Genomic DNA, 288,358 nt, shown 5'->3' on the forward strand with positions numbered 1-288,358 from the left:
GTAGCCGTCTAGATCTCCGTCTTTGCTGTTTAGGAAGTCCCCACCGTGCCTTCTCCCTTAGGGACCTGTCTACTTCCTCACGCCCGCAGCTTCTCTGCTATTTAGGATCGGTGTCTCCTCGAGCCACTGCCAGGCATCTTCAGGGTGGTTAAAGAATATTGATTTATCGTTGTATATGACCTTAAGTTTCGCCGGGAAAAGCAGCATGTAGGTGATGTTCATTGTCCTGAGTTTCGCCTTCACCGTGTCGAAGGAGCGTCTCTGTTTCTGCACCTCCTGGCTGTAATCCGGGAAGATCATTATGTTAGTGTTCTCCAATCGAATCTCTCCCAATTTCCTTGCTTCCCGTAGTATCAAATCCCTGTCCGCAAAATTAAGAAATCTCGCGATAACCGGTCTAGGTCTCGCACCCTCCGGAGGTTTTGCTAGCAGTGCTCTATGCGCTCTTTCAATGACAAAGCACGAAGAGAATTCTGCCTCTGGGAAGGTTGCAGACAGCCATGTGTGAAGGAATGCCGCCGTGTTATTTCCCTCGATTCCTTCTCTAAATCCCACAAAGCGCAGGTTGTTTCGGCGCGCCCTGTTTTCGGCATCGTCCACCTTCCATAATAATTGTCTGTGTGAGGCCTGGAGATCCACCATATCTTTCCGGAGCGTGGTGAGCGAGTCTTCTGCCTCCCCAATTCGCGATTCCGTCTCCGTGACTCTAGCCGACAGGTTCATGAAATCTTGTCGCAGGAGAGTGACCTCCGACCCCACCTCTCCGATTTTGACTTCTAGGGCCACTCTGGATTCCTGAATGTCTGATCTTGAGGCTTGAATAGCTGCTAGTAGCCTACCAGTGTCTATTGGCCCCTCCGACGCTGTGTTGGGGGTCTCCCTACCCGGGCATGATGTTGCGAAGTTATCCATTGGGCCCTGTTTCAGCGGTTTGGGCAGTGCATCTTTTTTCCCCATGGTTGGCCGCCTCGGATCCGCGCTGCTCATATGCCGTTATTTGGTATCGTCCGCAACCCTAGGCCATGTCGCGGCTGTTGCTCTGCCCTTATGGTGTCTTCCCGGCTCCAGTGCCCGCCAGGTGTGCCAAAAGCGTCCTCTAGATGCCAACCTCCTGACCCCTTTGTACTGCCAGGTAATCAGTGACACCGCTGAGATGTGGGCCTTCTAGCATGTGCTGTCGCCGCTCCGCGGTGCATTCATTGCCCGCCTGGTTCCCCAGTCAGTGGTCACAAATGCCCAATAGCGTTCTGGCTTGCATCCGGACTGTGTTCTAGCTGGGCACCACCCCCATACGCTTTGGCTCTCCGGATCTCAGCCTCCCGCTGATTATATTGCTATGTTCCTCTGCCAGGGATGTGGGGTCTGTGAATCGTCAGTGTCCGGGATTAGCGTGGTGTCTCCCCAAGCAGCCAGTTTGCTGTCCCAAGCATGAGCGCCACACCGGTCCAGTGCCTGTGGCTCTCTCACCACTGAGCGTCCCTGTATCGGCCGCCGCTGGGGTCTACCAGCCTCAGACCCCCCCTGCCTGGTCAGGCGCGGTTGCTCCCCTCCTGTTGGAGGCCCGGTGCCACTACCTTGCCAGCACCCGCAGGATCTCTTGCTCCCCGCAGTCCCGGCTTCCAGCCTCGGTCGGGAAGCCTCAACGCGTCCCCTTGAGTGCCCAGGTGCAATCGCGTGTTTTCCGCCGGCGCTGGCGGTCCTCCCTCACCGCGCCGCCATGTTGGTAAAGGGCTGCCAGGCGTAGACTTTCCTGGTGGCTGCTCCTCGGACCGTGGGCTCCCCCGTTGCAGCGCGGGGCCTCCCCGGGTCAGCGCTCCCCTTCCTGCTTCAGGCGGGGCCCCCTCGTCGACTCCCGAGTATCACCGATGGTTTAGGGCGCCATCTTGGTGAAGGGTGGCCGGGCGTCGGAGTCGCTCACCTCCTGTCTTGGGCCCGTCCGGGCGGTTTCCCCGTAGGGTCCCTGGCTCCGTTCAGGATCCTTTTCGCGACGTGTCTCTGCAGCCCTCCTTCTGGTCCCTGACTGCCTCATACGCTTCACGCCGCCATGTTGAGAAAGTGCGGCCGGGCGCAGGAAACACCCGCCACCGAGGGATCCGGCTGCCGGGCTCTCCACAACTGCAAAAAACACAGTTGATGGACAGAATGTAGAACAATGTCATACATTCACCCCAGCACAAGGATCTGGGCCTAAATCCATCGTTTTTTTGCACTCCACACCACCCTGGGTTATACACTGGCTATATGCAAATCAGCTCTGACCCTGTGCCTCATGGGAACAGTCCAGTCCGAACTACCAAGCCATGTCTTTCCCAGACCGGAATCAAGCATCCAAGGACCGGTTTCTGGCTATCAGCCTTCATCAGCCTGGATAGCTTGACTCCAGTGGTGTGGAGAGCCTGGGACTCACGTCTGAGCATACCCAGCCCACTCGGGGTGAAAATTGCAAAAAACACAGTTGATGGACAGAATGTAGAACAATGTCATACATTCACCCCAGTACAAGGATCTGGGCCTAAATCCATCGTTTTTTTGCACTCCACACCACCCTGGGTTAGACACTGGCTATATGCAAATCAGCTCTGACCCTGTGCCTCATGGGAACAGTCCAGTCCGAACTACCAAGCCATGTCTTTCCCAGACCGGAATCAAGCATCCAAGGACCGGTTTCTGGCTATCAGCCTTCACCAGCCTGGATAGCTTGACTCCAGTGGTGTGGAGAGCCTGGGACTCACGTCTGAGCATACCCAGCCCACTCGGGGTGAAAATTGCAAAAAACACAGTTGATGGACAGAATGTAGAACAATGCCAGACATTCACCCCAGTACAAGGATCTGGGCCTAAATCCATCGTTTTTTTGCACTCCACACCACCCTGGGTTAGACACTGACTATATGCAAATCAGCTCTGACCCTGTGCCTCATGGGAACAGTCCAGTCCGAACTACCAAGCCATGTCTATCACAGACCGGAATCAAGCATCCAAGGACCGGTTTCTGGCTATCAGCCTTCATCAGCCTGGATAGCTTGACTCCAGTCGTGTGGAGAGCCTGGGACTCACGTCTGAGCATACCCAGCCCACTCGGGGTGAAAATTGCAAAAAACACAGTTGATGGACAGAATGTAGAACAATGCCATACATTCACCCCAGTACAAGGATCTGGGCCTAATTCCATCGTTTTTTTGCACTCCACACCACCCTGGGTTAGACACTGGCTATATGCAAATCAGCTCTGACCCTGTGCCTCATGGGAACAGTCCAGTCCGAACTACCAAGCCATGTCTTTCCCAGACCGGAATCAAGCATCCAAGGACCGGTTTCTGGCTATCAGCCTTCATCAGCCTGGATAGCTTGACTCCAGTGGTGTGGAGAGCCTGGGACTCACGTCTGAGCATACCCAGCCCACTCGGGGTGAAAATTGCAAAAAACACAGTTGATGGACAGAATGTAGAACAATGTCATACATTCACCCCAGTACAAGGATCTGGGCCTAAATCCATCGTTTTTTTGCACTCCACACCACCCTGGTTTAGACACTGGCTATATGCAAATCAGCTCTGACCCTCTGCCCCATGGGAACAGTCCAGTCCGAACTACCAAGCCATGTCTTTCCCAGACCGGAATCAAGCATCCAATGACCGGTTTCTGGCTATCAGCCTTCATCAGCCTGGATAGCTTGACTCCAGTGGTGTGGAGAGCCTGGGACTCACGTCTGAGCATACCCAGCCCACTCGGGGTGAAAATTGCAAAAAACACAGTTGATGGACAGAATGTAGAACAATGCCATACATTCACCCCAGTACAAGGATCTGGGCCTAAATCCATCGTTTTATTGCACTCCACACCAACCTGGGTTAGACACTGGCTATATGCAAATCAGCTCTGACCCTGTGCCTCATGGGAACAGTCCAGTCCGAACTACCAAGCCATGTCTTTCCCAGACCGGAATCAAGCATCCAAGGACCGGTTTCTGGCTATCAGCCTTCATCAGCCTGGATAGCTTGACTCCAGTGGTGTGGAGAGCCTGGGACTCACGTCTGAGCATACCCAGCCCACTCGGGGTGAAAATTGCAAAAAACACAGTTGATGGACAGAATGTAGAACAATGTCATACATTCACCCCAGTACAAGGATCTGGGCTTAAATCCATAGTTTTTTTGCACTCCACACCACCCTGGGTTAGACACTGGCTATATGCAAATCAGCTCTGACCCTGTGCCTCATGGGAACAGTCCAGTCCGAACTACCAAGCCATGTCTTTCCCAGACCGGAATCAAGCATCCAAGGACCGGTTTCTGGCTATCAGCCTGTATCAGCCTGGATAGCTTGACTCCAGTGGTGTGAAGAGCCTGGGACTCACGTCTGAGCATACCCAGCCCACTCGGGGTGAAAATTGCAAAAAACACAGTTGATGGACAGAATGTAGAACAATGCCATACATTCACCCCAGTCAAGGATCTGGGCCTAAATCCATCGTTTTTTTGCACTCCACACCACCCTGGGTTAGACACTGGCTATATGCAAATCAGCTCTGACCCTGTGCCTCATGGGAACAGTCCAGTCCGAACTACCAAGCCATGTCTTTCCCAGACCGGAATCAAGCATCCAAGGACCGGTTTCTGGCTATCAGCCTTCATCAGCCTGGATAGCTTGACTCCAGTGGTGTGGAGAGCCTGGGACTCACGTCTGAGCATACCCAGCCCACTCGGGGTGAAAATTGCAAAAAACACAGTTGATGGACAGAATGTAGAACAATGTCATACATTCACCCCAGTACAAGGATCTGGGCCTAAATCCATCGTTTTTTTGCACTCCACACCACCCTGGGTTAGACACTGGCTATATGCAAATCAGCTCTGACCCTGTGCCTCATGGGAACAGTCCAGTCCGAACTACCAAGCCATGTCTTTCCCAGACCGGAATCAAGCATCCAAGGACCGGTTTCTGGCTATCAGCCTTCATCAGCCTGGATAGCTTGACTCCAGTGGTGTGGAGAGCCTGGGACTCATGTCTGAGCATACCCAGCCCACTCGGGGTGAAAATTGCAAAAAACACAGTTTATGGACAGAATGTAGAACAATGTCATACATTCGCCCCAATACAATGATCTGGGCCTAAATCCATCATTTTTTTGCACTCCACACCACCCTGGGTTAGACACTGGCTATATGCAAATCAGCTCTGACCCTGTGCCTCATGGGAACATTCCAGTCCGAACTACCAAGCCATGTCTTTCCCAGACCGGAATCAAGCATCCAAGGACCGGTTTCTGGCTATCAGCCTTCATCAGCCTGGATAGCTTGACTCCAGTGGTGTGGAGAGCCTGGGACTCACGTCTGAGCATACCCAGCCCACTCGGGGTGAAAATTGCAAAAAACACAGTTGATGGACAGAATGTAGAACAATGTCATACATTCACCCCAGTACAAGGATCTGGGCCTAAATCCATCGTTTTTTTGCACTCCACACCACCCTGGGTTAGACACTGGCTATATGCAAATCAGCTCTGACCCTCTGCCCCATGGGAACAGTCCAGTCCGAACTACCAAGCCATGTCTTTCCCAGACCGGAATCAAGCATCCAAGGACCGGTTTCTGGCTATCAGCCTTCATCAGCCTGGATAGCTTGACTCCAGTGGTGTGGAGAGCCTGGGACTCACGTCTGAGCATACCCAGCCCACTCGGGGTGAAAATTGCAAAAAACACAGTTGATGGACAGAATGTAGAACAATGCCATACATTCACCCCAGTACAAGGATCTGGGCCTAAATCCATCGTTTTTTTGCACTCCACACCACCCTGGGTTAGACACTGGCTATATGCAAATCAAATCCAAGGACCGGTTCTTTGGCTATCAGCCTTCATCAGCCTGGATAGCTTGACTCCAGTGGTGTGGAGAGCTCTCCACAACTGTCCCGATGCCTCTCGGTACCCGCAGATGTCTTTTCCACTGCAGTGGGTCACTCTACGCTCGTCGCTGCCGCTCCGGTACTATATCAGCTCCGGCGTCGCCATCTTGTCTCCTTGGTGTCTTTGCGGGCCGGCCAGCCAAACTTCAATTCCACGGCACCGGAAGCCCCGGCGAGACCCCTCGGATAGTGCGGCCGTTTCAGGGGTTCAGGCTACACGTTTTCAGGTATTTTTGAGTGGATATTCAGTGTGTGAAAGTCGGATAATGTATTTATCGGCCAGGAGCTCCCGGGCTGCACGTCTAGCTCGGCATGTTGCAAGCCACGCCCCCCCATTTAAAGAATATTCTTGTGAAATATTGTCATAATTCTGCTTTGCTTTGTAAATTGAAATATTATGAAATCATGACATGAGTGAAGGATGTTAGCTAAATTTCGCTCAGGAGGAAAAATGTTCATTGATGTTAGATGCATTTTTATCTGTAATTTGTTTTTTTCCTCATCCTTCTTATTTGCACTCTTATAGTACACATATGGCAATCACGACCACAAGAGCAACAGCTTGCTTGATGTTTAAACGTCTACTTTGATTTTCTTTGTAGACAATCAGATGGCCATTTTGAAATCTAAAATGATGTGTCTTCATTAGTTATAGTAGTTCCCAAACAAACATCGGATTCTGCATTATATGTGTTTTTGGATGTCATCAGGTGTCCTTACATTTTTTATTTTAATCATTGATTGAAGTGGATGATACAGATGTTTGAGGATTCTGATTTTCAAGTTGGTTATCATTGCCCTTGACCTTGGTGGATGAAACGTCTTTATGGTGGTGAAATAATGTTTGACTCTAAGCAAACTCGATAACAGAGCTGCAAGTATCCGCCTTTTCTTTCTCTATTGCTGTCCTCTTTCAAATCTGTTCTTCCTTTTTTAACCTGAATAGTATTTATTTTATAAATAGAAAATTGAATGTAATCAAAACATGACTTTCTTTAACACAAAAAAGAATAAATAAGAAACAAAAGTAGGATTACATATATAATAATAGTATACTATTAATACTAATTGCAAGAAGTATCAGGGTACAATATTTACCTTTCTACTTTTATTGCAAGATGCAAACTTTAACTTTTTTTTTACACTTATCAATATTTAATGTTCCTCACAGTGGATTATGTATCCGACCTTTACTTGGGTGGTATATATGAGATTCTCTCGTCCGCTAGTTTGTCATCCATGCAGCTAATGCTAGGAACACATCCTGTCACTTACTGAGCACCGCTAAAGTGCAGACTGGTGCATCAGAACACAAAAGGCCACTAAATTCTACTAATTCCTGTTTTCGGCTATTGAGCAAGTGAAGTTGCAAATGATTTACAAAAATAGTAAAAATCAGAATAACAGTTATCATAATGCTATTTTGTAAGATAAATATGGTTTACTTGTGACAATCTAAAAAATATGTTTTAAGATGGCACAAGGCCCCTTGTGATGTTATTCCCTAAGCTGCGGATTGTTTAGTTTACAAGTAATGTGGCCCTGATCCTAGGGGCTACCTCCATCAAAGCTTCCTCTGGACTAGCTAAATAAAATGGAGGCTTCTGCACTCCACCTTCTCTACTTCAGGTCTCTCTCATCTACTCTGTTGTCTCCAACTCATAACTGCCTAGCACTCTCCTTCCTATGCCACCAGCTCCAATATACTAGAGATGAGATTACATGAAATTTGAGCACTGGCTGGCTCTGGAACCTTCCACACAGCACAGATCTGTCATGCAGATAAATACATTGCAACTAACCCTCAAGGAATTCAATCCCTAATTAGTACACCAAACCATTTCTCCTTTGAATCCTATATAATTTAAAGGGTACTGATAACACTGTAAAGTGCTCCACCATCACCCATGCTAAAAAAGACTTAAGTAATCACCTGAAATGCCATTCTCACATGAGATACTTCTAACATTATAAATATTCAAAAAGCAGGGAATATTTGTACAAAGGTAGATAAAAGAAGGTGGATCCAATGAGCTCAGGATGTTCTATGTTTCACATGAACTTTGAATGCAATAGCAGCACCTGAGATGCTGCAACGAAAGGTAGGGCATGCTGTGGCTTGACATAAAATTTGACCCTTCTTGAAGGTAAAACTCATCAAAATGGTGTTCATTCTGATCATCAAAAGTCTCAGATTGGCCAAAATCTCCAGCATGAAGCTGCAGAGCTTCACATACCAACGTATCACACACATACATCACTTATATTCACCACTGACTCTAACTTCTAGTTCAGAACCCACATTACCAAGATATTTGGTAGGCCTGGTACTCACTCTCCCTTCTACACTTGTCCAGCGCAGCTTTCAGAATGGTCCGACAAGCCCTAGACTTCCCTTGGGTGAATGTGGGCCCTGTATGCGAGCCCCAGTGTCCCAGTTGGGACTGCCTGGGCCTTGTGTCAGCTGTGCGCTCTCATCAGCGCTGGCCCATAGCATGCACTCAGGTGAATGCAGTGGACCCCTTGGGCCATTTGGGCAGAAACATGTTGACGACTTTAATCACTATGGTGATGGGATACGAATTCCCCTATTCCCCATTTTTTATTTTAATACCAAGTAGTTGCCTGTTGAAATAAATGCATTTTGCCATTTACATTGATTTTTAAATAATCACTCACTTTCACGGGCCCACACTTATATTTAGAAGTGCCTCCCTGTTTCCAGGGGTAGGCCCGCTCTCTACCAAACCGAGTTTCTAGAGAGCGAGGACTGCCAATGATGAGCATGACACCTGGTGGTGAATGGGGACAGTCTTTCTCTTTTTGTGAGATGCCCGATACTCCACCAAGTACCTTTTAAACCCCAGTAATTTTTCACAAAGGTAGGATTTGTCCTGGTGTGCATGGCATGTCCTGATAGAGAAATACTGCTAATTTAGTTTTTCACTATTGAAAGGCTATCTGTCCCCTAGGTTAACATTGGAGTTGCTTTGTAACTTCTTACAAGAATAGCTTTCCGTTGTGGCAAGAAAGAGAAATGGAGTTTAGGCTCACTGAATTTAGAATGTAATAACACAACGTTTTAGGGAGATGGTTTTTAAATTGTGTGTTTGAAAATGCCACTTTTAGAAAGTAGGCATTTTCTTGTTTAACCCTTCTGTTTGCCTCTGCTGGTTTGTGTATTGACTGTCTGGTTTTGGAGTGATAGGGGCTGGGGAACTGCATTCACTGTAGACTGCTGCTAGGGGGGTTGAGGTGTGTCCTGCCTTTCCTGGGTGATTCATAGTTGGGCTGAATAGGCCTGGTCTACATTTAGAGTGGTGGGAGGAGTTTTCACTAGCACCTGAATAGACAGTGTGTCCTCTGCACTTCACTAGCACCGGAATAGACAGTGTGTCCTCTGCACAATGCCGTCTCCCTCTACTGTAGTGAAGCTGGGCCAGAGAGGGCATAACTGGTTTGTACTGGGCTCAGAGACCCTTTCCACAAAGAGGATAAAGAAAAAATGTGGTACAAATATTGGGGTCCTGGCCCTAGGACTTTAGAACTCTTTTGGATCAAGGAACCTGCCAAGAAGAAGCGCTGCGGAAGCTGTGAGGAGGAATTACCACTTTATGATGTGCTTTGCTGTGTTGGCCTTCAGTGTCTGCTTCTGTCTTGGGCAGAGAAAGGACTGGACTGAACTTTCTGCAACTTCTTTGTTTGAGTTTCTCCAAGGGCTTGAGGTAGAGCTTGGCCCCTGTTCAAGAAGTCTCAGGAAGAGCAAAGACTTCAAGTTCATCTGCTACTAGCACTGAGAACTGTTTGTTTTGTGCTACAACATAAGAAAAGTGCTACACAAACAAATAATAGACGGAATGTTGAATAAATCATACATTCACCCCCAGTCAAGAAATCTGGGTTAAATCCATCGTTCTTTTGCTCACCATGCCACCCCAGTTTAGACAGCCCAAACCGAACTGTCAAGCCAGGTCCTCTCTGGACCAGAAACAAGCATTCTGGGACCGGTTTCGGGGTATGTCACCCTTCATCAGCCAAGCTAACTTGAATCCAGTGGCATAGTGAGCAAGGGACCAACGTCTGGGAATTCCCATCCCACTTAGGGTGAATACTGCTACACAAACAAATGATGGACGGAATGCTGAAAAAATCATACATTCACCCCCAGTCAATAGATCTGGGTTAAATCCATTGTTCTTTTGCTCACCATGCCACCCCAGTTCTGCATTCGGTCCATCAATTGTTCTTTTTGCATTTGTCACCCCTAATGGGACGAGTATGCCCAGACATGGGTCCCGTAATCTCCATGCCACTGGAGTCAAGCTATCCTGGCTGATGAGGGCTGAAAGGCCAAAACTGGTCCAAGGATGCTTGTTTCTAGTCCAGGGAGGAGCTGGCCTGGCAGTTCAGACTGGACTGGTCTCATTGGCCGCATGGTCAAGACTGATTTGCATATGGCTGGGTCAAAACTGGAATGGCATGGTGAGTAAAAAAATGATGGATTTAGGCCCAGATCTCTGTACTGGGGTGAATGTATGACATTGTTCTGCATTCTGTCCATCAATTGTTCTTTTTGCAACAGAAGAAAAAGCAACCGAATGCAGTCAATGGCGCGGCTGCCGGCTCTGTGTCCTGAAGTCACTGCAGAGGGCACCACCACACTTCACTCCGCAACCCTGGTCTTACCGGTGACGCTACCCAACATGGCCACCGAGCCGCTGCTTGCACTATGACATGTGGGCACCGCACTTTGCACTGCCTTGCTTCACAGTGCCGCCCTGGTATCCTGATGCTGCCGCTCCATGTCAAATCGATGCGCTGCTTGCACCATGGTTCGAGGGCACCACTCGCAAGTTACATGATGCACCACCCCGTCCCACACCGCAATCTTGGCATACCAACGTCATCGACTCTAGTTCATCAGCCAACAATAGCACTTCAGCAACGATGCCGCCGCTGCCTGTACTGTGACCTGCTGTCACCACAACGAGCAGCGCACCTCTTCGCACTGCAGCACTGGTCTCAGCCACTGACTGGCACCATGACCTTAGGGCACCACACGCTGCACCTCTGCACTTTGCACAGCAGACCCCCCACCCACCTATACCAGCGCTCCTGATTTCAATCCCACAGAGTTTGATCTGCAACTCTTGTGACTTTAAGGACCCGACAACTCCTGCACCGTTGTCCAGGACCAAATGCTACTGATGCCGGCTCTTCGAGGCTCATCGCGTGGCCACCGATGCCCTGCATTTCTAAAAGTATTGTTTGTGGGTCTTCCCAACACCGTAGCTGGCCCACGACACTAGAGTCACTAGAGTTTGGATGTGTTCTGCCGCGGCCTTAGCAGGTAAAAGCGGTAGGGCGGTGGGCCAGGTTGGGGAGTTATTCGACAGACGACCACAAGGGAAAATTAAATAAATAATTATTTTTCCCTCGTCGTCTGTCGAAATCCCCCCCACCCAGCCCCACCGCTCTTACCTGCATGGGTCGGGGCTGGATGTGTTGTTCATTATGCCACGATAGCCCTGGATGGAACAATCGACTTCAAGGAACTGTATTTTAAGTCTGTTTTGATTATTGATATTTCTAAGAACTATGTGATGGATTTGTATCGTTTTTGGTCTTGTTTGCACAGATAAAATAGTGTGGATATTTTTCTAAAACTGGTGTGGTCTCCTTTTGTATTGTTTTTACTATATTGCTGCTGGATACGTGCAACTGCTTTACACACTGCCTCTGAGAAAAGCATGCCTACTTGTGTCAAGCTACTGAGGGGGTTAGCAGGGGTTATTTTACCAGTGTAACTCTCTTATCCTGACTAGGAAGAAAGATCCCGACTTGGACAGGGTAACAACCTGCCAACTGGAGACCCCCATTTCTAACTGTAGGGCACTATTTGAGACAAGCAATACCTCATCATACCTGGGAGAAACACTGAATAACCCAATGTACAAATGCAGTACAAAGAGCCAACACAGTGACAACATGGTAGTCAAGAATGAAGAAGAGATAACAATCAAGTTAAACCCCCCAATAATGCACCCAGGACGTGAAACAACATCCATTTACTTATCCCACTTCAAACCCAGCCAATGCATTTCAGAAAACAATTGAAAATATAGTTTGCTGTTTAAACTGCTAAAATGGGCACAAGAGAGGAGAGGTTCTTGTATCACTTTCTCACTCCCTGTACACAGTCTCAAATAGTCCGTGATCACCCATGGTGTGCATAGATATGTTGCGCCCAAGGTGGGTTCAATCTCTGTAAATAGAAACCCAACCATGACCACTTATGGTGTGCACTGCTCTGTTGGTTACGAGGTGGGTTCAATCTCTGTAAATAGAAACACAACCATACATTTGGTGTGAGTAGCATTGCATAGTTTAGTTATCAATGTCTTAGACATGAAATGGAGATGTTAGAGAATGAGGCAACATAATTCATCTTTACAGGTTGGTGAGTCCTGAGTCTCAGTGAAGTACAAGAACTGCAGAAAGGGATCGAGACTTTCCTAAGGGAAGAAGGGGCATATTAGCAAGAAGCTCGTTAAAATGATCGCCGTTTTAGCTGCAGGAAACTGCCGTTAAAGCAGCGATAATGGCTTGCTAATATGTGCTATAGAATTCCAATAGAAGCCCAGGTTAGATGTCCTGCACATATAACCTGGACTTCTATTGGAATTCTATAACGCATATTAGTAAGCCCATTATCGCCGTTTTTGCGGCAGTTTCCTACCGCTAAAACTGCGATAATTTCAACAAGCTTCTTGCTAATATGCCTTGAAGTTCCTTCTGAGCCCCAAAAAATGTGACATAAAGATACTAAGGACGTACCAGCTCTGTTGGAGCTCTTTCAGGAATTGGCATTGTCTTTGTAGTATAGAAAAGCTTGGGTGGCAACAAAGAAGGCCCATTTTAGAATATTAATTTGCAGAAGGATTATGGAACAAGTGCAATGTGGCAGAAGCCATAAAGGCTAGCAATATTTCTGGTTAGTTTGGCAGTTCTGCTGCTTTCGCTACCGTCGCCCCTGAGTATCAAAATCACAATGATGGAAAACAAGGGCAGAAAATTCAAATAAAATATCGGCAGGTAAGTAAGAATACAGGGGCATATTACCAACAAATAGCGATATTTATCGCTAAGTAGGCTTAGCTGCAACATTTTTATCTCCGCACATCACTGTTTTTTATCGCTGAGATAACTTGCTATTAGCAAGGTTTATCTCAAAAGCGATAAAAATCCAGGCGATAGCAGCGAAATGCGTGAATATCGCTGAGAATATAGCGATATTCACGCATTAGCGACGAAATACTCTTAGCCATGTTATCCACCTCTCATTGGATAACATGGCTAAGAACTGGTCTGGGCAGGTGTTAGTATTTGGAGATATTCGCGCTTAGCGCGAATATTTCCATCGCTACGCCTGCCCTGCTAATAGGCGATAGCTTCGTTATCGACTACTTACAGTCGCTAACGGGTTGGGTACGCCCACTTTGCATGTCATTAGTGATAAATATCGCTGACATGCAAAGAGGGCCCCAAACCGCTCGCCATCGTCTACAAGCTGTCGCTAACTGCTATTAGCCACAGCTTGTGAATAGGGCAATAGAATTATCGCCGGTTATCGGCCGAAAACGGCCGCTAATGCGGCGATATTCTCCAATCGCCCTCCTTGGTAATATGCCCCTCATTTTCTATACCTAACTCGACATATATGTTCCTACACTGTACATATTTATGCAAGGTACTCAGATGCGAAGTTAGTAATAGTAAATCTTCCCTGTGTGCACTTTTTCTTTCGATACTTTGTCGCTCGGTATTCTGTCCTTGATATTCTCTTTCCATAATATTGTTGATGTTGATATTCAGAGGTACAATTGCGTTCAGTATCTATCTGCCCCACCTCTTCACAGGAAGTCATAGAGCGTGGTGAAAAGATAGCAGCCCTTCTGTTACTGTTTACTTCAACTGCTCATCGGATGACTTATGCGACTGCAATGTTAACGCATGCAATATTCTATGCACAAAAATATATCTCTATATTAGAGTAAATAATGCAAACAAATGTTTCTTTAGTCTTCTACTATTATTTCCATATTCTGACATGTGACGTTGAGCAAGCAGCTAGTAAAACAGTCTTTAATATTACAACACTGAAACGTATCAGCCGAAATTCCCATTTCCTAAACCCATTTTCTTTCTCTTCAACTTTCCATTACGCACTAACACTTTATAGTTACTTTAACAACAAATCTGAGTTTAGATCCACTCTCTAAAAGAGAGTGCCTTACTTTCAGTGTCTCTTCGACCAGTTTATAACTTTTGAGACTAACTATGCAGACACAGAGAACGGGAAGGTTCAGGACTTTGCATTATCTTTCCATCTTAAAATGTCACGCAAAAATGATTTTATTCCCAGAAATGAACTACAAAGGAGCCATAAAAGAGTTATATTTTTGCCACATCATCTAAAACTGATTTGTTTTTTCGTAAAAGCATCCAGTAATGATCTCTACCTCACGCAGAAAAGAATTCTGTTCTGACTGCATTAGCTTGCTTCAATACTCTCAGGAGAACCAGACTTTAAGTAATAGTGGGCCAAACAGAGGGTGTTGACGAGAAGGAGAGGGAAAGGCAGAGGGTGTTTACATTGGTTCTACTTCAAGCAACACAACAGATGGGAGAGACATAAATTCCGTTGCCCAGATGTTCAAATTCACAGTCAACTGGTTTTGTGCTTGTTCAGTGACTTGAATATTGCACCTCATTACCTGATTTTTACGCTGCTTACTTGACTGCAGTATCAACTAATTTATGACATGTCACAGAAATGCTGAAGTGGAATGAGCTGGCTCACTGGGGCCATTTGTAGCTGTTGGGCTGCTCCTCTCAAATGATAATGAAATTATCGCGAGGTCTAGGAATCCATCTTAGCATTTAAAGGTTCCCACATTGTGATAAAGTCATTTTCACGCCATTCCAATTCTTAAACGTGTTCAACTTAAAAAATGCAGGTATTGTGCTTTTTAATCATACATTAGTCCGAAAGGGTTTTGACCTTATGTTGACTAAAATCCCATACACCAAGCACTTCAATATTTATATGTGTATATTTTTATATGTATATATGTATAGGTATATAGGTATATCTCCGTATAAATATATAGTTATATATATGTATGTATATATAGATATATATATATGTGCGTGTGTGTACATATATATGTATATATAAACACACACATATGTATATATATATATATTCACTGAAAAAACCATAGGTTATAGACCATATATAGTTAGGAATTAGCATTTAGAAAACCTTATTTTACTCACACAAAACCATTGAAATTCCATATATAGTTAGTTGCACTAACTATATATCGCGCACCCGCAATCCACTGCTGATGATGTCACATATTACATCATTCATGACATGGTCAGTGACATCACTGATGACATCACTGATGACATCTCAAATGACATCACTGATGACATCACTGATGACATCTCAAATGACATCACTGATGACATCACTGATGACATCTCAAATGACATCACTGATAACATATCAAATGACATCACTGATGACATCACTGATGATATCTCATTTGACATCAATGGTCACATCAATGATGATATCATTAATGTGACAATACAATGCATCTCATCACACTTTAATATAACCTCTGTTACACCCAGTGTTAAATACAGAGTATAATTTTTGAAACCATTGACACACCAATACTAGTTACTACATACGCACTCACTGATTCCTACGTCTACACACACATTCACTCATTCACCCATACAATCATTCATACATACAATCACTCATCTTTACAACACTATCATATGCACTCATACACCTATACAGACACTCACACTCTGCCACTCATCCATGGAGTTACTCACACACCTAGTCAGTCCTGTAAAGAATCAATCACACTTCCATTTTCTAATCTACACAGTTAAACATAGAGTACCTTACATTTTCAAACATATACTAACACATACTTACTCTCTTATAGAATCACTGATACAAGTACACATTGATCTGCACAGAGTCACACACCTCCCAGCCAGCCATACACACACTCAGTCTCCCATACAAATACTTGTGCAACCAATCAATAACCCATATAGCTACTTATATAGCTACTGATCAACACATGCAGCAGCTTGCACAACAACAGACATACTGATGCACACTTTCAGACAGTTTAGTCACTAACCCGTGCATTTAGTAAGACGCATTTAATCACTCACTCATACAGTCAATCACGCACCTACTAAAACCTTCATTCAGACACTTATACATCCACTCATTCTTCAATATGTAAAACATATTTAAACTTTACAGAAACACATAATCACTGGATGTTGTCATCAGTGATGTCATTTGAGATGTCATCAGTGATGTCATCAGTGATGTCACTGACCATGTCATGAATGATGTAATATGTGACATCATCAGCAGTGGATTGCGGGTGCGCGATATATAGTTAGTGCAACTAACTATATATGGAATTTCAATGGTTTTGTGTGAGTAAAATAAGGTTTTCTAAATGCTAATTCCTAACTATATATGGTCTATAACCTATGGTTTTTTCAGTGAATTTCATTGGTTTTTTAACAGCTAATATCTGTAGCTGTAAAATGTATTCTTCTTTAAATCCAAAAATATATTTTATATGTTTATTAATAATTTTTTTTTAAAATATTTTTTTTTCTTCGTTCCCGCTTCGCGAATCGGGAAACTTCCCGTTAGCTGACCTTGATGCCGCGAAATAGACCGCGAGCCGGTAAACGTTTCTTTACCGCAACTGCCGCGTTAGAAAACAACATCGGGACGCCTCCCGTCCACATGACGTTTCGCGTTGTCGCGTGATACGTCATATGACGTGCTACGTTAGCGAACTGGTACGCGAAGCGAGGCGCAAAGCGCAGGTTTCTGGAAGCAAACCGGGAGGCCCTGCAAAGCGCGTAACGTAAACACAGCAGGTCATGTGACTTGGTAATAACACTTTTCATTGGTTCATTTCACTTTTGGTTTCCTAATGATGTAAGACTAGGTCATATAATCTAAAATGAACACTTTTCATTGGTTGAGAACTATTGTTTTTCCCAAATGATGAAAATCCCTCCTTCTTTCCTCACTCTGACTTTCATCATTGTGAGAGAAAGACCCTTTGTTACCAGTGAGCAATGGCTTCTTTAGTAGCTTCAGCTGGTGCTTCCCCACCACCTCCACCACATCCAAGGAAGAGTGGACCACCTGCTAAAGTTATAATTCAGCAAGAAGAGGAAGAAGAGGAACAGGACGAAGAGCACGAAGAGAGGCACTTTTTGCCTGAGGAGCCCAGGACGTCTCACCGGAAAGAAAACTTCATTTGGCAATTTTTTAAAATTCCCAAAGGTCAGAAAAAAGTAAATGCAAGATACGTAACTTGCCTTATATGTCAAGATAGACTGTCCAGAGGGACCGACAAAAAATACAGTTTCGGAAACTACACAATGCATCGCCACATGACTAGGTGGCATCCTAACAACTACAGTGCTGCACAGTTTCGTAACGACCTAGATAATCTCCCTATTATGGCCAGAAGATCTGTTGTACCGGAAGTAACGGGACCAGAGGGCAGGGAGATGGTGCCAAATATACAAACGAGATTTCGTGAAGTAAAACAAGTCTGCGTACATTGCAGTGGATTCATTTGCTACGGAGAAAGTAGCATCACTCTGATCAACAGAGCTATTGACAATCATGCTCATGTTTGTCCGAAACGCCCCAAACAATACATTCTTTTTTTTTTTTGTTGCTCCTGTTGAGCCCTTTACAATGAATCGTTTTCGTTGCCCCCTCCAAAAAAAAAACAAAAAAAATATAAAACTGTTCAGAAAAATTCAAAAAAAGTAAAAAAATGTTCAGAAAAATAATAAAAAAAATATAAAACAACAAAAACAATAAAAAAAAGTTCTTTTCAGAACTACCTCCCCGGTATTAAAAAATTGGTACAATATTTGGAACTGTGCCAACCTCTATTTCTCTTAGTTCGCTTCCCAGTTCGCTCGCCGGTACGCGAACCGGAAGCGAACCAAAAAAACAGTAAGTATAAGGGAAGGAAACAGACAGTTATGTTAAAAGAAAGACAGCTATAGGGGAGTAAACTAGAGATACTATTACCCGTAATCCACTGCTGATGATGTCACATATTACATCATTCATGACATGCTCAGTATGTATGGAAAGGGGCAGATTTATATTAACTAGCACATCCCCAGAGATGCACCAGTTAACGTGCACCGCTGCTCTACCACCCACAGTCTGCCGCATTTACAATCAGATAGGACAAAGCTGCATCAAAACCCTGCGCCTGCTTGAAGCAGGCATAGATCTTGACGCAGGTAGGCTGAAAGCTAAAGCAACAACTAAGTGTCGTGTGCAGAAGTTGCAAAAAAGGAAAAATGGCGTTTAAACCAATAATGACCCCATGCTAACTTAACACAGTGTAAAGATATCCAGGATCTACATCAGTTTGGGGTTCACGAACCTGGCAGGTAAAAGGCACTGAGGCTTTGCACCGTGCATATCTCATCCCAAATCATATGTTGTTTGTGAATGAAACAATTTCCCAGACCAAATGCTTTGGATTGGCTACTTCTAAAAAATTAAACACCCCTACTATCCCGGAGTTAGAGGAATATGATGGTTGGAGTAATTTTACTCGGTTGTCCATTAAAGATTTACAGGCCCTACTCCATAATTCTTCCTTTAACATTTCCAGTATAAATCCAAAAGGTTGGCTGCTTTGGCAACGTGCCTTATCCACGGTTTAATAACGCTGCCTTTTGCTTTATATAAGTTTTCAAATTGTATGAAATATATACCAATAGGTCGTTATGCACCTTTAGGTAGTGGTTTTCTTCATGAGGTCTGGTCGCTTCCATACACATACAGATGTTTCAAAGATGATCAAGAAGTTTATCTGAATGGAGAGGAATGCACTGAGACGCCAGATCATTCACTAATGTGTAGGCACATACAGTTACACGGTTCATGCAACAAACACCGACCAAATATGGCTTGCGTGTTGCAAGGCACGCCAGTTCCTGCTATCATCCCCACGTTCAAGTTGTTGGAAAATGGTAGTTATTTGATGCTCAATAATGAAGATTGTTCTGGGTTAATTAAAAGTATTCCTTTTATCGTAACAGTAAGTGAACGGGTTATTTGCTGCAGAAATGTTCTATTTCCTCCCACACATGAACATAGGGAGTTTTCAATCTGGCCACAAATACCAACCTTGGGAACAGATTTCAACGGCATGGCAAGAATAAGAGCTCTTTTGTCTCAGAGAGAGGTGGCCTTGAGTTCGGCCCGTGAAACTTTCGTGCTTCACATAGCGAACACCCGTACAGAGGTGCAGACCCTTTTAAATACAGATTTGCCTTTCCATTTCAGCAAGATGGTTCGGACTATCTTTAACGCGTCCTCCACAAAGGGCCTGGCGCACTTTTTTAAAGTTGTTACCAGTGGTCTCGTGACTTCATTTGAGAAAATCTTTGGAGTCATCCCTGCTTTCTTTCATTCTATTTTTTCCACTGTGCTTGGTGGATTCCCATTTTTACTTGCATTACCAGCGGACGCTCTTGTGCTTTTTTACATTTTTAAATATGGATGTCCCTCCTGTGCAAGCTCCCGCCCTGCAGCTGCTGACGCTGTTCCGCAATCGCATGCTTGAATATTATGGCACAATGCCGTTGGCGATATTAAGCACGGCATATGGATTATCTTTTCGATTCTCCTACTTCACCTGTGTCCAGCCTGTATTTCACTGCCTGACCTGTGATTTCGATTGGGCCATTGATTTGTGTCTCTGCGGACCGGTTTCTCCTGACGTCGACTTTAATCAGCTGATGACTCCTATCATTACTCACGAGTTGGTTTGTCCTGGCGAAAGGATTATGGCTGTGGCATTGATGCATGGACTAATTGGTCCCTGGAATTTACTGGCGGCAACACAGTCTTTCTTGGAACAGAGCTTTCTTGAAAACCCACCGAGCTGTCCTCTGATGGTGATAGAGGATCCGGTGCTGGGAGAGCACGTATGTTCTTTTCCGCTTTTAAATTGGATGGCTGAACTCTTTTCGGATGAAGACGGTGACTTCCTATTGGAGGCTGTTGCAGCTTATTTTGCATACACAGTTATGTCATAGACCTTTTTCATGTTTGATATGCTGAGTACTAGCATTTCATTGACAATTCATTGACTTATTTGTCAAGTTTTTGTTATTTAGCTTGCCTATTGGCTTAAGCCTCGATAAAGTAGTTGGCTGTTTTATTTTTCTTTAGCATTAAATTTTCCTAGTTTTTAATGTTTTACCTTGCGGACCGTCCACATATAAAGTTGCAATCTGCTCTCATGAGATGCCACTTCTATTATCTTATTCAGTTCGTTTCCGGATCATGGGGAGGTGTCATCTAGATCCTGGATATCTTTACACCGTGTTAAGTTAGCATGGGCTCATTACCGGTTTAAACGCCATTTTTCCTTTTTTGCAACTTCTGCACACGACACTTAGTTGTTGCTTTAGCTTTCAACCTAGTAGTTCATCGTGGTTTACATGAGAATAATATGTTATTGCTCTACTATCTGCTTTGCTTGTTAAACTATATCTGTACAGCGACTGCTGAAGTTTCAAGAACAACACGATACAGAATTGTTATGAGGTCTGATCTCCACGACTTCATACTCATAACATAAGTGCAGCTTCTGCCAATTCTGGGCATGAGGCGGGTTTTATATTGCTTTGCCGAACACACATACACAACACTTGATGCGGTTCACATGAAGAGAGAGCTGGTGTATGCTGATGTGATTCCTTCAAATCTAAGACACTAAAGTATGGGCACGCCCTAAACCAACACAAAGAGACCTTCTTAGCAAATAATATAATATGTGTATTAGGGAGGGTCAGATATAAGCAGCCGCGGGCCGTGGAGGGAGTTACGGTGAGGCAGGGAGGCGGGGAGGGGGAGGGGCAGGGTGGAGCCCTCTCCACCCTGCACCTCCCCCTCCCCGCCTCCCTGCCCCACCGTAACTCCCTCCACGGCCCGCGGCTGCTTATAAGTGTTGCTAACTCTTATTCATTTACAGCATGTTAACATACTGTCACCATTCGCTTTTTATGTACTAGTAACTATGCTGGTAATTTTGCTACTGATAATATGTGTACTTCTATTATCTAAGATACTACGCCTGAGAAGACGGCATTAGTAAATAAACATTTCAAATACACATGTGTTCTTCTTAACTCCATGTTCTGGTTTCTAAGAAATATATAACGACCGACTGTTCATGAGTTCCACGTATCCTGAGGTACTATAAGTTCATATTCTGGATTGTCTAAACATTGAGAGTTTGTTATATCCAATGTGACACTGTACCTAGCTTGCTAAGGGGTTTTTGATTACTAAGGTGAGTTTTGGGGCACCCTAATTCGCCGAGGTTCCAATCCTCTGTCCACAGTTCTGTGTGAGAACAGAAACCCTGCGACAGGGACACCCCTGAGCCTTGCTGGAGCTTCATCACACTTGCGATACAACTCCAGCAATGCGCCACCTTTACGGCACAGATACGCCACGCATCTGTGCTGTTTTTGCCCCATGATGCGCCGCATTGTAAATGCAGCACACCATAGGTGACGGAACAGCGGCACAGAATGACTAACACATCCCTGGTGATGCGCCAGTCATCATAAATCTATCCCTATGCTTCTTATCTTGTTAGAGATGAACCGCCATATGTATCATCAAAGTTTTTTGCATTTCCTAAATAGCGAACTTTAAGGAATAAATAGCGATTCTTTACCATTCCTAGTTTGCGATGAGCTATTTGCTAATTACAAATTACCCATTCATTTCCATGCAGCAGGAGGCCCATAGGAATGAAGGTGCAATTTGCGATTAGCAATTACCTCATCGCAAATTACGAATTTTTCCGAGGGTGCAGGGGTGTCTCAAGAACACCCTGCTGCACCCCTGAAAAAGAAATTTGGGGGCATATGGCGCACATAAATTTTTAAAACATTCCTTTACCTCAAAAACGATTTTCAACTCATAATTTGAAAACACTGCACATGGGGAAATTACTTAAAATGTCCTTAAGACACATAAAAGCGTTTTTTGATTGCCTTTGCAGCATGCTTCAGTCACCTTTAACATGCCTATGTAACGCAAACATTCAAAATCTAAATTTGCCATGCACAGGTGGGAGCATATTTACAAGCAATTTGCTCCACAGACAAACTTCTTACATTGAAATGGGAAAAATAACATCAGAGACTCTCAATTACCTTATAAAGAAGCAGACACCATTATGTCCTTGTCATCAATATTAAAACCATTGCTTTTTCTCAAAAACGATTTACAAGTCACAATTTGAAAACACTCCACAGCTCCTATGCACATAAAAACCCTGTCAGTACTAATACTTCAAATTTTCTCCAATTACAATTTCTCAAAGAAACAAAATCTATTTGTAAAACACTTGAGACAAAGCAACATTTGAAAAACACAACTTTCTTCATAATTTTCTCCTTAAAGCACACTATTTTCTATCTAAATTAAAGAAATCTTTTCTCACCTTAGCAAATACTTTGAGTTTCAAAACAGTCTCAGAAACACACCAATTTGTCTTCAGCAGAGCAAAAGGTATGCACTCCAGAGTCTGCAGCTATCAAAAGCACAAAAATGCTGTAATTCTTCACACATATCTCTCATGTCACCCAATCAAAACTCTTCCCTCACTTTTTTTCAAATGAAAACCCTTCCCCCCTCTGCCATTTCATGCCTTTTCTGCATGGCAACCACATCTTGGAAGACCTCTGGTGTTTGCAAGTTCACACAACAATGTTGCAATTGAACTCTGAACTCTCAGTGCACCTCATATCCAGTGCATTCTTTCATTTAATGATTTTTTCTTGACCACTCAAAATACATCTTTCAAACAACTCATCCATGCACCCTAACTTTCTGTTTTCAGCAATCAAAATCCACCAATCACTGTTACTGCTTCATTAACACAGAAACTCCACAGTTTTTTTCATTTTAAACTCTTATTTTTTCAACTGCCATTTCATTGCCACACTTCATCTGACTGCAGGAGAACCTTCTCTCACCATGTTTTCTGTCTGGATTGTTGGACATAGTTACATCTATTGGGCTCAGAGGTATGCTGAGAACAGGAATTGACCTAACCTCAATTTACAAGATGTGGAAATTAAGTGGTTTGGCCACAGAGGATTAAAATGTCACCAATTGATACCATTGGTGAAAACCTTTATGCATTTGCCAAAACCTGACCTGTTAATTGTGCACTGTGGAGGTAATGATTTGGGCACTTTGACTGGGGTAGGTCTGGAAATGCTTTTAAAGGACACCTTTGAGCAATTGATGGCACTTTTTCCTCAGACTGCCTTGGTATATTCAAATATATGCCAAAGACAGAAATGGAGGTGGTCAAACCAATTTTGTCCACAAATTGAGAAGTCGAGGAAGCATGTAAACAAATCTGTTTCAGCTTACATGAGAGACCATGGAATGGGCTCCCTGTACAACAATAACTTGCGTTACTACATGCAAGATATCTACAGAGGAGATGGAGTTCACTTCTCAGATGAGGGCAACAGAGTTTTCATTTTGAATTTAAGACTGTGCATTGGTACCTACTTATAAGTACCTAAATGTACCATAAACCCAAAAGCTCTTCTCAGAGCTACCCTACATCTGATCACTCACAATTATTATTTTACTCTAACTTTTTTCACTAATTTTCAAGAAAGCACGCTCCCCAGAACGCTTCCCGGTTCGTGAACCGGGCGCACTCCACGCAAAAAAACTAAAAAAACGATATATATTTTTTTTGCCCTGCGAGACCCTTTTAAAGCCTCCACATCAAACCTAGGGGGTCAGGGACGACCTACTATGCCCCCTTATGGTCATTTGCCCCTTCGCTTTGGCCTCCTCTTGTCTCTCGATCCTACCGAGAGACAAGATGGCGGCCGCTACGGACTGTTTGGAATGTTTACAGACGCCGAAGAACCAATCAGCTTCGCAAAGCTCCGAAGCGGAGCGCTGTTACAGATATATATCTTTTTTTGAACGTTAATTTCTCAAAATCCACTGGAGCACATATATTGAGACCTAGCAAAGGCACATCGGGCTACCAGTCCCTACAATTTTGCCAAGTTTCGTGCAAATCCATTCAGCTGTTCGATTATTATTATTTTTATTTTTTTTTGCCCCGCGGGGCCCTTTTAAAACCTCCACATCAAACCTAGGGGGTCAGCGAGAATCTACTATGCCCCCTTATGGTCATTTGCCCCTTCGCTTTGGCCTCCTCTTGTCTCTCGATCCTAACGAGAGACAAGATGGCGGCCGCTACGGACTGTTTGGAATGTTTACAGATGCCGGAGAACCAATCAGCTTCGCTTCACAAAGCTCCGTTGCGCGAAAAGTACGCGAACTGGAGCGCTGCCCGGTCCGCTGTTACAGATATATATCTTTTTTTGAACGTTAATTTCTCAAAATCCACTGAAGCACATATATTGAGACCTACAAAAGGCACATCGGGCTACCAGTCCCTACAATTTTGCCAAGTTTCGTGCAAATCCATTCAGCCCTTCGGGCTAAAAGTGAGGCCAACCGCCCTATGGAAAACGCAATGTTAAAAACACGTTTTGGGACCCCCCTTTTTTCTCGGCCCCCCCTTGACGAACCCCCCCCAAATTTTCAAGGGCTGCTCAGAAACAAAATGTGCCATTTTCCTGAAAATTTCAGCCAATTCCGTCCACAAACGCCAAAGTTATTAGACATAGAATTTTCAAAAATCCCATAGGGAAAAAATCCTAACTATATATACCTACTGGCGACCGCCAGTAGGTAATATATCTTCAGACACATGAAAGAGACACCGCACTCTTCTCGGATGGTTAAAGCGATTTATTCCAGCTCAGCAATAACTTCCTTCACCTACGCGTTTCGAACAGTAAATGTTCCTGATCACGGTACATTTACTGTTCGAAACGCGTAGGTGAAGGAAGTTATTGCTGAGCTGGAATAAATCGCTTTAACCATCCGAGAAGAGTGCGGTGTCTCTTTCATGTGTCTGAAGATTAATCACGAGTCTTGTCCTTGACTCGTCACCTGCACCAGCTGAAAGGTCGCTCCTCCTAACCCAGGGACGTTTGCTTTGAAATATATATATATATATATATATATATATATATATATATATATATATATATATATATATATATATATATTCACTGAAAAAACCATAGGTTATAGACCATATATAGTTAGGAATTAGCATTTACAAAACCTTGAAAATTCACTGAAAAAACCATAGGTTATAGACCATATATAGTTAGGAATTAGCATTTGAAAAACCTTATTTTACTCACACAAAACCATTGAAATTCCATATATAGTTAGTTGCACTAACTATATATCGCGCACCCGCAATCCACTGCTGATCATGTCACATATTACATCATTCATGACATGGTCAGTGACATCACTGATGACATCACTGATGACATCTCAAATGACATCACTGATGACATCACTGATGACATCATCCAGTGACTGTGTGTTTCTGTAAAGTTTAAATATGTTTTAGATATTGAAGAATGAGTAGATGTATAACTGTCTGGACGAAGGATTTAGTAGGTGCATGACTGAATGTATGAGTGAGTGATTAAATGTGTCTCACTGAGTGCATGGGTTAGTGACTAAACTGTCTTAATTTGTGCATCATTATGTCTGTTGTTCTGTAAACTACTGCATGTGTTGATCAGTAGCTATATGATTAACTATATGGGTTATTGATTGATTGTCCAAGTATTTGTATGGGAGACTGAGTGTGTGTGTGGCTGGCTGGGAGGTGTGTGACTCTGTGCAGATCAATGTGTACTTGTATCAATGATTGTATAAGAAAGTAAGTATGTGTTACTATATGTTTGAAAATGTAAGGTGCTCTATGTTTAACTGTATAGACAAGAAAATGGAAGTGTGATTGATTCTTTACAGGACTGACTAGGTGTGTGAGTAACTCCATGGATGAGTGGCAGAGTGTGAGTGTCTGTATAGGTGTATGAGTGCATATGATAGTGTTGTAAAGATGAGTGATTGTATGTATGAATGATTGTATGGGTGAATGAGTGAATGTGTGTGTAGACGTAGGAATCAGTGAGTACGTATGTAGTAACTAGTATTGGTGTGTCAATGGTTTCAAAAATTATACTCTGTATTTAACACTGGGTGAAACAGAGGTTATATTAAAATGTGAGGAGATGCATTGTATTGTCACATGAATGATATCATCAGTGATGTGGTCATTGATGTCAAATGAGATGTCATCAGTGATGTCATCAGTGATGTCATTTGAGATGTCATCAGTGATGTCATCAGTGATGTCACTGACCATGTCATGAATGATGTAATATGTGACATGATCAGCAGTGGATTGCGGGTGCGCGATATATAGTTAGTGCAACTAACTATATATGGAATTTCAATGGTTTTGTGTGAGTAAAATAAGGTTTTTCAAATGCTAATTCCTAACTATATATGGTCTATAACCTATGGTTTTTTCAGTGAATTTTCAAGGTTTTGTAAATGCTAATTCCTAACTATATATGGTCTATAACCTATGGTTTTTTCAGTGAATTTCAATGGTTTTTTAATACCAAATATCATAAGCTGTCAAATGTCAAGTACGTGGTAAGTGAAAACATTTTCGTGTTTATGCACACTGATCTGCTTTGAATGGTGCCCCCCCCCCTCATTTCTATTAGGAGTACTCTCTCTTTGCAGATAGTGAAAGGTAGTTAACGCAGGCCTTTGCCCCCGTTGTAATCCGTCGTGCCTGCTTCTCTCTCCATTTGATTGATTGTTATCCAAGTATTTACTGTTTTAGAATTAGTTCTCTTTGGTTCATTCTCTATTTACAAACAAACACAGAGTCGCAATACTCTGTTTAGTCTTTGCAGATAACGAAAAATCGTGTAAAAAAAAAGAAAAAGAATCGAGCAAAATCAGTAGGCCACTAATGGGATCTCTTTTTGACCTCGCTAAAATAGAAACATTAGGAACAACCCCTCATGACAAATACAAAACTAGTGAGATGAACTGAACTCCACACAATGATGGCTGTAAAACAGCTCGGCTCCGCCACCCACCCCGCCCAAAATAACGATAAAGAGCGGCTGCCATGATTGGTTGCGGAATGGCCACAACGGAGCTACGAAATGGTGCTGCTCTCATGCTAACCCCAGCTTCGGTCTGAAACATCCAGAAACACTGTAGACTACCAATTCGATCAGTTCCGGTAGCGCCCCAATGTAACCCGGTAGAGAAGAACTAGCCCTCCCCTCTTTGACTGATGGTTCTTGTTGCCTGTCCCTTCTGTTGTCATTTAACAGAACTATTTAGCCTGCTGAAAGGGGTTGTGTTCCGACCGCTGGTTGGTGGAGACATTTTGACTATATTCTGGACCTGCGTTGTCGCGTAATGCGTCATATGACGCGCCGCGTTAGCGCATCCGGAAGTCATCCGGGGCGCGCAGCGCGTAACGTAAGCATAACAAGTCATGTGACTTGTTAATAAAACTTTTCATTGGTTCATTTTACTTTTCTTATTCTAATGATGAAAGGCTTGGTCATATGACCTAAAAATTACGCTTTTAATTACTTCCGACCATTATTTTCTCTTAAATAGATGTTATAATGTTCCAGGCTAATGTACTTTCCCGGAAATTTTACAACTGTCCTGCAAGTAAAATATATTCTTTTTTCGAGAAAAAGAGCGTTTCTTCGTCCCATGACGGAGCCGTTGAGCAAAAGAGGGTCGACCTGCTGTCTTAGTCGCCGATACGCCTGAATATGAGATTCTTATCGATCAGTTTATGTTGCAGGAATAGAAAACACAACAGCCCTTGACCATTTATCTTTACTGCGTTCCTTCGTATTATACCTTTTACCCTTCATGTAATTGGTCTGCTTTATTTCACTTGCCTTTTAATGATTCTAAAACAGTGACTATTATTAAAAACTTTACCAATGTATACACTACTACCATGTTTTCTTTTAAAAACCTTTATTGTGAAAATTTCATTATACAAATACGAGCCTATAACCACGTGGGCCTGCCACGGAGCAAACTGTAATCGTATATGATGAATAGACATTTACACTGTAGAGGAACTTAACGGGCGGGCCATTAGGTTGCAAAAACTAAGGTGTCTAACAGTTACGGAATCGGTGGACGTACATTTTATAATTAAAATACGACAGGGCCAGTTACAATAAAATTATCTAGATATACATTTGCGGGCAAGTACCATGGGTGACGTTAATTCGAATTTTCAACAGTACAGTAATCAATAACACATCAGAACTTAATATCAATAGGGATGTCGAAATATTCAATCAATTCTCGTCCCCGCCCGCCATGTGCTTCAAAACTGCATACGTATCTCGTGATTTCAAGGTTCTGCAACCAGTACACAACAAGGAGTTACGAGTCCCATTCATTCCGGCGCCATTTTGGGCGAGGACGGGCAGGTCCAGGATATAGTCAAAATGTCTCTACCAACCATCGACTAGGATGATGTTCATATGCTGTATTTATTAGAGTAACACTCATCTGCCCACATGAAATTAATTTACCACAATCTAAACATGTCATTTTAATCTTTCCAAAGTTCTTCTAAATATTTGGGACCGTTTCCCTTGCCTCTGAAGCTCTCAGTGCCACTTCTTTGATGAATGTACTAGCAGGTCAGGGGTTCTCCTCCAAATCTCTCTTTTATGCAGCACTATAATTAATTGGTGCCACCTCTCCATATGACGATGCATGGTATAGTTACCACAACTATATTTTTTTGGGGTTCCTCTGGAGAGTTCATCGTGGCAGATGAAGCGTGTAACATACCGGGCATTTACCTTTTTTTGCATGTACAGGAAAGGAAAAAAAAATCGAGCGTCCGAGTTCTAAGGTGTCCCAGGACAATTTTAGTGGACCAGGCCCAAATCCAAAGAACAGGCCGCCATTTTGAGAGTCCTCTTGCAGCCGCCTGTCGCTGTAGCATCAAGAGCAGCCGAAACTCAGCTGAATGGCAACTGAAACGGTAAATGGGCGCCCCACTACATTTCAGCATTGTAGGATGACCACACCAGTACAGCAACTTGCTAGACATCACCTCGGTGCCATCCGGATCTCGGCGCCCCACTGCAGATGAAGTGCCTCTCAACTATGAAACCACCACGGTGACATCCGGATCTTGGCGCGTTGTGCTGCCTTCGGCCTATTCGCACATCGGTCCGCTACTGACGCCATCTCACAGGCTAATGGGGTGACCCACGCCGAGTTTCAGCATTGTAGGATGACCACACCAACTTGCTAGACATCACCTCGGTGCCATCCGAATCTTGGCATCTCAACGCCTAGTGGTATCTTCCATACAGAAAATATTGTTACGCTGCCTTTGGCCCCATTCGCACATCAGTCCGCAACTTAGACATCACCTCGATGCCATCTGGATCTTGGCATCTCAGCGCCTTGTGGTGTCAGTCAGAAAATATTGTTGCGCTGCCTTTGGCCCCATTCGCACATCAGTCCGCTACTGACACCATCTCACAGGCCAATAGGGCGCCCCACGCCGACTTTTACCATTGTACGATGGCCACACCAGTGGCACAACTTGCTAGACATCACCTCGGTGCCATCCGAATCTTGGCATCTCAACGCCTAGTGGTATCTTCCATACAGAAAATCTTGTTACGCTACCTTTGGCCCCATTCGCACATCGGTCCGCAACTTAGACATCACCTCGGTGCCATCCGGATCTTGGCATCTCAGCGCCTTGTGGTGTCTTCTACTCCGAAAATATAGTAGAAAATATTGTTGCGCTGCCTTTGGCCCCATTCACACATCAGTCCGCTACTGACACCATCTCACAGGCCAACAGGGCGCCCCACACCGACTTTTACCATTGTACGATGACCACACCAGTGCCACAACTTGCTAGACACCACCTCGGTGCCATCCGGATCTTGGCATCTCAGCGCCTTGTGGTGTCTTCAAATCAGAAAATATTGTTGCGCTGCCTTTGGCCCCATTCGCACATCGGTCCGCTACTGACGCCATCTCACAGGCCAACGGGGCGCCCCACGCCGACTTTCAGCATTGTAGGATGGCCACACCAGTGCGGCAACTTACTAGACACCACCTCGGTGCCATCCGGATCTTGGCGCGTTGTGCTGCCTTCGGCCTATTCGCACATCGGTCCGCTACTGATGCAAACTCACAGGCCAACGGGGCGCCCCACGCCGACTTTCAGCATTGTTGGATGGCCACACCAGTGCGGCAACTTACTAGACACCACCTCGGTGCCATCCGGATCTTGGCGCGTTGAGCTGCCTTCGGCCTATTCGCACATCGGTCCGCTACTGACGCCATCTCACAGGCCAACGGGGCGCCCCACGCCGACTTTCAGCATTGTAGGATGGCCACACCAGTGCGGCAACTTACTAGACACCACCTCGGTGCCATCCGGATCTTGGCGCGTTGTGCTGCCTTCGGCCTATTCGCACATCGGTCCGCTACTGACGCAAACTCACAGGCCAACGGGGCGCCCCACGCCGACTTTCAGCATTGTTGGATGGCCACACCAGTGCGGCAACTTACTAGACACCACCTCGGTGCCATCCGGATCTTGGCGCGTTGTGCTGCCTTCGGCCTATTCGCACATCGGTCCGCTACTGACGCAAACTCACAGGCCAACGGGGCGCCCCACGCCGACTTTCAGCATTGTTAGATAGCCACACCAGTGCGGCAACTTACTAGACACCACCTCGGTGCCATCCGGATCTTGGCGCGTTGTGCTGCCTTCGGCCTATTCGCACATCGGTCCGCTACTGACGCAAACTCACAGGCCAACGGGGCGCCCCACGCCGACTTTCAGCATTGTAGGATGGCCACACCAGTGCTGCAACTTGCTGGACACCACCTCGGTGCCATCCGGATCTTGGCGCGTTGTGTTGCCTTCGGCCTATTCGCACATCGGTCCGCTACTGACGCCGCCTCACGTGCCAACGTATTTTCTCCGCATTTTACACCCTATGCCGCATAACAGGTCATGTGACTTGTTTATAAAACTTTTCATTGGTTCATTTTACTTTTGGTTTCCTAATGATGGAAAGCTTGATCATGTGACCTAAAAACAACACTTTTCATAGGATAAAAACTTTTTTTTTTTCCCAAACGATGAAAGCCCCACCTTGTTTCTGGATGTTTCAGACTGAAGCTGGCGTCAGCATGAAAGCACCACCATCTCGTAGCTCAGTCGTTGTCATTCCGCGAGCAATCATGGCAGCCGCTCCCCACCAGAAGCCTGCAGGAGTCGGAGCCCCCAAAACTTTTGATGAATTCTCAAGGCGGAGGGGACGCTTTCGAGAATGGGGTCCAAGACCTAGCAGACAAGCGTCCGATTTCCAAGGTGTCCCAGGGCCATTTCAGTGGACCAGGCCCAAAAAGGAAACAGCCTGCCGCCATTTTGAGAGTCCTGTGACAGCCGCCTATCGCTGCACCACAAGAGTGGGCGCAACTCAGCTGAATTGCGGCTTTTGACACAGTGGACCAAAAACGGACGGAATGGCAACTGAAACGGTAAAGGGGCGCCCCACTACAACAGATGACACTCCACCTGGAGAGGCCCGTTCACGCCGCCTCCCCCGGGGCGCTCCACGCCGTTATTCGGAGCAGCATTGTAGGATACCAAAACCAGTGCGGCAACTTACTGGACATCACCTTGGTGCCATCGTTCTGCTGCCTTGGAACTATTCGCGCAACAGTTTGCTACTGATGACCCACCCCCCGCGACGCCCCATGCCGTTATTTGCTGGGTGGCAACTTACTAGACATCACTTTCGTGTCATCTAGATTTCGGCGCGTTCTGCTGCCTTGGAACTATTCGCACAACAGTTTGCTACTGATGACCCACCCCCCGCGACGCCCCACGCCGGAAATCTGGACGTTGTGCTGCGTTGGGACTATTCGCACAGCCGACCGCTACTTCGTTGTTTTTCCCTAAAAATGTTTATATGTTATTACTATTTTTGTTTTCTTGTATATATTTATAAATTATTAAAGTTTTATAATCTTACTACTTTGTCGGAGTGCTATATATTTTTAATGTGACACATAATTGTAAAAACTTTGATGTACAAACAGTCATCCCTGGAATCTTCCGCTTCAGGCTCGGTCCCCTCCCCAATCACAATACAGGATGGTTTTCAGATAATAGCAATGCTTCTGCTGTGACGGATCTCATCGAGTGTGGGCCTTGATCTACTATAACTCCTTTGAAGAGGGGTGATTCTTTACAGCTGTGGCCATAAACTACATCTGCAGGGCTAGCTGATACCCTAGGACCAGCCTGGACAATCGGACACAGAGGAAAAGGAGTGTCAGAGGGTGCGGTAGTGAATAGGGCGAAAGGGAGGTGTCGGGCGGGCACAGGGTGTGATTCTCAGGGAACAGCAGCGCAGATGGGGGAGGTTTATTACCCATGCATAAGACAGAGAGCGGGGGTGACCACTGCCTGGGGGAGATGCTTGCGAGGGTGGGGAGCCATGCTAAGGATCGACAGCGTGCACAGAGTGGGTCTGGTCAAGGCATCTAAAATGGCTGCCGTGCACGACAAAAGTGTGGCATTTGAAAAAAGACAAGATGGCGCAGACAATGTTTTTCAACACTTCCTGATTTCCTTCGAATCGAACGTTAACAGACGTTGGGGCATATTACCAAAGTTAAGCGATATTTATCCCTAACGATGCTTAGCAACGATTTTTTTACCGTCAGAAATTATCGCAGATAAACCTTGCTATTATCAAGGTTTATCGGAAATACGATAAAAACGACCGCAATGCATTAATATCGCTGAAAACTCAGCGATATTCATGCATTACCGAGCTAATGCTCTTAGCCATGTTATCCACCTCCCATTGGATAACATGGCTAAGAACTGCTCAGGGCAGGTGGTAGCTTTTGGAGATATTCGCCCTTATCTCGAATATTTCCAAAAGTTGATAATAGGAGATAGCGATGTTAGCAACTGTTTCCAGTCGCTAACATCTTGGCATGCCCACTTTGCATGTCATTAGTGATAAATATCACTCACATGCAAAGTGGGGCCCAAGATGGTCGCTATCTTCTACTAGCCGTCGCTAACTGGTGTTAGCAACAGCTAGGTAATACACATATAATTTTATCTCCGCGAAGCGGAGCGCTGTTACAGATATATATCTTGTTTCTGAACGTTAATTTCTCAAAATGCACTGAAGCACATATATTGAGACCTAGCAAAGGCACATCGGGCTACCAGTCCCTACAATTTTGCCAAGTTTCGTGCAAATCCATTCAGCTGTTCGATCCTACCGAGAGACAAGATGGCGGCCGCTACGGACTGTTTGTAATGTTTACAGACACCGGAGAGCCAATCAGCTTCGCTTCGCAAAGCTCCGTAACGCGAAAAGTACGCGAAGCGGTGCGCTGTTACAGATATATACCTTTTTTTGAACGTTAATTTCTCAAAATCCACTGGAGCACATATATTGAGATCTAGCAAAGGCACATCGGGCTACCAGTCCCTACAATTTTGCCAAGTTTCGTGCAAATCCATTCAGCTGTTCGATTATTATTATTTTTATTTTTTTTTGCCCCGCGGGGCCCTTTTAAAACCTCCACATCAAACCTAGGGGGTGAGCGACAATGTACTATGCCCCCTTATGGTCATTTGCCCCTTCGCTTTGGCCTCCTCTTGTCTCTCGATCCTACCGAGAGACAAGATGGCGGCTGCTACGGACTGTTTGGAATGTTGACAGACGCCGGAGAACCAATCAGCTTCGCTTCACAAAGCTCCGTTGCGCGAAAAGTACGCGTAGCGGAGCGCTGCCCGGTCCGCTGTTACAGATATATATCTTTTTTTAAACGTTAATTTCTCAAAATCCACTGTAGCACATATATTGAGACCTACAAAAGGCACATCGGGCTACCAGTCCCTACAATTTTGCCAAGTTTCGTGCAAATCCATTCAGCCGTTCGGGCTAAAAGTGAGGCCAACCGCCCTATGGAAAACTCAATGTTAAAAACACGTTTTGGGACCCCCCTTTTTTCTCGGCCCCCCCTTGACGAACCCCCCCCAAATTTTCAAGGGCTACTCAGAAACAAAATGTGCCATTTTCCTGAAAATTTCAGCCAATTCCGTCCACAAACGCCAAAGTTATTAGACATAGAATTTTCAAAAATCCCATAGAGAAAAAATCCTAACTATATATACCTACTGGCGACCGCCAGTAGGTAATATATATATATATATATATATATATATGTATATATATATATATATATATATAAATATATTATATATACATATGTGTGTGTGTATACATACATATATATGTACACACATACGCACATATATGTATATATATCTATATATTACCTACTGGCGGTCGCCAGTAGGTATATATAGTTAGGATTTTTTCTCTATGGGATTTTTGAAAATTCTATGTCTAATAACTTTGGCGTTTGTGGACGGAATTGGCTGAAATTTTCAGGAAAATGGCACATTTTGTTTCTGAGTAGCCCTTGAAAATTTGGGGGGGGTTCGTCAAGGGGGGGCCGAGAAAAAAGGGGGGTCCCAAAACGTGTTTTTAACATTGAGTTTTCCATAGGGCGGTTGGCCTCACTTTTAGCCCGAACGGCTGAATGGATTTGCACGAAACTTGGCAAAATTGTAGGGACTGGTAGCCCGATGTGCCTTTTGTAGGTCTCAATATATGTGCTCCAGTGGATTTTGAGAAATTAACGTTCAAAAAAATATATATATCTGTCACAGCGGACCGGGCAGCGGCCCAGGACGCGTACTTGTCGCGCAACGGAGCTTTGTGAAGCGAAGCTGATTGGTTCTCCGGCGTCTGTCAACATTCCAAACAGTCCGTAGCGGCCGCCATCTTGTCTCTCGGTAGGATCGAGAGACAAGAGGAGGCCGAAGCGAAGGGGCAAATGACCATAAGGGGGCATAGTACATTGTCGCTCACCCCCTAGGTTTGATGTGTAGGTTTTAAAAGGGCCCCGCGGGGCAAAAAAAAATAAAAATAATAATAATCGAACAGCTGAATGGATTTGCACGAAAGTTGGCAAAATTGTAGGGACTGGTAGCCCGATGTGCCTTTACTAGATCTCAATATATGTGCTCCAGTGGATTTTGAGAAATTAACGTTCAAAAAAAGATATATATCTGTAACAGCGCACCGCTTCGCGTACTTTTTGCGTTACGGAGCTTTGCGAAGCGAAGCTGATTGGCTCTCCGGCGTCTGTAAACATTCCAAACAGTCCGTAGCGGCCGCCATCTTGTCTCTCGGTAGGATCAAGAGACAAGAGGAGGCCAAAGCGAAGGGGCAAATGACCATAAGGGGGAATAGTAGATCGTCGGTGACCCCCTACGTTTGATGTGGAGGTTTTAAAAGGGCCCCGCGGGGCAAAAAAAATAATAATAATAATAATCGAACGGCTGAATGGATTTGCACGAAACTTGGCAAAATTGTAGGGACTGGTAGCCCGATGTGCCTTTGCTAGGTCTCAATATATGTGCTCTAGTGGATTTTGAGAAATTAACGTTCAAAAAAAGATATATATCTGTAACAGCGCTCCGCTTCTCGTACTTTTCGCGTTACGGAGGTTTGCGAAGCTGATTGGTTTTTCGGCGTCTGTAAACATTCCAAACAGTCCGTAGCGGCCGCCATCTTGTCTCTCGGTAGGATCGAGAGACAAGAGGAGGCCAAAGCGAAGGGGCAAATGACCATAAGGAGGCATAGTAGATCCTCCCTGACCCCCTAGGTTTGATGTGGAGGCTTTGAAAGGGTCTCGCAGGGCAAAAAAAATATATACCGTTTTTTTAGTTTTTTTGCGTGGAGTGCGCCCGGTTCGCGAACCGGGAAGCGGTCTGGGGAGCGTACTTTCTTGAAAATTAGTGAAAAAAGTTTGAGTAAAATAATAATTGTGAGTGATCAGATGTAGGGTAGCTCTGAGAAGAGCTTTTGGCTTTATGGTACATTTAGGTACTTATAAGTAGGTACCAATGCACAGTCTTAAATTCAGAGTGAAAACTCTGTTGCCCTCATCTGAGAAGTGAACTCCATCTGCTCTGTAGATATCTTGCATGTAGTAACGCAAGTTATTGTTGTACAGGGAGCCCATTCCATGGTCTCTCATGTAAGCTGAAACAGATTTGTTTACATGCTTCCTCGATTTCTCAATTTGTGGACAAAATTGGTTCGACCACCTCCATTTCTGTCTTTGGCATATATTTGAATATACCAAGGCAGTCTGAGGAAAAAGTGCCATCAATTGCTCAAAGGTGTCCTTTAAAAGCATTTCCAGACCTACCCCAGTCAAAGTGCCCAAATCATTACCTCCACAGTGCACAATTAACAGGTCAGGTTTTGGCAAATGCATAAAGGTTTTCACCAATGGTATCAATTGGTGACATTTTAATCCTCTGTGGCCAAACCACTTAATTTCCACATCTTGTAAATTGAGGTTAGGTAAATTCCTGTTTTCAGCGTACCTTTGAGCCCAATAGATGTAGTTATGTCCAACAATCCAGACAGAAAACATGGCGAGAGAAGGTTCTCCTGCAGTCAGATGAAGTGTGGCAATGAAATGGCAGTTGAAAAAATGAGAGTGTAAAATGAAAAAAACTGAGGAGTTTCTGTGTTAATGAAGCAGTAAGAGTGATTGGTGGATTTTGATTGTTCAAAACAGAAAGTTAGTGTGCATGGATGAGTTCGTTGAAAGATGTATTTTGAGTGGCGAAGAAAAAATCATTAAATGAAAGAATGCTTTGGATATGCAGGTGCACTGAGAGTTCAGAGTTCAATTGCAACATTGTTGTGTGAGAGGTCTTGCAAGAGGTGGTTGCTATGCAGAAAAAGCAGAGAGGGGGCAGAGGGGGGAAGGGTTTTGCTTTGAAAAAAAGTGAGGGAAGAGTTTTGATTGGGTGACATGAGAGATCTGTGTGAGGAATTACAGCATTTCTGTGCTTTTGATAGCTGCAGACTCTGGAGTGCATACCTTTTGCTCTGCTGAAGACAAATTGGTGTGTTTCTGAGACTGTTTTGAAACTCAAAGTATTTGCTAAGGTGAGAAAAAATTTCTTTAATTTAGATAGAAAATAGTGTGCTTTAAGGAGAAAATTATGAAGAAAGTTGTGTTTTTCAAATGTTGCTTTGTCTCAAGTGTTTCACAAATAGATTTTGTTTCTTTGAGAAATTGTAATTGGAGAAAATGTGAAGTATTAGTACTGACAGGGCTTTTATGTGCATAGGAGCTGTGGAGTGTTTTCAAATTATGACTTGTAAATCGTTTTTGAGAAAAGGCAATGGTTTTAATATTGATGAGAAGGACATAATGGTGTCTGCTTCTTTATAAGGTAATTGAGAGTCTCTGATGTTATTTTTCCCATTTCAATGTAAGAAGTTTGTCTGTGGAGCAAATTGCTTGTAAATATGCTCCCACCTGTGCATGGCAAATTTAGATTTTGAATGTTTCCGTTACATAGGCATGTTAAAGGTGACTGAAACATGCTGCAAAGGCAATCAAAAAATGCTTTTATGTGTCTTAACGACATTTTAAGTCATTTCCCGATGTGCAGTGTTTTCAAATTATGAGTTGAAAATCGTTTTTGAGGTAAAGGAATGTTTTCAAAATTTATGTGCGCCATATGACCCCAATTTTTTTTTTCAGGGGTGCAGCAGGGTGTTCTTGAGACACCCCTGCACCGTCGGAAAAATTCGTAATTTGCGATGAGGTAATTGCTAATCACAAATTGCACCTTCATTCCTATGGGCCTCCTGCTGCATGGAAATGAATGGGTAATCTTGCTGAAATGCAAAGTCGAATCTGTATTTAAAAGGGTCTGCAGCTCTGTACGGGTGTTCGCTATGTGAAGCACGAAAGTTTCACGGGCCGAACTCAAGGCCACCTCTCTCTGAGACAAAAGAGCTCTTATTCTTGCCATGCTGTTGAAATGTGCTCCCAAGGTTGGTATTTGTGGCCAGATTGAAAACTCCCTATGTTCATGTGTGGGAGGAAATAGAACATTTCTGCAGCAAATAACCCGTTCATTTACTGTTACGATAAAATGAATACTTTTAATTAACCCAGAACAATCTTCATTATTGAGCATCAAATAACTACCATTTTCCAAGAACTTGAACGTGGGGATGATAGCAGGAACTGGCGTGCCTTGCAACACGCAAGCCATATTTGGTCGGTGTTTGTTGCATGAACCGTGTAACTGTATGTGCCTACACATTAGTGAATGATCTGGCGTCTCAGTGCATTCCTCTCCATTCAGATAAAGGTCTTGATCATCTTTGAAAATCTGTATGTGTATGGAAGCGACCAGACCTCATGAAGAAAACCACTACCTAAAGGTTAATAACGACCTATTGGTATATATTTCATACAATTTGAAAACTTATATAAAGCAAAAGGCAGCGTTATTAAACCGTGGATAAGGCACGTTGCCAAAGCAGTGAACCTTTTGGATTTATACTGGAAATGTTAAAGGAAGAATTACGGAGTAGGGCCTGTAAATCTTTAATGGACAACGAGTAAAATTACTCCAACCATCATATTCCTCTAACTCCGGGATAGTAGGGGTGTTTAATTTTTTAGAAGTAGCCAATCCAAAGCATTTGGTCTGGGAAATTGTTTCATTCACAAACAACATTTGATTTGGGATGAGACATGCACGGTGGAAAGCCTCAGTGCCTTGTACCTGCCAGGTTCGTGAACCCCAAACTGATGTAGATCCTGGATATTTTTACACTGTGTTACGTTAGCATGGGCTCATTACTGGTTTAAACGCCATTTTTCCTTTTTTGTAACTTCTGCACACGATACTTAGTTGTTGCTTTAGCTTTCAGCCTACCTGCGTCAAGATCTATGCCTGCTTCAAGCAGGCGCAGGGTTTTGATGTAGCTTTGTCCTATCTGATTGTAAATGCGGCACACCGTGGGTGGCAGAGCAGCGGTGCACGTTAACTGGTGCATCCCTGGGGATGTGCTAGTTAATATAAATCTGCCCCTTTACATTTAATTATGTGCAGGGGACACAGAGTAGGTGAGGTTTATCCAAGGTTAAGAAGAGATGAGTCCTGTTCAGTGAAAAATTGGAGATAGGCTTCAGTATATTATATACTTAAGTAGTGTGTTAAGTTTTTGATGACTGTTATTAATTTACTGTTGGGTAATAGTGGTTAATAACATTTTTTATTATATTTTACCACAGATTCAACTGCAGATTATTTCAAGATTTTAGGATGCCTAGCAAAGAAAGAGTAAGAAAGGCTGCAAAACGTCAAAGACAGCAGGACCATGGAAGAATGCAGCAGTCCTCTAACAAAAAGATTTGTCAAGTCACCAAGAAAGCACCGGGTAAGAGTCAAAAAACAGTCATAAGAAATATGTGTAGTAAAAAAAAATATTACTACAGAAAATGTTTCAGTCCAGAAAAGGAGACAGAATTCAAATGGTAAGGAAAGGCCAATGAGAAATGTTACTGCTAGAGTAAGAGATAACTCTATGCATGAAAGTAGAAGGAAACAAGAGTTTAGGGATATTCGTAAACGAATGTTCCGCAACAGGATAATTGGGAATTTGTTAAAAAATATTAAGAAAGGTCAGCAGAAAGTGGTTTTTTATAAGAGAAAAAAAATTGTTGAGAAAGTTATTGATCAGGCATTTGAAATTAAACGTAAGTTATTTATTTTGACAATCAATAGAATTCGGAAGCTAAACAAGGTAATTTATGATTTCAAAAGAAATAGTAGATGGAAGAGAATAGTTAATCGTAGTAATTTTTGTGAAGTTTTTTCTGGAGAATGGATGCATAGTTCAAGCTCTGAGGCATTTTTTAATGAGGAGAGTTATTTCCAGGATAATGATTTGGTGCATGCAGTTGACACCAGTGGTCGAGCTTATGAAGTGAAAGATGGTTGTCCAGTTGAAAAAGAAAAACTTGTGACAACAGAGATAGAAGAGGTGTTAGGTAATGAGGTTTTAGGGAGACGTCCTAAGGGTCCTGTGTACACCTGGAAGTGTAGTAGTATTTGCAGTGTACGACAGGATTCCATCAATTTGCTTTGTGATTTTATACGGTCATTTAGTAAGAACAGTTTGAAGCAGAAAATGAAGTTGTTGCAAGAATTAGATCCTTGCAGAGTGAGAGAAGTGATAGGTTTGCATGGTCATTCACTGGCTTGTCTTTCCAGGAGAGTATGCCAGAGTGTTTTTCATCATTTCAGGATGCTAGCAGTGCATCATAATAAAGTGAGGAAATTAGTTAGAATGTTGTATTATGCTAAGAGTCCAGCAATTATGCTTAAACAATTATGCGCTGCTCTTTTGCATGGTTCTGAAATAGATGTGAAGAATATATGTGAAGAAATTGAGTTTTGTTACTTTGGAAGTAAAGAGGAGAATGTTGAAATTGACCAAGAAGAAGAGAGTAATGTGGAAGATAGTGTACAGGTTTCCAGTACAGATAATTTCCAGAGGGAAATTGCGACGTTTGAGGTGAAATCAAGTGAGAGGCCAAATTTCACTTGTGTGTGTTGTCGACGCACTTATTATAAGAATCAGACTAAGTTAGTGGATTTATATGGAAAAAGTGAAAGGGAAAATAATAGTGAATGGAAGGATTTTACAACATACTTGATGGTAGAAAATTGTTTTGATTTGGGATTGGATCAACGTGTGTGTACTTATTGTTGTAACAAATTAAATCAAAACCAGATGCCTGCTAGAGCAGTTCATAATAATCTGGAATTGGTTGAGATTCCTTCTGAATTGAAGGATTTAAATACTTATGAATCTATTTTGATTCAAAGTATCCATCCCTTTCAGGCTATTGTAAGAATGGAGCCAAAGACAGGGAAATTGCCTCCATCAGATTTACAGAGAGGATTAAAGGGAAGAGTTGTTTATTTGCCTCTAGATTTGAAGAAAAACATTAACACAATTGGAGTAGAAAAAGTGGAAGAGGAACCTCTTGTTATCTTAGTTAATGGGGTTCCGACAAAGAATAAGAAAATATGGCAAGATTTAGTAGATGTTAGGAAAGTCAAAAGGGCAACATTGTATTTGAAAAAATATAATAAGTACTATAAAAATGTATATGTTGCAGAAGAGGAAGTAAGTGAGGAAGAGGATAACGATTTGTGTGCTGGTCAAATTGAGAAAGTAGAACCCTGTACTAGTGAAGAAATATATGAACATTATAGTGTTCATCCTTTGCATTCCAAGGAAGTCATGGGGAATGCTATTGAGTTGTTTCAAATGAAACAAGCGAAAGGGAGTCCCATTAGTGTTTGGGAGGAAAGTTTGGAAGCTCGGTGTTTCCCATAGCTTTTTCCAACAGGTCAGGGAGGAAGATATGATGAGCGACCTCATCAAATTCCTGCTTCTGAATACCGGACTTTGCGATTGTATGCAGGAGATCCTAGGTTTCGACAATGCATTCTTTATTTGTTTCATCTCCTGTTTGAAAGCGATCTGTCTGGACTGTCATATGCAGTGAACCACATCTTGAAAAGTGGTATACACATGCAAAACATCTCGGCAAGTGACTTTATGGATAAAGTCAATGTCCAAGACAGTATTTTGGATTCTCACCTGATTAATCTCATGGCGTGTCAGCGTGGTACTAATGAGTACTGGTACCGTCGTCATGGTGATTTAAAATGTATGCTAAGGAACTTAGGAACTCCCACATGGTTCCTCACTTTGAGCTGTGCTGAGTATGGCTGGGAAGACTTACTTGAATTTCTACGAGAGGCAAATGCTAACGTAGAAAACATCGAATTCAAGACACCCGGAGAACTGTGCTCTTTGGATCCAGTCAATGTATGTAGGTACTTCAATCATAGATTTGAAGGTATGATGTCTTTCATCATGAATAAGAAGAATCCACCTCTTGGAGAGGTGTTGGATTTCTTCTGGAGGAAGGAGTACCAAGCAAGAGGTGCTCCTCATATACATATGTTGCTGTGGATCAAGGATGCACCTAAATTTGGAACGGATGCAGACGACTCAGTGATGAGTTTCATAGAACAGTATTCTACGTGTGCTGTTCCAAACGCAAAGGAGAAAAAAAGCCTAAGAGAAAAAGTTCTACGTTTCCAAAGCCATCGATGTGGAAAGTACTGTCGTCGTAAATTCCGGAACAAAGACAAGTTCTACACCAAATGTCGTTTCGGCTTTCCACGATCGGTGATTTCTAAAGGAAGAGTGAACAGTTTGATGTCTTCGCTGCGACATAATGTGATGAAGAAATCACCTAAAAACACATACAATTTGAAGAGGAACGAAGAGTCTAAGTACATTAACGACTACAACCCGGTGATTTTGTCCATGTGGAATGCTAACATGGATATACAGTTTGTGGCTGATAACTGTATGGCTGTGGCTCGGTATGTGACATCTTACATCACCAAAAAAGAGAAGACAGAATTGAAGGATATGTGGGAGGACATTTCCCATGAAAAGAGCCTCAGCAAGAAGTTGTACAGTTTCAGTCTGAAGATGTTGTCGCATCGAGAAATCGGAGCTTACGAATGTTCTGACCGGTTGTCTTCAGCAAGTGTCTATGCCAAGTCCAGGAGTATCGTTTGGGCGAGTGTTGGTCTTGCTGCAACGCGTAATCGAGTTCTGAAACCTGTGCGGGAAATTGAGTATTTGGCGGAAAAGGAGCCAAACAGTACCGACATTTTGAAGAGCAACATGTTGGATACATATTATCCAAATCGAAGCAGTCACCTCGAGAATGTTTGTCTGTATGAGGTTCTGCAAAATTACATATTCAAGAGGAACATCAAAGAAGATACTGAGAAAGGAGTGTATGCTGTAATAGGAAGTGAGGGATGTCTGGTCAAGCAAAGAAAATGCCACTTGATAAACCATCGAAAATTGAGTGGCGAATCTCCTGAAAAAAAGGAGTTTTTCTATTTAGCACTTTTGCAACTTTTTAAGCCTTGGCGTGCAGAAGAGGAACTGCTTGGAGATTTCCTTTGTTACGAAGACTCATTCAATGCTGCCAAGGAGACCATAGAATGTCCTGCTTTTCCCAAATATGTAGAAATGTTGAATGTGGAAATTGAGCAGGAAGCAACGATTGCAGCCAAGATTGCCAGAGACAGTTCTCAGGACAGTCAGAGTTCTGCTTCATTGAGTCAGGATCCTCTAGGAGGACCTCTTATCGAAAATGAAGCTGCCACTGCTATGAATGAAGTGGAAAGAGCCATGGCACATGCTCAGGAGGATGCGGTTAACTTAGAAGAGTTGGAAAGACAACTCAACGTTGAGCAGAGGAAAATATATGACGAACTTACCATGCAAATTGATCATGGATTAAGTCATGACAAGAAAGAGTGCTCATGTACGTCGTTGAAGCCTGTCCGACTGTACGTGAGTGGAGAAGCGGGAACTGGAAAAAGTTTCCTTATTAAAGCAATTTCATGTTATTTGCAGGAAAGGACAGAGTCATCGCTGTCTTGTGTTGTCACCGCTCCAACTGGACTGGCAGCACATAACATTAAAGGGATTACTTTACATCGTTTACTGATGCTGCCAGTGGAGCATGACAACAAATTAGAATATCACAAGCTATCTGGAGATGCTTGTTTTGAAGTTTCAAGAGTCTTGAGGAAAATGAAACTTCTTATCATTGACGAAGTAAGCATGGTTTCCAATGTCATGCTTGCCTTTGTGCATTTGAGAATGCAAGAAGTTCTCAAAACAGAGTATGATGTGTTATTTGGTGGCAAACACATCATTGTTTTCGGAGATCTTCTGCAGCTGACACCAGTGAAAGGGCAACCTGTGTTCAAAATGCTCACGCATGAAGATACCAGGAAGTGCTTAGGGAGTATTGGCAACGTCAATATATGGTTAAACTTCAATTATGCTGAACTGCATGAAAATATGCGTCAGGCAAAGGATGAAGTTTACAAGACTATTCTACAAGATGTTAGAATTGGAAAAGTGACCGAGCATGGGAAAGAAGCTTTACATGCACGATTACTGACAAATTTATATCCAGACGAAGATGTTGTGCCTGAGAATATTTTTCAGAAAGTTACTGAGAAAAAATCTGGAATATGTTTGATGCCAACTCTTGCAGAATGTGCCAAATTCAACAACAAAATGTTGCATTTAGAAAAGCAAGAGATTGTGAAATTGGAAGCTATTGACAGAGTAGAGCATATGGGATCAACAATTATTTTGTCTGAGAATCTGAAAACAAAATTGGATTCATTAGAGAAGAGTATATCTAAAACTGCGGGTTTTGAAAAGACTCTGAATGTGTGCTTGAACTGACGTATAATTTTAAGAAGGAATTTACATGTTGAAAGAGGTCTGGTAAATGGATCAATGGGTAATGTTGTTGATTTTGTGAAATACAGAAATAGAGATGGAATTGAATTTTTAAAAATTAAATTTGATGGCATTGAGGAAGTACAGCTAATTGCTCGTTGTTCTGCTAGATTTTTGCTTGTAAAAGACTTATATGTTCGTCGTAAGCAGTTTCCTGTTTGCTTGGCATATGCGGTGACAATTCATAAATCGCAAGGTTTAAGTGTAGACTGTGCATTGGTGAATATTGGCAGTTCTGTGTTCAAGGAGGGTATGGCATATGTGGCATTGTCACGAGTTAGGACTTTATCGGGATTGTACTTGATTGAGTGTGATGTCACAAACATTTGTGCAGATCTAGATTGTGTTAAGGAATACAATAGGTTGAGAAGAGAGTATGCGCCACATTTGCCTCAGTATCCTTTGTTTGAGAAACGTGTGGTAGGCCGGAAACGAAGAAATGTGACCAATACTGGGGAGGTTGTAGCAAAAAGACGAAAAGTCGATGAACCTGAAATTATAAGCAGAAACAAAAAGGATTCTGTTGAAGATGTTGTTGGTTTTCAATTTGAAAACAGTTCTGGTGTCAACTGCTATGCTAATGTAGTAGTTAATGTTTTGTTTTCTCTAGAAAATGTAAAAGAAGAGATTGTGGTCAATTCTGATCAAAGATTTTGCAGTTTGTTAAATTCTGTGTTAGAGAAATGTAGCACTGATAGAACAAACATAGAAAGTGTGTCTGAAATTCGAAATCTGTTAGACAGATGTTCAGGCCAAACACAATTCTCTCAAAATAGTCAGCAAGATTGTCAGGAGTTTTTAATGTACATGCTTGATGTATTGCATGATGAAGGTGTAGATGTAGATCACCTGTTTGGGCTTTCTTATCAATGGCAGCATGACTGCGAGAACTGTAGGGTATCAAGTACTACTAGTGTAGACTCAGAAAGATTTATATATTTAACTTTGCCAGACAGTAAATCAGTCTCTTTTAATAAGCTAGTAAAAGCAGCTGATCACAACATGGAGTGTAGCCAATGTAAATCTGAAATGATGTCCACATTATTTATACGAACATATGGCCAGTATGTCATTTTAATGTTCCAACGATGTAGGCCTGATGGAACAAAATTGACAACTTTAATTAAAAATGTTGTGGCTTCACAGTTGTCAATATCAGGAAGGACTTTTGTAACTGTAGCAATTATATATCATGATGGTCCTTCAATAACATCAGGACATTATACAGCTTATTTAAAGTGTAGAAATGGCTGGTCATTCTGCAATGATTCTGTTTTAATTTTCAAAAAAAAATTGCCGTTTGACCTTAAAAACTCTTACCTGGTGTTTTTAAAACCAAAATTTTAGGGAAAGAATCTCGGGATGTGCTCTGAGGAATTTCAAGAAGTTCTCATGGCTCCTACACGATTTGGCCTTGAGGATAAGTGTAGTACAGAGACATAACTTCTTACCATAACACTGGACTTTATGGAGAAATACGTGCACTTTGAATGAGTTCAGAAAAACTGTTTCTTTTTATAAGCTAATTGAAGCAGCCAATCAAAACATGGAGTAGAGGGAATGTAAGTCTGCAATGCTGTCTACTGTTTTACATTGCTTTGTGATTAAAAGTGATGTAGAGAATTAAATAATTGTACTAGTCATAAAGGTAGTGTAAGTCTGCTTCATAGTAAGCAGTATCAGTGTGATAGGAAATGTAGAACATGATTGAGCAAGAAGGGGAAGATATTACTAGTCCAGGATTGTGTAAATGATCTTCAACATTTTAATTCTGAAAGTTGCGGAAATGCGAAAAGACGGGATTGGCTAACAAGAAATCCAAGAGTTATACATGGCTCTGACAAGATTTGGCCTTGTGGAAAATTGTGGTAGAGAGCAAGAAGTCATTTATTGTATGTAACATGTTTTTGAAAACGATGGAGGTTTTCTTTCAGAAAGTGGCGGGTTGAAAGTAATAACAGCACAACAGAGTGTAAGCTGTTCATAGGACATCCTTGGCCGTCATGGAAAGTAAGTTAACTTTAAGGAGTTCTGAATTCTGATTTGTAATGTTTTTTGGGTTTTTTAAACACAATCATTTTGATTGTGTTTTTTTTTCCCCGCTGTTATATGATGAATACCTTCAAGTCACTGTTTTAGTGAAATTTGATACATTCTGAGAACAGCAAAAATAAACCATTTAACATGTATAATTAATTCTGTTCTGTTTGCATTTATGATGTACATGTAGAACTGTGTAGGAGGCATGGAGAAGGTGAGTCTTCTGTAAGTGTCAAAGTTGTTGCATACAGTGCTCATATTCTACGTAGTCTTTTATATTTCATTACTTTCACTGTTTCTGACTGATCTAAAAATTTTTTTTTTAAAAGAACAGTAAGTATAAGGGAAGGAAACAGACAGTTATGTTAAAAGAAACACAGCTATAGGGAATAAACTAGGGATACTGTTACCCGCAATCCTCTGCTGATGATGTCACTGAGCATGTCATGAATGATGTAATATGTGACATCATCAGCAGTGGATTACGGGTAATAGTATCTCTAGTTTACTCCCCTATAGCTGTCTTTCTTTTAACATAACTGTCTGTTTCCTTCCCTTATACTTACTGTTCTTTTTTAAAAAAAAAAATTTTGGTTCGCTTCCGGTTCGCGTACCGGGGAGCGAACTGGGAAGCGAACCAAGAGAAATAGAGGTTGGCACAGTTGCAAATATTGTACCAATTTTTTAATAACGGGGAGGTAGTTCTGAAAATAACTTTTTTTTTATTGTTTTTGTTGTTTTATATTTTTTCTATTATTTTTCGGAACATTTTTTTACTTTTTTTGAATTTTTCTGAACAGTTTTATATTTTTTTTGTTTTTTTTTCGGAGGGGGCAATGAAAACGATTCATTGTAAAGGGCTCAACAGGAGCAAGAAAACAAAAAAAAAGAATTTATTGTTTGGGGAGTTTCGGACAAACATGAGCATGATTGTCAATAGCTCTGTTGATCAGAGTGATGCTACTTTCTCCGTAGCAAATGAATCCACTGCAATGTACGCAGACTTGTTTTACTTCACGAAATCTCGTTTGTATATTTGGCACCATCTCCCTGCCCTCTGGTCCCGTTACTTCCGGTACAATAGATCTTCTGGCCATAATAGGGAGATTATCTAGGTCGTCCTGTTCCTCTTCTTCGTCTTCTTGCTGAATTATAACTTTAGCAGGTGGTCCACTTTTCCTTGGATGTGGTGGAGGTGGTGGGGAAGCACCAGCTGAAGCTAGTAAAGAAGCCATTGCTCACTGGTAACAAAGGGTCTTTCTCTCACAATGATGAAAGTCAGAGTGAGGAAAGAAAGAGGGATTTTCACCATTTGGGAAAAAAAATAGTTCTCAACCAATGAAAAGTGTTCATTTTAGATCATATGACCTAGTCTTACATCATTAGGAAACCGAAAGTGAAATGAACCAATGAAAAGTGTTATTACCAAGTCACATGACCTGCTGTGTGTATGTTACGCGCTTTGCAGGGCCTCCCGGTTTGCTTCCAGAAACCTGTGCTTTGCGACTCGGTAAGCGTACGAGTTCGCTAACGTAGCACGTCATATGACGTATCACGCGACAACGCGAAACGTCATGCGGACGGGAGGCGTCACGATGTTGTTTTCTAACGCGGCAGTTGCGGTAAAGAAACGTTTACCGGCTCGCGGTCTATTTCGCGGCATCAAGGTCAGCTAACGGGAAGCTTCCCGATTCGCGAAGCGGGAACGAAGAAAAAAAAATATTTAAAAAAAAAGTTATTAATAAACATATAAAATATATTTTTGGATTTAAAGAAGAATACATTTTACAGCTACAGATATTAGCTGTTAAAAAACCAATGAAATTCACTGAAAAAACCATAGGTTATAGACCATATATAGTTAGGAATTAGCATTTACAAAACCTTGAAAATTCACTGAAAAAACCGTAGGTTATAGACCATATATAGTTAGGAATTAGCATTTAAAAAACCTTATTTTACTCACACAAAACCATTGAAATTCCATATATAGTTAGTTGCACTAACTATATATCGCGCACCCGCAATCCACTGCTGATGATGTCACATATTACATCATTCATGACATGGTCAGTGACATCACTGATGACATCACTGATGACATCTCACTTGACATCAATGATCACATCACTGATGATATCATTCATGTGATAATACAATGCATCTCCTCACACTCTAATATAACCTCCGTTACACCCAGTGTTAAATAGAGAGTATCATTTTTGAAACCATTGACACACCAATACTAGTTACTACATACGCACTCACTGATTCCTATGTCTACACACACATTCACCCATACAATCACTCATACATACAGTCACTCATTATTACAACACTATCATATGCACTCATACACCTATGCAGACAGTCACACTCTGCCACTCATCCATGGAGTTACTCACACACCTAGTCAGTCCTGAAAAGAATCAATCACACTTCCATTTTCTCATCTATACAGTTAAACACAGAACACCTTACATTTTTGAAACATATACTAACACATAGTTACTCTCTTATAGAATCACTGATACAAGTACACATTGATCTGCACAGAGTCACACACCTCCCAGCCAGCCATACACACACTCAGTCTCCCATACAAATACTTGTGCAACCAATCAATAACCCATATAGCTACTTATATAGCTACTGATTAACACGTGCAGCAGCTTGCACAACAACAGACATACTGATGCACACTTTTAGACAGTTTAGTCACTAACCCGTGCATTCAGTAAGACGCATTTAATCACTCACTCATACAGTCAATCACGCACCTACTAAAACCTTTATTCAGACACTTATACATCCACTCATTCTTCAATATGTAAAACATATTTAAACTTTACAGAAACACACAGTCACTGGATGATGTCATCAGTGATGTCATTTGAGATGTCATCAGTGATGTCATCAGTGATGTCACTGACCATGTCATGAATGATGTAATATGTGACATCATCAGCAGTGGATTGCGGGTGCGCGATATATAGTTAGTGCAACTAACTATATATGGAATTTCAATGGTTTTGTGTGAGTAAAATAAGGTTTTTTAAATGCTAATCCCTAACTATATATGGTCTATAACCTACGGTTTTTTCAGTGAATTTTCAAGGTTTTGTAAATGCTAATTCCTAACTATATATGGTCTATAACCTATGTTTTTTTCAGTGAATATATATATATATTCACTGAAAAAACCATAGGTTTGACACCAGTTATAGTTAGCTGGAAATTTTACTGACATAAAACCATTGAAATTCCCACGTTATAGTTAGTTGGACTCACTATAACTTGCGCGCCTGCAATGCACTGCTGATGACGTCACATATTACATCACTCATGACATGGTCAGTGACATCACTCATGACATCACTGATGACACCATCCAGTGAATGTGTGTCTTTCTGAAAAATAAATATGTTTTATATATGTATATGTAAAGGTTGATGGAAGAATAAATGTTTAAATAAGTGTCTTAATGGATGTTTTAAAAAAAAAAAAAATGATTGGTTAACTGGCTTAATAAGTGTATCTTAGTGAATACATATATTAGCGAGTATTGTTTAAATATTTAAATGTTTGTATCAGTGTTTCACTTTGTGTATAAGTGGCTGCATGGGTTGGTGAGTAGCTACATGTGTGTGTATATGGGTTATTAGATGTTTTTTTTAGTATCAGTATGAGTGTCTGTATAGTTTGGTGGGGGTGTTACTTAGCACATAGATGCATCAATGACTGAGTCACTGTTTGTATGTGTTTTGAAGACAGCATATGTGCAGGACTGTATGGGTGGATGAGTGTGTATATGTGTGTGTTAGTGAGTGAATGACTGTCTCACTAGTGTCTTTATCAGTAACTACATATGTTTTAATCTAGTATATGTGAGTATTGATGTATATAAGTGAGTATATGTGAGAGTGAGAGATTGAAAGAGTTCTTGTTTAAATAAGTATGTGTTTCTATAAGTGATTGTTTAAGAGAGTAAGTATATGTAAGTTTCCTTAGAAGTAAGGTGGTAGTGTGTGTATAGCTGTATATGCAAATAAATGGATGTTCAATAGTTTATTTGCATGTGTGATTATGTGTGTGAGTAACTTTTGGATGACTGTCGGTGTGTAACAGGATGTATAGGTGTTTCACTACATATGATGAGTGAATATATGTATGAGTGACTATATAGAACTGTTGGTGAATGAGTGGATGTGTATATAGATGGTGGTATTACTGAATTGGTTGTTGTAACTGGTATGGGTATCTCTATTTTTTTGAACATTTTAGTTTCTATTTTTGAATATGTGTTACAAGGGTTACATTACACTGAAAGGAGGTCTGTCACTCTGTCACAAGGATGGTGTAATCAGTGATGTCATGAGTGATGTCACTGACCATGTCATGAGTGATGTAATATGTGACGTCATCAGCAGTGCATTGCAGGCGCGCAAGTTATAGTGAGTCCAACTAACTATAAAGTGGGAATTTCAATGGTTTTATGTCAGTAAAATTTCCAGCTAACTATAACTGGTGTCAAACCTATGGTTTTTTCAGTGAATTTAATAGGTTTTTTAAATGCTAATTCCTAACTATAACTGGTGTGAAACCTATGGTTTTTTCAGTGAATTTCATAGGTTTTTTAATTGCTAATTCCTAACTATATAAGGCCTGAAACCTATGTTTTTTTCAGTGAATTTCAAAGGTTTTTTTAATGCTAATTCCTAACTATATAAGACCTGAAAGCCCACCAGGAATCGCCAGTATGCGCCAGGGGACTGCATTGCAGAGAGGTGTAATGAAGCCACGCCCCTTTTTACACCTCTCTGCAACGCAGCCCCGTGCACGTTTGAAGAGGGGGAACTAATTCCCCTTGCATACTGGGGGCCCCTGGGGGCCAACTAGCCCACCTGGAACCTCCAGTATGCGCCAGGGGGCTGCATTGCAGAGGTGTAATGAGGCTTTGCCCCTTGTTACACCTCTCTGCAACGCAGCCCCCTGCCGCGTTTGCAGAGGGGGAACTAATTCCCCTTGCATACTGGGGGTCCCTGGGGGCCAACTAGCCCACCAGGAGCCTCCAGTATGCGCCAGGGGTCTGCATTGCAGAGAGGTGTAATGAGGCCACACCCTTTTTTACACCTCTCTGCAACGCAGCCCCCGTGCATGTTTGAAGAGGGAAAACTAATTCCCCTTGCCTTCTAGGGGTCCCTGGGGGCCAACTAGCCCAGCTGGAACCTCCAGTATGCGCCAGGGGGCTGCATTGCACAGAGGTGTAATGAGGCTATGCCCCTTTTTACACCTCTCTGCAACGCAGGCCACTGGCGCGTTTGCAGAGGGGGGACTAATTCCCCTTGCATACTGGGGTCCCTGGGTCATATCTGCCCAAACACCGATATTCCGAACGATTGAAAATGACTTTTCTTGAGAAACATTTGGATTTGGATTATCATGTCCTATACTTTGGAATTTTTGAAAGACTGACTTTGAGGATGCTATAAATTACTCAAGTCTGCCCGAATTGTGTGGGTAAAATTGATACCTAGTCACTTTGAATAAGAATGTACTTACGTCTCGTCTAACATTTGGAAGAAATATCTAGTTATATGACAACAGGATACCGACATAACTTGAAGGAAATAAGAACGCCCTGAAGAAGTTCTGTTGTACAGAACGAAAAGTTTCGGCTGGCTGTGGTACATAAACTTAAGGAAAATAAAAGCATTTGAATATACACCAAGATTCAGCGCTTCAATAAGGACTCTAAGTGATATGATTTGATTGGACTTATTGTGCAAGTGGTGCTGTGCCAAACTTTGGAATATTCTCCATTACTCTCTACTACCTACTCTCTCCTACTCCACTACTCTCAAATACTCACTCTCTACTACTCATTCTCTACTACTCTACTACTCTCTACTACTCTCTCTCTACTACTCACTCCCTACTACTCACTATCTACTACTCTCTACTACTCACTCTCTACTACTCACTCTCTACTACTCTCTCTCTACTACTCACTCTTTACTACTCACTCTCTACTACTCTCTAATACTCACTCTCTACTTCTCACTCTCTACTACTCTCTACTACTCACTCTCTACTACTCTCTCTCTACTACTCACTCTCTACTACTCACTCTACTACTCACTCTCTACTACTCTCTACTACTCACTCTCTACTACTCTCTCTCTACTAGTCTCTACTACTCACTCTACTACTCACTCTCTACTACTCTCTACTATCCTCTCTCTCTGCTACTCACTCTCTACTACTCTCTACTACTCACTCTCTACTACTCACTCTTTACTACTCTCTACTACTCACTCTCTACTGCTCTCTACTACTCACTCTACTACTTACTCTCTACTACTCACTCTCTATTACTCTCTACTACTCACTCTACTATTCACTCTACTACTCTCTACTACTCACTCTCTGCTACTCTCTCTACTGCTCTCTACTACTCACTCTCTACTCTCTATTACTCACACTCTACTCTCTACCTCTCTACCTCTCTCTACTTCTCTCTCTACTAGTCTCTACCTCTCTACCGCTACCTCTCTACCTCTACCTCACTACCTCTACACCTCTACCTCTCTACCTCTCTCTACACGCACACATATACACATATATATGCATATATATGCATATGCATTTATATATCTTCAACGAAGAACAGACACAGCCAGCTCCAATTCGTAACCAGAGCGTCTGAAGCACCACAGCACAAACAGGGCCCAACACTCGTTTTTCAGGTAGGTTTGTTTATTTTTCTTTCAACACCATTGTGCAGACAAAAGAGGACGGTCGACGCGTTTCTGCGGTTGCCTTCGACTGGACCATAAAAGCATTTGAATATACACCAAGATTCAGCGCTTCAATAAGGACTCTAAGTGATATGATTTGATTGGACTTATTGTGCAAGTGGTGCTGTGCCAAACTTTGGAATATTCTCCACTACTCTCTACTACTTACTCTCTCCTACTCCACTTCTCTCAAATACTCACTCTCTACTACTCATTCTCTACTACTCTACTACTCTCTACTACTCTCTCTCTACTACTCACTCCCTACTACTCACTATCTACTACTCTCTACTACTCACTCTCTACTACTCACTCTCTACTACTCTCTCTCTACTACTCACTCTTTACTACTCACTCTCTACTACTCTCTACTACTCACTCTCTACTTCTCACTCTCTACTACTCTCTACTACTCACTCTCTACTACTCTCTCTCTACTACTCACTCTCTACTACTCACTCTACTACTCACTCTACTACTCACTCTCTACTACTCTCTACTACTCACTCTCTACTACTCTCTCTCTACTAGTCTCTACTACTCACTCTACTACTCACTCTCTACTACTCTCTACTATCCTGTCTCTCTGCTACTCACTCTCTACTACTCTCTACTACTCACTCTCTACTACTCACTCTCTACTACTTTCTACTACTCACTCTTTACTACTCTCTACTACTCACTCTCTACTGCTCTCTACTACTCACTCTACTACTTACTCTCTACTACTCTCTACTACTCACTCTCTACTACTCTCTCTCTACTACTCACTCTTTACTACTCACTCTCTACTACTCTCTACTACTCACTCTCTACTACTCTCTCTCTACTACTCACTCTCTACTACTCACTCTACTACTCACTCTCTACTACTCTCTACTACTCACTCTCTACTACTCTCTCTCTACTAGTCTCTACTACTCACTCTACTACTCACTCTCTACTACTCTCTACTATCCTCTCTCTCTGCTACTCACTCTCTACTACTCTCTACTACTCACTCTCTACTACTCACTCTTTACTACTCTCTACTACTCACTCTCTACTGCTCTCTACTACTCACTCTACTACTTACTCTCTACTACTCACTCTCTATTACTCTCTACTACTCACTCTACTATTCACTCTACTACTCTCTACTACTCACTCTCTGCTACTCTCTCTACTGCTCTCTACTACTCACTCTCTACTCTCTATTACTCACACTCTACTCTCTACCTCTCTACCTCTCTCTACTTCTCTCTCTACTAGTCTCTACCTCTCTACCGCTACCTCTCTACCTCTACCTCACTACCTCTACACCTCTACCTCTCTACCTCTCTCTACACGCACACATATACACATATATATGCATATATATGCATATGCATTTATATATCTTCAACGAAGAACAGACACAGCCAGCTCCAATTCGTAACCAGAGCGTCTGAAGCACCACAGCACAAACAGGGCCCAACACTCGTTTTTCAGGTAGGTTTGTTTATTTTTCTTTCAACACCATTGTGCAGACAAAAGAGGACGGTCGACGCGTTTCTGCGGTTGCCTTCGACTGGACCATAAAAGCATTTGAATATACACCAAGATTCAGCGCTTCAATAAGGACTCTAAGTGATATGATTTGATTGGACTTATTGTGCAAGTGGTGCTGTGCCAAACTTTGGAATATTCTCCACTACTCTCTACTACTTACTCTCTCCTACTCCACTTCTCTCAAATACTCACTCTCTACTACTCATTCTCTACTACTCTACTACTCTCTACTACTCTCTCTCTACTACTCACTCCCTACTACTCACTATCTACTACTCTCTACTACTCACTCTCTACTACTCACTCTCTACTACTCTCTCTCTACTACTCACTCTTTACTACTCACTCTCTACTACTCTCTACTACTCACTCTCTACTTCTCACTCTCTACTACTCTCTACTACTCACTCTCTACTACTCTCTCTCTACTACTCACTCTCTACTACTCACTCTACTACTCACTCTACTACTCACTCTCTACTACTCTCTACTACTCACTCTCTACTACTCTCTCTCTACTAGTCTCTACTACTCACTCTACTACTCACTCTCTACTACTCTCTACTATCCTGTCTCTCTGCTACTCACTCTCTACTACTCTCTACTACTCACTCTCTACTACTCACTCTCTACTACTTTCTACTACTCACTCTTTACTACTCTCTACTACTCACTCTCTACTGCTCTCTACTACTCACTCTACTACTTACTCTCTACTACTCTCTACTACTCACTCTCTACTACTCTCTCTCTACTACTCACTCTTTACTACTCACTCTCTACTACTCTCTACTACTCACTCTCTACTTCTCACTCTCTACTACTCTCTACTACTCACTCTCTACTACTCTCTCTCTACTACTCACTCTCTACTACTCACTCTAATACCCACTCTCTACTACTCTCCACTACTCACTCGCTACTACTCTCTACTATCCTGTCTCTCTGCTACTCACTCTCTACTACTCTCTACTACTCACTCTCTACTACTCACTCTCTACTACTCTCTACTACTCACTCTTTACTACTCTCTACTACTCACTCTCTACTGCTCTCTACTACTCACTCTACTACTTACTCTCTACTACTCTCTACTACTCACTCTCTACTACTCTCTACTACTCACTCTACTATTCACTCTACTACTCTCTACTACTCACTCTCTGCTACTCTCTCTACTGCTCTCTACTACTCACTCTCTACTCTCTATTACTCACACTCTACTCTCTACCTCTCTACCTCTCTCTACTTCTCTCTCTACTAGTCTCTACCTCTCTACTGCTACCTCTCTACCTCTACCTCTCTACCTCTACACCTCTACCTCTCTACCTCTCTCTACACGCACACATATACACATATATATGCATATATATGCATATGCATTTATATATATGTATGTGTATGTATATATATATATTCACTGAAAAAACCATAGGTTATAGACCATATATAGTTAGGAATTAGCATTTACAAAACCTTGAAAATTCACTGAAAAAACCATAGGTTATACACCATATATAGTTAGGAATTAGCATTTAAAAAACCTTATTTTACTCACACAAAACCATTGAAATTCCATATATAGTTAGTTGCACTAACTATATATCGCGCACCCGCAATCCACTGCTGATCATGTCACATATTACATCATTCATGACATGGTCAGTGACATCACTGATGACATCTCAAATGACATCACTGATGAGATCACTGATGACATCATCCAGTGACTGTGTGTTTCTGTAAAGTTTAAATATGTTTTACATATTGAAGAATGAGTAGATGTATAAGTGTCTGGACGAAGGATTTAGTAGGTGCATGACTGAATGTATGAGTGAGTGATTAAATGTGTCTCACTGAGTGCATGGGTTAGTGACTAAACTGTCTTAATTTGTGCATCATTATGTCTGTTGTTCTGTAAACTGCTGCATGTGTTGATCAGTAGCTATATGATTAACTATATGGGTTATTGATTGATTGTCCAAGTATTTGTATAGGAGACTGAGTGTGTGTGTGGCTGGCTGGGAGGTGTGTGACTCTGTGCAGATCAATGTGTACTTGTATCAATGATTGTATAAGAAAGTAAGTATGTGTTAGTATATGTTTGAAAATGTAAGGTGCTCTATGTTTAACTGTATAGACAAGAAAATGGAAGTGTGATTGATTCTTTACAGGACTGACTAGGTGTGTGAGTAACTCCATGGATGAGTGGCAGAGTGTAAGTGTCTGTATAGGTGTATGAGTGCATATGATAGTGTTGTAAAGATGAGTGATTGTATGTATGAATGATTGTATGGGTGAATGAGTGAATGTGTGTGTAGACGTAGGAATCAGTGAGTACGTATGTAGTAACTAGTATTGGTGTGTCAATGGTTTCAAAAATTATACTCTGTATTTAACACTGGGTGAAACAGAGGTTATATTAAAACGTGAGGAGATGCATTGTATTGTCACATGAATGATATCATCAGTGATGTGGTCATTGATGTCAAATGAGATGTCATCAGTGATCTCATCAGTGATGTCATTTGAGATGTCATCAGTGATGTCACTGACCATGTCATGAATGATGTAATATGTGACATGATCAGCAGTGGATTGCGGGTGCGCGATATATAGTTAGTGCAACTAACTATATATGGAATTTCAATGGTTTTGTGTGAGTAAAATAAGGTTTTTTAAATGCTAATTCCTAACTATATATGGTGTATAACCTATGGTTTTTTCAGTGAATTTTCAAGGTTTTGTAAATGCTAATTCCTAACTATATATGGTCTATAACCTATGGTTTTTTCAGTGATTTTCAATGGTTTTTTAATAGCAAATATCATAAGCTGTCGAATGTCAAGTACGTGGTAAGTAAAAACATTTTCGTGTTTATGCACACTGATCTGCTTTGAATGCTGCCCCCCACCCCTCATTTCTATTAGGAGTACTCTCTCTTTGCAGATAGTGAAGGGTAGTTAACGCAGCCCTTTGCCCCCTTTGTAATCCGTCGTGCCTGCTTCTCTCTCCATTTGATTGATTGTTCTCTTTGGTTCATTCTCTATTTACAAACAAGCACAGAGTCGCAATACTCTGTTTAGTCTTTGCAGATAGCGAAAAATCGTGTAAAAAAACAAAAGGAATCGAGCAAAATCAGTAGGCCACTAATGGGATCTCTTTTTGACCTCGCTAAAATAGAAACATTAGGAACAACCTGTTGAAAATAGCAATGCGTATGTACATAAGCGGCGTTCATTTGTGTTCACAGTACCCCTTGTTGATTGTTTGAATCGAGCATTGAATTGTTCGAAGTTAATTCTCTTAAGGATCTTCTCTGCCTGCAAACGAGGAAGAATAGGAATATTCTCTCTCCCTTTGCAGATAGTGAAGGGTAGGTAACGCAAGCCTTTAACACGTCGTACCTATTTCATTCCTCATTGATTGATTGATTGTCCTAACATTGACTGTTTGGGAATTAGTTCTTTTTGGAGGTATTCCCTGTTTGCAAATAAACGTAGGAAAATCTTTGCAAGTAGTGAAAGGGTACGTAATGCGGACCTTTCTCCCCCGTTGTAATCTGTCATGCCTATCTACTCCCCACTGATTGATGCACCTGTTTCACCCGGACCATTTACTAGAGATACGTCATCTGGCCCGACCAGAGAGCACCCCTAGTGAAAAGGACATATGCAATAATAACGAAGTGATCACTGTATCCTGTTAACAGAAACTTTAGCATGAAACAACCTGGAAAGAAAAGAATAGGAAAACGAAAATCAGTAGGCCACTGATGAACATGAACTTTTATTAAACAACGAACAAAGAAACGATAACATAACGTAGTGATAAAACCTATTAATGTCCTAGAAACAAGAAAACGTTAAAATATGCCAGTGGTGAGAGACCAGAAAAACAGTAAGAGAAACCAAATCACCCCTCGCTGTCCCACCGCCTGCCACGCCAAAAAAATCGATAGACTAGGGAAAATGCAAGTCAGTAGAACATCCGCCCCCACTCTGGAAACTTCCAAGGTGGGGCAGGGTTCCGACTACGCCCAGCCGGGAGCAGCCCATATAAGGCAGGTCCTGCTGCCACGCCTCGGCCAGGAGATCCTAACACAGGGTGTAGCCGGAGGAGAGGCCGAGGCCAGCGGGACCCGGCCAGGGGATTGCCTTTACAACGCTGAACAGTTGCAGGGGGGGGGGAATGTCTCCTCGACCCTCCCCTCTCTCTCCCAGTCCGGCCGCGGTGGCCCTTGAGAGTTGCAGGTAGTCCCGCCACATGCTCTTCCGGTCCGGCCACCAACGGTCGGGGGGCCGAGGCCGACGGGATCCGGCTGCAGCCGATAAACCAAGAAACCCGTTCATGGGGCCAGAGCCAGGGGCGTCCGGCCGACATCTACCGGAAGCCCGGCCCGAAGACGGACGGGACACTTCTTCTTTCTTGAATAATGGCTGCGACAACACTGGGTGGGGATGTATTGCACATGCCTCCGACCCCCCCCCCCTCGTCCTCATCGCCTGGTCCGGCCATAACAAATCTCAAGCGAGACGCCGTGGGGTGCACTGGGAGGGAGAGACGGTGCGAACAGGCCTCTCCCGCCTCCCCAGGTGGAGGCTTCCCAGCTGCACCCTCAGCGCTCCAGGCGCCCGGAAAAGGGTTCTTCCACTGTGGCCATGCTGCAACGTCTCGCCCGGCAGGGTGGAGCCCGTCCGCTCATGTGACCCCGCGATCGCCGGTAGCTGCCGAACTCTCAAAATGGTGGTCGACCTGGCAAGAGCGGGCCCAGCATAAAGAAATGGCCCGGTCACTGGTTGACTCCACCACCGTAGTCCTCCACGACCTTGAAGATTCTAGAGGAGCCGGGGGAGTCTCCGACCCCCGATGGGGAATGACTGCCATGATCGCCCGTGGAGTGACGAAACTGTATCCGCGGGACGTCGGCGCTCCCATGCTGGCGCCAGCCTCACTTTGAATTACTAGAATCCTGCAGACCTCACTTCCGGTGAAAGCACAGTGTGACCCGGTAGGAAAAATTATTGCACCCCCTCCCCTTTTTGACTGATAGTTCAAACCACCGATCCTTTCCTTTGCCCTTTTAACGGAACTTTGGACTGCCTCCCCCTCTTTTACATTTTCTAGAGAAAACAAAACATTAACCACTACATTAGCATAGCAGTTGACACCAGAACTGTTTTCAAATTGAAAACCAACAACATCTTCAACAGAATCCTTTTTGTTTCTGCTGTGACCCTGCTACAGCACAGGCATTGTCCCCAGCAGTAATTCTGCAATGCCGGTAAGAATAGCTGTGGTGCCTACTGGACTCACTCACCCCCGCGGCGCCCCACGCCGTTATTTGCTGGGCGGCAACTTACTAGACATCACCTTCGTGCCATCTAGATTTCAGCGCGTTCTGCTGCCTTGGAACTATTCGCACAACAGACCGCTACTGACAAGAATATTTCATTATTGGTGCTGTCAATTTCAATAAATCTATTGGATAATTCAAAAGAAATTGCCACGGTCTCTTCGTTGTTTAAATGTTTTTACTGTTTTTGTTTTGTTGTATATATTTATATGTTATTAAAGTTTTATATTCCTACTACTTTGTTGGAGTGCTATATATTTTTAATGTGACACATAATTGTAAAAACTTTGATGTACAAAGAGTCATTCCTGGAATCTTCCGCTTCAGGCTCGGTCCCCTCCCCAATCACAATACAGGATGGTTTTCAGATAGTAGGAACACGTGTGGTGTGACAGATCTCATCGGGTGTGGGCCTTGATCTACTATAACTCCTTTGAAGAGGGGTGATTCTTTACAGCTGGGGCCATAAACTACATCTGCAGGGCTAGCTGATAGCCTGGACAATCGGACACAGAGGAAGAGGAGTGTCAGAGGGTGCGGTAGTGAATAGGGCGAAAGGGAGGTGTCGGGCGGGCACAGAGTGTGATTCTCAGGGAAGAGCAGCGCAGATGGGGGGAGGTTTATTGCCCATGCATAAGACAGAGAGCGGTGGTGACCAGTGCCTGGGGAAGATGCTTGCGTGGGTGAGGAGCCATGCTACGAATCGACAGCGTGCAGAGAGTGGGTCTGGTCAAGACATCTAAAATGGCTGCCGTGCACGACAAAAGTGTGGCATTTCAAAAAAGGCAAGATGGCGCAGACAATGTTTTTCAACACTTCCTCATTTCCTTTGAATCGAACGTTAACAGACGTTGGGGCATATTACCAAAGTTAAGCGATATTTATCGCTAACGATGCTTACCAACGAATTTTTTACCACTAAGCATCATCAGAAATTATCGAAGATAAACCTTGCTATTATCAAGGTTTATCGCAAATGCGATAATAAACGGCCGCAATGCATGAATATCGCTAAAAACTCAGCGATATTCATGCATTACCGAGCTAATGCTCTTAGCCATGTTATCCACCTCCCATTGGATAACATGGCTAAGAACTGCTCAGGGCAGGTGTTACTTTTTGTAGATATTCGCGCTTAGCGCGAATATCTCCAAAAGTTGGTAATAGGAGATAGATATCTTGCATGTTGTAATGCAAGTTATTGTGGTATATGGAACTCATACCATAATCTCTCAGGAAAGCAGAAACTGATCCTTTTGGGACCGCCTAAAAAGGCCTAGGGGGTGAGGAGTACTCTACTTTGCCCCCTTTTCACGTTCCGAACTATTTTATTTTACTCTCTTCTGTAATTACACAAAATAGCAGCGATAAGATGCATCGGAGACACACAGTGAGAGAAAGGAGGCCGGAGATGAAGAAGAGATGTCAAATACACATTGGAGATAATATAGTGGCAGAAGGGAAGTAAATATGAGTAAACTTACCATGTAACATAAAAATGTTGCACTCTATACTATAAGTCTCATTTTATACTACAATCACTTCACTACAACCTCATAAATTAAAAATAAAAATGAATAATGTCTCAAACAATTTTTGATTTCTAAATATAAATTTATTCTTCAGAATTTTCTAAATTTGAAAGAACTAGTAACATGTCCTCATCAGCAATGTCCTCATGAAAAGTCTCCAATGATGATTCTTGTAACTCTATGGTCTCCAAACACTCGATAAATTCGCCATCAAGAGATTGATCAAAAAAATCATTCAAGTCATCTCCTCCTTGTGACAATATTTCATTATTGGTGCTGTCAATTTCAATCAATGTAGTGGAATCATTCAAGTCATCTCCTCGTGACAATATTTCATTATTGGTGCTCTCAATTTCAATCAATGTAGTGGAATCATTCAAGTCATCTCCTCCTTGTGACAATATTTCATTATTGGTGCTGTCCATTTCAATCAATCTAATGGAATCATACAAGTCATCTCCTCCTTGTGACAATATTTCATTATTGGTGCTCTCAATTTCAATCAATGTAGTGGAATCATTCAAGTCATCTCCTTGTGACAATATTTCATTCTTGGTGCTGTCCATTTCAATCAATCTAATGGAATCATACAAGTCATGTCCTCCTTGTGACAATATTTCATTATTGGTGCTCTCAATTTCAATCAATGTAGTGGACAATTCAAAAGAAATTGCCACGGTCTCTTCATTGTGAGCCATTTTATTTTGAAATTGCTTGCTGTAAATTGCAGAAAAAAATAATCACTTTCATTTATCGTTTTTAGTAATACATAATATAAAACTAACTTTATCAAGTATTTAGTATAACAGAAGGACTGCAAATAAATAACAGAAAACATTTTTCAAATTATCTTCAAGTGTACAACATAGTTCCCCTTACAAATTAACAACTCACCTTTTTAAAAGTAGGAGAAGTGTTAGTACTGTGTAAATCAAACACCAGAAATTCACCACCAAAAATTCCTCACAAATGTACCTCAGACAGTAGTATCACAAAATGGCTGTGGTTTCCTCTCATTTGAAATATATACATAACCAATTAACTTTCATCACACACAAATACAAAACCAAAGTAACATTTTCATTGGTTCTAAATTTCAACACTTTCAAATGTGTTTTCCCCATGCAATTTTCCATAGGACATTTACATACGTCTACAGCCTGAATGGCTGAACGGAATTACACCAAACTTGGCAAAATGGTACATCAAACCTAAGAGGTCAGGAAGGATCTACTATGCCCCCTTATGGTCATTTCCCCCTTCGCTTTGGCCTCCTCTTGTCTCTCAATCCTACCGAGAGACAAGATGGCGGCCGCTACGGACTGTTTGGAATGTTGACAGACGCCGGAGAACCAATCAGCTTCGCAAAGCTCCGTAACGCAAAAAGTACGCGAAGCGGAGCGCTGTTACAGATATATATCTTTTTTTGAACGTTAATTTCTCAAAATCCACTGGAGCACATATATTGAGACCTAGCAAAGGCACATCGGGCTACCAGTCCCTAATATTTTGCCAAGTTTCGTGCAAATCCATTCAGCCGTTCGATTATTATTATTATTATTTTTTTTGCCCCGCGGGGCCCTTTTAAAACCTCCACATCAAACCTAGGGGGTCAGCGAGGATCTACTATGCCCCCTTATGGTTATTTCCCCCTTCGTTTTGGCCTCCTCTTGTCTCTCGATCCTACCGAGAGACAAGATGGCGGCTGCTACGGACTTTTTGGAATGTTGACAGACGCCAGAGAACCAATCAGCTTCGCTTCACAAAGCTCCGTTGCGCGAAAAGTACGCGTCCTGGGACGCTTCCCGGTCCGCTGTTACAGATATATATCTTTTTTTAAACGTTAATTTCTCAAAATCCACTGGAGCACATATATTGAGACCTACAAAAGGCACATCGGGCTACCAGTCCCTACAATTTTGCCAAGTTTCGTGCAAATCCATTCAGCCGTTCGGGCTAAAAGTGAGGCCAACCGCCCTATGGAAAACTCAATGTTAAAAACACGTTTTGGGACCCCCCTTTTTTCTCAGCCCCCCCTTGACGAACCCCCCCCAAATTTTCAAGGGCTGCTCAGAAACATAATGTGCCATTTTCCTGAAAATTTCTGCCAATTCCGTCCACAAACGCCAAAGTTATTAGACATAGAATTTTCAAAAAACCCATAGAGAAAAAATCCTAACTATATATACCTACTGGCGACCGCCAGTAGGTAATACATACATATATACACATATATAATCTGTATATCTATATAAATACAAATATAAATGCATGCATACATATACATATATGCATACAGATGCATGTTATTTACATGAAAGTTTAAAAAACACTAATAAAAGCTAAGCTAAAAAGCCACCTCATTACAAACAGAATGGCTTTAACTTAAACGAGGGCGAGATCTATTGCATTTTCAATGCTTGTTTACTTTGGTCCATCAAGAAGGCATTCAGATGTTTCACACATTTGCCATAAATTCTGAATGTGAGCACTCTAGTTGCTCATTAGATCACTGTAGTAAAGCTACTGCTCACCAGGGAAGTCTGCTGCTGGTATTCAAAGTGCATGTTTCAGTCTGCATGTCAGAATTTTTTTAATGAAATGGAAGAGGGTTTGAGAAGTCACTCAAAATGATCCCTAATTTTTCATTCTGAAGCACTAATCATACTTTCTATGGCAAAATGAACCCCCTCATTTTGTTCCTTTTTAAATTAAATGTTTTAAGAGTTACCACTGTATTCCAATCAAGATGGCTTCAGGTGTGCCATGCCTTTGTTATAAGTAGGACTGTTAGCGCTCTAGTTGTTCTTTAGAACACTCTGGGACATTCTGTCATTGGGCTATACTTGGGCTACATCTGGGTGATATTTGGGCTACATTTGGGCTCTTTTGTCTCTGGTGGCCATCTTGGGAGACTGCATGTCAGAATTTTTTAATGAAATAGAAGAGGATTTGAGAAGTCACTCAAAATGTGCCCTAATTTTTCTTTCTGCAGCACTAATAATACTTTCTATGGCATAATATACCCCCTCATTTTGTTCCTTTTTAAATTAAATGTTTTAAGAGTTACCACTTTATTCCCATCACGATGGCTTCAGGTGTGCTATACCTTTGTAATAAGTAGGACTGTTAGCGCTCTAGTTGTTCTTTAGAACACTCTAGGAGGCTGCAGTAGAACACAAAGGAATCAACTGACAGTCTCTGTCCTTGTTGGATGCACATGTTTTACTGAGAATGTCAGACTTCATTCTCACATGACTGAGAAAGATAATGTGAATTTACAGAAAATATGCTTTCAGTTTAGCGTATAGATCCCCTTCCAAACCACTGTGGGAAAATCATGAGATATTAGTTTTCTTTCAAACATGATTCATGATATCACAGCAGAAGGCTTTTTCACATGGTAAAATCACCTTAGAACACACCACAATTCCTAAAATGAGTATGGTACCATCAACAAATGATTTATAATGTAACTAAAGTCCTAAAACCCTCTATTAACTACAATGCTTTTTAATGAGGTGCTATCATGTATATTGGTCCCAAGATGGCTGCCAACACTTCTTGGCTGAAGTGCTGACAGCCAATCAGATCAGTTGTGTGGTTAGGCTCCGCCCAGATATATATATTTTTTTTAACCTAAATTACTCAAAATCCACTGGAGCACATATCTTGAGACATAGCAAAGGCACATCGGGCTACCAGTCCCTACAATTTTGCCAAGTTTTGTGGAAATCCATTCAGCCGTTCGGGCTAAAAGTGAGTCCAACCGCCCTATGGAAATTAACATGGGGAAAACATGTTTTGGGACCCCCTTTTATCTTGGCCCCCGCTTGACGAATCCCCCCCAAACTTTAAGGGAAGGAGCGGAGCGCAGCGAGGCAAATTTAAGGAAAATTACAGGCAGATTCCTCAACCGGCGCCAAAGTTATTCCCAATAGAATGTTGCGGATTTCCTATAGAAAACAATTCTAACTATAACTACCTACTGGCGACCGCCAGTAGGTAATATATATATATATATATATATTGCACACACAGAGTTTAGCGTGCTTAAGCCTCTTTGACGGCGGGCTCACGACGGGGTACGCCAGCCCCTAATATTACACACACTCCTGGTCACGCTTCTTTTTTGAATAAACCAGAGTCGGAGCCCAATTACAACACGGTGCTGTCAGTTTATTTGGCAGAGCAAACCCAACGCGTTTCGAGATCCACCGATCTCTTGCTCACGGGTGGGGCTATGCAGGCACTGACGGTCATTTAAAGGTACATAGTGTTTACACATTGTGCACGTTTTCATAAACATAAAGAAAACACCATTGTGAGCTAAGTCTGTCCATAGTAAACATTGTTTCATGTAAACATTTGTGACGCTTCCAAATAAGAATGGGATTTTAGTTATTGAGCCATATTCTTGATATTCAAGGTAAAAGACCAATGATAATCCTTAATATACAGACACATTCTTAATGCTGTCTGTTTGACTTGCGCCCTTACGCCGGCCATAATATGCGGTATCGTGTTAAAATCACACAGTATCCGGATTCATTGTTCATATATCATATTGCCCCAGTGGGCAAAGGTCCATCATAATTATCAGACTTGACTTCCAATAATGCCCATGTGGGCGATGGTATCTCCCATAACCTATAATGGAAAAAAGAGAAACAAGACTATAGCTGTTGGATATTTACATATGAAGATCAGTGCAAAACATCTGTTTTTAAAAACTATTAAAATTTAAACTTTCAGATACCAAAAAAGCAGCAGCATATTCAACATCAGAGAAAAAACCATATTCTATGTTTGGAGGTGAATGGCTAACTCTTCACCCAAGTTGTGCCCCATGGGCTGCAAGGTATTGTACATTATAATGTACTTTGATTCGAGTTTCCGTAACTCTAGCCACCTGTTACCTCCCCTTTCATTAAGATCAACGCTGTCCAAAACACAAAATTTCATCAAATTGGGATTTTTGTTATGTAACAGCGAAAAATGCCTCGCTACCGGATATTGCTGATTCTCATTTCGTATTGCTCTTTGATGTTCCAAAATTCTTAATTTTGCCTGTTTCGTAGTGCAGCCTATATAAAACTTCTTGCAAGGACACTCAAGAGCGTAAACCACATATTGCGTTGTACAACTGAGATGCTTGGTAATTTTATGAGCACTTCTGTCTTTAGACAATTCAATTGATTTCCGAGTACAACTATATTTACAGGCTTTACATTTGTAACATGGAAAAAAACCTTGAATAGAATTGGTTTTCTCCCTCTCTTTTATCAGTGTACTACTTAAAGTGTCCTTCAGAGATTTGGCTTTCCTGTAAGTCAGTGAAGGAATCTCATGGATTGCCTCTTTGACATCATTATCCAATTTCAAAGTTTCCCAATATTTAGTTAGGCACTTACGCAGTTTCCATGATTGACTGTTATAGGTCGTGATAAAACGTACCTTATCATCTTGCTTACGTTCCTTTGGGATTAATAGATCTTTCCTGTCCATAGCATTGACCTTACTTAGTGCCTGCTGTATTATTTTTTCACTGTACCCCCTCTCAGAGAATCGCTGCATCATAAGTTTACTTTCATCTTGGAAACCCTCTGCAGAACTACAGTTTCTTTTGGCCCTTATTAGTTCACCCAAGGGAATACTGCGTATAAGGCTTTGGGGATGACTACTCCCTGCATGTAGCAGGCTATTTCCAGCAGTCAATTTGCGAAATAAGGTACTAGTGAGTTTTCCATCCTTGACTGCTAGTTTGATGTCCAAGAATTCCAATTGGTCTTCACTGATTACACTGGTGAATTTTAGATTGAAAGAGTTATCATTCAAAATGGCTTCAAATTCGTGTATTTGGTCCAAGGTACCATCCCAAACACAGAAGATGTCATCTATGTACCTTTTCCAAAGGATGACGTGGGCACTATAGTGGGAGATCTTCTTCACCACTAGTTCCTCCCACCAGCCCAGATATAAACAAGCCAGGCTGGGGGAAAAACAAGTGCCCATCGCCACCCCCCGGATCTGTTTAAACATGGATTTGTTGAAAATGAAATAGTTGTTGTTATACACTCCCAAATCATGTCGAGTAACATGTGGGTGTGTGATAGAAGGGAAATCGATCTGTTTCTGAGATAGAATTTGCATGCTTCTACCCCTAGCTCCTGTGGAATGCTGGTATATAAACTGGCCACATCAAAGCTAACCAGCCAATATTGGGGACTCCACACCACATCATTGATGATACCTAAAAAATCAGATGAGTCCCTAACATATGAGGGTAATTCACTCACATATGGCTGCAAGAAATGGTCCACATATCTACTTGTTTTCTCATACAAACTACCCACCGACGACACAATAGGTCTGCCGGGGGGGGTCTGTAAGTTTTTGTGTAACTTAGGGAGGAAATATAGCGCCGGTATCTTTGGATATTTTACGTGGAGGTAATTAAACTCATCCTCCTCAAGTATACCTCTGGCTTTCCAGTCACACAATTTGTCAGCATAAGTACCCTTGGATGCATTATAGTCCTCTCTGGTTGCTTTCGTGTAACTCTGTGTATCAGATAATTGCATCAAACCTTCTTTCAGGTACATGTCAATAGGCCATACCACCACATTTCCACCCTTGTCACTATTCCTGATCACCACATCCACCCAACTTTCCATTTCCTTAAGGGCAAGAAACTGTTTTTTGTTTAGATTCCAGTTAGTTTTAGGCTTCATTCTGTCCATCCGTCTCATTTCATGTATCACTCCACGTTCAAAACTATCAATGTAACTGTTCGTAATTTGAGGAACAAACACTGATTTTGGTTTAAAACCACTGCCACTAGTCATGTGAATTGTATCCTCAGTGTCAATCAAGTTAAGTACAGCATTGTCATATACATCATCACAGCCTGCCAGTAATTGCACAGATTGTAGTAGTTCTGCGTCATTGATATTTAAAGTACTTAATTTCTCAGTCATTGAATCTTTTCTGAGTCGCGGTTTATTGGCAAACCACTTTCGCAGTTTAAGTTTCCGTGTGAAACAAAAAAGATCAATGCGAGCACTGGTGAAATTGAAGGTGGAAGTTGGACAGAATGAAAGCCCTCTGGAAAGTACTTCAATTTGTACAGGTGTTAAAGTGCGCTTAGAAAGATTTACCACTGTCATGGAGCTTATATTTTCGCCGCTTTGCCTCTGGTTACCACTCCTGTTGTACTTGGCGCCGCTTCGGATGACCTGTTGCCTCTTCCGCGCCCTCCTCTGCCGCCTCTTCCACGCCCTTTTGTTGGAGTGCCTGTCTGGCGTTCCTTGGTCATTAGGGCTACTTCCTTTAAAATAAGTTCTTTTACTGGAATTTGTTCTACTGGATCAGAAACATCACTTTCAATTGATCCAGTATCTTCTTCCACAGTTACATTATCACTAGGAATAGTTGTATCAGGATTTGGCACCATTGCCTTTTTACCGGGTGTAGCATGACTTTTAGTAGTAGATTTCTTAGCGGCATCCCTGATTACCTCATACCGCTTTGCAAATGTCAAAATTTGGCCCTTGCTGTAATCTACCTCGTCACGGTAAAATTTGCGTTGTTTCTTTTCTTTGATTTCATCCTCAATTTTATCCAGGCGTTTCTGCATTTTCTCCATTTCAGCAGAAAACTCAATATCAGTGTACTTCGCTTTCAGTTTCTCAATTATTCCCTCATTCTCTGTGTTAATTTTGGCACACTCCTTCTCAGCATTCTTGACGAGCATTTTCAACATATTGATCGAACAAATATGGTTATTTTCCATCCAGTCACTGATTAACTCGGGGTCTGGATCTTGAAATGTGGGTATAATGAAGATCCGCAGGCCACGCGGTATTCTGTTGCACTCTAGGTATTTTGTTAAGGCAGCCGCCTCCCACCAGCGCGACTGCTCGCGTTTTAAATTTTTCCATAGTGCATCCCAAAGCATTTTTGCTTCATTCACATGCTTACCGGGTGGCTGAGTTGTTTCCCCTCGACCGGTTTCCTTTGATGTGAACAGTTTGGCTGCTGCTTCTGCCCTTCTACTGTTCCTTGATTCCGCCATTCCGTTTGACACAACAAACCAGCCGGTATGTTGTTGCTGCACCGTGTTTTCCGTATAGCGCTGACTACTGGCTGTCACTGTTACCCAATCCAGGGCGGGAAATCGTTATTCAAACTGTGCTGTCACTCCGACCAGATAACACCCTGTCGGATATCCGTTTAAGCTTTTGCAAATTCAAAGCTTCACGTCTGTTTTCCCAATGCGATTCCTCAGTTCAAGTGCAGCCATAAATCAGGCGGGCAAAAGCAATTACTTCAAAATTGCACACACAGAGTTTAGCGTGCTTAAGCCTCTTTGACGGCGGGCTCACGACGGGGTACGCCAGCCCCTAATATTACACACACTCCTGGTCACGCTTCTTTTTTGAATAAACCAGAGTCGGAGCCCAATTACAACACGGTGCTGTCAGTTTATTTGGCAGAGCAAACCCAACGCGTTTCGAGATCCACCGATCTCTTGCTCACGGGTGGGGCTATGCAGGCACTGACGGTCATTTAAAGGTACATAGTGTTTACACATTGTGCACGTTTTCATAAACATAAAGAAACACCATTGGCTCAATAACTAAAATCCCATTCTTATTTGGAAGCGTCACAAATGTTTACATGAAACAATGTTTACTATGGACAGACTTAGCTCACAATGGTGTTTTCTTTATGTTTATGAAAACGTGCACAATGTGTAAACACTATGTACCTTTAAATGACCGTCAGTGCCTGCATAGCCCCACCCGTGAGCAAGAGATCGGTGGATCTCGAAACGCGTTGGGTTTGCTCTGCCAAATAAACTGACAGCACCGTGTTGTAATTGGGCTCCGACTCTGGTTTATTCAAAAAAGAAGCGTGACCAGGAGTGTGTGTAATATATATATATATATATATATATATATATATATATATATATATATATATATATATATATATATATATATATATATATATATATACATACATATATATATATATATATATATATATATATATATATATATATATATATATATATATAACACGTCATAATTTGAAAACCAACACAGCATAATGTTCAGTTTTGGAGCATTTTTGTATTTTATATATCAGCTTTCTTTACATTAACATGATTCAGAAAATCCTTGAAAAACAATGAAATGTGAAATTCTCCAGGTGCATAATGAAACATCTAAAAAACACACTTGTGCAGTTTTGGAAATGCCATACATTTGAGAGACAGAGTACAGTACAACTTGAAAAAGAATTGTTAAACCCAATAGGTTGGGTCTTGGCAAGCTGGTGAAATCATTACCATTTTTTTAGAAAGGAGTGTGCCAACAAAATATTAAAAATAAATATGTTACCCCCTAATTATGGCTGCAAAAAAAAAATATAAAAAAAAATAATAACTGCATATCATTTTAGTAGAACACCTTGAAGTGCCTGCCACATGGTGCAGGGATGAACTGCACCTCCCATTTCACTATGGAAGCATGCATTACAGCTGGTTTATAGCCGTAATGCATGCTCCCATAGTGAAATATAGGAATATGGAGCATGCATTACATCCATAAACCAGCTGCGTGAAGCAGGTTCTTGCACGCCGTCAAAATTAAAAAAGGCGAAAGAAGGATTAAACTAACGATAACTGGGAGTGCATCCCTTCCTATGAACTATGCTTGAGCCATGTTTGCCACAGGTTAGAGCTACAACAGATCTGGAGAGGCTGTTAAAATGAGTACCATTGAATTGGCTAATGATGAACATCTGTGAAAATACCTATGAAAATCAAGGATGTTCTTCTGTTTATTTACTGCTCATTGCTTTACAAAGGATGCCATCAATGGGAGGACAGCTGATAGTGACACTTAAAGGAAGAGCAGCACTTGGGCAGGGCCGGACTGGCCGTAGCGGGCACCGGGCAACCCCCGGTGCGCTGCACGGGTGGGGGCGGTTTTGGGCCCCTAGGGGCCGTTTTTTGTTACAGGGCCATTTTTGAAGCATAAATGCAAAATCGTCCCTGTAACCAAATCGGCAGAAAAACGGCCCTGGCCAAGAGCTCGGCAGCACACCCAACCCCCCGCGGGTGGGGGGGGGGGCGGCCAAGCACATTGCCAGGGCCGGTTTTGGTTCCCAGTCCGGCCCTGCACTTAGGAATGGCTACTCCACTTTTGCATATTGGGATCCGGGCCCTTAGAAGGGAAACATTCATGCTGACTTTGAGTGTTTCCTGTATAAATATAACTTTTAAACAAGCAGCCATCATCAACGGTTGGAGTGCACATGAAAAAGTATGTCACATACTAAACAGGCCGCAGAGTAATTTAAATAAATTACTTTGTCCCATCCACCTATATGCGGAAAGCAAAGCAGTGCCACATAACCATTGTAAACAGAATGCCGAAGTGATGTTTGAAGAGAAAATACATAGCAGGGAAAACCCAATTTGACATTTATAGTCATTCAGAAAATATTTTCTTGCAAAAATATAGGTTGTCATCAAAACATTACATGTTTTTGTTATATGAACTTTCGTCAGTGGTATGTACTCTGCCATTATATGATCGATATTGCTTTGCGATTCTGGTATATACCCTTTTAGAAGGTTGTCAAGAAAATGTGCATCGTGATGTCCTGGCTCTTTGCTTCTGAAATATCAATATATGTTTCTAAACACAAAATAGTTTCTGTAATGTACCATGTGCAATGAGACGTGCACCTAGATGGTGATATTGCAGAATCTATAATAAAGGTAATTCTTAAAAACAATAGGGACTCTGCAGACCCATCAGCCTTTTCCCCCATCTCACTTAGAAACCTAGGGGCATATTTAGTAGGAAATGTCTGAGCATGGAGCAATGTAAAGTTTGGCAGTGCAGCACTCCGATATTTTCAAAATGCAGGGATGTGCCTTATTTACTACAATATGGCAAACCCCAGTGTTTTCCCTAAAACTAAAATTAGCTGCATACCAACGCAGGCATCCTTGCACCATAGTGCATAGTTGTCAGTTGTTTGGGTGAGTGTGGGAGTTTGTGTTCTGTGGGTGTGATTTCTAATGTATGTGTGTTTGTGCATGGGTGTGCTGTGGATGTGCTCAGTGTGGTTGTGATGCATATGGATGTGGTGGTGCATGTACGTGTGGTGGAGGCTGTGGTATTGTGGGTGAGCTGGTGGAGGGGGTTGTGCATGTGTGTCCGGTGGTGGATGTGTTGTCTGTGGGTGCACTGGTGGTGGTGCATGTGGGTGTGGTCTCTGTGGTTATGCTGTGGTGGTGCATGTGGGTGTGGTAATGGGTGTGGTGTCTGTGGTGTGTTAGTACATGTGGGTATGGTAGGCTTAGGTTCAAGGGTTTTATAAAGTGCATGGCTGCCAGAGGGCTTCCCAGTGCTGCAGACAGGAGGTATGAAGGAGCACTCATAGGAAGAGCCAAGTCTTGAGCTTTTTCCTAAAACTACATTCGTCCTTGGACATTTTTTATTCAGTGGTCATTGAGTTCCAGAGTTTTAGGAGCAAGTAAGAAAAAGATCTCCCTTCCCAGCTCGTTTACTTAATCCTTAGTGTGTTCATGAGGAAGTCAGATGAGGACATGATGTATCTGTTGGGGACATATGGGGAGACTAGGGACATTAGCAGGGCTAGACCCCTGCCATCCATAGCTTTATGGGCTAGGCAAAGGGCTTTAAACCTGACCCTGGATTGAATAGGTCACCAGTGGAGCTTTTTCAGATATGATCTCATTGACTCCTGCTTGGATATCTTTAGGATCATCCTGGCCGCAGTGTTTTGGATACCCTGTAGGCTGTTGACTATGTATTTAGGGGCCTCTAGATTCAGGGAATTACAGTATTCCAGTCGTGAGAACACTAATGCCTGGATCGCCGTTCTCCGTGCCAGTTCTTGGATACAGTCTATATTCTTACAGATCATACGTAGAATACGGAAGCAGGTAGCTGAGAGATTTTTTGCTTGACTTTCAATAAAAAGATTAAGGGCCAACCACATCACCACATTCTTAATGCAGGGCTTAGGAGTGGGGGCTGCACCCCAGTTTTCAAGCCAACTGATCTTGTTCCAAGGTCCTGTGCAGTTGCCCAGGAACATCGACTCCGTTTTCTCGGTGTTACCTTTAGGCTGCAATTGGCCATCCAGCTTGCTATCTTTTCCATTGATGAAACAAGATGCAGATGATTGGAGTTAGTCGCTTGCAGCCGTCTTCTGGGACGTACCTTCTTTTGGCTCAACTCATCCTGGGCAACAATCTTTGGATTCCTGCAACATAATAGTTACAGAGGACTTGTGGATACTGGGAGCTCAACACCGATCCAGGGCAATTAGAGGAGCAGTGCTACATCGCCGGCGGGACTGCGAGGACCAGCCTGCACCGCGCCACCACCTTCGCTGCAGCTGGGGCCTCTTCCCACCCCCTACCTCCCTGTATATAACCACAGCAACATCCGCGTGTCGCGTGACGCGCGTGGGACAAGCCAGGCTAAGCACGGGCAAAGGGCGGGCCGTCTGAGGCCGTCCGAGGACGATCAAGGCCAGGCTGGGCCCACTCCCTTTAAGCCTGTTTGGTATGAACTGTGTCTTATAGATTTTAGATATTAGTTTATCTTATTCTTGTATTTACTAATATGGGTCTTCGCTCAGGGAAGGGGAGAAAAGTAACCCTCTCGACTACCGGCGGGGCAGTTACTGGGACTATGGATCAATTCCTCAAGCGGGCTACGATAATCCTTGAGAAAGAAATAGCCCTGACACAAAAACGATTGTCCCTAGATTGGGTGACTGGAAAGCGCTCTTCCTTGGGCGCCATTGGGGCAATAGCTTCCCCTGAACCCGGATCGCCACATCTAACAGCTGCCCAACGCTCTACATCCAACTCTATGTTGGTAGAGTCGGATATTGTAGAAGTTACTTTAAATTCTACTACCAGTACAGCTTTTAGCGGATCTCCAAAGTCTCTTTCACGACTTACAACTCCCATAAAAACCCCAAGCCTGGTACTAACGAACAATAATAAGTCTACTGTAATAAACAAAAACAACAAAAGGAAAAGAGGGGGTGGTTTTCAGAAGGGGAGCTCTGCCAAAATCCCCAAAATAAATTGTCAAATACCTAGCCCTCAACCACTTAGTCCACCCACGGGGCTCTCTGTCCCTATCAACCTAGCCTCTGCCCATAGTGCTAATAATGAGCTCTTGGGGAAAATAGAAATACTTATGAAATCTCTGATGCTGCCCCTATTAGAGCGAACACGAATGATTAATAACAAACTAGAGAAGCTTGAAAAGATAGTGATAGCCAATATTAGCACACTGGTTAAGCTAACTACAGTAAGGGAGAATACCAAGTCTCCCGTGACTGCTAGCCAGATTCAAGGTCCTGTCAGCGGTACACGGGCTGCCTTACCTGTTACTACCACAAAGCCTGCGAGCAAAGCTCCAGTTATTTCTAATGTCATCTCCCAGCACTGTCATAGTTTAACTACTGGGGCTCCAGTAACAGCCCACGTTGTTTTAAGGAAGCCAGACACCCTGCCTAAAGACAAGGCACAAGTAGCCAGCAATATGGAGGGGAAGGTATTATTACCAGATTTGTCCCCCGAAGCTTACCCTCTTGTAGTGGTTTTAGCCGGTGTTCCGGCCTTAAGAGAACAGGTCGAGGAACCTTTTGCCTCACTTAAAAATAAGGTAGTTAGTTGGCTTAACTCAAACAGACCATTGCCCCCTCTAATCTCGAGTGAGATTATTATGGTAAGGAGGATTCCATGGCTAGGTAGAATGGCAAAAATGATAGAAGGCGACTGTGTAGTGGTGACTTTCAGAGACCCTAGAGCTGTCGCTCATATATGTGCTTGGATAAACCATGCGACGGATGCCATCATTCAAACACTACCTTTAACCTTCTTTTATCCACCACACTGTGAGGGGGGCCTAAGGGGAGGCCTGAAGAATGCATTAGAGTAGAAGGGAGGGGAAGAAATAGGGGGGCCTGGGGTAGACCAGACCCTATCTACCCCCCTGAGTCATTTTATAGTTATAATCATTTTAACTGCCTAGAGGCAGTAGATTGACTGTCCTATCCAATTCAGGAGTCAGGGAATCACTTGGACCAGGAAGAGGCTAAAGGAGTACCCCCATATCCCTTAGAGTTGTTAAATCGAGAGCAGTTTATCTCGATGGATTGTGGCCCCGTGGGTAATAAAGTTATGGGGTTGCAAAGTAATGTGGACAAGGGCGGGACGAATTGCGGATGTAATCCTACTATAGTAGAAAGTGGTAGGTTATCCCCTAATATTGTACAAACAAGGCCGGCCGATGTTATACCAAGGATAGCTGAGGAAGCTCCCGAACTCGGAAAGGAAACTTGTTGTAGATGGTACAACCTAGTTAGTTGGAACATCGCTGGCTGGAATAATAAATTGGACTCCCTGGGATGGAGAGACTTATTTAACAAATATGATATATTATGCCTTCAAGAGACTTGGTCCGTGGAAGATATCAATTATGAGTGATTTGTTTCCTTTAACCTACCAGCACAGGGTTCGACTATGGGTAGAGCCAAGGGTGGTCTCCTTATTTTACTATCTGTTAACTTCCCAGTGCAAGTTATTATACATGAAAAGGTTGGCTGTCACTCTCAAGTGATATGGCTATGTCATAAGAATGGCCGCAATGTTTTGTTGATTAACCATTATAATAACTTGTTTGACTCTTCTCGTTCATCAGTAGTAAATGAATTAGAGAAGGCCCTTGACAAGATCTGCAAGGATAATTGTGTTAACTTCACATTCATTTGGGGCGGAGACTTCAATATTCCAATGTGTCCCTTATCATTGACCAAGGTATGTGGGGTCAATGATGACAGAGGTGAGGGTCGTATTCATTTTATTCATAGTACCTACGGAGAGTCACTGAATTCTGTCTTGGCAAAGTATGATTTAACTGTATTACAGCCTGCCAAAGACAGAGAGGGAAATCCTGTCCCAACCTTTACCGGGAGGAACTTGGCCACCATTATCGACTATTTGTTGATTTCAGATGATATTAGCATATATTGTGATATTCCGGTCGTACTGGATCTTGCGATCAGCGACCATAATTGTATCAAATTAACATTATTCATCTGGGGTAATAAGCTACCGGCAGTTAAAACTTTTATTAATGAAATTGTCCCCTGTAGACCAAATGGCCACAGGATAAAATGGAGAGGAGACAACTCAGAAAAACTCCTGGTCAAAATCGTGGCAGCTTGTCTGCCCGATCTGCATGATTGCTTGGATGGTAATACAGACCCCCTAGGCATTCTATCTACTTTTAATAGGATTAACATTTTAATTGATAACATTCTGACTACCACTAAGCATAGTAACAAGAAACCAATGATAGGATGGTTTGACTCTGCTTGTACGGAGTCCCTGCAGAAGCTAAAGAAGGCTTTATCCAGTAGGCCCAGGGATAGGCCGATCATGATAAATCTCAGGGCTGCTTATAAAGAGCAGCTGAAGCAAAGGAAGCGTGAATTACAGAAGGAAGCATGGGATAATCTGACTAGAGCCGTAGAATTGTCAAATAGCAAACTTTTCTGGGATACAGTTAATTGCCCTTTCCTTAAGAGGGATGACACCCCTGTCCTTACCGCCCAAGTTAGCGAGGAATGCTGGGTCTCACAATTTAAGAGTATTTTTGACCCGGAGGGAGTGGTTGATTCACCCCCCGGTGACGGTGAGTCATGGCCAGCTATCCCCTTAGATATTACAGTATCGGAGGTAGAACTAGCGATCTGATGGGGTGCTAATCGACCTGTATAAGGCAGACAGGATATTGTGGGGCCCAGACTTGACCGAAGTTTTTAATGGGGCAGTTATGGAAAGCACCCCGCATACATGTGGGGAAACTGTAATTATTCCGATATACAAAAAGGGAGATAGGTCTGATGCGAAAAATTACCGACCCATTTCCCTTTTAGATTCATCCCTCAAGACAATGAGCCGGGTGTTGCTGGCCAGGTTAGAGGAATGCGCTGAGGATAGTGGAATACTTGCTCACTCTCAATTTGGGTTTCGAAATGGTCTAGGAACCACTGAACAATGCATAAACCTAGATCTTATTATAGGGGAAGTATACACGTGCTAAGCAGGGCTCGCTTTATCTCCGCTTCACAGATCTAAGTAGCACGTTTGATTTAGTCGACCATGCCTTGTTATGGTCGACCCTATTAGAACAAGGTGCCCCTACTGGGATCATCTATTTCCTGGCGAGACTATATTCCAAATTATCTGCCCGTATAAGGTATGGCCAAGGTGGAGAATGCACTGATAGTTTTAGAGTTAATTTAGGCATAAGACAAGGCTGTGTCCTTGCGCCCCTTCTTTTTTCTCTCTTCATTAATGCAGTTGACGCAGAGCTTAAGCTGGTTAACTCTGACGCCCCGCAAGTAGATGGTCAGGCTACTCCTGTTCTGCTTTACGCAGACGACTCCGTACTTTTATCGAGAACCCCATGCGGCCTGCAGAGATTAATGGACACGTTTGCGGGATTTATTAAAGGAAGAAAGTTAAATATTAACAATACCAAAACTTTTATTATGACATGTGGGAACAATATGAGGAAGTTGAGGTCCTTTTATATTGAGGGTCAAAAAATAGGAATTGTAAAAAAATTCTGCTACTTAGGTTTAACTTTTAGCAGTAACAGCATGTGGTCACAGGAAATAACCAATGTTAAAGCCAAGATGTCTAAAAGTGCCTATGGAGTTTTTAAATTTGCGACTAAGCTAGGGGATCGCCATATATATGATATGTTGCAAATATACCGTCATAGATGTGTCGCAATCGCACTTTACGGATCTGGTGTCTGGGGGTATAGTCGCCATGAGGTTGTGCAAGTTGAAGAAAATTGCTTCATAAAAAAATTGTTATGTCTACCCAAGTCAGCCTCCAGTGAGATAACGCACCAGGAAGTAGGGTTAGAATATTTGTCAGATCTAATTAGTTTAAGACCATTGATGGTATGAAGAGGAATATGGCAAAAGGAAGAAACTAGTTTTACTAGAAGCATTATTAGTGACTGTTTTCGCTTAGATAAGAGATTATCGATCTCATGGATCAACTGTGTTGTGTCAACTGTCAGGGATCTATTTAATATAAATATTCTGGCTGATCCCGACAGCCTATCTGATATCCCCAAGAAAGAGCTTAAGTCTATTTACTTGAGGAAGAAGGCTCAAGCACGTAGAGATGCCAACATGTTGTTAACAACCCCTCAGTACTATTACTCCAACACGGTTACTATTGGCTTTCAGAACTATTTAAAGGTAGTCACCAGACCATCCCATCGGTTTGTTCTTACTAGATTAAGACTTGGAATCGTACATCATTTGGTGGCGTTTCCCCTGATAAAAAACTACCCTTCTATACCATGTCCCTGTGATAGGGTTACGAAACAGAGTACTGTCCACTTTTTATTTATTTGTGATTTTTATCTGCACTTTCGCGTTGCCTATCTAAAACCCTTATTTAAAAAAAAGGCAGTAACGATGATAAAATCAGCCATGAGGTTGCTCTTTCCTTTAGACGAACCAGATATTTGTTTTTTCACAGCAACGTACATTTTGAAATCTATAGCTGTTAGGAAAAGCATGGTCTTTTAATTTAATTTAATTTAATTTGTTGTTTCCCTGTTATAAGGATTTGCACTGCGTCTGCTTTTTAACTTGTCCCATTCAGTGATAATTGTATCAGAGCCTATGGATGTATATTGTAAATATTATTGTGTGCTTTTATGATTGTTTTCCAAATAATCGAATAAAGCTTTTGAACGAACGAACGATTGGAGTTAGCCACTTCAGACACTGAGACCACGAATTGTGTGTCATCAGCGTAGGACACAAGTGACAGTCCGAATTTCTGCACAATATGTGCTAATATGTTTTAAAATAATTGTTAAAAATGTGTGTAAGATCATTGTAATATATATATTTTTAAAGAAAATGTTGTGTATTGCCTTTTTTAATATACTCATTTACAGCATGTTCGATTTTTGTTTAACAGTTTTAGGACAGGAACAGCGGTTTATAGGGGAATAAAGTGGTAAGTAAATGAAAAGTTTTAATTTTAGACATTTGGCATTTCCTAAATCATTATTGTGTTATTACATACTTTATTTTTATGTAATTAATCTTTAAGTGTTTAACCTTTCCGGTCCTTCATAATGTAAAACTTTAATATAGTCTGCATATAATTTGGTAAAAGTTTTTTTGTTGCTTGGCATTTAATTTTTGGACTAATTTTTTTATTAAATGACATACACTTTCCGCAATATGGTTAGGTTTGGATTTGAAATAGTAAATGTGAACCCCCAAAAGCCCAGCAATTTTCCAAATATTGTTAAGTATGAAGATTGAATAGTAAATCTGCCCCCAAAAGATCTATACTTTCCTCAATGCAGTTAAGTTTTGAGTGGCAATAGTAAATATGTCCCCCCCTCACATTCACACACTTTCCTCAATGTGGTTATGTTTGGAGTTGGAATAGTAAATCTGACACACACACCTGTCTAACACTGTTGGAAAATGGGTTACGGGCTGAGTGAGGAAAAATTCTACTCAAGCAGTAACCAGAATCTCTGTCAGGATTAAACACAAGTTAACCCCAAATTAGCCTGTGTTTAATCTTTTGGTAGCTTGGTACAAAGCTGTCAGGCTTAAATTAGAGGCTTTGGGTAAAGTATTATGCAGCAATTCTAACAGTAATAAAGTGAAAATAGAGTAGAATTTATTACATTATTTGACACCAAAACAACAAAAATCCAATAAGTAGAACCAGGGATAAGCGGAGCCCTGCATCGTTGCCGAGGATGCCGTCAATGAGGGGCTTAAGCTGAGAAGTCTTGTGTCAAGGATGTGTCATAGTTCAGAGGAGGCTATGGACTTTGATGTAAAGTCCTGCATCAGTGATGCATCGCACTGAGGCTGTTCCAAAGTGGAGCTGCGAGGAGATGAATTGGGCTGCATCAGTTCTGCTAACAGGAGCACACATACGCTGGCACTGCACCTTCAGGCCCACTTCCATGGGTCTAGGACAGGGGTGTCACCACTTGAGGGGCAAGACTCACAGTAGACAGCGTCCAGGTTCTGGCTTCAAGGCGGTTGGTGCATTTTCTGTCCCAGAGGCTTCTGATCAGGAGGGCAGCCAACTAGCCCTTGAAGTCACTCTGATGGTCATGAGATCAAGATGCAGGTCTAGTCCTTCACAGGCAGCTGAGCAGAAGGGCAACAGAGTAGCATTCCTTCTGGCAGAGCAGCACAGCAGTCCTTCTGAGTATTCCACTGGTTAGGTCTGGTGGGCCCCTATTCATACCTAGTGCCCATTTTGAAGTAGAAAATATTTCCACCTCCACAGGTGTTAGGAATTTTCTGCCTCCCTGACCTGGCCATGGGCCAGCTTGTCTGGGGTCTTAATAGACTAGTGTCAAATCCTTTGTTTGTGTGCTCAGGCAGTGTCTTTGTGATGTTAGGTGGGGTAGGTGACAGCAAATCATCAGCAATGGCCTGTCCTGACAACACCTATATTCCCTTTGTCTCACTGTCTGGGAACAATACACAAAGACTAACTGCCAGCTACCCTTAGTCATGTACCCCAGGATACAGGCAGTGTTGTGAATGTATCTAGGACCCTAATTAAATATCCCTGATTCATGCCCTTATGTGGTTATAACGAAACATATCCTTATAAAGGCATAAGAATCATGTCCATATTTAGTCATAGCCAATGCAGTCCAAATACGGCAAGGCTACTCCCACAGACTCCTAGAAAGTACAACGCGTTCTTTAAAAAACCAAGCCTCCAGCAGCCCGGGAATTCCCCCTGCTTTTTTTTTTTTGATTTGCACAAGAACTCCTGGAGTCCAGAAAGAACTGTTAGTTCTTAGTGACGTCTTATGTCCAACCTTACGTCAAACTCGGCACCTTTCAGGTATAAATATACCAACGCTGCCTTAAGCAAACACACGGTGGTTTGGAGCAGAGCGGCTATCTACTTGCCCAACGCCCAGCTGATGCGAGTGCCGAAGGAAGCCGACCCTCCCATTGACGCACTGAGAGAGACGCTGTCTTTTCTCCTGCCGAGAAATTCCAGCTCCGGTGTTTCCAGTCAACCTTGCGGGTTGCTGGGAGATCGAGTCCTGAGATAGAGATACAAGACCTCCTTCATTCTAGAACCGAGGTACGGAGCTGATTAAAACCTTAAGAGAATTCTTGATTCAGATTCTTGGCAAAAACCAACTTAACTTAAACTGCAACTTACTTACTCCTTCCCACGTATTAGGCTTAGGTCAGGTACACAGGGGTAGGCGTATCTTAGAAGCACCAGTTGAGTACGTTAGTCAATGTTTTTATGTTTGTATATATTTTATCCGTTTTAAAGTATCATATGGCTCAGAAAACATATAAAGGCTTTTACAGTATTATTTCATAATATTACTTTTACTGTACGCACTTTACTTCATGATAAGTATTGCAATTATGGCAACTCACTTCTCTTGCATGAGAAAGAGGACTGCTCAATAAATAACAACTTTTATTGAAAACGCCTGTCTCTCTATTTCTCTGCACTCTGGTGAAATTAAGCATGCACGATTGACTGAGTGAAATAGCTGTTTATTGTTTTCACACGACTCTGGAGATATACTCCTTATTCTGGGGGGAGCAAAGTTGTCATGTTTATGCGGTTTTCAGAAACTAATCCCTTCTTGTCTAATCAGGAAAGTTAACCCCTTCCTGAACATTCGAGAAAGTTTCTAGTGACCTCTGAGCTAGCTGACAAACCTAATTAAGTCTAACATAGTCAGTAGAGACCTAGATGACCTCAGTGCTACGTCTAAACTGCTGTTTATGTTATTCCAATGCGCAGAGCCTATTGGGAATATAGGAACTACACTGCATGGCGCCCAACGTTTGGTAAGGCGATAATCTAACGCAAGATACTAGAGTAACTCAGTCGTGCTTTTCACACAGACCCCTTTTCCCATAGAAAACTCCAATAGACGTCTGGAGTGGGTAAAAGGTTAATATCCGCCGGAACTTAGTAGGAAGAGATTCCTATGTATTAGTTTTTGGTTTAGTCAACGTTGAAGGATACAGTGTTCCAAAATATTGTGCACCTAATCTTTGTTTCCTTGAAACTTGATCTGCAACAAAACTTTCATTCAGTAAAATGACGGAAAGTGACGATGAAAGGGAGAGAGCTAGAATAGCAGCTCAACTCCTAGCGGATGACACAAGTCTCCGAGATGAAGACCCGAATGCTATTATCATTCCGGTAAATGTAAGAAGTACTATAACTCTTAAACTTATAGAAAATGGACTATCACCAAGAGGTGGTACAGTCATATTTGTGGTAGAGGCCCATGAATATCGGCAGACAGAGGTATTCTATTCATGGATACATTTTCCAGCAGCAAACGCTGTAACACAAGATTTCCACTATTACAAAATAGAGGAACCTCTGGATGAATACGCTCCTTTCGAGGACGTTGAAATCCCACTAACATACCAAGAGCACCTGCTCTGGTTTAATGGCGCCCTAAAACATCAAAATCACATCACCAGGCTCGGTCCACTAGGTAGACCAGGAGCCACATGGCCGGTTCTAGCCAGCTACACACCACATCCAGACATTGAAAAAATGTCAGACCGGGAACTTTTAGCCCAGGAAAAACAACTAATCAAAATACATAGACAATTGGTCCAATATGTCATGCGGACTTCAACAGTCCAACCAGCAATAAAAATTCCACAGCACACCCCTCACCAGGGGAACACAAATAAAATAACACCACAGAATATACAATCAGCCATTGGCAAAATACCCGCAAAATGGGAACAAATTCCATTCTGGTTAGTTCAAAAAATTACACAGATAGAGGCAGTATTTCCTGATACTACTCCTAATGAGAAACACAGAATTCTGACTATCTGCCTTCCAATGGGGATCGCATCACATGTGGACGACTGTGACACTTGGGGCACAGTCTTTGCTTCGATATACACAAAAACACATGGTGTTCCGTCCATGGCGGTTATACGAGACGTATTAAGACAGATTCAAAATGAATACGATCCAGAACCTGCTTTAATTCTAGGTATGAAATTACTGAAAGACTTCAAGCAGGTCTCGGATATATTATTAGCCAACATAAAGGGAGAAGCAGCATCTGTGGCGATCCGCTAGAAATTGAAAGAAACAGATATAGCAACTTTTTGAACTTGCCAGAATCATAGAAAAATCCTATGAAGAACTAGGTAGAGATAGTTTGGGTGGGAAACCAATAAAACCCCAACTAATTGAAAATCCTGAAAAAACATTTATTAAAAATAATCTCAACACTCCAAAAAAGAGTTGGGAGGGTAATAAACAATCCACTCCCAGAGAAAAACGGTTTCAGTCCAGAGGAAGGTCTCCTCAATGGAGATAGTTCTCCAGAAGGAGGAAGCAAGTCTCCCCCGAGGGAGCCCTCTGAGAAAAGATACAACCTTAGAAATAGGGATAATTTGAGAAAACCTGACAGATATCAAGATATTGATACACGTCCCTCTCGATCTTTTCAGACTTCCTCACAGAAATCAGAAAGAAGAGGACGGTCAGAACACAAAGAAGAGCACGTCAAGTCCAAAGACAAGGAACCTGCTCATCAAAGTAAAAAAATAACAATTTCAAAAGAAGAAGGTAGCTAGTATTAAAATAAAACATGCCGAGAATTCTGAGGACACAACTGAAAAACTGAGAATGGGCCCAGACAATGCTAGACAGCGCAGCAGAAGTGACCATAGCTTGCAAGATCCTGATTAATCTTCTGGAGACAGTGGACACGAATGAATACATTCAGGTGGAAACTGCAGACACCAGAGTTAGCAAACCCCATAACTTATACGAAATAGCATTGCGTATAGAGGGGGACAAAACTAGGAAAATAAGGGGTCTCTTTTGGGATAACCTTTCAAAAGGCTATGACATCCTGTTAGCTGAGAAGGACTGGCCACCAGAGTTTGTCGGGGAGTGCCCACATGGCGAAGAAATGATTATGCCTGCCTTCTCAAATCAAATTCCAATTCATAAAAAATACACATTTGCTAGAAAATGGGCAGTAGCCCAAGCCCCTGCATTATACAAAAATCATGTAGGATGGGATGAGGATTCTACTCACCACAAAATTCAGTTAAAAAATCAGCCTACTGCACAAAGGCAGTATCCTGTTAAGCCAGAAGGTAATAAACAAGTCAGGGAGATCTTAGATCAACTTGAATATCAGGGGGTGATTGAAACATGCACCTCACAAATGAACAATCCTTTGTTTCCTGTCTCCAAGCCAGACGATTCATATCGTCTAGTTTTGGACTACAGACACCTAAACTCTTGTTGCAAAACATTTGCAGTACAAAACTCACACAGTGCAGCACTAATGAATAACATTGTGCGCAAAAAATATAAAACGACATTAGATATCTCAAATGGTTTCTTCTGTCAAAACATATCACCTGAAAGCAGGTATTTGACCGCTTTCTCCTGTATGGGGTCGCAAAAACAATTCTGTCGACTCCCACAGGGATTCAAGAATAGCCCAGGATTATTCTCAGCAAGGGTAACAGAGTTACTACAAATATATGATGATGAGGCATTATCTTATGTCGACGACATCTATGTCACAGACGATGACCTGGAGACTCACTTAAAAAGAGTGAACACCATAATACTTGGGTTCGCAGGTGAAGGGTACAAATTTAATTTTAAAAAGTCACGAATTGCCCATCTAACTGTCCTGTTTTTAGGATACAAATTATCAAGTGAAGGCAAAAGCCTTGCAGACAACTTCTTAGAGAAGTGTGCAGTACTCCAAGCTCCAAAAACGCTGAAGAATTTACAATCAATACTAGGTTTCCTGAATTTCGGAAGAACATACATTCTAAATTATGCAGAGAGGCTTAAACCTCTATATGAATTAATAAAACATGATTTCAAACCAATTAATTGGACTCAGAAACACACAGAAATTTTAAGATCATTACAATCAGACATGTTAACTAAAACAAAACTGCAAACACGCGAAAACGTACACAACCTTGTAACCCGAGTCATCCCAGGTAGATGCGGATTCACGTACCTGACCTCTAATGAGGGAGAAACGGTACCAATAGCTTACAAATCACACTTGTACACACAAGCTGAAATGAAATTCAGTTCTACTGAAAAAATTCTAACTGCGGTTCAAACTGCTGTAGCAAAAGAAAGAGCCCTAGTCCAAGGGAGAAACATATCTGTTTTAACAGCAGAATCAGCCCTTGAGGCAGTAACAAGACCACGCATTCCAAATGCTGTGGCATTAGATCCAAAATGGATACAATGGGAAAATTCTCTTGCTGCAGAAGACGTGAAACACGCTTTTGATCCGAAAATGAAAAAACTAGAAGATCTAGAATACGAAAATGAATATCCTCTGCCAATCGATATTCTGCCTCTAGAACAGTACAGCTGTGTAATCTACATGGACAGATTTGCACAACACTACGATGTGGATAAAAAATCTTACAATGCAGCGTGCACGATCGTCAAAGGTCGCTGGCGCTTAGGTAAATTCAGACCGATAATAACTAAAACTGAATCACTCAGAAACTGTACAGCTCAGCGAGCTGAAATAAGATCTTTAAGATGGCGCTTGAAAATGCCGACCGCGAATTCCCGACACTAATAGTGTGCGATTCGCATTACTGCGTCCAGTCTTACAATAATGACATGCAGACATGGATCAAAAACTATTACAAAGATGACACAGGTGCCACAATAAAGCATAAAAAGCTCTGGGAGCAAGTAGTTCTTTTGCAGAAAGAACTACGAAAGACTCACGTGATACATACACTGAGTCATCAACGTGATGGCATTCATGTTACAGGGAATTCATTGGCTAACAGAGCCGCAGCGGTTCAACCGGCTTCCGTAGCCAAAAAAAAGTGTTCTAATAAAACACATAGATGGAGAAACCATGCTGACGGTAAAAGCCTCATTAAAAGGTGACTATGCAGCATTACCTCTCAACTAGCCACTCAGTAATACATACATAATTGATGCGAACTCCGTTCCTTTTGCTCATATCCCTGGAGTGGGGGATAGAGTAATTCCAAATACGAACCGGAGAGCTTACGTGATTCAAGAAGCGCACATGGGACAGGGTCTGAGGCACCAAGAGATCTTGAAATCTCTAATAGAATTATAATCAGAATACTGGTGGCCGGGGATGAGCTTGCAAATTTATAACTTTGCAATGGATTGTCAGGACTGCAATAGAGATCGCAGTTGTGAACCGGACCAGACTATTGCCAGGACACCTTTATTAGAAAGCATCAGGCTATCTATACGCAGAAATCCAGCCGGAGAAATGCGTCCCCATAATTATTAAGGCTAGATTCACTTGAGATGTAGGCCCCAGCGCTCGGCTGACGCCAGAACTGTTATAAAAGAATTGGCATGCTACTTTCTGACCAGGGTCCTGCGTTTAGCCCTCGGGCTTAAAAGGAGACCATGGCCAGCATGGGCATTGCATTGCGGTACTCTTCTCCCTTCCATCCTGAGGGAAATGCGGTAGTGGAAAGAAAAAACCGTGACATGAAGCAATCTATAACGGCGAGGGTATTAGGTTCGGGTGATGGGTGGGTCAAACATCTAACAAGTGCCCATCGTAGTCTTAACAATCTGCCACGAAATTCTCTAAAAGGTATCACTCCTTACGAACTATTGTTCGGCACTAGAATGAAAATCCAGGACTTAGATTGTCAGACTTCAGTGGTGAAAGAAAAATGCTTTGATATCAAAGATCGCTTGGCTGTTTTACAGGACTTAAATGAAACAAGAAGAAGTCTAAGTAACATAAAGTTAAAGCCAACAGCCACTGAATAAAAACCACCTGTTCCAGCAAGACCTGTCTGGATTCCAAAGATTGGGGATCAAGTTAGAGAGAAGATCGCGGTGAAGAAGGAATTTGGGCCTTCTTACAGAAAAGCAGTACCTGTCTTAGCTGTCAGCGGAACAAGATCAGTAGTACTACCGCCCCTTGCTGGTAAAAAGGAGAACAGAGTTGTATCCATCCACCTGGTAAAACCACAATCATGTGGCCAATAATATGTAGTAGGCCCAGTGGACTCCCAAGAAATAGCAGAAGCCCAAATCTTGCTACAATCGAACTAATCACAGTTGATAAACCTGCAGTGAATAAAAAAGGACTATGCAACAAAGCCATGGAACTTGTGCCTCTTGAAACCCAAATTGCAACAGTTCGTCAAGAAACACCAGTCTACAATGATGTAGCATCAGACTATGTTAATGAAACAAAGAAAGATCCAAAGACTAATGAAAATCCGGAAGCAATTCCAACAATTGACAGAACTGCATCTGGCTACTTCATCAATTTCGATGACTTTTCTGATGATCCAAGCGAGCATGAAGAAACGCCAGCAACAAAAACTTTCAAAGAAAAAATGACTGAACTCTTTCATCAACTAAAAGAAACATATCTGATTTCACCATGGATTGAATTATGGATTGTGTTAGGTGTACTTTTCCTCCTGCTTTGGCTCATCATGGTTTTATGTTTGGGAAGATTTATTGATGGAAAATATAGTACAATGGACACAGCAAGTCAGAACATCATCTTGGTCCTAAAGCCTCACAGATCCTCTCACATCGAGAAAAGAGAACTGTCATCAGTGAACATCACAGTCAATCCTATACCCGGTGGGTTAGCATGGGACAAAACGGATTATGAAATCTATGGCCCGATTGACCTCTTGAAATATCCACATCAATTCAAGGTTTCATTAAGTGACTTTGTGACACCAAGTACTTCCTCTGATGATTGGGACTTTGAAAATATTAATAATATGATGTCAGATTTAGTAATGTCAGCTAAATTCCCAGAACATGATTATTTGCAGGGTTCATCAAACTATGAAGAAATGTACTGTTATAATCATTTTGGTCATCACTATTTGCATAAATCTGCTCAACCTAGAAATGTTTTTAATTATAACCAATGGGAAAATTGTCCAACTCTGCCAAAAGGCAGCGCGAAAACATTTTATGAGAAATTCCCATACTTCTCAGGGTTTAACAACAGTGATCCAGAAACATTTTATTTTAAAATGTAAATAAGACAGGAATGAAAACAACGTTGACCGTCCATTCCGAAGCCCATGCCTGATAGTAATAGCACTCCACATGTGGAGATAGACGTATCCCATATTTTACACCAAAACAGAACAAATCCTGATTGGAAAAAATGGTTGATATGACCCACAGACACAAATAACTGTCAAGATAGATTCCTGAACAAAACACAGGGGTTCAAACAGAACAGGCCAGACCCAAGATATTCCCAGAGACAACATCCAGGGATAGTTACAACATAAAGTGTAGGGAAACTATGCCTTGAGTGGCTATAGAAATCCACTCTGCCGGAAATTAAGCAACACTTGACTTTACTTAAAGAAGGTGCTGACTTGCGAGATTTCATACTGGGACCTCGCAAACAGCGTCAAAATCGTTTCATATACGCCGGTATATACGCTGCTTACAACGAAGCTTGGAAAGTAACGCAAATTGAAACTGCTGAAAAAATACGAGAAATTGATCGTATAAATTTGGAAAAATCCCTTTCTGTAGTGGACAATGGGTTAACGACTCTGTCCTCCAGAATTTATTCACTGGACAGCATTGTATCAGCTGCTATTGATATAATAGAGCAGGACTTGCTAATGTTACAACATGGTCAGTCCCAATTGCGTTCTATTGTACAGCTAGGCTGGACGTTGCAAAACCTGCGTTCAGACTACGGGCCATGGCGTCTAATCAACATAACGTCATTATTTTCTATCTTTAACCTTACTGATAAACAAATCAGTTTGGCACAAAAAGGAGCAGACTATACGATTCTGAGCATTGAAAAACTTGAGAGATTACCATTGACAATGTCAGAGAGACCTGTTATTGAATGGATAATAACAGGAACAATTACAATTCCGATAACAACTTTCCAGTTTAAGTATTGCCAAAAATATATACCAGCAGGCCTGTATGAAAGGTTGGGTAAAGGATACATCAAATCAACCTGGAATTTACCTTATACACACAAATGTTATAGTGAAGGGAAAAAAAGAGGTATTCCTTAGTAGTAACAATTGTAAAAAATCACTAAGCGGTACACTTCTGTGTCAAGGTATTAACTTGCATGGAGCCTGCGAGGGTTCATCAAATAACCTCTCATGTCACCTGCATGGCACTCCTGCAACACAGATAGAGCCTTTTTTCAGACAGTTTTCCAACGGCAGCTATGCTATAATAAGTGACCACAGCTGTTGTGGAATGGTGCCAGGAAAAGCCTATCTTGTAACCGTTACTTCCAGGGTCATTTGCTGTATGCAAGTATTGTATCAAAACAGCAATCCAGACATGGAGGCAGCAATATGGCCTTCTTTGAATATCTTTTCTATTCGAATTGATACTTTAATCAGAATGAAGTCTATTCTTTTACAGACAACTGTGCCTTTAACCTCGTCCAAAGAGACGTATGATCTGCAAGTTGCAAGGACAGCGGCAGAGATGCATACCCTATTATCGACAAATTGCCCCGTGCATTTCGTAGAAATGTTAAGCCAAATTCAAAAAATGTCTGATACCAGTGGCATCGCACAATATCTTCCCGAATTTTGTGCATTCGTTATTCGGTGGCCTGCCTCTTCTTTTGGGACTCGTAGCAGGAATTTTATTTTTGATCCTTCTGCTCCGATATGGCAAGCCAAGCCACAGACAAAACTCCAGCTACGATGGAAGAAACAATCCTAGCAATACGCTACCGAGACCGAATCACTAGAGTCCTCGGATTAGCCCGGCTAAGAGATCTGAATACAACTTGGTTTCTTTCATTCAGACCAATCTGGCAAGATTGCATCTTACCTGTGCTTCCATGTCTGCTATGCGGAGAAGAATGCTTGTTGGACGTCTGTCTTACACTACCATCAGGAGTACCTATGGACATCGATACTTTGCCTGGTTCGGTAAGGGCTCATGCAACGTGTTGTCCCCAGCGGCTACCTATTCTGATGACGGCATTCATTGAGACTTCACCATTACGATTAGGTGGCGGTGAAGTACGAGATGAAAGCAGCACCACACAGGTACAACCTTTTGTGAGCATTGCTGATCCCGACATCGATGATGGCAATGATTCTCACATATGCACTATTGCAGCTTTTTCGAACTTGGTCGAACTTTCACCTACTGTTGTAGACCAATTTTTCGCAAGCCTGTCTGATATGATGTTCTCTCCTAACAACGAGAATAACTTTTAAAACAATGATCACACAGCGTTCCCTGAACTCTGAATTCGGCCTTCAGTTTTTGATAAACAACACTACTGAAAACAATTGGAACTATTTTTTCCCCTGAAAGCGAAAAAAAAAATTCCACTTCCAAAATATTTACCTTTTTCCTGGCACATGGTACTCTGCTTATAGTAGAACTATTCTTAGAGAACAGACCTTCTATTTTTAGAAACACTAGTGCCAAGATGCTCCTTGGAGTGGTAGCAGCACTATATAAATGAGATTTTACATTACATTACATTACATTACATAGAGACAATATTTTACCTCAGCCTCTAGCACATGTACAGTATTGTATAAATATGTGATGAAATGGTCTCGACCTTCTTTTCTGTATTAAGAGCCATTTCATAAATGTAAATGTTCGCAATTCATTCAGCCAATATTTATATATGCATTATCTGAATGATACCACTGCTTGAAAAACGTACAGTATAAATACTCATTTTCGTGTATATACCATATACCATTTCAAATGCAATTTATGTATTTTGGGGTGGGTTGGAAAACACACATGCATCGTTATATGTTTAGTATTGCTTAGTATTTAGTAATGATGGACATTAATACGTGGAGTGGGTGTTGTGAATGTATCTAGGACCCTAATTAAATATCCCCGATTCATGCCCTTATGTGGTTATAACAAAACATATCCTTATAAAGGCATAAGAATCATGTCCATATTTAGTCGAAGCCAATGCAGCCCAAATACGGCAAGGCTACTCCCACAGACTCACAACGCGGTCTTTAAACAAACCAAGCCTCCAGCAGCCCGGGAATTCCCCTGCTTTTTTTTTGATTTGCACAAGAACTCCTGGAGTCCAGAAAGAACTGTTAGTTCTTAGTGACGTCTTATATCCAACCTTACGTCAAACTCGGCACCTTTCAGGTATAAATATACCAACGTTGCCTTAAGCAAACACACGGTGGTTTGGAGCAGAGCGGCTATCTACTTCCCCGACGCCCAGCTGATGCGAGTGTCGAAGGAAGCCGACCCTCCCATTGACGCACTGAGAGAGACGCTGTCTTTTCTCCTGCCAAGAAATTCCAGCTCTGGTGTTTCCAGTCACCCTTGCAGGTTGCTGGGAGATCGAGTCCTGAGAGAGAGATACAATACCTCCTTCATTCTAGAACCAAGGTACAGAGCTGATTAAAACCTTAAGAGAATTCTTGATTCAAATTCTTGGCAAAAAACAACTTAACTTAAACTGCAACTTACTTACTCCTTCCCACGTATTAGGCTTAGGTCAGGTACACCGGGGTAGGCGTATCTTAGAAGCACCAGTTGAGTACGTTAGTCAATGTTTTTATGTATGTATATTTTTTATCCGTTTTAAAGTATCATATGGCTCAGAAACCATATAAATGCTTTTACAGTATTATTTCATAATACTACTTTTACTGTACGTACTTTACTTTATGATAAGTATTGCAATTGTGGCAACTCACATCTCTTGCATGAGAAAGAGGACTGCTCAATAAATAACAACTTTTATTGAAAACGCCCGTCTCTCTATTTCTCTGCACTCTGGTGAAATTAAGCATGCACGATTGACTGAGTGAAATAGCTGTCTATTGTTTTCTCACGACTCTGGAGATATACTCCTTATTCTGGGGGGAGCAAAGTTGTCATGTTTATGCGGTTGTCAGAAACTAATCCCTTCTTGTCTAATCCGGAAAGTTAACCCCTTCCTGAACATTCGAGAAAGTTTCTAGTGACCTCTGAGCTAGCTGGCAAACCTAATTAAGTCTAACATAGTCAGTAGGGACCTAGATGACCTCAGTCCTACGTCTAAACTGCTGTTAATGTTATTCCAATGCGCTGAGCCTATTGGGAATATAGGAACTACACTACAGCAGCAGACAACATGTAGTGTAGTTCCTATATTCCCAATAGGCTCTGCGCATTGGAATAATATATTCAGCAGTGTAGACTTAGGACTGAGGTTAACTAGGTCTCTACTGACTATATTAGACTTAAGGTTTGCCAGCTAGCTCAGAGGTCACTAGAAACTTTCTCGAATAAACGAGGAGGAGTTTAACCTCCCTGGATAGACAAGAAGGGATTAGCTTCTGACAACCATAAAACATGGCAACTTTGCTCTCCCTGAATAAGAGTATATCTCTAGAGTCGTGTGAAAACAAAAGACAGTTATTTCATTCAGCCAAATGTGCGTACTTAGTTTCACCAGATTGCCGAGAAAAGAGAGACGGGCGTTTTCAATAAAAGGTATTATTTATTGAGCAGTCTCCTTCCTCATACAAGAGAAATGAATTGCTACAATTGCAATACTTATAGTAAAGTAAAATGCGTACAGTAAAAGCAGGATTATAAAATAATACTGTAAAAGCATTGATATGGTTTCTTAGCCATATGATACTTTAAAATAGATAAAATATATACATACATATATACATTGACTAATCGTACTCAACTGGTGCTTCTAAATACGCCTACCTCGGTGTACCTGAACTAAGCCTAATACATGGGAAGGAGTAAGTAAGTAGCAGTTTAAGTTAAGTTTGTTTTGCCAAGAATCTGACTCAAGAATTCTCTGTAAGGGTTTAGTCAGTTCAGTACCTGGGTAATAGAAAGCTGGAGGGCTGGTATCTCTCTCTCAGGACTCGATATCCCAGTCACCCGCAAGGGTAGGCTGGAAACGCGGGAGCTGGATTTTCTCGGCAGGAGAAAAGACAGCGTCTTTCTCAGCGCGTCAAAAGGGAGGGGCAGCGTCCGTGGGCTCTCGCATTAGCTGGGCTCCAGGGCAAGTAGATAGCTACTCCAGATTCACCACCACCGTGTCTTTGCTTAAGGCAGCGTTGGTATATTTATACCTGAAAGGTGCCGGGTTTGACGTAAGGCTGGACATAAGACGTCAATAAAGATGTCACTAAGAACTGGTCGTTCTTACAGTGCTTTACAGGAGTTCTCGGACGAAATCAAAACAAAGGCAATGGGGATTTCCCGGGTTGCTGGAGGCTTGGTTTGTTTAGAGAACTCGGTGTGCTTTCTAGGGGGCTGGAGGAGTAGGCTGCTCCAGATTCACCACCACTGTGTCTTTGCTTAAGGCAGCGTTGGTATATTTATACCTGAAAGGTGCCGGGTTTGACGTAAGGCTGGACATAAGACGTCAATAAAGATGTCACTAAGAACTGGTCGTTCTTACAGTGCTTTACATGAGTTCTCGGACGAAATCAAAACAAAGGCAGTGGGGATTTCCCAGGTTGCTGGAGGCTTGGTTTGTTTAGAGAACTCGGTGTGCTTTCTAGGGGGCTGGAGGAGTAGGCTTGCTTAATGTGACAGCATGTGCTACGACTGAATTATGAATAGGGTTTTTATGCCGTTGTATGGATATTATTGATTTATAACCGGACAAGGGCACAAAATAGAAATATCGATTCAGGTTCCTAGATAAACACACTACACCCACTCCACGAATTAATGTCCATCATTCCTAAAATGTAAGCAATAGTAAACATATCTAAAGGTGCATGTGTATACCGATCCACCCCAAAATACATATTTTTGCATTCGAAATGGTGTATGCGAAATACATGAAAATGAGTATAGGTACTGTACGTTTTTTTAAGCAGGGTAATCATTCATAAATAGGATGCATATATATATCAGCAGAATGATTTTGCGAAAATTACACATGAAATGGCTCTAAATACAGAAAAGAAGTGCGAGACCATTCCATCACATATAAATACAATTATTTGTAAATTTGCTAGAGGCTGAGGTAATATATTGTCTCTAGAGTTCCTAAAAATAGAAGCTCTGTTCTCTAAGAATAGTTCTACTTTAAGCAGAGTACAAGTGCCAAAAAAAAAAGGAAAATTTTGGGGAATCGGGAAGAAAATAATTTCGTTTTTCAGGGGAAGAAGAAAAAATAGTTCCAAATATTTTCAGTAGCTTTTGTTTATCAAAGCCGAAGGCCGAATTCAGAGTTAAGGGAACGCTGTGTGCTTGTTTGCTTTAAAGTTATTCTTTCTGTTCAGGGGAGAACATCATTTCAGAAAGACTTTTAAAAAAGCAGTTTACCGCTTCAGGTGAAAGTTCGACCAAGTTGGAAAACGTTGCTATCATGCAGTCTTGAGCATGATTGCTTTCATTGATGTATTGATCAGCATTGCTCACAGAAGGTCGTACCTGGTTGATGCTGCTCTCATCTTGCACTTCACTACCCTTTAATCGCAGTGGTGAAGTTTCCACGAATGCCGTCATCAGGATAGGTAACCTCTGGGGACAACACGATGCATGAGCCATTACAGGACTTAGCAAAGTATCTGTATCCATTGGTACTTCTGATTGTAGTGTGAGACAGACGTCTAACACGCATTCTTCTCCGCACAGCATAGATCTTAGCACAGGTAAGATACAATTCTGCCAGATGGGTCTGTATGAAAGAAACCAGGTCATACTCAGATCTCTTAGCCGGGCTAATCCAAGGACTTTAGTTATGCAGTCCCGATAGCGTATAGCTAGGATCGTTTCTTCCATTGTTGCTGGAGTCTTGTCTGTGACATGGCTTGCCATAACGAAGCAGGAGAATCAAAAATAAAATGCCTCCTACGAGTCCCAACAGGAGTGGTAGGCCGCCAAAGATCGAATGGACAAAATTAGGAAAGATGCCCAGGACTGCTTTGAAGGGCGTTAACAGTCCCGAAAAAATTGTCTTAAATACATGTGGGATACCATTCGTATCGGACATGTTTAAGATTTGGCTTAGCATTTCCGCGAAATGTAAGGGGCAATTTGTTGATAAAAGTGCATGTATCTCTGCCGTTGTCCTTGCAACTTGAAGATCATACGTTTCTTTTGATGACGTCAAGGGCACAGTCATCTGTAGAAGAACAGACTTCATTCTGCTTAAAGTATCAATTCGAATAGAAGAGATATTCAAAATGGGCCAAATTTTTCCCTCCCTGTCTGGAGTGCTGTTCGGATACAATACTTGCATACAACAAGTGACCATGGAAGAGACGCTTACTAGATAAGCTTTTCCTGGCACCAAGCCACAACATCTGTGGTCCACTATTAGAATGTAGCTCCCGTTAGAAAGCCGTCTAAAGAATGGCTCTATTCGAGTTGCAGGTGTGCCATGCTGGTGGTATGAAAGGTTATTTGAAGTCCCCTCACAGGCCCCATGTAGATTTATACCCTGACACAGAAGTATAACACTTAGTGATCTTTTACAATTATTACCACTAAGAAATACATTCTGTGCTTTTTCACTATAACATGTGTGTGTGTAAGGTAATTTCCATGATGACTTAATGTATCCTTTACCCAACCTTTCATACTGGCCTGCTCGTATATACTCTTGGCAGTATTTAAATTGGAAAGTTGTTATCGGAATAGTTATGATTCCATGTATTATCCATTCAATGACAGGTCGTTCTGACATTGTCAATGGTAATCTCTCAAGTTTTTCAATGCTCAGAATTGTATATTCCACTCCTTTTTGTGCCAAGCTGATTTGTGTATCAGTAAGGTTAAAGATAGAGAATAATGACGTTGTGTCAGAGGCTATAAATAAAAGGATACGTCTTTGGTTGCACAGGAACAGAGATGCCTATTTCCGAATCCCCCCTGAGCAACTACCCAGAGCTAGTATCACTAGTCTCCAAGGTCCTTACCCAAAAGGGAAGGGGAATTGGATAAAATAATAAACAACAAGAGAAGAGATTTTCTTGGCTGGCTCCTCGTGTAGTCCGACCCGTAGACCTTCTTTCACCAGGACCCTGGAACGGAAGAGCACAATTATATCTTACTCTATGTCTACTCTACTCTACCTAAACCTCCCTCCTAACTATCACCTACCATGTTTGCCAAGAACTCGACCTTCTCCTCTAGCTTCTTAATTGAATGTGTTGCAGAACTTCTTTCGCTCTTTCTTTTTCTTTCTGAAATATATGAACGAGCACCTCTCATTAATGTGTTCCTACTCTACTGTTTCCTATGGTTAAGTACTCTGTCTCTAACCACTTACTTATCACTGTTCTGCTCTCCTCTTCCTTCTTATGTCTATCTCCAAACTAATCTTGTTTTCTGACTGGTCTTGTTACAGTATCTCTGATTGTCTGCTGTTGTATTCTGTAATCTTTATCTTTAGTATCCAGGTGCTAGTTTCCAGCTTTTCACTTTCCACTTAATCAATACATTCAAGAATGTTACTCTGGTACGTCTCTGAGGTAAGTATCTATAATGTTCAACACAATACAGTTCACAGATTTGAATTTTATATTGCTGTATCACTTATCGCCTTTTCTTCTTTCCACAGGACTCCAAGGACACATCTAGACGGACTCCGATTCCTTGCCGACTCCTTTCTCCAGACGTCGGCGCTCAAATCCTGACTACGGGGTTCTAGTTTACTTGGTAAATGAACATGGACAGGATAAGGAGGGGGAAGTTGGAAAACTCTGCAATGACGCTCGTGCGTTTACTGGGGATAAAAATGACAGGGAAACGGGAGATTTCTAAACGCACGGTCACACACGTTACTGCGTGACAGAAAAAATACGAGCGGCAATTAATTTGAGTTCGTTTCAAAAACCTCCAGACTCGCTCACTATTCTAAACAATAAGGTGAACGAGATATCTCGAGAACTATAGGCTAAGGAGTTATTTCTTCAGAGGTGTCTAATGGCGCTCCTAACTGGGTTCGTCGTCAGGTGAAGTGCGCAGAGCCTCATCATCGCGCGCTTCACCAGAACTCGGCTGAATGACGTCAGCCAGAAACACTAGAACGCAAACCCCTGCCTAGGCCTAACGGCCTTTTGGGAGTTCCATGCTTGAATTCTTCGTGTCCATGTGTCTCTGTTGGCATGTCGTTTCGGTCTCTGATTTCCCATATGGGAGATTACTGCCACTCTTGGGCTTAGGTTCCTGACAGTACCCCCCAACAAGGTAGATTCCTTCCGTCTTGGTTTCAAAGGGAATTGTTGGTGAAATTTCCTGACCAATCTGGGAGCATGAACGTCTGATTCCTGTTCCCAAGACCGTTCCTCAGGACCATAACCTTTCCAGTCTACCAGGTAAAACAGTTCACCCTTGACTCTTTTCGAGTCCAAAACTTCCTTCACTTCATACTCTGTTCCTGTTTCCAAATTAAGAGGTTTCGGAGGTAGATTTTTCCGTAGATTTTCAGGAGCCTTCTTCAACAGTGAAATGTGAAAAACAGGGTGAATCTTCAACTTGGGCGGCAACTGAAGTCGGTATGAAACTGGATTAATCTTTTTCTCTACTGGGTAAGGCCCAATAAATCGGGGCTGGAATTTCCGATTACCTTTTAGTCTAAGGTTCTTGGTACTCAACCAAACTGAATCCCCTTTTTCTAACTCAGGCCCTACTCTTCTCTTCTTATCGGCGTAGTTTTTATACCTCTCCTTTGCTACTCTCAGACTTTCTGTTGCCTTTAGGTGAATTTGTTCTAAATGTGAAACTATATCCCCAACAGCTGGAACTGTGACCTCAGTTTGTCTAAGTGTGGAATTAGGATGTCTGCCATAGTTCATGTAAAAAGGAGAGAAGCCCGTGGATACATTTACTGCGTTATTGTAAGCAAACTCTGCTGCCCACAAATACTCTGACCAGTTTCCATCCTGTTTCAAAAGAAACAATCTTAAATATTGTTCCAATTCTTGGTTCACCCTCTCTGTCTGACCATCAGTCTCTGGGTGGTAACTGGTAGAGTATCTCACTTCTGTCCCTAAGCTCTCCATGAAGGCCTTCCAGAAATGTGAAATAAACTGTGACCCTCTGTCGGAAATCACCACCTTTGGAATTCCATGTGTCTTCACTATTTCTGCACTGAAGCGTGTAGCTAATTGTTTGGCTGTTGGGAGTCCTTGTAATGCCATGAAGTGTGCCATTTTGGAGAAGGAATCTACTACAACTAATATGGTGTCCTTGCCCTGACTAGGGGGTAAATCCACTATTAGGTCTAAGGTGACGGTGTGCCAGGGGAAAGGTGGTGTGGGCAAAGGCTGTAACAACCCCTTCGGGACCTGCCGTTCAGATTTTCCCTGTGCGCAAATCTCACAAGTCTTAACATATTCTTCAATGTCCTTAGTCATAACTGGCCACCAGTAGTGACGTTTTATTAGTTCTTTAGTTTTTGCTTCTCCTTTATGTCCTGCTAGCTTGGCGTCGTGGCATTCTTGCATCACTTGTTGTTGCAGTTCTTTGGTAGGGATGTATAACTGGTCTTGATAGTAAGGAAGTTGATTAATGATTTTTCTGTCTTCCTTTTCTTGAGCCCATTTTTGCATTTCTTCTAGACTCATCACTTCTAGAATACTTGTTTCCAAACTCACCGAGGACGTCAAACCAATTATCTTTTCCTCTGGAATAATTGCTTGGTCCTGTACTGGTGTTTTTTGATTTTCTGTATCAATCCTTGATAAGGCGTCCGCCTTTCCGTTCTGCGCCCCAGGACGATATGTGATCACGAAATCGTAATCAGCAAAATACAGAGACCATCTCAACTGTCTTGGAGTTAGCGTTCTGGCCGTCTTCAAAAATTTCAGGTTTCGATGATCAGTAAATACCGTTACTTGATGTTGAGCCCCCATGAGGTAATGTCTCCATTCCTTGAAGGCGTCTTTTATTGCCAACAACTCTTTCTCTGTGATGGTGTAATTGCACTCAGCCGGGGATAACTTCCTTGATCTGTAAGCCACAGGGTGCAATTGTCCAGTGAGCTTGTTTCGCTGGGATAGTACCCCTCCTACTGCCTGATCTGACGCATCTGTTTCCACATAAAATGGTTCCGTCGGATCTGCATGTTGAAGAATTGGAGCCGACGTGAAGTCTTGTTTCAGCAAACCGAAGGCCTTCTCAGCTTCCTCTGTCCATTCAAATCGAATCCCTTTCTTTAATAGCTTCGTTAAAGGTAGGATCTTGTGAGAAAATTCATTTATGAAGCGTCGGTAAAAATTTGCAAAACCAATGAAGCTTTGGACCTCCTTAACACTCTCTGGAGACTTCCAGTTTGTTACTGCTTCGATCTTTCGCCGGTCCATCAGTAATCCAGTTGGAGAGATGATAAAGCCCAAAAACTCCACTTGTGTTACATTGAAAGCACATTTTTCCAACTTGACAAATAGCTTGTTTTCTCTTAACTTCTGTAAGACTCCTCGCACTTGATCTGGATGTCTCTCCTTATCCGCTGAATAGATAAGTATATCATCTATGTACACAATAGCGCACTGGTCAATGTATTCCTTTAGCACGTCATTGATGAAATGTTGGAAGGCTGCAGGGGCATTACAAAGACCGTAAGGCAGTGGTTCCCAAACTTTTGACTCCTGAGGACCCCCATTGAGTCACCACTGGAAGCCGGGGACCCCCAAGCAATTTGTATGAGTTAAATTTCAAATATTAAAACAGTAATTCGAATAAAATACACACGTGTGCACACAAAACAAATACTCAAAGTACTTGGGGGCAGATTTACAATAAGTGACGCATCCATGCATATCAGCAGGGATGTGCCACTTATTGTATGCTATTGTATACCATTGATGCGCCGCATTTACAATGCTGCGCCTCATGGGGCAAAAAAACACAGATGCATGACGCATCTGTGCCGTAAAGGTGGCGCATTGCTGGAGTTCTGTCGCAAGCACGACACAGCTCCAGCAATGCTCTGGAGGGCCGAATCTTCTTAATGCTGCGTCAATCCTTAATCCTGCTTCAAGCAGGCGCAAGGTTTTGACGCAGCATGGGCCCCAAAGTGCCTGAGTGAAATCTTGTTGATTTCACTCAGCCACTTTTAGGAGGCGTTCCTGCGCCGGAACGCCTCCTTCTGGCGCAGGGCTTTACAACGTGGCGCATCTCCCAGATGCGTCACGTTGTAAATACCCTGCACCATGGCGCATCTTTTGCTTCGCCGCTGCATCACGAAAGTGACGCAACGGTGGCGTAAAAGAGGCGCAAGGGGCTTGTAAATTTGCCCTTAAGGATTTTGGGGCCAGATGTACGACCATTTCATTTAGCGCCTCGCAATTGGTGACACATTGCGAGTGGCAAATTGCAAGTCGCTAAATGAAATGTACAACAGTGTGTTTAACACTGTTTCGGATTCCCAATGGGGTCGCAAATTGCGAGGTTCATTAATATTAATGAGCCTCTCGCAATTTGCGAGCCTATTGGGAATGCCAGCCCTCCTAGGTATGGTGCCTGCTGGGCTCTGCAGGCCACCAGGTCTGGGACTGCTTTTAAATAAAGCAGTTTAAAAAAAAATGCAGCCCATTTACCATGCATTTTTAAAAAAAAGAAAATGAAACGTTTTTGTTTCATTTTCTAAGGGCAGGCAGAGGTCCCTGGGACCACTGCCTGCCCTTAAAAAATTATTTTGCATGCATTTGCAAAGGGGACCCAAATGGGAAGGGGTCCCCTGGGGACCCCTTCCCATTTGCAAATGCATTACCATCTACTTGAAGTAAGTGGTAATTACGAGTGTTTTGCGACCGCAAAACATTTGTACATGGTTTTAAGACTCGCTATTTGGAAAGGAATGCCCCTTCCAAATAGCAAGTTGCAAAACCTATTTAGCGAGTCGCAAACAAATTGCGACTTGCGAAATAGGCAATGTACATGGCCCAATACGTTTTTGCATGTGAAAGTGGGTTCACGAACCAGTTCACGCATATAAAAATGGATCGTACATCTGGCCCCTAGTATTTTATATTGAAGTAATAGCCCCTCTGTCACATGCATTTCATTTGTTTTATAGCATCTCTCATACCATTGTAGGATGTCAGAGCACTTTACATCACACGCATATAGAGACATTGAATCGTACATGTAAATCAGTGTGTATATAAAATGTTTAAAGAGTGCTTGGTCTGGAAAAGCACAAACTCAGGATTCAGAACATAACACAGTGGCTAGCACTGACTTTAACATTAAAAATATATTTCCACCCAAATAAATCTTTTTAGCAGCATCAGGATAATGAATAACTGGGAAAAAACAAAAGTTACTAACTGGTACCATGCAGTTTGCAAGCAGCTCTTTGTTGAGTTTATAGGTCCCTCTGCTACATTACGATTGTCACTTATGAAGTGCACAGTAACAAAAGAATCTGTGACAAAAGCAGTAACCACAAACCTATGCACATAAAATGCTGCTTTTTAAAATGCATGTTACATGTTCTTTGCAGTAGGCACATTAACCCTCTGTGCTACATTAGTTAAGTCAAAGCTGCCACTAAACAAAACTCTCCTCACGCTCCAGCAGGTACATTAATCACTGGCTTTATCTTGACGCTTTTATTAATGCTGGAAAGCTGCTAATTATACAAGAAACTTTTCTGTGCTTTTAAAACTGTTGCCTGCGGACCCCCTGGGAATGTGTCACGGACCCCTGGGGGTCCGCGGACCACAGTTTGGGAAACACTGCCGTAAGGCATTACTTGGTACTCAAATAGACCGAATCGGGTTCTGAAAGCCGTCTTCCACTCATCGCCTTCTCTCATTCTGACCAAATGATAGGCCCCTCTTAAATCAAGTTTTGTATATACTTGTGCTCCCTTTACTTGGTCCAATAGCTCTGATATAAGAGGCAAAGGGTACCTATTCTTCTTAGTGATCCGATTAATGGCTCGATAGTCTATGCAGGTCCTCAGATCGCCTTCCTTCTTTGGCACGAAAAATAAAGGCGACGAGACGGGGGACTGCGAGGGTCTGATAAATCCATTAGCAAGGTATTTGTCCAAATACTCTCTTAAATGACTGTGTTCTTTTTCAGTCAGGGCGTACACTCGACTACAGGGCAACGTGGCGCCAGGCTCCAATTCGATCTTACAGTCATAGCTTCTATGTGGAGGTAATCGCTCCGCTTCCGCCTCGTTGAACACATCTTGGAACTCTGCATACTCTTCAGGAATTTCTGGGGCATCTATTACACACAACGATTCCCCATTATGGCACAAGGCTTGAGCCAGGTTTGGTTCTTGCATCTTTTCCTTGTTTCCGAAACAGTTTCCGGCACAATATTCTGAATCCATCCTAATGGTTCTGTCGCTCCAATTTATCGTTGGGTTATGCTCAGTGAGCCAAGGTAAGCCAAGGATCAATTCGAATTGAGGGGCATCAATGAGGTTAAATTGAATTCTTTCCTCATGACCATTGTTTGAAATTAAATGCAGAACTTCTGTATGACTCACAATCGGGCCGGAAGATAGGTTGGTGCCATCCACAGCTCGCACGGGTTCACTCTTGCTCTTCATAATGGCTTGGATTCCAGTTTTTTGTGCGAATTTCAAATCGCAAAAATTTCCCGTGGCTCCGGAGTCTATCATCACGGACACCCCCGTTAAGGTTGAGTTTCTGAACCTCACTTCCATAGATAAACTCAGGTGAGGAGCCGCTGACTGCAGGGTGTTTGCCACTCTATGCTGCTCAGGAGTTTCTTCTTCTTGAATCGCACCCACCTGTTCAACTCCAACAACAGGTGGTGCCATTAGTTTTCCTTCGGCTTATAACTTGTCTTGGGTTTTTTGGGGCAATTTCTGACGAAATGACCTCCAGATCCACAATACATACACAGGTTACTGCTTCTTCTTTTCTCTTTTTCTTCTTTCGATAGTGGACCCCGTATGGTTCCAATTTGCATGGGCTCCACTCCCGAGGCCCCATCGTTTGTTCGACTATGTTCAGATCGGACACGATCAAATCTCGGAATTGTTGACCTGAACTCCTTTCTTTTTTCTCCTTTCCGTTCTCCCTGTCGGAAGTCTATTTCTAAGACCAGATCAACCAATGCTGATATCTCGGTGGGTCGATTAGGTATTCCCGCCAAGGCATCTTTCAACTCGTCCTTCAATCCACGATAGAACACGGCCGCTCGCTTACTTTCCGGCCAATCTGTCTCCACTACTAGTTTGTTGAACTGGGCCAGATACGATACTAGGTCTCGATTTCCCTGCTTCAGATCCAGTAGTTCGTTGTCCACCACTTGAGAAATCCTTCTCCTATCGAAGATCCGTAGAAATTCGTGTTTAAATTCCTCGTAATTCCTCAGAATTGGATCATTTCTGGTTATGAGTGGTTGCGACCAAGCTGCTGCATCTCCGCTAAGGTAGGACAGTGCGAAGGCGACCTTAGATTGCGCATCAGGGAATATTGAAGGGCGACACATATAATGCAATGAACATTGAGTCAGAAATATTTGTGCCTTTTGGGGATCCCCACTGAATCGCTCTGGGGCTGCCAAGGGAATTACTGGGGACAGTGAATGTATAACCTGGGTCGTCATTCTATTTGTGCCTTCTGCTTCTGGGGTTTGTGTACTCTGACCTGAACCATAAGAGTGTCTAATTCGCTGCGCCAAGTCTGCTGTTTCCTTTCTAGAATTTACTACCTCTAGTCTTAGGTTTTGATTTTCTTCTCTGACTGCGCTTAGTTCCTTTTGAATTGTGTCTAGGATCGCCCCTAAATTCTGCAAGTTTATTCCTTCAGTCATCTCTGTTCGGGTGCAAGGTGCAACTTGGGCACTTCACTCTGTCAGAGGCTATAAATAAAAGGATACGTCTTTGGTTGCACAGGAACAGAGATGCCTATTTCCGAATCCCCCCTGAGCAACTACCCAGAGCTAGTATCACTAGTCTCCAAGGTCCTTACCCAAAAGGGAAGGGGAATTGGATAAAATAATAAACAACAAGAGAAGAGATTTTCTTGGCTGGCTCCTCGTGTAGTCCGACCCGTAGACCTTCTTTCACCAGGACCCTGGAACGGAAGAGCACAATTATATCTTACTCTATGTCTACTCTACTCTACCTAAACCTCCCTCCTAACTATCACCTACCATGTTTGCCAAGAACTCGACCTTCTCCTCTAGCTTCTTAATTGAATGTGTTGCAGAACTTCTTTCGCTCTTTCTTTTTCTTTCTGAAATATATGAACGAGCACCTCTCATTAATGTGTTCCTACTCTACTGTTTCCTATGGTTAAGTACTCTGTCTCTAACCACTTACTTATCACTGTTCTGCTCTCCTCTTCCTTCTTATGTCTATCTCCAAACTAATCTTGTTTTCTGACTGGTCTTGTTACAGTATCTCTGATTGTCTGCTGTTGTATTCTGTAATCTTTATCTTTAGTATCCAGGTGCTAGTTTCCAGCTTTTCACTTTCCACTTAATCAATACATTCAAGAATGTTACTCTGGTACGTCTCTGAGGTAAGTATCTATAATGTTCAACACAATACAGTTCACAGATTTGAATTTTATATTGCTGTATCACTTATCGCCTTTTCTTCTTTCCACAGGACTCCAAGGACACATCTAGACGGACTCCGATTCCTTGCCGACTCCTTTCTCCAGACGTCGGCGCTCAAATCCTGACTACGGGGTTCTAGTTTACTTGGTAAATGAACATGGACAGGATAAGGAGGGGGAAGTTGGAAAACTCTGCAATGACGCTCGTGCGTTTACTGGGGATAAAAATGACAGGGAAACGGGAGATTTCTAAACGCACGGTCACACACGTTACTGCGTGACAGAAAAAATACGAGCGGCAATTAATTTGAGTTCGTTTCAAAAACCTCCAGACTCGCTCACTATTCTAAACAATAAGGTGAACGAGATATCTCGAGAACTATAGGCTAAGGAGTTATTTCTTCAGAGGTGTCTAATGGCGCTCCTAACTGGGTTCGTCGTCAGGTGAAGTGCGCAGAGCCTCATCATCGCGCGCTTCACCAGAACTCGGCTGAATGACGTCAGCCAGAAACACTAGAACGCAAACCCCTGCCTAGGCCTAACGGCCTTTTGGGAGTTCCATGCTTGAATTCTTCGTGTCCATGTGTCTCTGTTGGCATGTCGTTTCGGTCTCTGATTTCCCATATGGGAGATTACTGCCACTCTTGGGCTTAGGTTCCTGACACGTTGTGTTGATTAAACGCCAGGGCACGTAGCCTGAACGCAGATTTTGTAACGTCCAGCCAAGCTGCACAATAGAACGTAATTGCGACTGACCGTGTTGTAACATTAGTAAGTCCTGTTCTATTATATCAATTGCAGATGATACAATACTGTCCAGTGAATATATTCTGGAAGACAGAGTCATTAACCCATTGTCTACAACAGAAAGTGATTTTTCCAAATTAATACAGTAATTTTCCCGTATTTTTTCTGCTGTTACAATTTGCGTTTCTTTCCAAGCTTCGTTGTAAGCTGCGTATATACTGGCCGCTATGAAACGTTTTTGACGCTGTTTGCGTGGTCCCATTATGAAATCACGCAAGTCAGCACCGTCTTTAAGTAAAGTCAAGTGTTGCTTAATTTCTGCCAGTGTGGATTTCTGTAGCCATTCGAGGCAGAGTTTCCCTACACTGTATGTTGTAACTATCCCTGGATGTTGTCTCTGGGAGTATCTAGGGTCTGGCCTGGTCAATTTTAACCCCTGTATTTTGTTCAGGAATCTATCTTTTTTTTATGTATATTTTTATTGATTATAACACAAGAAAGAAAATATACATATCAGGTATCATTTGGTGAAATACATTCCAACTGGGGACAGGCAAATAAGTTGAAGAAATACACCACAATCATAGGCATCGAAAAAAAAAGATCAATACCAGCTTAAAGCTGAAGCAAAACATTAAGATGCAAAGGACCACAAGTACATCGCAACAGCACCCGCTCACCAGGAATACAGGATATAGGAAGTGGACATGCGACACCCAGATGTGATGGACAAAAGATCAGGAGAGTATGCCACATTTCTTGTGAAGAAAGGAAAAGGGAATAGAAAGGTCATAGAAAAAAATAAAGGAAAAAAAAAAAAAAACACAACCCCCCACCCTACACCCCTGCCGATGGCTACGACCTAACCCCACTAGCAGCGTGCCTGTCACCCACTAAACTACACCCCAAGGAAGGGAAAAGCTGGAGGAGGAGATATGGTACAAAACGATACGAGCTCCCAGATTCCCATCCCCCCACCAGAAGTAGACATCCCCTACCGCAGCGTTAGGCAAGTTATAGCAGATCAATAAAAATTCAATAGGGGAGCCATAAACAGGGAAAGGACCGTCCCGCCCGGCCCCCGGCACCACAGAGGCAGCACATCCCGTTTCAAACATAGCAGTTACACAATACCCATGCAATCAGAATCCCATCTGGCCCTCGCTCCCACAGACACAACCTGGCAAAGCCAAAAGAAAACAGTGCAAAGTCAGCCCTGGCCCTGACGATCCATTACGCAGACCCCATCAAGTACGACCAGGCCGCTACGATTCTTCATGCGAGCCCTGACCATTTGAACGGCCATCACAACAAGAACATCCAAAGACAGAAACGGCTCAAAGTCGCCACAGAAGGAGTGATACCAGGATAAACGCTGACAAAGTTCAAAAGTCAAACCAGGTCCACTGCCCACCAACGATAAATCAGCAAAGCGTTTTTGAGCATTCTCTGACAGAGGCGAGGTATGAATCCGATAGTCCGTGGAGAAGACACACTGAAGTACAGAAATAGTCACATCCATCTCGGGCGGTATCGACAGAGGGCAGAACACACAGCCAGTACTTTCGGGCTCGCTCGCCGCCATCTTAGGGTCGCAAGAAATTTCCAAGTCCGACGTCCGCACAGTGTCCTCGGTAGCAATCGGAGCTTGCTCTGTGGGTAAGGCATCTCGGCTCACAACCAACAAAGGGTCGGAGTCCGGTCTCCAGCAGATGTGATCAACCGTTAAGACCATCCTTTGGAAGGTGGCGGTGACTCGTTTGCGGAGCTCCCCAATGGCGGCCATTACATTGCGCAGCGACGGTGTAGTTTCGGCCCGCTCCATCGCCCCTCAGTGAGCGACTGGGCTGGTATCGGAACCCTGGAGGTCAACTTCTCCGGGGCACCAGGCAGAAACAATGTAGATGACAACTGTGGACGCTACCAAAGCACGATCGCAGTACCGTCGCCGCCAACGAGGAACCAAGCCCATCAACCCCGGGAGCTCAACGGGGCTTCCGGGCAGTGGTTCCCCGGTCAAAGCAGCCGATATAGAAAGCCGCCGTAGTTGCAAGAGAAAGCTGTCACCAGGTCACCATCCAAAACGAAAAGGAAAGATGCCACTTCGGGAGACCGGAACCACCCACGTCCCGCGGCCGATGGTGTTCAACTCCAACCCGGCCGAGTTATAACTCGAGGCCCCGACTTCAACTCTGAGTTAGGCCAAGAATGGCGCACGACATATCTTCGTCGTCCTAGCAGCTAGAAATTCCGGGATTGCACCTTTAGAATCAGGAGCACTTCCGCTGCACGGGAGTCCGGTGGGAAATCAGGATGGGAGTCAGGATTCATGAGCCTCCGGCGGAGGTCGGCGGAGCCGGGAGCTTATGCGGCCATCTTGGTTGCTAGCGTAGCTCCTCCCCCCCAGGAATCTATCTTGACAGTTATTTGTGTCTGTGGGCCAGATCAACCATTTTTTCCAATCAGGATGTGTTCTGTTTTGGTTAAAAATATGGGATACGTCTATCTCAACATCTATAGTGCTATTACTGTCAGGTGTTGGCTTTGGAATAGACGGTTTGTTTAAGTCTTTAATTTTGGCTAGGCCAAGACAGGTTGTCTGTTGAATTGTGTCATTCAAGAATATAATTTGTTCTGGTATCATGCAGGCTCTAAACAATGATTCTATACCTTGGACCTGCCAATCTCTGGTACCCCAGATGGTTTTTGTTTCAATGTTATTTTCCCAAAAATCAAAACCAAATGTATTCATTTTTTCAAAAAAAATTCTGAATAGATTACAAATAAACACATTGCAGATTTGTTGTGGCTAATGTACTTTGGCATGTTTATCCCCACATATGCTAGCGCTGATTTTAAAGAATTCAGATAAGCAGAATTTGCTTGCACAGACAACTAAAATAGAACTAACATTAAATATGCCAAAGTACATTAGCCACAACAAATATGCAATGTGTTTATTTGTGATCTCTTTTTCAGGTTAAATGAACCTTCAAAGTAATTCACAGAGGGTGTATTGAGAACCCTTGACATACTGCACAAAGGGTGTGAGTATTAATTTTAATTTTGTCTTTGTCCTGACGAATGCTCCACAGACCCGGCTGGGCCAAAGGGAGAAGAAACATGTTGACAATTTTCTTTAAGTGATATACAAGGACCCAGTTACACGATCCGTCTGTATATCCAAAAACTTATTTTTTAATAACAGACCACATCCTTTTTCATAATAAAGTCTCTTCGGATGACGGTGGTTTTTTAATTCAAACCTCTCCATGTGGCGACACCTTTCTCTGGACACTACTACGCTACTCCAGAGTTGACCTCAGGCTTGAGGCTGGCATGTAGCACAATAGATCACCCAATGACAAATGCCACAACGTTTATGTGGGGCGGAGAACCAAGATAAACCGCACTAAAACATAACGTTTATGAGGGTGATCTATACGACTGAGCGTAACGTAGTTACAAGTGTCTTAGTCCACTTTTGATAAGAAATATTCTTTTTCATATTCTAGATTTTTTAATCTTTTCATGTTTGGGTCAAAATAGTATTTCACTTTGTCTGTAGCAAGAGAATTTTCCCATTGTATCCATTTTGGATCTAATGCCACGTTTGTTAAATTGCGTGGGCTTGTTAATGCCTCAAAGGCTGATTCTGCTGTTAAAACAGTAATCCGTCTGCCTTGGGCTTGGGCTCTTACTTTTGCTACAGCTGTTTGAACCGCATGTACAATGTTTTCCGCAAGACTGAATGTTTTTTCAGCTTCTGTGTACAAATGTGATTTGTATGCTATTGGTACAGTTTCTCCCTCATTAGAGGTTAGGTACGTGAATCCGCATCTGCCTGGCATGACTCGGATTACAAGGTTGAGCGTATTGTCGCGTTTTTGCAATTTTGTTTTTGTTAACATGTCTGTTTGCAATGATCTCAACATTTCTGTGTGTTTTTGAGTCCAATTGATTGGTTTAAAATCTGGTTTTATTAGTTCGTAGAGAGGTTTAACCCTCTCCGCATAATTTAGAATGTAAGTGCTTCCGAAATTCAGGAAACCTAGAATTGATTGTAAGTTTTTCAGCGTCTTTGGTGCTTGGATTACAGCGCATTTCTCTAAGAAATTGTCTGCCAGGCTTTTGCCTTCACTTGATAATTCATATCCTAAAAACAGGACAGTTAGATGGGCAATTCGTGACTTTTTAAATTTGAATTTGTAACCCTCTGCTGCGAACCCAAGTATTATGGTGTTCACTCTTTTCAAGTGAGTATCCAAGTCATCATCTGTTAGATAGATGTCATCGACATAAGATAATGCCTCATCATCATACATTTGTAGTAACTCTGTTACTCTTGCTGAGAATAATCCTGGGCTGTTCTTGAACCCCTGTGGGAGTCAACAGAATTTTTCTGTGAGCCCATTATTGAGAAAGCGGTCAAATACCTGCTTTCAGGTGCTATGTTTTGACAAAAGAATCCATTAGAGATGTCTAATGTTGTTTTGTATTTTTTGCGCACAATGTTATTCATTAGTGCTGCACTATGTGAGTTTTGTACTGCAAAAGTTTTGCAACATGAGTTTAGATGTCTGTAGTCCAAAACTAGACAATATGAATCGTCTGGCTTGGAGACAGGAAACAAAGGATTGTTCATTTGTGAGGTGCATGTTTCAATCACCCCCTGGTATTCAAGTTGATCTAAGATCTCCCTGACCTGTTTTTTTAGCTTCTTGCTTAATTGGGTACTGCCTCTGTGCAGTTGGTTGACCTTTTAACTGGAGTTTGTGAGGAGGAGAGTCCTCATCCAATCCAACATCCAACATGGTTTTGATATAATGCAGGAGCTTGGGCTACTGCCCACTTTCTTGCAAGTGTATATTTTTTATGAATTGGAATGTGATTTGAGAAGGCAGGCATAATCATTTCTTCGCCATGAGGGCACTCCCTGACAAACTCTGGTGGCCAGTCTTTTTCAGCTAAAAGGATGTCATAGCCTTTGGAGAGGTTATCCCAAAATAGACCCCTTATTTTCCTAGTCTTATCTCCCTCTATACGTAATGTTATTTCGTATATTTTATGAGGTTTGCTAACTCTGGTATCTGCAGTTTCCACCTGAATGTATTCATTCGTGTCCACTGTCTCCAGATGATTCATCAGGATCTTGCGAGCTATGCTCACTTCTGCTGCGCTGTCTAGCATTGTCTGAGCCCATTCTCCGTTTTTCAGCTGTGTCCTCAGGATCCTCGGCATGTTTGATTACTTTAATACTGGCTACCTTCTTTTTGGGAAATTTTAATTTTTTACTTTGATGAGCAGGTTCCTTGTCTTTGGACTTGACGTGCTCTTCCCTGTGTTCTGACCGTCCTCTTCTTTCCGATTTCTGCGAGGAAGTCTGAAAAGATCGAGAGGGACGTGTATCAATATCTTGATATCTATCAGGTTTCTTCAAATTATCCCTATTTCTAAGGTTATATCTTTTCTCAGAGGGCTCCCACTGGGGAGACTTGTGTCCTTGGTCCGGAGATCTTTCTCTCCGCCGAGGAGACCTTCCTCTGGACTGGAATCTTTTTTCTTTGGGAGTGGATTGTTTATTTCCATCCCATCTCTTTTTTGGAGTGTTTAGATTATTTTTAATGAATATATTTTCAGGATTTTCAGTTAGTTGGGGTTTTACTGGTTTCCCACCCAAACTATCTCTTCCTAGTTCTTCATAGGATGTTTCTATGATTCTGGCAAGTTCAAATGGTTGTTCTGCTATATCTGTTTCTTTCAATTTCTGGCGGATCGCCACAGATGCCGCTTCTCCTTTTATGTTGGATAACAATAAAGCTGAGACCTGCTTGAAGTCTTTCAGTAATTTCATACCCAGAGTTAAAGCAGGTTCTGGACCGTATTCATTTTGAATCTGTTTTAGAACATCTGGTATTATCGCCATTGACGGAAAACCATGTGTTTTTGTGTAAATGGAAACAAAGACTGTGCCCCAAGTGTCACAGTCCTCCACATGTGGTGCGATCCCCATTGGAAGACAGATAGTCAGAATTCTGTGTTTCTCAGTAGGGGTAGTATCCGGAAATACTGCCTCTATTTGAGTGATTTTTTGTGCTAACCAGAATGGAATTTGTTGCCGTTTTATGGGTACTTTACCCAGACATGACTGTATGTTCTGTGGTGTGATTTTATTTGTGTTCCCCTGATGAGGGGTCAGCTGTGGAATGTTAATAGCTGGTTGGACTGTTGAAGTCCGCATTACATATTGGACTAATTGTCTATGTATTTTAATCAGTTGTTTTAGCTGTGCTAAAAGTTCCCGGTCTGACATTTTTTCTATGTCAGGATGTGGTGTGTAGCTGGCTAAAACCGGCCACGTTGCTCCTGGTCTACCTAGTGGACCGAGCCTGGTGATGTGATTATTATGTATTAGGGCCCCTTTAAACCAGAGCAGGTGCTCTTGGTATTTTAATGGGATTTCCACCTCCTCGAAAGGAGTGTACTCATCCGGAGGTTCCTCTATTTTGTAATAGTGGAATTCATGTGTGACAGCGTTTGCTGCTGGAAAGTTTATCCATGAATAGAATACCTCTGTCTGCCGATATTCATGTACCTCAATTACGAATATGACTGTACCACCTCTCGATGTTAGTCCATTCTCTATAAGTTTAAGAGTTATAGTTTTTCTTATGTTGACCGGAATGAGTATAGCATTCAAGTTGGTCTGCAGGAGACTATTGTCATCCTCTAGGAGTTGAGCTGCTATTCTAGCTGCCTCCCTTTCGTCTTCACCGTCTGACATTTTTACTGACAGAAGGGTTTTTGTTGCAGATCAAGTTTCAAGGAAACAAAGATTAGGTGCACAATATTTTGGAACACTGTATCCTTCAAAGTTGAATAAACCAAAAACCATACATAGGAATCTCTTCCTACTAAGTTCCGGCGGATTTTAACCTTTTACCCACTCCAGACGTCTTTTGGAGTATTTACGGGAGAAAGGGTCTGTGTGAAAAAGCAGGACTGAGTTACTCTAACGTCTTGCGTTAGATTTATCGCCTTACCAAACGTTGGGCGCCATGTAGTGTAGTTCCTATATTCCCAATAGGCTCTGCGCATTGGAATAATATATTCAGCAGTGTAGACGTAGGACTGAGGTTAACTAGGTCTCTACTGACTATATTAGATTTAAGGTTTGCCAGCTAGCTCAGAGGTCACTAGAAACTTTCTCGAATAAACGAGGAGGAGTTTAACCTCCCTGGATAGACAAGAAGGGATTAGCTTCTGACAACCATAAAACATGACAACTTTGCTCTCCCTGAATAAGAGTATATCTCTAGAGTCGTGTGAAAACAAAAGACAGTTATTTCATTCAGCCAAATGTGCGTACTTAGTTTCACCAGATTGCAGAGAAAAGAGAGACGGGCTTTTTCAATAAAAGGTATTATTTATTGAGCAGTCTCCTTCCTCATACAAGAGAAATGAATTGCTACAATTGCAATACTTATAGTAAAGTAAAATGCGTACAGTAAAAGCAGGATTATAAAATAATACTGTAAAAGCATCGATATGGTTTCTTAGTCATATGATACTTTAAAATAGATAAAATATATACATACATATATACATTGACTAATCGTACTCAACTGGTGCTTCTAAATATGCCTACCCCGGTGTACCTGACCTAAACCTAATACGTGGGAAGGAGTAAGTAAGTAGCAGTTTAAGTTAAGTTTATTTTGCCAAGAATCTGACTCAAGAACTCTCTGTAAGGGTTTAGTCAGTTCAGTACCTGGGTGATAGAAAGCAGGAGGGCTGGTATCTCTCTCTCAGGACTCGATATCCCAGTCACCCGCAAGGGTAGGCTGGAAACGCCGGAGCTGGATTTTCTCGGCAGGAGAAAAGACAGCGTCTTTCTCAGCGTGTCAAAAGGGAGGGGCAGCGTCCGTGGGCTCTCGCATCAGCTGGGCTCCAGGGCAAGTAGATAGCTACTCCAGATTCACCACCACCGCGTCTTTGCTTAAGGCAGCGTTGGTATATTTATACCTGAAAGGTGCCGGGTTTGACGTAAGGCTGGACATAAGACGTCAATAAAGATGTCACTAAGAACTGGTCGTTCTTACAGTGCGGGATTTCCCAAGTTGCTGGAGGCTTGGTTTGTTTAGAGAACTCGGTGTGCTTTCTAGGGGGCTGGAGGAGTAGGCTTGCTTAATGTGACAGCATGTGCTACGACTGAATTATGAATAGGGTTTTTATGCCGTTGTATGGATATTATTGATTTATAACCGGACAAGGGCACAAAATAGAAATATCGATTCAGGTTCCTAGATAAACACACTACAAACAAATGGATGGGATGAGAACATGCCAGGACATGAAAAAGTTAAAAGTACATGTCTGACTTTTTAAATACACTGCACCCTTCCCTATGGGATATTTAGGTCTAACCAAGGAGTGACTTATACATATTAAAAAGGATGTTTTAGATCTGTCAAAATGTTTGCTTTGCCAGGTGAAAATGGCACTTTAAAACTGTCCACACAGGCTGCAATGACAAGCCTAAGGCATGTTTTAAGGGCTACGTAAGTGGGTGGCACAATCAGTGCTGCAGGCCCACTATTAGCATTTCATTTACAGGCCCTGGGTACATGTAGTAACAGTTTACCTGGGATTTGAAAGTCAATTAAATGTGCCAATTGAGTGTAATCCAAGTATACTATTGTTAAAGGAGACAGCACAAGCCCATTACCGTTACCCTGCAGAAAAAAGTCCAACTAACACTTAACCCAATGTGGTTAGTTTGAAGTTGCAATAGTAAATCTGAATTCCCAAAAAGTCCAACACTTTACCCAATGTGCTTACATTTGGAGTTTGAATGCTAAATTTAGCCCTCCCAGATGTCAAACTCTTCCCCAATGTGGTTAACTTTGGAGTGGGAATAGTAAATTCACACTCCCACCCTAAAGTCCAACACTTTCTCTAATGTGGTTAAGTTTGGATTTGGAATAGTACATTTGAACCTACCCCTAGAATCCAAAGTTCCCCTAAAAGGTTATGTTGAGAGTTTGAATAGTAAATCGACTTCATATTCCAACAAATTATAACACTTTCCTAAATGTTATTAAGTTTGAAGTTGGTATAATACATTTGAAGCGTGCACAGGCTTTTCAGGAACAACACGGTCCTGAACACTTACACAGTTACTTTAAGGATCTAGGCAGTTCCCCTACCCTGTGATGCACACAATATTGAAGTACATTTAAGATATTGATTAAGAATTCGAAACAGGAGTGCCCCACTAACCCTGTAAATCTGTTATAATACATTTGAACCCACGCTCCCAATTTCAATATACTTTCCCCAATGTGTTTCAGTTTGAAATGGGAATAGTAAATCTGAACTCCCCAAGGTCCAAAACTTGCGCCAATGTCGTTAAACTTGGATTGGGAATAGTTAATATTACCCCGCCTACCAAAGTCCTACACTTTCTCCAATGTACTTAAGCTCTTGTCTCTTCTTGAATTCCACAATAAGTTGAAGACCTGTCTTTTCAAGTAAACAACCTAAAAGGAGAGAGCTAGACAGACACACCGACTCAGCTCCAGGATACACTCACAGGTGACAGTGTGCTTTACAAATACACATAACATACAATAACAAGTAGTTTAGAGTTTTTTAAATCTATTTCCAAGATTTTCTTTTTTAATTCAGAATAAATCAACTGACATTCTTGTAAACATGTTGTACAGTAATTTTTAACAAGCATATGTTTTTAAATCACATCACTGAAAGAACCTTTTTATATTTTCATAATTATTCCTTAATATATACATACATAAAAGTGGTTGTAATTGTTTTAAATTGTGGAACTATTTTTAAAATATTGTTTATTATTTTCAACTCTAGCCAAATATGTTCATTTCGGGATAAATACATCCTTAAAACATCGTAAATGATAAAAGGCATACAAAGCATAAAATACAGTTCTTTAAAACAAGAAGATACATAGAATCATTGCATCAATATCTCCTAGTATAAATGGGCATTCAGTAAGCTGGAATAAATAAACTCATTGATATAAACAATTTAAAACACAAATCATTAATAGCAGCAATCAGACACTCCCGGGCTTCGAAGGTGCGGAGCACCACACAAACTTTGTGTGAGGTATAACTCAAAGGACTCAGACTAGGGCCATCAGTAGTAACTGTCACTACAATAAATGCAAATGTCCACACAATGTAAGATGCTTCATATAGAATACTACATACACACTGCTCATAATCATTCTTCAGTGCAGATAATCCATCACCATCAGCATTTTTCTGTAGTCATATGCAGGATCACTCTTCAGCACTGAGGTGTACAAAATTGGTAACTACATACATTATCAGCACAACACTTCAGAATTGTTACATGGTGGCTAAGCACATTAACAGCCCTGCGATAGCACAAGAGAAATGAGTACCCCTAATGAGTAGATCATTATGTGTCTATTAGGTACTACAGCACAACCGAGCTAAACAGTCGCTGGTGCTGTGTGTCTAACACACCAAATCATGCCCTGGAATTTTGCCACAGCACATAAATATAAATGTCTAGCATCAGATTATAAAATCCTCATGGTTGTTAGACAATTTCTTGTGCCCACTGTTGGGCATAGAACGGGCAAACAACAGCACATGGGCTATAGTTTCTATGCACCTTTTAGTGCTTGGGTTGATCAAAGAGAGATTAGATTGCAAGGACTAATTTGCAGTAAATCTCTTGAGGAGCAAAGAGCCAATCTTGAACTGAGCATATAACTTCCTTTTTTTATTAAGTTCTTTTTTGGCATCAGCAGAGAGAGAAAGCAAGTAAACATCAAGGCCCAGATGTAGGTAAAAAATATTTACCGATTCTTAATTACCGAATTTTACCGATTCGGTAATTAAGAATCGGTAAATATGAAGGGTGGACATGTAGGTCCATCCAGATGTGTATTTTACCGATTCGGTAAAAATCGGTATTTACCGAATCGGTAAATACCGACCGGTAATGCTCCATTCATTCCTATGGGCTTTGAAGCCCATAGGAATGAATGGGGCATTACCGGTCGGTATTTACCGAATCGGTAAATACCGATTTTGACAAGGGTGCAGGGGGTGTCACTTTGACACCCTCTAGCACCCCCAAAAAAGGGTCGGGGGCCATATGGCAGGCATACCTGCCCTAAGGGCAGGTCCGCCTGTCATATGGCACAGGTGTGCATGCACACATGTGCATGCACACCTGAATCGGTATTTCACCATCAAATTGAATTTGATGGTAAAATACCGATTTCTTAGGCCTTGTGGGACTCATAAGAGTCCCACCTACATATCAATTTTACCGAATCTGTAAAAATACTGGTCGGTAAATTTACCGACCGGTATATTTACAGAATCGGTAAAATTACCGATCGGTAAATTTACCGAACGGTAAATTTACCGATTCAGCCCCCTACATCTCAAAATCCTTTTACCGGTCGGTAACGGCCGAATTCGGCCGTTACCGACCGGTAAAACCCTACCTACATCTGGCCCCAAATCAACAAGAAAGACAATAGTATGATTCCAATCCATAATAAGCAGAGTTGCCAAAACTATAAATCAGTAACTATACACCGTAAATCAAAGAGCGTACAAAATACAGAGTCAATGACAAAAAACTTCTCAATTTCCAATCCAGTTAGTAACTGGAAACCATAAATTACGACCAAATGTCTTCTTTCTTATACCTTTCAGTTTGTATAATGCAGTTTCAAGATAATACATAGATAAAAGCTTATTTCACCACAAAATAATATTTGGTGGTTCTTCATCAAGCCAGCCTGACGTTATGCAAAAACGAAAAGCAGACATGCATATAAACACAAATCCAACAACTGGATCTAAAATCGAATTAGTTGCATTTTCTTCACAGCCAAACAAAACTAAAGATGCGGTTAATTTAACTGGAATAAACAATTCGGTTGTAAGAAAATGCTCTACATCAGCAATAAATCTTGTCAATTTCGGACATTCAAAAAACATATGTATTGCATCAGCTCCATGTAGATTGCAGCAACTGCAACTCGTCCCACGCCCTACACTCCATTTAGCTATCTTCCCCGGTGTATAATACAGTCCAAATATAGACATATAATGCTGGCTGATGAGTGATCCATTCATTAAAACATTTCTAGCGATTGCTAAACTTCTCTCTATGTTTAGACAAGAAATATTCAATTTATTCTGCCATTTAATCACTACCGCATCTAGATCATCCTCCCTCTTTTCCAGAATTAATTGATACAAGAGTCCAATTCTTTGTCGGTGTTTAATCGCTTCTAAGATCTCGATTTTCCCCCAAAAAATTAAAGACTGTGACAGCTTCTGCAGGCAAAAACTTCGTACCTGAAGATATTTAAAGAAATAGGACCGAGGTATATGGTAGGTGTTCATCAGATATTCAAATGAAACAAAATCCTTCTCTGTAAATAGATCTCCCAATTTTTTAATGCCTAAATTATTCCAGCTATACATTACCCAGTCCTGAAATATCGCCGGCAAAAAAGAACAGTTCTGCAAAGATGTGTATTTCGTTAAATTTATACTAAGTCGAAATTTCCTTTTGACAGATCGCCAAATAAAATAGGCTGTATCAAATATCTTAAATTTAGTCTTTTTGTAATAACTGGGCTCTATGATCCGATTTAGATATTGTTTCCCCTCTGTCCCCAGAAGCATTTCATAGATCGATGGGGTCAGAAAATCCTCCAAATGATCCTCCGGTAGTAAAAGTACACCCATGTATTGCATTATTGCCATCCAATGATACAGTTGGAAATTTGGCATGCCCCACCCCCCTCTATCGCGAGGTAATTCACAGCTTTTTAGTGCTCTCCTTGCTCGGCGATATCCCCATAAAAATCTGGAGGTCATTCTCTCTAACCGAGCAAAATAGCCAGATGGGATTAGCAATGGTATAGCTCGAAAAATGTATAAACATTTTGAAAAGATAAGCATTTTTATCAAATTACTACGACCTAAAAGAGAAAGTTTCAAATTATTAACCCTTTCTAAAATCCTATTTGAAGATACTATTACTGGATCTAAATTAATTGAAATAATGTCCTCGATGTTAGCGGAAATTTTAATTCCAAGATATATAGCCTCCTTGTCTATCTTCATATTCTCTGGACATCCAACCACAGAATGTATGAGCTGGGTTTTATCGATTTTCAATTTATAACCAGAGACGCGGCCAAATTCCTCCGCTGACTTTATAATGTTAGGTAGTGCCGTGTTGAGTTCTGCCGTAGTCACGGCTATATCATCAGCGTAGGCACAGACTTTTATTTCCCAGCCATTCAATTGTACTGATTTAATTGCGGAATTGTTTTCCAACTTTCGGATAAAGGGATTGATGTACAAAGCGAATAGCAAGGGGGAACAGGGACAAACCTGTCTCGTCCCCCTTGCTATCCGTACTAGCCCCGACAGAGAGCCTGAAATCCGGATTACCGCAGTCGGTTGGATGTAAAGTGTTCTTATTGCTTTAATGAATTCTCTTGGGATCCCCATCTTCTCCATCACTGACCACAAAAAGGCCCAGGTGACCCTGTTGAACGCTTTCTCGGCGTCCAACAGGGCCACCCCGACCGGGGACCCAATCCCCTGAGCCCAGTCAAGTAAAGATATTATTCGCCTGACATGGTCAGTGGTCCCTCTACCCTGTATAAAGCCATGTTGTCATATGGAGACAATCCCTGTCATAAGATCATTTAGCCGGTTTGCTATAAGCTTCAAGTAAATTTCACTGTCTGTATTCAATAGAGAGATTGGTCTATAAGACCCCATCTCTTCAGGATTTTTCCCTTTCTTTTTAAAGATGACAATAATTGCTACCGCCCAAGATTGTGGGGCTTTACCCTCAAAAGCTCGTTGACAAATTTCTACCAATTCATTTTTAAGTTGTGTTCTAAATGTTCTAAAAAACTCCAACAGTATATTGTCTGGCCCCGTAGCTTTACCAGAAGCCAACCCTAGAATCGCTGTTTCTATCTCTTCCCAATCAGGGGGTGCTAAAAGATTGAGACGTTGAGCCTCCGACAGGGGCACAGAGCTTGTTTCCTTTAAATATTCACCCGATTCGATGAAATCCCCTTCCTCGCTATGGAGACATTGGTAAAACTCTTGGAAAGCAGTCAGGACTCCTCCTCTAGTTTCCTGTATATCCCCCTTTAAGTCCCTGATTTTTAAGATATCATTGTATACCTGCTTCTCCCTTGCTCTTTTCGCTAACAGCCTACCGCTTTTTTCCCCAAACTCATATGCTGTTTCCTTATATTGAGTATAATTAATAGCAATTAGATCGGCTATTTTAGAATACGCATTGGCTTTTTTAATCGAAAGATCCTTTTGGGCCAGTCTACTCAAGTCTGATTCCCCTCCTTGCCTTAAGGTCTCTGCCAACTTCTCCTCAGCTTTTATTATTTCATCAAAATCCTTCTGTTGTTCAATTAGGAGTCGTTTACGTTTGAACCCTGAATAACTGAGAGTCTCCCCCCTGACTACAGCTTTAAATGTATCCCAGACCATTTCATGGGTAGCAGTACCTTTATTGAAGGCAAAAATGTCCTCTATTACTTTAGACATATATTGACAATACTCTGTCTTCAATAATAATTTGCGCTCAAAAGACCATCGTGATGGTTCAATATTACCCTCTGTTTCAACATTTAGTTCCAACACTACCGGGTTGTGGTCAGATATTAGTTTGGGATGGATCTGAATTTTGGCTTGTATTAAAAAAGAGTGTGAAATAAAAAAATAATCTAACCTAACACATTTTTGATGAGGAGCAGAAAAAAACGTAAACCCTGAATGATTCGGATTCTTTTCATGCCAGACATCAAAGAGGCCATGTTCCAGAAGTAACCCACGTAGGGCAGTATATACAAGTTTTTTCCTACCGCAGTATACTGAATTAGATCTTATATCAGCCTTTGACTCCACATTGATATTATAATCTCCAGACAATAACACTGGAGTAGTCCACTGTGCCAGTTCTAAATTAATAAAATGAAATACTTCTGGATCATCTAAGTTTGGGCCATATATATGACAGAGTGTAAACCCCTGCCGCCCCCCCTTGAATTCTGCTAACACCCATCTTCCCCATTTATCTGCTGCCGTCTTTATGCAGTCCATCCAACCCCTCTTTTTTAATATCGCTACCCCTCTTTTAACTCCGGATTGTTTGGAGCAAACTACTAATTCCATCCCCATATTCCTTAAATGTTCTCTATTGGCCCATGCAATGTGTGTTTCTTGTAAACAGAGTATATCTATACCCAGTATTTGAATAATCTTAGCTAAGACTTGCCTTTTCCAAGGATCATTTAAACCACATACGTTTAATGTGCATATCTTAATCTTTCTAGTCATTGTATTTAATTTCTCTTATCATTCTTATCATTCTTATACTTTTAATTTTCTGGAAAAACCTCTCTACATATATTTTGAATATTTCCCCCCACCCCTTCCATCCTGCCCTTCCCTCCCCCCTCCCAACATTCCCACCTCATGAGGCCCAGGGACCATAAGTCCCTGCAATGATGGAGTATTGTGTCCTCCCCTCCACATTCCCCTATACAATCATGTAGTCGGCAGCTACTGTCTAAAGTTGGTTACATAGATACATATGTTATGGCATCATTATGTTCTATCACCAAATTTTATAAGGTTTCTAAAAACTCTTTCTGTCAAAGGGATACTAATGCAGTCCAGGTAGTCTTCAAACAGAAGACTTAGCTTGAACTGGATGAAATTCATTGTAAGGGAACCTCTGGAGATGCTGTCAGGCTCTTTCTGTGCCACCCAATGCCTGTACTTTCAAGGTAATTAACTCGGGCAGTGATTGTTCTCAGAGGCTTGACAGACCTAAGGATAAAAGCATCTTTCTGATATTTTTGCACCATTCAGTCTTGTGAAATCTATCCAGCCTAAAAACATCCTGAAATGTCTTCTGCATAGTTGGTAAGTTCAGGAGTAGTTCTGAGCCTCTGCCTGAACAGAATTGACCTAAGCCTAGATTTGTCAGCTATGATTTTCATACCCAAATCCACATCAAGCAGGTAGGAAGGGGCCCTACGGGGAGGGACAGAAAAATTCTAACAAACTTACACAAGGATGTAATCATACCTATCACTTTAAAAAAAAAGCTTTACAATCATAGATCTGCAGAGGAGGAGCTAAAGGTTTGCTACCTGCAAGACAGTGCTCAATCAAGATAGCACATACTGCGTAGCAGCAGGGTGTACAGCCATTTGGGTGTCTGTGATACTAATAAGGTTTAGTTGGCGAACAGCAGTGTAGGTATTTTCACAAGTGCCAAAGATGGTGCATTCGTTGGTACTGCTGTGAGGAACTATACTACTTCATTCTAGTAGAGGGAGAATAGCCTTGCCGTAAATCCTTTCTGATTGGGATTTGTTGCAGAAGTTGTCTCTGTTTTCTCCAGTGCATGGTTGTCCTTATGTAATCAGATAACAATTGGTAGTAAATTGTGAGGCATTCCCATCTTTTTTAAAACCTGTCACAGCTTTTGCCAGGGAACCACCTCAAATGCACACTTCAGGCCTTTAGCAACTAGTACAGTTTTCCAGTACAATAAGAGGAAACAGAATACTGTGTCCATGATGCTTGTTTTGTCCCTGAAACCTACCTGAAAGGGGGACTATTTGGTTGTCATCAATCCATGTGCGTACCCTATCCAGAACAACCTGAAAGAAACCTTTCTGTAGGTAACTGATTGGTATGCAACTTGATGGTAGATTGCGATCCCCTTTTTTGTACACAGGTACCACCTCAGGACCCTTCAAGATATGGGAATGGGGCACATTTACCTATTGCATTGCTCATGAGTAAAATGTACTTTATGTGCCAGGGAAATTCCCCTGCACAATTGCCCCTATAGCACGTTCTACATCCTGCAGGTCAAATATCACCACACGATCCATCTGTGCTATGTTTTCAAGAGCCTGCCCCTCTCTAGTGTTGCCTTGTAAGGCATTGTCATCAAGGTCTTTGAAGTGCTCGGCTCACATTTCAGGTGGCACACGATTTAAAGTTTGGACTGGTATGGCGCCTCTACCCCAGCTCAACAGTGACCAAAACTATGGACATCTCTCTCATGGCAAGCAGATAGAAAATCACACCACTGTTGCTCTTCCCATTCCCACTTGGCTTTTACTTGGGTGTCTTTTAAAGCTTTATGCAGAGCAGGATTTTAGCCTATGTTTTTGCTGGTAAAGGCTAATGTAAGTTTAGATTTTAATTTCCCACATGCTGAATAGTACCACTTTGAGATCTTAGGCATGAACCCTTGTTAGTATTGGGTATAAGAAAATGATCATTAAGCTAGTTAAAGAATCCTAGATGGATATTTATGTTTTCCTGGGGGCTGTCCTTGTGCACTATTGCATAGTTAGGTCTCACCTGTGTGCTTGACAGATCTCTTTCAATGGAGGATAGACAATCCTCACGACCACCATCTGACTTCATTTGAGATGGTGCCTACTATTGGCTATCTGTAAGTCCTTAGTAGTGTATTAAGGTTGGCATCAATTGAAGATCTCTGCTATAGGGAACACATAACGTCTTAACAACACGTCTGAGCATACCACCCCTGAACTGGGGTGGCAGAGTGGGCTAAAGAATGGTGATGGATTAAACCCAGATCAGTTGACTGGGGGTGAGTGCTTGTATTGTCAACGCTCCGTCCATCATTTCCTTTGGTTTTGCTTTGTTCGCCATAAGTTGGCAGGGTATGCTCAGACGTGAGCCCCTTGCTCACTTTGCCACTGGATTCAAGCAAGCCCGGCTGAAGACGGCTGCAATGCCAGAATCCGGTCCTGGGAAGCTTGTTTCCGGTCCAGGGAAGGCATGGCTTGGCAGTTCGGGCTGGACTGTTCCCATGAGGCACAGGGTCAGACTGATTTGCATATGGCCATGTCTGAACTGGGGTGGCAGAGTGGGCTAAAGAATGGTGATGGATTAAACCCAGATCAGTTGACTGGGGGTGAGTGCTTGTATTGTCAACGCTCCGTCCATCATTTCCTTTGGTTTTGCTGTCTTTATATAAGACAGAGTAACCTAACCCCCTCCCCTTCTACAGAAACAAAATGATTATCTATCAGAAAATGTCTTGGTGTTGGCAGACAGTTGAAAGTTCTACATCTCAGGTGCTGTCACAATCTCTTCCCTGTAATGATCCCTCTCCAAGTGTGTTGTTGCCTATCTGTGCATACCTATATGACAAAGGTATATGTTCCCAAACAACAGCTACATAGGTGCTAGGACCTGATCAGAACAAAATAACATGGGGCGTTGTTGTTTGACCTTGTCTACGGTGTTCAGACTATATCCCAGGAAAGAACAAAATGCAAAAAAGACAGCAGGCTCTGTGTGAAAGTGCAGTGTGGCACAAAGCAAAAAAACGATTGTAGAGGAACGTGTGCAAAGCTGAGGGCAGTTTGCAACATGCTCACGCTAACAGAGGTAAAACAACAATGGGCCTGCACGGGACGTATGACACTAGGATCAAGTAGAGCATAGGGCAGGTGCTTTCGATATTTGAACATAGAATCACTGAATGGTTGGGCAGGTCATGGCATCTACGGCTACCAATCCGACTACAAGTCTTTAGTTTGCTAGCCAGAGCTCTACTAGAAAACATTTAGGGCCAGAAGTAGGAGCCCTAATACCGGTCGGTAACGGCCGAATTTGGCCGTTACTGACCGGTATCAGGGTTTTCTGATGTAGGGGGCCTATATTTTACCGATTCTGTAAATTTACAGAATCGGTAAATTTACAGAATCGGTAAAATACCGAATCGGTATATTTACCGATTCGGTAAATCCATATGTAGCTGACACTCCTAAGAGTGCCACAGGCCCTTAAGAGTCGGTATTTTACCACCCAATCCTATTGGGTGGTAAAATACCGAATTCAGGTGTGCATGCACATCTGTGCATGTACATCTGTGCAATGTGACACACAGACATGCCCTTAGGGCATGTATGTGTGCCACATGTCACACATGCCTGTACTTGGGGTGCTAGAGGGTGTCAAAGTGACACCCCCTGCACCCTTGCAGGATTCGGTATTTACCGATTCGGTAATTACAGAATCGGTATTGCCCATTGATTCCTATGGGCTTCAAGGCCCATAGGAATCAATGGGCAATACCGAATCGGTATTTACCGATTCGGTAAATACCGAATGTTACAGATTCGGTAATTCAAAATAAAAAATTACCTACATCTCTCTCCTTCTAATTTACCGATTCATAAATACCGAATCGGTAAAATTCGGTATTTATGAGTCGGTAAATTAGAGTTACCTACATCTAGCCCTTAAATACCGAATCGGTAAAATTCGGTATTTATGAGTCGGTAAATTAGAGTTACCTACATCTAGCCCTCAGATCCTAGGACAGATTTCCTTTCAGCACTGACAATATCCTTCCTGATGATGGATTTGCATTCCCTAATGTGCTGTATCCAATCAATGATTTTATTTTTCAATGCATCCTCAGATTCAAAGTCCTCGAGTGTACTTAGTTTGGGTACATTTATTATGTTAAGGAAAGGGGTAGAAGGTGGATCTCACTTGGTGGAGAGATGCTCCAGATCACCCTTTCCAGCAAGTGAGCCACCATACCCCCCAGTTCACAGGCCCTTCCTTGGCTAGGGTATGACCCAGTTTTTGCAACAGCACTACACCACCATCTCCCCCACTACTAAGCCCCCTGCCAGCTGCCAGCTGCCAGTCTCCCTGCTTTTAAGGAAGGACCCCTTGTTAGATGTTGAGAAGGACCCTCTGCCTTTTGTAAGGTAGTGTAGGTCCCCTTGAGCCTTGCACAGTAAATCTCACCCACTCTACCCATACTCCTATTAGCTACATTAGATTGCCCTATCAGCTGCTTCACCAACCCTGACAATTGTAGGACCATGGTTTTTAGTGCCCCCATTCCCACTGTCCCCAAAAGTGGAACAAAATAATAGGGGGTATGTTCACTCTGTAGGGTGTTTTTGATGTTTCATTATCTATGGGGGCGGCCTCATCAGGGACTTGTAAAACTGAGAACCAGTTGCTGCATGTAACAGTGAGCTCTAGGGGAATAGCTGTTAAGTTATTATTCAGAGGTAGTTCATCTCTGGGTGTCATTGGGCCTATCGTATTCTCAGTATGACACTAAGGGGCTGATCCCAATCTCGGTTGGAAAGCACTCCGGCCAAGCCGGATCCGGGGTGTTTTCTGACCGAGCCGGACTCCTGCAGTCCGACCAAGCGAGTAAGATGCAGCCGTATGATGTCAGACTCGGTTTGGTCAGATTTCCATTGAGGTCAATGGGAGCCGATCGTACCATACATACATGGGCTCCCATTGACTGAATGGGTATGTTGCGCACAAGTGCGCCCCCTACAGTGGGTATGCGTTGGTGCCATCCGCACTAAACATGCCTGCGTTGGGGAGACCCATGGGTCTCCCCCTGTGGCCAAGTCGTAGGGCTGCGGGTAACAGGGTGTCCAATGCGGACCCCCAAAGCCCAACTCCGGGAGCTCTTGCGAGCTGGAAGCTCCGACTCAATCCGGCTGTCCGAATCGAGCATCATACTGGCGCGGTCGGAATTTGCCTCCATTGCGTGCCACAGTTAGCTTACGGCCGAGAGGTACGGAGCGGTTCGGACCCGGAAACGATTCGGACAGAGATTTCACGCTTGTTCGCATTGTACTTCGACGTCCGAACACGTGTACGAACTGGACGGAAATTCAGCCTCCAAATCCGATCAGCTAATGCTGAACCCGATTCGGTGCCCTTCCGACTGAGATCGGAATCGGCCCCTAAATAGTATCCTTCCTTCCTTTTAAACATGCTAGGAAATCTGCACAGCACACTAGACTGGTTGCTGAAGGCACAAGTGGGATGTTGCCATTATTAGATCTGCCTTTGGAGAAGGGGTAGGTACTGAAAAATGTTAGTACCCTCCACAATCAACTGTTTTTAAAAGTAAGACAGCACTTTTATGTATAAATCAGCCAGTCAGTAAGGAGAAGTAGACTCCCCATGTGTAATAACAGTCAGTATAGTGGAGCAAGGGTGGAGCTTACTGGAGCCAACAAACAACAAGACTGACTGTTGATTATGCTTGGGCGGTAAATTCCGTTCCGCTCGCGGAATTTGGGTAATTTTGCGTTCCGCGGAAAACGCAGAATTGCCAATAATTCCGTGATCCTCTTCTTCGTGGAATTTTCTGCTTGTTTGTGCTTTCAAAATGAGTGTTTGCGAGATATTTCTTCTCGAGCACGCAAATAGCATTTGCTAATAGGAAAAAGGCAATTCCACGTGTTCGCTGAACTTTTGCGTTCTCGCTGAGATTTTTTATCGTTTTGCGGAGCTTTGCATAGCGCAACTACGCACATTGCGCCCACCCCTACGTTGATCCAAATGACCAGAAAGGTGGATAAGAATGCCCTTATGGATGCAAAGAGAGTGGAGGTATATAAGAAATGGAAGGACTTGCTGAATGCAGCAAAAAAGAGGTGATCATCGCTCTTGCTGGAACATTGTCTCTACAGTTAGTGTAGAATAGTTTTGTCACATTGAAAATCATATCACAGTATCTGATTAGGTAGCTAATTTCTCCAACTTGTACTCCACTACAGAAGAAAGCGAAGGCAATGTACAGGCATCAAGCAGCCCATGTAATGATTGACCTCTTGGGATTCAACCCAGAGGAAGCTCATCTGTGATGACAAGAGACCAGCTGGAGGATATAAGCTTTAGCCCTCAGGAAATCAGACAAGTCGGTGCACAGCCAGAAAGGAAGATGGAGGAGTGAGTCCACTATGGTGGATGCCGATCAGTGAGCTCCCCCTCGGCTACGCGCCTCCTCTCACTTCCGCACTCAGGGGCTAAGGCTAAAGTCTGGTGCGACATGACAAGTGATTATGAGGGGGCGCTCCAACAGCCCCTTTTGACAGAGGCCCGGCTTTTTCATGCCTGCCTACCAGTTTGTGCTGACAGACGGCGGACGGACGGCTTTGTGGCTCCACAGCTGTACGGGTTCAAGGCGGCTGAAAAGGAGCTGAGTAGATGGCTCGACAGCAGGCACCAAGCTGCTAGCCGCTGGCTGATTAATTGATGTCGTTATGATATATGGGGTAACCCAAAGAAAGTCCTAGGACCTGGGTATTGATTGTTACAGATAAGGTGGTCCTAGACATCAACTTCCATATACAATGTTTGATATTTTTTCAAAAACATTTTTCAATTCTTATTAACCATGCGAAATAAATCCTGCAATGAAGAATTTTGAAGCCAAAAAACACAAAATAGCCCAAAAACAAACAAACAGGTGTCCAGTAAACACACAAAAGGATTTGTTCAATCGTTTTAAAAGTAGAGGAAAGAAGGCTCTACTGTTTATTCTCAATAAAATTCCTCCTCAAGGTATAATACATAAATATACAATTATTGCGAAATAAGCGGGGTTACCAGAAAAGAATAAAGTGCATAGAGTGAGAAATTCAGTGCTCGTGTGAAGGAGAGAAAGGACCAAGAGGTCAGGGAATAGTGAATCACACAATTGTCATTGAGTCCAAGGCCAAGATGGTCCTTGGTTTTGTTCAAGGAGAGCCTGCCCTCAATAGTTTTGCAAAGAAATGTCAATCTTTTTGTCTTTGCGACGGTCAATTCGCTCGGAGCTTCGTATCTTCAGAAGGGGTGAATGGGCAGGGGCATAGGAGATGCAGGCTCGATGTGGGGGAGATTGTCGACGTTTCGACCCAAGGATACGAAGGGCAATTTATATCCTCATGGACGGGTCTTCATCAGGACGGGAAGGTGAAGGGAAGGAGCTAAGTTACATTATAGTCATGTAACCCCAGCAGTGTGGACGGACACCTGTAACAGAAAATATGGGCTCAGTATTTAAAACCAACAGCATGAAGGTTTAGGACTGAAGGTCAGCACTCGCAAGGCACTCACCCTTTAATGGTGTGCCACTATTCCAAAGAGTCAATTCGGTATTATGAAAGCCGTCCAAAGTACTCTCAAGTGCTAGAGAGGGAATGAAAACACATTGCCATCAGTGCTGTGTTTCAATCAAAACTAAACAACATGGACTGGACTGAGACAGTACTACACACAGTGACATTACGTAAAACAAAAAGCGCTTGATCACGCTAGTTACACTCACCCTCGCTGTGTGGGGCGACGGATGATAATTTGTTAGTCGGTGGAACAGTATACACGCTGTGTCTGTAGACAATAATGTGTAATCAGCTAAATGGATCAACAGTCCAAAAGCAGAGAAAGGATAAAAAGAAGGCTCAAGGATGCTTGTTGTCATAACATACCTCCTCAGTAGCACTGCGTGGCCTATCAATGGGGCTCTGTCTGTCAGCGACTGCCGAGAAATGCTCAAACGGTGCCAAATTAAGCGGTGGACGCAGCGGCAACGTGCACGTCAATAAGACTCACGCTAGAGTCTGGGCCGTTGCCTAGCAACATGCGTGGTAAGGGGAGAAGACAGACTCCAGGCGTATCGAAAGTTTAGTAAACAAAGGAATCAACTGTGTGTAAACAGAAATAATTAACAGAATACATATTATGCAGTACATAATTACGAGTTGTAAAAATAATTTATATACATGCAGATGACATATTTACATACAGTTTCCTATAGTTGCCCGCACCCTAAATATAACCAGCAGGAGAACATTAACCATAGTGCAGGGTAGCCATTTGCCTTGTTGTTTCCTCATATTCGTTAAGACCCCGATTGACCGTGTCAAAAAATATGCATCCATTTACATTCACGGAGGCTAAGGGTATTTGCAAAATTTCCACCCCTTACATTCACTAGGACTTTCTCCAGAACCCACCAACGGATGCTTTCTGGTGGGTGACCAAAGGTCAGAAAATGCTCCACCAGAGGGGCGCCCTGTACCTTACAGCGTATTCTGCTTACATGTTGCAGAATACGAGCTTTAACCTTCTGTATGGTCTGACCAACATATAGAAACCCGCAAGGGCATCTGATAGCATAAATAACGCCAGCCGAGTTACAGTTGGTTTGTTGGCGCATAGTGTGGGTGTAGTTGTTATACGTACAATGTTTGATTTCCAGGGTCATTGGGCAGGCTTTACACGAACCACATTTATAGTGGCCAATCACTGGTGGAGTATTCCAAAGGGTTGTTTGTATGTTGCTGGGTTTACTCTGCAGCAAGGATCGGACTACATAGTCCCTCACGCTCTTCCCTTTCCTAAATGCATGCATCGGAGGGTCTGGGATCCCTGTCTCGTCTGCCACTAAGTGCCAGTGGCCATTTATGATTCTCTATACTGGCCATAATCTTCATGAACTCCTATGAACATAACTTTGTACTAAATAAGACCAACCCGTTTCACGGCAACATCGTACTATATCGTCGTTATATAGACGATGTGTTGATGATATGGCAGGGCAGTGAGGAACATTTAAGAGATTTTCACATTTGGCTCAATAGCCGGTCCAACGACATTCAATTTTCACTTGACTTTAGTGATAATAAGATCAACTTTCTTGATATCAGTATAGTTGAAGAGGAAGGACACCTCAGAACCACACTCTATAGAAAACCAAGCGAAAGGAACACCCTGCTTCGCTACACAAGCCACCATCCTCGCAACCTCAGGGATAACCTACCTTTCGGGCAATTCTTGAGGTTGCGGAGGAATTGCAGCCGGAAGGTTGATTTCTTTAATGAATCTTCGCTATTGATTGAGCGCTTGGCAGACAGGGGTTATCCACGCAGACTGCTCAAAAAGGCCCGGAAAAAAGCATGGTTCTGCCACAGGGAATTCCTCCTCGAACCCAAAGCGAGAGAGAAGGATACTAACAACAGAATGACCTGCGTCACTACTTTTAATACCAGGAGCAGTGACATAAAGAGAATCATAAATGGCCACTGGCACTTAGTGGCAGACGAGATAGGGATCCCAGACCCTCCGATGCATGCATTTAGGAAAGGGAGGAGCGTGAGGGACTATGTAGTCTGATCCTTGCTGCACAGTAAACCCAGCAACATACAAACAACCCTTTGTAATACTCCACCAGTGATTGGCCACTATAAATGTGGTTCGTGTAAAGCCTGCCCAATGACCCTGGAAATCAAACATTGTACGTATAACAACTACACCCACACTATGCGCCAACAAACCAACTGTAACTCGGCTGGCGTTATTTATGCTCTCAGATGCCCTTGCGGGTTTCTATATGTTGGTCAGACCATACAGAAGGTTAAAGCTCGTATTCTGCAACATGTAAGCAGAATACGGTGTAAGGTACAGGGCGCCCCTCTGGTGGAGCATTTTCTGACCTTTGGTCACCCACCAGAAAGCATCCGTTGGTGGGTTCTGGAGAAAGTCCTAGTGAATGTAAGGGGTGGAAATTTTGCAAATACCCTTAGCCTCCGTGAATGTAAATGGATGCATTTTTTTGACACGGTCAATCGGGGTCTTAACGAATATGAGGAAACAACAAGGCAAATGGCTACCCTGCACTATGGTTAATGTTCTCCTGCTGGTTATATTTAGGGTGCGGGCAACTATAGGAAACTGTATGTAAATATGTCATCTGCATGTATATAAATTCTTTTTACAGCTCGTAATTATGTACTGCATAATATGTATTCTGTTAATTATTTCTGTTTACACACAGTTGATTCCTTTGTTTACTAAACTTTCGATACGCCTGGAGTCTGTCTTCTCCCCTTACCACGCATGTTGCTAGGCAACGGCCCAGACTCTAGCGTGAGTCTTATTGACGTGCACGTTGCCGCTGAGTCCACCGCTTAATTTGGCGCCGTTTGAGCATTTCTCAGCAGTCGCTGACAGACAGAGCCCCATTGATAGGCCACGCAGTGCTACTGAGGAGGTATGTTATGACAAGTAGCATCCTTGAGCCTTCTTTTTATCCTTTCTCTGCTTTTGGACTGTTGATCCATTTAGCTGATTACACATTATTGTCTACAGACACAGCGTGTATACTGTTCCACCGACTAACAAATTATCATCCGTCGCCCCACACAGCGAGGGTGAGTGTAACTAGCGTGATCAAGCGCTTTTTGTTTTACGTAATGTCACTGTGTATAGTACTGTCTCAGTCCAGTCCATGTTGTTTAGTTTTGATTGAAACACAGCACTGATGGCAATGTGTTTTCATTCCCTCTCTAGCACTTGAGAGTACGTTTGGACGGCTTTCATAATACCGAATTGACTCTTTGGAATAGTGGCACACCATTAAAGGGTGAGTGCCTTGCGAGTGCTGACCTTCAGTCCTAAACCTTCATGCTGTTGGTTTTAAATACTGAGCCCATATTTTCTGTTACAGGTGTCCGTCCACACTGCTGTGGTTACATGACTATAATGTAACTTAGCTCCTTCCCTTCACCTTCCCGTCCTGATGAAGACCCGTCCATGAGGATATAAATTGCCCTTCGTATCCTTGGGTCGAAACGTCGACAATCTCCCCCACATCGAGCCTGCATCTCCTATGCCCCTGCCCATTCACCCCTTCTGAAGATACGAAGCTCCGAGCGAATTGACCGTCGCAAAGACAAAAAGATTGACATTTCTTTGCAAAACTATTGAGGGCAGGCTCTCCTTGAACAAAACCAAGGACCATCTTGGCCTTGGACTCAATGACAATTGTGTGATTCACTATTCCCTGACCTCTTGGTCCTTTCTCTCCTTCACACGAGCACTGAATTTCTCACTCTATGCACTTTACTTCTTTTCTGGTAACCCCGCTTATTTCGCAATAATTGTATATTTATGTATTATACCTTGAGGAGGAATTTTATTGAGAATAAACAGTAGAGCCTTCTTTCCTCTACTTTTAAAACGATTGAACAAATCCTTTTGTGTGTTTACTGGACACCTGTTTGTTTGTTTTTGGGCTATTTTGTGTTTTTTGGCTTCAAAATTCTTCATTGCAGGATTTATTTCGCATGGTGAATAAGAATTGAAAAATGTTTTTGAAATAATATCAAACATTGTATATGGAAGTTGATGTCTAGGACCACCTTATCTGTAATGATTAATTGATGTGGCGGCTTGGCTCAGCTCTCACATGCAGTCTAGTGCATGCGAGCTGAGCAGCGCTTTGGACACATACGGGGCTGTCGCTTTAAACACCACAGTGACTACTTCAGGAGATACACTCTGAGCCTCGGCAATCATCCGTGAAGCTCAGTAGGCACTTGTGTTACCCCACGCAGCTATGGTCCTTCATGTACTCTGGCCCCCAAAGGGCGGGGCGCGGCGTTCCCGGGGACAATCAGGCATTAGGCAATAGCCCTATTCCTGTGGAAGTGGGAACAGGCAGGCATGAGGGTCAGGATGCCACAGCAGATCTTGAATCCGGCTCTCATCTCGGGCAGCCTATCCTCAGACTACTCCGCTCTGGCGGGGCTGAGGGGGTACTCTGTTTCTGTGGCTCAGTAAACTCCTTCCCTGGGGAAGAGATGGATGAAGCCCTCATGTAGGCAGCACAAGACGGCCTGGAGGAAAAGGGCCTACCTCTGACTGGCGCTTCGGGTTCACAGAGGAGTGGCCCCTTTGCAATATCACTTCAAGATGCGATCAGCAGAGTTGGCAAAATCAAAAGCCATCCAACATCAAGTACTTTTGGAACTGGTGACTACTCCCCCAATGTGATAACTACTTCTGCTCTGCAACTACCTCAGGAACAGGAGCAGGCTTATATTCTAGCAATAATCATTGATGATAAAAATGACACACGGTGTCCACACGATAGAAACAGCTCAAAGAATCAGCAAAAAGGAACTCGAGGAAATAGAAACATTAACCCAGGCGATAAAAGACAGTCCCACAATTTCTGACGCTAAAGCGCTATTAGAAAAAATCAACAAAGAAATTTCTACATTTAAAGATAACACACTGAATAATAAAATCGCACAATACGAGAGAGACTCTAAGGCATTCACGCTCGAGAAAGCATATCCATTTCTGAAGGACAAGTACTATACTCAGCCTGAGTCAAGGGGAGCATTGCGTAATTATCAGGGGAGGTCCCGATATAGGTTTAAAACCTTTTCCGAAACCTCATCATCATCAGATTCATCGGGCTCTGATACGCGAGGAAACCAAAATAAAAAGCAGGTGTCTTTTTTAGAGAAGGACCAGCAAGGAAAAACCAGATTCAAGGTGCCATGGGAGATGCGGACAAGGAGGATTTTTTACAAATCATAAAGGCGCCATCCACAATAGTCAATCCATCAGACAGAACACTTACAAAAGATGAGGAATCCGTACTAAATCTTGGATTAAAATTTGTACCTCGTCAACAAACAGGCTTTACCCAAATGAAGTTAGAGACCATAGAATTTTGTCGCAAAATTCGACTGAGGGCCTTTTTTGCCAATCAGCCACCTATGATAGAAAAAGAAACTACAGGGTTACGTAATAAATCAACCTTCATACCTAGTCAAAAAATTCCTAAACAGGTTTATGCCTTCGAACAAATCATGCTTTCCTCAATTGACAAACTAGAGAAAAATAAAAAATATTTCCAACAAAATATGAGTAAAGGACAGAGAAGTGCACTATATGACTTGAGGAGTGATACGTCGATAGTTGTGAAACAGGCCAATAAAGGCGGAGCTGTAGTCCTTTGGCCAAGAGAACAATATCTTGCTGAAGCCAATACACAGGTGAGCAACACTGTTTGGTATAGAACCCTAAAGGAAGATCCGGTCAAAAACATTCAGGGACTGATAGCAGATACTGTTAAAATAGGGTTAGATGAAGGCTATGTTGGTGTGAGAGAAGGTGAATTTTTAATCAAAAAATATCCCAGGACTCCAATCCTGTACTTCCTCCCTAAGATCCATAAAAGTCTAAATGAGCCGCCGGGACGACCCATTGTTTCTGGGTGCGATTCCTGCCTGGAACCACTTGCGAAATACGTTGATTTTTTCTTGAAGCCCTTTGTTAGCTCCGTTAAATCATATCTCAGAGACACAATGGATTTCCTCGTCAAAGTAGAAGGGACTGATTTTAATCCTGCATCACAATTGCTTTATTCTCAAATTGGCAGAAATAGCGTTGCGCAAAAATTACTTCCGATTCAATGAGCAGTTCTTTATGCAGACCAAAGGGACTGCTATGGGATGCCCCTATGCTCCTGAGATGGCCATATTATATATGGCAGAATATGAGAAGAAATTTATTGAAAAGGATAACCCATATTGCAGTCACATTAAGCAATGGCTACGATATATCGACGACGTGTGGCTCCTGTGGCAGGGGAGCCACACGGAGTTGATGAAATTTCATGGATGGCTTAATTCCAAACATCCAGACATAAAATTTTCTATTGAGATCAGTGACACAAGAATGACGTTCCTGGATGTGGAAATCACATGTTCAAACGGGAAGTTGGTCTCCTCTTTATACAAGAAGCAGACTGATAAAAACACAATACTGCACCACCAAAGTGACCACCCCAGGAACTTGAAGGCTAACTTGCCCTATGGCCAACTGCTCCGTATGAGGAGAAACTGCACGGAGCTGTCAGAGTATGAAAGACACGCTGACACATTCTGTCAAGAAATGGAAAGCCGTGGTTATCCGAAAAAACTGTTAAAAAACTCATTCAAGCGGGCACGATGTACACCACGCGAATGTTTGCTACAAACAAAATCAAAGGCTGAACTAGACCGGATGGTCTGTGTCACCACATTTGGGCCTGACACAAACAAATTCAGACAAACCGTGTTAAGAAATTGGCACTTACTAGAAAACCTGGACTGTCCATTTCCCCGTCCGCTTTTTGCGTATCGTAAGAACAGGAGCATCGGACAACATCTTGTCCGAGCCGAGATAGCATTACCCAAACCTAAGAGTGACCTATTGTCTCAATGGAGACTGAAACCCATTGAGGGACATCATAAATGTGGGACATGCGTGGCCTGTGGGACTACTGTGGAAGGGAAGGAATTCCAACATGGGAATATTAAGTGGAAACACTTAAGTTTCTCAAATTGTAAAACACGAAATGTTGTGTATGTAGTCATTTGCCCATGCAATAAGATTTACATAGGCAAGACAACACAACAAGTGAATATGCGCATAACGCAACATAAGTCTAGAATCAAGAATAAAGTGCTTACAGCACCTATGGTGGAGCATTGCATTGAAAATAAACACACTGAGAATGACTTAAAGTGGTCAATTCTATATGTTCTGCAACAGTCTAGATCCATCGACCATGACAAACTTCTACTAAAAAAAGAGGCCTACCTTATACTTAAGTTTAATAGCGCACTCAGCGGGCTTAACTCGCTTTCTGAAATATCTAGAGTGTGAGCTTTACCTAGTAAAGTGCCTCTAAAAGAAAGGGTCGATGGTAATTGCGCGTATGTTCTCATATGTGATTTAAATTCACCTTTTTTTACATCTAAATGATAGCCTTCTCTAGCGACCCCACTCTAAGATGGCCGCCGAGCAAGTAGCTACAAGTAGGTCAAAAACCACGTTACAACATGGCTGCCAAACTAAGTGAATGAGAGCTTTCTTTAGCGACCCCACTCTAAGATGGCCGCCAAGTAAGTAGCTATAAGTAGGTCCAAAGCCATGTTACAACATGGCTGCCAAACTAAGTGAATGAGAGCTAGATGCCGAGTCACAGCTTTTTCAAGTAAGTCTAGAGCTAACATGGGTTCAATTTGCCACTAATTTTGCAGTAGCCCCTGATACCTAATAAAACGCTGTCATTTCCTCTAGGGAAAGCGAGCGCAAACAATAAGGATTGAGGAAAGCGGTGCCCACATGGTCAGAAAGCGTTTACCGCTGCAACCGATTAGAACACGAACAGCCCAAGCGAGGAATCCCTCAGAGCAGGTATGCCGAGTAGAGTTACGAGTGCCATACTCTCTCCGTCTGTGCATAAAAAGCGCGTAAAACGTTATTCTCATTATTTTCAGGCTGTAATACAAGACTGAAAATTAACTCCCATTTGGTGGAAACGTAGGATCACGAGCATGATCCAGTAAGGTATGTTAATAACATATGTGCCCCATTCTGGTCTTAAAAAGTGAGCAAGAACAGGTCATGATACCTGCGTTTGTTTTTAGATCCCGAAAAGAAAAGAAACTCAGTCAGAACTAATACTTTACCCTTGACCGGCGGCTGCTGGTTCAACAGGTAATATGAGGAATCCGAGTTAAATGTAGTTGGAAGCTAAACAACTGTCAAAAATGTAGCTAAAACAAGTCTTATTTTATACACTTGCAGATATCCCGTATTAAGACAGAGCCCTGATGAGAATCCGTAGAGTTGACATACCGGATTCGAAACGCGTTGGCGTAAAAAGATTAGCCATTTATTGGTTGAATGGACTGAATGAATTAATTTGGAGTCTATTTTTCCTTATTTGAACTGCCTACATTCAGCTGTAGTTCATTGATTTATGATTGTCATCAAGTTTATACTTTTGACTCTGGTCTTTATGGAATTACGGATGATTTTTTCTTCATAGTATGAATATTTGAGTGTATATATATCAGAGCAATTCACTTTGTATAATACAACTAGTTATGTGTATGTGTTTGTGTTGTAAATAATTGCGAATTGTAAATAATTGTATATAAGGTGTACAAACGATAAGGTGTCCCTTTCATACATCAATACTTAAAAATAAAAAATAAAAAAAGACAAAAAATAAATAAATAATAAAAGGGTTTGAGTGATATACCCGAACGAACCAGGAAGTCTCTTATGGTTTGTTCCCTCAAAAATAGAGGATTTGAGTAAGTGTGTGGCTGGCAATTTGTGTACTTAGAATTTATATTAATGGTCCAGCTAGCCCCACGTCCCTGGACCTGACTCCCCCATTCTTCAAACATGGCAATATTGGCACACTCCATAATCTGAACCCCAAACCCCTAGTCTGTATAGCACCAGGCGGGAATAGTCTAATGCCACTACACTCATCCTGTTGTAATGACCGGCCAGTAGTATCTGATGACTCCATGCCCGCCTATTTAGATCAGGCCCTTCAGGATGTACCGGATGACATTCTGCTGGGAGCATCAACACAGTCAGCAGACGTGGCTCATGGGGCTGGGGGTAATGGAAGCAATGATGAAATTGAGGTGATCAAAGCCTCTTCTGCTGCATGTACGCTAGTGGCGGTGGAGGTGCAGTCCCTATAGGGGTAAAGTCCTAAAACCACCAGAGGAGCCAAAAGGGGCAAGAGCAAAAAAGGTCATGGTGGGGGTCACACCTATCCCCACTACTATTGCGGGATGACTTAAAAACCATGTTTCAAGCAATACGAACACTGACGCTAGCTTTAGTCCTCTGCGAAAGTGGGGGGCATTGAAGTGTGAAGTTAAAGCCATTGTTTCAAGCCTCTCTAATTCTGGCAGTATCATCTCTAATAACAACCAAGCGAGACTGCTTATCCTCTATGCACTGTTGCTTGTCCCTGTTGGGAATTTGTAACTAAAGTTCATCAAATATGCTTTAAAACATTCCACAAAAAGTTCAATTTTAGTTTTGATCAAGGTTTTTTACTGAACGTTGATAGTCCATCAGAACATTATTATAATTCATAATATCCAGTGTACATGTACGATACATTCCTTTGGAAATCCAATATTTTTTTCAATAAAGACTCAGATGCCCAATGCATTTCGGGACACACGGCCCATCGTCAGGGGCTGTATCTGAAAAACATTAAATAATACATTCACTGAACTAATCAAATCTCCAATGACATGGGTTACAGTCTATAGCATCCTCATAACATATACAATTTGATCTCATACATCGGTTATATGTGAACTGAAATTCATGAACGCCTAATTTGTCTGTATGGTGAACAGAAGAGAAAATGTAATTATAACATAATTGAACTCGTGGACTGTGTTCACTTGAAGAAACATTCACTTGTGTGTGAAAACCCGTAGTTCTCAACAAAAGAAGAAAAACGTCCTAGTTAAGCCAGACTGTCTCCTGATAAACTGGTCCCTGGCTGTTAATAAAAGAAACCGGTCTTACTTCTCTGTGACAGCATTAGAATGAAAAGCAAGAACGTGCATATGTGACACGAAACTGACCTTAAACGGAGCGACGCTCTGTGTTCATACAAATGTACGCTTCGTTTTCCAATATGCTGCGTGCCTGTAAAGCACATATATTAGGTAACTACCTTCTGTGTAATAAGAACCTAATGAATAAGTAAAAAAACGTGAAAGGAACGGATCACAAACCTGTCTTTCAACGGGCTATCCAACGGGGTCAATTTCACCCTTTAAATGAAGTAATGTCCATGCTACTCAATCGCGGCATGTAGTGCTGTTCTATCTAGAGAAGATAACAGAAATAAGGGTTCAACGTTCGTGGGTACCTTAATTCGTTTGAGGCGAACCGGCCCGCCCAATGGAAGTGGCCCGCCATACCTTGCTAGAAGTCAAAAGGATTCCCGGAACTCGCGGACGGAGCCGCTCGAAGTGGTGAAAGACACCCGGTGTAAACAACGCTCTCTCACGTAAGCGTATTAAAGAGAGATAAATGGATGTAGAAAGAGGACTTACTCGGTTGCGAAGGGCTCTATGCTAACGGAAGCGGCACGCCATATTGTAGCGTATCACGGATAGACCATAGTACTCACAGTCAATGAAACGGAACGGAAATGTGAAAAATAAAGTGGTGTTGAAAAAAACCTAACATAGATCACCAAATAAAAAAACACACAATCCTCATCAATGATAAACATGGTTAAATCAATAAACTATAAACATATAACCGAACTCGGGTCTGCATGCTCTCAACAATGGTACAGCAATTACAAATAGCATCCTAGATCTACTCTGTCATTGATCCCCTTGGGATCCTGCGTATCTAATCGTTTTATCCAAAATACTTCCTTCTGAAGTAAACATTTGGTGATATTTTTCCCGGGTGTGGGGACCACCACTTCAAGAACCTGGAACTTTACTTGAGCAGTAGAATGTCTGTTCGACTCCCAATGTACTGCCAAACTGCTGTTTGGATTCTTATTGCGGATTGTACTTTTATGTTCAGAGATACGTGTTTTTACTTTGCGTTCCGTTTTCCCTACGTACAATAGACCACAGGGGCATTTTATTGCGTAAATTACGTTCATGGTGTTACAGTCTGTATTGTGTTTGGTGATGATGGTTTCTGCTGTGTAAGGATGTTTGACAATGTTGGTCACCATGACGTTATTGCATTGAACACAGTTTTGGCATTTTCTAGTTCCTCTGTATGTTGTTTGAGTCTCTTGCGGTTTATGTTTCAATAACTCCTTGATGTTCTGAGATCTTTTATAGGCAAAAATAGGCTTTTTTTGTGAACATTTCTTTGAAATCAGACTCATTACTCAGGAGTTCCCAATGACGATTAATGCTTTTTTTTATTTCATTGGTACTGATGGAGTATTTAGAAACAAACACTTGCCGCGTTTCCGTGGGTTTGGCTTTAGTCTTTAACAGGGATTCTCTCACTTGTTCTTGCACTCTGTCTCTTGTCTGTTCCAAGAGTGTTTTGGGATATTTCTTTGCTAGGTATTTTGTGGTGATCATGTTTAAATTTGATTCTAATGAGTCATTATCTGAACAAATCCTCCTTACTCGCAGCATTTGGGAGTATGGTAGATTGTTAACAAGGTTCCTGGAATGAAAGCTGTCGAACATCATTGCCGTGTTCTTGTCTGTGACCTTATGACGCACTTCAGTTTGAAAAGCATTATTCTCAATTTTCACCCGAACGTCTAAAAATGGAATGGTGCTTGTCTCTATGTTTTTAGTGAATTGAATGTTGTCATCATATGTATTCAACTGAAGTATTTTCTGTTCCAACAGTTCCTTGGAGTTGTGGCAAATCAAAAAAAATGTCATCAATGTAACGACAATATAAGGTAATATTATCGATCCAGTTCTTATCATTAAGTAAAAAAGTTTCTTCATATTTAGCCATATACGTATTCGCATATGCCGGTGCCCCGGAAAAGCCCATGGAGGTGCCTTTATTCTGTAAATAAAATTCGTTGTCCCATTTGAAATAACTGTGATGGAGGCAAAAATGGAGAAGCTCTAACAGAAAAACGTTGTTTGTTTGTAGTTCGTCTTGTTTAAGAAGTGCCCATTCTACTGCCTCTAACCCTGCTACATGGGGGGATAGAGGTATACAAGGCCTTGACATCTGAGGTGCACATTATCATCCCTGGTTCAAATTGAATGTTCGCCAACTTCTGCAGAAAGTGTGTGGTGTCTTTGGTATAAGAGTACCAAGATTGAAGAAAGGGTTGAAGAAAATGGTCTATGAACTGGCCCAAGGGCTCGAAGATGGTGCCGCACCCGCTGACTATAGGTCAAAAAGGAGGTCTGGTTTGGTCTTTGTGGATTTTTGGCAGCATGTATATACTGGGTTGTTTAGGAAACAAAACTGTCAGAAATTGTCTGGTCTTTTTGGTAATCCATTTCATGTTTTCAGCTTGATCTAAGATGGATTGCAGTGTACTGGTCAGTTCTTTGATGGGATCGTTGTCCAATTTGAGATAAGTGTCTATGTCTTATATGTGTTCTCTGACATTTGATTCGTAGAATTGCTGGTCCATTATAACAATTGCTCCCCCTTTATCAGCTTGTTGAATATGTATTTTAGGGTCATTGGCTAGATCCTTCAGAACTGATCTCTCTTGTTTTGAAAAATGAATGTTCCACTTCTTCCATGTTTTAATTTTCTTGATGTCGTTGAGTACTAAATTTTCAAAGGCATCCAATATTTTGTGCGATGTAGGTGCTTGAAACGTGGATTTCGGTTTAAACTCATGGTATTCTGTTTGAGTTTCAGTGATGCTCTGATCAGGAAGATTAGAGAAAAAGTATTTTAAGCGTAGTATTCTCATGAATTTGAAGAAATCAATTTCTGTTTCCAATAAGTTGGTGTGGTATGTGGGCACAAAATTCAACCCTTTATTGAGCACTTTGATCTGTTGGGTGGTTAACTCTTGTGAAGAAATATTGACTACTATGTTAGTCTCGTGCTACTCAAGTTTGGTTTTGTTATTTCTTTGGCTTCGCCTTGTTTTCCATTTGGTTTCCCTGGTGGTTGGGTAGTGTCCGCGTCCTGGGCGGAAAAAGACGTTTTGCTGGTGGATGCACTAGCAGTTGTTACTCCAGAGGTTTCCTCTACTCTTGGGGGTGCTCTATTGATATTAGTATCTCCCTCTGAAACTACACTTTCTTGTGATGATGTGTTTGGGGTTCTTTTAGTGAAGGTTCTCCTCTGTGCGTAGACTTCCGCCCACGTATACACTTCATTCAGTTTGTAGTCCAACGTGTCTCTTTTATATTTCCTGAGTTTACCTTCCTGTATATCTTGTGTGTATTTGTCCATTCTGCTGTTCATATCCTCAAGAAATTTCGACCAGTCTTCTGAATCCATTCTGCTTTGTAAATCCGTTTCAATTATGGATATTTCATCTGTAATTTCTTTGATAACTACAGCCAATTCCTCTACCAGTAGGAGTATTAGATCCCATGAGCATTTATTTAGCACTGTATACCACCGATCCATAAAGTCCTTTTTCATGTGAAACCTGAATAACATTGGTTTGATTGGCATTCTTAAACCTCTGGGGATCCTCTTTGCCCGATGATACTGCACCAGAGTGGATGCGTGCAGACGCTGGTTCAGTTGTCTTTTTGTTAGAAACTCTAATTGTTTTAATTGCTGTGGTAGGCTGTTTCCCTGTACATTGAAGGATCTGATGTCATGTATGAGAGAATATATTTCCGTTGCTTGTTCATTCGTGTAGGCCAAGGTACTGGCCCTGTTGTCTGTTAAACCTGTGATTGCGTCGAAGGACATGTTTATTAGTTGGGTGCTCCCTCCTTGTGGACAAGGTACGAACAAAAATGTTTTAGGGAAGGGCACTCCTAAGTTACTTCACTTTTTATCGGCTGTATGAAAAAAATACTCAATGCGTGCTACTGAGGTTCGCACAATGTCCCAATTGCGCCTGAAACATGAATAACAACCAAGCGAGACCGCTTATCCTCTATGCACTGTTGCTTGTCCCTGTTGGGAATTTGTAACTAAAGTTCATCAAATATGCTTTAAAACATTCCACAAAAAGTTCAATTTTAGTTTTGATCAAGGTTTTTTACTGAACGTTGATAGTCCATCAGAACATTATTATAATTCATAATATCCAGTGTACATGTACGATACATTCCTTTGGAAATCCAATATTTTTTTCAATAAAGACTCAGATGCCCAATGCATTTCGGGCCCCACAGCCCTTCGTCAGGGGCTGTATCTGAAAAACATTAAATACTACATTCACTGAACTAATCAAATCTCCAATGACATGGGTTACAGTCTATAGCATCCTCATAACATATACAATTTGATCTCATGCATCGGTTATATGTGAACTGAAATTTATGAATGCCTAATTTGTATGTATGGTGAACAGAAGAGAAAATGTAATTATAACATAATTGAACTCGTGGACTGTGTTCACTTGAAGAAACACTCACTTGTGTGTGAAAACCCGTAGTTCTCAACAAAAGAAGAAAAACGTCCTAGTTAAGCCAGACTGTCTCCTGATAAACTGGTCCCTGGCTGTTAATAAAAGAAACCGGTCTTACTTCTCTGTGACAGCATTAGAATGAAAAGTAAGAACGTGCATATGTGACACGAAACTGACCTTAAACGGAGCGACGCTCTGTGTTCATACAAATGTACGCTTCGGTTTCCAATATGCTGCGTGCCTGTAAAGCACATATATTAGGTAACTACCTTCTGTGTAATAAGAACCTAATGAATAAGTAAAAAAAAGTGAAAGGAACGGATCACAAACCTGTCTTTCAACGGGCTATCCAACGGGGTCAATTTCACCCTTTAAATGAAGTAATGTCCATGCTACTCAATCGCGGCATGTAGTGCTGTTCTATCTAGAGAAGATAACAGAAATAAGGGTTCAACGTTCGTGGGTACCTTAATTCGTTTGAGGCGAACCCGCCCGCCCAAAGGAAGTGGCCTGCCATACCTTGCTAGAAGTCAAAAGGATTCCCGTAACTCGCGGACGGAGCCGCTCGAAGTGGTGAAAGACGCCCGGTGTAAACAACGCTCTCTCACATAAGCGTATTAAAGAGAGATAAATGGATGTAGAAAGAGGACTTACTCGGTTGCGAAGGGCTCTATGCTAACTGAAGTGGCACGCCATATTGTAGCGTATCACGGATAGACCATAGTACTCACAGTCAATGAAACGGAACGGAAATGTGAAAAATAAAGTGGTGTTGAAAAAAACCTAACATAGCTCACCAAATAAAAAAACACACAATCCTCATCAATGATAAACATGGTTACATCAATAAACTATAAACATATAACCGAACTCGGGTCTGCATGCTCTCAACAATGGTACAGCAATTACAAATAGCATCCTAGATCTACTCTGTCATTGATCCCCTTGGGATCCTGAGTATCTAATTGTTTTATCCAAAATACTTCCTTCTGAAGTAAACATTTGGTGATATTTTTCCCGGGTGTGGGGACCACCACTTCAAGAACCTGGAACTTTACTTGAGCAATAGAATGTCTGTTTGACTCCCAATGTACTGCCAAACTGCTGTTTGGATTCTTATTGCGAATTGTACTTTTATGTTCAGAGATACGTGTTTTTACTTTGCGTTCCGTTTTCCCTACGTACAATAGACCACAGGGGCATTTTATTGCGTAAATTACGTTCATGGTGTTACAGTCTGCATTGTGTTTGGTGATGATGGTTTCTACTGTGCAAGGATGTTTGACAATGTTGGTCACCATGACGTTATTGCATTGAACACAGTTTTGGCATTTTCTAGTTCCTCTGTATGTTGTTTGAGTCTCTCGCGAACCTCAGTAGCACGCATTGAGTATTTTTTTCATACAGTCGATAAAAAGTGAAGTAACTTAGGAGTGCTCTTCCCTAAAACATTTTTGTTCGTACCTTGTCCACAAGGAGGGAGCACCCAACTAATAAACATGCCCTTCGACCCAATCACAGGTTTAACAGACAACAGAGCCAGTACCTTGGCCTACACAAATGAACAAGCCACGGAAATATATTCTCTCATACATGACATCAGATCCTTCAATGTACAGGGAAACAGCCTACCACAGCAATTAAAACAGTTAGAGTTTCTAACAAAAAGACAACTGAACCAGCGTCTGCACGCATCCACTCTGGTGCAGTATCATCGGGCAAAGAGGATCCCCAGAGGTTTAAGAATGCCAATCAAACCAATGTTATTCAGGTTTCAAATGAAAAAGGACTTTATGGATTGGTGGTATGCAGTGTTAAATAAATGCTCATTGGATCTAATACTCCTACTGGTAGAGGAATTGGCTGTAGTTATCAAAGAAATTACAAATGAAATATCCATAATTGAAACGGATTTACAAAGCAGAATGAATTCAGAAGACTGGTCGAAATTTCTTGAGGATATGAACAGCAGAATGGACAAATACACACAAGATATACAGGAAGGTAAACTCAGGAAATATAAAAGAGACACATTGGACTACAAACTGAATGAAGTGTATACGTGGGCGGAGGTCTACGCACAGAGGAGAACCTTCAATAAAAGAACCCCAAACACATCATCACAAGAAAGTGTAGTTTCAGAGGGAGATACTAATATCAATAGAGCACCCCCAAGAGTAGAGGAAACCTCTGGAGTAACAACTGCTAGTGCATCCACCAGCAAAGCGTCTTTTTCCGCCCAGGACGCGGACACTACCCAACCACCAGGGAAACCAAAAGGAAAACAAGGCGAAGCCAAAGAAATAACAAAACCAAACTTGAGGAGCACGAGACTAACATAGTAGTCAATATTTCTTCACAAGAGTTAACCACCCAACAGATCAAAGTGCTTAATAAAGGGTTGAATTTTGTACCCACATACCACACCAACTTATTGGAAACAGAAATTGATTTCTTCAAATTCATGAGAATACTACGCTTAAAATACTTTTTCTCTAATCTTCCTGATCAGAGCATCACTGAAACTCAAGCAGAATACCATGAGTTTAAACCGAAATCCACGTTTCAAGAACCTAAATTGCACAAAATATTGGATGCCTTTGAAAATTTAGTACTCAACGACATCAAGAAAATTAAAACATGGAAGAAGCGGAACATTAATTTTTCAATACAAGAGAGATCAGTTCTGAAGGATCTAGCCAATGACCCTAAAATACATATTCAACAAGCTGATAAAGGGGGAGCAATTGTTATAATGGACCAGCAATTCTATGAATCAAATGTCAGAGAACACATATCAGACATTGACACTTATCTCAAATTGGACAACGATCCCATCAAAGAACTGACCAGTACACTGTAATCTATCTTAGATCAAGCTGAAAACATGAAATGGATTACCAAAAAGACCAGACAATTTCTGACAGTTTTGTTTCCTAAACAACCCAGTATATACATGCTGCCAAAAATCCACAAAGACCAAACCAGACCTCCTTTTCGACCTATAGTCAGGGGGTGCGGCACCATCTTCGAGCCCTTGGGCCAGTTCACAGACCATTTTCTTCAACCCTTTGTTCAATCTTGGTACTCTTATACCAAAGACACCACACACTTTCTGCAGAAGTTGGCGAACATTCAATTTGAACCAGGGATGATAATGTGCACCTTAGATGTCAAGGCCTTGTATACCTCTATCCCCCATGTAGCAGGGTTAGAGGCAGTAGAATGGGCACTTCTTAAACAAGACGAACTACAAACAAACAAAGTTTTTCTGTTAGAGCTTCTCCATTTTTGCCTCCATCACAGTTATTTCAAATGGGACAACACATTTTATTTACAGAATAAAGGCACATCCATGGGCTTTTCCGGGGCACCGGCATATGCGAATACATATATGGCTAAATATGAAGAAACTTTTTTACTTAATGATAAGAACTGGATCGACAATATTACCTTATATTGTCGTTACATTGATGACATTTTTTTGATTTGGCACAACTCCAAGGAACTGTTGGAACAGAACATACTTCAGTTGAATACATATGATGACAACATTCAATTCACTAAAAACATAGAGACAAGCACCATTCCATTTTTAGACGTTCGGGTGAAAATTGAGAATAATGCTTTTCAAACTGAAGTGCATCATAAGGTCACAGACAAGAGCATGGCATTGATGTTCGACAGCTTTCATTCCAGGAACCTTGTTAACAATCTACCATACTCCCAAATGCTGCGAGTAAAGAGGATTTGTTCAGATAATGACTCATTAGAATCAAATTTAAACATGATCACCACAAAATACCTAGCAAAGAAATATCCCAAAACACTCTTGGAACAGACAAGAGACAGAGTGCAAGAACAAGTGAGAGAATCCCTTTAAAACACTAAAGCCAAACCCACAGAAACGCGGCAAGTGTTTGTTTCTAAATACTCCATCAGTACCAATGAAATAAAAAAAAGCATTAATCGTCATTGGGAACTCCTGAGTAATGAGTCTGATTTCAAAGAAATGTCCCCAAAAAAGCCTATTTTTGCCTATAAAAGATCTCAGAACATCAAGGAGTTATTGAAACAATAACCGCGAGAGACTCAAAAAACATACAGAGGAACTAGAAAATGCCAAAACTGTGTTAAATGCAATAACGTCAGGGTGACCAACATTGTCAAACATCCTTACACAGGAGAAACCATCATCACCAAACACAATGCAGACTGTAACACCATGAACGTAATTTACGCAATAAAATGCCCCTGTGGTCTATTGTACGTAGGGAAAACGGAACGCAAAGTAAAAACACGTATCTCTGAACATAAAAGTACAATCCGCAATAAGAATCCAAACAGCAGTTTGGCAGTACATTGGGAGTCAAACAGACATTCTATTGTTCAAGTAAAGTTCCAGGTTCTTGAAGTGGTGGTCCCCACACCCGGGAAAAATATCACCAAATGTTTACTTCAGAAGAAAGTATTTTGGATAAAACGATTAGATACTCAGGATCCCAAGGGGATCAATGACAGAGAAGATCTAGGATGCCATTTGTAATTGCTGTACCATTGTTGAGAGCATGCAGACCCGAGTTCAGTTATATGTTTATAGTTTATTGATGTAACCATGTTTATCATTAATGAGGATTGTGTGTTTTTTTATTTGCTGAGCTATGTTAGGTTCATTTTTTTCAACACCACTATATTTTTCACATTTCCGTTCCGTTTCATTGACTGTGAGTACTATGGTCTATCCGTGATACGCTACAATATGGCGAGCCGCTTCAGTTAGCATAGAGCCCTTCGCAACCGAGTAAGTCCTCTTTCTACATCCCTTTATCTCTCTTTAATACGCTTACGTGAGAGAGCGTTGTTTACACCGGGCGTCTTTCACCACTTCGAGCGGCTCCGTCCGCGAGTTACGGGAATCCTTTTGACTTCTAGCAAGGTATGGCGGGCCACTTCCTTTGGGCGGGCGGGTTCGCCTCAAACGAATTAAGGTACCCACGAACGTTGAACCCTTATTTCTGTTGTCTTCTCTAGATAGAACAGCACTACATGCCGCGATTGAGTAGCATGGACATTACTTCATTTAAAGGGTGAAATTGACCCCGTTGGATAGCCTGTTGAAAGACAGGTTTGTGATCCGTTCCTTTCACGTTTTTTTACTTATTCATTAGGTTCTTATTACACAGAAGGTAGTTACCTAATATACGTGCTTTACAGGCACGCAGCATATTGGAAAACGAAGCGTACATTTGTATGAACACAGAGCGTCGCTCCGTTTAAGGTCAGTTTCGTGTCACATATGCACGTTCTTACTTTTCATTCTAATGCTGTCACAGAGAAGTAAGACCGGTTTCTTTTATTAACAGCCAGGGACCAGTTTATCAGGAGACAGTCTGGCTTAACTAGGACGTTTTTCTTCTTTTGTTGAGCACTACGGGTTTTCACACACAAGTGAGTGTTTCTTCAAGTGAACACAGTCCACGAGTTCAATTATGTTATAATTACGTTTTCTCTTCTGTTCACCATACATACAAATTAGGCGTTCATGAATTTCAGTTCACATATAACCGATGTATGAGATCAAATTGTATATGTTATGAGGATGCTATAGACTGTAACCCATGTCATTGGAGATTTGATTAGTTCAGTGAATGTATTATTTAATGTTTTTCAGATACAGCTCCTGACGAAGGGCCGTGGGGCCTGAAATGCATTGGGCATCTGAGTCTTTTATGAAAAAAATATTGGATTTCCAAAGGAATGTATCGCACATGTACACTGGATATTATGAATTATAATAATGTTCTGATGGACTATCAACGTTCAGTCAAAAACCTTGATCAAAACTAAAATTGAACTTTTTGTAGAATGTTTTAAAGCATATTTGATGAACTTTAGTTACAAATTCCCAACAGGGACAAGCAACAGTGCATAGAGGATAAGCGGTCTCGCTTGGTTGTTATTCATGTTTCAGGCGCAATTGGGACATTGCGCGAACCTCAGTAGCACGCATTGAGTATTTTTTTCATACAGTCGATAAAAAGTGAAGTAACTTAGGAGTGCCCTTCCCTAAAACATTTTTGTTAGTATCATCTCTAACCCACTGATGAGGTCCGCAGGTGCCGAGGGTAGTGACTCACAATTTTCTTCTCTCGCTGGCATGGTCCCGGCAGTTCCTTTTGCTTTGCCAGAAGCTCTCAGCCAGCAGTGCAGATCCGAGGGGGGGAGGGGCGAAGAACTGGCTGAGACCAGGACAAACATCTGTGCCCACAACAGGTGCAAGAAAGGACATCACATCAAGCCCCGAAGCTGGTCACTCGGAGCTCCGTAAGCCAGACATACCCGGAGATACCCCCTCTAACTGCATTCCTACAGGTGCTGTCTCTCCAAAGGGCCGAGGCTTAGGAATAATATACCCAAGCAAAGGCAGACAGTCACAATATCAAGCTCGCCCGTACTGAAGTTACTAGTTAGGTTGCTTCTTTGTCTACGGATGTTACTGAATTACAAGAGTGGGTGGCACTAGTTGAAGAAACTAACACTGACTGTGCAAGTGTTACTAAAGCATGCAGGACCCAGGTGGCTTTTCTACAATCTAAAGTCGAGGATATTTAGAACCGCCAATAGCATCACAACCTACGAGATTTTGACATACGAGAGGGAAGAGAGGGATCGGATCCACGGGCGTATATTGTCAGTCTGTTCCAACAGGCAGTTCCTGATCTTTCGGATTGGGACATGGACTCCCAAGTTCAACGGGCACACTGCGTACCTTTCACTATTCCACAGGAAAAACGCGACAATCCGCCTCGACCACGTCCCATCTTGGTATTTTTGGCCACCTTCTTGCTGCGCCAAGCAATTTACACCAAAGCGTGCCCTTTGACTCCTGTCAAATTGGACACTATTACTATCTTTGTGCACTCGGATTTGTGCAAGTCCACAATGGACCGGTGATGGAGGATGCGGCAGCTAATCAACCCCTGTAAATCGGTGTGTTCCCAAGTCTGAAGACTATCAGAAATGGATGCTTGTACTTTTTCAGTACGGAACAGGAGACCAGACAGGCTCTGTCGAAATGGCAGGCCGAAACCGCGGGCAGAGACACTTCAAGTGCCTTGGCATAGAAAGATAGAAACTGAGTACAATATGACTTGCTGCTCTCCTACTTTTCCCTATCCTCCCCCTCTGCTTCTCCAGTATCCCTCTCTTTTTTCTCCCCCCTTTTTTTAGACTTAGAATTGATAAAATCCCGCTAGGGGTGTGGGAGTGGGGTGCGGGGAGGGGGAAAGGCTATCAATGGTTGTCTAACATGGTTTTTTAATTGAAACTGCCCAAGCTTTTTTCTTTTGTTGAAGGCATGATGGAAGGGTGTGGGGCCGCGGGGCCATGGGTGTCTGAGTTGGCATTCACTGAAGCTGTCAGTCAGCGACAGCTTGGGGTGGGATGATTCCTTTTAGTAGGTACTGGGGGCTTGGTTGGGAGGGTCCCTTCAGGACAAGGGGGAGGGTGCACATGTTGGATGTTGGCTCTCCACTGGCTGACGAGGGGGTTTGGGAGGGGGTGTGGGGGTATATAGCCATTTAACAGTTAGAAGTGTAGATGTTCAAACTAAGATCTCAGAAGTTCATATTATGCAATGCCAGACTTTATGTGCTGGAATGTCGCAGGGTTGAACCAATCTTGCAAACAGCTTTTATTTAGGGAGGAACTTTGTATCTTGAAACAACCTCTATTAGGTCTCACTGAGACCCACTTAGCAAATAAAGAAAGGTCGCTGCTGGGACAGCTCGGTTATGATACACTAGTATGTACATCACATAGAGTTTCTATTTGGGGGTTGCCATACTGAAATCAAGTATCTTTGCAGCCACAGTGATGCGTACATTGTTAGATAGCAGGGGGAGGTGGGCTATCGTCCAGCTGCAGATACCTGGTTGCACCGCTATGATCTGTGCCATATACGGTCCCACCTCTGGTTGCCCTTCGATCCTTGATCAATTAAGTGCTGAATTACTGGGTTGGGATGGGGATTTTATAATCCTGGGCAACTTTAACTGCATTATGAACAGTAAAATTCACAGTACTAATAGCAAGATTCAGGCAAGAATGTCTAAAACTAGAGCGGCATTGCGGGAGCTCTTGCATATTCATCAGCTTTCATCAGTTCACTTCTTGGCCCTAATTACCAGTTTACTGAAAAATAAATCTTTCTCTGGATTAGAATTGAGGCTGTTGGCAACAGGACCCTTCTGGCAACTAGTGTTATTGCATCTACCCATCTATGTATTGCTAGAGATTGCGAAGATAATATCAGTGCCAGGCTTAAAGAACTATGGATTCTACTTAGACATGTTAACAAGATTGAACTCGCTTTGGATAAAGCCAGAGGACAGCTTTCTAGGCTTGAATTTAATCGGATTTGGACTGAACAGCTATAGGAGCAATAAGGCGCGGTCTACCTATGATGATGTTCTCATGTTTCTTACTCATAGCCCAACGAAATAGGTTCTTTCATTTGTCTTATCCTTCTTCTGTTCTTCTCTTTAAAAGATGCGGTTATGATTGGTTCTCTCTTTGCCCTTGCTTTTTCTTGTTGATGCAGAAGAGAATTTTTTGTTTTGGCACCTCTTTGAATGTAAAATATATATTATTTGTCTTACCTATGGCTTAATAAATAAAAATATATAATTAAAAAAAAAAGGAAATCAGACACGCCATGTGTAAAATGGTTCGTAATGAAGCACCAGGACTTGAAAAGGTACCAGGGACCTCTTCTTAGATCTGATAGATATCTGAAGCCAGTATTTCACTTCAATCAAAGTGCTGTACTGAAAGGGGACCCCATTCCTCCACCTTCGGCTAGGGCAGAGATCATTCCCATCTTTAGGAAGGGCGTCCACTATCTCCTGTCAAATTATAGGCCCATAAGCCTCAACAACAGCTCCCAAAAGCTCTTTGATAGTGTAATACTGGGCAAACTGCAAGCATGGATGACCACCACAGAGATATTGACCCCACTTCAAGCTGGCTGCAGAGAACATGCCAGTAAATAGACCAGATGTTTTGACTTTAGCTGTTGTACTGGAATACTGTCCTCTTGGGGGTGGCCGCTTCTATGTGGTGTTCGTTGACTTAAGGTCCGCGTTTGATCTTATATCCCATTCTACCTTCTGGCAAGTTCCAGTCGATAATGGGTTCCACTACATCTTCTGGATATGATCATTAGACTCCATGACAATAATTACGCACAAGTGGACAACTGGGGGAAATGACTGATCAGTTCCCAGTTAACAAAGGGGTTAAACAGGGATGCTTCCTTGCACCTACTTTATTGACGCTTTTCCTTAATGATCTGGTAGCTTATTTGGAACAAGGTGTGTCTGACGCAGCAAGCCAGGCTGACATTAGGGTGCCCACCCAAATGATTGCAGATGACTGTTGGAAGTGGAGGTCCATATCGCTTACCGCCACCACCAAATACTGGTGGCAGGAGTCCCCAACCCCTCGCTTCAATGTTAGGCTAACTAAGGACACCGTTTGAGGTAGTACTGCTCACCCCCTTAGTAGCTTGGTACGAGCAGCCAGGCTTATCTCCAAGGCACGAGTGTACAGTATGCGCAACCATGCTCACAGTAACCCAATGATGTCACCACAAATAGACTCCACACAGGTTTTTATAAAATGAGTATAAAAGAAGTTATACGATATGACCACACAATACAAATTCAACATATAAGAATGGGTAGTATTCTTTCCAGTCGGTTGGTAGATTCTAATCCCAACCGCTTCCAAAAGGTTAGGCCAGTTGTATTGCTAGAATCACTCATGTTGCAAAAGAAAATAAATACTGCAATGCGTAACAATATTTTCTTGTACTGTGCTGCAGAGAAATAATGCCATATGTAGTGCCACAGTCATGTACTGTGCAATTGAAGGAATAATGCAATGAGTATCACTACCAGCATGCCCTGTACCAGGAAGAAACAAAGCAATGCGTCACCCTACAATCCTGTATGGGCCAATAAAGAATTAATGCAATGCATCACGTTACAATCAGGTATTCTGCAAAGGAAAAGTAAAGCAGTGCGTAGCGCACCTAGCATGTAGTTCGTCAGGCACAAATGAGGTCAGGCGTCATACGACAGTTCGATATTTCGTTAGCAGCAATAATGCAAAGTGTAATATGACAGTTTTATGTGCTCCGTTAACAGAGCCCCCGTTATGAATCAAATGATGACACAAAATTACTGCTTCCCACTCCAGCCCCAGTACTGCCCCTCCTTGGGGCAGCACAGGCTGTGATCTGAGTCGAAGCATCAGGCTTGTGTTGCTGACAGAAGCGAGAGGCCGAGAGAGTGTCCCTCCGGTGGTGATCCACGTTACCTTGGGGGGGGCACGACCCCACTCGCCTCTCCGACTTCAGCGACTTGGGCCTTGATCCAGAACTCCGTCACGGAGGGCGGCTAACTCGGGCTGGTGGTTCCGTTCCTCCGGGGCTGCCAGTCCGCGCTGTTGCTAGTCTACTCCAGGGGCCCAATGACTCAACCCTCCTTCCGGCGGTCTCAGTCAATACTGAAATCCACCCTCATCACTGTCCAGACTTTACTTCCAATTCGGTGCATACCCTACCCAGGCACTCCTCACCAAAGCCTCAGGTAGCACCTCGACCCGCACACTGTGCATCCGAGACTCGCCTCCTCTCTGGTGCTCACGATGACCCACCGCTCTTCACCAACGCCCCACTTGCACCACGATACACACCCTGAGCATCCGAGTCTCTCCTCGTCTCCCAGTGCACACGATGTCCAGGCGCTCTTCACCAAGGCCCTGGCTGCACCAAGACACGCACTCTGTGTGTCTGAGTCTCACTTCTTCCTTAGGTGCACAAGATGTCCAGGAGCTCCTCACCAATGCCCTAGCAGCACCACGACACCCACTGTGCATGTCCGACACTCATTTCTTCCTTCGGTGCACCCGATGTCCAGGCGCTCCTCTCTAACGCCTGGATGCACCACGACACGCACTCTGTGTGTCCAAGACTCACTTCTTCCCTCGGTGCACACAATATCCAGGTGATCCTCACCAACACCCCGGCTGCACCACGACAGGCAATCTGCGCGTTTGAGACTCACTTCTTCTTTGGGTGCACACAACGACCAGGCGCTCCTCACCAACGCCCTGGCCTGCACCACGACATGCACCTGGCGCGTCCGAGTCTCACTTCATCTCCCCATGCACATCACGACCAGGCGCTCCTCACCAACACATTGGCCTGCACCACGACATGCACCCAGCACATCTAAGACTCAGCTTACTCCTGCGTGCCCACGATCACAAAGGTCTCAAGCTGCAATAGCACGCACACACCGCGTTGCTTGGGACTTTTCCAGAAACTTTCATGATCCTGTATTTCCAAACAGGGAGCCAGCTCACCTCGGGCCCTTGTGGTTACAAGACACAGCACAAAGCACAGTCTTCTTCAAGCAGGGGGACCCAGCGCCTCCAAGCACAGTCCCAAAAGCCTCTCCCTTAGTTAGAACAGCAAATCGCAGACCAGCCCCAGATAACAAAGCAAGGATTGGTCAGTCCACAGCCGTCTCTTCAGTTGCTCCTTCTTTAGCAGAGGTTCCTCTTGACCAAAGAATGGGTTCAAGACTTTTCAGTCTCAATCCATATCTTTTTCATTCCAACGTTCAGGGGTTTCAGCTCTCATAGGTATACCCATTACTGTCTTTGAAGTATGTGCTCAGGGGTCCCTGAGCCCCCCCTACATCAGTTCTGGGTGTCTCCCTCCTAGTGTCACCTCTCTCCTTTTGACACTGGGGGTCTGGATTCTTAATCACTAAGCAGGAGATGGGTCAATTGGTTTATAGCACTAGCCCAGGCCTTTTCAATTCCCGGGCTTCTCCTCCCCCTACTCTCCAGATACAGGGCAGCCTGGTGCCATCCCAACCACTCCCTGGCTCAAGACCTCTCACAGTTGATCTCACCTGTCAGATCCAGACAGACAATCCACATTTCAGCAGAGACACACAGAAATGCTTAGAGCACAAAACTCAACCACTTTCTTAAAGAGTGGTTTCTGAAACCACAGTGACAAAACCACCTACACAGAAAGATGTGTTATGACACTGTGAGTTAATACATACTAAACTTCACCTCTTCGTTATAAACTGACAGGAAACTAGGCCAACAAACACAACACCCAGCCTCCCCTATTATGTCCTATGGGCAAGATGGCCTTTCAGCAGTGAAAAACGAAATGGAGTGTTTTTCACTGTCAGGACATAACACACCATTGTATATGTCCTGCCTTTTACCCACACTGCACACTGCCCAGGGATTACCCGGGAACTACCATAGGGGTGCCCCATGTGTATGTAAAGCAGAAAGTCAGGCCTGAAAAGTGGTTGCACTTGTCAGGACAACATGCTAACTTAGCATTCTGCGTGCAGGCCCTACACTGCAGACCTGAGCTCACTTCTCCGCGTGCCTTTGCATTACTAGCCCTGGCACACACAGTGCACATCACTAGGGACTTTACTAGTAAGGCAAACATAACAATCATGGCCAACCATTCACCATTACATTTTACATAGGGAACACTTGTACTTTGACACTGATCAGCAGTGGCAAAGTACCCAAAGCATCTAAAAGCAAAGGAGGCAGAGGCAAAAAGTCAGGGGTAATCACGCCAAGATATGCTAGGTCTAACAATGACCCACTTTTTTTTCTCAAAATCACCAATGGGGTTGCAGAAAATTCTAGATTGCTTTGACTGTTTCTGTAAATCAAGGAGTTTAGACATCAATATTGACAAAACCAAATATATGGTTCTCAACCGTTGCCCCTTTACTCACTCAAACCCCATACGGAGAGGGTCCCCCTTGGAATGCGTACATACCTTTGACATCTTGGGAGACACCCTGACCAGGCACTTTGACTCGAAAACTCACATTGTAAGGTGCCAACTTAAACTAGAGCAGGAAAAGTAAAAATGAAAAAAGTCCCACCATTCCTCTCAATATCCCTGGCACTCCAAATCTACAATTGCCAGGCCCTAGAAGCAGCCCTATATAGTGTAGAGCTGTGGAGCCAAAAGGAAAATGTTTTATTTATTACACATATTTACTGTGGCTATCCCTTGACTTTTATTCTTTTATAAACTTCCATTTTAATGCAACAAGCAGCCAAAAGCATTAATTGTGCACATAGTTTTTATAACTCGATTTACATTCATTGTAATTTAGATCCTTGACTTTAATAATCATGCTATGATGTGTGAATGTACTTTGATGGCAGTCTGCCAAATCATGTTTGTTTTTAACAGAACTGAACTGACCTGAAATTGGAATCCAGAAATACAATTCCTTAAAGAATCAATAAAAAAGAGCCCCGAAAAATGTAAACGTAAACCAGAGGAAAATAGAACATTCAATTTGACAACAATAATCCAAAGAATCTATCTGAAACCTGAAAACATTAGGAAAAGCATAAATGCTCAAAGAAAATTGAAAAGTCAAGGGACAAGTAAAACATAATTTTGGTTATATTATAACCAGATCCTTTTCGTTAAAAAAAATACAGCACATCCTGGTTAGAAATTTGATGTCACGAAATAATAACCTGTAAAGAATAAAAACATATACACTCACTCAAAACACTTACAAACCTAGTATTGACTAAATGGTGTAGGACACAACTTAGTTAAAAGTGCCACACATATTCTGTTTGTTACATCGTATCGAGTTTAGTAAAGACAAAAATTGATAGCATAAATGATAATTCATTTAGTGTTTTTGTGGTTGCCCTTTAGTAAAAAGGTGCCTTTTTCCCTGGCTTTTCCATGTGTTCTTGCAATTACTCTTTTTATGGCTGTACGCCATGGAGTTGGCCTATTGCTTATTAAAGGTAATTTGTTATATTATTTTTAAGTATTTTTCCTGTTGATTGTTGTGAGCTTAAGCTGATGCTGTTCAGGTCCTGTAGAATATTTATAATATCTATTTCAGCAATAGTAGGAAGATGACTACTGCCAGATGCTTTCAATGATATACTTGTGTTGTGACAGCCCTGCCAGAGCTCACATTTAAATGTATTTGATGCTTCGCCTTTGTGTTTTCTCACTGGTGGTGCTCTCTTTACTAGAAGCATATCCTCTCTAATTTAATAACAGCTTCCCTTTTTGGGATTAGATGTATTTTACTGTTTCTGACATTTTATCTGTGGGCTTTAGAGTGAAGAAAATATATATTAATAACAATAAGAAAACAATGAATGGTGTTATATTTTTTTTTACATTTTACATTGTAGCTGCACATTTGAAATTAAGCCCTGGATGTTGCATTTATTTAGTTTTAGAGGTTTGCTTTGTAGGTCTGGTGGGTGTTGGTTTTGTCACAGTCGTCTTTGTTTGTGGACTGAGGAAAGAAAACTTTGTTGTGTTCGTTTTAAAGTTAAGCTAGGAGTTTGCGAGTTATACTTTATTTTTTTAATATATTAAAACGTTATCTTTACTTTCATTTTAGTTTCATGGTTTATGTACAATACCTACTTTCTAAGTGATTTAAAAAAAAATATTTTGAGTAATTCAATGTACGTGTTGTTATATTCTTTTCGTTTTAGCATTTTTTCATCTTGTTGAGGATATGTCTGTTTGCTGGAGAAATTAACATTTAGTACAGTTTAAATTATTTATAGTCTTTTCATACGTTTAGATATTTGGTTAGCTTTGATTTAATGCCAATTTTCTTGGTAGTATTTAGTGGTTTGTTGACATTTTGAAATTGTCTTTTGTAGGCTTGCAGTCTAGTAGATTGCCACAACACTGCTGTGATTTATTTTCAGAAGGCATTTTGTGGTATGCTTTGTGGCCTTTTATACAGTTTTTTTATTTGGAAAAAGTGTTTCTAAGTTTAATTTGATAGGCTGGTTGGAGCATCAGTGTTACTATGCATCCAGCCATGGATTTCATTCAAATCCAGAATTTCTAAAGTTCTAAAGCTGGAATTGTGTGAAATCGGAACGTCTACCACAGAGAAGCATAACAAGGAGAAATGTCTCTACTAGTTCCAAGAGATAGCCCCCGAAAAAGCAAAATGCCTTCTCCACCTGTACCTATGTAGGATTAGGGCCAAGATACAACCCAACAGAGTAGAACCCCATAGAGAAGTAGTGAACATAACCTGTTACGAGACCAATCCCACAGCACTATACCTTTTTATCGATCCTACCGGGATTCATACAGAGCTAGAAAGAATGCGCAGGTGAGGCACCATAGGGGAAGATACTGCTGGGCCCTGATACTTTCCAGACAGAAAAAAAGATTTCTGGAGGTAGCAAAGCCACAGCACCAGGCAACAAAAACGTCCACTCCGCTTCAGTCTGTAGTCCCACAGTGGCCCTTAGCATGACTGGTGCAGTTTTCTTCAATAATAAATGGATGCCAGACATGGAGTTCAAGTGCAGGGCCACCCACCTTGTCAATACATTGGGAAATAATCTTGTAGGGGAGAGTTAAGTACAGCATAGATAACCTTGATCAGGAAATATGGGACACTGAAATAGATAGGTAAACGTGGTTGGAATGGAAGGGACAACCCCGATTTGCACAGAAACTTACACTTTATTCCTTGTGTTTCAGAGGTAAAGATATAATTTCACTTGGAAATAATGAGAAGTGTGGAGCAATACTGCACATGCCAGACATGCAATGGGGCACCTCTAAACTGATGGATACCTACTGGCATTGCAGTGACTTTGCATACACCCAGCTTGCCCCTGGGTGGTGAGGCCTTTGCTCCTTGGTCAACATACATAACCCTATCCTGGTCATTCCTGGAGAAGATATGTCAGAGTTGCACCAACATCTGCTACAGAAGAAAATAACTCCATTGCATCAGGTTTGAGAAAAAAGAACTGCTGAATATTTTGGCTGGGCTCAGTTCAAGGACATTCTGTTAGAATTCAGACTGTTTACTGACGCTCAAGTCAATGTGGGAGGGTCCATAACCTTCTTCAAAGTGCAGACGAAAGCAAACACCCACTGGTTGCCTATAACCAGATGGAAGATGATGGAAATGATGAACAGTGCTGAGCTCAGCCTCAATACTATCAAGGAAGAACTAAGAGCCATCCACATCATGGTGATGCAACATTGGTATGTGTTGGACTTGATGACCGCATTGGTGGGAGGCATGTCTACCAAGATCGGTGCATCTTGTGGCACATTTATCCCAGACAACAACATGAACAATGGGACTCTGACTCTTGGCATCCAAGCACTGCATTGTTTACATACCATCATGCGTAAGGGGGGGTGCCTCTGAGCAGGACTGGCCCCCCAGCTGTTTCCTGCTTTCTCAGTGGGTGACCGGACTGTGCATGTCATTGCTGTCTATTTTCATTGTTATACTATTATTGTGTCATTTCCTACAAGTGGGGGTTTCCTGCTGTAAAAACGCAGTCCTCAAACTGGGTGGAATGCAAGTAACTGGGGGAAGTAGTAATGGTTGAAACTGAAATCCGACTAGCCTTTAACGGTGTGACTGTCATGAATTATGGTTTAAATGATGTAGTGGAAATTCAACTAGGGAGGAATATTAATTTTGATGTTGATGTACGCAATGATAAGTGAATGTACAAAGACAAAATCAAATCACTGTTGTCGAAATCTCCTGATATGACCTCTCCATCAAACCAGAGCAAGAAATACATGGTCAGGCAGGTACTCAGGGCCGGACTGACTACCGGGCAGTTTGGAATGCTGCAGAGCTGGGGGCTGCTTTTACTGCGGTGGGGTGTGATTTCGTTCATGGAGACTTGCGTGCGCTTCGAAATAATTAATGCAAAACGAATTTAGTTTAGCACATGTAGGTCTCCATGAACGAAATCAACCCCCAGCTCAGCAGCATTGCAAACTGCCCGGTAGCCAGTCCGGCCCTGTAGGTACTGCACCCTAGGCCTGAGGCTACTGATCAACAGATCACAAGTGGGATGGCACGTAACAGGCAGGTCAAATGCGTGTACAGGAAAAACCCAGATTAATCACAGATAGGCAGCGATACCACAATTGTCCTGGGAGATCGGCCTCAATTAAACGCACGCAAATGGTTGGAGGGGCGCACGTTCCCAAAACAACATGAAGTTAGATGCTACATGAAGTTAGGAACACTCAGCCAATCAGGACACAGAACACACAACACATGCAGTGATCACGTTCTCCCCATGCCGGACATCTGGACAGGTTACCCACTGGCCCTCACTGTGTCCATGCAAGGTTGAGACCCACCTTCACTTATTATTAGGTAAGAGGAATTTCTGACTTCATGACTAGGCCCACATTTCAATCCTATACCAGGATCCATGTATTGTTTTATGATGCTTCAAGAATTGTATATAAAGAGACATTCAAAATGATTGTACTTGGAGATAGTCCTCAGACCCGGACTCTGTAACTGTGCTCCTGGCCGTAGTGTTTGATTAAACCAACTGTTACTTTTTTGCCAAACGCCTCTTGTCTTTTACTTTTATCAAGGTAAATTCATATTCAAGCAACATGGGACCCATGTTTGGGCATACTCTTCCAACTTAGGGTGACAAAAACAAAAAGAACAACTGATGGACGCCCTCCATCAGTGACCGGAGCCTGGCTTGGAAGTTCAGGCTGGACTGTTCCCATCAGCAGCAGGATTGAAATAGAAGGAGGTTCCCCGTTGGGCTAGAAATGACAGCAGGTAAGGGGGATGAACAGCAAAAAGGATCAACAACAGAACCCTGCCGGTGTTAAATAGAAGAAGGTCCCAAGAAGGGATCCTAGGATTTAGAAGGGGCAACAATATATAGTTTCAAAGCCAAGCAACACGTTATCGTCTTTAAGTTTTAAATTTATTGATGATTTTATTCATATTTTTTTGGGATTTCATGATTATTCATTGTACATTCACTGTTCCCCCAGCAGACGCATGTGATCCAGCGCGACATCAATAATTAATCAGGGATCCATACTCAATATCATCATACTGCAATTGCCCATACACATACACCCAGAATCCCTGATGCGCTGGGGTAACTTTATGTATATACGTTAATTCTTCTCTTTCGTAGATTCAAATGAGACATCTTAAATGTAACTAACTTTTACATCGACTTTCCTTCCATTTAGTAAATGGTCTGATTAGTTGAATACTTTATGGTAATGATAATACTTTCTATCTCACTGTTCATTCAGATAAATAATCACAAACCCTTTGTAATATTAATAATAATTTTATCTCAGATATATGGTTAATGCTCAACTGCATTTGGTCACAAAGTGCAAACAATGAATTCACAAAGGGAGTCAAACAATCAGCAGGTCAAATGAATTACAAACTAATCATAAGAAAAGCAATGACTTCGTGCAATGAAGGATGGATAGAGACAAAATGTTCAGCAAAATCATATGTGAAATAAAATACACTTAACGGAGGGGATAGATGAAGAGACAATAGTTTAATCTAAAATAATACACATCTCATATATATGATGGAGTGGATAGGTGAAGAGACAAAGGTTCCGGAGACAAAATACATTTATAAGTCAATTTTAAAAACAAGTCAGACTAAATACCAATCTAATGGTCTGTAGAAAACCACCCCCTCAGCCTAGGTGATGGTGGGGGTTCCCCGAAATAGAATCAGGGAACAGAGATTAAAGGGACAGGAACAGGACTGGTCAGGAACAGCTAGGCCTCTCTGCAAACCGACGGACAGCGATGCATCTCTCCTGCCAGCCTAGCATAAACCACACACCAAAAGATACCCCAATTATACCCTTAAACCTACATGTCCATCCCACATTTGTTGCAAACTTTCTTATAACTCACAAGTGGATTGGTGGGCTTGGGAGGTGGTGTTGTCACACCACTGTGACTTCACCAATGATTTAGTTAATTTATTGTTCTACATCCATTCCCAGGGTTTGGTTCTTAGCTCGTTCTCACGATTTCTACACATGTTACATTTAAACAGTTTTCATTCATAAAGTTTGTCATTGTCCGCAGAAGGAGTCTCCGGTCCCACGACTGGTCACATCACTTGGCAGTCAGTTGTACCATTGGCTTTCAACTTGTACATCTTTTCTGCAGTGCACAGCGCGGCTGTCTTGCCTATGACAGATTGGATTCCCTCCCGCTTTAGCCAACTTAAGAAAGATGGCGCATTTTCCAGTATTCTGAAGCAGATTGATATAGACATGTTTTAATTATTTGATAATATAATTTTCACTGTTCAGCATCCACCTTTGCATTATTCCCTGTTAGCATTTTTCCTACCATAGCGTGAGGCAAAAGCACAATTATTTATTATTCACAAGCAAAGTGCAACATGAAAACTACTGATGCACACGCGGCCTAGTCATGAAATATTTCTCGTTTATTTCAAAGCACAAATGTTATTACAATTTTAACTCGTTCATATATTTTTAAGGGTTATATCATGCAAGCGCAAAAGCAATTTGCCCTGTGTTTATGTTGAGTGTATGTTAGTCTTCTGTTACTACTTATTATTAGTACGTATTATGGGGGTGTTAATTCTACCAGGTTTCTTTTTGCGAACCCCTGCTCCATCAATCCCCCCTCTGATGGCTTTCAGAAGCAATCATAAAATACCTGCCATACGAGTGCCATATTCATCTTATTTAAAACTGAGTACTCTTTTCTCTTTTTATGGCACCCTCGTCTAAATTTTCATCATATCATAATACTCTCCTTTCATATCTCCTAATTCTATCTCTTCTCTTTTTCTCTTTCTTGCTCTTCATTGATTCTTTGATTCTGTCACTTCCTTTGTTCCACTCTAGCACTTACAACACTTATATGTTGTTATTATTACAAAAACTATTGTGGCTACTGAAACGATTGGCATTATTATTTTTCCTAATAAAATACTTCCAAAGGTAGAAAACCATTTACCTAAAGAGGAGAAACTCTTACCAATTCTCGCCCAAACACCGTCAACCTCCAGTTGGGTCAAATCTTCATGTGATTTTGTAATATTCTTTATATAGACCTCAATTCCTTTACTTTTATCAGGGATACATGTACAGCAATGCTGGATTTTCAACATACCACAGACTCCACTATTTTGCCAATAAGCTATCAATGGCAAGTCGATTGTGTAAAACCATTGATCTGATTGCAACCATTTCCATGTCAATTATCATGAACCCACCAGCAGTATCTGTCGATAAATGATCAACCACTGTGGACAATTTTTGAATTTTGTGTGAATTCAGAACGACTTCAACTGAGGGTATCAGTGCACCAAAAATATCATCTACTATTTCTGAGAAACTTGTTCTTCTGTTACGTGTTCGTCCATGTCTTACTTCATTAAGTTTGTTGTTTCAGTCCATGTGATAGACCTTAGGGAAAACAATAGCAAAATAACAACTACCATACCAATGTGCAAGCAACCTATAGTAGGCTTTCTTACCACATACATAATGGACTCCTGGAAAGGCAAGATCAGTTCCACCTTTCAATCCCCAACCTCCAGTAATCTGGAAAATATGCTCACATTCACCACTACCAATGAAGTAATTGTTATAGTTAGTTTACATTCTAAACAAACATATTATTCCTTTCTGAGACCAGTCCAGGGACATTGCAGCATATCTCTCACCTTTCTTATAATTTCCTTCTCTAAAAGCCCATCGTGGTACCCTTGACTACTGTTAAGCAGCTTGTCTTTGGAAACTTTCTCTTCTATCTTCTACCATTTCTAAAACAATCTTTTCTTCAACCTGCAAACTACAAGTCCAGGTATTTTTATAAGCATATTCTATATCTAAGATTTTAGCAATATGGAAAAATTCTCCCATATAACGTGCATTCTTACTACTTATAACTTTTTTCAGTTCTTTAATAACAGGTATTTATGGAAATGCTAAATCTATATTGGAAAAGTGGTATTCGACACACCATATGTTAAAAGAAGGTGGTGATAGGTAATCCCCTTCTGAGGCAGACAAACGTAATTGCATGCACACGTAACAATCACTCACATTCATTGTATTAATATATTCATACAGCAATTTAGTAAAGACATTTAGCGAGAAATCACTAACTGATTTATCATGATGGAGAATGCTTTCATCTAATTGTTCTATATAAGTATTAGGGGTTTCATTGGTGACATCATTCATTTTTTCACTTGTTACACCATTAGTATTGTTTCCATTATTATTTACCATAAAAAGCGGGACACAGACAGTCAATAATAACCACATTAATGTTAATAGAAAGACACTACATAAGCAAGCTTTAATACATCTACGTTTTAGACTTGATTTTGAATGTCAAGTCACTTATGCTTTAGCCATTTTGTATTCTAGAAAAATAAAAAAAATCTATCTAATACTATGAATTCTATCTTGCTTAATAAAAATTAAAAAATAGTAGTGTAATCCTACACTTCAAGGCTTTCTTCTTTACCCCCTTCTTTTATTTTCTTTCTTTGGGTTTTCTGAATCTTTTATTTGTTTTCTTTTCAGTTGACAAGGTCTCACTTCAATTTGTCACAGCTCTCTTAAGGCAGTCTCAATTTGCTTTGATCAGTTTGCTGAGTATCAGAACTGTCTTTTTCTTCACTTAGATCTGAGCTTTCAATTTCTTCCAATATGAGGTATGCCCATTCAGGTGCTCCGTATTACTTATTAGGAATTCTTACTCGTCTTGTTTTTCGTACCAATTCTTCTCCTGACTCTTCTTTTTCTGTTTGACTTGAGACCCCATTACTTTGTTCTGGTATTTTTCTTAATCTTCTCCTCACAAGAGTATACTTCAATCTTTTCACTCCAATTGGTAAATTGTCACCTTTTCTTGGTTTCTTTGCTTTGACCATATTTTCACCTTCTACATCTGATTCACAGGTTCTTTTGTTGGACTTTTCCTCTGACTGTTCTCCTTCCTGATTTCCGCCTCTTCTGTTTCTTCTGATTCAACAATAACTTCTCTTTCAACTGTGAACTCACTCCCTTTCGGTTCAATAAAAGTCTCACTTGTTTCTGGTTCAGTTGGGAATTCACCTTCTTCTGGATTAACAGCGAACTCACTTTCTTCTGGCTTAACAGCAGTCTTTCGAGTCCCAGAATGTGGTGTCCACTCTACTTGACTTGTGCTCGACTGATCATCATCTGGTTGTTCTTAGAATATGTCACTCTAGATTCTTCAACTTCACACACTTCAACCTCAGGTCTTTGATTTTTCTTTAAAAGTTTCTGCTCTTTTAGTCTTTCAAGTGGATCTAGGACACTTCTGATATGGCGCACATGAATCCAATTTGGCAAACCACCACACTTTACTGCTGTTTTCGTCACCAGTATGATCTGATAGGGTCCGTTCCACCTGGGCTCTAGACAGGATTTTCTCATGTGCTTCTTGACTAGAATCCATTCACCAGGACTCAGCTCATGAGCTTGATTTCTCTATTTTGTTGTGGCATCTTCTCCAACCTGGTGAGACACTGAATGAACCAGATCAGACAATCCTCTGCAATAGTCAAGCACTAGATCATCATATATACTCATCAATTTGTTCGTTGGTATGTATGCTTGTCTCATTGCTCTTTCCATGAGAATTTTGTGGGGACTCAATCCTGTGTTTTCGTCTGGAGTACCTCTTAGACTTATCAGCGCAAGGGGAAAAGCGTTAGGCCATTTCAGTGATGTGGATGCAAACACTTTCCCTAACCTGGATTTTATAGTGCCATTGATTTGCTCAACCACTCCAGATGCTTGAGGTCTATAGGCACAATACAGCTTCTACTCAATTTTAAATGCTGCACAAATCAGCCAAATTATCTCGTCAATTCTCTCAAAAGCAGTTTAGCTACAGTAGGGCTGTCCTTTCTTCTCGTGTCATAGGCTTCCACCCAGCGAGAGAACAAGCAGACAATAACCAGCACATAATTCAGCCCGTTACATGGGGGAAGTTCGACAAAGTACAATTGAAGTCAGGTAAATGGACCTCCTGCTCTCCCAATTCGTCCCCAACTAACAACTATCTTTCTGCCTGTATTTTGCTGCTGACAGTTGACACACCTCTGGCAAGGGCTATCTGCAATGACTCTGAACTTTGGGTTATACCATGACTGTTTGAAGAGTCTGATCATTACATCCCTTCCAATATGCAAAATTCCATGGTATACCCTGGCCTTGTAGAAAAATAAAGAATTTGGCAAAACTGGTCTTTCATCAAAATCGACCCATAGTTCTTCCTCTGCTCTCTTTCTGCAGTCTGAATTATGCCAAAAATAGTTTTTCCTCATCACTTGCCTCTTCTTGCATCTACCTTATTTCATCCCACGTTTCAAATGTGGATGTAAACATAAGATGGCATTCAGTATTTCCCCTCTCAATTGATCTGCTTAGAACCATTACATTTTGTGCACAGAAGCACGCCATTTGGTCAGCATATCAGTTGCCCTTCGTCACATAATAAGCTCCTGATTTATGTGTGGCACATTTGACTACTGCAATTCTTTTGGGCAATTGCAAATCATCCAATAGTTCTTTTACAGTTTTACTGTTTCTAATAGGGGAACCTGAAGAAGTGAGAAATCCCTTTTGCATCCATAGCTGGCCAAAAGCATGGTCTAATCCGAATCCGTATTGACTATCTGTAAATATTGTTACTTTCAAGCTTTTGGCAATTTTGCACTCTCTAATCAGAGCTAATAATTCAGTAATTTGGGCGGAGTTTACTCCTTTTAGACAGGATGCTTCAAGACCCCTGCTATGGTGCAAACAGCATAGGCAGTGCATAATTTACCATGCTCGTTTCTCAAACATGATCCATCAACAAACATCTCACAATCTTTCAATGGACTGTTTTCTATGTCTGGCCTAGGTTTGGCACACAATTCTGTCACATCCAGACAACCGTGATCTGCATCCTCTCTCCCTTCCTCACAATGAGAATTAGGCAATAGAGTTGCTGGATTTACAGTAGAGCACCTTACCACTGTCACATTCTCTGCACCCAGAATCACTCTCTCTTACTTAGTCAGCCAACTAGAAGTTAGGTACTGTATCCTGGGGACACATTCTAGACCAAGTCTGGACATCTAATATTTCCATCACTCCCCCTATCATTTCTCTATGCCCCTGGTCTGATCATTTCTTTATTTCCTTTGTTATTACCCAGATCCCTTATGTTCCCCCAATTTCCTCCAACAATTTCTTGGCTCGAAACTGGTCCCGAGTTGACCAGAGCGAATTCCATAGTCTCTTGATCTCCTCCGCCCCCAAGGAACTGTCTTCCATCTCCGCCCAAGCTTCGAGCATTATTAATTGGCTGGAAACAGCATGCGACAAAATCGCCCACAAAAAAAAAATCAAAATCAAGCGCCCTCATGACGCTCAGCGATGGTTTTACGAGGAGCTAAAAAAGGAGAAACTAACCCTGCGGCAGGCCGAACGCCGCTGGCGGCGCCACTATACTCCTGAGGAGAAAAACACTTACATCACCCTACTAAAACAATACATAAATTCTATCTTACAAACAAAACGTATATACTTTTCTCAAAAAATTATTAATTCCTCGTCTAAATCCAAAGAGGTTTTCTCCATCGTCAACGAGCTCACTCTACCAGACCGGGTATTAGCTAAGCCGATCCCCTCTCAGGTACTGTGTGACTCTCTCAACACTCTTTTTATTGAACAAATTGCCCTTATTAAAAACAACATTCCGCCTTCCATCTCCTGTCTGGCTCCCGCTAATATTAACGGGAATCCACGGGAATTAGATCATATCCCTCTAATCTCCATGTCTGAGTTTTTGGCTCTTTTAAATAGAGTCAACTCGGGCTCCCCAAATGATTGTTGCCCCCCTGAGGTCCTAAAAGAAGCTTTCCGAGCTTGCCCCGCTCCCCCACTCTCACTACTCAACAGTTCTCTGATCACTGGCACTGTTCCTGATTTCTTTAAATGTGCCGCTGTAGTGCCTATCCTAAAAAAACTCAATGCTGATCCTCTAGTATTGAGCAACTTCCGCCCCATCTCCCTTCTCCCTTTCCTCAGTAAGATTTTAGAGGCCCATGTGACTAACTGACTCAGCTCTTTCATTGAGTCTTCCCAATTCTTGGACCCCCAGCAGGTGGGTTTTCGTTCGGGGCACTCCACTGAGGCTGTCATGATGGCTGTGATGGACGAGCTCAGGAAAGGAGCTGATCACAACATCCCCCAGGCCCTGGTGCTGCTGGATTTGTCGGCGGCTTTCGACACGGTCGATCACACTCTTTTGATCGACCGCGTCGGCAGCGCCGGCATCCGGGGCACAGCACTAGAGTGGATCAAATCCTTCCTACTCCATCGCTCCCAGGCAGTCCATCTTTCCTCTTTTTTTCACACCCCTGAGAAGCTAACTTGTGGAGTTCCACAGGGGTCGGCCCTATCACCACTCCTATTCAATCTATATATGCAACCCCTGATTCACTCCCTACACAATTACCCTGTCACCATCTTCAATTATGCTGATGATATCCAAATGGTCTTCAACCTTAACCCTACACCTGCATCCATCGCCGATTTTCAATCCACCATGACTTTCATTGGCGAATGGATGAGTCAAAGCCAATTGAAACTTAACCCCAATAAAACGGAGCTGGTCCTAACAGGAGGCCCTCTTAATCCATGGAACTCTAACTTCTGGCCACCTTCTTGGGGCCTTGCTCCCTCCCCCTCTGACTCTGTTAAGAGTTTAGGGGTTATCATCAGCAAAGATCTTTCCCTCACACCTCAGATCAAGGCAGTTACCTCGTCATGTTTCTTCCATCTACGGCGAATTCGAAAGATTTCTAGGTGTCTGACCACCGAGGCTCTGGTCCTAGTCATCATGGCATTGGTCATCGCCCGTCTTGATTATGCCAACGTTCTTTACGTTGGCATCCCCGCTTACCAACTTCGCCAATTACAACTGGTGCAGAATCAAGCGGCGAGACTTGTCTTTGGCCAACCCAAATATCAACATGTCTCCCCCCTATTGAAAAAGCTTCATTGGCTGCCTGTGGTGAAACGGGGCATCTTCAAACTTGGCTGTACCACCTTTAAATCACTGACCGGGCTGGGCCCGGCCTTTGTAACATCTAGGATCCATCGCTACGTTCCGTCCCGAAACCTGGGCTCCTCGCATCCCAAACTCCTTTCTGTCCCCTTCTTTAAGCGGAAAAAATACGGCGGTCTTGGGTTTTCCTTTCTTGCCCCCAAGACTTGGAACTCTTTCCCCTCAGAACTACGGTCTACCTCATGCTTCACTTCCTTTAGAAAACTATTAAAAATTCATCTGTTTCGACAAGCATACGATGATTAACACTCCCCCCTGCTTCTACCTCCGTTCATCTGTACTAAAGCGCCATGAAACCAGTGGTGACCGTGCGCTCTATAAATAATTTTTACATTACATCCTGGTATGGGTTAAAAGAATCTCAACAGAATGTGGCATATACACCTTGACCGGATCCGTCACAATCGGTTTACTTTGTTCCAGACTCAAACAAGTGGTGGCTACTGCTTTCAAGCAACCTGGTAATGCTGCAGCCACTGAATCCAGACTAGCAGAAAAATATGCTACTGGTCGGCTTGCCATTCCATGTTTCTGAGTTAGGGCTGAAAGTGCACATCCATCTCTCTCACAACAGTACAATGCAAACTCTTTTGTATAATCTGGCATTACCAATGCAGGTGCTTGACAAAGACTGCTTCTCAATTTAATAAAAGCTTTCATACCTTCATCATCCAGAACAATCGGATCTTTCACATCTTTTCTTGTCAACCTCGGTAGAGGTTTTGAAATCAGTGAGAAACCACGGATCCACTGTCGACAGTATCCATCCATTCTCTAAAACATTCCTACTTCTTTCTCAGTTTTGGGTGGACACATCTGTTTGATCATATTGATTCTTTCTGGGTCCCTTTTCTTACTTTCAATTTTGTGACCTAGATACTGTACTTCCTGTTTACAAAATTGTAATTTTGCTGGGGACACTTTGTGTCCTCCTCCTGCCAAATGCTTCAATAGGGCAACTGTGTCTGTCACACATGCCTCTTGTGTCTTTCATGCCACCAATAGGTCATCAATGTATTGAACCAATACCAAATTACCTTGCATGGCTAAAGTCTCCAGACGTTTTTTCAAGATCTGATTAAAGATTGAGGGGCTCTCTGTGTATCCTTGAGGAACTCAGCACCATGCCAAAACACGGTCTCCAAACCGAAAATCAAATAAATACTAGCTTTCCGGATGCAAAGAAGTCGAAAACAAGTTGTGGTACAAATCAATCACTGTGTACCATTCAGCATCACAGGGAATTTGATAAAGGATCACTGCTGTATTTGGCTCTACTGGACAACAGGCTACTATGATTTTATTAATTTCCTTAAATCTTGCACTATTTTGTATTTTCTGTTGGGCTTTTTAATTCCTATAATGGGCGAATTACAAGGACTGATCTGAATTTCTTTTAGAATTCCCTGTTCAATCATTTGGTTAACCACAGGAGCAACTCCTGCAATCACTTTTGGTCTCATTTTGTACTGAGGTGTGTTTGGATATAAAGCACCCTCGTTCACTGTTACCTGAATCGGATCTACATTGTCAATAGGACAATTTCTTTTCCTAAAAAATCCCACACATCTGATCTTACTGCACTTTTCAATTCATCCGGCAAATTCTCCTCTGTGAGAAGTGAAAACAACTCATCCACTTCTGTCCCTTGCTTTGCTAGCATTATTTTAAATTCAACATCATTGCCAGGTGTCTGAAATGCAATACCATCTGGTGTACAATAGATGGTACAGTTCATCTTGCATAGTAAATCCCCACCTAAGAGATTCACTGGACTCAAGTCACATACCACAAACCGATGCATGTCTCTGAAGTTCCCAATATGAACTTCTATTGGATTTGTGACTGACGTTCTAATATGTTTATTTGAGACTCCTATAACTTGGATAGTTTCTCCCGAGAGAATGGTAAATGTGGAATTTCTGCTGCTCTCACGGTAAAACGGATAGCACCAATATCCACTAGGAATGTAATATCATTACCTTCCAGTTTTCCATCAACAAATGGACCTGACTGATCTACCGCCAAAGATGCACCAAGTATGCACTCTTCCTCCCCCTCAGGCTCCGTCATTGAGATGAGTCTGAATCATCCCCATTGCATTGCTGCTAATGCTGCGGAACCACACCTTGATTCTCACCAATCTGGTCACCTCCATGATATCCAGCGTTTACACTGTACCTCTGCACTTGAGCATTCACATTATTTGGCAAGGGAGCTTGTGGCACCTGTAATGTGGGGTAACTATCTGCTGCTGCTGCTGTTGATTTACACCCACCTCATTCTGCATCTGTGAAATTATATTTTGATTTGCCCTGTTACTCTTTTTAGCAGATTTACACTCGTTCTTCCAAAGTCCATGCTTTCCGCACACATGACAAGGAAATTTCTTCATAGCTTCTTCCCTTCTCATTTTTCCTCTACCTCCACTGGATATCTGACCTCTTTGATTCTGTCCATTCACTTGGTAAACTGCTTCAGTATTATTATTCTCTTGCTGCTCAGCCACCATCACTTGCACCCACATCATTTTCTCTTTCAACTTTTTATGCTTGGTATTGATTTCATCACTGCAATATTTTGCCTACCTTAGAATCTCATCCACTGTTTTGCTCTGCCTGCAGAAGAAATGCTGCTTTATCATATTGCTAATCTCTAGTCTCAATCCAAAAACGAATCAGTACACAAAATGTCCCATATCTCCAATATTCTCAAACCCACTGTACTGCTTGAAAACTGCAACAACCTTTCGTAATAGGCATGCACTGATTCTTTTTGTTCTTGGGTCGTCCTGTCAATTTTAACCCAATATCTTTCCTTTGGAGAAATCTTCCCTTTCAAACAAGTGATTGCCTGATTCTATTTTTTCATTACTTCTTTTGATGGTGCACCTGTTTTAGGGTCTCTAGGATATTCATCTTTTGGCCTATCAACAGTAATCTTACACTCTGTCCATAAATCAGCTGGATCAACCATCTCAAACAATCCATCTAAATCTTTTGACAACACCTTTGAAACTTTTACAAACCTTTCTACCTGTTTGTACCAATCAATGGGTTTTTCTCTTAATCTAGGAAAATCATTTGTGAATGAAAATATATATCCTGTCTGGTTCAAGGTATGTGAACATATCCACCACCTGGATCTTCTCTCATTAGACAGACCCTTTCAACTTGCTCTGTCTCTTTCAACAGAAACATGGATGCTCCTTTACCAGCTGCTTCTTCCTTCTTTCTCATCCATCTATTTTTCCATCTCTCTACATCTTCCCATTTCTTCAAGATATTCATTAATTCTTTTATTTGCAATCTTTTTCCCAAAGTATTCAAACTTTCTAGATCCTTATTAGTAAACACCAATCTATATGGCTCCTGCAACACTTTCGACTTCTCTATGTCTACCCCATACTCACTAGCAGCTTCTGATATTTTCTCATGAAGATTCTTCGCTCTCCAAGTGATGCTTTTACACAAAAACAACAGCTCTTCATCTCAGTAAGTCCCTAATCTATCTGGACTTATTGTACCAAAAATCATCTCTTCCACATCCACTTTCAACTGACTCATATATATACTCTGTGGTTGATGTTTTGCCTTTATCATTTCTTTTATCCAATTATTTAATTGTTTGGGTGAAGGACCTTCTGAACTCCCAGGTATTGGAGTGACATTCGGCCCTATTTTCCTTGGATCTATTTGTATGCTTCTTCTAGGGGTCTCAGTTATCAACTCACAATCCGCAAGATCTAACAAAGTATTATTCACATTTGCCTTTCCATCCTTATTCGCTCCACTTCTGATACTATTTCCTGGAACAGCAAAACCATGTACAATTGATACAGTCTGTTTTTCTCCATATAATGCAACCACAGGACCGATAGTTACCGGTACCATCAGTGCTTCTGCATTCAAACCCAACTGATTCAATATCTGGATCTGCTCTAATTTTGCCTTATTCAACAGATTCAACTCATTTTCCCACACTACTTTCACTATATCTGAGACTTGCGGAGTCAATGGGGTTCCCATTTGTGGTGCACTTGGAGTCTCCACCCCTAAATTCTATTCATAGGGCAGAGGTTTTTTGTTCATAATGATCTTTAACAACTCATCGTTTTCAGAATCGTTCATATCACCCCTTTCAATCAGAGTCTCTATAGTTGTCTTTTACATTTGCCTCCAGTCTGTTCATCAATGGTTAAATCTGAGTACAACCCTTCAGTTACCACAGCTCTCCTCCATCTTTTCAGTTTTTCCTCTCAACTCTCAAATGGGTATCTAAACATCATACTTCTGTAACCACTGTTACCAATTGTGTACATTTCTCTCTCAAATGCCTCATATTCCCATTGTTCCAAGGCTTCCTACTTTGTCAATCTAGGATTCAGTTCTAATGAATTCATTTGGTTTCTCAAATTCTGCAATATTTTTACATTAAGGGGTCGATTCCGATTCGGGAAACAAATCCCTACGACGATTCGCTTTCGTAGCCGTTTCCGTATGAATCATACAAATCCGTCCCAATTGCGTAGTACGATCCGTAGTGAAAAAACTACTCCCGAATCGTTGCGAACCGTACGAAAAGCAAGGCAAAATCCGTACGATACAGACCCTGAAAGTGAACCGTACGAATCGTAAACATACCGTACGACTCGACAAGTACCATCCGGCTCGGGGAATGAGTACACGATTCATACGGTAAACGTCGCGTATGAGCAATTCTTATGGAGAGCCACATAATCACATAGGGTACGGTCCGTACACCCCATGATCTTAGGGGTATGGTTCGTACACCTATGACCAGGAAACACGGGCTGTCACTAGTGTCCTACACCGATGACACCCAGTTGGTGGTGGCACTGAAAGACGAGAGCGGTCTGAGTGCGCAGAATTTTAAACAGACTCTCGCCGACATCACTAGCTGGATGACATCAAACTACCTCCAGCTTAACGCCGGCAAGACGGAGGTCTTGCTGGTAGGCAAAGATACAATGGCCTGGGGGAACAACTGGTGGCCTGAGACACTGGGACAACCAACCGAGCCCAAAAAATATAGTAAAAAACTTAGGAGTATGGGTGGATTCTGCCTTGAATTTCACCCATCACACGAAAAAAGTGGCATCCAACTGCTTCGGGATTCTACGAAACCTAAGGCCTATCCTAAAATACTTTGACCACCAAACTCGCCAACTGGTGGTACAGTCAGCCATTCTCTCACGGCTGGACTATGCTAGCTCCCTGTTGCTAGGGACGAATGTTGCAGAGAAATCTAGACTGCAACGAGTCCAAAATGCCGCCGCGAGAGCACTGACTGGCCTTCCCCGCCACAAGTCAGTAACTAACACCCTCATGAAACTACACTGGCTCCCGGTAGAGAAGAGGATTCACTTCAAAACCCTATGCCTCGCTTTTAAAATCCTGAAATCTGCCTCCCCCCTATGCTGTGCCCACTCCTTTCATTCTATACTCCCCGACGCACTCTGCGGTCGGAGGGACAGAACCTGGCCACTGTCCCCCGCATTACACTAGCCCGGATGGGCGGTCGTCCATTCATATACCTAGCAGCAAGGCTCTGGAATGAACTTCGAGCCCAGATCCGCCGACTGAACGACCTACTGTCCTTCAGAAAGGCCATAAAAACCCACCTCTTCTGTTAGTTATGTTATGTCATCTGCAGCTTCCACCAGCAGCAGCCCCCTCTCAGGTACGAACAGTTTGCGCTGGGACGCCCCTTGGCTGGGGCAGCCGTGCGCTATATAAGTTTATATAACATAACAAAACATAACATCATGGGGTATGATTCGTACACCTACGATCATGGGGTATGGTTTGTACACCTATGATCATGGGGTGTATGAACCGTACCCTTAAGATCATGGGGTGTACAAACCGTACCGGGTGTCCGTTTTGCACGCACTTCGAATCGAATTCTGCTTTTCCGGACATTTTGAGCTCTCCTAAAAAAAGAGTCGTACAGAGTGTTGACTGGACAAATCGTACTTGCTGGGTCGGAAAATGATGCTTCGATCCGTATGGACATCGCGTACTGCGCGTTCCGAATGCAATTCGTACGGATTATTGAGTCGTACGGAATCGGCCCCTAAATGTACCATGTTGCGGAAAAGCTATAACACCATCAACCTTTGTAAATGCCATCCAATTCTCTAACCACATACACGTATGATATCCTCTCTCCAACATCATATAGAAAGCAGGCGTTTTTGGAGGTGGAATCGAAATTCCCACTCTAGTCACAATTGGTTTGTCCTTTTTACAGAAATTCTTTTTTTCTGCTTTCTTTTCTAACTCTTTCCGCTAATGGGTCTCAGCATAAATAAACAAAACAATCCTCCCGTAATTCGATTTATTCTATTGGTCAACTCTTGTCCAATACCAGAGGGTCTTGCACCAACCGTCCAATCACAGCTCTCTACGTATTTACTATCTTGTCCAATGCTAATGCGACTCACACCAACCAACCAATCAGAGCTCAGTAAACACCGGATGTCTGACAGATATCATTCTGACGTCATTATTACTCCTTCTACTGACCCTCCCTTCACAAAATATTACAGCAATATTTTTCTGAGTTTTCCTTAATCAAAATTCGGTTAGTAACAACGATAAACAATGCCACCTTGTCTGATCCACTTAAATGAAGAAATAGACTTCACTTTTCAAAGAGATTTTCTTACACTACAAGCAATAATAACGACCAGCGTTATCTCACTTCTCTAACAAGCTCTGGGGGGACCTGTTACTCCTCTAGGGATAAGGCCAAAATTTCCCAATAGGACTTTTTGGTGTGAAAAGCGGTCTTGTTACTCTCCTGGGGATGAGGCTAGAGTTTCCAAAGTGGACCCTTCGCTATTCAGGCACTCTACTTATATACGTATTTCCCTAATAAAACACCTACAGCCCTCCGTAGCTTTTAGGTATTATTACAACAAACAAAGTTCTTCTGCAGTGTGATTTCATTACCAGACACTTCTTCTGCTTATTTCAGGCTAAATTCCATTCCCGGGATTCCTCAGGTATCTCCGCACCTGTACTTCTAGATAATATAGAACAGGACACTAACCTTTCGTGTTAAGAACATATAATCAATAATCAATATTAATTACAAAACTAATCAATAATTAAACCGTCCTCTGCTACCAAGAAACTTATACATCGTGACCAATAATTAATCAAGGATTAATACTCAATATCATTATACTACAATGGCCCATACATATTCACCCAGAATCCCTGATGCTCTGGGGTAAATTTATGTATATATGTTAATTCTTCTTTTTCATAGGTTCAAATGAGACATCGTAAACATAACTAACTTTTACATCAACTTTCCTTCCATTTGGTCGATGGACCAATTAGTTGAATAGTTGATTGTAATGATAAAACTTTCTATCTAACTGTTCAGTGAGATAAATAATCACAGACTCTTGGTAATAATAATAATAATTTCATCTCAAATATATGGTTAATGCTCATCTGCATATGGTCACAAAATGCAAACAATGAATTCACAAAGGGAGATAAACAATCAGCAACTCAAATGAAATACAAACTCATCACAAGAAAAACAATGACTTTGTGCAATGACGGAGTGGATAGGTTAAGAGAGAAAAGTTTCAACAAAATCATATTGTTAGAAATGGGATTTCTGGTTGGCTAGGGCTTGCGCCTAAGCCAGGCAGAAACCACCACTCTAGTCAGGGCAAGGGAGCTACACGCTGAAGATAACCCCTGCTCAACCCCTTGGTAGCTTGGCACGAGCAGTCAGGCCTATCCCAGAGGCAATGTGTAAAGCGTTTGCACAAAACTCTCACACAGCAGCAACACACTAGGCACACCACTAAAGCTAAAGGCACTAAACACAAGGGGGCATATTACCAAGCAATTATCGCTATTGCTTGGTTAGCGTGAAAAAAATATCACCTAGATGCGACGATTTTTATCGCAGATAAACCTTGCTATTAGCAAGGTTTATCTCTGAAACGATAAAAATCGGCAGCAATGCATTAATATCGCTGTAAAGTCAGGGGTATTCATGCATTACCGAGCGAATGCTCTTAGCCAAGTTATCCACCTCCCATTGGATAATATGGCTAAGAACTGCTCAGGGCAGGTGTTAGCTTTTGGAGATAAATAGGAGACAGCGATGTTAGCGACTGTTTCCAGTCGCTAACATCTTGGCACGCCCACTTTGCATGTCATTAGTGATACATTTCTCTGACATGCAAAGCGGGGCCCAAGATGGTCGCTATCTCCTACTAGCTGTCGCTAACTGGTGTTAGCGACTGCTCAACCCCTTGGTAGCTTGGCACGAGCAGTCAGGCCTATCCCAGAGGCAATGTGTAAAGCGTTTGCACAAAACTCTCACACAGCAGCAACACACTAGGCACACCACTAAAGCTAAAGGCACTAAACACAAGGGGGCATATTACCAAGCAATTATCGCTATTGCTTGGTTAGCGTGAAAAAAATATCACCTAGATGCGACGATTTTTATCGCAGATAAACCTTGCTATTAGCAAGGTTTATCTCTGAAACGATAAAAATCGGCAGCAATGCATGAATATCGCTGTAAAGTCAGCGGTATTCATGCATTACCGAGCGAATGCTCTTAGCCAAGTTATCCACCTCCCATTGGATAATATGGCTAAGAACTGCTCAGGGCAGGTGTTAGCTTTTGGAGATAAATAGGAGACAGCGATGTTAGCGACTGTTTCCAGTCGCTAACATCTTGGCACGCCCACTTTGCATGTCATTAGTGATAAATTTCTCTGATATGCAAAGCGGGGCCCAAGATGGTCGCTATCTCCTACTAGCTGTCGCTAACTGGTGTTAGCGACAGCTAGGTAATAGGGAGATAATTTTATCTCCGCTTTCTTGGCTTTTAAAGCCAAAAAAGCGGAGATAAATCCCTTGATAATATGCCCCAAGGTTCTATCAAAAATAGCCTTTGTATTATCATACATACTTTAGAATCATAATCACACAATATACACTGTGCCACTGGCACCAAGCAATATTCAAAGGGGATTATATACAGGACAGTGCCAATCGGACCACTGTCAGAACCATCAGAACAGGTAAGTTATATAAATTATATATTTTTTTATTGTTATATTGTATATATATATATATATATATATATATATATACAAAATAAAATAAATTATAAGTAATATAAAGCATAACCAGTATCTACTGGCACAATAATGACTTCAGCATTATCACATTAGGCATAAACCCAATAGGCCCACCTCATTAGCATAAACACATTACGTAATAGGCATCACCAACATAAACACATTATGCAATAACTTCTTAAGCATAAACATATTACGCAATAGGCCTCACTAACATAAACACATTATGCAATAGTAATCACATTAGCATAAACACATTAGCGTAAATACTATGGGCATAAATCATATTTGGCAACCATCATAGTAGGCCTAAGTGCATTATGCAGTTTTGTAGAGCCTGGCGCTCTACCAATGTCACCAAACTGGCCCCAGGCCAACTGGCCTTTCTGGCCAATACCCTATGTCCAAACATGTCAGGGCCAGCCGCGGTCGGTAGTGGGAGTACCTGCCGGGCGGTGATGTGGGGAGGGAGAGGGGCAGGGTGGGGGGTAGAAAACTATAGATTACGGAGTAAACATATAAATAAATAAAACAAATTTTATTGCGCGCACTGCATCACATTTGGGGATGCAGTGCACGCAACGGAATTCATTTTATTTATTTATATGTTTACTTACCTGTAAACCTCTGTAATCCATTGTTTACTACCCCCCACCCTGCCCCTCGCCCTCCCCACATCACCGCCCGGCAGGTACTCCCACTACCAACCGCGGCTGGTCAGGGCTTGTATTGGGGCCTTAGACTGGCCCATTTGCCACTTCTGCAGCCCACGCAAAGTACGCCCTGCGCTGGGGATTAGAGTGCTTCTCACCCCTCCTTGTCACCAAAGAAAATACCACCCAAACTTTGCAGCTGCCTGCACTCTTGCGGTGCAGCTGAGTAAAAGTTAGCCCTGGCACCACAGAGCCTACTGGGTCCCCACTGGGAGTCAGAAAGAAAATGGCCCCACCATTGGTGTGGCCTGCTCTCCTGCGGGGCCGCTCAAGCACCAGCAATGTGCCTCGGTGAGCCCCTCTCACCTGAGTTCTCCTGCTGCCTCCTCTGGTAGGGGGAAGGCACCAACACTAGGCAAAGTAACGTCCCACTCACCGAGGCGTCTCTGGACTCCTCCCGGCCTCTCCTCTGGTCTTCCCAGGCTTAGGACAAGGCATTGTCCTCCTCTGGTGCTGTTCTCTTTGCAGAGATCAGCACTGGCACTACCAGTGTCTCCGGGAGCAGCCACATGGCTTCATGCGTCGCCGTCACTCACCGGGGCAGCTCAGGGTCAACTCCAGGCACCAACAATGTGCCTTAGGGGTTCCTACTCACTTGGCCACATGCTGGGCTCCCCCAGCTCACGGGGGCCCCGCCTTCATCCAAGGACATCCGGCTTTGCTGCAAACCAGCCCCGCCCACAACCAGGCACAGCCGCCTGGCTTCCGGGTCACCGCTCGAAAATGTGTAGGCCCCTTCTGGTAATTTCAAAGTGCGGGTGGGCTCCCGCCACACTGGCGCACCATAATGCAGGGTGGGCACCTGCTTTTTTTAAAAAAAGGCATGAGAGTGGGGTGGGCTCCCTCCAGCAAGGCATCCATGCGGGGTGGGCACCCAATCCTCTTAAGTATAAAAGCGGGGTAAGAACCTGCTAAAGAGCATAAATGCGGGGTGGGCACCCTCTAAAAAGATAAATGTGGGGTAGGCACCTTCTACAAATCATAAATGTGGGGTAGGCACCCACTAAACAAGGCAACAATGAGGGGTGGGTTCCCGTCTCATTTGCAGCACGGAGGAATCCCTACGCCTGGCATTCCCATTTCCACAATGGGCAGCTCAGCAATACGAAGCTCCAGCCCTCTTCGCTCCTGCAGTAAAAATATAGCGCTAATGAGGTGCTAAGAGTCCTTTAAAGTCCAAGGGGCATAGCTGAGGACAGCACACAGGGCCCTCCAGCAGGGAGGCAAGCCCTTGTGGCAGTTCCTCCTGGGCCACAGCAGCAGCAAGCCCCAGTAAGCACACAAACAGCGCCCCAACATGGGGTCACAACCCCTATATTTATACCACATTTCTCTTTGTCTGTAAAACACAGGGCTTGGGGGAACCAGTTCCAACTGGTTATGGAGCACTCTGTTTACAGTTGTCACACCCTTCTTTGGGTGATGAGGTCTCTGCCATCAGACACACCACAGGGGGGCAGAGCCAGCCTTGACCTAGGCAGGCACAATTCTATTCAGGGCCAGGGGACCTCTCCTCCCACTACTCCAAATGCAGATGCCCTATTCAGTCTAGCACTGACTCACCCTGCCCCTCCTGGAGCCACTCACACCTCACCAGCCCCTGCCACTTAAAAGTCAGACTTGCAATCCACATCAGGCAGGCAGACAAATTGCATACAGAAATGCCCACTTCTAAAAGTGGATTTCTAAAATAGTTCTAATAAATATGCCCACAACATTGCATAGCATTTATGATTACTATTCCAAACATACCAAAATTCACCACGCTGCTCCTCTCATGTCAGGAATTACCACTGAAAAACTTAACAGGGAATACCCAATGCATTCCTATGGGAGGGCAGCCTCACTGTAGTGAGAAATCAAAATGGCTGTTTGTCACTACCGGGACATGTCACACACTTAAGGTACATGTTCTACCTTTTACCAACAATGGACCCTGCCCATAGGGTTAGCTAGGGCCTACCTTAGGTGTGACTGACATGCAGTAAAAAAGGGGGTTACAGACATGGAACACACTTTAGGTGCCACGTCACAGCAGCAGAAACACTGCGTGCAAAGGTTCTGCAATGGCAGAGGCCTGGGATAGGTTTGAAAGGCTACTTTGTTGGGTGACGCAATCAGAGCTGCTAGCCCAATAGTAGTAATTCATTTACCAGCCCGGGTATATGAGATACCACTTTACAAAGGACTGATAGGTAAATTAAATATGCCAAACAGGTGTAGACCAATCCTTACCATATTTACAACAGAGAGCACACAAACGTTACACTGGACAGCAGTGCTAAAGTGCCCAGAGTCCTAGAACCACCAACACCATGTCAGAAAAAAGGCTAGGAGAAAGGCAAACAGTTTAGGGAGGACCCTGCAAAAAGGGCAATGTCCAACAAAACCCCCTTCCAGCCAAAACGCAGGGCAGACCAATCACCACCTGGATGGGTTTCCCTGTTTTGGGTGACTGAACATGGATGCGGGCCCGCAACTGCAGGGACACCCTCCAGTTCTATGCCACTCTGAACCCATGTGGTTCCCTCTGTAAAAGCTCCCAGGACCAAATAGACTACCCCACTGGTACTCCTTAACTGTCCAGGACCAGGCTCTAGGCAATCCAGATGTATCTGGTCCTTGCCAACTCACAGAGTGGGGGGCAGTAACCCCAGGCACATAGTACCCATTCTCCACTCTACCCCTCATCAGTACAGTTCTAAACTGCCACTGATCTTGCAACCTAGGGTCCACACCCTCAGGTTGACCAGAGGTCAAAGGCAAGGCTCTCCTCCCCCTACCTCTTCTTCCGGGGTTCTGTACCTTCCTCCTTGGAGAGGCACCCTCAGAACACAACTCTCCCACCAGTTGAAACTTTCTAACAGGAGGCCAGCTTACGCAGGTCCTTGGAGACATCCTTCAGGATACAGCACACAGCAAAGTCCCTTGTCCTCTCTTTAGCAGAACAGCAAACTGCAGGTCAACTCCAGATCACACAGCAAGGGCGGTCTCCTCAGTCCTTTCAGCTGTCCTGTTTGGCAACAGGTTCCTCTTGATCATGAAGTAGTTTCCCAACCTAGGGTCTAAATCCCCAGGTTGCAACAGGGTCAGAGGCGAGGGCTCCCTCCCTCTGCCCACCCCTTCCAGAGTTCTGAACCCTCCCACCTGGAGTGGCACCCCTGGAAGCCAAACCGGTCAGGCCACTGATTACAGATGTCCTTCCCTGCATGTCAGGCAGAACCTGAACCTGGCCTCCCAACCTTGGGGCTGAACCCCACGGTTGAGCAATTGCCTGGCACACCAAGACGTCTGGGATTCACACCGTGTCACCTGAGGGTAACACATGACTCATGTGTTGCATGAAGTCTGCCTGGCGCAGATCTCCCGACCCCTGTCCATCTGACAGTGAGTGAAGATCCCTCAGGACAGAAGTGGAGACCCCATGGTCACTTCTAGGAGATTCAGCCCTTCTGGCGGGTCCCTGATCCACTGGTTCTCACACTGGGGAACACATCCCCCTCTCACCCCTCAATCTGGACTTCTGCACCCTCCCATCTCCCACCACCAGATACCAGTACCACTGGAGGTCCATTTACACATGCTGCAGTTTGTCCTGACACTAGGAGGTCCTCCTCAAATGGCCCTTGGGGAACCCTCCAGGCCCTGAGACTTGGTTTCATGCACCTTGGGACACACAGTCCCACACTCACTCATTCTGCACTGAGACAGGATGTGACCCCTACACCCCTCCCACTACACCAGGGCGTTGCTAGGTACTCCGAACCTCTTCCATCACACAGGACAGGACTACAACTGACCCACTTCTTTGGGATCACTCCCCAATGCCTCTTCAGACCCTCCGTCACACAGCCTGCCTCATGTGCAAGGTCCCTGGGATCAGAGAACTCACACTCCAACAGGTGTCGTCGCAATCCCAGAAAACAATTACTGAGCATGTGCTCTCTGACAACCAGATTGAACAGCCCTTCAAAATCATTTGCGTGCTACCCATCACCCAACCTCATCCATCAACTCCCCCCAAGACTGGTGAGACAGTTTCCTATTACCTCTGAACTTCAACCTATACCCTTCAGGTGTGACACCCTCTTCCTAGGAACTAGGTACCATCTTCTGGACTCTAGGAGTAATACTTCCTACACTGGAGTCACTTCTGCTGCCACCACTGGACCCCACACTCACTGGTAAAAGGAGACAACTCAAACTACACTCAGGGGATAACCTACCCTTCAGAGCTAGCTTTTTCTCCTCCACATTCCAAAAGGTCATCCTCATTATAGGTTAACCCCATCTTGGCAGGATAAACAACCAATAGTGCAATAGGAGAACACAATGAAAAACAATCAGTAGAAACAATCCCCAAGCCTCTGATTCTCTAAATGAAGAGTTTGTAGTGCAACCAGTTGTCGCCGTAGTACTGCGCAAACGCAAGTCCTATCCTCACCGCTGACAACAAATGTTAGAGTGGTGGTTTCTGACTGGCTTAGGCATATGACCTAGCCAACCAGAAAACCCATTTCTAGCACATATGCTAAATAAAATACACTTAACGGAGGGGATAGATGAGGAGACAATAGTTTCATCTAAAATAATACAAATCTCATATCTATGATGGAGTGGATAGGTGAAGATACAAAAGTTTCAGAAACAAAATACATTTATAAGTCAATTTTAAGAACGAGGCAGACTAAATACCAACCTAACTGACTGTAGAAAAAAAAACCTTCAGCCTAGGTGATGGTGGGGGTTCCCCAAAATAGAATCAGGGAACAAAGATTAAAGAGACAGGAACAGGACAGGTCAGGAACAGCTAGGCCTCTCTTCAAACAGACGGACAGCAACGCATCTTCCCTCTTTCTCTCCTGCCAGCCTAAGCGTAAACCACACCCCTAAAGATACCCCAATTATACCCTTAAACCTACATTTCTGTCCCACATTTGTTGCAAACTTTCATATGACTCGTTAGTGGATTGGTGGGCTTGGGAGGTGGCCTTGTCACACTACTGTGACTTCACCTATGATTTAGTTAATTTATTGCTCTACATTCATTCCCATGGTTTGGTTCTTAGCTCGTTCTCACGATTTCTACACATGATACATTTAAACAGCCTTTATTCATAAAATGTTGCATCGTCCGCAGAATGAGTCTCCGGTCCCACGACTGATCACATCACTTGGCAGTCAGTTGTCACATTGGCCTTTAACTTGTACATCTTTTCTGCAGTGCACAGCGAGTCTGTCTTGCCTCTGACAGATTGGATTCACTCCTCAGTTCACCCCTCCCGCTTAAGCCAACTTAAGAAAGATGGCGCTTTTTCCAGCACACTAAAGCAAATGGATATAGACATGTTTTAATTATTTGATAATGCACTTTTCACTGTTCACCACCCACCTTTTCACTATTCCCTTCTAGCATATTTCCTAGCATAGCTTGAAGCAAAAGCGTCATTATTTATTATTCACAAGCAACATGCAAACTACTGATGCAAATACGGCCTACTCATGCAATATTTCTCGCTTCTTTCGAAAGTACAAATGTTATTGCAATTTTAAGTCTTTCATATAATATTTCAGGTAATTTCATGCATGCCCAAAAAGCAATTTCCCCTGTGTTTATGTTGTATGTATGTTAGTCTTCTATTACTACTTACTTTTAGTATGTATTATGGGGGTGTTAATTCGAGCAAGTTTCCTTTTCCGAACCCCTGCTCCATCACATGCTTTTCATAGAAAACTAGCTCTGTCACTGCCCTAGTGTTTTCCGGTCTGACGCCATCAGAAAAAGTTGGAGTGCATAAAAAAATTGTGATTATGAGCCTTAAACAGGTTTTTCATTAGATATTTTGTAAACACATTCTTTTCCATCAACTTCCCAAAGACGAGAACAAGTTGTTAGATTCTGGAACACAAACCACCCATAGACATTCAGACTTACAGGAACATCGAAATCTCTAGGATGACTTAATACATTTTCTAAGATAAAGGTAAAATATAGACGTCCTACAACGACATATGCTGCTACCACAACCTGCACCTATGCCACAATGTTAAAAAAAATCGTGGCATCCCTCATGCTTTTAAAATCAGGAACTGCCCAACTCATATTTAACGAAAAACAATATTACCAAGTCCAAGGAAGAAATGTCAGGAGTATCAAACAGGAACTTTTCTAAAAAAAAATATGTTATCAGGGGAACATTATCAACATGAACATCCCAAAAGGGCAAGGGTAGAGCCTACCGTGGCATCGTGAAACAATACAATGCCCCAGTTAGGACAAAGGATAGGTCCAAGGCTTGATCGACCATACAATCTGAAATGGTTGGAAAGACGGAAAATCCCAGAATGGAACGTATAAAGGGCTACATAATCATAGGATGTAGCGAGAGCAATTTATCTGAGTTTATATGGCTTTCCAGCAAATTCGGGGGGACAATTTCAGCTATGAAAAATTTGCTTGACAAACCTCTATTGTCCGAGCTTACCTAAGTTGGCAAGAGCAAGGTATTTAGACAGCAGACCACCTAAACCTTTATGGTTCTGCATTGTAAACAGAATAATAATTAAATACTAATGCTAGAATGCAAGAAATGGGATTTCTTACTAGTCGCTTAATGTCCAGCTATAAAGATTGATTCGATTAAACGCTATAAACTATAGGAGTGTTTTCTTCCCCTTTGTACCATTGCCAAAGAATTTCCCTATCATTCGCAGGAGCATATCTCTGCCATTCAATGGTGGAAATATGTAAATACCTACATATATACAAGTTTGTGGGAGTTAATCTACAAAGCTAGCCATTCCCACCATGGAACACCCAGGGTCTGCCGGTGAGAGTAATTGTGCTTGTACTTAGTATTACACTGTGATGGCGCAATATTAAGAAATCCATTAATAACCATAAATTCACATTTTATGAGGCTTTGCAGAAGCACATGCCAATTAGATACAGAGATTCATTATGAGTAAAGACTAGAGAGAGAGAGACACACACACACAGAGACAGAGAGCAAGAGCGGGAGAAGATATGGCGATAGATAGTAAGAAAATCAACATAAAAAGATAACAATACAGTGAGGGTGAAAAGGAAGCGAGATATAGAAAAAGAATAAGAGTGAGAGGCTGGGCAGGCCACCCTAAAAGCTCATTGCTATATCTAAGGCCAACCCCTCCCCCTCCCACCTTCATTCCTGGGATTTTAAAAAGAACTACCATTTAGGTAGCACCTTAACTTCCATAAGATCGATTCGTTCAACGATAAAACTTAGGGGCATATTATCAAGAACGGCTTTAAAATGATCGCCGCTAAAGTGGCAGGAAGCTGCCGGTAAAGCGGAGATAATGGGCGTGATAATATACCCTTGTGAATTCCCATAGAAGCCCAGGTTCACACCAGAACCTGGGCTTCTATGGGAATTCACAAGGGCATATTAACCTCATCGATGCAGTTGACGAGCTCAGCTCGTCATGGAGTACAGTTGAGCTCCACTCATGATGAGCTGAGCTCGTCACGGCCGTTGGAACGTTCGCACGCGGGGCTAATTTCCCCGCTGTGCTGAACGTTCTAAAAACGGGTGCGGCCGTGACGAGCTCAGCTCGTCATGAGGGCAGCTCCGCTTTTCCTCATGACGAGCTCAGCTCGTCACCAGCATGGGGGTGCTGCGCGCGGCCCCTCCCCCCGCACAGGGGGGAAAACACCCCGCAGCGAAGGGGTTAACAAGCTAAAGCGGCAATACTTTTAAGGCTGTTCTTGATAATATGCCCCTTAATTACCTCCCTTTATGGAAATGTGTTAGATTTTTGTCCAACATAATTAGAAAAAATATTTTGAACCATTCATTTACATTTATTGTAGATGACCTGCCAAGTTTCTTTTAGAATGTTACAGTTCTTCTTCGATGGAGCTTTGCTGGACCTCATTTTTACTTATATCATGGTGGCTCCAACGAAGCACATTTCAGTGAAAAGCGAAAAGTCTTCCAATCTGCGTCTTTTACTGCTTAAAAATGTAACCTGTTCGTGGGTTGTTCAGTGAGTGCAGTTTGATCACTGTGAGGTCTAACCTACCATGGTGTCAATGTGTATGGCATTTGCATATAGGAATACTTTAATAAAAATGTAGAGTAGATATAGAAAGAGAGTGCTATATTGTGAGAGATTTAACATAAGATAAAATTGCGCTCTTTTTCAGAAGCGGCCATGAAACATTTTAGTTGTGTGTCTGTACATTCAAGTTTCTCCAAAGTAACACGACTTGACAATACTTTTCCGAAGTTGGAAACCAGAAAGCATCTCTTTAGTATATTCTACCGAGTTTTAAGCATCATGTCTCCTGAAAAATGTAATAAAGTTCAAAACTGTAAAGCCATCAATCTCCGAGCAAGCTGTCCAAAGTGACATTTCATTAGCACATTTTGTCAGCAGATAAATTGTGCAGAATCCTCTGAAGGGGAAATGGAAGATATCAAGTCATTTTCCATTAAACCCATCTGAACTTGACCCGCCGAGATTGTATACATAAAGAAGTAAAATTCAGGCACTGTCCAGTCTATAAACAATGCCAGGAGAGCTTTTCTAAAACACTGGTTTAAGGCAGTGACTATAATCGTATCTGTATAGATACGTTTTTTTTCCCTGAATGGCACATACAGTTTAGGGCAAAACATAGTCATTGCGATTTCTGCAGGACTGATTTTCCTATGTTTCTCCGTTAGTTGCTAGTAGTATTAATGAAAGAAAGGGGTGTCCATCAAATCACTGTGGGTAGTGAAGATGGAGCCTATTCCCAAAGGCATATAACATTACCGAAATAATTCCTCTGTATTCGGGGCCTGTTTGCAAAGGCATATACGAATATATAAAAGAGTACCACAGTAGAATTACTTCCTGTACTCATAAACACTTTTCTTGATTGGCCCCATAGTGAGGTTGCCTAATGCAGTGAAGACAACTGACACCTCAGTCCCTAAATCATATGAATGTAATAACGTCACATGTAGAATTTTAGGGGCATATGTAAAAGGAAATGGTGCCGCGTGGCGCAGCAGCAAATATTGCTGCGCCGCACTGAGTAATTTCCAAAACGCAGAGGTGCGCTGTATTTACAAGAATACAGTGCACCCCCTAAGTTTTCCCTAGTGCGGGCACTAAAAGTAGCTGCCTAGCTCCAACAACATTGCGCCATAGTGCAAGGGTGTCTGTGTTGCAGGGATGATTGTTCATGTGCAGGAAGGTGCCCTTCCTGCACATAAACAATCATTAATGGTGAATTGCTACTTCTATACACATACAAGTAGCAAATCACTATTATTTAATTATTTAGTATACTGATTTTTTAATTTTATTTATTTAGTGCAGGAAGGGACACCTTCCTGCACAAGAACAATCATTAATGGCGTTTTGCTCTTTCTAAGTGTGCTGCAAAATGCAGCACACATAGAAAAAGCAAACACGAGGAGAAATAAAGGTATTTCTCCTCATTGCAACAATCTAATGCCTGCTTTGCATGGCGTTCGTTTTTGGTGCTGCTTCAGGTTTACACATCCTTGTAAATCTGGAGCAGCATCTAAAAGCAATGGGCGTTGTGGTGGCATGCCCACAGAAACACCCATTGCCTGCCCCTTTCACGCAGATACCTGCGTGAAAGGATATCATATTTACAAAGCACCATTAATCCATGCAAAGAGGCTTAACACTGCTTTGTAAATATGGTGCAGGGCATTGCGCTACTGGCACGTTGAAAAATGTGAGGTTCCGGTGGCGCAATCCCCTTATGCATATGCCCCTTAGTGTGTTGAAATGGAGACCTCAAAAAGCAGGTATATAAATGTTGTATATTTATTACAATTAAAAATATATAGCAAATAAAACAAAAATTCTAAGTTGTGAATATCGTATTAGCTTGATTTTAAGTTGAACAGAACTGAAAACAGCATCGATGTTGTCTCCTGCATTCTGGCACATGGGCTCCCTCTGTACTTAGCACCGTGTATTTGTGGTCCATCCCACAACTTCTCCTCTTGCCTGTCACCACGTCATTCTTTAATGTGAATGCATTATTGTAATTTATCCATGGGGAAACCCATGTGTATCATCAGTCCCCACCAGCCCAGAAATGTCCCGTTCACCATTTTGCAAGTCCGTCTTCTCTTTCCGCTCACACTGATCATGCTGCCTGCAGTGGTGTTGATGGAAACCCTGGCCCCTCCTTCTTTAACGTTGTGTCTTTTCTCATCAACCATGTCTACCACAAACTCCTCATCCCCTACACTTAATAATTTGTTTGCTAGTTACCTCTCCCATCACCATATCTTTCCTTGCATTTCTTAGGGAACAAAAGTGGAAAGTGATTGCATGTGTGTGCGCATGTGCCATGAGGCAGCTGCCCTTTTTTTAATGTTACCATTCCAAGACAAAGATTGCCATTCTTGGCTCAGTGAATTAACCTGAATCAAATCTATGTGAAAGAATGTATTAAGAAAGGAATGGCATGGACGCAAATTACAACTGCCGGGCCCTCCCCGCAATAAATAAACATTCCTTTTTTTTTAAAAGCACATATCGGGTATGAGTGGGGTAGCAACAGCAAAACGGGTAGGGGTGGGCTGTGGGTCGGGGTAAGTCCATTCCATCAAGCTTAGAGAGCAAAGGTGGGGAGGAGGAGTTGGGGGAGTGTCAAAATTAAAAACCAAAAAAAATCTAGAGCAGGGCAAGCAACTGATGAGTGTGTTGGGGGAAGCAATACAAAGGGTGAGGGGAAGTGAAAGGGGAAACAGCACCAGAGGAAAGAGCAAGAGAACAAATGTACTCCCATGGTGTGCTGAAAGGATTATGAAAAAGTAGTTCCCTTAATGCAAGCATGTTATGTAAAACATTGTCACTGGCCTCAAGAATGCTTGGAGAGCTTGACATCAAACAAAGCTTAATGTAGATTAGTTTGGTATTTGTGAATGATAAACCTATCCAGGCACAGCATCAGTAGGCACATTTGGGGTGGCATTAAGGGCAGCAGAATATCATCAGGAGCAATAATGGCAGGAGAACATCTGACACTTGCAGACCCTGCCGCTGGAATTATAAGGCCAGTACACTCTGGACCAGATCATTTTGATCTGACACATCAGTCCCTGTCAAGCTATGGAGGGACAGTGGTGATGGGCAGCAAAATGGCCTGGTCCTCACCCAACACCTTCAATAGTACGGGAGAAGCAATGCTCCCTTAGCCAGCCCTGACCTGACCCCCAAACCCACCCGACTCTTACCAGCGTTTTACCGGACACTTTGCACTTGCAACAGAGACGATAGAAAAGGTCTGATGTTCGCTCTCGCTAGAATCAGGGTAAAAAATAAAGCTTGTAACTGAAAATTTTGGAGCAGGAACACTTGCTAGAATTTGGAATTCCGCTCCTTCGGTATCCCCATACCAAAATCTACTAAAGCAGAGTGAGGATTCTGAAGCAGAGTGATACGAAGGAGAGCACGATTTATGAGCGCTGGTAAAAACCATTGTTTGCACACGATTTTAAAGTGTCTATAAACTGTTTTTAAACTTGTAATTGCACTCACCTACCTAAATGTAAAGCGCATCCCCGGTCCACCGCCAAAAGTTTGGTTTGAGTGGAGGGACGGCGCCACGCCCACCACGGAGGAAGTGATTGCTACTTCCAGGGCAGAACCAATCAGCGACCTGAAGCTGACTCCCCACAGGTTCTTAAGCCGCGCCCGCCTTTCCCTCTGTTGATTCTGAAGCAGAGTGATACGAAGGAGAGCACGATTTATGAGCGCTGGTAAAAACCATTGTTTGCACACGATTTTAAAGTGTCTATAAACTGTTTTTAAACTTGTAATTGCACTCACCTACCTAAATGTAAAGCGCATCCCCGGTCCACCGCCAAAAGTTTGGTTTGAGTGGAGGGACGGCGCCACGCCCACCACGGAGGAAGTGATTGCTACTTCCAGGGCAGAACCAATCAGCGACCTGAAGCTGACTCCGCCCCTGCCCCCTGCCCCTATAATCCATGTGTCCTCGACCGCGCAGCGGGCGCGCGCAGCGGGTGCGCCGATGTCGCGCCGAAGTCAAGCCAAAGTCCTGCCCGTCTGCGCCCGTCCGCGACCAGTCGCGGCCATCGGCCACGACCCTTGGCGCTGCCAGCCACTCCCATATTACTTACTCGAAAGAGGCTCTTCTGGCATGTATTCCTTCTACATGCTCAAAAGGCAAGATTATAAACTGCACATACACCCCTTTTTCCTGTTCTGAATGTAACCTCTGTCTTCTGTCCATACCCTCTGAAATTGATTTGGAAACTGCCGACTTTCCACCAAAGCGGCATATACCAATTCCCCCTCAACCTTTAGTCAACCACTGTTTTATCAGTTTAAATTGTAGGTCACTACCTAAACACAAAAGGGATATTTATGATCTTCTTTCTGAATTACAACCAGCTGCACTGTTTCTTACGGAGACCTGGCTGACCAATAGCTCGGGTCCAGACATTGCAGCTGCGCTACCTACTAACTATAGCTATATTAGCAAAAACAGAACACATAAAGAAGGGGGTGGTATCGCCATTATTTTTCAAAACTCCTATGTATGTCAATGGATGGATCTTGACATTCCCAATTGTGAAGCTGGTTCTTTTAAGCTTAAGTTATCTTCGAATTTCACTCTATCTGGTGCTTTAATATATCGAGCCCCGGGCACAGCCAGCACGTGGGCTGCTTCGTTTCCCGAGCTCATCGCACCATATCTACTAGAGGCAACCAACTTTTTGATAGTTGGTGACTTAAACATCCATCTAAATGACATCTCCAGTCACACCAGTACCAACTTTTTAGCAGATCTATCGGCCTTAAATCTTACCCTTCATAATGAAGGTCCAACCCATAAGGCAGGCAATCTCCTTGATCCAATCTTCTTCAATCAAGATAACATCATTTGCAAACCACCGAAACCTATTCCTTGGTCTGACCACTATTTAGTGGAATTTACAATAGCAATACCACAGCTGACCATCTCTCGTAAAGCTCCATCTGGTCCCAGAGTGTTAAGGAACTGGAAAAAGTTGGATGCTATGAAGCTCAATACCTGTCTTAGGGACACCAGGCCCTTAATTAACACAACAAATATAGGAGATGCTACAACTATCCAAAACTGGCTCAGTTCTGCCATAAATACATGTCTTCCACAGAAAAATATAAACCAAACTCCACTCCATCCTCCTGCTCCCTGGTTTACTGATGCCCTTAGGCTGGAAAAAACAACCTGTAAAAATCTTGAGCGCAGATGGCGTGCCCACTATGATCCCGCACAAAAATTAATATATAAAGCAGCCCTTCTGAACTACCATGCAAATTGTGCATTAGCTAGAGCCGAATTTGCTAAAACAACTATTGAAAATGCCCAAAATCGGCCCAAAGCACTTTTTAAAATCATCCGGGATTTATCTGGTTCATCCTGCCAACCAAAAGCACCCTCCCTAGACTCTGCACAGTGCAATGCTCTGGCAGAATTCTTTCAAAATAAAATCGACAAAATCTATGAGGAGTTCAAAGACCCAAATAGTCTTCCATCAGTCCCGAACTCCCCGGAAAGCTTGTCCAAATCAGGAAAAGTTATTAATCACCCCGTCTCAGCCACTCACCCCCAGCTTCTAACCAACTGGGTCCCCCTTAACTTGCTTTCATTACACGAAATTATAAAAACTATCAAGTCTGGCTCTCCCCTTGACCCTTTCCCCCCCAAAATCCTTCCTTCACTTGATACCCCTTCCCTCACGCTCATTTTAGAGCTTCTGAATAGTTCTTTGAGAGAGGCTGAAGTCCCTAAAGCTTGGAAACATGCCATGGTCTCACCTCTTCCAAAGAAATCTACCGCAGATCTAAACGACCCCTCTAATTTCCGTCCAATCTCGCTGTTGCCCCTTTTTTCCAAAATTTTGGAGAAACATATTGTCTCCCAACTCACTCACTTCACAGAATCCAATCACCTTCTTCACACATCCCAATCCGGTTTTAGGACAGGTTTTTCAACGGAATCCACCTTACTTGGTGTCTCTGAAACCATACGTCGGCAAGTGGATGAAGGGGAGACCGTGGCACTTATATTACTCGACTTAAGTGCCGCATTTGATACGGTCTCCCACACCATCCTCATTAACACCTTGCAAACCTATGGTATCACAGGACCAGCACTGGCTTGGCTTAGTAGTTTTCTCTCGGAGAGAACTTTTCAAGTATTTTCGGCCACATCCTCTTCTCAACCCCATAATCAACCCTATGGGGTTCCCCAGGGCTCGATACTCAGCCCTTTATTATTTAATTTATACGTCAGTCCCCTTGCCCGTTTAGCCGAACAATCTGGGTTGACAATTTACTCATACGCTGACGACACCCAGATTGTTTACCCACTCTCGGCAAATGCACATTCCAACCCATCTTCCCTCCATTTGGGCCTCTCCAACATTGCCAATTGGATGTTTGAGAATAAGCTAAAACTCAATGGAGGAAAGACGGAATTACTTTTATTTGGAAAACAAACCTCCTTGTGGGGCCCACAACATTGGCCCTCTCAGATGGGGCCGACACCCACCCCCTCTACCAATGCTCGCAACCTGGGCATCATTTTTGATGAAAACCTATCTATGAAACAGCAAACGGTCAGAGTGGCAGCTACGTGTTTTACCATACTCAAGTGGCTAAGGAAAATCAGGTGGATGCTCCCCCAGAATACACTAAAAACTGTAGTCCAAGCTCTAATTACTTCTAGGCTGGACTACGGCAACATCTTATACCTGGGAGTATGCAAGGATGTTACCAAGAAACTCCAAACAGTGCAAAATGAAGCTGTGAGACTGATATGCATGTTACCAAAAAGATCCTCTACGTCATCTGGTCTCCGGAGTCTCCATTGGCTCCGGATTGAACAACGAGCAAAATTTAAAGCTCTATGTTTCATGCATAGAATTAAGGCCGGTAAGGCCCCTGCATATTTGAGCTCCTTGGTTAAACAATACGTCCCTACTAGAACTCTACGCTCCTCGACTCAACATAAGTTCCAGGTACCCAGGATCAATCGAGTTAGACAAGGAGGTCGCTCTTTTTCCTATCTGGCCCCCCTGTTATGGAACTCCCTTCCAATCCAACTCCGCACAAATGAATGCTATTTGCAATTCCGTAAGAACCTGAAGACATGGTTGTTTAACCAATAACTAAACTTCATCTGCTCAACTGTCCCTTTCCCCTTGTTACCTGTTTCAGCCTCTTTCTTAGCGCCGGGAAACCTTAGGGTAGCTGTTGCGCTCTATAAAAATAAATATAATAATAATAATAATAATACTAAACTCAATGTGAGGGCCATAGTGTTACTCAGGATCATGTAGAGTCACACACACATGAACATACACACATGCACACATGCACACACACAAACACCCATTAGACGTTAGAGGAGTGACATTTAAAAAATATGTTACAGTTAGCTTGACATTTCACTCATACAAAACGATTGAAATTCCCCCGTTATAGTTAATTCAGCTATCTATAACTCGCGCGCCCGCAATGCACTGCTGATGACGTCACATATTATATCACTCATGACATGGTCAGTGCCGTCACTCATGACATCACTGATGACATCTCAAATTACATCACTGATGACATCATCCAGTGAATGTGTGTCTTTCTGAAAAATAAATATGTTTTATATATGTATATCTAAAGGTCGATGGAAGAAAAAATGTGTAAATAAGGTCTAAATGGATGTTTTTTTTGTACAAATGATTGTATAACTGTCTTAAGTGTATCTTAGTGAATACATGTATTAGCGAGTAATGTTTAAATATGAAAATATCTGTATCAGTGTCTCACTTTGTGTATAAGTGGCTGTATGGGTTGGTGACTAGCTACATGAGTGTCGATATGGGTTATTAGTTGGTTTTTAGAGTATCAGTATGAGGGTCTATATGGTTTGGTGGGGGTATTACTTACCGCATAGATGCATGAATGGGTGACTCACTGTTTGTATGTGTTTTGAAGACAGCATGTGTGCAGGACTGTATGGGTGGATGAGTGTGTGTATGGGTATGTTAATGAGTGAATCACTGTCTCAATAGTATCTTTATGAGTAATTACATATGTGTTAAACTAGTATATGTGAGTATTGATGTGTATAAGTGAGTATATGTGAGAGCGAGAGATTGTAAGAGTTCCTGTATAAATAAGTATGTGTTTCTATAAGTGATTGTTTATGAGAGTAAGTATGTGTACGATTCTGTAGAGGCAAGTGCAGTGGTGGGTGTATCGCTGTATATGCAAGTAAATGGATGTTTGATAGTTTATTTGCATGTGTGAGTTTGTGTGTGAGTAACTCTATAGATGAGTGTCCATGTGTAATAAGATGTACAGGTGTATGAGTACATATGATGAGTGAGTACATGTATGAGTGCCTATATAGAACTGTTAGTGAATGACTGGATGTGTATGTAGATTTTGGAATTACTGAATAGGTTGTTCTAACTGGAATTGGTATCTCCATTTTTTTGAAAATGTTTGTTTCTATTTTTGAATGTGTGTATCAAGGGTTATATTATGCTGAGAGGCGGTCTGCCACTCTTTCACAAGGATGATGTCATCAGTGATGTCATTTGGAATGTCATCAGTGATGTCATGAGTGATGTCACTGACCATGTCATGAGTGATATAGTATGTGACGTCATCAGCAGTGCATTGCGGGCGCGCAAGTTATATTTAGCTGAATTAACTATAACGGGGGAATTTCAATGGTTTTGTGTGAGTGAAAAGTCCAGCTAACTATAACCTGTGTGAAACTTATGGTTTTTTCAGTGAATTTCTAAGGTTTTTTACATGCTAATTCCTAACTATAACGTGTGTGAAACCTATTGTTTTTTCAGTGAATTTCTAAGGTTTTTTTAAAGGCTAATTTTTAACTATAACGTTGCTGAAACCTATGGTTTTTTCAGTGAATTTTAAAGGTTTTGTAAATGATAGTTTTTAAATGTATTATTTGTTATATTTTTTTATACTGATTTACTACATTATTTTAAACTATTTATTTTTAGATATTCGATTTTTTAAATTACATTACAGATTTTTTATATAAATTGAAAAAAATCTTTTTAAAAATAATGAAATTGTAATATTTATATTTTTTTATTTAATATTTTTTTCATTTATATATATTTTATATAGCAGGCAATGATATCCTATGGAAGGAAATTCAAGTTACTGGTAAGTACAGTTAAATTTACTTTTCAGGAATAGTAGTGAGCTGGATTAGGGAATTAATTACTCTTCAATCCTGAGGTCCCCGGTGAGCCAACTAGCTCACCAGGTACCTCCAGTATGCGCCAGGCAGCTGTCTTGCAGAGAATCATTCAAAGGGCACGCCCCCTTTTTACAACACTCAGCAACACAGCTCCGTGGCACTTACTGGAGATACCTGTTGGACTAGTTGCCCCCTAGGGGACCTCTGGATTGAACAGGAATTAATTCCCCAACTTAAAACGCGCCTCAGGTCATGTTTGCACACACATCACCTCAAGCACCGCCCCCTACCTTCACCACTGTGCTAACGCGCCCTGTAGAGTGTTCTAAGTTGGGGGATTAAGTCCCCTTGCATACTGGGGGTCCCTGGGGGCCAACTAGCCCAACGGGAACCTCCAGTATGCGCCAGGAGGCTGCGTTGCAGCGACGTGTAATGAGGCCACGCCCCTTTTTACACCTCTCTGCAACGCAGCCCCCGGGCACGTTTGTAGAGGGGAACTAATTCCCCTTGCATACTGGGGGTCCCTGGGGGCCAACTAGCTCACTAGGAATCTCCAGTATGCGCCAAGGGGCTGCATTGCAGAGAGGTGTAATGAGGCCACGCCTCTTTTTACACCTCTCTGCAATGCAGCCCCTTGCGCGTTTGCAGAGGGGGAACTGATTCCCCTTGTATACTAGGGGTCCATGGGGGCCACCTAGCCCACCAGGAACCTCCAGTATGCGCCAGGGGTGTGCATTGCAGAGAGGTGTAATGAGGCCACCCTCCTTTTTACACCTCTCTGCAACGCAGCCCCCTGGTGCGTTTTTACAGAGGGGGAACCGATTCCCCTTGCATACTGTGGGTCCATGGGGGCCAACTAGCCCACCTGGAACTTAAAGTATGCGCAAGGGGGCTGTGTTGCTTTGCCCGGCAGGGTAGTGGTCATTGGGCAGTGTGGGGGGGATTGGGGCCCCCCCACACTTCTTTTTCACTATGCCCCTGGGATTTGGGCCCCTGGGGGGTAATTTGAAAAAAAGCAGACTGGGTTTAAAAAAGAATTGGGGCCTTGAGGTCCTTGTGGGACCACCTGAGCAGGCCTAGGGGGTCAGGGTGTTTCTACCCTGCCCCATGTTTGTGTTCTACACGTTTGTTTTTCTGCTTTCTTGTGCCTCGGTCTACCGAGCACAAGATGGCTGCCAACATTGCCAATGAGCATGCAGCACGTACCCGGAAAGGTACGCGTACGATACTCGTACGGTACTCGTACCCTGCGATTTTGTAAAAAAAATAAATTGGGGGGCCTTGGGGGTCCTTGTTAGACCCCCTGAGCAGGCCTAGAGGTCAGGGTGTTTCTACCCTGCCCCCTTTCTGCGTTCTACATGTTTGTTTTTCTGCTTTTTTGTGCCTCAGTCACCGAGGCACAAGATGGCTGCCAGCACTTTCTGGTTTGGAGTGTTGACAGACAGTTGACAGCCAATTAGCATTCAGCTCGTGCTCGGGAAGGTACAGAGTACAGTAAGCTTACGTAAGCTAACCGTACTCGTACAGTACTCGTACCCCGCAATTTTTGTTAAAAAGAAAATTGGGGGGGGACTTGGGGGTCCTTGTGGGACCCCCTGAGCAGGCCTACGGGTCAGGGTGTTTCTACCCTGCCCCCTTTTTGCGTTCTACACGTTTGTTTCTCTGCTTTCTTGTGCCTCAGTCTACCGAGGCACAAGATGGCTGCCAACACTTTCTGGTTTAGAATGTTGACAGACAGTTGACAGCCAATTAGCATTCAGCTCGTGCTCGGGAAGGTACAGAGTACAGTAAGCTTACGTAAGCTTACCGTAACACCTCCAAAATATAGTTATGATTTTACTTTTGATTTTCTCAGGAACTACTGAACGGATTTACACTATTTAACAAAAAGGCCCATCTGCGAACAGAACTCTACCTTTTTCTCAAGTTTGGTGTAATTCCGTTCACCCGTTCGGGCTGTAGCCCCGGCTAAAGGTCCTATGGGAAAATGATTGGGGAAAACACGTTTTGGGACCCCCCTTTTTTCTCGGCCCCGGGGGATGGGGTCCCCAGGGCCATAAATGGCCTGAGGAGGGGGGCACGCAGCCCCCCTCCAATACATAATTAAAAGATTAAAAAATGGCCATTCCCGGGGGATGGGTACCTGGGGCCACTTATGTCCCCCTTCCAAATTTTTTTATAAAAAAAATAAAATAGGGGTCAGGCCCTGGGGGATGGGGTCCCCAGGGCCAATAAATTAGGAGAAGAAGGGGGGCCACAGAGCCCCCCTGCTTAAAAAAAGGAAAAATAATGACCGGTATCACGCAGGAGGCCCCGCCCCCTCACTATGGCACTCTGCAAATGAGCCCCCTGGCGCGTTTGGAGGTGGGGATCTAATTTCCCTTAAATACTGGGGGTCCCTGGGGGCCAATAGCACATCAGGAGCCTCCAGTATACACCAGAGAGCTGCGTTGCAGAGAGGTGTTCTGAGGCCACGCCCCTTTTTACACCTCTCTGCAATGCAGCTCTGTGGCGCTTAATGGAGGTACCTGGAGGGCTAGTTGCACTATGGTGCCTTTGCACTGTGACACATTTTAAGTTGGGGAAATAATTCCCCTTCAATCCTGAGGACCCCTGGGGGCCAATTAGCCTACCAGGTGCTTCCAGTAAGCACCACTGTGCTGTGTTGCAGAGAGGTGGTCCAGGCCCTGCCACATGTTACACCTCTCTGCAATGGCGCTTACTGGAGGTACCTAGTGGGCTAGTTTGACCCTAGGGACTCTCAGGATTCAAGGAACTTAATCTCCCAACTTTAAACGGCCACAGGGCGTGTATTCACAGTGGGGAAGGGAGGGGACGGGGCCTGAGGTGACGTGTGCAAACACACCCTGTGGTGCATTTTAAGTTGGGGAAATAATTCCCCTTCAATCCTGAGGGCCCCTGGGGCCAACTAGCCCACCAGGTGCTTCCAGTAAGCGCCACTGCGCTGCGTTGTAGAGAGGTGGTCCAGTTCGTGCCACTTTTTACACCTCGCTGCAACGGTGCTTACTGGAGGTACCTAGTGGGCTAGTTTGACCCTAGGGACTCTTAGGATTCAAGAGGACTTAATCTCCCAACTTAAAACGGCCACAGGCCATGTTTTCACAGTGGGGAAGGGAGGGGACGGGGCCTGAGGTGACATGTGTAAACACGCCCTGTGGCACATTTTAAGTTGGGGAAATAATTCCCCTTAAATCCTGAGGGCCCCTGGGGCCAACTAGCCCACCAGATGCTTCCAGTAAGCACCACTGCGCTGCGTTGCAGAGAGGTGGTCCAGGCCGTGCCCATTTTTACACTCTCTGCAACGGCGCTTACTGGAGGTACCTAGTGGGCTATTTTGACCCTAGGGACTCTCAGGATTCAAGGGGATTTTATCCCCCAAATTAAAATGGCCACAGGGCGTGTTTGCACACATGTCACCTCAGGACCCCCCCCCTCCATTCACCAGTGTGCAAAAGTGTCCTGCGGTGCGTTTTAAGAGGTAGTTTTAATCCCCCTGCCTTATTATGTACTAGGGTCTTATAGAGGAGGCTATGATAATCACAGGGGTACCGCAACACATAGTGTTCCCTAGTGTATGTAGGTGTTTTCACTGTATTCTAAGTGTCTTTTAACATAGCACTGGCTCTAGGACTGGTTACTCAGACTCAGTTACCACCAGTACCCACCTGAAAAAGTTGAGGGTACAGGATGATTTTGCAACAAGGCTTCTTTCTGCTCCTCTGTTTGTTCTTTCTGTACGTCTTCCTTCTTCCTGCTCTTTTCTTCGTCTTTGAGGACTTCTGTTGCTTCTTTCTACATTTCTTTTTTTTCTTTCTGTGCGTTTTTTCTTCTTTCTTCACATGTCCTACCTCTGTAGGCTTAGTTAAATTCTAGCATTTAAAAAACCTTAGAAATGAACTGGAAAAACCATAGGTTTAAGGGACGTTATAGTTAGCTGGATATTTCACTTGTACAAAATCATAGAAATTCCCCTGTTATAGTTAGTTCAGCCAACTATAACTCACGCCCCTGCAATGCACTGCTGATGACTTCACATATTACATTACTCATGACATTGTCAGTGACATCACTCATGACATCACTGATCACATCTCAAATGACATCACTGATGACATCATCCATGTGATAATTTGATGCATCTTCTCATACCCTAATATAACCTTTGATACACCCACTCTAAATTACAGACTGCCATTCTCAAAACTATAGACACTCCAACACCAATAACTACATACCCACTCACTGATTCTTAGGCCTGGGCGTGGGCGCTTTGTGGCCCTGCTGAAAAGGCGAGGGTCTGTAGCACCCGGCATTGGGGAAATTGTGATCCTGTGGTGGCATTGAGGTGCGCATTTTATAAATTACGAGCTGCATATGACCCAAGAGCCCTGGTGGATGCTTCCCTTCACACCACAAATTTGATCAAGACCCACAAAAGTCTCACTAGCGGGACCAAAGACTCTTGCACAGTGCACTCTACAGAACAGGGGCAGGAGCCCTACGGGGGGACCGGACTACAAACCCCAGCAGCCTTTGCGCTGCAGGCGCCAGCTAGCTCTCTGTGCACCAGCGGGACCAAAGACTTTTGCACAGCGCACTTTACAGGGCAGGAACAGCAGCCCTATGGGGGGTCGTTACCCTCAAAGCACAGCGCACCTTCTTGCCGCTCGGGGATCGGACTACAAACCCCAGCAGCCTCAGTGCGTGCCGGCGCATTTAAGTGGCCGCGGGTTCCTGTAGCGCAAGGCGCTGGCGCATGCGTGCCCGGCGCGGTCCCGTCCACTACCGGACAAGGCTGGGCTGGGCCTGGGCTCTTGGTTGCCCAACACGCAGAGAGGAGTCTGAAGTTTGCGGATAACAGGACACAAAAGGTATGAAGATGGGGAAACATAAGACTGTTATAACTATGAAGGCCAGGCCATTAACCTCATCAATTACAAACTTTGTAACAACAGCGATGGGGGCCATAACAAATGACATAGAGTCCGTAGAGGAGAGGTTCGGGGGAACGCAATGGGCTCTGCAAAATGGCACCACAATGGAAATAGTAGTCGAGCATGATAAAACATTAGAAGCTAGAATATCATCCATCAGTTTGAAAGTTAGTGGTGATGAAGTTAATATTGGCACTGTTCATGAGGGGGGATTCGTGGATACTCTCTGCCCACCACCATCTAAAAAATCTACGGCGTGTGGGAAATCCCAAAAATTCATAGACCCCACTGTGGCACGAAAGAAGACCCTGGCTTCAACATGCAAGCCAGTAACACGAGCAACGGGCACTATTAAGGACCCTACCAACAGCGAGTTCATGGGGGACAAGGTATTATTCAATCATTACACAAGCTCAATGGAGGCTATCATTAAATCAATTCTAGACCCTCTGGTAGGGATATTAAAAAGTATTGATGTCTCATTAAAAACATTAATTGGTCCAGTATCTCAAAGGTCAACACAGGCCCGGAGACTTTAACAAACTTTGACTCAAATACAAACTTGGACCTTTTTCAGGCAATTCCACTCTCTCAGACATAGGGCCCCGGGGTCGGTGTGGCAACTAACACAGAGTGTACAAGGTATTCATCTAAACAGCCGGACAAAGTACGGCAGGGGCCCTCATCAGCAAACATGAAACAAAGCGATAACAATCCCACTGGCAGAAATCATAACACCTTCTCAGCTGGTGTGAACAATAGTCTAAGAACACTCCATCTACCCCTGGAAGCTACCTCTTATGTCGTTGTTCTTAAAAATGTTCCAGCTCTGTCTCGCAATAAGACAGAAGATTGGAAACAGTTTAAAAACAAAACGAAGTACTGGTTGGCAAAGACTTTAGACTGGCCAGGCTGCGATGTTTTAAATGGCAAAATTAACAATGTAGAACTTTGTCATGGGTGGGCTCTCAGGCGAAAACGGAAATGGGTAATTGCATTGTTGTAAATTTTAGGGATAAAAACTTTGTGCATTGGCTCACGGACAAACTTTCTTGTATCAATAACACGGGGGAACTATCGAAGCTGTACCATTAGGCTATTTTTATTGGCCATTGTCAAATGTGGGCATTGGCCAGGCACATTCCCAATCTAAAATATTTCCCCCATTCAAGATTTCAATTTTTAATCAATTTTTCTCCTCTAGAACAAGTGGACTGACTGTACGGTCAGTTGCTTAGGGAGCCTGGTGATCAAGATTTAAATGTAACCCTCTTGCAAGCCTTAACTGACATAGAAAGAGATATTCGTCTTGTACCCTCAAGTAGCCCACCGTCCTTCCCTAATATTACAATTTGAAATAATCTGTATCAGCCCAATCAGGAAGGTTTATTGAACCCGACATACTGCTCAGGGCCCATTTCCCCTAGTCCATTTAATGATGGAACATTAGATGCTGTGCCAATATGTTCTGTTGTTGAGCCAGCTGGTACTGCGAACCCTACCGTAAAAACTAACATGATGACAATAGAAGGATGTGCAATAGATACCGGCTGTGTAGAGAATAAAGATACCTTACATATTAGTACATCTACATATGGTAGTCTCTTCTTGAATGTGGCGGGTTTGTCAAACAAATTAGGCATTAATGACTGGGTAGAGTTTGTGACAAAATTTAGCATAATTTGTTTACAGGAGACCTGGGTGAGTGAACCAGCTTATATAAATGGTTTTTACTCTGTTCGGTATACAACCTTTACAACGCAACTTTTACCACGACCTACCATTACCACGCATTTTTTACAACGCAGGATCCATTACAACGCATACCATTACCACGCATGTATTTACAACGCAGGTACTTTTACAACGCATACCATTACAACGTAAGTATTGGTAAGTATATTATTTTATTAAAAATATTATTTGGTTTTTTTTGTAAAGGGGTATTTTTTGGGTTCAGGGTCAGTTTTGGGTTTTTGGGTAAAGGGGTATTTTTAGGGTTCAGGGTCAGTTTTCAGTTTTTGGGTAAAGGGGTATTTTTAGGGTTTAGGGTCAGTTTTCAGTTTTTGGGTAAAGGGGTATTTTTAAAGTTCAGGGTCAGTTTTCAGTTTTTGGGTAAAGGGGTATTTTTAGGGTTCAGGGTCAGTTTTCAGTTTTTGGGTAAAGGGGTATTTTTAGGGTTCAGGGTCAGTTTTCAGTTTTTGGGTAAAGGGGTATTTTTAGGGTTCAGGGTCAGTTTTCAGTTTTTGGGAAAAGGGGTATTTTTAGGGTTCAGGGTCAGTTTTCAGTTTTTGGGTAAAGGGGTATTTTTAGGGTTCAGGGTCAGTTTTTAGTTTTTGGGTAAAGGGGTATTTTTAGGGTTCAGGGTTAGTTTTGGGTTTTTGGGTAAAGGGGTATTTTTAGGGTTCAGGGTCAGTTTTGGGTTTTTGGGTAAAGGGGTATTTTTAGGGTTCAGGGTCAGTTTTGGGTTTTTGGGTAAAGGGGTCTTTTTAGGGTTCAGGGTCAGTTTTGGGTTTTTGGGTAAAAGGGTATTTTTAGGGTTCAGGGTCAGTTTGGGGTTTTTGGGTAAAAGGGGTATTTTTTGGGTTCAGGGTCAGTTTTGGGTTTTTGGGTAAAGGGGTATTTTTAGGGTTCAGGGTCAGTTTTGGGTTTTTGGGTAAAAGGGGTATTTTTTGGGTTCAGGGTCAGTTTTGGGTTTTTGGGTAAAAGGGTACAGTGTAAAAATTAAATATAATTAAACTTAAATTACATTAAATTAAATTGATTAAATTAAATTAAATTAATTAAATTAAATTACATTAAATTAAATTAAATTAAATAAATTAAATTAAATTAAATTACATTATATTAATTTTAATTAAATTAAATATTAAAAAATATTATATACTTACCAATACTTACGTTGTAATTGTATGCGTTGTAAAGGTATATGCGTTGTAAATACATGCGTGGTAATGGTATGCGTTGTCATGGATCCTGCGTTGTAAAAAATGCGTGGTAATGGTAGGCGTGGTAAAAGTATGCGTTGTAACGTCATACATCCCTCTGTTCACACATCAGCTAGACCATCTGTAGGTGGACATGATAAAGGTGGTTTACTAACTCTGATTTCCACGACATTAAATGGCAGAGTTAGGAAACGACAGCTGTATTCTCCACATTTCCAGATCATAAACCTTATGTTGAAGAGAAACCTAACCCTAGTGGTTACTAATTTTTATCATAATAATTTTAACAGCGCAAATACTACTATCGCCCAGGAATTCGAAATTGCACTTCCGAAACACACTGAGGAGTTAAAAACGGACTATGTAATACTTTGGGGGGGGTGATTTCAACTGTATATTGTGTTCATTGTCTAAACATGAGGCTTGCCATTATCTAACGGGGGATATGGTGGGCGGTTACCACTTTGAGCACACTCCTTGTGGGAAGACTTTCAATTTTTTATTGTCAAAATGTTCACTTTTCTTGACCTTAGACTTCATTGAGCCTTTAAACTCTGATGTGGTAACATATGTTGGAAGAGGTCAGGGAACGCTGATTGATTTTATTATTTTGTCTGATTATTTTAAGTCCGAAACTATGGTTTTTAACATATCCAAAAATCATTTCAGTGACCATTACCCACTAACACTACAACTATCGATCTTACTAGATCCTCCGACAACATCAGTCAAAGTAGTCCCCTTATCCTACACTAAAAATAAGGGGTTAACTTGGAAGTGGTCCACTGTCAAACCTGATATCATTCTGGAAGAGATTATAAAGAGTAATCTTGCGCAAGTATTGTACTGTCTGGATGAAAATTTAATTGTTACATTCATGCTCAGATCGTATAATGCAATAACTGAGACGACAAAGGCACTCTTAACTAAAAATCAGTTAAATAGCTCACAGAAATATAAAAGGTGGTTTGACTGGGAATGCTCCCATCTACATAGTAAACTAATCAAGATTTTAAAAATTAAACCACGAGATAGGGTGGGAGTGAGACAGGGGCGCACGGATTATAAATGCGCACTGAAGAAACGTAAGAAGGAAATAAGCCAAGAGGCATGGAGCAAATTATATGTGGCATCCCAGAGTAAAGATTCCAAACTTTTTGGGAAAACTGTTAATGATGAGTCCTTTGGTGATACAAAAAATGGCCATATCGATGCAAAAATTATGCCCGAACTGTGGGTAAAACACTTTTCCGGCCTCTATAGTAACAGCACTGAGAAATATTGTGCTGCCCACTTCCAACATGAGGTATGCCCTTGGAACCCCCAAATCTAGATGAGGTAAATAGGGCACTTTCCCAGACTGTAAAGAATAAGGTCCCTGGGCCGGACGGCATACCTGCCGACCTATTTTTAGCAAATATCCCCCTGTGGCTTCCACTATTAACAAATATATTACGATGTTATGCAGCTCAGGGTCCACCAGAGTCATGGAGATCAGTTACAACAGTTCCCATATTCAACAAGCATTTACAATGCAATGGTCTCATCCATGTTAAAGTTAGAGCTATTGGCATTGCTCATGACATTATTTTAGTTTTTAAAACATAGAAATAAATGGCATTGTCATTTACAATGCCAATAGCTTAATCTCTCGCAAATGTGAGACCTATTGCATTTGCACCCACACACACAGAGCCACACAAAGAGCCACATGTACCCACACACAGATCCACACACACAGAGCCACACACACCCAGACACAGACCCACACACACAGAGCCACACACGCACACAGACATAGCCACACACACACACAGAGCCACACACACACATGGACAGAGCCACACACACACACACACACACAGACAGAGCCACACACACACACACACACAGACAGAGCCACACACACACACACAGACAGAGCTACACAGACAGAGCCACACACACACACAAAGCCACACACACACAGAGCCACACACACACAGAGCCACACACACTGAGCCAGACACACACAGAGCCACACACACAGAGCCACATACAGAGCCACACATACAGAGCCACACACAGAGCCACACACACACGCACAGAGCCACACACACACACACACACACACACACAGAGCCACACACACACAGAGCCACACACATACAGAGCCACACACACACAGAGCCAAACACACACACAGAGCCACACACACACACACAGGGCCACACACACACACACACACACACACACACAGAGCCACACCCACACAGCCCCATGCACACAGAGCCCCCCACACACAGAGCCACCCCCCCAAACACACACACAGAGCCCCCCCCCACACACACAGAGCCCCCCCACACACACAGAGACCCCCACACACACATAGAGCCCCACACACGGAGCCCCACACATAGAGCCCCACACACAGAGCCCCACATACAGAGCCCCACTAACAGAGCCCCACACACACACAGAGCCCCACATACACACAGAGCCCCACACACACAAAGAGCCACACACACACGCAGAGCCACACACGTAGAGCCACACACACACAGAGCCCCACACACACACACAGAGCCCCACACACAGAGCCCCACACACAGAGCCCCACACACAGAGCCACACACACAGAGCCACACACACAGAGCCACACACACACAGAGCCACGCATACACAGAGCCACACACAAACACAGATCCATACACACACACACACAGAGCCACACACACTCAGAGCCACACACACACACACAGAGCCACACACACACACAGAGCCACACACACACAGAGCCACGCACACACAGAACCACACACACACACAGAGCCACACACGCACACAGAGCTACACACACATACACAGAGCCACACACACACACACACAGCCACACACACACAGCCACACACACACACACACAGAGCCACACACACACAGAGACACACTCACACACAGAGCCACATGCACAGAGCCCCCCCCACACACACAGAGCCTCACACATACATACATTCACAGAGCCCCACACATGCACACAGAGCCCCCCCCCGCACACAGAGCCCCCCCACACACACAGAGCCCCACACACAGAGCCCCCCCACACACACACAGACCCACACACACAGAGCCCCACACACACACAGAGCCACACACACACACAGAGCCACACACGAAGAGCCACACACACACAGACCCCCCACACACACAGAGCCCCACAGACACACACAGAGCCTCACACACACACAGAGCCCCCCCCACACTCAGAGCCCTACACACAGAGCCCCACACCCAGAGCCACACACAGAGCCACACACTCAGAGCCGCACACAAACAGAGCCACACACACACAGAGCCGCACACACACAGAGCCAGAGCCACACACACACAGAGCCCCACGCACACACAAAGCCCCATACACACACACATAGAGCCCCCCCACACACACACAGAGCCACACATACACACACACACACACAGAGCCACCTACACACACAGAGAACCATACACAGGGAACAGTGGCCAGAAAAAACACTCACAAGGAGGGAACAGAGGCCAGAAAAAACACTCACAACGAGGGAACAGGGGGCAGGAAAGCAAGCACATCGAGGGAACAGGGGGCAGGAAAGCAAGCACAACGAGGGTACAGGGGGCAGGAAAGCAAGCACAACGAGGGAACAGAGTCAAGAAAAGCGAGCACTCGACAAGGGGGCACGGGGTGGAGGGAGAGCTTACCTGCGTTATCCAAGCTGCGGGCAACAAGCAACAAGCGAGTTCAGCCATGACTCCACCACGTCGCCATCCACCTGTGGAAGTCCATGAACCCACGGAGGCGAGGTGAGGGGGAGCTATGATCCGTTGGCGAGACTGTTGCTGCCGAGGGGCAGCAATCCATTTATCCCGGCCAAACATCTTACGCGGCCCGGCCACTGCCTGGCCCAGCCGCTATGAGACTGCTCCTGTGACAGGCCAGGACTACTGAGCCCACGCATTCCAATAGCTGCGAGCCCCCACTGGACACTTGCCTGAGCTCAGTGGTCCGAGTCTATTGCTACCCACAGAGAGACGCTGAACGCAGCGGGTGGTGCTGCGATCGTGAGGCGGCCACTGCGGGGACCAATGCGTGGAGGGATGATCCCGCTGCAAGCTTGTGCCATATAGAGAGCCGTACAACCATCAGACATTAAGGCCGCCTAAACGGAGGAAGGAGCGATTGAGCCGCGCGGACGCGGCCTGTACAAGATAGCGGCATAAAGCGCTGAGCACCACTCTGATATCACAGCGACTGTGGGTGTGTGGCTGCGCCATTGACCTGTGGAAGCCCACGAACCCCTAGAGGCGAAGTGAGGGGGAGCTACGATCCGTTAGCGAGACCGTTGCTGCGTGGGTCACTAACCCACTTATTCGGCCAAACATCGTATGAGGCCCGGCCACTGCCTGGCACAGCTGCTGTGAGCCTGCTCCGGTGTCAGGTCGGGGTTACTGAGCCCGTGCTTCCCAATAGCTGTGAGCCCCCAGTGGACACTTTCCTGAGCTCAGCGGTCTGAGTCTACTGCTACCCCGGGAGAGACGCTGCATGCAGCGGGTGGTGCTGCGATTGCGAGGCGGCCGCTGCGGGAATCTATGCGTGGAGAGACGCTCCCGCTGCAAGCCTTTGCCATATAGAGAGCCGTGCAACCATTCGAGAATGCGCGTCAGTGGCTCTGATTAACGGCGTGCTGCTCCGAGTTCATTGTGATGCGAGACACGTGTGAGAGACAGAAGGAGAGGCCTAACTATGTGCATTCCCTCAGTTGCAGGAGAGTCCGGCGGATCATGACCTGGGCCTGGAGGCCTTGTGGTGAGCAATCCTGGCCCGTGGACTCTACGCTAATGGGTGGCCCGAGGGATCGCGCTCTGCCCTGTGTGCCCCCTGCCGGTCTTGGCGGAGCTGCTGAGGCTGCCCAACCCTGACCTGGTGAGAACCTGCGCGGGGATTGCGGCCGGACGGCTGACATCCCGGGAGCTCTGCGGGGATAGGGCTGACGACTGGAGACCCTCGCCTACTTAATTGAGTACCCAATCCAACCCTTCCGAAGCAAGAAGCGAGCTCCGCCATGACACCACCACGTTTCTTTGAGGCGAAGCAAGAATGCCTCGGAGAAACGCAGCGTCATTTTTGGATTCGGGGGCGTGTTTTCTTTCTCTCCTCTTCCCATTGGCTGGAATGTAAAATTCCAGCCAATGGGAAGAGGAGAGAAAGAAAAGAGAAAGAAGCGAAAAAACACACCCCCGAATCTGAAAAACGACGGGGCTTAAACGGAGTGATGCCCCTCTCCTCCAATGGCTGGCCTCCGTTTAGGGAGCCAGCCAATGGAGAAGAGGGGCGGGTTCAAGCCCCACTCTAGAAAACATAAAGTCTCGGAGCGAGACTGCGCAAGCGCAGCCTACGCAGTCCGAGACCTAAAAAGGGTGACAGATCTGACCCAAAATGCTATCAACCAATTTCTTTAATCGACAGCACCTGCAAGATTATGGGACGAGTAATACTGGAGAGCCTGAAGACTGGGTTATAGAAAATGGGAAGTTCTCCGCTGTTCAGTATGGATTCAGGAAAGGCCTGGGCACTGTATAACAGTGCCTTAACCTGCACCTGGTCATTGGCAAATACACCATAGCCAAGTCAGGGTCCCTATACTTGGGATTTAGGGACCTGACATCTGCCTTTGACTGGGTGCAGAGGGGGAAACTTTGGGAAATATGCTCCTTATGGGCATTAACCCTTCAATCATCCACTTTTTAGCTGCAATGCATCAGGGTGTCACAGGGAGAGTAAGCTATGGAGCAACTGGAGAGCTTACTGGACCCATAAAAATGAACCGTGGGGTCCGACAGGGATGCGTACTCGCCCCCTTCCTATTCTGCTTGTATATAAATGATCTAGAAAGTCACATCAGAAGTGGAAATGTTGACGCCCCTACAATAGGCCACAGGATTTTACGAGCCCTGCTATATGCGGATGATTGTGTCCTAATGTCAAGAACTCGGGTGGGTTTACAAAGCCTTTTAACCAGTTTTAATAAATTCATGAGCGATCTTGGCTAAAAACAAATGTTTGCAAGTCACATGTCTTGGTAGCAGGAAAGGTTCCCTCTAGGATGAAAACCTTTTACATAAAGAATGAAATATTATGCCAGGTGCAAACTTTTTCTTATTCGGGTATCCTTTTTAATGAAAAACATACATGGTCTCACCTAGTCAATGCCAGGATTGAGGGTTTTAACAGAAATATGGAGGACATTTTTAGATTTACAAAAACATTAGGCTCTTGCCCCATAAAAGTAATTGTTGACATTTATAAGGTACGAACCTGCCCCGTCACACTATATGGCGCTGGAGTTTGGGGCTGTTCAAACATATCGGGCCTCCAAAGAGTAGAGAACTTAACACTAAAACGTGTGCTGACATTACCCAAAAGCACCCCTGCCACTATGTGTCACAATGAATTAGGCATCACTGCACTATATTTCCGCATACAATTAGCCCCATTGATGCTTTGGTGCAGCATTTGGGTAAAAGAAGAACCAGCCCTGAATCGTGACATAATTTTAGATTGCCTGAAATTGGACCATGCTAAAAAAATCCCATGGCTCTCTAACCTGCAAGATCAATTGGAGAAGCTGGGATTGCAGGATTGTTTTGAACGCCCGGGAAACATATCGGTAATTCCTAAGGCTAAGCTTAAAAGTGATTTTCTTTTACTTTTAAAGCTCGAAAGAGACAGTCTAGTGTTGGTAAAAAAAAGAGTTGCAGAGCATTCATTATTAATTAGCTACCCACGAATTGAATCCTATCTTTCTTTCCATTTTAACCAATCAAAGATGTGTTATCTGATTAGGTTCAGGATGGGTATCGTTCATTTATTGGTCTCATACCCACGCGATGTATATTGTGACGCCAAATTAGACCTGTGCCCATGTAACTCAACTTCTGCACAGAGCACCTTGCACTTTATGTTTTTTTGTAAATTGTATGTTAACACCAGACGTATCTTTTTAAATCCATTATTAATATTTCTAAATATTAGAAAGTGTCAACCTGCACTATGTCATTTACTTCTTTTAAACAGTGAATGGCCATTCCCGGGGGATGGGTACCTGGGGCCACTTATGTCCCCCTTCCAAATTTTTTTATAAAAAAAATAAAATAGGGGTCAGGCCCTGGGGGATGGGGTCCCCAGGGCCAATAAATTAGGAGAAGAAGGGGGGCCACAGAGCCCCCCTGCTTAAAAAAAGGAAAAATAATGACCGGTATCACGCAGGAGGCCCCGCCCCCTCACTATGGCACTCTGCAAATGAGCCCCCTGGCGCGTTTGGAGGTGGGGATCTAATTTCCCTTAAATACTGGGGGTCCCTGGGGGCCAATAGCACATCAGGAGCCTCCAGTATACACCAGAGAGGTGCGTTGCAGAGAGGTGTTCTGAGGCCACGCCCCTTTTTACACCTCTCTGCAATGCAGCTCTGTGGCGCTTAATGGAGGTACCTGGAGGGCTAGTTGCACTATGGTGCCTTTGCACTGTGACACATTTTAAGTTGGGGAAATAATTCCCCTTCAATCCTGAGGACCCCTGGGGGCCAATTAGCCTACCAGGTGCTTCCAGTAAGCACCACTGTGCTGTGTTGCAGAGAGGTGGTCCAGGCCCTGCCACATGTTACACCTCTCTGCAATGGCGCTTACTGGAGGTACCTAGTGGGCTAGTTTGACCCTAGGGACTCTCAGGATTCAAGGAACTTAATCTCCCAACTTTAAACGGCCACAGGGCGTGTATTCACAGTGGGGAAGGGAGGGGACGGGGCCTGAGGTGACGTGTGCAAACACACCCTGTGGTGCATTTTAAGTTGGGGAAATAATTCCCCTTCAATCCTGAGGGCCCCTGGGGCCAACTAGCCCACCAGGTGCTTCCAGTAAGCGCCACTGCGCTGCGTTGTAGAGAGGTGGTCCAGTTCGTGCCACTTTTTACACCTCGCTGCAACGGTGCTTACTGGAGGTACCTAGTGGGCTAGTTTGACCCTAGGGACTCTTAGGATTCAAGAGGACTTAATCTCCCAACTTAAAACGGCCACAGGCCATGTTTTCACAGTGGGGAAGGGAGGGGACGGGGCCTGAGGTGACATGTGTAAACACGCCCTGTGGCACATTTTAAGTTGGGGAAATAATTCCCCTTAAATCCTGAGGGCCCCTGGGGCCAACTAGCCCACCAGATGCTTCCAGTAAGCACCACTGCGCTGCGTTGCAGAGAGGTGGTCCAGGCCGTGCCCATTTTTACACTCTCTGCAACGGCGCTTACTGGAGGTACCTAGTGGGCTATTTTGACCCTAGGGACTCTCAGGATTCAAGGGGATTTTATCCCCCAAATTAAAATGGCCACAGGGCGTGTTTGCACACATGTCACCTCAGGACCCCCCCCTCCATTCACCAGTGTGCAAAAGTGTCCTGCGGTGCGTTTTAAGAGGTAGTTTTAATCCCCCTGCCTTATTATGTACTAGGGTCTTATAGAGGAGGCTATGATAATCACAGGGGTACCGCAACACATAGTGTTCCCTAGTGTATGTAGGTGTTTTCACTGTATTCTAAGTGTCTTTTAACATAGCACTGGCTCTAGGACTGGTTACTCAGACTCAGTTACCACCAGTACCCACCTGAAAAAGTTGAGGGTACAGGATGATTTTGCAACAAGGCTTCTTTCTGCTCCTCTGTTTGTTCTTTCTGTACGTCTTCCTTCTTCCTGCTCTTTTCTTCGTCTTTGAGGACTTCTGTTGCTTCTTTCTACATTTCTTTTTTTTCTTTCTGTGCGTTTTTTCTTCTTTCTTCACATGTCCTACCTCTGTAGGCTTAGTTAAATTCTAGCATTTAAAAAACCTTAGAAATGAACTGGAAAAACCATAGGTTTAAGGGACGTTATAGTTAGCTGGATATTTCACTTGTACAAAATCATAGAAATTCCCCTGTTATAGTTAGTTCAGCCAACTATAACTCACGCCCCTGCAATGCACTGCTGATGACTTCACATATTACATTACTCATGACATTGTCAGTGACATCACTCATGACATCACTGATCACATCTCAAATGACATCACTGATGACATCATCCATGTGATAATTTGATGCATCTTCTCATACCCTAATATAACCTTTGATACACCCACTCTAAATTACAGACTGCCATTCTCAAAACTATAGACACTCCAACACCAATAACTACATACCCACTCACTGATTCTTAGGCCTGGGCGTGGGCGCTTTGTGGCCCTGCTGAAAAGGCGAGGGTCTGTAGCACCCGGCATTGGGGAAATTGTGATCCTGTGGTGGCATTGAGGTGCGCATTTTATAAATTACGAGCTGCATATGACCCAAGAGCCCTGGTGGATGCTTCTCTTCACACCACAAATTTGATCAAGACCCACAAAAGTCTCACTAGCGGGACCAAAGACTCTTGCACAGTGCACTCTACAGAACAGGGGCAGGAGCCCTACGGGGGGACCGGACTACAAACCCCAGCAGCCTTTGCGCTGCAGGCGCCAGCTAGCTCTCTGTGCACCAGCGGGACCAAAGACTTTTGCACAGCGCACTTTACAGGGCAGGAACAGCAGCCCTATGGGGGGTCGTTACCCTCAAAGCACAGCGCACCTTCTTGCCGCTCGGGGATCGGACTACAAACCCCAGCAGCCTCAGTGCGTGCCGGCGCATTTAAGTGGCCGCGGGTTCCTGTAGCGCAAGGCGCTGGCGCATGCGTGCCCGGCGCGGTCCCGTCCACTACCGGACAAGGCTGGGCTGGGCCTGGGCTCTTGGTTGCCCAACACGCAGAGAGGAGTCTGAAGTTTGCGGATAACAGGACACAAAAGGTATGAAGATGGGGAAACATAAGACTGTTATAACTATGAAGGCCAGGCCATTAACCTCATCAATTACAAACTTTGTAACAACAGCGATGGGGGCCATAACAAATGACATAGAGTCCGTAGAGGAGAGGTTCGGGGGAACGCAATGGGCTCTGCAAAATGGCACCACAATGGAAATAGTAGTCGAGCATGATAAAACATTAGAAGCTAGAATATCATCCATCAGTTTGAAAGTTAGTGGTGATGAAGTTAATATTGGCACTGTTCATGAGGGGGGATTCGTGGATACTCTCTGCCCACCACCATCTAAAAAATCTACGGCGTGTGGGAAATCCCAAAAATTCATAGACCCCACTGTGGCACGAAAGAAGACCCTGGCTTCAACATGCAAGCCAGTAACACGAGCAACGGGCACTATTAAGGACCCTACCAACAGCGAGTTCATGGGGGACAAGGTATTATTCAATCATTACACAAGCTCAATGGAGGCTATCATTAAATCAATTCTAGACCCTCTGGTAGGGATATTAAAAAGTATTGATGTCTCATTAAAAACATTAATTGGTCCAGTATCTCAAAGGTCAACACAGGCCCGGAGACTTTAACAAACTTTGCCTCAAATACAAACTTGGACCTTTTTCAGGCAATTCCACTCTCTCAGACATAGGGCCCCGGGGTCGGTGTGGCAACTAACACAGAGTGTACAAGGTATTCATCTAAACAGCCGGACAAAGTACGGCAGGGGCCCTCATCAGCAAACATGAAACAAAGCGATAACAATCCCACTGGCAGAAATCATAACACCTTCTCAGCTGGTGTGAACAATAGTCTAAGAACACTCCATCTACCCCTGGAAGCTACCTCTTATGTCGTTGTTCTTAAAAATGTTCCAGCTCTGTCTCGCAATAAGACAGAAGATTGGAAACAGTTTAAAAACAAAACGAAGTACTGGTTGGCAAAGACTTTAGACTGGCCAGGCTGCGATGTTTTAAATGGCAAAATTAACAATGTAGAACTTTGTCATGGGTGGGCTCTCAGGCGAAAACGGAAATGGGTAATTGCATTGTTGTAAATTTTAGGGATAAAAACTTTGTGCATTGGCTCACGGACAAACTTTCTTGTATCAATAACACGGGGGAACTATCGAAGCTGTACCATTAGGCTATTTTTATTGGCCATTGTCAAATGTGGGCATTGGCCAGGCACATTCCCAATCTAAAATATTTCCCCCATTCAAGATTTCAATTTTTAATCAATTTTTCTCCTCTAGAACAAGTGGACTGACTGTACGGTCAGTTGCTTAGGGAGCCTGGTGATCAAGATTTAAATGTAACCCTCTTGCAAGCCTTAACTGACATAGAAAGAGATATTCGTCTTGTACCCTCAAGTAGCCCACCGTCCTTCCCTAATATTACAATTTGAAATAATCTGTATCAGCCCAATCAGGAAGGTTTATTGAACCCGACATACTGCTCAGGGCCCATTTCCCCTAGTCCATTTAATGATGGAACATTAGATGCTGTGCCAATATGTTCTGTTGTTGAGCCAGCTGGTACTGCGAACCCTACCGTAAAAACTAACATGATGACAATAGAAGGATGTGCAATAGATACCGGCTGTGTAGAGAATAAAGATACCTTACATATTAGTACATCTACATATGGTAGTCTCTTCTTGAATGTGGCGGGTTTGTCAAACAAATTAGGCATTAATGACTGGGTAGAGTTTGTGACAAAATTTAGCATAATTTGTTTACAGGAGACCTGGGTGAGTGAACCAGCTTATATAAATGGTTTTTACTCTGTTCGGTATACAACCTTTACAACGCAACTTTTACCACGACCTACCATTACCACGCATTTTTTACAACGCAGGATCCATTACAACGCATACCATTACCACGCATGTATTTACAACGCAGGTACTTTTACAACGCATACCATTACAACGTAAGTATTGGTAAGTATATTATTTTATTAAAAATATTATTTGGTTTTTTTTGTAAAGGGGTATTTTTTGGGTTCAGGGTCAGTTTTGGGTTTTTGGGTAAAGGGGTATTTTTAGGGTTCAGGGTCAGTTTTCAGTTTTTGGGTAAAGGGGTATTTTTAGGGTTTAGGGTCAGTTTTCAGTTTTTGGGTAAAGGGGTATTTTTAAAGTTCAGGGTCAGTTTTCAGTTTTTGGGTAAAGGGGTATTTTTAGGGTTCAGGGTCAGTTTTCAGTTTTTGGGTAAAGGGGTATTTTTAGGGTTCAGGGTCAGTTTTCAGTTTTTGGGTAAAGGGGTATTTTTAGGGTTCAGGGTCAGTTATCAGTTTTTGGGAAAAGGGGTATTTTTAGGGTTCAGGGTCAGTTTTCAGTTTTTGGGTAAAGGGGTATTTTTAGGGTTCAGGGTCAGTTTTTAGTTTTTGGGTAAAGGGGTATTTTTAGGGTTCAGGGTTAGTTTTGGGTTTTTGGGTAAAGGGGTATTTTTAGGGTTCAGGGTCAGTTTTGGGTTTTTGGGTAAAGGGGTATTTTTAGGGTTCAGGGTCAGTTTTGGGTTTTTGGGTAAAGGGGTCTTTTTAGGGTTCAGGGTCAGTTTTGGGTTTTTGGGTAAAAGGGTATTTTTAGGGTTCAGGGTCAGTTTGGGGTTTTTGGGTAAAAGGGGTATTTTTTGGGTTCAGGGTCAGTTTTGGGTTTTTGGGTAAAGGGGTATTTTTAGGGTTCAGGGTCAGTTTTGGGTTTTTGGGTAAAAGGGGTATTTTTTGGGTTCAGGGTCAGTTTTGGGTTTTTGGGTAAAAGGGTACAGTGTAAAAATTAAATATAATTAAACTTAAATTACATTAAATTAAATTGATTAAATTAAATTAAATTAATTAAATTAAATTACATTAAATTAAATTAAATTAAATAAATTAAATTAAATTAAATTACATTATATTAATTTTAATTAAATTAAATATTAAAAAATATTATATACTTACCAATACTTACGTTGTAATTGTATGCGTTGTAAAGGTATATGCGTTGTAAATACATGCGTGGTAATGGTATGCGTTGTCATGGATCCTGCGTTGTAAAAAATGCGTGGTAATGGTAGGCGTGGTAAAAGTATGCGTTGTAACGTCATACATCCCTCTGTTCACACATCAGCTAGACCATCTGTAGGTGGACATGATAAAGGTGGTTTACTAACTCTGATTTCCACGACATTAAATGGCAGAGTTAGGAAACGACAGCTGTATTCTCCACATTTCCAGATCATAAACCTTATGTTGAAGAGAAACCTAACCCTAGTGGTTACTAATTTTTATCATAATAATTTTAACAGCGCAAATACTACTATCGCCCAGGAATTCGAAATTGCACTTCCGAAACACACTGAGGAGTTAAAAACGGACTATGTAATACTTTGGGGGGGGTGATTTCAACTGTATATTGTGTTCATTGTCTAAACATGAGGCTTGCCATTATCTAACGGGGGATATGGTGGGCGGTTACCACTTTGAGCACACTCCTTGTGGGAAGACTTTCAATTTTTTATTGTCAAAATGTTCACTTTTCTTGACCTTAGACTTCATTGAGCCTTTAAACTCTGATGTGGTAACATATGTTGGAAGAGGTCAGGGAACGCTGATTGATTTTATTATTTTGTTTGATTATTTTAAGTCCGAAACTATGGTTTTTAACATATCCAAAAATCATTTCAGTGACCATTACCCACTAACACTACAACTATCGATCTTACTAGATCCTCCGACAACATCAGTCAAAGTAGTCCCCTTATCCTACACTAAAAATAAGGGGTTAACTTGGAAGTGGTCCACTGTCAAACCTGATATCATTCTGGAAGAGATTATAAAGAGTAATCTTGCGCAAGTATTGTACTGTCTGGATGAAAATTTAATTGTTACATTCATGCTCAGATCGTATAATGCAATAACTGAGACGACAAAGGCACTCTTAACTAAAAATCAGTTAAATAGCTCACAGAAATATAAAAGGTGGTTTGACTGGGAATGCTCCCATCTACATAGTAAACTAATCAAGATTTTAAAAATTAAACCACGAGATAGGGTGGGAGTGAGACAGGGGCGCACGGATTATAAATGCGCACTGAAGAAACGTAAGAAGGAAATAAGCCAAGAGGCATGGAGCAAATTATATGTGGCATCCCAGAGTAAAGATTCCAAACTTTTTGGGAAAACTGTTAATGATGAGTCCTTTGGTGATACAAAAAATGGCCATATCGATGCAAAAATTATGCCCGAACTGTGGGTAAAACACTTTTCCGGCCTCTATAGTAACAGCACTGAGAAATATTGTGCTGCCCACTTCCAACATGAGGTATGCCCTTGGAACCCCCAAATCTAGATGAGGTAAATAGGGCACTTTCCCAGACTGTAAAGAATAAGGTCCCTGGGCCGGACGGCATACCTGCCGACCTATTTTTAGCAAATATCCCCCTGTGGCTTCCACTATTAACAAATATATTACGATGTTATGCAGCTCAGGGTCCACCAGAGTCATGGAGATCAGTTACAACAGTTCCCATATTCAACAAGCATTTACAATGCAATGGTCTCATTCATGTTAAAGTTAGAGCTATTGGCATTGCTCATGACATTATTTTAGTTTTTAAAACATAGAAATAAATGGCATTGTCATTTACAATGCCAATAGCTTAATCTCTCGCAAATGTGAGACCTATTGCATTTGCACCCACACACACAGAGCCACACAAAGAGCCACATGTACCCACACACAGATCCACACACACAGAGCCACACACACCCAGACACAGACCCACACACACAGAGCCACACACGCACACAGACATAGCCACACACACACACAGAGCCACACACACACATGGACAGAGCCACACACACACACACACACAGACAGAGCCACACACACACACACACACACAGACAGAGCCACACACACACACACAGACAGAGCTACACAGACAGAGCCACACACACACACAAAGCCACACACACACAGAGCCACACACACACAGAGCCACACACACTGAGCCAGACACACACAGAGCCACACACACAGAGCCACATACAGAGCCACACATACAGAGCCACACACAGAGCCACACACACACGCACAGAGCCACACACACACACACACACACACACACACAGCCACACACACACAGAGCCACACACATACAGAGCCACACACACACAGAGCCAAACACACACACAGAGCCACACACACACACACAGGGCCACACACACACACACACACACACACACACAGAGCCACACCCACACAGCCCCATGCACACAGAGCCCCCCACACACAGAGCCACCCCCCCAAACACACACACAGAGCCCCCCCCCACACACACAGAGCCCCCCCACACACACAGAGACCCCCACACACACATAGAGCCCCACACACGGAGCCCCACACATAGAGCCCCACACACAGAGCCCCACATACAGAGCCCCACTAACAGAGCCCCACACACACACAGAGCCCCACATACACACAGAGCCCCACACACACAAAGAGCCACACACACACGCAGAGCCACACACGTAGAGCCACACACACACAGAGCCCCACACACACACACAGAGCCCCACACACAGAGCCCCACACACAGAGCCCCACACACAGAGCCACACACACAGAGCCACACACACAGAGCCACACACACACAGAGCCACGCATACACAGAGCCACACACAAACACAGATCCATACACACACACACACAGAGCCACACACACTCAGAGCCACACACACACACACAGAGCCACACACACACACAGAGCCACACACACACAGAGCCACGCACACACAGAACCACACACACACACAGAGCCACACACGCACACAGAGCTACACACACATACACAGAGCCACACACACACACACACAGCCACACACACACAGCCACACACACACACACACAGAGCCACACACACACAGAGACACACTCACACACAGAGCCACATGCACAGAGCCCCCCCCACACACACAGAGCCTCACACATACATACATTCACAGAGCCCCACACATGCACACAGAGCCCCCCCCCGCACACAGAGCCCCCCCACACACACAGAGCCCCACACACAGAGCCCCCCCACACACACACAGACCCACACACACAGAGCCCCACACACACACAGAGCCACACACACACACAGAGCCACACACGAAGAGCCACACACACACAGACCCCCCACACACACAGAGCCCCACAGACACACACAGAGCCTCACACACACACAGAGCCCCCCCACACTCAGAGCCCTACACACAGAGCCCCACACCCAGAGCCACACACAGAGCCACACACTCAGAGCCGCACACAAACAGAGCCACACACACACAGAGCCGCACACACACAGAGCCAGAGCCACACACACACAGAGCCCCACGCACACACAAAGCCCCATACACACACACATAGAGCCCCCCCACACACACACAGAGCCACACATACACACACACACACACAGAGCCACCTACACACACAGAGAACCATACACAGGGAACAGTGGCCAGAAAAAACACTCACAAGGAGGGAACAGAGGCCAGAAAAAACACTCACAACGAGGGAACAGGGGGCAGGAAAGCAAGCACATCGAGGGAACAGGGGGCAGGAAAGCAAGCACAACGAGGGTACAGGGGGCAGGAAAGCAAGCACAACGAGGGAACAGAGTCAAGAAAAGCGAGCACTCGACAAGGGGGCACGGGGTGGAGGGAGAGCTTACCTGCGTTATCCAAGCTGCGGGCAACAAGCAACAAGCGAGTTCAGCCATGACTCCACCACGTCGCCATCCACCTGTGGAAGTCCATGAACCCACGGAGGCGAGGTGAGGGGGAGCTATGATCCGTTGGCGAGACTGTTGCTGCCGAGGGGCAGCAATCCATTTATCCCGGCCAAACATCTTACGCGGCCCGGCCACTGCCTGGCCCAGCCGCTATGAGACTGCTCCTGTGACAGGCCAGGACTACTGAGCCCACGCATTCCAATAGCTGCGAGCCCCCACTGGACACTTGCCTGAGCTCAGTGGTCCGAGTCTATTGCTACCCACAGAGAGACGCTGAACGCAGCGGGTGGTGCTGCGATCGTGAGGCGGCCACTGCGGGGACCAATGCGTGGAGGGATGATCCCGCTGCAAGCTTGTGCCATATAGAGAGCCGTACAACCATCAGACATTAAGGCCGCCTAAACGGAGGAAGGAGCGATTGAGCCGCGCGGACGCGGCCTGTACAAGATAGCGGCATAAAGCGCTGAGCACCACTCTGATATCACAGCGACTGTGGGTGTGTGGCTGCGCCATTGACCTGTGGAAGCCCACGAACCCCTAGAGGCGAAGTGAGGGGGAGCTACGATCCGTTAGCGAGACCGTTGCTGCGTGGGTCACTAACCCACTTATTCGGCCAAACATCGTATGAGGCCCGGCCACTGCCTGGCACAGCTGCTGTGAGCCTGCTCCGGTGTCAGGTCGGGGTTACTGAGCCCGTGCTTCCCAATAGCTGTGAGCCCCCAGTGGACACTTTCCTGAGCTCAGCGGTCTGAGTCTACTGCTACCCCGGGAGAGACGCTGCATGCAGCGGGTGGTGCTGCGATTGCGAGGCGGCCGCTGCGGGAATCTATGCGTGGAGAGACGCTCCCGCTGCAAGCCTTTGCCATATAGAGAGCCGTGCAACCATTCGAGAATGCGCGTCAGTGGCTCTGATTAACGGCGTGCTGCTCCGAGTTCATTGTGATGCGAGACACGTGTGAGAGACAGAAGGAGAGGCCTAACTATGTGCATTCCCTCAGTTGCAGGAGAGTCCGGCGGATCATGACCTGGGCCTGGAGGCCTTGTGGTGAGCAATCCTGGCCCGTGGACTCTACGCTAATGGGTGGCCCGAGGGATCGCGCTCTGCCCTGTGTGCCCCCTGCCGGTCTTGGCGGAGCTGCTGAGGCTGCCCAACCCTGACCTGGTGAGAACCTGCGCGGGGATTGCGGCCGGACGGCTGACATCCCGGGAGCTCTGCGGGGATAGGGCTGACGACTGGAGACCCTCGCCTACTTAATTGAGTACCCAATCCAACCCTTCCGAAGCAAGAAGCGAGCTCCGCCATGACACCACCACGTTTCTTTGAGGCGAAGCAAGAATGCCTCGGAGAAACGCAGCGTCATTTTTGGATTCGGGGGCGTGTTTTCTTTCTCTCCTCTTCCCATTGGCTGGAATGTAAAATTCCAGCCAATGGGAAGAGGAGAGAAAGAAAAGAGAAAGAAGCGAAAAAACACACCCCCGAATCTGAAAAACGACGGGGCTTAAACGGAGTGATGCCCCTCTCCTCCAATGGCTGGCCTCCGTTTAGGGAGCCAGCCAATGGAGAAGAGGGGCGGGTTCAAGCCCCACTCTAGAAAACATAAAGTCTCGGAGCGAGACTGCGCAAGCGCAGCCTACGCAGTCCGAGACCTAAAAAGGGTGACAGATCTGACCCAAAATGCTATCAACCAATTTCTTTAATCGACAGCACCTGCAAGATTATGGGACGAGTAATACTGGAGAGCCTGAAGACTGGGTTATAGAAAATGGGAAGTTCTCCGCTGTTCAGTATGGATTCAGGAAAGGCCTGGGCACTGTATAACAGTGCCTTAACCTGCACCTGGTCATTGGCAAATACACCATAGCCAAGTCAGGGTCCCTATACTTGGGATTTAGGGACCTGACATCTGCCTTTGACTGGGTGCAGAGGGGGAAACTTTGGGAAATATGCTCCTTATGGGCATTAACCCTTCAATCATCCACTTTTTAGCTGCAATGCATCAGGGTGTCACAGGGAGAGTAAGCTATGGAGCAACTGGAGAGCTTACTGGACCCATAAAAATGAACCGTGGGGTCCGACAGGGATGCGTACTCGCCCCCTTCCTATTCTGCTTGTATATAAATGATCTAGAAAGTCACATCAGAAGTGGAAATGTTGACGCCCCTACAATAGGCCACAGGATTTTACGAGCCCTGCTATATGCGGATGATTGTGTCCTAATGTCAAGAACTCGGGTGGGTTTACAAAGCCTTTTAACCAGTTTTAATAAATTCATGAGCGATCTTGGCTAAAAACAAATGTTTGCAAGTCACATGTCTTGGTAGCAGGAAAGGTTCCCTCTAGGATGAAAACCTTTTACATAAAGAATGAAATATTATGCCAGGTGCAAACTTTTTCTTATTCGGGTATCCTTTTTAATGAAAAACATACATGGTCTCACCTAGTCAATGCCAGGATTGAGGGTTTTAACAGAAATATGGAGGACATTTTTAGATTTACAAAAACATTAGGCTCTTGCCCCATAAAAGTAATTGTTGACATTTATAAGGTACGAACCTGCCCCGTCACACTATATGGCGCTGGAGTTTGGGGCTGTTCAAACATATCGGGCCTCCAAAGAGTAGAGAACTTAACACTAAAACGTGTGCTGACATTACCCAAAAGCACCCCTGCCACTATGTGTCACAATGAATTAGGCATCACTGCACTATATTTCCGCATACAATTAGCCCCATTGATGCTTTGGTGCAGCATTTGGGTAAAAGAAGAACCAGCCCTGAATCGTGACATAATTTTAGATTGCCTGAAATTGGACCATGCTAAAAAAATCCCATGGCTCTCTAACCTGCAAGATCAATTGGAGAAGCTGGGATTGCAGGATTGTTTTGAACGCCCGGGAAACATATCGGTAATTCCTAAGGCTAAGCTTAAAAGTGATTTTCTTTTACTTTTAAAGCTCGAAAGAGACAGTCTAGTGTTGGTAAAAAAAAGAGTTGCAGAGCATTCATTATTAATTAGCTACCCACGAATTGAATCCTATCTTTCTTTCCATTTTAACCAATCAAAGATGTGTTATCTGATTAGGTTCAGGATGGGTATCGTTCATTTATTGGTCTCATACCCACGCGATGTATATTGTGACGCCAAATTAGACCTGTGCCCATGTAACTCAACTTCTGCACAGAGCACCTTGCACTTTATGTTTTTTTGTAAATTGTATGTTAACACCAGACGTATCTTTTTAAATCCATTATTAATATTTCTAAATATTAGAAAGTGTCAACCTGCACTATGTCATTTACTTCTTTTAAACAGTGAATTCACTTGCGTCATGGTTCACAAGTATATCTCTGCTGCAGTTCGACTTCGTAATATTGTTGGAATATGAATTCCTGGGTAACATTTGAGTCGGTTAAAATTTTATTATGTGTATTACTGTTAAATTGTATCTGTTCTTTTATGGCTGTCATTTAGCCGAATAAAGATTTTTGACTGACTTACTGATTGTTAGGTTTACACACACATCCACTCATTCACCCGTACAGTCTCTCATACTTATGGTTACTCAGTACAGGACTATCATATACATCTATATAGACACTCACACACCGCCACTCATCCATAGAGGTACTCACAATCCTAGTCAGTCATGCAAATAATTAATCACACTGCCATTTACTCACCTATACAGTTATACACACACCAGCTCAATTACTCATACAAATACTAGCACATTCGTACGCTCTTATACGATCTCTGATACACGCACACACACATTCATACAGCCACATATATACTGCCTTTCACATAGGTAGTTACTCACATGTACCACTGAGATATAAATTCACTCACTAACACACCCATACACACACACACCTAGCCATACAGTCTATCACAGATGCACTCTTAAGAACCATGCTCCCAGTGAATCACCCACTTCCACATCTATTCATAGAGTCACACACACCCCACCCACACAAACACTCAGTCACCCATACAGATACTCCGACAACCAATCAATAACCCATATAGACACTCATGTAGCTATTTGCAAACCGATGCAGCCGCTTACACACCAACAGACAGACGGATACAGACATTCACACAGTTTACTCACTAAGGCATGCATTCAGTAAGATATGTTTAATCACTCACTTATAAAGACAGTCAAGCACCTACTAAATCATCCATTCAGACACTTATACCCCCACTCATTCTTCAATATGCCTTTCCCTATACATATGAAACATATTTAAACTTTACAGAAACACACAGTCACTGGATGATGTAATCGGTGATGTCATTTGAGATGTCATCAGTGATGTCATCAGTGATGTCACTGACCATGTAATGAGTGATGTAATATGTGACGTCATCAGCAGTGCATTGCGGGGACGCGAGTTATAGTTATGGGAACTAACTATAACAGGGGAATTTCTATGGTTTTGTACAAGTGAAATGTCCAGCTAACTATAACGTCCCTGAAACCTATGTTTTTTCATTGAATACATATATATATATATACATATGTCCATACATTCTCCTCAAACAAAGATGCACTCCCAGTTCACATTTTAACTTTTATAATTAAGGTTCACAAATCCAGTATTCTCATTGAAAATGATTCCTTTGCCGTCTCATACTTCCTAGTCCTTGATAATAATAATAATAATAATCCACATTTGTAAAGCGCACAATCACCCGTAAGGGTCTCTAGGCGCTGGGGGCCGTCGGGAAGATTAAGCAAGCTATTGCCCAGAGTCACATGGTGCTGGGCTAACCTGCCGCCGGAGCCGGGGATCGAACCGTGATCCCCAGATTCCAGCGTCAGTCACCCTGGCCGCGGCGCCACAGGCTATTGAGGGCCATCACAACTGTGCTGCTATGGGGTGCTAATTTACATGCCAATTTATCAGTATTGCGCTCTGTGGGCCTCCTAGAGGAGTTTGCATTTCAAGTGCATGATGGGATTACTAGTTATGAATTCACAATGTCCACAGCCCTCCAGTGGGAATTTCAATGTCATATGCCAGATTTATTTAAACCACTATCCTTTATCTAAAGCTGAATTTCCATTGTTTTGGCTATACCAATATATACCAGTTCAAAGCTAAAGCTTATGCGGTGGTGCAATCTTCATGGCTGGACTTCTGAACTATTTCTCCAAATGTTAGCCTCAAACAAAGATGTACTCCCAGTTGAGGTTTTAACTTTTATATTTAAGGCACACAAGTCCAGTATTCTCATTGAAATCGATTCCTTTGTCTTACACATTTTGGACTTGCCTAGTCCTTGATCACAGGCTGATAAGAGGCAGTGCAACAACACTTCTACGGAGTTCTAATTTACATGCCAATTTATCAATATTACCCTCCGGTAGGCCGCCTAGGTAAGTTTGTATTTCATCAGTGATGTTATTTGAGATGTCATCAACGATGTCATCAGTGATGTCACTAACTATGTCATGAGCAAAGTAATATGTGAGGTCATAAGAAGTGCATTGCGGGGGCGTATGTTATAGTTAGCTCAAGTAATTATAACTGCTGTATTTCAATCGTCCTTGTAACCTTTGTTTTTTTCAGTGAATTTCTGAGGATTTGTAATTCTATTTCCTAACTATAACATCCTTGTAATATTTGTTTTTTCCAGTGAATTTCTACAGTTGTTTATATTTTATTTCCTAGCTATAACGTCCCTGTAACTTTTTTTCAGTTAAGTATAAAGTTTTTAAACTTTTTAATGCCTAACTGTAACCTGTAACATTTGAGAGTGGGTCTGTGAGTGGATTTATAGGTAGGTGAGTGGGTGTGTGAGTAGCTGTATGTATCCCTGAGTGGGTGTATGAATGGGGTTGGGGGTGTGTGAGTAGCTGTATGGGTCTGTGAGTGGGTATGTGAGTGACTGTATGGGTGTGTACATAATTGTATACGTGAGTATAGAGTTGCCGCTGTGGATCTGTGAGTGGATGCATGATTGTCTGAGTAGGTCTGTGTATGGGTGCATGAGTGTCTGAGTGGGTCTGCGAGTGGGTGCATGAGTGTCTGAGTGGGTTTGTGAGTCAGTGCATGAGTCTCTGACTGAGTCAGTGAGTGGGTGCATGAGTGTCTTTAAAAGTCTGTGATTGGATGGATGTGTCCCTGACTGGGTTAGAGAGGGTGTGTGAGTGTCTGAGTGGCTGTTTAAGTCTCTGAGCGGGTCTGGGAGTGGGTGACAGAGTGTCTGAGGGGGTCAGTCACTGGCTGTGTGAGTGTTTGAGTGGGTCTGTGAGTGGGTGGATGAGTTTCTGAGTGGGTTGTTGAGAGCATGTGGGAGTCTGTGAGTTGGTGCATGAGTGTCTGAATGGATCTGTGAGTATGTGCATGAGGGTCTGAGTGGGTCTGTGAGTGGGTGTGTGATTCCCTAGGTGGCTCTGTGAGTGGGAGCATGAGTGTGTAAGTCTCTGTGAGTATGTATGAGAGTCTCTCAGTGGGTCTGTGAGTAGGTGAATGAGAGTTTGAATGGATCTATGAGTGGGTGCATGAGTGTCTGAGTGGGTCAGTCAGTGGTTGTGTGAGTCTCTAAGTGGATCTCTGAGTAAGTACATGAGTCTCTGGGAGGGTCTGTGAATGGGAGCATGTGTGTCTGAGTGAGTCTGTGAGTGGGTGGTTGAGTATCTAAGTGGTGCGGTGAGAGTGTACAAGAGTCTCTGAGTGGGTCTGTTAGTGGGCACATGAATGTCTAAGTGGCTCTGTGAATGGGTGTGTAAGTCTCTGAGTGGGTCTGTGAGTGGGTGCACAAGTGTGTGAGTGGATGTGTGAGCCTCTGAGTAGGTCTGTGTGTGAGTCTCTTAGTGGGTCTGTGAAAGGGGAAATGTGTGCTTGAGTGGATCTGTCAGTGGGTGTGTAAGTATCTCAGAGGGTGTGTGAGTGGGTCTGTGAGTGGGTGCATGAGTGTACAAGAGAGTCTGTCAGTGGGTGTGCAGTAAAAAATGTAGGGGGCACACAGTAGCCACTCCTCATGCCAGCTCCTCCGTGATGGTCCTCCTGCCCAACTTGCCTGGAGGCCACTACCTTCTTCTGCCTTTGGTTTTGTGCCTCCTCTTCTCATTTAATGCTCTTTTATCTACATCTTCTCTGCTCCCTCCTGTCCTCTATGCTGCCTCTTTCTGCTTCTTTTGCCCATCATGTTACCTTTTTCTGCTCGCTCCTGACCTTTATTCTACCTCCTGCATCTTGTTTCTTATCTCTATTTTGTCTCTCACTGCTGGTTTCTCACCTCTATTTGGCCTCTTTCTGGCTCATTCTGCCAATTATTTTGCCTCTTTCTGTTCGCTCCTAATCTTTATGTTGCCTCTCTCTGCTTGTTTTTTACCTTTATTGTGCCTCTTGCTGCTAGTTTATGACATCCATTTTGCCTCTTTTTGCTGGTATCTGACCTTTATTCTGCCCCATTCTACTCCCTTCTGAACTTTATTCTTCCTGATCTGCTCGTTTCTGACCTTTATTACACCTCTTTCAGTTAATTTCTGACCTTTATTATGACTTTTTCTGCTTGTTTCTGACCTTTATTATGCCTCTTTTTGCTCCTTACTGACCTTTATTCTGACACTTGCTTCTAATTTCTGACCTTTATTCAGCCTCTTTTTGCCTATTGCTGCTTGTTTCTCACATTTACCTTTCTTCCTTCTGCCTGATGCTGACCTTTATTTTGCCTCTTTCTGCTGGTTTGGCACCTTTATTTTTCTCCGTCTGCTCCTTTCTTACCTTTATTTTGACTGTTGCTGCTTGTTTCTGACCTTTATTGTGCTTTTTCTGCTAGTTTCTGACCTTTATTCTGCCTCTTTCTGCTCAATGCTGACCTTTATTTTGCCTCTTTCTGCCAGTTTGCCACATTTATTTCTCCTCTTTCTGCTCGCTTTTCACCAATATTTTGCCTCTTGCTGCTCGTTTCTGACTTCTATTGTGCCTCATTCTGCTCATTGCTGACCTTTATTCTGACTCTTTCTCACCTTTATTTTGCCTTTTACAGCTCGTTACTGAACTTTATTTTTTCTCTTTTTGCTTGTTTCTCACCTTTAGCTTGCCTCGTTCTGCTCATTGCTGACCGTTATTCTGCCTCTTTCTGCTTGTTTCTAACTTTTAATCTCTCTTTCTGCTCAATTCTCACCCTTAACTTACCTCTTTTTGCTCATTGCTGACCTTTATTCTGCCTCTTTCTTCTAGTTGCCAACCACAATTCTGCCTCTTTCAGCTCTTTTCTCACGTTTATTTTGCCTCTTTCTGCTCTTCTGTCCCGGAACTGTAGGGGAAGCCTCAAGACCCCTGAGTCCCGGCCAGCTCTTGGCCTCCACCAGGTGCATTTCTGCTGCATTTAGGGAGCTGCTGGAAAGGCATTTCCCTCCATGCAGGAGAATAGCTTCATCTCTTTCCCTGCCCACATATCTTTGAAAGAGATGAAACCTCCACTTCAAGTGGGCGGGAGCACTTTCACAGCTCCTGCCCGCTGGAACCAGAGTATTTCCTTTTACTTGGCAGGAGCTTTTACAGCTCCCAGCAAACAAAAGCAAACAGCTTTGTCCCGAGGGTGGGCACCCCAGGACATAGCCCTGGGGGTGGCGGTCCCGAAGACCATGTAGGGCTCCAGAAGGGCTGCCCCAGGTAGGTGGTTGCACCCGGGTCCCTATGTGGCCCAGGAGAGCGGCCACGCAGCCCCTCTCCAAAAGTATTTTAGATATTTGGCAACAGAGGGGTGGTGTTCCCCGGGGCCAGGAGTTGGAGGTCCAAGGGCACCCCTATTCTGTTATTCAGCATGTATCATGAATTTCTGTAATGCTGTTTCTATTTTTTTTATTAAGTTAATAGTACAATAGAATTTATTTTTGTGTGTTCTACATTTAAATTAAGTTCATAAAATGTACATTTCTATTTAATATAAAAATATTATTACCAACTTTTTCCAAGTTTAATAAACATTTTTAGTTTTCCCTGTACTTTACCGCATGGAGATCTCTGTCCTGACTATGAAGTCTAATTGTGGTAAAGTAAAGGGAACCATAAAAATGTTTATTTAACTTGAAAATATTGTACAAATATTTTATGTTAAATATTAACATAAATTAATTGTATCTATTCCTTTTAAATGTAGAACAGAATCAAACATGCTACTGCATTATTAATTTAATTTCGAATTAGATTGTTGATGAATTCAACTCTATTAAAACATTAATTTGCTAAAGTTAAAATTAAATAAGATATTCCCCACTAAATAAAAATATTAAAACTACAAGGTTGTTAAAATAATTTATAATAAAGAAATACATTAGCATTGGTTTTAGATATTTTTAACATTCAATCCAATTCATATTTATTTATATTTGTAATAAAAATTATTTTATATAATTAAAAAAAATATTAGTTCCTTTGGGATTTATTTTAAGTCCTTACCACAATTATTTTCTTTGGGAGGGAGTTGCAGTACCATTGGTTGGTGGTATGTTGTGCAGGCCTTACTACAGCTTTGAGCTGGGACAATTTTCTATTGTTTTGGAAGCTGTTTTGGCTACAGTAAACTTAGAAGTACAGTTTATGAAAATCATTGGGCTTTCTCTTTTGTGAGTGGGTGCACATCTTGCTCTGAACCCATTCCTAGTCATTCCCAAAACCTTTCTTGCTCCTCCCTCATTCCTGCCCTTTTAGTCCTAAGTTCTCCTCATTTTGCACCCACTCCCCTTTGTCCCTTCTACATTTACTAATAAAACATATACTTAAGTGTACAGAGACTCTGGAGCTGAGGTGGAATCCACAAAGAAAATGATAGGGGAGGCAAGGCACAACTTCTGAACGTAAGAATGTGAATAGTAGTAAAAATTCAGTTCGTGAATAGCCCTTAGTGTGCAAATTGCGCATCATTGGTTTGCAAATTGCGCATCCAAGGTTCGCGATTGAGAATATTACATGGGGACCTTAGTTCTGCCAATGAAAAAAAAATGTTGTGGTTTGAAACAGTTTTTCTGTAATCTTTGCCAGGACTCCACTGCTCTTTTTTTGTTTATTTTTGTTTATAACTTAAATATTATTAAAATAAATTAATATTCTAAAGTGGAAGTCAAAGGCGTGATTTTTTCTACTATTGAAATAGCTTTTATTCATGTCTTAATTTGGGCTTGCCTTGCTGATTGTATGCATTTTGAGTGTCAAATGAATTTGAGGCTTCCAACGTGGTTGTTTCAGTTTTTCTTGCTCTATGTTGCGATGCATATACTTCCACCCAGTTTTGGACCTTATCATTCTTGTAGTTAAATGAGTGTCTTTTGAAATCACAAACTGTTCAGTCTCTATTGGTCCCTACATTCATTAATCTTGACATGGAGTCCCTCTCTGAAATCTGCTGGTTCTGAGGTTTCTTCATACATCGATATGCAGATGACACTCAATTAAAATCATCCTCAGTTCTTGACATTCTCACTTTTCGTTCTATCCTTCTCAACATTCAGTCCTGTCTATCCAGAAATGTCTTCAACCTTGAACCCCCAAAAACTGAATTCATCCTGCTTCTCTTCCCAGTGCAAAAACTATTTTAACCTTTATCTGGTAAAGAATTTAACATCTCTGACTTCCCCTTTCAATCTCTCCCACTCTGTTTCACTTGGGATCATCCTCGCCTCATTATCATCTATCCACATCAGCACTTCTAAGGCATCCAATTTCTACCTACACACCCTGAAAAAATGCAAGCTGCTTATGTCAGGATCTAAATTAAAATCGGTCGGCAGTACCTGCTTTGATTTTTCCAAAATAGGACTTTGGCAGCATTAAACTTGAGGACATTTCTCAAACAGATTACCTTCCATTGAAAATTGGTCTCTACACTTTGACCAGACTTCCATCATCAACCAATAAATTCAACCATATCACTCCAATTCTCACCTAGCTTCATTGCCTCCCTATTGGGGTGAGGATAGAGTTTTAACAAGGTTTTCTGACCCACAAAGCTCTTCATGGCAACTCCCTACCCTACCACTAAGGTGTACTCAAATTGCTGGGTGGCACCAGAAATTCGAGATAGAAAAAGAACTTTCTTCTCAACTCACCCTGTTTCACAAACTCCCATCTTTGGAACTCTTTCCCAGCCCACTTAGTAACTAAACCCATGCTGCTGTCTATCCACAAGCACCTAAAATCACATCTACTGAAAATGTAACTGTCTATTTAAGCATTATTTATATTTCAATATACTGCGTATTGCAATCAGTCGTGGCTCGCCACCTTGCTCTTTCCACTTTGCTCCTGCGTCCTTTATTTTGTCTTGGCTTAATCTATTCAATGTAACTTCGTTTCCCCTTCTAGCTTATTCTCTCTCTCCCTTCACCTTAGTCTATCCTCTCTTCTCCTTTCCCCCAAATCCCTCCTCTCTGCTATCCTGCCTCTTGTGCTTTGCCTCCCATCAGTCTCTTCTGTGTAATTGATTCAGCATTTCCTCTTCCATCCTTTCTTTGTCCCACTACAGTATCCTTGCACCTTAATGGTTCTTCATCTTCCACTCCTGTCTCCAATTTGCTCACCCTCTAGGACTGCTGCACTACCTTCCACCTCTTTCACCTTGCCTCTTCCTGGATTTTCTGTTAAAAATGTACCTCAGCACCCACATTCCATTGTAGAAAATAGAAACCTTCTCTGGGGTCCCACTGATACTTGGTCCTTTTAAACCAACAAAGAAGAAATTGGCACAGAAGTTGAAATATAAAAGTAACATCTTTATTAACCTCAAATGAGGGAGACTACGTCACACAGAAGCCTTAGCAACTGAATGAGGCAATCTGAGGAGTACATAAAACAGAGGTCTTATATATGCTTAGGGTTACATAGTCAGCATAAGACCAAGGGGCAGTCCTGGCACATGTAAGCATGCTAAATGACTAATATGGGCATGCAAGATCTGTTTGCTCAACAAAGTGGGAGGAGCTAACATTTGCTAATTCTGGTGAACACATCCTGACATTTACAGACTAGGAACAGTTGCAAGGACATCTGCAAGCCCAACTGAGCATGTGCAAAGGTGGAAGATGCTAAATGTAGTTAATTTCTAGGCAGATTACAAGAGCAGTCAACACTGAGGGAGGACAGAGCACATGGCGAGCAAGTGGTAGCACATGGCAAACAAAATGGCTGCCAGAAATACAAAATGGCTTTCAGCTCATGCTAACAAATCCCTGCAATATTTAAGAGATAGTCCTTTTAGCATGAGCTAAAGACATTCCTATGATCCAGTAGGAACACAGAAAATATTTGCACATTAATTTTCATAGTTTTATAAATTTCCTAATTAATTGCTAGGTGGGCATTTTCCATTCTAAACATTTCATTAAGCGGGTATATATAAAGTATAAGCACAAATACAAAGGGAACGAAGCATTAGGTCATAATTAACATACAAACAGTAGGAGGGAGTAATGACCACTATTACAAACAGAATAATCCTCTTTCTAGTTCGAAGCAAAAGCAAATCCTAAAATCATCTAGTAAACATTTTCAGGGCTCCTATGCATTTCAGTGACTATTCATTTCAGTTTCAGAATAGCTAACACGACATCTCTAATAAAAAACATTTTCCAATTGACATTTACATTTTCCTTTTATGAGGGCTAGAACATCAATTATATTTGGGACCAGGAGGACCACACAGGGCCAAATGAATTAGGACAAAGACCTGCAAAGGGCTCCTCCTAAAAAAAAAAAAACGGGACATCAAAAGGGGTACATTATTAACAAGAAAAAGAAGAAGTCCTAGGAGAAATTGAAGCCGCTGTACAACCAAGCCAGAGGGGAGTCTTCTCCCTGTGTCCGTTTGAGCCTCACAGGCAGGCTCTTGTTGTTTCCACAGTGGAGCTGCACAACTCGCAAGAATCACAGCCCAGTTTCAAGGGAAAAGTCTCTTCTTTCAGGATAGGGCAGTCACCCACCAGGACAAATGCACTTAGCGATCCTGTCCAGTGTCTCAGGCAGTGCACCAGCTTTCTTCCCTTCAATCTAACAGGCACCAGAGACACATCACCTGTACCCTGAACTCAAGTCCTTCCCTAACTCCTGTATTGCTCTGCTGTCGCACTGCTCATTTGTTGGGGCCACACATTGCATCCAGTGTACCCAGGTATCTCTTGACCAACAAACAAAGAAGCAAACTTGCATTCACTTTGGGACCAGGATTCAGAGGCCTGATGCTAGGATCTCTGAAGCAATCCTTGTTTCAAAAGGAGTCACCTCAAGCAAAGCCTCCTCGCCATTCTGGTCGGTCTGTGACTCTCAGCTGGGCATCAAATTTGATTCACAATTTCTCCTTTCTGGTTTGTGACCCCGTCTTTCGCCCAAGACAGTGGCAGGGGTACACATTTCATCCCAGGGCTTCCGCCTTCACTGAGGTCCTAGTTTCCAGCAATGCCTGTGCTAGTTATCTTCACTTTGGCTTCAAGCTGGACTGGTGCTGATGCTGACTCCGACTCCCTAGGCTGAATCTGATGTCTGGGCCCCTCTGACAATGGTTGTAAGGCAGCAAATATCTATTGGTGGACAGAACAAAAGGTCTTTAGACAAGTCACAGAAACAGTCTATCAACAGAGAGGATAGTCTCAGAATATTTCCTAGTCTTGGGACGCCCCATATATTAGCAAGGCACCCAGGAACCACTTTCATCTATCTATAAGAGAGTAAGAAAAACAACAGCCTGGACCTATTGGCAAGTGTAAAAGGAACTCTTTGGTGAACTGGCAAGAGTAATACATCACCCTATCCCAAGCAGCCAAGGAAGTCTGTATTCATTTTCTAAATTTTGAGGAAAAGAGAAAAACAAAACAGACATGCCCTAAATCCTTACATTGGTGAATTCCTGTGTACTAATCTGAAAACCCTAAAAAAAAAGGAAATGTTCTATACTTTTACTTATAGATTTTAAACTACTTGTACAGGACTGTAGTCACTTCTAAAATGATTCTTCTTAATAAAAGCACCTACATTGTATGCTTAGAACCATGCTCTCATGTTATAGGAGCAACAGGAAAAATCTAAAACTGGTAATTTAACAGGGGTTCTTATCTATAAAACAACATTTCCTTCAAAACATTTTTTTGCTAAGGATCACACGGGCATTTTTCCTGCATTATACTTTTCATGATCCAAACTATGCAACATCAGCTCTAATAAGGACTGTCAGTTTATTTACACAGAATAGCTAATAAAAAACTAGCAATGCCCTTGCAAAACTATGTAGCATGGAATAACATACAATAATGGTGTTATCACTTTAAGACTTGTAGAACAAAAACTACCCACATCTAGTTCCCCTTAAAGATCAAAATAAGGGAACAACAATCTAGACTACTGATCCTGTCATAATTTCATCAAACAGGATGGGCAGTAACATAACATATATATTTATTCATTTTATTAATGCTAACAATGTTTAAAACAGTATTACTGAATAGCCAATTAAATGTCTCATTGCTATTTCACAGACAGCTTAGACAGGCTAAAAATAAAATTGAGAAAAAGAGGAAGCAACAAACATTTTACCTAGCCTTAATTTGTAGAGGAGCTAGCCTCTTTCCCCCATTTTGCAAGTAGGAAACCTGAAACAGGTTTCTCTTCTGTCAACACTATCAACTCCTATTTGTAGCAACTGGCCATAAACAAAGCTATAGGAGGTAGATAGCATTTTTGAGAGAACTAAAAAAAACACATAAATACCCAAACCCCAATCCCTTTTGACAAATGTACAAGTGAAACATGAGGACACCTGAAGTCAAATAAATGTCATTGCCTCAGCTTTTAAGCATTAGTGCTGTATAAATAGGGCAATGCTCACATATATAATTGTATTGTGGTCTATTCATATGAGTGCATAAAAACTTGCTTTTGCCAACAAAAAATAAGCAAAACTCCTTCTTTCCCTGCGCTGCCATCTTGTCTTTCAAAAAGTTTCAGATGTCAAAATATCAAAGCAGACCTTACTCTGGGAGCCATGCAAGGCTTCTAAATATCGAACTGACTTTTAACTCTTCCCAGCTGTCCTATTCTGTGTGCGAAGGCAGCCCCATTCCCCTGTTTGTCAGTTTAGAGTTAGGAAAATAACTTCTGCTCGTTTTTTAATCATATTTTCAATTATAAGCAGGATGCAGTATACTTGTCTAACAATATAGAAGTCAGCTGTTTGTATTATACCTAAATGTATGCATTTACTGAGGCTTAAGGCAAGTTAAAAGCTGCCATGAATGCAGAATATCTTTTTAAATTAGTGAATTTTTACCCAATTTCGACTTTGATATTTAGGGCACTTAATAATGAATATCCTATCATTTTTTGCAAAGTAGTCATCCTCAGAATGTTCTCTACAAATTCCAGAGATTGGGCATCAGAAATATATAATTTTTACCCTTAGAAAAATTAGTTTTTTACGCCTGCGGAGAGTGTTATTTCATATGCAAATTACCTCATTATGCAGTACAACACAACTTACATTTAATTTTAATGCTAGGAGCTCACAGTATGAGTATTAAACTTTATAAATATTAAAAAACGAATTTAAAAGCACTTATTTGTTTTATAATTTGTTCATTTTTTTTTATAAAACCAATAATTTTTGATCATTCCACATATGAAAAGCAAGCTGCATCCCTTGCCTATCATATTTAGACACATTCATTCACAAGCCTAAGCATAGAAGCCTAACTTGAAACATGAAAAGTTTTGCGCCACTTTTTAAAAGGACAATCATTATTTATTTTCAGATCCAAGAATGTGCTTATGTAAAAAGGCCTTAAGAAAGAAAACTTTTAGGACATGCGCCTTATGAGTAGAAAGCCATGTAATTCCAAACCAGTTTCAACCTGTGAGATGCCTCTTGAGTTCTATGGTACAACATGCAAGATATTCATATGTGGGGATAACATTTGCACTTAGGATCATTACAAAAGCATAGGTGAGTGAGTCTGGTGGTCAATAAGGATTTACAAAAGATGTACACAAATAATTATTTGACCATTTTACAGGGGGTTTTTCTATTTTTACTACAAATATTCTAAAAGTTAAAAAGCGTGTTGATCAAAGTGGTGACGGCTTTAAAGTCGACCTTCTTTAGAGTGAACCTCTCTTAATATGCACATTTATAAGCACTTTAAATGGCATTTGCCTAAGTACATGTTGCCAGAAGAAAAAATTCTTAGCAATTTGAAAAAAGCACCCTGTAAATTTTGTAATAAATATCAGCCACCGTCATTCAGATCAGAATTTATGATTTATACATTTTCCAGGCTCAAAACCTTAATGTTATCATTACATTTCTCTACCGGCGGCGGTCACAGTGGCAGGATCTAGGTAATCCTGAGGTGCGTGGGTCTTTGATGAATGTTTGACTACAAGACAGCACCATACCGCATGAACAGCATGACTCTTGAAGAGACGCACTAGAGGAAAATCCTCTGGAACAAAGAACCAAGACAGGTGATAGCATTCGGCCTCACGAGTGTGCATGGTGTGCATGCGCACAAAAGAGCAGGAACACTGACGATACAGCCCTGACAAAGGCCCCAGACCCGATAGGGGTCATAGTGAGGGCCAAAACATGTTGGCACCAAAACAAAGGGTATATTTGAACAGCTGTATTCAATAGAAGCCACTAAATCCACGTTTTTATCCCCGGTACCCTCATAATAAAGTAAAACCTTTGGGTATACCTTAAGGTAGTTTTAATACATTGCTTTTCTGGGTCCCTGTTTATACAGCTTGCTTTATCTGAGAACTCCCATTTCTACCTATGGTCGAGTCTGCGCTGTTAGTACTATCTTACCAGGGTGTGGATAGGCGCCGATGATGAAGAATTTCACGATAAGTTAGTGAGGTGTATACTCCATTATCTGTGGATACCCCATTAAGAATAAGAACTAAGCAGAGGTAACACCTGACATCCTGATATAAATGGGAACCAAATGTTTTCCCATAAGAATCTCTGAGTAATCAGTTGCTTGTGTTTGTGTGAGTATTGACAGTGGGATGCAACTGATTCCACGATCTCTCGCTCTCCTTTGGTGATTACAAGCATTACATTTCTGCCAATGATTTAGGCTTTCAGTACTTTTGACCAACTGCTTGAGGCATGCGAAGGTTTGTAAATGAACGCATTGGCTAAAAGTGATTATTTAATGTACACTTTATAGTGGCAAGCATGAGGAAAATTATAAACGATAACCCGGTGCTATCATCCGCTTTCGTGAAAGAAAATGAGTGTGGCTCCTGAGATATATGCCAATATTATCTACATGATGGTGAAAGAGGCAACAGTCATGATAAAAGCGCATACACATATATAGAAGTGCTGCAAATATGCATACGACCTCTGTTTAGTTTTAGAGGTCATGCATATTTTCTCTCTAAACTGGAGAATTAACAGAAAAACGTTTGATCACTTTGAAAAAGTTAAACACTCATAACTGTGGTGAGTCGGCATATATTTACCATAAAATTGCCATTTTTATTTAACTGCATAAACAATTGCATGATTGAAAGTCTTTTGCAATCCGGATCACAACATTTATTGTTTAGAGGCATGTCTAATCTCAAAGACACAGTCTGCTTCTTGGATGTGGAAATATTCTTAGAGCGAGCTCACACTACTGAATATTCTATCCGTCTATTCTGACAGATTTTCATGCGAATTAGCAATTTAAACAATGCTGCAAAACTGCTGGCATTTGCAAAATTAGAGAGTTTGGAAAAGGAGGGAAAACTTTATGTTCGTTAACTGGAACTTACTTCGCCCACAGTTGGTCTGAAAGAAAGGAGTATTGTTCATGTTTTTCCCACTATGCTGTCATGTGCTAGAAATCAACTGCTACCTTCACTAGCCAGAGAGCAAGTCATTCACCGAGATAAATGTTCTGAGGAGCGGGGCTTAGACTTTAGATTTCAAAAAAAACAGTTAGGTATTTTACATTAAAACATTTCGAATTCCATCGTTTGCCTAAAAATTATACAACTGAAGGCAATGCTCAGCTTTGATATAGGCTGTTATAAAATAGGCGAACCAGTAAGCATCATATTGACCCTAACCTGAGGAGTATCCATTCATATATAACTAGCTGTAGGTGATGTTTCCTGAGATTTTGTGTAAATGCCTGTTTACATTAAATATTTTTTTGTAACTTGGACTTTCTCTTTTTTTAGTTAAGAAATGTTAACTAATTTTTTTCCAGAAGGGAAACATATAAAACCTAAGCGCTCTGTACGATAAAATATATCTGAGCTGTGAGGCACTTTGGGGCAGATTTATAAGCCCCCATGCGCCGCTGGTGCATCACGTTGCGTGATGCACCGGTGACGAAGCCTGCTAAGGAATATTTAAAAGCCCAGGTAAAGTCACCCTGCGTGACTTAACCTGTGCTTGTAAATATCGCCCCTATTCACGCAACACTTCGCGAGTTAGGGGCGGGACATGGGTGTTGCTCTGGGCGTTCCCACACAACACCCATGTCCACTGATGCATTTCTAGATTTACGAGAAATAGTAAACCTGGAAATTCGTCTGTTTGCTGCGCCATCTCGTTTTTTCCTCTTTAAATGCGTGCTGCAGTCTACAACATGTATTAAAAGAGGAAAATGCCTGCAGTGATTGCTTTTGTGCAGGAAGGGGCCCCGTTCTTCACAAAAGCAATCTCCCCATTGTGCAGGCAACCTTGCACCATGGTGCAAGGGTGCCTGCGCCGGCGCATGGCAGCTGTTTCAGCGCCAGCGCAGGTGAGAGCACAAGAATGCAACATATCATTGTAGATATGTCGCATTCCTGTGCTCTGAAAGTGCCGCAGCGTGGCACAGCCAAAAGGCTTGGGGTGCCGTGTTGCAGCACTTTCTAGTAGATCTGCCCTTTTGATCTCAATGAACAAGGAAGCCCTTTAGGTATGGACTCCTTTAGAGATCGCCAGGGTTTGCACCTGCAACCTCTAGCTTGCCACTTACGAACCATGGCAATGTCTTCATGACTCCAGCCTGAGAGGATGCAAATTCAGTGCCAAGAGCACCGGTTAGCTTGCCTGGGCTCCACACTATTTGTTTTCTGCCCATTTGGATTATACTAATTGTCAATAATAGTTCTCTCAGACAAGAAACCACCTTCAGTTAGCTTTGGAATCCACCAAACTCTCTGATCTTTGGGATGCACAACTCGGTTCCATGGTTAAATATCGATAACAAAAATATAGTTAGCAAAAATATAGATGTAAAAATATAGATTACAAAAATATCAACTCCTTATACTTAAACAGGTAAGTACAATAATATCGACTCAAAAATATAGATGTAAAAAATATAGATGTAAAAAATATCGACTTTAAAAAATAATATAACTTAAATTAAATAATTAAATACTATTAATATTATTAACAAAATAAATTAAATTACATTTATATTTTAACTAATTATAACAAATAAACTTAATTTAATCAATATAAACACAATAAATGTGTACATATATATATATTTTCTTAAATACATTTTATTATTATCTTTATTTAATTTATACACTTTAATAATTATATACAAATAAAATAAACACACATATAAAACATTTTGAATAAAATAAAATATTCTATATTTAATTAACACATTAAAGTATTAAAAAATAATAATACATACATTTAATAACAAAATAAAAACATTAATAGTTAAAACATTTGATAGCAAAGGGGTAAAAATTACTATTCCCACTCCAGTGAGTGCAACAGTAGGGAAAGTGCTGGATAGCGTAGGGGTAAAAATTACTATTCCCACTCCAGATGGTGCAACAGTAGGGAAAGCGTTGGATAGCATAGGGGTAAAAATAACTATTCCCACTCCAAAGGGTGCAACAGTAGGGAAAGCGTTGGATAGCGTAGGGGTAAAAATTACTATTCCCACTCCAGTGAGTGCAACAGTAGGGAAAGCGTTGGATAGCGTAGGGGTACAAATTACTATTCCCACTCCAGAGAGTGCAACAGTAGGGAAAGCGTTGGATAGCGGAAGTGTTAAAAATTACTATTCCCACTCCAGTGAGTGCAATAGTAGGGAAAGCGCTGGATAGCGTAGGGGAAAAAAATTACTATTCCCACTCCAGAGAGTGCAACAGTAGGGAAAGCGCTGGATAGCGTAGGGGTAAAAATTACTATTCCCACTCCAGTGAGTGCAACAGTAGGGAAAGCGCTGGATAGCATAGGGGTAAAAATTACTATTCCCACTCCAAAGGGTGCAACAGTAGGGAAAGCGTTGGATAGCGTAGGGGTAAAAATTACTATTCCCACTCCAGAGAGTGCAACAGTAGGGAAAGCGTTGGATAGCGTAGGGGTAACATTTACTATTCCCACTCCAGTGAGTATGACAGTAGGGAAAGCGTTGGCTAGCGTAGGGGGAAAAATTACTATTCCCACTTTAGAGAGTGCAACAGTAGGGAAAGCGTTGGATAGCGTAGGGGTGAAAATTACTATTCCCACTCCAGAGAGTGCAACAGTAGGGAAAGCGCTGGATAGCGTAGGGGTAAAAATGACTATTCCCACTCCAGTGAGTGCAATAGTAGAGAAAGCGCTGGAACCCAAAACAATAAAAAAAAAAACTATCAAAATGTTTATTAAATTTAATTTCCAATATAATCATAATTAATATATACATTTAAATATATTATTATTAACAAAGATAATAAAAATAATTAATTACACATTATTTAATGCTATAATATTCAACACACACACCTAAAATTAATTACACAATTACATTTAATATTTACTAATTAATTAATGAAAATTAATGTTTTTTAAATTAATTAAATATTTAATTAAATAATTACCAGCTTTCACACCATATACACTTATAAACACCACAACACAAACTTAAAATTAATTACACATTCACAATTAATAATTACTAATTAATTAATGGTAATTAATTAAAAAAGTATTTAATAATTAATCAACACAAAATTAATTACTTACCACCCTTCACACCATTTACACGTATAAACTCCACAACACACACCTAAAATTAATTAAACAATTAACATAATTAATTATTAATTGACTAATTGAAATTAATTAACAACTAATTATTAAACTATTATTAATAAATTAACAGATTAATTAATCAATTAATTTTATATAATTAAATTACTTCCCACCCTATTCCCCTATAAACCCACAACCCGCTACGGAACTAATAACACAAAATTCCACATAAAATACATTAATAACTAATACAATTCCAAAACATATAATAAAATGACAAACAATTCTCATTAAAAACACTAAAATACATAACATTATTAATAAATCGATATTTTTGCAAACTATATTTTTGTAAACGATATTTATTACAACTATATTATTGTTATCGATATTACTTACCTGTCAGTCGATATTCTAGTCAAACTATATTTTTGTTGTCGATATTTCTTCCACTCGATATTTCTGCGGAGATATTAATGTCACACTATATTTCTCCGTCGATATTCCTACTCTGCACCGCACAACTCAACCACCACAACTTAAAAAATTAGTCTGGAAAAACATAAAATCAATTTCTTTATTGGAGGACAAGATCTCACACCTGGTTGACACTCAACTCCTACAAATCACTCATCCCACAACCATACTTTAACCAGGGCTATCCCAGAGCCATAAACATGAACTTTTTAAGGTACAGACTGGGGATTCTTCCATGTACCCAGCATCTACCACCATGGCTGAGGACAAATGGACAAAATACTTGCAGGCTGTGTAACATCAACAATGGCGACATCCTTCACGTAATCTGCGTATGCAAAGAACTGCACCAAGCATGGCAACAGTTCCTCAAAGAACCATTTAAACAAAAAGGCATCCGCACCAGAAGGCAAGTGGTGCTGGCCTGCTTAAACCCGACAAATATCCAACTAAACTGCAGATTGGTAAAATGTCTGATGGTGACTGAACGAAAAATGCCAAAAAATATCGAAAAATGCTCTACAAAGCCCGCCGCCTCAAGCGGACCAGCAGACTGGTATAAAGACTTAGCGGAACCTTAACAAGGATACCTGCCAGCAGCAGAGGGACAAATCTTGCAACAAGCAGAGTCCATTCGGAAGAAGCAACAAATGGGCAAGCGGGCTGGAGCAAGTAAAATCTGAGAGACGCACATTCCAGTATCCAGCGAATCAATGACTTTCTCTAATTAGCACAATCGAACTATGATTTTAAACAGTAATGAATTTTCACTCTTTGGCTTTTTTATTGGTATTAACCAAGATTTTTTGGGAATTTTGTAAATGGTATTATTTCAACAGTTTTAATCAATTATGGAAAAATAAAATAAACTTGAAACTTTACTTGCCAATAATGCTCTATTATTCACTGTTAGTGTATTAATATATGGAGCACCAGGAGTTGGAATGAGGCCTTCATTGGTGGCAGAGGTATATATATGTTACCTACTGGCGGTCACTAGTAAGTAGTTACAGTTAGGAATGCCGCAACATTCTATTGCCAATAACTTTGGCGTCGAATGATGAATCTTCTTGAAATTTCCCAAACTTTTGCCCAGTTCAGTTCCGTTCCTTCCCTGAAAGTTTGGGGGTGATTGGTGAAGCGGGGGCCAAGAAAAAAGGGGGTCCCAAAACGTGTTTTCACCATGCAATTTCCCATAGGACCTTTAGCCACGGCTACAGCTTGAACGGCTGAAGAGAATTACACCAAATTTGGCAGAGAGGTAGTCCTCAGTTTCGAATTGTGCCTTTGGCATATCTGGTGTCAATCTGTTCAGTAGTTTCTTTGAAAATTACGGTTAAAGTCATTTATATATCTATGGGCGCGGAGAATCCCTACGCAATCCCTTTGTGGCCCCCCTTCTTTTTACTCCACCTATTTTGAGTGACTGAGTGAATGATACAATTTCTATAAATTGTCCTCCTTAAATGATTTCCAGTTGAGACACTAAACAGCCATAGGGCAGGGCGCAAAGTCGTTAAAAAGTTGGACATGTACTTTTACATTTTACCTTTTTGCCTGTTCTGATACTGAAAAACTATTACATTTGTTTTTCATTAATGTAACGCATACCTTTTCCTTAGGATAACATTGAGTTAACTTATTACATTTAATAAATGAGCTCTTTCAATTGGGAGTGGGTTGGAATATCGAGTTTGGTGTCTAAAGAAATGTAATCTAAAACCTTCTTTAATGGAAAAGTTAGATTTTCAGTCACAATTCTGAAATTCCACTTTTAGAAATTTGGCATTTTCATGTCCCAACCATTTGGTGCCTGCAGTCTGTAACCTCGGTCACATGACTAGGTGTTGCTGACAGCTGGTGTTTGTGTATTGCTTTCTGAGAGTGAGACAAAGGAGCATACTTATTGACAGGATGGCCATCTCTGACTTGATGAGGAGGGGGGAACTTTCACCTACCACACTTGTACATCAGTCTGCCCTATCACAGGCTCTGCCTGAGCACATTCACAAAGGGTTTGCCACTAGTCTTTTGTGATCCCAGACAAGCTGAGGCCAGTTCAGGGAGGAAGGATATTTCAAGCATTTCTGAGGAATGGAAACCCCCCGGAACTTTCTCCTACTTGAATGAATGCACCAGGTATAAATATTGGACCTTCAGACCCACCTATTTAGTACTCATCTACACCTGTGGAAGACTCAGAAGAGAAGAAGGGCTGCTGTGCTGCTTTACTGCAAGAAGGACTGCCCCTCTGCTTCCCTGCTGCTGCATGCCTGAGTGAGAAGGGCAGGACCTGCATCTTAAACCCAGGAACCCAGGAGAGACTCCCTGGTCCAGTTGGCTTGCCTCCTGATCGGTGCCTCAAGGACAGAACAGGCTCCAGCTACCTTGAATCCAGTATCTGAACTCTGCCAGCTGTGAGACCTATCCCCCTAAGTGGCACCATCCCAGTCCTGGGCCCTGGGAAGTGGGCCTGAAGGTACTCTGTCAGCCCATCTGTGGTCCCATTACAACTAAAGCAGCACTGTGCATATCTTACCAAGACTTCACATTGGAACTGCAGTGTAATGCATCCCTAACACATGACTACACAGTGCAGCCTTCAGCCCCTCAAAACTGTTGCTGCATGATGCATCTTCACGTAGGATGTTGTGTCACCAAAGCAGCTCCTCAAAACTGCTGCTGCATGATGCATCTCCATGCATGGACCTTTCATTGCCACTGCAGCTCCTTAGAACCGCCACTGCGTGACGCATATCCACACATGGACTAGGCTTTGCCACCGCAGCTCCCTCTGAACTGCTTATGCTTCCTTCTGCAAAGCCCCCAGATGTACACTTTGTGGAAAGGAAAGGAAAGAGCAAGTTGGGCATCGTAGGTCAAGAATGGTCAACAGGATACATCTCTAAATATGGATAAATCAACTTGCTTAATGACATAAATAGACACACAGACATACAGTTCCTCATATACATTCAGGCATTCATTCACACATAAAATGCTTCTACTCCCACACACACACATAAAGATCAACAAGATGGAAATATGTGTGCTGCCTGCACACACATATTTCCTACTTCACATGCAAAGCATCAACATGTATATAGACACAGCAAGACCAGGCAGCACAACACACAGACTAGAAGACTTCCAGTTGAAGGCAGGAAGCCGAAACGCGTAGACCGTCCAATTGATGCACTTTGCTTTTGCACATGGTGTGTAAATAAAATAGTGGGGAAGCTATCTGTTGCTGTGCCGTGTCTTTATCTCCATCTATATCCAAAATGCCGCATCTCCACCCAGCGCGCAGAACTTCACAGAGGAAGGAATAGCACGGACACGGACCAAGTAAGTGCTGATAGTTTATTAGTGCAAATTCAGCCGCATGACGTTTTGGCTCCGAGGAGCCTTGCTCACATATATATATATATATATTACATCATGAGTGATGTAATATGTGACGTCATCAGCAGTGCATTGTTGGCGCGCGACTTATAGTTAGCCTAACTAACTATAACAGGGGAATTTCTACGGTTTTGTACGAGTGAAATGTCCAACTAACTATAACGACCCTGAAACCTATGGTTTTTTCAGTGAATTTCTAAGGTTTTTTAAATGCTAATTTCTAAATATAACGTGCCTGAAACCTACGTTTTTTTCAGTGAATATATATATTTATTATACTATGTATACATCAATCAATCAATCAATCAATCATAGGATTTATAAAACGCACTACATACCCGTGAGGGTCTCAAGGCGCTGGGCGGGGGGGTGAGGCTGCTACTGTTCAAAGAGCCAGATCTTGAGAAGTCTCCTGAAGGTTAAAAGGTCTTCTGTCTGCCGCAGGAGGATGGGGAGGGTGTTCCATGTCTTGGCGGCGAGGTGGGAGAATGATCTGCCACCGGCGGTCACTCTTCAGATGCAGGGGACAGTGGCGAGGGCGTGGTTGGCAGAGCGGAGCTGGCAGGTGGGGGTGTAGAGGCTGAGTCGGCTGTTGAGGTATGCTGGTCTGGTGCTGTGGAGTGTCTTGTGTGCGTGGGTGAGGAGTTTGAAGGTTATCCTCTTGTTTATAGGGAGTCAATGCAGGTATCTCAGGTGGGGTGTGATGTGGCTAGGGATGTCGAGGATCAGGCGTGCGGAGGCGTTCTGTATGCGTTGGAGCCATTTCAAGAGTTTGGCCGGGGCTCCTGCATAGAGTGCATTTCCGTAGTCTAGTCTACTGCTGACGAGGGCATGAGTGACCGTCCTTCTCTTTTGGGTGGGTATCCACTTGAAGATCCTGCGAAGCATGCGGAGGGTGTTGAAGTAGTAGCAGGAGAAGCCGTTGACCTGCTTCGTCATGGAAAGGGTAGTGTCGAGGATGACCCCTAGGTTGGTTGCATGGTCAGTAGGTGTAGGGGGTGCTTCTAGTGCAGTCGGCCACCAGGAGTCGTCCCAGGCCGAGGGGGTGGATCCGAGGATGAGGACCTTGTCCAAGTTCAGCTTCAGTCAGCTGTTTCTCATCCAGTCGGCGACGGCCTTCATTCCTTCGTGGAGGTTGGCTTTGGCAATATGGGGGTCTTTGGTGAGGGAGAGGATCAGCTGGGTGTCGTCACATAGGAGATAATGTTGGGGTTGTGCTGTTGTGCGACGTGGGCGAGTGGTGCCATGTAGACGGTGAACAGCGTTGGGCTGAGGGATGGGCCCTGGGGATATGCCGCAGATTATCCCGGTGGCTTCGGAGCAGAAGTGGGGGAGGCAGACACTCTGTGTTCTGCCATAGAGGAAGGAGGTGGCACAGTCTAGGGATTTCTCTTGGATTCCTGCGTTGTAGAATCGTGTTCGTAGTGTGCGGTGGCAGACAGTGTCGAAGGCGGCTGACAGGTCCAGGAGGATGAGGGCCACGGTTTCTCTGTTGTCTAGCAGGGTCCTGATGTCGTTGGCGGCGGCCATGAGGGCAGTTTCGGAGCTGTGGTTTCTACGGAACCCGGACTGGGACGGGTCCAGGATGCTGTTCTCTTCGAGGAAGCTGGTCAGTTGTTTGTTGACGGTCTTTTCGATGACCTTCGCCGGGAATGGGAGCAGGGAGATGAGTCGGAAGTTCTTGAGGTCCTTGGGGTCCGTCTTGGGTTTCTTGAGTAGGGCGTTGATTTCTGCATGCTTCCAGCTCTCCGGGAAGTTCACTGTCTCAAAGGAGATGTTGATGCCTTTCCAGAGATGGGGTGTGATGGTGCTGCTGGCTTTGCTGAAGATGTTGTGTGGGCAGGGGTCTCCTGGGGTCCCTGAGTGGATGGTGCTCATGATCTTGATGGTGTTGTCGTCATTGATGCTGGAGAGCAGGCAGTTGGTGCGGGTAGTGATCGTGGGGGCGGCGATCTCAGTGGTTGCTGGGGCGGTGACAGCGTCAAGCTGTCGTGGATGTCTGCGATCTTGCGATGGAAGAAGGTAACCAGCGAGATGCACAGGTCTTGTGAGGGTGGAATGTTGTTGGTGTTAGAGCTGGGGTTGGAGAGTTCCTTCATGATGTTGAAGCGATCTTTGCTGTTGTGTGCGTTGTTATCTAGGCGGTCTTTGAAGGAGGTCCTTTTGCCGGATCTGATGAGGTGGTGGTGTCTGCGGGAGGCGTTCTTGTGGGCTGTGTAGCTTTCCGGTGTTCATTCATGGATCCAGTTTTTTTAGTTTTCGGCAGGTGTGCTTGGCGGTCTGGAGGTCTTCGGTGAACCAGCTGGCTTTCTTGCTGGTGTGGGTGTTGGAGGGCTTCTTGGACGTGGCGAGGGTATTGGCACAGTCGTTGATCCACTGTCTGAGGTCGGTTGGGTCTGTGAGTGGGCTCTGGGCGAGGGTGGTGGTTATCTGGTCTTCAGTGACTTTGCTCCGGTGGCAGCGAGGCATCTGCTGGGTGCGGTGGTGTGTGGTGGGTTTTCGGAAGGTAAAGTGGATGCAATGGAGGTCGGTTCAGTGGAGTTCAGTGGTGTAGTTGTAGAAGACGTGGGAGCTTGCTGAGAAGATGGGGTCAAGCGTGTGGCCGGCGGAGTGGGTGGGTGTTGTGGCGAGTTGCATAAGTCCGAGGTAGGCGAGGTTGCCGATCAGGGTGGAGGAGTTGGAGTTGTTGTTCTCGAGGTGGAAGTTCAGGTCCCCGAGGAGGATGTAGTCCATGGAGGCGAGGGAGTGGGTGCTGATCAGGTCGGTGAAGGAATCTCTGAACTGAGGTCGGGGCCCTCGATGTTTGTAGATGAGGGTGCCTCTGAGGGTGGAGTTGGGGTCGGTGTGGATCTGGAAGTGCAGGTATTCGGCGGTGCTGAGAGTGTCATTGATGTATGTCGAGATTTTGATAGTGTTCCTATGGACAATGGCAATTCCTCCTCCTACTCCGTTGGTGCGGTCTTTGCACGTGATCTTGTAGCCTTCCGGGATGACTATGGCGGTGTCGGGAGCTGAGGAGAGGTCCTGCAAGGTCTCCGCTAGGAAGGCGATGTCCCGGGTGTTGAAGTCCAGTAGGTTCCAAAGTTCCACAGCGTGTTTGTGTGCGGAGCGGGTGTTGAGGCGGATGCATCTGAGGTAGTTGGGTTCTTTGGTGGGTGGGCTGGCGGGCCGAATGCTGTTGAAGCTGCAGTTCCGGCAAGAGAAGGGTCCTTGGGTGCGCTTCGGGGCAGCCAGGCAGCAGGTGCGTGATCATCTGGCGTTGAGTGCGTGGAGGGTGCTGGAGTCGTAGCAGAGGCGGGCTTTGTGGTGTTCACGGGGGCCAGGGGTCCTGGCGCTGGACGCGGTCCAGGCACGGACAGGCGTAGATGGGCTTGCCTTAGGTGTGCCTTCGGCATGCCAGCGGTGAGCCTGCTGCGCGGCCTCCATATAAGGGGACGTGGGAATGAGGAGCAGCTGGGAGGCGGGAGCCAGGCGGCAAATGGGAGATCAGGAGGGCAGGCCGCAGGGGCCGCAGCGGTGGGAAAAACCAAAGGGGGGAGTGGGCAGGGGATGTAGAAGTCAAAGTGAGGGGCACAGAGGGGAAAAATACAATAAATACAATAATGTTAACACAGTCTACAAGGGAGAAAAAGCACAGTGATGCTAACACAGAACTTAAGAGGACAACGCAGAGAGAGCAATCAACAGTCAGAGATAATGGCTCAGAGTGCGAACGGCAGCAGCGAGCTCAGGAGGGGCTGTGTGGTGGCGAGGGGGGCGACCTGCCTGGTGAGAGGGTCAAGGGTCTCAGTCCGCCTGTTTGCCTCTGTGGCACAGAAAAAATGGGTGGAACTGACGTTAAAATGCCAACAAGGTGCTCTTCTGGCTCCGATGATGTCATACGGTGTTGTGAGCGGAGCCGTGCTATTATGACGTCCTCGTTGACGTGGAGAGCTAGGAAAGAATTTCCATGGAACCGAAACCAGTGATCCGAGGGCAGAGGCCCTGCAGATGGCATACAAGGTGTGGTGCCCAGTCGTGTGCACCAGCGGGGCAGCTAAGTGACAAGCACCACAACTCACAATAAAGGTAACCAGGGCACTGAATAATAAAGGATCTTCTCTTTCTATCTGGCAGGAACAATGAAGTTAAAATGCCCTAGTACCAAAATGTAGAATTAGTGCTACAACGGTTTTCAAGAGGACATGTGATGCCGCTTCTGCCTCCCATACCCTGGAGGCGGCACACTTGTCATGTGGTACGGTCATACTGCGGTGGGACGCACACTCGTTAACCTTTCATGGCACTGCTCCACACTTCTGGGAGGATGCTCTCCATTTAGCTATGTTTTCTGATGACGTGTCGCGCCAGCCCCGTCCAACAACAGAACTCCTTTAGATCCAAACAGACTCTTCCACTCTCTCACCGGAAGTGAAACCAGGCCACGCGGACACTTTCACAATACAACAACCGGAATGCACTTTTCGTTAAGAAAACACATTCCTTCCTCCTAATTAATCAAATAAACGTCTCACTCAAGAATAGGGGACAGCTTCGATCTGTAAACAGCCGTTACAATGAATTTTTTACTTTGCGATACCATTACAACACATGCATTACCACACATGCGTTGTACATCGGGAAGTCATTACTAACCATTTTTTTTAGAATGCATGGTCATTTACCATGCATGCCTTTCAAATGAATTTTGTTGTAAAGGTATGTATGGTAAATTACCATGCGTTCTAAAAAACATGTAGACGATCACGTCGTTGTAAGGAAGCAAAGGCTGTTCCGTTTCCACACAACGTTGTGCACCGCCCCTCAGAGATGATGTGGAAGCACGAGGATAAAGGAACCATGAGGAGTGAGAGGTAAGGGGGATTGGGCATGGGTTGGGGGCTTCTCTTCTAGGGTTTAGGGTAGTGCACTGGTGTGTGGGTAGTGTAGGGGGTTGTGCTGAGGGTGATGTTTTAGGGTTTAGGGCAGTGCAGTAGTTTAGGGGGTCGTGCTGGGGTAGTATTTTATGGTTTAGGGTAGTTCAGTGGTGTAAGGGTAGTGTAGGGGGTCATGCTGGGATCTTGTTTAGGGTTTAGGGTAGTGCAGTGGTGTTTGTGTAGTGTAGGGGGTCATGCTGTTGGTAGAGTTTTAGGGTTTAGGGTAGTGCAGTGATGTTTATGTACTGTAGGGGGTAGTGTTTTAGGGTTTAGGGTAGTGCAGTTGTGTTTGTGTAGTGTAGGGGGTTGTGTTTTAGGATATAGGATAGTGTAGTGATGTTTGGATAGTGTAGGGGGTCATGCTGGGGTTAGTGTTTTAGGTTTTAGGGTAGTGCAGTGGTGTTTGGGAAGTGTAGGGGGATGTGCTGGAGGTAGTGTTTTAGGGTTTAGGGTAGTGCAGTGGTGTTTGTGTAGTGTGGGAGTTCATGCTGTGGGTAGATTTAGGGTTTAGTGTAGTGCAGTGGTGTTTGGGGAGTATAGGAAGTTGTGTTGGGGTAGTGTTTTAGGGTTTAGTATAGTCCGGTGGTGTTTGTGCAGTGTAGGGATTTGTGCTGGGGGTATTGTTTTAGGGTTGAAGGTAGAGCAGTGGTATTTGGGTAGTGTAGGGGGTCATGCTGGGGATAGTGTTTTACGGTTTAGGGTAGTGCAGTGGTGTTTGTGTAGTGTAGTGGGTCATTCTGGGGGTAGTGTTTTAGGGTTTAGGGTAGGGCAGTGGTGTTTGGGTAGTGTAGGGGGTAGTGCTGGGGTAGTGTTTTAGGTTTACGGTAGTGCAGTGGTTTTTGTGTAGTGTAGGGGGTCACGATGGGTTCTAGTGTTTTAGAGTTTAGGGTTGTGCAGTGGTGTTTGTGTAGTGTAGGGGGTCATGTTTTAGGGGTTAGGGATGTGCACTGGTGTTTGGATAGTGTAGGGGGTCATTCTGCGGGTAGTGTTTTAGGGTTTAGGGTAGTGCAGTGGTGTTTGGATAGTGTAGGGGTAGTGCTTGGGTAGTGTTTTGGGTTTACTGTATTGCAGTGGTGTTTGTGTAGTGTATGGGGTAGTGTTTTAGGGTTTAGGGTAGTGCAGTGGTGTTTGTGTACTGAATGGGGGTAGTGCTGGGTTCTAGTGTTTTAGGGTTTAGGGCAGTGCAGTGGTGTTTATGTAGTGTAGGGGGTTGTGAAGGGGCAGTGTTTTAGGGTTTAGGGCAGTGTAGTAGTTTAGGGGGTCTTCCTGGGGGCAGTATTTTATGGTTTAGGGTAGTGCAGTGGTCTAAGGGTACTGTAGGGGGTCATGCTGGGGTCATTGCTTAGGGTTTAGGGAAGTGCAGTGGTGTTTGAGTAGTGTAGGGGGTCATGCTGGTGGTAGTGTTTTAGGGTTTAGGGTAGTGCAGAGATGTTTATGTACTGTAGGGGGTAGTGTTTTAGGGTTTAGGGTAGTGCAGTGGTGTTTGTGTAGTGTAGAGAGTCATGCTGTGGGTAGTGTTTTAGGGTTTAGGGTAGTGCAGTCGTGTTTGTGTAGTGTAGGGGGTTGTGTTTTAGGATATAGGGTAGTGCATTGGTGTTTGGGTAGTGTAGGGGGTCATGCTGGGATTAGTGTTTTAGGGTTTAGGGTAGTGCAGTGGTGTTAAGGGTAGTGTAGGGAAATGTGCTGGGGGTAGTGTTTTAGGGTTTATGGTAGTGCAGTGGTGTTTGTGTAGTGTGGGAGGTCATGCTGGTGGTAGATTTAGGGTTTAGTGTAGTGCAGTGGTGTTTGGGTAGTGTAGGAAGTTGTGCTGGGGCAGTGTTTTAGGGTTTAGTGTAGTCCAGTGGTGTTTGTGCAGTGTAGGGATTTGTGCTGGGGGTACGGTTTTAGGGTTGAAGGTAGTGCAGTGGTGTTTGGGTTGTGTAGGGGGTCATGCTGGGGATAGTGTTTTACGGTTTAGGGTAGTGCAGTGGTGTTTGTGTAGTGTAGTGGGTCATTCTGGGGGTAGTGTTTTAGGGTTTAGGGTAGTGCAGTGGTGTTTGGGTAGTGTAGGGGGTAGTGCTGGTGTAGTGTTTTAAGTTTACGGTATTGCAGTGGTTTTTGTGTAGTGTAGGGGGTTGTGCTGGGGGTAGTGTTTTAGGGTTTAGGGTAGTGCAGTGGTGTTTGTGTACTGTAGGGGGTCGTGCTGGGTTCTAGTGTTTCAGAGTTTAGGGCTGTGCAGTGGTGTTTGTGTAGTGTAGGGGGTCGTGTTCTAGGGGTTAGGGTCGTGCACTGGTGTTTGGGTAATGTAGGGGGTTGTGCTGGGGGTAGTGTTTTAGGGTTTAGGGTAGTGCAGTGGTGTTTGTGTATTGTAGAGGGTCATTCTGCGGGTAGTGTTTTAGGGTTTAGGGTAGTGCAGTGGTGTTTGGATAGTGTAGGGGTAGTGCTGGGGTAGTGTTTTGGGTTTACGGTAGTGCAGTGGTGTTTGTGTAGTGTATGGGGTCCTGCTGGGGGTAGTGTTTTAGGGTTTAGGGTAGTGCAGTGGTGTTTGTGTACTAAAGGGGGTAGTGCTGGGTTGTAGTGTTTTAGGGTTTAGGGTAGTGCGTCCGACCATCCACAATGTCTGTGGACAAAGGGGTTCCTGACTCTTTTGAAAGCTCCGCCAATTAAATAATTTGTGTCAAGGGCCTTACCATGTCCAAGACCTATTAATTCCTTTCTTGGGATTCCTCATATACATGGAGATAAAGGTACATAGTTTCTCATCAATTTCAGGCATGTGTGCCACCTTCCCCTCCAGTGAGGGCCTGGGGCATTCTTCCCTCATCCTATTCCTGACCTCCCTTTCAAGGGGTTGATAGATTTTCCCCACCACATACTCTGTAACTTTGGCATCAGGGGTCCACTCCGTTAACCTAGGATGGTAAATTTGGGTAGGCTCGAACATGTCCGAGTGGACCCCATCCCCAACCGGGAACTGAGAGGAGTGGGACTCTGGACTCCAGGGTTGCCCTGAGTCCTTATCCTCATTGGAGGAGAAATCGTCCTCCGATACACCCACTCCTTCTAGGGGATACCCGCTGTCGGAATCTACAATAGTGGTGACAGCGTCGCAATTTTCTCCGGACTCCTCCTCCTCCCGGCATGGTGCATGTTTTAGTATTCGCGCACTCTTCAGGAAGGTCTCCGTAAGTATATCAAATCCTTCTAAGTGCCCCGCATTATACTTAACAGCCCTTTTATTCCCCATCTGGGAGCTACTGGGACCCGCCACCACCAGATCTGGGTCACGGAACACCCCAGGGATGCTTTTCGCCAGCTTATCAACCTGATCCCTAAGAGGAGCCAGCGCCCTAGAAGTAGCCAGAGAGAGGGATTGGTCCACTGCTGGAGGGAAAAGTAGGGGGGCCATTCCTCCTCCACTTCCTGGTAGGAGGAGTAAAAATGGTCTTCTGGAAAAGACATGATAGCAGAGGGTGTGAGCACAGAGCAAATGCCCTTATAATCCCTAAGGCAGCCCCCTCGCTGGTGCTCCAACAGGTGGGCTTTCCCCATAGCTGTTATAAGACTAGACTTAGGCGCACTAACGTGGCCATGTGGGGAAATCACCGCTTAGCGGTGTCAAAATTAGGCGAGGGTTGGTCGGGAATCAAGCAGACACTAAAGGAGTGACCGGATTCCCAAACACATGTAAAGACCATCGGGGGTGCTCGAGGGAACTGCCTCGTTCGGACCAGATGCGCCTGACAAGATTCCACCGCGAACAGAGCTCACAGCGGGAGAAACTGCAAGGGGGATAACACGCTCGGGCAAGAGCCTGCTGTGCAGGCAATATGAAACAATCCCAAGGCAATAATGCTAATAACGTGCACAAGAAACCGCTATACAAACTGCAACAGCGTCAGATTAAGCCAAGAATGTAAGGAATGCACTTAACTGCTTCACTGCTTCACGCTATTATATACAATGGACTGTGATATGATTGGACCATATCTGCCTTGGAGACTACCCCCTTAATGGTTCTTGGGTTGTGTAGTCTTTTGCTTAATGATTGTTGTGTTACGTTTTCTTTGCACTGCTATGCAAATAAAGTGAGGCAAGATATGCATAATCCTCGCTACCATCCTGCCATAAAATTTATTAAACTTTATTCGATCTGATGAAGAAACATAGATCACAAAAGTGTAAATAAAAACAATAGATCCTCTTTCCTAATACAATACAGTGCAAAATATGCAATAAGGGGTCCAAGTAAGATGTAACGCTCCAATACCTGACCAGTCTGCACTATAAAAAACTGCAGAAAAACTAAAAATACAAATTGTCTTGCACACTTCTGTCATTGGGCTATATGTGGGCTACATCTGGGTGATATTTGTGCTACATTTGGGCTCTTTTTTCTGTGGTCTCCATCTTGGGAGACTTATGTGTTATGAAGTTTCCTAATATCCTCATTTTCTGCAGTCTCCTCAGTAGGAAATGCTTTCAGTTTTTTGCTTTGATTTGTCAAGAAGGCTTTCAGATGTGTCACACATTTGTCATTGAATTCAGAATGTTAGCACTCTAGTTGTTCATTAGATCATTGTAGTAAAGGTACTGCTCACTAGGGAGTTAACTGGAAGTCTACTGCTGGTATTGAAAGTGATTGTTTCCGTCTGCATGTCAGAATTTTCTAATGAAATAGAAGAGGATTTGAGATCTCACTTAAAACATGCCCTACATTTTCATTCTGCAGCACTAACCATAATTTCTAAGAAAAATTAACCCCCTCCTTCTATTCCTTTTTAAATTAAATGTTTTAAGAGTTACCAGTTTATTCCAATCAAGATGTCTTCAGTAGTGCCATCATTTTGTCATAAGTAAGACTGTTAGTGCTCTAGTTGTTCTTTAGAAAACTCTGGGAAGCTGCAGTAGAACAAAAAGGCATCGACTGACAGGCTGCTCCTGTTGAAATATAATCAATCAATCAATCAATGCATTTATAGAGCACACTACATACCCGTGAGGGTCTCAAGGTGCTGGGGGGGGGTTGCTGCTACTGCTCGAAGAGCCAGGTCTTGAGGATTCTTCTGAAGGTGAGCAGGTCCTGGGTCTGCTGCAGGTGGGTGGGGAGGATGTTCCAGGTCTTGGCGGCGAGGAACAAGAAGGATCTTCCACCGGCTGTCGTTCATTGGATGCGGGGGACAGCGGCGAGGGCGAGGCTGGCGGAGCGGAGCTGGCGGGTGGGGGTGTAGAAGCTCCGTCTGCCGTTGAGGTAGGCTGGTCCGGTGTTGTAGAGGGCTTTGTGTGCATGAGTGAGTAGTTTGAAGGTGATACTCTTTTCGACGGGGAGCCAGTGTAGGACTCTCAGGTGGGGGGTGATGTGGCTGTGGCGATGGACGTTGAGGATCATCTGGGCGGAGACGTTTTGAATGCGTTGCAGTCGTCATAGATGTTTGGCCCGGATACCTGCGTAGAGTGCGTTGCCGTAGTCTAGCCTGCTGCTGACGAGGGCCTGGGTCACCTTTCTTCTTGTTTCGGTAGGGATCCACTTGTAGATCCTGCGGTGCATGCGGAGGGTGTTGTAGCAGGAGGAGGTGACGGAGTTGACCTGCTTTGACATGGAGGGGGAGGAGTCGAGAATGAAACCCAGGTTGTGTGCGCAGTCGCTGGATGTCGGGCCTGTTCCAAGCATGGTCGGCCACCAGGAGTCATCCCAAAATGAGGGGATAGAGCCGAGGATGAGGACCTCTGTCTTGTCCGAGTTCAGCTTCAGTCAGCTGTTCCTCATCTGCGACGGCCTTCATTCCTTCGTGGAGGTTGGTTTTGATGGTGTGTGGGTCCCTGGTGAGGGAGAGAATTAGCTGGGTGTCTTCGGCATAGAAGATGATGTTGAGATCGTGCTGGCAGGCAACGTGGGTGAGGGGGGCCACGTAAATGTTGAACAGCGTTGGGCTGAGGGAGGAGCCCTGTGGTACGCTGCAGATGGTGTCGGTGGCTTTGGATTGGAAGGGGGAGACGGACGCTCTCGGTTCTGCCTGAGAGGAAAGAAGTGGTCCAGTCCATGGCTTTCTCTTGGATTTCGGCTTCTTGGAGGCGTGTCTTCAGTGTGCGGTGGCAGACCGCGTCAAAGGCGGCTGAGAGGTCCAGGAGGATGAGGGTTGATGTTTCGCCGTTGTCCAGGTGGGCCCTTATGTCATCTGTGGTGGCGATGAGGGCTGTCTCGGTGCTGTGGTTTCTTCGGAGTCCAGACTGGGATGGGTCCAGGGTGTTGTTGTCTTTGAGGTGTCAGGTCAGTTGTTGTATTAGGGTTTTTCTCGATGACCTTCACCGGGAACGGGAGCAGGGAGATGGGTCAGAAGCTCTTGATGTCCTTGGGGTCCGCCTTGGGTTTTTTGAGGAGGGCGTTGATCTTGGCGTGCTTCCAGCTTTCCGGGAATGTGGCTGTCTTGAAGGAGGTGTAGATCACTTTCCAAAGCTGGGGTGCGATCGCTGCGTCGGCTTTGTTGAATATGTGGTGAGGGCAGGGGTCAGACGGTGATCCTGAGTGGATGGAGTTCATTGTCTTGCGGGTTTCGTCGTCGTTGACGTTGGTACAGAAGGTCAGGCTTTTGAGGCGAGTGGGGTTCGCAGGTGGTGTGGGGGCTGGAGTTGTCAGGTTGGTCATTGTGTTGAGGCTGTTGTGGATGTCGGCGAACTTGCGGTGGACAAAAGGTGGCCAGCGAGTCATACAGTTCCTGGGAGGGTGGGATGTTGTTGGCATTGGTGCTAGTGTTGGAGAATTCCTTCACGATGCTGAAGAGCTCTTTGCTGTCGTGTGCATTGTTGTCCAGGTGGGTTTTGAAGGAAGATTTCTTGGTGAGTCTGGTGAGGTGGTGGTGTCTGCGGGTGGCATCTTTGTGGGCTGTGTGGCTGTCCGGTGTTCGTTCGTGGAGCCATTTCTTCTCCAGTTTCTGGCAGGTGCGTTTGTAGGTCTGAAGATCTTCGGTGAACCAGGTGGCTTTCTTGCTGGTGCGGTTGTCTGCGGGTTTCTTGAGCAGGGGAGGATGTTGGCTCATTCGTCGATCCAATGTCTGAAGTTGCGGGCGGCGGCATCTGGGTCGGTGGGTTCGGTGGGTGGGTTCAGGGTGAGGGTGGGGCCCAGCTGGCCCTCGTGACTTTGCTCTAGCAGCAACGGGGCAGTTGTTGGGCACGGTGGTGCATTGTGGCCTTCTTGTAGGTGAAGTGGATGCAGCGGTGGTCGGTCCTGTGAAGTTCGGTGGTGTTGTTGAAGGTGACGTGGTTGCTAGCGGAGATGATGGGGTCAAGCGTGTGGCCGGCGGCACATATATTTGCGGCACAAGATATTTGAGATCACAATTGAAACATGTCCTAATTTTTCTTTCTACAGCACTAACCATAATTTCTATGAAAAAATGAATCCCATCATTTTGTTCCTTTTTATATTAAATGTTTTAAGTGTTACCAGTTAATTCCAATCAAGATGGCTTCAGGTGTGCCATACTTTTGTCATAAGTAAGGCTGTTAGTGCTGTAGTTGTTCTTTAGAACACTCTGGGAAGCTGCAGTAGAACACAAAGGAATCAACTGACAGTCTCTGCCCTTGTTGGATTTACATGTTTTACTGAGAATGTCAGACTTCATTCACACAATACTGAGATAGATAATGTGAATTTACAGAAAATAAGCTCTCATTTTAGCTTCTGGAGACCTTCCAAAACTCTATGGGACAAGCATGTGAAAATAGTTTTCTCTCAAACATGATTTATGATAGCAGAAGTTTTTTCACAGGGTAAAATCACCTTACAACACACCACAATTCCTGAAATTAATATGGTACCATCAACAAATGCATTCAAATGTAACTAAAGTCTGTTATCACCCTTTATAGTTTTCCTTTTGGTAACCCTCAAAATCTTCGATTCACTACAATGCATTTCAGTGGAGTACTATCATGTGTATTGGGCCCAAGATGGCTGCCTGCAATTCCAGGATGAACTGCTGACAGCCAATAAGATTTAATGATGACATGTGTGGTTAGGCCCCATCCAGATATCGATATTTATTTTCTTTTTCAAATTTCTCAGGACCTACTGAACGGATTTAGACCATTTAACTAAAAGATTTCTTTCTGAACCAAGGTCTACCTTTTTACCAAATCAAATCAAATCAAATTTAGCTTTATTCGATTTACATAAGAAATCATAAAAGCATACAGGTACAGTTTATATTATGAATTTTAAAAGATTTCCACATCGAAAAAATTTATAAAATAAAAAAAAAAAAAAAAAAAAAAAACCTGGAAAACATTTTTGCAATATATAAAAAGTCAGCGATAAACATATAACCGAAGAGTCTCATGTTAGAAACTTCTAGAGAAATTAAACATGTAAGACTTACACCATAGAGTTTCTGTATTTCATCACTGACATTAAAAAACGAGAAACAACAAAGATTACATGCACCTCATCTAACAAGAGTAACTTCAAATAAGCAGTTTTACATGTTCTTATGCCCCAGGATTTAAGAAGAGGTAAGAGGAATGATTTCCTCGGGGCAGAGTAGAGATTACAGAAGAACATAATATGAATATTGCTTTGCGAAGAATGGTCATCGCATGGGCAAATTAAATTCGCCGAAGTCCAATCATTGTGTTTTGGAAGGGTGACCATACGGAAGAAGGTACCTAAACGCAGCCTTGTAAGAAGCATACGAGGGTAAGGTGCAGTTTCGATCCTGAGATACATTTGTAAACCTTCAATAGGGGTAATTTTTTGATAACTCAGGGTAGAACTCTTGAGTTTCTCAATGTTCCATCTAGCGCTTTCCAATTTTGTGATTAAAAGTTTTTTGAGAGCTGGCCTAGACAAGTTTTCTAGGGACTCTGGAGTATCATAAAATTCGGGGTGTCCAATTTTAGAGAACATCAGCTGGACGTGTCGTAACCATTTGATTTTGGATGCACCATCCAACTTTTTACAGTCCGTGATGAGTTCTCTATTAAATTGGCATTCCAAAGTGGTCCAGATTTTGTGCCACAACAAGCACGGTGATGACTTTATAGTGTCGCTAAGGTATTTGAGGCCAGTCTCAATGTGGGTGATAAAAGTCGAAGTAGATTTGCTCACACCTAGTAAGTGGCGGATAAAAAGGTTCTCACAGGTTTGTAGCGAGGACACGTTTTCAAAGCCCCATAGGCCTGCTCCATAAGTGACTGTCGCTATACACTTGGCTTGATAGATCTGTAACATCTCAGCAGTCGGTTTGCCCCCGATTTTTGCTGCGAAAGTTCGCAGGGCCCCAATGGCGCGACTAAAGGCAAGTTTCCTGGCAGATACTGCGTGTTTCCAACCTCCTTTCCTCTCAAAGACAACACCCAGATAGCAAAAGGTGTCCGTGCACTCAATTCTTTGCTCGTCAAGATATATCGAACATTGTGGCCTTTTGTTCTTTTGGGTGCATGACATGGAGAAAGTTTTGGAGATGTTCACTTTCAGATTTCGTTTCCCCATGTAAGATGAAAATTCAGTTACTGCTCTCTGCAGCCCTACCTTAGTCCTAGACATGATTGCCGCGTCATCGGCATATAAAAGAATTGGTACAGGCCTACCATTAACAGCTGGGTAGTCACTTGGCAGATTTATTAAATGCTCTACAATAGAATTTATATAAAAACTAAATAAGAGGGGCGCAAGTATGCAGCCTTGCCTAACCCCTCTATTTATGGCAAATTTCTGTGTGCATTGACCCTGGGACCCGAACCTCACTCTAGCCCCGGCATCTCTATATAGTTCTTTTATGAATATGATAATGGTGGGATCCACCCCGATATGTTCCAATGTTGACCAGAGCTGAAGATGGTCCACACAATCAAATGCTGAGCTGAGGTCAACAAAGGTAACAAACAGGTCCCCTTTTTTGGCCTCGGTGTATTTGAAGATCAATAGGGACAGGTTTAGGCATTGTTCCTGGGTACCCATTCCCTTTCGGAACCCGTATTGGAGTTCGGAGATGACCTTTTTCTCTGTCTCCCAGTGTTGGATTCTCTTAAGGACGATCCTTCCTGCAATTTTCATAAGGCCGTCCAATAAAGATATAGGACGGTAGCAAGCCGGATCGTCCCTATTCCCCTTTTTAAAGATGGGCACTACAATTGCATCTGACCAGGTGTTGATTAAGCCAGATTTGTTTCCCATATTTAAGACGTTAGTTAAGAGGGGAGCCCAGAATTCGAGGTTTGTTTTATAAACGTCCACAGGGGTGTGGTCGGGGCCAGGAGCTTTCCCTGATGGGCTTTCCCTGATGGCATTTTCCACTTCTTGAAGAGTAAAAACCAGATCAATTGGATAGGGGGATACTGGGGGGTCACTTGACTGGTAATCCTGAATTAAATTATTCAAGGATGAGGTTTCCTTTTGTTGGTTCTGGGTGTCCCCCTGACTATTGGTATAAAGTTTGCCATAGTGTTCTACCCAGAGCTCTGCCGTAATTGCTACATCTATGCAATTGTCACTAACTTTTGTGTTATATACCGATCTTATAACTTTCCAAAAGAGATTAGTGTCCTTGTTCCTGGCAGCTTCCCCCAAAGCTTCCCAGGCCTCCCTTTTCATTGTTGCCTTGCGATGGTTAATTTCCCTTTTATACTCTCGTCTGGCCTTGGAAATTTGCACCCTATCTTTGGGAATAACATTTAAAACTTTCTTCAAATTCTTTAGGGCAGCTGTACACCTGGAATCGAACCACCCACGTGTGTGTTTCCCATTCTTTTTGTGGCTCCTAGTTAGCATATCTTTAATGTAAAGCTGAATATTAGCGAAGGCTGCCATGATCGCCTTTGGATCAATATCTTCTTCTAGACAGACAGATATGTCTGTAAAGCAAGATGATATGAGGCTGTGAAAGAAGATTAAGGGATTCAAATTCTCCCACTTTATCACATAGCCATTTATTTTTGTTAAAGTGACCTCAAGTGAATATAGCGGCCCACTAGATTCCTTTGCTTTCTCGTCTGTGATCATTACCCCAAAAATAATAGGATAATGATCGCTCATTGGGTCGTCCCCAATCTCCCAAAAAGTTATAAAGTTGGGTTTAGTGGGTGACGTTAGTGCAAAGTCAATTGTGGTTTCACAGCCTCTACCATTATATGTTGGGGCAAAGGGAACTGGGGGAGAACATGCCTGATTGATGAAAGTAAGATCAAAAGAGAAAATGATACTGTTGAGGAGAGACCCCAAATTGGTGTGTGAGAAGTGGAAAGGGCCATCCTCCTCGTGATCTGAAAGGCCGCACAAACCTAACTCAGAAGATGGGCAGATGGCACAATTAAAATCTCCCACCCATAAGACTGTGTGGTCCCCCGTGTTTTGATCTCTCACTTTATAGATGTGGTGTGACATTTTATTCAAAATCAATTCCATTTGATTAGCTGGCATGTTATTATAAAAATTCACCAGTATCACCTTTTGTGTGGTGCCCCATTTAAATAAAAGAATTTGGAAGTATTGATCAGAAAGGAAATCATATACCTTTATATCCCCTACATTCGATGTATATATGCACATGCCCCCTTTATTTCGACCCTGGGGAGAGGGAACAGCGGGTGAATGAAATGTTCGATACCCCATAATGTGTCTTTCCTCTACAAGCCAAGTTTCTTGCAGGCAAAGAACGCCATGCTTCTGTACAATCTCCAACCAAGGTTTGTGGGTGATCTTATTACCCAGGCCTGCTACATTCCAAGATAGGAGTGAATGTTTTAAGTCACTATTTTTCTGGACTGGTTGGCCCACATTCCCCGTTGCGTCTAGCGGAACTAGGGAATGTACCATCTCTAGATGTTGTGTGGCCCGCACAGCAAGGGGACGCTGGGTAGGGCAGGGTTGTTCTGCACCCGGAAAGGTTTGGTTTTTGTTAATAGGTGGAGAATTGTCATTGTTACTGACAATAGTTGAAAGATTTAGAGCGCTCGACCGAGGTGAGAGATCAAGAGATCCCAGTCAATCCACCTGATCTAGGCATTCAAACCTATTCATGGTGGGTGCACCTTCACGCCAGTTATTAGCGGGTTGCCATCCCTGCCCGTGCCCCTTCCGTCTGTGATTGTGGGCTATGGACCAGGCCCCGGGAGGCTCAACTATCTGTTTTGGAGGGTAAAAAAAGGTAAGGGGTTTAGTGACGATAGATTGGTGAATCGCATGTGGGTCCCACGTGGTGATGAGTTGGGCTGTGTGGGGGTCTGCGAATGACACCACAATACAGTCTCCCGATATGGATTTATAAGTGCGACCCACCCATGGGACTCGCCTGACCATTAAGACCCTGCTCCTGGTGGTGTAAGGGTGCTGCCTATTGGCATTTAGCCAGTGGATCACTTTGTTCTTTAAGGACCACTGGGTTTCCACGGTGTCAGGGTCAAGCAAAGGTACCCCAGCCAGGATGACAACATAGGGCCCGGCATCAGGAGGGAGGTCAATATAACCCCCGCGAAAATTCTGTTGGTTTTGGTGTTGGTTAAATGTGCGCTGTAAAAGAGGGGTGATAGGCTTGGTAGCGTTCTGATCTGCTCTAGAAAATTTTTTGGGCTGCACCTGTTTTATGGGGGATTTTGTATCTGGTTTTGATGAATTAGATGGAAAAGGGACGGGGACATTTGCAATTGTCCGGGGTTTGGGAATTGGAATAGGTTTGGGTAATAGGGAGGGCGAAGGAGAGGGGAGAATTATAGGAGCAAGGGAGGCCTCGTTAGGGACTAAAACCGATTGGATGCCAGCATTAGAAGCTGGTACAAGTTGAGTGCCATCCTTACTAGCCTGTGGGGCACCCTCAGTAATGTGGGGATATGTAGCTTCCAGTTGTTTTAGGCTAAGCGTGGCCAGGGATACTAGAGTTTTGTCCATTTCAAGCAGGTGATTCTCAATGCGTGACAGTCTGAGTTCAAAAGGTGACAATAGTTGTTTTAAAGTGACCCAGACTGTTTTAAGAAAATCTTCATCATCACCCGCCTTGTCCTTATCCCTCCCTAGATCATTTTGCCCTCCCCCTGTTAAGTTGTCACCAGGGACAGCAAGATTCTCTAAGACAGGAACAGTAGTGATGTTAGAGTTGGTAAAATCGCTATCACCCCCTGTTTGCTGGATGACTGCATGTGACGTTTGTTTAAACTCCCCTATGTTAGGCAGAGTTCTTCTAGAATTGAAAAACTGATGCCTTGCAATTTTTGCTTTCTTGCGAACGTAGGCAAGTTTTGCAATATTCTTCCTTTTCAGGGTTTGACGATGTAGGTTTTTACTTTTTAGTACAGAAAAGGAGGGGGCAGGAATGTCCAGCAGAGTGATAGATTTTTCCTGTACAGTAGGAACATGACTCTCCGTGAGTTTAGAGGTCATGGGTGTAAAGATAAAGGAGGAGTCTAATGGGGGTGAAGAGGAAGAAAGGTGAGAATGATGGATGTCGGCCTTAATTAACAGAGGGGGGGGGCGTGAAGCCTGTCGGGGGGATACAGCGGACGCAATATTTCCCAAAGATGATTTTTTGGAATTAGCAAATGTTTGGGAAAGCCTGCGCGCAGCGTCCAGTTCGATAGAAACCCTATTCTGCATTTTAGTGATTTCGGCGTCTATTGCCAAATTTGTCTTTACAAGGAAATCGTCCAAGGTGCCATTTGACTTGGACAGGCCCAGTGCCGTCTTACTACGACTCCCTCTAGTACACATGATGTATGGCAGATAAAATTCCTGTAGCGTACTCACTAATATCGAAGTCCAGGCACGAAGTCAAAGGGACGAACCAAGGGGGGTGGGCCAGGCCAGTCCTCTTAGACCTCGAACGGCCTCAAACGGTCCCGCCCTTGTCCCGGGCTTCTCCCGGCGTCCTCCCGCGCGCTCCCGCGACGCGGGAGTCGTGTTCTATCTTATTCACTATCAGTGTCTGTCATTGGTTGGTGGACAGGGGGGTGTGGCCAGCGGGGAGAGCAGCCCAGGTGTATGGAATGGGCGCGCAGGGGCTCCTGGAGACTGGAGTCCCTGCCTATGCTCGCAGCCCCGCCGGCTCTCTTCCTGCCCGCTCCTCCGCCGATAGTCTCACTGCAGCAAACAGCAGCCTGGGTTTCTAGGCGCTGCGGGTCCGGCGAGGTCAGAGAGTCCTTCAGGGGTTAGGAGTAGAAGCAGAATCCCTCAGTGCGGTCGCACGCCCAGCCAGCAGCACGGGAATACAATTATTTACAACAAGGGGTGGTGATGGACAGAGTCTCTGAATTAAGCAGAGTACTCTCACCCAGTCAAAAGATCAGGGCTAGATCCAACACCGTTTTTTAGCTCATTGCACCATCCCAGTTTCAGAACCCGGCTGTATGCAAATTAGTCTGTCCCTGGCCCAGTGCATCATGGGAACAGGGCAGACCAGACTACAAAAGCCAATTCTTACACTGGGAAGGGAACAAGCTTCCGGGGACCGGTTTCTGGCATTACAGCCGTCTTCGGCCCGGCTTGCTTGAATCCTGATGGTGCAATGAGCAAGGGACTCACATCTGAGTATACCCTTCCACGCTTAGGGTGGACAAAATTATTTACAACAAGGGGTGGTGATGGACAGAGTCTCTGAATTAAGCAGAGTACTCTCACCCAGTCAAAAGATCAGGGCTAGATCCAACACCGTTTTTTAGCTCATTGCACCATCCCAGTTTCAGAACCCGGCTGTATGCAAATTAGTCTGTCCCTGGCCCAGTGCATCATGGGAACAGGGCAGACCAGACTACAAAAGCCAATTCTTACACTGGGAAGGAAACAAGCTTCCGGGGACCGGTTTCTGGCATTACAGCCGTCTTCGGCCCGGCTTGCTTGAATTCTGATGGTGCAATGAGCAAGGGACTCACATCTGAGTATACCCTTCCACACTTAGGGTGGACAAAATTATTTACAACAAGGGGTGGTGATGGACAGAGTCTCTGAATTAAGCAGAGTACTCTCACCCAGTCAAAAGATCAGGGCTAGATCCAACACCGTTTTTTAGCTCATTGCACCATCCCAGTTTCAGAACCCGGCTGTATGCAAATTAGTCTGTCCCTGGCCCAGTGCATCATGGGAACAGGGCAGACCAGACTACAAAAGCCAATTCTTACACTGGGAAGGAAACAAGCTTCCGGGGACCGGTTTCTGGCATTACAGCCGTCTTCGGCCCGGCTTGCTTGAATCCTGATGGTGCAATGAGCAAGGGACTCACATCTGAGTATACCCTTCCACACTTAGGGTGGACAAAATTATTTACAACAAGGGGTGGTGATGGACAGAGTCTCTGAATTAAGCAGAGTACTCTCACCCAGTCAAAAGATCAGGGCTAGATCCAACACCGTTTTTTAGCTCATTGCACCATCCCAGTTTCAGAACCCGGCTGTATGCAAATTAGTCTGTCCCTGGCCCAGTGCATCATGGGAACAGGGCAGACCAGACTACAAAAGCCAATTCTTACACTGGGAAGGAAACAAGCTTCCGGGGACCGGTTTCTGGCATTACAGCCGTCTTCGGCCCGGCTTGCTTGAATCCTGATGGTGCAATGAGCAAGGGACTCACATCTGAGTATACCCTTCCACGGGAATACAATTAGGCAGTTCAGGTGATCCACGGGTCTGATGGAGCAAGGAGGTTTTCAAAGGACAGAGCGGGAGGTGTGGCCAGCGGGGAGAGCAGCCCAGGTGTATGGAATGGGCGCGCAGGGGCTCCTGGAGACTGGAGTCCCTGCCTATGCTCGCAGCCCCGCCGGCTCTCTTCCTGCCCGCTCCTCCGCCGATAGTCTCACTGCAGCAAACAGCAGCCTGGGTTTCTAGGCGCTGCGGGACCCGCGAAGCGGGTCCGGCGAGGTCAGAGAGTCCTTCAGGGGTTAGGAGTAGAAGCAGAATCCCTCAGTGCGGTCGCACGCCCAGCCAGCAGCACGGGAATACAATTAGGCAGTTCAGGTGATCCACGGGTCTGATGGAGCAAGGAGGTTTTCAAAGGACAGAGCGGGGGGTGTGGCCAGCGGGGAGAGCAGCCCAGGTGTATGGAATGGGCGCGCAGGGGCTCCTGGAGACTGGAGTCCCTGCCTATGCTCGCAGCCCCGCCGGCTCTCTTCCTGCCCGCTCCTCCGCCGATAGTCTCACTGCAGCAAACAGCAGCCTGGGTTTGTAGGCGCTGCGGGACCCGCGAAGCGGGTCCGGCGAGGTCAGAGAGTCCTTCAGGGGTTAGGAGTAGAAGCAGAATCCCTCAGTGCGGTCGCACGCCCAGCCAGCAGCACGGGAATACAATTAGGCAGTTCAGGTGATCCACGGGTCTGATGGAGCAAGGAGGTTTTCAAAGGACAGAGCGGGGGGTGTGGCCAGCGGGGAGAGCAGCCCAGGTGTATGGAATGGGCGCGCAGGGGCTCCTGGAGACTGGAGTCCCTGCCTATGCTCGCAGCCCCGCCGGCTCTCTTCCTGCCCGCTCCTCCGCCGATAGTCTCACTGCAGCAAACAGCAGCCTGGGTTTCTAGGCGCTGCGGGACCCGCGAAGCGGGTCCGGCGAGGTCAGAGAGTCCTTCAGGGGTTAGGAGTAGAAGCAGAATCCCTCAGTGCGGTCGCACGCCCAGCCAGCAGCACGGGAATACAATTAGGCAGTTCAGGTAATCCACGGGTCTGATGGAGCAAGGAGGTTTTCAAAGGACAGAGCGGGGGTGTGGCCAGCGGGGAGAGCAGCCCAGGTGTATGGAATGGGCGCGCAGGGGCTCCTGGAGACTGGAGTCCCTGCCTATGCTCGCAGCCCCGCCGGCTCTCTTCCTGCCCGCTCCTCCGCCGATAGTCTCACTGCAGCAAACAGCAGCCTGGGTTTCTAGGCGCTGCGGGACCCGCAAAGCGGGTCCGGCGAGGTCAGAGAGTCCTTCAGGGGTTAGGAGTAGAAGCAGAATCCCTCAGTGCGGTCGCAGGCCCAGCCAGCAGCACGGGAATACAATTAGGCAGTTCAGGTGATCCACGGGTCTGATGGAGCAAGGAGGTTTTCAAAGGACAGAGCGGGGGGTGTGGCCAGCGGGGAGAGCAGCCCAGGTGTATGGAATGGGCGCGCAGGGGCTCCTGGAGACTGGAGTCCCTGCCTATGCTCGCAGCCCCGCCGCTCTCTTCCTGCCCGCTCCTCCGCCGATAGTCTCACTGCAGCAAACAGCAGCCTGGGTTTCTAGGCGCTGCGGGACCCGCGAAGCGGGTCCGGCGAGGTCAGAGAGTCCTTCAGGGGTTAGGAGTAGAAGCAGAATCCCTCAGTGCGGTCGCACGCCCAGCCAGCAGCACGGGAATACAATTAGGCAGTTCAGGTGATCCACGGGTCTGATGGAGCAAGGAGGTTTTCAAAGGACAGAGCGGGGGGGGTGGCCAGCGGGGAGAGCAGCCCAGGTGTATGGAAAGGGCGCGCAGGGGCTCCTGGAGACTGGAGTCCCTGCCTATGCTCGCAGCCCCGCCGGCTCTCTTCCTGCCCGCTCCTCCGCCGATAGTCTCACTGCAGCAAACAGCAGCCTGGGTTTCTAGGCGCTGCGGGACCCGCGAAGCGGGTCCGGCGAGGTCAGAGAGTCCTTCAGGGGTTAGGAGTAGAAGCAGAATCCCTCAGTGCGGTCGCACGCCCAGCCAGCAGCACGGGAATACAATTAGGCAGTTCAGGTGATCCTTTTTACCAAATTTGGTGTAATTCCGTTCAGCAGTTCGGGCTGTAGCTGCGGCTAAAGTTTCCTATGGGAAATCGCATGAGGAAAACACATTTTGAGACCCCCCTTTTTTCTCGGCCTCCCCTTGACAAATCACCTTCAAACTTTCCATATAGGAGCAGTTAACACTCCAAGATGCATGCAGGTATCACACAGAGAAATTGGACTCTTCAATACGCTGTATACTGCTTGTCAGGATGTCGTTTTTATTTTTTTGAAATATTAATTGTGCAAAGCGCTCATTACGCGTTTCGGCCAACACAGTGGCCTTGATCACATGAGCGCATGACGGGTGAGTAAAACATATTTATTGAATCCCAGGGTACCATGTGATGCATTGTCAGATGACACTGTTATCATGGTAAAAATGGTAAAAATACTGTGTGTGCATGATCAAAAGGCATTTGCAACAATATTCATTGATTTCAACATATAAATTTACCGCTTGAATGCTTAAACCAGGTCAGTTTTCAAACACATGTAACATCTGGGCGTTTGTCAAGTATAAATAAATAAGACAAAATCGATCGAATCATGGTTGTTAGATCAAAATCAATCACCCAGTCAGACTTAGGATATAAAATGCACAAGTGCAAAATAAATTAAGTAAAAGTTAAATACATGTGAAAATTACTACAGAATTTAAAAACAAATGATGTTAAAAAAATTCTGAGGACCCGTGGAATAAATATGTGCAAATATAGAAAGTACAAATACTTCATACGATTTAGCAGCAAATATTATATGTCAAAAATTAATTAGCATTCCAATTGAAGTGCTTGAATGATGAGAATTATTTGAACCCTTGTTGAAGTGCATACAGCTGACAGCATCAATATGTAAAGAGCAAAGTGCAAAAAAGTACAAAGATACTTTCTGGTGAATAATAAAGAATAAAAAATCTAATGAAAAAGCAGCATCTAATGACTAATGTACACCATTTTAATTGATACTCAAATGTACTTTCTGTCATTTCTGAAAACTGTGTCAAGTCTATCCAAATCTGGGGAGCCCCCTAGATAAAACCAAAAAGTCACTCCTGGTCATTTCAAGTATGGGAGTTGGAGTTGGAGAAGCGTGGCTCAATGGTTAGAGCGGCAGACCCTGATGCAGAAGTCTGGCCCGGGACCAGGGTTCAATTCCCACCTCGGCGGCTCTTGGACTCAATTTCCCCGGACCTGATAATTCTCACCTCGGTGCCTAGTCTAATCACTGGTCCGACTCTGTGACTCTGGGCAATATCTTGCTTAATCTCCACAACGCTTCACCTTGGGGGTGCCCAGGAGTGGGCATTTCACAGGAAAGCCAGGATGAGTTCCACAGCGGTATGAATACAGCGCTACGAGACCACTTGGTAGAAGTGCGCTATATAAATAAAAACACATTTACATGTCCTCACTCAGATTACCATACATAATGTCGGAACTGAAACAGTGACTAGATCAATGTTAAATCTTTGCAAATACGCCAATAAATAACTTAAAACCAAAAACTCACGTGAAAATTTAAATTAATGGTAAAAAGCCATAAAATTGGATGATCCGCAAAGATTAAAACATTAAAACATATACTTTATGTGAAACCATTGAACACAGGCACGTATATGTGGTGTTTGTTTCGCTGTGCTACTAGAGATAATAATGCAAATCTTCACAAATATTAAGTCCTCAGGGGGCTTTAGTGTTGAGTTCAATGATGCACTGGGTTTATAACTGTCTTAGCCTCTTCTCCCGATTACCTCCACGTTTTTTGATGGGCACACTGTCAATCACAAAATATTGGAGCACATTGAGATTGTTATTGTGCTCCAGTTTAATGTGCCTCGCTATAGGGTAAGTAGGATCTGAATTGACAGTTGCCCGGAGGTGCTGTAATATGCGTGTGAAAACCTGCAGTTCAGTGCTTCCGACATGTTGTAACCCACAGATGCATCTTAATACGTACACAGCAAACTCTGTGAGACAAGTGAAGTGACCTTTTAATTTGTTTGGAGTATCCAAAAAGGCAGTGGAATAAGATGTAGTGTTCACCCCGGAATTACAAGCACGACGTGCTACATTAAAAAAAAAAACCTGTTTTTGGGGTCAGACATCTACTTTTGGTGTTTAGTTCCAGACTAGGTTTGACTAAATCACTGCGCATCAAGTAGGCCTTGCGGTAAGTGAAACTGGGTTTACAAGGTAGTATCTATAGCAAAAACAGTAAACTTTACACCCAAAGTGGGTTGCACCACCAAAGATCACAATAGAAAAGTCACTATAAAGAATATCCAAGAGTTGTTGTCTCTTTTTTAGTGTCTTCTTTATTCAGTTTTCTTTTAACAAGCCAACGCGTTTCGTTCAAAGAACTTCATCAGGGCCTGCTGGCTGTGTCAAATATGCACAGTCCTCGAGTCGTGTGTATCCAAATTCTGAGTCCACATCTAAGTAAATGGCCAATGTGCCGAGCGGGAAAGTAGCGTCCTCTCCAAGGAAAAGGAAGTCCCCGTTTGCAAGTAGTATCTATAGCAATGTGGCGTCAGTGAGCACTATAGGCCATTATACATTGATGATGCTCTTCATGGCATTGGCCTGTTTGCTGTAAGTCGAGATGAATTTACATGACACATCATCCGACCTACCCTCTTCTTCAGTGTCATCAGTGCTTACAGATGGGGATGTGGCTGCATTGCTGTCATTATCCACAGTTTTCAATAGCTCTGGTCTGTCTTTGCTATTGGCTTTTTTCAGAGCTTTTTTTAGGATCATAGCCTTGCTCCACTAGACTTTTCTTGGCAGCTTGTTGTGCTGTCACAAGAGTAGTATTGGAACTGTATGACCTACGGATAAACATAAATTCTCCATAGGGATGACTAGAGATAGTGTGCTAGGGGGTGGAAACTTGAGGCGTGCAATAATGTGTTGCCCTCTCTCGGTTTCCAGAATAAGCATGTTTCTTCGGCCTCTTTCTCAATGAACACTGTGATATCTAGAAAATTGGTAGTTATAGAATCAATGTGTACCGTAAAGTTCAGATTATGATTGTTCTTATTAATAACGTCAATAAAATTACAAGTTTCAACATGTGTTTCCTTCCATACAACAAATACATCATCAATGTATTGCCACATATGTACCACATGATTGGTAAAGAGTGCTTTATGTTCGACTTTGAGGACATGCTCCTCCCACAGATTATGTGTAAACAGGCATAGCTGGGGGAGAAGCATGCCCCCATCGCCACACCCTGCTTTTGTTCAAACATGAAAACGCTATTGTAGAGACACCAGTGTATCATTTTTATCAACATTGCATTATGTTTATACATTGTGATGCATCTTTGTCTGAGATAATAGTCTACAGCTTTTAAACCGTCGCCATGTCTGATGCTCGTATACAGAGCAGTGATGTCTAATGTTATGAACAAATACTCATTAGACCATTGCACTGAATTCAGTTTCAATAAAAAGTCACTTGAGTCACGTAAGTAGGAAGGCAAATTAACAACAGGATCTTGAAGATAAAAATCCACATAGCTCGAGGTGCACTCAAATGTACTGTTCTTCAATGAGATGATTGGTCTTCCAGTGCACCTTAGGAATTAGGTAAAATGTAGGTAAGGTCAGAAATCCCTTAAACAAAAAATAATTAATCTTTGGATATGAGACTTTCCCTCTGCCAAGTGGTGAGGTCTTCCTTGAAGTCTATGTTCATTTTCATGACAAAAGAGGCATCTGATTGTTCATAACATTGTTTGTTGTTGATATGCCGGTAAGCTTCGGCTCTGTAAAGCTGCTTATCCCACAGAACAATGTTGCCTTCCTTGTCCGAGTTATTAATGACCACTGGGTCATTGCTTTTCAGCTTATATATGAGTTGAAAATATTTGTTAGCCTTATTGTTACGGTTGTTTTTGTACCTTAGAGATTTCTGGTACAATATTTTTAGTTTGTCTGTGATCCAGTCATGGAAGATATCCAAAGCATCCCGTGGCATGATCGGCACAAAAGAATAAGGTGCCTTGAATGGACTGTGGCCTGGAGATGGAATGTTGATGCCTTCCGCTTGAGCAATATCTTGCGTTTTAAGCTCCTCGCCACTTAATTCTGTGTAGTGTTGTTAATAAGGGTATTTCTCCAGCTGTAAGGCCACTACCAAGGGCTCGGGTGAGAGAGACTGGTTTTGTTTTGCCATGATTTTTGATGGCGAAGAATGTCCTTAGTTTTAGCTTCCGAATAAATTTATAGACATCGACAAAAGTCTGCACGTAGTTAAAGTCACTCTCTGGACAGAAACTTAGACCAAGAGCCAAGAGTTGTTTTTCGGCATCATTGAGTTGGATGTCCATTAGATTGACTATTGTTTGATTTTACTGTTGGAGCTGTAAGTGCCAATTCTTATTTTTCTGCTGCCCACTGCCTCTTGCACTTTGCACATTTCCGCCTCTAGCGCCTTCGGCAATTTCTCTCTTTGTTTGTTGTGCTGGCACGTTTCTCGGTCGTAAGGACTGTTTTCTTTGCTCCTGGATAACATCCAACTCCTCTGAATATGACAAAGGGTCCAATCTTGGTCTAGAATTGCCCTCTGCATTATACCTATAAAGAGATTCACTCACCCAAACAGCTGTTTCAACATACAGTCTTAACCTCATATACCTACTAAATCAACTATTTATACATCTTTGGACAGTCACACACCTCCCACCCAACCACACACACATTCATTCACTATCACATACAAATACTCACCTAACTAATTAATAACTAATATACACTTTCACATAACTAGTAACAAACTTATGTAGTACTTTACACATCAAGAGATAGAGTGATACAGTTACTCACAAAGTTTAATCACTATCTCATATATTTAGTGAGACACTTTAAATTAGTCACTTAGATAGTCATTCACTCTGCTACTAAATCCTCCATTCAGACACTTATACATCAACTCAGACTTCAAGGCAGATTGCTATATACATATATAATACTTATTTAAATATCGAAGCACACACATTCACTGGATGATGTAATCAGTGATGTCATCAGTGATGTCGTTTGAGATGTCATCAGTGAGGTCATCAGTGATGTAATCAGAAATGTCACTGACCATGTCATGAATGATGTAATATGTGACATCATCAGCAGTGGATTACGGGCGCGTGAGTTATAGTTAGTACAACTAACTATAACGGGGGAATTTCAATGGTTTTGTACAAGTGAAATGTCCAACTGACTGTAACACCCCTGAAACCTGTGTTTTTTCAGTGAATTGCTAAGGTTTTTTAAATGCTAATTCCTAACTATAACATGTCTGAAACCTATGGTTTTTTCAATAAATTGTAAAGGTTTTGTAAATGACAATTTTTAAATAAATGTATTCTTATATTTATTCTTTTGATACTGATTTACAATTTTTTTTAAATTATTTATTTTCAGATATTTTATTTTTTAAAGTACATTGCATTGTGTGGCCCCCCTTCCTTTTACTTTTTTTGGCCCCTGGGGACTCCATCCCCTAGAGCCTGACCCACAAATCTAACTTTATTAGGTTTTTTTTATAGGAAGGGGATTCCTATAGAAGGAAATACAGGGTCAGTGTTGGGCTAAAAGACGCAGCACTGGGTTCTCTCCTGAGTAAATTGGAATTCGTTGTTCGGATGATTTTAGGTGAATATTTTAAAGTTCCAAAACTCCACACTTAGAAGAAACCACTCAATGTTAGCCTATGAAAGAAAATTCACTTAGCAGGTAAATAGTGTTATTATCGTTACCTTTTCTTACTCAGGGGTGGATCCTGTTGAAAGAATACAAATTACCAAAGACGCGCGGAAGCCCACATTTCTTTTTTTTTTTTAATATCGCTAGAATGCGTGGATCATACGCGCACCTGGCGATTTTACCCCCAAAAAATAATTGGGGGCTCTGGGGGTCCTTGTGGGACCCCCTGAGCAAACCTAGAGGATCAGGGTGTGTTTACCCTCCCCCTTTTCACATTTTAAACACACATTTCACACGCTTCTTCAGCCTCCCTTCTACCGAGGCATAAAATGGCTTCCAACAGTTTCTAGTTTCGAATGTTGACAACCATTTGTCAGTCAATTAGCCTTCAGCGTTTGATCGAAAGGGTACGCTTATGGTACGATGACAATAAGCGGAGTATCGTATTCAATTTTTTTATGGGAAGGGGCCGCGTAGCCCCCCTCACGCTGCCAATTCCGGGCACCGGGGTCCCCATCCCCCGGGGCATGGCTAATTATATATTTTTATTTTATGGAGGAGGGCTACGTAGCCCCCGTCCTGAAGCCACTTCAAGGTCCTGGGGACCCCATTCCCCGGAAACGGCCTTTTTTAAAAATGTATTTTGGCCATCACCGTTGGGGACCGTGGGAGGGTCTCCAATTCCCCCACTATCCCGTCGGCTCCCCGTCTCCTGCAGGAGCCAGTGGTCAAACAACATCCGAACTCCATCTGTGTATTTACCCCCTAGGAGTTGCCTTCACTTTGTGCATGCATGTTTTTGGTATCGTATGCGAGGTAATGTTAAGCATGCGCACAGTACGTCCCACTGTCTGGCTAAGTACCCCTAACGTATTTCATTTTATTTGCGCATGCTCAATTACGATATGCCCAATCACAGCTCTCATACCCAGTGACATCATGCTCAACCAATCATCGTTCTGCAAAGCATTTATAACCTGCCAACCTTCTCGAACTTTTACTATTCCACAGTCACAGCCATTGATAGTGTTCGTATCCACTTCTTCATAGGTGAGCACTTTTTTGAAGAGTAATTAAATTAATTCATCTGAACGATCTTTAAGTTCCACGGAAATGCAAATTTTTGTTATTCGATTTGACAATGTTGTATTTAAGCACGCATTCCTGCTTTTTTTATCATTAAAGTTGACTTTGTAACTTTTGTTTCTGTGCAAATCACTTAATCCTGGTGCGTTTCTTTAATTTGCCAAGCGCCACATGACCGTTCCAGCACCAGTGTGCTACGTGCTGTTCAACCTAATGCGATGTAGTTTTTCTCGTGTAAGTAGTGCGTCACGTGCCCCATGCATTGCAAAGGTTTCGGCAATAGTGTATTTTCCAGCTCTTGTATATCGAATAAGTTACCTTGGTAGCCGTTGTTTCTGGGCAAATCACTTAATCCTGCCGCCTTTAATTATTTAAGTAGTGCGCCACGTGAGGCTTCTTCCCCATGCAGTGCACATGTAATCGATTGATTAATGTTGTATTTTAGCATGCTCTCCATGTTTTTTAATAACGTTAAACTTGATTTCTTATCGTTTGTTCTATGCAAATCACTTAATCCTGCCACGTTTCTTTAATTTGCCAAGCACCACATGACGTTGCCGCGCCAGTATGCTACGTGCTGTTCAACCTAATGCAATGTAGTTTTTCTCATGCAAGTAGTGCATCACATACCACATGCATTGTAAAAGTAATGTTTTCGGCAATAGAGTATTTTAGTACAGTTTCCAGCTCTTGTATATCGAATAAGTTACCTTGGTAGCTGTTGTTTCTGGGCAAATCACTTAATCCTGCCGCCTTTCATTATTTAAGTAGTGCGCCACGTGTTGCTTCTTCCCTCTGCACTGAAAATGTAATCCTTTGACCAATGTTGTATTTTAGCACGCTCTCCATGTTTTTTAATAACTTTAAACTTGATTTCTTATCCTTTCTTCTGTGCAAATCACTTAATCCTGCCACGTTTCTTTAATTTGCCAAGTGCCACGTGGCCATTCCCGCAGCAGTGTCCTACGTGCTGTTCAATTTAATGTGATTTTGTTTTTCTCGTGCAATGCACATGTAATCGATTGGCCAATATTGTATTTTAGCACGCTCTCCATGTTTTTTAATAACGTTAAACTTGATTTGCCCCCTGTTCCAGCTCATTATACAGATGTCTCAACCATGGGACGCATTGGTCGCACAGTGGAGAAAGTTTATTAGTTTGATTAATTAAGATCTTACAAAAAATGCTTAAAATATCAAGTATAAAAAATGTACACCACCATATACATGATTTTTCTAATATTGCATAGTTAATACAACACAAACATTTTCTCATCGAGTTTTTTTCCAATAACACATAAAAGTTTTACAAATGCAGAATTCATAAATATGTCTTTCGGATTTAGGCATGCCATTAACGCTTGTCTACATGTCCTTACTCCACGAGCATTGAATAGTCTCTTAAGGATAAATTTCCTTTCAACTTCTATTTCAGAACAAAGACATAGTAGATGTATAATATCCTCTTGCCCACATTTGCATAGCCTACATATAGTATTTGCCTCACTACTCTTCCATGATGGTAGATGACATAAACCCGGCCATAATCCAAAACGCGCTCTCATAAAAATGTGTTTACTTTGCTGTGACCATGATGTTTCAAGATATTCTTGGACTTGTTTTTTTTAAATCCATTTATAATTGGCCATGTGTGTCTTCTTTTTACAAATACCTCTTTGTCTTTTATCAGCGACAGGTGATGGTCAGTTTGTTAATTGTTCTTTTGAAACTTTCTTGGGTAATTGTATTCTCCCAAATTGATATTACACCGAATTCTTCCTTCACTTTATTTAGATGGGCCCAAGCTTGCAATTTCCGGTTGTCTTTGACTTCTTGCCACAGTATCTGGGACATTTGATTTCCAAGGTCATTTTTTATACGGTTCCATACTTTAGGAATCTGACCTTTTCGTGCGTATAGCTCATTATTTATCCCAAATTTCAACCTCACCTGTGCTTGCGAGGCATTATACGGTAGATGAAATAAGATTTTGTAGATTTTAGCAACTGCATTATTAATTATTTCTGCTTCTTTCCCGTTTAATACTTCAGAGCCATATGTCAAGGTGGGTAATAATTTTGCTGATATGATCTTTAATAAAGGACCATATGTTTTGCTCGCCACAAACTGTTTATTTCTGCCCATGCACTATCCCAGGTTGTGGTCAGCAACTCGACACACCAGATCCACTGACTACTCTCCATATGCTATCAGCCGAAATTTGCAATGGACCTCAAGGAGTTATCAGGTTTGATTTCAACATTTCATAAAAGAAAAGCATTCTGAGATGAGCATTTGTGTATTTCATGTGTTTGTAGACAGATAACTACAATTGTGGTGTTTTTGCATGCCGGTAATGATACTGCCAAAAACATTAATTTGTTGAAGATACATTACTTTATGTTATTTTATGTTAATAACTGTTTTCGTTAGAATAGTTGTAAATAGGAAAGAGGGCTCCTAAGGATGACACTTATGAACGCCTACCGAGCACGTCCATAGAGCCCCTCGAAAGCATATTGGTATTCGCATATGATTTTGTCTAACCACTAGTATAGTCCTAATGCGGTTGGTTTGAAACCTCTAATGATTGCTATTCAACTCCAATCCTATTGAGAACAATTGTTTTTATTAAGCTTGGACATATGAACAACATATACATTTTTAACTCTTTTTTTCATTTTGCAGAATGTTACATAAGTCAGCAGCAAATTGCAGAGATCGAAGAAAGTATATCATCCTATTCTAGCTCATTACACCGATGTCTCAAATATGGCATGAACTAGTTGTGAGAAGCCAAAAACCTCAAAAAAATTTTAATGGATAACATTAAGGTAAATACTCTCAATATGACTAGTCGACGAAGTTAAAAAGTAATGGATATTAGTACTTGATGGTTTTTTGGTGGCAGATATTCTACAATTCACATTTGTACGGATGGTTCTGATATGGGTGGATCTCTGTATAACTAATGGATGATTAGGTATTAGGATGGCATACAGAGCTGCCAACCTTCTTACTTTTTCTCTTAAAGTGTTCCAAATTGGTGACGAATATTAGGCGGTGCAGTAGAGGTTGACGGTGTTGCTCCACTCGTACTTAGGCCTTCTCGTGAAGCAGGAGGAGCCTCTCTCAATCTCCTTAACTCTTCCCTTGCAAAGTTGCCCGGATTCTTAGTCTGCAAGTGCTTCCGCATACTTGCAGTTCCACACCAGTACTTTTCATTGGGGTCTTCTCTTGAAAGCAGTCTTGCATATGCGGCAAGTACGTTTTCTTGCATTCACCTTTTTTAAGACTTGTGGAAATTAATTTCAAAACATCCTTTTTGGTACACCAAAGTCTTCATGTACATTGGCCAGTGGAAGTGTTTTGAGAGCGGGTACACCCAAGATCAAGTGAAGAGATTTGATTGATAAGACATAGCAAAGGAGGTGGCAACAGAGGGAAGAAAGGTCCATGGGTGGTGAAGGCTGGGTTTGTAGATCTGCTCCATCTATAACTTTCTCTCTCTCGCAGTTTTAATGTTGTTTCCTCTATCTTTCTCTCTCTCTCATTCTCTCTCACATCGTTTCTCTCTCTCTTTTAAAGTTATGGACACTGCTGTCAACTCTGATCTGTAGAACCAAAGCTCAGTTGAAGTTATGAACTCTGTTGCTCACAGTGTTTACACAAAGTAAGCAGAACGGCCTAGATATACAATACCTCCGATTAAATGTATTAGAACTAAAAGAGCTTATTTACAAACCCCTTGCTCCACATTTGTGTCACTTTCAACATGAGAAAAGTAACACAAAAGTGGCCCAAGATTCTTGAAAATACGCCCTAAAAAATATTGTCCTGCATAATGACTTAATCTGTCACCTATTCTGTCTCATCTCTGAATCATTTTAAAGACCTGTTGATCTCAAATATAAATCTGACGCAGTAGGCACTTCTATACAGGCACCACTTGAATGCAAGTCTATAAGATAAGTTAAATGTATCAGGCACACTGCACACATTAAAAAAAATTAAATATCGTCAAGTGTTACTTTGATTTGTAATGTTTAACCTCATTTAGTCACATCGATCTCATTTTAAACACTAATTTTATTGTTTGTTTTGCAGATTAACTACCGAACTTCTATTGGAGTCCACATCACATGTTGTTTATTATATTGTTTTGTCAAAGTTATGGTTCTAGCTATTTATTGTATTATCCTTTAGTTATATTTCCAGTTATTAATTGTTTTAATAAAAATTAATAAAAAAGGTATATACATCTATTTTTTTGTGGGGGTAGCATTCCCCAATAGAAATGATATTTATTATTTGAAATATAATTCTGAGGCTTACTCTTTATCACATCTTTACCAGAGTCTCTACCTATAGTGTGGTGAACTTCTAACCTCCGTGCTCACGTCAGGCAGAAAGCCATTTGGGGGTAGGGTTAAAAGTTACTGGCTGTACAAAAAACTTTACATTTACCCTGGATCCTCTACAAGACCAAAAAGGAAAGCAAAGTAAAACAAAACACTGTGTACCAGATTTACAACCCCCTTGCACCGCTTTCGTGCCAACCCCCCCTACAAAATTACAAGTATGTGGGCCTCAACGACCCCCCTCAAGACCTGGGAATCACCACCCCCTGGAATTTGTGTATTACGGAAGGCAGACTGCGTGGCCCTCCGCCTGGTGCCCTCGAGAGCCCTGGGAACTACCACGACCGGCTCCTACAGTGTCCCGGGGTGCCTACCCCGGTATACTACTGTTTGATTTGACAGGGCTAGACTCTCACGACTCCCGCCCTCCCATAGCAAACTTAGTTTGCATTTTGAAAGATAGAGCAGTGAAATCTGCTGTCACTTTCAAAATCCAAAGCCGATTGAATTTCCACATACAAATTAGCATCTACCCAAGAAAAAAAGTAATACTGGCTCCCGAAGAATGCAAAAGTTCATCACACAATGTTACTAAATAAAACAACATGTGCTTGAATTCTCAATATACCAGCTTATCCTACGTAATGTTCTTTCCAATCACTTTCTGATAACCAATAAGAATCATGCTTTTAAAAAACAGAAACATGCACCCTAGATTTCTATGTAGAATGTTGTCAAACAACCAATCATTTCTTTTCAGTTTTTCAACACTGCATCTTATTCACCATTTTAGAAAGGTCTTAGTTTTCAAACTGCCATTTCATTTACAGAGACCATCTGAGTGCATTGAGACCTCCTTTCAAGATGCTTAGAGTGTGAATTGTGGGACACAACTATATTTTCTAGAGCCAAAGAAATGCAGAACACAAAGGAATTCACAAAGACCTAAGTTTACCAAATGCAGACATTAAATGGATTGGACAGAGAGGATTAAAGTGACACCAATTGTTGCCATTGCTTAAATCCTTTTTGCATCTCTAACACCCTGACCTCATAATTGAGCATTGTGGTAGCAATGACCTAGGCACTTTGACTGGGGTAGGTCTGCAAATGCTTATGTTGGACACCTTTGGAGAATTGATTTAAATTTTATCCCAAACCCCCTTTGTCTATTCTAACATATGCCAAAAGCACAAATGGAACTAGTCAAATCAATTTTGTCCACATATTGAGAAAGCTAGGAAACATGTGAATAAACCTGTTTCTGCTTTTCTCCGAGACTATAGAATGGGGTCCATATACCACAACAATCTGCGTTTCAATATGGATGGCATCTTTCGGAGAAATGGTGTACATCTTACAGATGAAGGGAACAGAGTCTTTCTCATGAACTTTAGACTCTGCATCGGAACTTACTTGTAAGTACTAAAATCTCTCAATAAACACAAGGGCTCTTTTTAGAGCCACCCAACATCTAAACACATAAGCTTGATATATATCTCAAAAATACATACTACGTTTTTTCCAGTGGCGAAATGCGCGGATCCTACGTGACTTTAAAAAGATATATATATACTATCTTACTTTTGTTGCCCTACAGGTCTTTATAGGACCCCCTGTGCAGGCCTAGGGGGTCAGGGTGTGTCTACCCTGACCCTGTTCACATTTTGACAACATATTTCACAGACTTCTTCACCCTCGCTTCTACCGAGGCACAAAAGGGCTGCAAACAGTTCCTGGTTTCCAATGTTTGCAACCGCTTGACAGCCAAGTAGAGTTGAGCGTGTGGTCGGGACGGTGCGCTTATGCAACAATTCCAATCCTCGCACAATCCGCGGATCCACCGCGCCCATAGATATATAAATTACTTTAACTGCAATTTTCTCAAAAACTACTGAACAGATTGACACCATATAAGCAAAAGGCACAAGTCAGAACTGAGGACTACCTCTCTGCCAAATTGGGTGTAATTCCGTTCAGCCGTTCGAGCTGTAGCCGTGTCTAAACATCCTATGGGTAATTGCATGGGAAAAACACGTTTTAGGACCCCCCTTTTTTCCCCGCCCCCGCTTCACCAATCACCCCCAAACTTTAAGGGAAGGAGCGGAACTGAGCTGGCCAAAAGTTTGGACATTTTCAAGAAGATTCATCAATCAACGCCAAAGTTATTGCCAATATAATGTTGCGGTTTTCCTATGGATAACAGGTCCTAACTATAACTATCTACTGATGACAGCCAAGTGGCCTAAAAGAGCAGAAACAGAAGATTAGGGGCAAGCACATAAAGTACACAAGCAGGAACACATACAATCATAGACTACATGCATAGTTTGTGGATTATTGTTCAATTGATGTACACATGAACATATTAATTGATGACTAGATGATTGCATGTGAATGTATTGATACATAGTGCTGAAATATATAGATGAAATGATGGGACAATAGATGAGAGTGCGTGTGGCAGGGTGTGTCATTAGGTGGATGCATAGAACAATGCACATGTGTAGGTAGATGGAGCACCCATTTAACCACCCAGCAGTACACTTGCTCATTAATTACTTATTAATTAATGACTTATTCATCATCCACTCAGTCATTCATCTATGCTGCATTTACTCATTCACTCACCCATTCATTCATCATCTATACAAAGACTCATGCACACCTTCATTCTTGAATCCATGAACTAACTCACCTATCCTTTCACCTATGCAGTTAGTCTTCTACTCACTTACCATTCATAATGTTATGATTGTATGAATATTCCCTCCACACTTCCAGCACCAAAAGGCAGTTTCTCCCGCCTTTCACAGGATTCATTCTACACACATTTCCAGGTTAAGAAACTACCTTGAAATTGATAGTGAAAACACATAAATATATGTTTGGTAGTGTTCATTTGATTTCACAAGAGCGCTATCCCGCTATCCCGCTCCTGCAACAAACTACCTTAGTGGAACACCAGTAACCCTATCTTGGAACACCGGTAATCCTATCTTCAGTACTAAATATGTAACTGTACTAATTTTCTCAAAAGACAGATGCCTGTTAGTTGTAAAAAATGTTTGTGAAATCTGCACACTTGTAAAAATAGGTGACAAATGTGATAACTTCATAATTATGTGGTCAATGCTGCAGCCACAGAACCACATACATCCTGTCACAGCTGCAGGGTTTTGTCTCTGTTTAGGATGCGAAATTCAGTCAACTATCCGTTAATGAGGAGAGAGGCCGTCTAGTCGTTTTGCAGTCCCCTGAGTCATCCTCCTTCTGGAAGCCATGCTAGTAGCAGTCGGGTTCCTCAAGTGTGGCACCATAAAAGTCACGCTCAGGAAAACTTTCATGCCTGTAATTGTTTTCCCTATGCTATATTTACCTTGTTTTTTTGATGGCCTATTTTCTTTTGATTTGTTCTTCTGTTTGTATCTGTTGTGTTTTTTCTTGTGACCATTGCAGGGATTCATTCTTATCTTCGGTGCCTACTCTTGCGCTGTAGTGTTTTACTGGGCGTGCTTACTGTTTTGGAAGTTTCTGTTTTCCATGTCCCTGTGGAGACAATGGGTAAAAATATATTTTTCCAACAGCTGTCTGACCTCCTAATTTGGTAAAATGCATGAATGCAAATAATTTGGGATGTTTACTCACTCACCTGCGTTTGGTATTCTGCAAAAGAAGGCATAGACTATAAATGGATGTTGATATGTACATTCTGTAATAGAAGTAAAAGACTATTATGGAAGTTCATCCAGTTGATCACCTTGATACAGAGTGCAAGTAAAAAGATTTTCAAAGTCTTTTCGAGGCGCTCCTGGGGACAATTGCTTTCACTGAATTTCTATGGACTGTTTTTGATATACTTTGAATGAATGATTTAATTCCGGTCTAATGTTGCTTCCTTAAAATCCCTGTCATTTAAGGGCCTGATTTAGATCTTGGCGGTCTTACCGCCATCCCGCCACAGCAGCGGGCCCAAGTACTCCATCGAGCTGATCGTCTTCTGCCCTCCGTATTGAAATGCATACGTGATACACAGAAGGCCGCAGCAGTCTACTGTGCTGGTGTACCACCTTTCATCGCCATCTGCACCTTAGGGTCCCACCAAGCAGATGTGGATGTTCCCGGTGGACTGGCGATGTCCTGTTGGTGGAGTACTGACGTGGGGATGACTGTGGTGGTGGGGAGACAGGTAAGTGGGAATTTGTTTTTACATAAAACATATTTATGTTATTCATGTGTGCATATTTGTATGTAGGTTATGTGTTAGTGAGAATATGTAGTGCATCCTGCATTGCCCCCCACCAACATACATACCATGCATTCTATACCTGCACATACCATGAACACCTGCCTTCAATTCTGTCAAAACCGAGTGCCAGTCCATCGTGGTCAAGGTATAGCAGGACCGGGAGGACCTGGGCAATAGCAAATAGGACAAAATCGCAGCCTGTACCCCATAAAACTGTACGTTTTTACCCCTTTTCCTCCCATTCCGCTGATTAGAAGTAGGGGGAGTAAAGTCCTGGTAGAGTGGGCATGACGGTGGTGGTCTTTCCTCCCATTGACAGTCAACATCTAAATAGGGTGGGCAGAGCGCCAGGTTGGCGGGCACTAACAAAGGCAACTCAGGCCCTAAGTACTTAGGAATGCACTGCATTTATTGGGTTCTTGCCACTATATACAAGGTGGGAAAGTGGGAAGTATATGACGCATGACAATCCTAGAACACTGAAGGAACCTCTGGTGTTATAGATTGATGCTGTTACCTTGCAGGTACTCTGGGATGCCATATTTATGTTTTCTCCACTTCCCCTTTCACATGAGTGGTGTTAATGCCTGGTGCTGTATCAAGTTCTCCGGTGATTACAAGGCTCTAGGTGGCATAGGGAATCAGTTTCTGGTATTCACGACCCAGCTACTGTATTGATTGTGTCTAGACATTACAGGCCCTTTCCATTGTCCATTGCTTTATCAATAACGACTTTTTGAAAGAGAAGTCTAAACATTAGAATTCTATGTGGTACCCATTGTTAGCTGCCCTGTGAAAAAAAAATAAACATGTATAAAAATAAATAATGGGTAACATGCAATATGGTCCAATATTGATTGCCATTTCAGAGCTGGTAGCGGCCTTCAGCTTTGTGGATTAAGATTTCACCACAACCCACTCAATGGCAATATTAGACCATATTACACAGTTATCCTTTATATATCCTACCTACATTTAGATTAAACGATGTGGAATGCAGTTATAAAGTTTACTAGTACCCCTAACCTACTAGCCTATGTTTTGTTATCAGACAATCGTAAAGGTTATTACCATATAGATGAATTCGACAACCACAAATGTAATGACCTTGATTTTATGTTGCATTTTGGATGATTCACACAGTTCAATATAAAACACACAAGTGAATTGGGCTGTTGCCAGATGTTTAAATGCACAAAGCATAAGGTCACTAGGGAAACATAAGGTGTTCTTTTTTTTACAGGCCATAACTTTGACGACAAGATCCCCAATGAATTCAAGTTATTGCACTTTGGACGGATTTGTAGAATTTGTTTCAAAAGCTCAGGTTGAACCAACATGCATATTGACCCATCCCTCTGGCTTTAATTGAGTGTCAAAGGTAATACATTGCTATTAGAGAAAAACATGACTGGCAGCAGAGGTCAGTGGCTCTCTGGCACCCTATTAGAGCCATAAACACAAAATAGCGAGATAATTTCACCTGCTCTCACCTCAATTTTTTCAGCACTGGATGGACGCTGACCTTTGTGTTTGACAGCCTTTGCCTTCGCCATTTTAATTCTGCTTTCCAAACAGTAAATGTGACCTTCACTTCGAACATGGAGAATAAAACAATATTCCTGCAGAACACACTTTGATGATACGAGGGCAGGATTATCCCGGTGACATGAAAGATCTTCTCTTCAAGAGGTCATGCTGCTCTGCTTGTTGTAGTTTCCTAGGTAAACTATTTATATCATTTTTTTCAATTTCAGATGTAATTTCTTAGGCTTCTGATCTTTACAAGTTAGGTTGAATTCTTTGCATGCAGACTGACTTCTGACTGTCTATGTGAAACAGTATATTTTTCCCTCCGGAGATGTTTCCGCAGCATAGTCTTTTTTTTTTCTTTAAATGCTCCCCTTACAGAGATTTCACGAAAAGAGTTATTCTGTTTGCAAAGGTCTGTGTGATAATGATTTTTCATTTGAAGTGAAATTTATAAAAATAGATTTTATACAACAAATGCACTAGTTTGAAAATAGAGAGCGCCTCTTTGGCAACCACTTAAGTATCTACACTGGCACTTTACACCCTTATATTCAAAAATCAGTTTCGTTTGTTCATTTAAACATTTACGACCAACCATACCGCTATATCATTTTCTCTCACATTGGTTAAACGTGGGAACAACCTCATTACATAGTATATTTGTGACATTTACGATATCCACTCAAATATTCGAATTCAGAAGCCACAGAAGTATAAAAACGGTGTCCCTTTGAGTGGATATTTGTGTAATAATGCATGTGTCCACTTATATGTGTGGGTAAATAAGTGTGTGTGTAATTAAGTATGCGAGCGTTGTTATATATCTGTATGTATTTGTGTATTTGCGCGTAGGGATGTTTTGTGATGTTTCATACATTAAGCCGCTAGAGGTGGTCATGGTGATCTTACATTGGAGAAGGAAAAAGCAGCCTAAACAATTTCAATTTTAGCTAGCAACCACATTTTCAAAACTGTTGGGGAGTAGAATCACTTAGGGATTCTACTTTTCCAAGTGCTCTCGGGCACTCTTTACACCCAGGTGGGTTTGTATCCAACCATTTTTATGAGATTTTTCTTACCACGTTACTTGCTACATAAATATATGTTCACCCCTCCACCACCCATTAGGACATGACCATTAAAGGAAACAGAGTGAATAATGATAATTAGTTCCTAATTGCTCGAAAGGTGATCCTTTCTCAGAAAATCTATATTCACTTCGTAGCTCTCGAAAAGCCTTTTTTACCAGTTGCCCAGAGCAGTGTGCCTTGGTGGGACACCGCTCGGGGCGACTACACGTCTTCCTGTCATTATTGGGTGTCCCCTCTAATACATTTTTTGCTAACATGCATGGATCGCAGGAAATGGGCTGGATTAAGCTCATCTCTTTGCTCTCTTTGCATTATGGAACACCCTCACTTACAAGACTCTGGTGTCACTTCTCACAATAAATCCTCTCCTACTATCAAATTAGCTCTTTTAAATGTTCGATCACTCCCTAAACATAGGTATGAAATCGCACATTTCATTGACAGTTGGCAGCTGGACATTTTATTACTCACTGAAACTTGAGGAGACCAAGCTTCGGACCCTGACTTTACTTCAGCTACTCCAAAAGGATTCTCCAAAATCAGGCTTGATAGGTCACTAAACAAAAAATGTGGGGGAGTGGCGATTATCTATCGCGACACTTTTCGTCTACGTACGGAACCCCTAAAAATTAACACATGTGAAGCTTTGAACTTCACCTTTGTTACTCCCTATTCTACTTCCTTTCGAGGTATTTTGCTTTATCGCCCCCCTTGCCTCCGTTCCGCTTTTTTGTCCTCCCTAAGCCACATTTTAGAACCAATTCCAGGAGAAAACAATTTCACAATTCTGGGTGATTTTAATTTCCACTTGGAGAAGAAGGAAGATCCTGATACTCACTCCCTCCTTAAGGAAATTAATGCAGCAGGTCTTATGCAACTGGTTCACCTACCTACACATTTAGCGGGACATACTTTGGACGGAGTCTTTTCCAATCTTGACTCCTTAATCATAGATCACATATTACCTCTTACATGGACAGACCATTCTGCTGTCTGTTTTAATATTCTCCCTTCGACGCCAACTCGTACAAAATCCTGCAAACCAGGCATTTTTAAATCCTGGAAAAATATCAATGTTCCTGAATACGTCAACAACTTGGATGCCTTGAAAGAAATTGACACTACTGACCCAGAAGCCGCAGCTATCTACTACACCAGGTGTATTAAGACCGCAATTAACACCTCTGTTCCCATTAAAAAAAGTTCTTCTAATAGGCTTTTAAACTCTGCTCCATGGTTCACTGAAGCACTTAGGTTAGAAAAGCAAAGTTGTAGACGCCAGG

The sequence above is a fragment of the Lissotriton helveticus genome, chromosome 2_1 (assembly GCF_964261635.1).
Source record: "Lissotriton helveticus chromosome 2_1, aLisHel1.1, whole genome shotgun sequence".
Lineage (NCBI taxonomy): Eukaryota > Metazoa > Chordata > Amphibia > Caudata > Salamandridae > Lissotriton > Lissotriton helveticus.